The sequence below is a fragment of the Ahaetulla prasina genome, chromosome 6 (assembly GCF_028640845.1).
Source record: "Ahaetulla prasina isolate Xishuangbanna chromosome 6, ASM2864084v1, whole genome shotgun sequence".
Taxonomy (NCBI): Eukaryota; Metazoa; Chordata; class Lepidosauria; order Squamata; family Colubridae; genus Ahaetulla; species Ahaetulla prasina.
In genome coordinates, this window is record NC_080544.1 from 59,742,799 (window position 1) to 60,031,156 (window position 288,358).

The following is a 288,358-nucleotide window of genomic DNA, read 5'->3' on the forward strand; positions in this document are numbered from 1 at the left end:
TATCATTTAAGCATATATATGAGCAAAAGTATGCAGTAACTATATTGATTTGATATAATGAAAGGAAACAATAGGACAGGAACGGTAGGCACTTTTGTGCTCTTATGCACGCCCCTTATGTTCCTAATCGTTCATAGTCAGTCTGGATATTAAGAGAGAAAGAAAGTGAATAAGGATCCTTATTGTACTGCGTCTTGTTTATGTAAGCCATTTCCCCACTCATGATTTCCAGCGCCTTCTCACGTCACTAAATGAGTCCCCTCCTTTCCCTGCTGACTTTGGATCATCTGAGGCCGGCCGCCGGCTGTAGTGAATCCCCCGAGCCCGGCCCTTTGCCTCTGTCCGTCCGCTCGACTGGCTGCCTTTCTGGGGAGGCTTTAGGGGGTGGCAGCCGGGCGGAGCCTGAATCTGAGGTAGAGCATGGAGAGAAGTTGGGGCGGCAGTCGAATGGGGTGGGCGACGGGAGCCGGACACTGGAATCGGCTGTCCTGACGTTCATACTGGCGAGGGTGAGTGAGCAGCTGCCTAAATGCAAGGAAGATGGGTCCGAAAACGAAGAAAAAGGGTTGTGGTTGTTGAAAGCAGGACCTCGCTCGGTGGTATCTGCGGAAGAGAAAGAAAGTGCAAGAGTTGTTTTTGTATTTGTAGGGAAACTGGCCTCGAACATTTAGAGTTCCTTAGCCAGCCACTTTCTAGCATAGCGTGTTAAAGGAACTTCACTGCGTGTCGTTAGCTGTAGTTTAGCATGTCGCGTGAACTTACAGTACTGACTTGAACAAGTTAAGAGTCTTGTGTGAATGCACCAAAGGGTGTTTCCAACAGAAGTAGGAAGCGAAGCCAGAAGCCATATGTCTTCAATGTATGGTGCCCTGCATCTTAAATATGTATATTTATACGTGGAGGTGAGTGAGGAAACTAATACACTTTTTCAGTGTCACATTTGTGTTTAGCTAGGTTAGTTTTACTGTTCTTTATCTTGTACTTTCGAACTGTTTGTTGAACATCCCGGAATGAAAGCGGAATTGAGTATAACATAGCAAATAAATAAATAAGTGGAGAAATGACTCACATTTAGGGACTGAACAGCCTCCTGGGCAGTCTGCAGATATGTTAGGCCAAAACTCCCAAGAGTTGGAGTTTAAGCACATCTGGAAGAGGCCAAGTTAGGGAAAGCTGGTGCAGAGGATATGAGATACAGTATTTACTGTAGGCAAAGGCTGGGTTGCAGAAGTCTGTGGGTCCTGGAGAGAGAAAGAGCTTGCAGTGCATACTGGACTTGATGGAGTTGTTTGGTCTTTCAGTCTTTTTCTGAATCCCTGACAGGATGAGATGTGAGGATGGACAGTGGCTAGAAAAGCAGGCAAATGGAAAAGCTGATATATATATTGGGTCTATATGAGGGGATCTGAAGGGACAGGAAAAAGTCTTGGGGCTCAAAGATCTGATTGATAATTGCCTGAATCTGATATTGATATTGAATCTGATCTATTTCACTTTAGGAAGAATTGCCTTAAAAAAATATTTGGTGTTATGGTAGTGCCTGCTCTTCCACATCTAAGGATTTCTCTTGCATAAGTTTTTCTGTGAAGCTTCTTTTGAGTACATAGAGTTCTCTCTATGCAGAGGTTAATAGGTTCCCTGGCAACCTTTCCTTTTCCTTTCAAAATATTTTTTCTTCCCTGCCTCACAGCCACTTAAGAAAAATTGGCTGCCTTGAAATCAAATACAAGCAATACTCTGATCAAATGAAAGTCTAGATTCACTCCCCCCCTCTGTCCCATTGTCCTATATTATATCTATTTCTGCTTTTTTTTCTTTTTTCTTTTGCTAGCATTTTTGGTTAGTCTTATGCTGTCTGGATTAGGCCCACTGTTTAAGGCATCTCTGTTTGGGGCACCCAGTCCATACTTTCTGGATATCAGCTTTCAGCCAAGGATGCAGTTAACAGTGAAAAATGTGGTTGAGAATAAGTGGGATTCCCCCCCCCCATTTGTTTGAGAGCAGAGTATGTAGTTTGAAGTAGAGGTTTCTCATCTATAAAATGGAGGGAAACTGTCCATGATTATTTCTAGTTCTATACTTGTTTATTCATCAGTAATTTCTCCTAATTGTCTGGACTTTATTTTATCCCAAATAAATACTTCTGGGACTACAACTTTAAAACAGAAGAGAGTTTTATTGGTTGCATGTATGGTTTCTAAGCCCACTACGTTCTGCTATGCTGCCTCAGATAGGGTAGGAGCTCCCTGGATTAGATGAAAGAAGAACATTAGAAGTACATGCTAAAAGTATGCAATCCCAACAAAATCACCTTAGATGTGATTGTGAAGGTCATTTCAAATGCCTGGCTAAAGCAACCAGACACTTATGTGAGAAAGCAGCAGTATATGAAAATGCTGGAGGCAGATAATCACTTTAGTGACAATGGCAAAGGCATAATTTCATACTGTGCTAGAGAAGGCAACAATAAACTATTCCTGTAGTTTACAAAAAACTATGAGTAGCCAATATAACATGATAGATGATATAGTGTTGAATTATAGCCCCTGAGATTGGATGGCACTGAAGAGGCTACTGAGGAAGAGCAGGGGATATCTCAGAGTACTAATTATATTTATGATGTATGATAGTAAGATTAAAGCTTTTGGGAAGTATAGTTGCTGATGCTGCCATGTAGGAAAAGAATCCAAAGTTGCAAAGACAGAAATACAGTCGGTGATGGAACATAAGAACCATGAACGTGGGAAAATTCAACATAGTTAAAGCTAAAATGAATCATTCACTGATATCTTAGGAATCACCAAACTGAAATGATCCAGAATTGGACACTTTCAGTCAGAAGATTTATTATTTATTATTCAGGACATGAAAAACAAAGAAGGAATTGATTCATAATCAGGAAGAATACAGCAAGGACAATACTTGGTACACTTCAATCAATGACTGAGTAATATAAAATAAACTGTATGGGCAACTCTGTGATGTGACACCTACCCAAGTTTATGAACCAACAAATGATGTAGCAGTAGATAAATTTTAGGAGATATATGGTCAAATTCAATCTGAAATGGATAGAATAGGCAAGCAAGATATGCTGTTTGTGATTGGATATTTGAAGTTGAAAATATAAAGGAGGAAAATATAGCAGGAGAACATCATCATTTTTTCCAACCCAAAGATTTCTTCATTGCTGACATAGCCTTCCAATAGCCAAAATGACTGTGCAATACCGGATGAAATATAAATAAATCAAATTGACTATATTTTTGGCACAAAGAGAGAAGAACCCAGTTATAGCAAAGCCATAGTCAGGGACTTACTGTGGAAGAGATAATAAGTTGTTCATGTGCAAATTACACACTGAGTTAAAGCAAAAGAAGAAAGCCAACTAATTTTGATATATCTATGAACACCATCATTTTCAAGAAGATCAGGAATCATTCTGAACTACTGAATTACTAGAAGATGAAGTTAGATTGGCATTCCAGTCATTACCAAATTGGAAGGCTACAGGAATTCATGGAATATAAGGAAATATGGGAAACAACAGAAAAAGATCCAGTAAGGATCCTAACCAAGCTCTGGCAACAAATCTGGAGAATGACACAGTGCTTTCAAAGATGGGAAGAGGTCAGTCCACATACCATTACCAAGGAAAATGGCTGTGTGCAATTTGCAAACAGAGCAGGGGTGAAATCTAAAAATTTTCCCTACCGGTTCTGTGGGTATGGCTTAATTGGTGGGCGTGGCTTGGTGGTCAGATGACTGGATGGTCGTGGCCAATAATAATAAAAATAATAATAAACAAACTATACAAAACAATAAGAGGTACCAAAAACCAGCTTTCACACTTTACACACACACACCACAACACAACTGACTCACACACAATGTAAAAGCAGCTGCACTTCATCCAAAATGGCCCCTGCAACAAGCAGGAACCTCATACAGCCACAAAAAGCTCAAAAACCAACTTTCACACTTTACACACACACAACACAAGTGGCTCACTCACACACACACACACAAAATGCCACATACAGCTTTGTGAGATTTTGTGTGTTTGTGTAGTTAGAGTGAAACACTACAGAAACACACCAAATCTCAGAAAGCTGCACAAATATTTTATTTTATTATTTTATTAATATTTTTTAGATCAGAGATCTCCAATCTTAGTAACTTTAAGGTTTGTGGACTTCAATTCCCAGAGTTCCTAAGCCAGCAAAGCAGGCAGATTAAGTTGCTGACTGAGGAGATGGATTGCAGGCAGGCAGATTCAGTTGCTAGCTGATGCAACTGATGTAAAGCATGGCTTTCCCAGCCCGAAAGGAGCAGTTAATTAGGTAAGTGTCTTATCGCAGCCCAGAACCTCTTAAAAGGAGGTTTTCTACAAGCTCTTCAGCTGAAGAGCTTGTAGAAAATGTTTTTTTAAAGGTTCTGGTGATGAGGAACTCAGCTGGGATTGCCAGAGGAGCCTTTTAAAACTTTTTTTTACAACCTCTTCAACAGCGGTTGTAAAAAAAACTCTGTTAAAAAAAAGAGTTTAAAGGGTTCTGACGATCTCAGCTTTTTTTTTTTACTTTTAAAGGCATGTTTTCGGCTGAAGAAAAACTGGTTTTAAAAGTAAAAAAAAAACCCTCTGATGATGGCATGGCTCAGCAGGGGCAGGGGTCGGGGCCAGGGATTTTTGCTACTGGTTCTCCAAACCACCCGCCACCATCACTACCAGTTTGGGCGAGCTGGTCCGAACTGGGAACATTTCATCCCTGAAACAGAGTATGCAAACTATCAAACAATATCTTTCATTTCACATTCTAGCAAAATAATACTTAGGATCATTCAGTGTGGAATAAAGCCCTAGCTGGAAAGAGAGATGCCTGATTTTGAACTGGTTTTAAAAAGGCTGCTGCACACTGAACAGTTGAAAAAGGTAAAATTAGTGAGTGTTTCATTGATTATAGAAAGGTCTAACTATGTCTACCATCTCAACCTGTGGAAAATGGGAATTATATAGCCTCATGGAAGGGTCATGGAAGGGAAACTGATCAGGACAGAACACAGACTGCCTCCAGGTTGGCAAAGGAATGAGACAAGGCTATATATTCTCTCCTTATTTATTTGGCTAATATATTGAATATACTGTATATTCAGATATGCTGGATTGGAAGAAGATGAATGTGGTTTTAAAATTATAGGAAGAAACATTAATAACATGCAGTGTGTTGATGACACTAACTGAAATGCAAATGATCTGCAAACTCTAGTAATAAAAGTCAATAAGCACAATAAAAAAAGTTTATAAAGAAGGCCAAATTAATAACAAATAGAAGAATTGTCTGAGACCTGACAGTGAAGAGACTGAATTTGTGGACAGCTTTTGCCTTTTAGAGTTGACTGCCAATAGTAAAGAAACTGCAGTTAAAAACTGTGCTGCAGTTGGTCTGAAGATCTTGGTGACACATTATAGCATCTGATTCTTTTCTACCTACAGAGATCTGAAATGTGCAGGCAATCTTTTTTTCCCTATGATATTCTATGGAAACACAAGTTGGAGTTTGAAAAAGCAGTACAGGAAAAGTATTGATGCTTTTGATGCTCGTGTTTTCCCGAAAATAAGATGGCTCTTATTTTCTTTCAAGTCCCAAAATAAGCACTAGGGCTTATTTTGGGGGGTGTCTTCTTTTTTCCCATATATGAGAGGCCCACTTCTGCTTGCTTGTGGTGGGGCAGGGGGGTAAAGCACCCACACTGGCTTACCTCAGGGCCCCCGCAGCCAGGCATCCACATTCCAACACTTCCTTTGCCTTGTGGCGGTGGCTCTAGTGTCCGTGTCCAGCAGGACTTTACATGACCACAGCCCACTTCTTCTGCTTGTTCGTAGCTGCAATTGAGCGATGTGCCGGTGCTGAAGGCATGAGGTAAGGTGGAGCTGCCCCAATGCCCTGCACCGGCTTACCTCAGGGTCCATCCACACCCTGACACCTGCCTCACCTCGCAGCCGCGGCACCAGGACACCACTCAGCCTCCTGCTCCATTGCAGCTGCAAGCAAGCAGAAGTGGTCCAGCGGCCAGGTGAGCTCCTGCTGCACATGGTTGCCAGTGAGGCAGGTGTTGGGACATGGATGGCTTGGCTGTGAGGGTCATGAGGTAATCTGGTGCGGGGTGCGTGGGGCAGCTCCACCACCACCACCACCAGCCTCAGCTCGTGGCCATGGCACCACAAGCAACCTGATGGAATAGGATTGCATGCTGCTGTGCAGGCTCTTAAGTAGGGCTTACTTTGGGGTTAGGGCTTATATTAGGCACACATGTAAAAACATGCTAGGGCTTTTAGTTTTGGGATAGGTCTTTCAGGGAAACGGTATTTGTTGTGGAAGAAAACTCCTGAGAATAGCATGAATTGCCAAGATAACTAACAAATGGATCATCAAAGAAATCAACCCAGAGTTGTCACTTGAGGTTCAAATGATCATATCATGGACATATTATGCAAAGATCCATCTCTCTGGAAAAGGCTCTAATGCTAGGAAAGATGGAAGGAAAGAGAAGATGACAACAAGAGGAGGCAACAATATGGATGGACTCTGTTATAATGGCAATGAATGCACCATTGGAGGACTTGAAGTAGAAAGCTGGGAACAGATTATTCTGGAGGAAATTTATTTATATGGTTGTTAAGAGTTTACATTGGCTTTGATAGCACATAATGTATTAATGGACAAATTAAGAAAGAAAAACTCCTCAACATAATTTTCATAAGGAATGAATGTGTTTACATTTGTTCTCTTGCTTTTGAAAAAAAAAATTACTTCTTACAATTAATGGCAAAATTCAAAGTACTTGAAAAAGTAATGTTTAAATGGTACTTCTTGTGCCTAGATATTTGGAAGTGAGGGTAGTTGTATTTCTGTTTGTTTTTCCAGGCCTGCTACAAAAGCCTGAGAAAAAGAAATGGCCAAGATGGCATTTTTATTGGATACAGTCTTGTTAACAAATATACCATATGCAACATTTCAGAGGAAATGCTTTTCTTCAGAGCTTGTAACTGAAACTGTTTAGAAGCCAGTGGCAGATTCTAGACTGACAGCAGCTGCTCAGTGGTTTCCTCTGAGTATTTGGAGTATGATTGGATATTTCTGTAATATAATACTTAAGACTTCAAAGCCTGTAGGAATTTAAGGGTGGGAAAGAGGTAAGGGAATAGTAGGAGCTCCTAAACTGTATGTGATTTAGCTGAAGAGAGAATAAACTTCTGGCCTTTCTCTTGGCAAAAATCCAGGAGTTTTTCTGCATTTTGTGCTGTGTATAATCTCTTATAGAGAATTCTGTCTGTGAGGCCAGTGAATGCTGGCTGGGGAATTCTGGAAGTCCACATGTCTTCACATTGTTGAGGTTGAAAAGCTCTATGCTAGGCTATCCTAAGTTGTGGGACTCACGTTCATGGATTTCACTGGGCTTTATGTTATGCCTTGAAACTGGTGTAGAGAACCAGAAATGAATTGCATGCAAACAGGGGAAGAATTAGTGGAACTTGCACACACACAAACCTATTTGTCAGTGTGAAAGAAATGTGAAGAAACAAGAATCTTCCCCTGGTGAACTCTGATTAACTGCAGATGAATGTCTGGCTATGATTCTAACTGGAAGGGTTTTGTTTTGTTGAAGGGGGACTTGAAATGCCGGTGTGGAGGACAGCAAGAGAGTTCACCTTGAAACTACAAGTAGTTTTAACTCTAGAAGAATGTGTCCTCTCTCATTTTTCTTCAAGGACAAGCATCTTTGGTGGTTGTCCATTAAGGTCAAATTACATCTGTTTTGTATATCTTCCCTGCCTGCCTGCTTGCCAAGCATGTGGTATGAGATGCAAAATGTAGTAGTGGTGATAGAACTCAATTTTCTAGGCACAATTTGAATCTTAATGTTGCCTAGAGGGAAGGAGTCTCAGATATGTTTCAGAAGAGACAACAAATTCCATTAGGCTGCTGTTAAAATTAATTGCTTGTGCTTTTAACTTGTGTGCCCAAACTAACTTTCCGGGTAGAGAATTCTACAGTGAAGCAGCCAGATTTAGAGTGCACGTAATTATAAAGTGGAAGAATGATAAGATTGATGGAAAGTAGAGAAAAAAATCTTATTTAATAAATAAAAACTATTTTGATATCTAAATTGCACTGGTAGAAAGAAGGAAAAGTTGATGAATTTTGAGGAGTGATTTAGATTTTGCTTATGTATGCTATGATGCTGCTTAGCTTTCATTTGGCAACTGGATAGGGAATGTAGAGCGATATAGGATTGATAGCTTATTATGAAAACCTGCTAAGATGACAGTTTAGGTTTATCACAGGACGCACAGATAAAAGAAATAGAAATAGAATAATAGAGTTTGAAGGGACCTTGGAGGTCTTCTAGTCCAACCCCCTGCCTAGGCGGGAAACCCTACACTACTTCAGACAAATGGTTATCCAACATTTTCTTATAAACTTCCAGCGTTGGAGCATTCACAACTTCTGGAGGCAAGTTGTTCCACTGATTAATTGTTCTGTCAGGAAATTTCTCCTTAGTTCCAAGTTTCTTCTCTCCTTGATTAGTTTCCACCCATTGCTTCTTGTCCTGCCCTCAGGTGTTTTGGAGAATAGCTTAACTCTTCTTTGTAGCAGCCCCTGAGATATTGGAACACTGCTATCATATCACCCCTGGTTCTTCTTTTCCTTAAACTAGACATAGTTTAAGAGTTGCATTGATGTTTTGCTGGAGCTTCTAAGTTTTATTTTTTTCTTGATGTTTGAGGAAAAAGTCAGAAACAGGGTGCATAGTTCACTTTCAAGACCTAAGACAAGAAAAAGATCTTTGAGTAAAGATTACAAGATTGTACTCATTGGATTTCTGAATATGGGATTTGTGTTCCAGGTTGAAAGGAATTGTCTTGTTCTGTACTTGACTTTATTAGTTTAAAACAGCCCTCTCTTTTGGCTGAAAGGTAAACGTTTTGTTTCTCCTGTAGATTAGGAATTCTTTACAATTAGACCTAAGCACAGCAGATGTGATTGACAGAAGAATGCAGATTTTTTAAAAAAATCAAAACCCACATTTTGAAAAACAGGCTTTCTTCTCTCTTTTCTTCTGTATTTTTTCCTCTTGTCCTTCATATTCCTTATACAGTATTTGTATTTGCTGAAAATCAGATGGCTGACTTGGAGAGGGATCTGGGGGTGATTTCTGTTTGATGGTCTGTGGAGAATTGTGTGTATATATAAAAAAGCCTTCTCCAAGCTATTGTTCAGCAAACGTATGGAATATTACAGCAGTCATCCCCAGAAAGAAACATCAAAACAAAAAAGGGGGAGGGGAGTATAGCCATGCTGGAATGGGAATAATGGGAGTTTTACTTCAGCAGCTTTCCAGAGCACTGATTTGACAGAGGTTTCATTTACTTACAAACACTCTCCTTAAAAGCAATGCATTTAGTAACATGGAAAATGCTCCACCTCCGTGTTACATTTAGGACTAGCAATTTGCTAAATAAAAGCCGTCTGTCCTTATTATCTGTATGCTGCCTTATGTCATGAAACAGGTAAACTTTTTAAATGAATGAGCAGTATATCATGTACTTGGTTGCTACCTTACCAAAAACCTAAAGCCTTTTTCTTTCATTTTGCCTTCTGGCTGCCAAAATGGAGGTTTTATACTGCCTGCTTAATTTTGTATGACACTTCTTTCTTTGTGGCAAGGGAAAAAAAAACTGGGATAGTTGTTCTGACTATCCAAGGGGAGTGAATTATGTAGTTACAGCAAGGCTTTCTTTCTGTGAAAGCCACTGAATGGCTGAGAAAAAGCACCCATCAAACCATATAACCTTCTATTCTGTTTCAAGGCAGTTGGCCGCTGTGATGGTAACTTCAGGGAAATGAATGTCAGGCTATTTTGAAGCTTTTTACATACTGACAGCCTTGGGGCTGTCTTTGCAGTTTGTTACTGCCTTGTGTAGTAACACTATAATTTACTTCACTTCTGCTTCTGTTACATGTCTCTAGTTCAACAAAGGTGCTCCTTTGTTTTCACTTGCCTGTTCTGTTTTGAAATGCAACGTTAATATTTTTAATAGAAGAGGATATGTGTAGCTCAGGGTTGAACTTTGGAGTCCTTGGTGCTCTCTGAGCTTGTTTTCTGGCAGATGTTTCATTACCCAACTAGGTAACAACATCAATGTGATAAGTGTGGGGTTTGCTTCCTGTTTATGTACAGCAGCTTGCCCTGCTAGTTTTGGTGTGGTATAGTTCTTTACAAAAAATATTTTATAATTTTACCAAATTGTAATATTTGATGTGAGGAAAGGGGACAGCAATTAAACTTCCCAAATGCTTTCTGGAAATCATTTAAATCAGGGGTCTCCAACCTTGGCAACTTTAAGACTTGTGGACTTCAATTCCCAGAATCAAAGAAGCAAAGCTGTCTGAGGAATTCTGGGAGTTGAACTCCACGTCTTAAAGTTGCCAAGGTTGGAGACCCCTGATTTAGATCCATTAGGTGTTTGTGTTGGATCATTCAAATTGGTTTCCCTAACCCATAGAAATCATAAACTATATTTGGATCAGGCTGTGATCTGACCAAGCCAACAAGGTGATGGAAATTCTTTCAATCTCCAGCTCATATAATATCAGCTCTGAGACAAAAATAAACTATGTATGACCACTTAATGCATTTCAGACCCAAGATCACTTGAGACAAACTGATCCCCATGGGGGTTGAAATCTCTCAGAAAGCAGCTCCATGAGCCCAGGGAGAGGTCCTGCTGGACTGCAAAGTGAATGGTTCACCAGTAGGGATCCCAAGGCACTTAAATATTGGTATCAGGAACAAAGTCCTGGATCACTGGAAGATGTTCCTCATGATCAAAGCCCCCTCTTTACCTCCTCAATATACAGAGCTTGCTGAAGGACTTAAAACACACTGTTTTGAAGAATTACAGGTAGTCCTCAATTTACGACCAGAGTTGGGACCAAAATTTTCATTGCTAAGACAGGCAGTTGTTAAGTGAATCCTGCCCAATTTTATGACCTTTTTTTTGCCACGATTGTTAAGCAAATTACTGAAGTTGTTAAGTTAGTCATATGATCATTAAGAGAATCTGGTTTCCTCCACTGACTTGCTGGTTGGGAAGGTTGCAAATAGGGATCACATGATCCAGGGATGCTGAAAACACTTGCTAGTCACCAAGCATCCAAATTTTGATCGTGTGATTTTGGGAATGCTGTGATGGTCGTAAGTGTGGGGACTGGTTGTAAGTAATTTATTTAAGTGCTATTATAACTTCAAACTTCATAAATGAATGGTTGTAAATTGAGGACTTCCTGTGGTGAAAAAATGGAAGGGCCATAGCTTAGAGCAAGGAGGAATTTGGATGTAAACTGTTCCAAGTTCAGCTTGGAACATCCTCAGATAAGATTGAGAAACAAAAGAAAACAAAACTCAAAACTCTGGCTAGCCTCTACAGTGTGTGATATCAATAGAACAATAATATCACTTGGTATAAACCTTACACTGCATATTAAAAGTTATTTGTGTTCTCTGCCAGCTATTTTTCAAAAAGAAAACAAATGTAAATCAGTAAACTTCCAGAAGAGTGAGGGGTGGGATTTGGAGGGATGTATGTGAAATGAACCAATTGGATATATTTTGGTGAGCCAGTTTGTTGTAGTAGTTAAGGCACTAGGCTAGAAACAGGGAAATTGTGAGTTCGATTCCATCTTGGGCACAAAGCTAGTCACTTTCCTTCAGCCCTAGGAAGGAAGCAGTGGCAAACCACTTCTGAAAGACTTTGCCCAGAAAACTGCAAGGACTTGTCCAGGTAGTCTCTGAGAATCAGCATGACTGAACGGAAGAAAAAAATTGCAAAATGGGATTTTGCTCTTCTTAAATTGAAACTTCCTGTTTACTTTAGAGCACATCAGTATCAGGCCTGTGAATAAAAATAGATCTAGTTTCACATGCTTTGTAATTCCTTCTGTAGTTAACTCAGTAGAAAATTGATTCAACTATGCATACTAAGATTTTATTTTTTTATACCATCTTGTTTTGTTTTTACAAATAACTCAAGGTAGTGAATATACCTAATACTCCTTCCTCCTCCTATTTTCCCCTACAACAACCACCCTGTGAGGTTGAGTTGGGCTAAGACAGAAACATGCCCAAAGTCATCAAGCTTCTAAGAGTCTGTATAGAAAAAAATAAGCATTAATATTTTATATATATCATATATATCATATATATCTTTATATCAGGGTAGGCTCGTATATGAACAACAGACATGTAATACATTGGTATTTTTTTCTATTCCAGAGCTACACGTGTAGTATTTTAATTTTGACTTCCTGTTTTGTATATGAAGCCTTAGTACTATATTGTTAGTATTAATACTTCGTGAGTACTAACAATCTTAGTATTGTTACGGTTTCATGGGTTTGCAGAAAGTACTATATTGGTCTCCCACTTGGTATGAAATGATATTTTGTCAGGGGGTGGGAGAATTGTATCTCAATAGAATCCCTGAAAACAGAGCAATAATTATATCTGGTTAATTGCAGTTTCCTCCCAAGTCTAAATAAATAGCAATGAGAAGTGGTCACAGCTTCTAAGGAAGATGCTGTTTTTGTGGGATGCACAGATGGCACAATACAAAGATAACTGAACTAAAAAGAGAGTGTCATTCTAGTTCAGAAAACAGCAGGAGAAAGAAGAACTGCTCTGTGGGACCAGTTACCCTGATAGAACATGATACAACATGATGTGCTTGCTTCCAGGTGGTTGGCCAGAGTTTCAGCATGGCTGATTTGAGTGTAAAAATAGGGAGAAGCATCTGTATGGTAAGCCAAGGCAGAACTCCTTTTTAATGGTCCTAGAGCAATTCCTCCACTCCTCCTTAAATGGATCTAGGTCAGTCTGTTTCTGCTGCTTTTGTTGGAATTTTCTTGCTTTAAAGTGGTTCAGTGGTTAGTCAATGTGTCCTGCCATTCTCAGCAATAGATCACTGGAGCTTGTGTCTTAGGTTACTGTGCCTGGGGGAAATTGTCTGTAACTAATTGTTACCTTATGTAGGAGGGGGATATCAGGGTCTTGGATTTAAGGGCCTTTTCCTTCAAAATCCCAGTTTTGCTCAAAGCGATACAAGAAGCCTAGACTTGCTGGCTGTCATTTGTGATACATTTAGGCATTTAATATTATGCTTTCTTAATCTGCCCTAAAAGATTTTAAGAGTGGTGAGTAGTCACATTTTTAAGAACTCAATTTTAGTAAACACATAACTACTTATTTCTAAGTCCTTCAATTTATTTTTTAACTTGTTGGTAAGGTAAGGAAGAAACTTCTAGTTTACAGTATGATGAACTTGTAGTAAAGAGTAGCCTTCCAAATTTGTGGTTAGCAATCTGCAGTGCTATATTTAAAAAACTGTATGTGTTGGAAAGGATAGCTAGACTCCACTCCATCTCACCCTGCTTTTCCAATGCTGATTTCAATCTTGATGTATTTAAATTAGATAGTAACAGTGGCACTTAACTTGACAAAATGTGAAGAATGAGAAGAGAGTGGAGTTCAATCAGTAGCTTCTCTCCAAAATAAGTAACATTTTTGATGACAGAGATAGCAGTGAACAAAACAAGCCAGAGCCGTAGGAGGCACATGGTAGTAACAATATGTGTGGTGAGGCAAAAAGTAACATTCATTTAAAATTACTAGCTTCTGAGCATGAAAAAGTATAGTTGGGGGTCAGTCTGGAGATAATGCTCTTTTAAAATCAATGGGATCTTGACAGATCTGTACCTTTATCTGGGTTGCAATGCGGCTGCAAGGTTTACTTTAGATACAGCCCTAATCCTGTTAAATGTGGCAACGAGTATGTGATAAGAGAGAATTGGTAATCCACCTATCAGTTACCTCTCCTCCACCATAAGATAATTTTTCCAATTTTTTCCGTGGTAGCTGATCTCTAGTGCAGAAATTGCTTTATAAACATCTGATTAGACAAACCCATTTTTGTGCATGTAAGACAAACTCTGCAGATTTATGTATGAAAAAAAAAAGGGGTGGGGACAAATGAAAGAGAGAGCCAGTGAGTGAAAGACAACGGATTTCAAATTTAAATATTTTATTTTCCTGACCACTCTTTTTGCCAGCTACCTATTTGGAATTTTGAAAGCAGGTAGTGCTTATGCTCACAAAATAGCTGCCATGGTGGGGGCATGTCCAGTCATGAAACACCCGTTTATCAAAAGCAACATAGAAGGCCCAGATTTTGGCGATGCCTCTGTGTAATATTGTAGCAAATACATATTATTTTGGTGCTCTGTTTGGTAATATGCTTAGATTTCTATTTTGAAGATTGTCTAGTACTAAAGAAGATACATGAAGGCACATTGCTGTGAATACCGCATTGATCTCCCCCTATTGGAAAATTAAGAAGGATAGAATTGGGGTCATTCTGAATTTCCTCTTACGTTATTCATTGGAATAAAATTGATGATGCCTATGTTTGTATCCAGAAAGTTGTATGTTTGTCAAGGCATCACAACCATTCTGAAAACGTGCAAGTGTCCACTTGAATGAAGTTTGCTTCCATGCTATACGTGTAGTCCTGAGACTGAACTGAGTAATGGAATCCTGGGCTTCTAGTCATTTGGAGGAAAAAATCTTTAGAAAATAAATTGTTCAGCTATGTAATGAAAACCATCCCAAATAAGTTGCAATAATAGTTCAGTAGTTACTTGACGCTGTTGTCTTTGTAAAGAAAGTGCTTAAAATGGCTTCCTTCAGTTGTAGAATTTTTGTTTTTGATGTCCTGCTCCTGCTCCTAGTTATCTGCTTATGTTGTCTCAGGTCTTTAGATAAAAGGAGCCTTTGGTATTGTACTTCTACATAAAACCCTGTGGAAAATGTTGCTACTTTCCCCTTTAAATGAAGTTTGTTTTCCTCTGAGTCTGTAGCTGTTTTCATGCAAGCCTAAACATGCACGTGGTCTGTGTAAAACTCCAGTCAGAGCCAGACAAGATTGTACTCCTTCATCTGCTGGGCAGGAACAGGCTCAACTGCTTTCCCGGGCTCTGATTAGAGGGTCCAGTCACGTAAGTTTGCTTACTTTGAGGCCTGTTTCTGCACTCTTCGTTTAAACTGCTTCTTGTGGAGCAAGAGTGAGGTAGTGCATTTTTTTCCTACTTCTCTTCAGTGATCCAGCAGCCATCTGGATCTTTGCAGCCCATATAGATTTAGATTTAGATTTATTTATTTGTCACGCAGTATATATAAGCATAAGCATGAAATAACTAAACAATATATAAGTATGTAATAACTATATTAATTGGGATTAATTAATTAATTAATTAATATTATATTAATATTATAGGGGAGAGAACAGACTATTCTTTTCCTGAGTGGTAGAAAACTAGATTTATGAAAGCTGAGAAACGTTTCCATCTAAGGAAGGGCAAGATTTGGATTACTTGATGATTCCGTGATCACAAGAGAATCTAGTGGCAGGCACCATACCTTCTGATTGGTCACTAACAGCAGTGGATCTTTTGGCTGCTTCCTGCAAAGATTCACGCATGATCACTTAATATGGTTCCACTATAATTGGACGATTGGTTACAAAAAAGCTTGCAGGATGACAAAGTTTATTGTTGTGCAATTTGTGAAAGGCGAAATCTGATGAAAGCTACGGAATGGTAGCTGTACTAACATCTCATTGAAGTGGGCTCTTGGGACATCACTGAACACAGAAAGTTGCAGGTTAATTATTGAGCAACTCCAGGCAGAACTATAAACTCACAGCTAGAAAGCTTAGAGAGCCAGTACTGGTCAATGTTGATGGTATGAAAGTTTATATTTGACTAAGTATGAAGCAGTTGCCTTTGTTTTTTATTACCATGCCACATTCCTCTTGAAAAAGGATGGATTACTGAAAAGTCGTATAAATATAATTCCTCTTCTAGCAAAATTGGAGGGAATTCCTATCATGTCTGTTGTTGATTTCAACATCCTGGATGCTTTTAATACTTGGAAAGTTCTTCATTTTTTTTTCTTGCAGCATGAAGCCTTGCAAAGCATGCCTGGCTTACTATTAATAATTCCACTTAGCAGGGGGAAAAAACACTGCTAGGAAATAAGACCTGCCTTCTGAAGAGACGGCCCATTGGGCCTGGTCTGCACTTCTTAGATCACCGAATTGTAGTTAGATCTTCCTAAGTGCATGCACATGCTTACAGACACACACTCAATAAAAAGCATTTTTCCTTATTTATAGACTATCTAGTTAAGCTTTTTTTTGCCATATTGAATTTTGACACTGAGGAATTTGGTTTTTGTTTTTATGACGTTTTAAAGAAATGAGCATCTACCTGCCAGCTGAGCTAATAAAACCCAGACATAGGTTTTACATCTTAGAAGTTAAGCCAGAAAACGATAACAATTCTAGGTGGGGGCTGTTTATCTCTTCAAGGATTATGCAACATATGGAAATATATGATTGCCTTGAAGGTAGCAAACATGGGAGGAAATTGATTATCACTAGATAGTCTATAAATAGTCCATAAATAAGGAAAAATGCTTTTTATTGAGTGTGTGTCTATATGCGTGTGCATGCACTTAGGAAGATCTAAGTGACCAGAAGGGCTCACCCTAAAGTATGTAAAAAGTATTGCTTACTTTGCATTCAACTCATGCTCAATTGAAAAAATAGCATAAACATACTAAGAGACAATCCATACCACCAGTGTATACTCTGTGAAGCTAAGATACTGATTTCACCAAATTGGGTTTAACACTTAAAATGAGCAACTGAGTAACATAACCCAAAATGTGATCAAAATATAAACTGAAAGCATACATAGTGAAATACTTAAGAAAAGATAATGTTTCTCTGAAATGGAGTTGTCAAATTTTAACTGGAATCAACAAAAACTTTAGCGAGACTACATGAACTCTTAAGGATATAAACATACAGTACATATACTGTATATACATATCAAGTCTTAATTACTTGACCTGCATTTGATTTTGTGAGAAAAGCCAGGCTAGTTCATCTATTCATTAAGTAGTAGAGTAACCTTTCCTACTTCCGTTTCCTGATCTAACCATTACACTATCATTTGGATGGAGTCATACAATTGTCTGTATAATTCTTAATTTAGTGTGAGTCTTAAAATAAATATGCAGCAAACATTCTCACATTTGCACATTTCCCTAATCCGCAGCCTCTTTCACTTGATTATTCCACAAGCATCATTTTTCATTCTTCCTCTTGTAAAATTCCACGTGCATACTTTTTCATACCAGATGCAAAATTACTTCCCCTGGAGGTTGTTCTATTTTCTTTCTGGTTTTTTTTCCCCCCCTACCTTGTTTTTTTCTCCATGCCCATCCATATTTCTTCTTTACCTTTGCAAAGATCCCTTTCCTACTGCAGAATATTTGGACCACTATCCCTCTGGCATTTATTTTGCTATTTCTGAATGCAGCGTTTTGCAATAGTTGAAATATTCATAGGAATTTCAGGCAGTCCTAAGCAGAGTATATTATATAATCTATTTCTCAAAAAAAATGAGGAACAGGGAACACGTCAATACCATTATTTCCTACAAATGAGAAAACTCCAGACAGAGACAAAGACGTTTTATTATATAAACAAGGCAGAAGAATATGTCTTTGAACTCATAACCAGGCAAAATGATCACCCACCCCAAGGAAATAGATAACTACTTGTCCTCAGTACATTACAGAAATTATAACTAGCTATGCTCATTAGATTTGGATCTAACCTTCTTCCATGAGAAAAAACACATGCTCTGTGTTTACTTCTCACTTCTCTTTATATCTTGACACCCCATTATTAGGTCAAAGTAAAATACACTGAAAAGCTCCCATCTTGGCCAGATGGCATTTTAAATGAAAGGGTCTTGCATATTACTTATTTCCTTACATAGAGTTCCATGATTTTTATATGCTCCATCCAACTACTTACATTTTTTTTAATAAATAGCACAATTTCTGATACTTGATTGAAATGAATGATAGAGAAACCTCAGTAAGAAGCGTTGGTTTTGACACAACAGTTTTAACTCAGAGGCTAATATATAAAATAAGGAGCACAAATGACTCCCAGGGAATGTGTCTTTTAGTATAAAGTACAGAGAACTCAAAGAAAAGGGGGGGGGAAGCTTATCAACAACAGCCCAAACGTGGTTGTAGGACTTGTTACCTAGTCAGGTAACAAAGCATCTGCAAGCAAAGAACCACGATGACAGAACATCAAGAACTCTACTGTGGTCCTTCATTTGTAAACATACAAAAGGCTCCCGATGACATTGTTTCTCATTTGTAACTCTTTTCTCCTATTGTTATTTTAATCCCTTTTCATTCTTCTAAAAGTCTATGAAGGAGAAAACGATGAAATAGCTGTACAATTGATAACAGTAGGAGCCATTCTTCTGGCATCACCAATTATTTTCCTTCTGTTTCTTGCTGCCTCCATGTCTCTCCTGCTCCTTTGTTGAGGTCTTGTTGACTTTTAGATTATGAGTTCCTTTCTGCAGGGAGGCTGTCTCCTGTTACTTAATGCCATTTGCATCGATGGTATGTCATGTCATGTCATGTTATGTCATGTCTTATCATATAAAAATAGAATAGATAAAAATCAGAACGGCATCTTAAGGGACCCTCAGAAGCCACTTTCAGTGCAGCATAAAAATGTTCCTGTATAAGAAACGCATATGTAGAAGTTTTAGAAGCTCTTTGGCATCTAACTTTGTGGTATAGAATAGGACGAGATGCTAACAATTCTACAATGGTTGTAATAAAGACGACAGTAAAGAATTTTTTTTCTCAATTTTCAGCTGGCAAGCATATGAAGCTCTGAGTTCAGGTTCCAAGGCTTTTAGCTTTAGTTAAAAGTTTAAATAGCATTCCTCAATCTGATAGCAGCCAGATGTGTTGGACTTCAGTTCCCAGAACTCCTAGCCAACCTGGCCTTTGGATACTAAAGATTTATACATCTGGAGGACACCGGATTGGGGTAAACAATGATATAAAACAGGCCGTAGGAAAATTTGGCAAATCCACAGTGAAGATTTAACCCAAGAAACATTCCATGCTGAGCTTTGGCAAATGTAATAATATAATGAACTTAGTTCTGAGAATGTACAAAATGTATTTTTCTTCGCTGTTGAATAACCACTATTTACCACATAAGATATTATGCAGAAGGTTCTCTAGAGTACATGGTCTTCCTGGAGGTAACATCTACTGTAATATATACATATTTTTAATATGACCACTGGGCAGTTAAGCTGCTTGTGGTTGTTCTGAGTCAAAATAGAAAAGACAAGTTCACAGGATCTTTGGCTAGTATTTGTATTGTATCTTACTGTAGGAATTAGATGAGAAAAATGCTACCAGTAGGTAGATGATGTCTGAAATTGGGCTGGTTTACTGTAGCTATTGTGATCGCAGAAGCCAAATTTTAGTGTCTTGGAGTGCAGGTTTGCTTCTGTTTCAAATTTTACTGGCACTTACATGTCTGCTTGTTTCCCATTTGCCCAGCTGTATATTTCTAACAGAAATATCTCAGGTCTCCAGTATCATCTTCACACAGAGAATGGATTTCACGGAGTTGTCCTATAATTTCTTTTGAGTCAGGAGAGTGAGGAGCATTGCAATTAAGAGATACCGTAACTTTGTTAAACTTTTTTTTTTTTTAGCAAAGAGAATATGGGACTGCTCAACTGATCTTTACTTGTGCATACCAACCGATGCACGTGCCTTATTTTTATTTTGCTAGGGGCATGAAGGTTGCTTTTCTTATTGAGTCAGGCTTTTAGGAGTCAGGTGGCTTCTTTGAGGGAATGTCCACTTTGAGAGAAACAAAATATTACACTAAGTATCGGGAGTAACATAAGGAGCTGCCTTTGATGTTTAGCACTTGCTAGTAGAGATACTGAAATCTAAGATTCTAAATCTTGCTGGCTGACTGGCAAAGGGCTAGGACTTGTGCAGAAATGTTCCATCTCCTCCCACTCCATCTGGCAGTATGTTTGCCTGCCAAAAGGACTTGTTTCCGCATCTCTGTTTTATTTTAAAAAAATTCCAGACTCAGAACTTGAAGCAGAAGAATGCGCCTTCCTGGAAGCAACAAGTCTACAGACCCTTCCTCTGCTCCAAACTCTCCTCAGGGGAAATTGCTGCTGTTTTCTGGCTGTGGTCACAAAGGGCATCTACGTCATTCCTATACCGAGATGATATTACCAGTAACTCGATGATCTTCAGATCAATGCGGTGAGAGAAGGGCGTGCTTTCCTTGCAGGCTGAATTTTTTCCAGAACAGGCCCAACTGGTGCACATGTGGGAGGCCCGCTGAACACGGCTTTCCTATCCTCTCTGTTGTTTTGCATGGGATGTTTTCTTGTCAGTGGGACAGGAGTGTTGATGAACCACAGTAGTGAGCTGGGACATCTTGAACTTGAAGTCGGAGTCTGCAACCGACTGCTTATCTCCATGATGCAGGAGGCTGGAAGCATTGTGTTTAGTTGGAATGGGCTAAACCTAGATTGAAATCTTTTATTCAGGGCTGAATGATCAGCAGTAGATTGGTAAGGCTTTGTCTCCAACTTGTTAAACAATTACAGATCTGCTTTTTCTCACTTAAAACGATTTAGAATTGTTGCTTTGGTTAGATTTAGATTTCCCATTATTGTGTGGCTCACAGGAAATAATAACTAATTGGCTTCTCCAACCCCCATACCCAGTGGTGGAATTCAAATTTTTTTACTACCGGTTTTGTGGGCGTGGCTTGGTGGGTGTGGCAGGGGAAGGATATTGCAAAATCCCCATTCCCTTCCCACTTCTGGGGGAAGGATATTGCAAAATCTCCATTCTCACCCCACTCTGGGGCCAGCCAGAGGTGATATTTGCCGATTCTCTGAACTACTCAAAATTTCTGCTACAGGTTCTCCAGAACCTGTAAGAACCTGCTGAATTTCACCCCCGCCCCCGCCCCATTGGCCCACAGTTCAAACCAGTATTTGAACTGGTTTGCACTATGGATGTCTTTGTTCTTGGAACTTACACAAAAGATTCAGCACGCTTGAGTCTTCTCATGTCTGTTTTACTGTAAATCACTCTCAAACACTACAATATCCTCTTCTGGTAAAAGAAAACAAATGCACTAAAAAAACTACGTTATGCAAATTAATACAAAGCTTACGGTTGTTTAAAAAAGAATGAAAATTAGAAAAGAATGTAATTGCATCATAACCACATTCACTTTTCATGTCCCGTTTTAGTTATTTATCTGACTTGTGCTGCATTTTTTCCACTATAGTTTTTGTAAATGCAATTTGATCTCACCTGTGATATGACACAATTTAGTTTCTTTTGAAATGCTGGGTGAACATTTCCATCATCCATTTATCGAGGACACTTGTTGAAGCAATTGATTTTATTTTTTATCGTCTGCATTGTTGTGTTGTAAAAGAACAAAAAAAAAACCATTTAAAAAGAAAGAAAAAGGAACAGAAAGGAAGAGTATTCCAGTGTTTTGGGAAGAAACAGTTGGCTCCTGTAGAGAAGCTGGCTGTATCATGCATTCTTGTCATGGAAACAATCCTGCCCTTTCATGGACTCTGAGCATGTCCCAACAGAAGCTCTGCTGTGCTACAATTCCATGCCTCCCCCATATTTTTGTACTGTGAAAGTAGCTTTAGTTTTGTTCCACTTGCTTTGTTGCAGTTTATTTAATGCAGGGGCTGCAAGATAAAACTTCAGTTTGCAGAGATTGCCCAACAAAAGAGTTTAGATTGGAATCATCTCCTGAAGGTGGCCACAGTCATGGTTATGTGACTGTGTGGGGTCTTTGGCTTGCTTATATACTTGCAGCAATTATTTTTTTTTAAAAAAATTTCCTTTTCAAGAGATTTTGATACTATGGCTTAAATCAGGCTGGCTGAGGGATTCTGGGAGTTGAAGTCCACAAGTTGTAAAGTTGCCAAAGTTGCAAAGGTTGGAGACCCCTGGCCTAAATCACAAAGTAAAGCTGGCTGAGGAGCTCTGGGAGTTGAAGTCCACAAGTCTTAAAAGAGCCAAGTTTGCAGACTCCTGCCCTAGTCTAATGTCTTCTATGATACAAGTTCCCCATAATCTGCCATAACTGTAAACTCCCATTATCTTCCAGACAGTATTACAGTGTAGCCAGGGGTGAAATGCTACCGGTTCAGACCAGTTCGATAGCGGCGGGTGGTTTGGAGAACCGGTAGCGACAGCAGTGCGAGGCTCCGCCCACCCTCCTAGTCATTGTTACTTCCTAGTTTTAACCAAGAAGTAACCTGTTTTTTTACCTTCTGCGCATGGGCGGAAGGGTTTGTGCATGCACAGAGCGTGCACGTGATGCGTGACATGTGCATTTCCGAACCGGTAGGGAAGGTAAGTAGATTTCAGCCCTGAGCATAGCCCAACAAATCTGAGAAGCACCTGGTTAGAAAAATATTAACCGGCAGCCATGCCTTTCTAATTTGGGAAATGGCACATACGTTTCATTGAACTTTAGTTTGATATATAAACTCTCTTGGGAATTGCTTTGGATTTTTAGCTATACATGTCAATCTCACTATGGTATTAAAATATTTCTTACCGCATGCACAGCAAGTTACAAAACTTTACAATGCAGGGATACAGACAGTCCTTGACTTACAACCACAGTTGAGGCCAAAATTTCTCTTGTTAAGTGAAACATTTTTAAGTGAGTTTTGCCCCATTTTACGACCTTTCTTGCCACAGTTCCTAAGTGAATCACTCCAGCTGTTAAGTTAGTAACACGGTTGTTAAGTGAATCTGGCTTCCAAATGGACTTTGCTTGTCAGACGTTCGCAAAAGGTGATCCCATGACCCTGGGACCCTTCAACCGTCAAAAGTACATGCCAGTTGCCAAGCGGGCAAATTTTGATCACATGACCAGGAGATGCTGCAATGGTTTTAAGTGCGAAAATGGTCATTAGTGACTTTTTTCAATACTGTTGTAACTTTGAATGGTCACTAAATGAATGGATGTAAGTCGAGGACTACCTGTATTTGGCACAATGACAATAGGAAAAGTATTGCAAGAGAAAAATGAAATTGTGGGCAGGGAGGTGATGATTTTTGAGTAATTAAAATCATCTTTTTGGGTATGGAGAACCTTAGCAAGTTTTTGTCAGAGTACCATTCCTGTCTAACCAATTAGCTTCAGACCTTTGTTTATTCAGCACTGTCCTTCTTTCTAAAAAGAATTCAACAATAAAAATAAGCTCCAGATGTAGAACACCCCACTCAGAACATATCAAGCTGCATATGACAGGATGGAATCTATCATGTGCCAGTCATATAGCTAAAGCATGGGAAAAGTTAACTCTTCACTATCTGATACAGGCGAACCATTCAGCCTGCAGGAAGGCCTGTGTGAGAACAGTGTTAACCATTCACCAAAAAACAAACAGACAAGGGAGTCTAAAGCATCTCTCTCAAATATTTCAACTTTACCATCAAAGTAATACCACATCTTTTAAAAATATCAAAGCGGGGTGAAATGCTCCCAGTTTGGACCAGATAACTCGACCCGGTAGTGATGGAGGCGGGTGGTTTGGAGAACCGGTAGCAAAAATCCCTGCCTTCCCCACCCCCGCCCATGCCCAACTGAGCCGCATGATCATCAGAAGTTTTGTATTTTTACTTTTAAAAGCATTTTTTCTTCAGCCAAAAAAATGCTTTTAAAAGTAAAAAAAAGCCTCTGATGATCGTGTGGCTCTGCTGGGATTGTCAGAACCTTTAAAAGCATTTTTTTTACAACCACTTTGGCAGAAGAGGCTGTAAAAATGCTTTTAAAAGGTTCTGACAATCAGGCAACTCAGCTGGAATCATCAGAGGAGCCTTTTAAAAGCATTTTTTCTTCAGCCAAAGAGGTTGTAGGAAAAAATGCTTTTAAAAATAAAAAAAAAAAGTTGGCCACCCACCCAGTCACATTACCCCACCGACCCACCAAGCCACGCCCACAGAACTGTAGTAACAAATTTTACATTTCACCCCTGTATCAAAGCAATCACAGGGAGGTAAATATCAGCACCTAGTCAGAGTTGAGCTGGCTTGGAATTTTAAAATGGGTATTTTGCTGACAAATAACGACTGTGGAATATAAGAGCAATAGGCAAGCAACATAATATAATAATAGAACTTTGTTAAAATCTATCTGATTAAACTTATTAGAACATAAACAGAGTTTTAAAGATCAATAGGATAAAGTAGAGTAGAGAAGTAGGAAAAATAGAGTATATTTATAAGCTACTGAAATGCTAAAATAAAAACAGATGCTAAAATAACCCATGCTGTCCATGGGTTCATATAATTACCTAACATTTGGCATAGAAATCAAAATGCAATCAGAGAAGCTGATATTGTGTAAACTGTATGTCACCTTTATTCAATATAGCCAACTTTTATCTTTAAAGGAGAAGTGTTGAGAGGAAAGAACTTCATATTTTGTTTTTTCCTCTTTCATTCTGAAATGCACACAATTTGTTTTCCTGAATAAGAAGGATTTTCACCTTTCCCCCCTTAAAGCAGTGGTTCTCAATCTTTTTTTCACCATGGACCCTCTTTAAATACTTTTTGTGCCAATGGACCATGGCTAGAGACCCCCAAGACTTAACTCAAGGTTTCAATCATAACATTTCTTCAAGCTTTTGTGTACCCCCTGTGATGACATCGCGGCCCCCCAGGGATTCACGAACCAAAGGCTGAGAACCACTGTCTTAAAGCAAGGGTCTCCAACCTTGGTCCCTTTAAGACTTGTGGAGTTCAACTTTGCTGGCTTTGCTGGCTGAGGAACTCTGGGAGTTGAAATCCACAAGTCTTAAAGGGACCAAGGTTGGAGACCCCTGTCCTAAAGTATTCTCAGATTACAGGCAGTCATCGAGTCACAACAGTTCATTTAGTGACCATTCAAAGTTACAACAACCTAGAGATTTTGGGCTCAAGTGTGGTCATAAGTCAAGGACTACCCATATTATACAGGAAAATATGAGTACAACTTGCTCTTCCATGCTTTGCCTAAAAATCATGTAAATCATCCTTCCTCAATTTTTTGCTAGCTGAGAATTCTTGAGGTTGTCCCAATATATCTGAAAAATGAGATGGAAAGAAAGCAGTTGTAGATTTACTTGACTTTTTTTTTTTGCTTGGCAAATTGAAACAATGTGAAACCAAGAGGTCTTATCTTTGCTTATTGTTTTTTAAGAATTCAGGCAGCTTCCATTAGTAGCTTTGAAAAAAAGAATTGGGTTTCTTTTGAGGCTAACCATCTTTTATATCAGCTTCTGCAATATTGTGTGTTCTGATCATTATGATCTTTGCATAAAGTGGAATCTGTGATTACTTTGCCTTGGGGACTTCAATCCAAAGTGGATTCCACAGAAGCAGCTGTCTGGGAGGGAAATTTAAGAGGTGTGTCCAAAAACCTAGTATTACAATCATAAGGAGAATATCAGTGGAGGAAATATATTTATCCATCTGATAAAGACTCACTATAGTAACAAATGAATTAAACTGGAGAATGTAGCAACAGCAGGAAGACAGCACATTATGCTAATAGTGAAAATTTTAACTTTCCGGGTAAAACCTTAAAGAAGGATTGCTATGAAAGATTATACAGCATTCCAGTTTTTGCATAGACAGTATTTGCCAGAGTTTAGGCACCTTGATCAAATTTGTATACTTAATAAATTTCAAAATGAATAGAAGGTGATAGATTCTCTGCAGGGCATAAATAAATCTCTCTACAAATTTTAATACATATTTATATTTTATTTTAACATTTGTAGGCTGTCCCATTGGCAGCAGATTCAGGTAATATATATGATCAAAACAAACATAAAAAGCCGAAATACAAAAATACTGCAAACTACTATTTTGAAAAAAAAATAACAATGATAAAACTAAAACAAAACTAAGAGTGAGCATATGCTAGAATAAGATTGCTGTATACAAAATACAGTTGTTTAAGAGTCAAAATAAGGAAAAAATATAGCAGATACAAAGAAATGCACATCCCTGAATACCTCCTTTGGCAGAGGTAACAGCTTTCAAGCATTTCCTATACCCTAAGAGTCTCTCTAGTCTTGCTTTTGGAATCTTTTCCTTACTCTTCCTTGCAGAACTATTCTAACTTAGAAATATTCTTATAGCTGTTTGTGCTCACTGCATCTTTAAATCTTTGATGAAGCATCCACAACTATTGTCATTGGCTTCAAAATAACAAGGCATGACTAGGTTTAATGTTTAATGTTGTTTAATGTTTATTCAATTTCTATACTGCCCTTCTCCCGAAGGACTCAGGGCGGTTTACAGCCAACTAGGAACAATAAATACAAAAATTAAAAACACATTTAAAAGAATAATTTAGATAGGCTGAATATACTAAAAACTATTAAAATCCCCATTAAAACTATTAGGCCAGTCCTGCATGATGGAATAAAAAAGTTTTCAACTCACGCCGGAAGGCCCGGAGGTCAGGGAGTTGGCATATCCCTGGGGGTAGCTTGTTCCAGAGGGCTGGAGCCCCCACAGAGAAGGCCCTCCCCCTGGGAGTCACCAGTCGACATTGTCTGTCCAACGGCACCCTGAGGAGGCCCTCTCTGTGGGAGCGCACTGGTCGATGGGAGGCCACCGGTAGCAGGAGGCGGTCCCGTAAGTAACCCGGTCCTAAGCCAAGGGGAGAACCAACACCTTGAATTGCACCTGGAAGGCAACCGGCAGCCAGTGCAGCCTGCGCAGGATAGGTGTTATATGGGAGCTTCAAGTCGCTCCCTCAATCACCCACGCAGCTGCATTCTGGACCAGCTGGAGCCTCCGGGTATTCTTCAAGGGGAGCCCCATGTAGAGAGCATTGCAGTAATCCAGGCGGGAAGTGACAAGGGCGTGAGTGACTGTGCACAGGGAATCCCGGTCCAAGAAGGGACGTAACTGGCGTATCAGGCGTACCTGATAAAAAGCTCCTCTGGCGATGACTGTCATATGTTCTTCTAATGACAGCTGTGCATCCAGAAGGACGCCTAGATTACGAACCTTCTCCGTGGGGGCCAAAGATTCACCCCCCTCAGTCAGCGATGGCCTCAGCTGATTATACCAGGATGCCGGCATCCATAGCCACTCAGTCTTGGCTGGGTTGGGCTGGAGCCTGTTTTTCCCCATCCAGACCCATACGGCCTCCAGGCACTGGGACATCACTTTGACGGCTTCACTGGGGTGGTTTGGGGTGGAAATGTACAGCTGCGTATCGTCAGCGTACAGATGACACCTCACCCCAAAACCACGGATGATCTCACCCAGCGGCTTCATATAGATGTTGAACAAGAGGGGCGAGAGAACCGACCCCTGCGGCACCCCACATAAGAGGCGCCTCGTGGCCGATCTCTGCCCCCCTGCCAACACCGTCTGTGATCGGTCAGAGAGGAAGGAGGAGAACCACCGGAAAACGGTGCCCCCCACTCCTAACCCCTCCAGCCGTCACAGCAGGATACCATGGTCGATGGTATCAAAAGCTGCTGAAAGATCTAACAGGACCAGGGCAGAGGAACAACCCCTGTCCCGGGCCCTCCAGAGATCATCAACCAGTGTGCCAACGCCGTCTCCGTGCTGTACCCAGGCCGGAAACCGGACTGGCACGGGTCTAGATAGACAGTTTCCTCCAGGTACCGAGGAAGCTGATCCGCCACCACACTCTCAACAACCTTTGCCACAAAGCGAAGGTTGGAGACTGGACGATAATTTGCTAAACCAGTTGGGTCCAGGGAAGGCTTCTTGAGGAGGGGCCTCACCACTGCTTCTTTCAAGATGGTAGGGAAGACATCCTCCATCAAAGAAGCATTCACAATTCCCTGGAGCCAACCTTGTGTAACCTCCTGTGTGGCCAGCACCAACCAGGAGGGACACGGGTCCAACAAACATGTGGTTGCGTTCAGCCTCCTCAGTATCCTGTCCATGTCCTCAGGAACCACAATATCAAACCCATCCCAGACAATATCTCCAAGATCTGCCTCTGTCGTCCCGCCCGGATCTACCCAAACTGCGTCCAGTCCGTCCCGGATCTGAGCAACTTTATCGTGCAGATATTTTCCAAAGTCCTCAGCCCGTCCCTGCAAGGGATCATCCCTAGCTCCCTGAACAAGAAGGGAGCGAATCACCCTAAACAGAGCAGCTGGGCGATTATCTGCCGATGCAATAAGAGCGGCTAAATATTCCCGTTTCGCTGTTCTTATCGCCACTATATAGGTCTGAATATAGGACCTAACTAGTGTTCAATCAGATTCAGGCCTGGAGGACCAGCCGCTCTCTAGGCATCTTTTCCGGCTTTTCATCTCTCTCAGCCCCTCAGAATACCAAGGGGCTGGTCGAGATCGACGTCGGGTCAGAGGCCACAAAGGCACGACCCGGACTAAGGCCCCTGCCGCCGCCTGTTCCCAGGCGGCGACCAGTTCCTCGGCCGAGCCGTGGGCTAGGTCCTCAGGAATTGGCCCAAGCTCCGTCAGAAACCTCTCTGGGTCCATCAGGCGCCTGGGACGGAACCAACGAGTCGGTTCCATCTCCCTGCGGTGTGGGTTGGCAGTTCGAAAGTCCAGCCGAAGGAGAAAATGATCCGACCATGTCAAGGGTTGAATCACTAAATCCCCTAATTCAAGATCATTTAGCCACTATCCAGAGACAAAAATCAAGTCCAGTGTGTTTCCCCCTGTGTGCGTGGGACCATCAACTACTTGGGTCAGGTCCAAGGCCGTCATGGAAGCCATGAACTCCCGAGCTGCAACAGATGCTTCACCGGTCGATGGCAGGTTGAAATCCCCCATGACCATAAGTCTGGGGGTATCAACCGCCACCCCGGCTATCACCTCCAACAGCTCGGGCAGGGCAGCTGTCACGCCGCAAGGAGCCAGGTACGTGAGCAGCAAACCCACCTGTATCCCATGACCCCACTTCACACAGAGGGATTCACAGCCAGCTATCTATGGTACAGTGACCTCCCTCGGTCTCAGAACCTCATTAATAACAACCGCCACCCCACAACCCCTACCCTGGGCCCTCGGTTGATGAAATGCACGGAAGCCTGGTGGGCACATTTCGACAAGGGGTGCCCCCCCTTCCGTGCCCAACCAGGTCTCCGAAATGCCCATCAGGTCCGCCCCCCCGTCTTGAATAAGGTCGGAAATGTGGGGGGCTTTATTCAAGATGGACCTGGCATTGCACAACATCAGCCGAAGGTCCAGACTCTGAGGATCCCGGCCACTCGGGGAACAGGCGAAGTCAGAGGGATCGGAGTGCGGGATCGTTCTCAGATAACGTTCCCGCATTCCCCGAACATGATATGGTCCCCCGCTTCCGCCATATCTGCCCCTCCCACCTACAGGGCTGATAGCAAAGCCCTCATGTAACTGAGCACCCACCTTAATCTTCACCTCTGGACCTGCAGTTTTTAATCGGTAAGCCTTAGCAGGATCTGGCCCTATCCCTCCCCTAATCCCTGGTGGGTCTCCCCCTAGGCCTAGACCCCTCCCTCCCCTTAAAAACCCCTTAAAATAGGTAAATAGGTGCCTCTATTTACCACGCATATTTAGTAGGTCCTTCCTTCCTTCCTTCCTTCCTTCCTTCCTTCCTTCCTTCCTTCCTTCCTTCCTTCCTTCCTTCCTTCCTTTCTCTGTTGATTAAATAGCTTCTCTTTAGCTTCCACTTCTTTAGTGACTTGGACATTAGCTTCTAGGATATCCTGATATTTAGTTGAACCCTTTCTTTTTTCCACCCACACAATATTTCCTGTGCCACTGGCTGCCACACAACCTTAAAGCTTAATAGAACCACCCCCGTGCTTAATAGTTGGCAAGCCGTTTCTTCAAATGCTTCATCCTGTTTTCTCCAAATGTATCTTGTGTAGTTGTGGTTGAACAGTTCAATTTTTGTTTTATAGGTCATATGCTCCAAAATGTTTCAGACTTATCAAGATTTTCTTTTTGTATATGAGATCAGAACTTCTGTGATGAAGTTGGAGAGAAGATTTCTTTTTCACAATTCTATCATGCATTTCACTATTATATAAACATTGCTACACTGTGCACCTGTGGACAATTGCTCCAGTGTCAGCTAAACTTTTCAACTAGCTGTTTGCAGTGATCCATTGGTTTGTAATGTTCAGAACCAACCAGCTATTGGAGCAGTTCCGGTAAAGTTTTCTTGGTCGTCCAGGCTAATATCCCACAGTTAGGAAAGAAGTTGAAATTGAAAATAGATTGGTTTATTTCAGCAAGACAACAATCCAAAATATCCTTCAAATGATATACTTAGAAAAACATTTTTGTCTGATAACCCTGCTGATCAGGGCTGAGAAATGATGACATTTTAAGGATTTGTTTATAGATAAGAAATGGATATGGGGAGAAATGATCATTTGTTATATCTTAAGAGAATGTGACAATTTATTAAAATTGGTTTATACTTGTGATGAGGGGAAAAGTCATTTTTTATATATTTTTCTTTGCTATATTTTTTTGGATCTTTTTCTATTTTTTTCTCATGCACCTTCTATTTTTCTTCTTTTTGACCTGTATTAGTTTTTATCTTCGCAATTGTAATTTTTAATAAAATCACTATTTTTAAAAAAATGAAAATAGCTAGTGTAACATCAACATTTTTAGGGGGCTCATGAGGGGCTCCAGAAAATTAGAAGCTGGTTAGTTTAATGTTTGTTCTGGGATAATGTGATAAAAATCCATATTAAAGATAACATTAATTACACAGAAGAATAAGCACATGGCTGCTGTATAAAGACAAATTCTGTGTTGCAGATTATGTTTGTAGTTTTGCTTTTATTATCTTTTCTGATGAATACATTAAAAATAACACTGCAAACAATAATGCCTTTATAGAAATCCATAATTATAGATTAATTATGATTAAAACCTAGCAAGACAGAGACGTTGCTTCTTGGTAATTTAGATAGTTAATACTGAATGTGGCTTTGGTTGTGGTCACTTTTCTCTTAAATGAATGCCTGTAATTTTTTTTTTTTTTGCCTTCTATTGGAGCTGCAAATGAAGGCCCTGGCCAGGGAAGCTTTTGCTGAATTTCAGTCAGTGTGCTAGGTGTATGTCTTTCTGCACTGTAAAGCCCTGATTATGATAATATTGTCATTATCCTACAGATAGTCCTTGTTAAAGACTGCCTTGTTTAGCAGCTGATTAAACTTAGAATTACAGAAAAAGTAGTTTTACAACCTGTCCTAGACAGTACGTAACATCTCTGTGATCACATAAACACCATTTGCAGGCGTCTAACAAGCAGACCCAATGGAGAAGCCAGTAGTAAAATTGGAAATCTGGGCCATGTGATGTTTTGTTTAATGACCGTGGAGAAAGTGGAACTTGTAAATCTGCAGTCACATGATGGGTTGTTAAATGGCTGCCAGAGAAGTGAGGTTGTAAGTCTGTCACCTGATGTCTCACTTAACAATCATGTGGGTGGATAATGGGTAGATTTGTTTTCGGATAAGACTCATTTTATTTGGTTTTGACTGTTTATTTGAGGATGGTCTTAATGCATGTACATTATATCTATTATAAACTGCCTTGACCATTGGCCAGACGCTATATATAAATAGCTGTATGAAATGATTTGGAATATTTAACTAGAAAGAGAGGCCGGGAAAGCACTAGCTGTTCTCTCCCATTTTGAGTTATTTTAGGTTTATATAACCTTCAAGGAAGAGCTGTAATTGAATGCATCGTGGAGCCAAAACACAAAGTAATCAGTGCATGAGTGACCTGTTCAAAGTCACACCTTTTCTGTGGACCTCACTTTTCTAAGGCCTGCTCAGAAACAAAGTCCACAGGAAAGTTGTTCAGTTAAAATGTTTGGATTATTTTACTATTTGTTATTTCTCTAATGGTTATTGATGCATTTGTATCATATTTCTTCTCAGAAACATAAGATGCCATCAATACTTTGTATTTCATCTACATGCCAACTTGAGATATATAGCTAAACATTATCTTGGTTCCTGACTGAGGGTTGGGAGACTAGTGCTTAACTGACCTGCGGTCTCTGTCTTAAAAATATCTGTTTTATTATTTTATGTCAGTTTTTAGGGTATTGAAGCTTTGAATTTTCTATCTTCTTTTATAGTTTTTGGGGAGGGGTAGTCTGATTTAATTAAAAATTGAAAGAAAATAAACACGGAAAATGCAAGGAAATAAAGTTGGTATGGTATCTATAACTGGAATTTTTGGTAACTTCCAAGTACAGCAGGCTCCAAATTTCCAAATTATTTAATTTGGAAATTTGGAGCCTGCTGTACTTGGAAGTTACCAAAAATTCTAGTTATAGATACCATACCATACCAACTTTACAGACATTTTGTCTTCCCCATCTTGATGAAAGGAGGGTTATTGTGGGATGTTAAAGAGAAAAATAGTATTGTGGAAGTATATATTAATTAATTAGAACTGGAACAATAAAAATATTAACACAACTCAGATGTTGTAAAAAGTATTCCACCATCAGCTGTGGATTGAGAAAGGCTGAATTTACAAATACGAAATTTTGTATGTTGGTGCAAGAGTTAGGGAAGTTGGACAGCATGCAAGTCACCTTTTAAGTTTAATTAAAATATGAGGGGGAGAAATTCTTCTAAAGCGGACTTTCAAAAGTGGCCTTGAGGTTGAACATTTGTTAGAAATAGGCAGAAACATGTATGAGCTGACAGCAGTACTTCAGCTCGAAGTATTTCCTATTTTGGCAAACTAAGCAGTTATTTGGAGTCTGTCATGAATTTGGGGCTGTAGAAGCTTGAAATTTTTGATTACATGAGCATGTGATTGGGCTGTCTGAAAGCAGAATCTCCTATTTATAAATAATAAGGAACTCTTTTGTGGTCAGCTAAAGTATTTTTTATTTAAGATCAGTCTAGACCTGCATTAGATGATGCCTAAGTTCCAATAAATGTGGTGTTTTAAATATTTAAGAAAGGTGACTTCAAAAATTCGAAATGCTCCAAAAGTGTATTAGATCACTTTGCTGCACTGGTCTGCAAACTAATAAAAAGTTTGTCTGCTTGGTATGTGTCCAAAAGTGGTTCGTTTGTGACTTGCTCCTTTAAAATGTTTTAAAATATTATAGCTTGCAGGGTAGATCTTAGACAGATGCTCAGGTAGGCAGCTCCCGGGCTTGTTTGCTTCCCTCAGAGCTCCCAAAGTGGCTGAGCCAAAATGTGCATATCTGATTGCTTTTTGAGATGTGTGTGAATGTTTTAAGGCAGGGATCTGCAAATTTGGCAACTTTAAGACTTTTTAAGATTTGTGGATTCCAACTCCCAGAATTCGTCAGCCAGCTATACTATGCTGGCTGAGGAATTCTGGGAGTTGAAGTCCATAAGTCTTAAAGTTGCCAAGTTGGAAACTCCTGTTTTAAGAGGTAAAATGTGTTGTATAAATAAAACTGGCCCTCAGGCTAAGAAAGATCACACACAGACATCCATATAAGCTAAAAAACAAGCCTTAGCCCTTCAGACTATTCTATGATTTACTACAAAAAATATAAACAAAATTGTACATATTGAAATGAAATAAGAAGAGGAAGAGATGGTATTTTTTTCTTAGTAGAATTGAAAAATCTGAATTAAGTGCTAAAGTGTTTGGGGAGTCTTCATAATTCCTATGACTTTTTTAGAGTATGAAGTATTTTATATTTGATGCTCTCACCAGCCCTATGAAATTGACCTGGCTGAAACTTGTCAATTCATTTTGCCTCCTAGGTATGTGAGATATTAAGATTTGGAGACACTTGCGTCTTGAATTCCACTTACATTCATTGAAGGGTGTTTCTGCTTTTCAAGAATGGCCTCGCCCTTGTTTCTCGCTCACTTTCTCTCTCCCCATCCACCCAAAAATATCTATTATGGAGCAAGATTGTTCAGTGAATTTCCAGGCACCCTGGTGGGCCAATCACATTGCTGCTCCAGGCACAGAAGGGGTTGGAGGGCTGAGCTTATTTATAAACAGCAAACATAAAAGTCGACATAAATGCCGAAGTCTGAAGCAGGATGGGCGGGCAGGCTTTCTTTCTTAAAGGAGGTACAGGTTTTGATTTCAACTTTATTACAGCCATTATCCATCAAAAGGCTGAGCTGTGGACATATCTTATCTTCTCTGTGAGCCAGTCTTAAAACCATCTGTATTGATGCAGATGATGGCCAACAGCTCCAGGGGACTCAGAAACATCGAAAAACCAAAGAGCTGTTGATTTTCCAGTGACTTTCAGTCTCTGCTTAGGCAGCTCTAGCAAATGTGAATCCCCCATTAACTCATTCACTTGCAACTATTGTGGTATCAAGCTAAACTTCCTCAGTATTTATTTTATTTCTTATTTATTTCACGATTTATAAGGCTTTGCAAGTCAGAGGGTGTGACTTGGGATGGTTAACATGCAATAAATCCAAAATAAAAACAAAACAAAACCGAAAGTCATCTAACAAGAAATTATATTGTGTGTGTATGTATGTATGTATGTATGTATATATATATATATATATGTGTGTGTGTGTGTGTGTGTGTGTATACATACACATACATATATGTGTATATATATGTGTGTGTATGTATATATGTGTGTGTGTGTGTATATATATATATATATGTATATAAAATACAAAATGTAAAATGGCGACCAAACACAGAGTAGAACGACCACCAGGGGCACTCCCACATAACTGACCCCAGTGCCTGTGAGAATAATCTTGAGGAACAAGAGGAGCCTGTCTTCCCCTCTTTCTTCTTTTTCTCAAGGTTATTTTCACAATTCATTATAAACAGAGCTAAGTCTTCACAGCTTTCCTACATGTGAGAAGAATTCCGGCCTGTTGTATATGGGGGTGAGGAAAGATAATTCCAGAGAGCAGGGAGAATCACAGAGAAGGTAGGCATCCTAAGTCCCAAAAGATGACAAGATTTAAAAGAAAGAACCTGGAGCATGTCTTCCCTGTGAGAATGTGTGGGGCAGGCAGATGTTCTTGGGAAAAGGTTTTCACTCAACAAACCTGATGTTATGCTATGCAGGCCTTTAACACCAGCACCGTGAATTATTACATCTAGAAAAAACCTTTCTTCATGCCTGATTTGCTTCCTTGCTTCTTTCCCAGATTCCAAATTTAAGCAAAAGAGAGACACATGACTGCTTTCTAAGATGAGACAGAGATTAATATGATGTCACAGGATGCAAACTCAGTCCCAGTTCATGCCAATTGATTTAAAATTCTTTCAGTGTCTTTTCATTCTTGCAATCAAGCAACTTAGAGAGCTGTGAAAGACCTGCCTTTTCCTCATGCTTTCAGCATATGTTGATGAGTAAAGAGGGAACTCTGATTGAACCAGGAATATGGTTTTCATCAAATCATTTTGTAAATTATTTTATCGCAGAGGCACAAAAATTAATAATTCGTTCAAATGACAAGTCGGTAAGGGGTAAAGCTGCATTCCAAAAAGTAGGCGATGAAACCAAGACAAAAACAGAATTAAAGAGGTTCTGTTCTTCCCTTTTTTACCATCATTTCCGTTTGATGAAATTTATTTTTAGTAAGCTCAGAACAATTAAAAATTGTCACATGTTGCTACTTGGATTGGGAATGTTGGAAACTATAATCCAACACTTTTGGAAGACAGTAAAGTGGCAAAATTATTTGAAAAACCACTTCTTAAATATTTTGCTGCCGATAAATCACTTGAAATGTTCTCCTACCATTTTAGAAAATAGTATTACAATATACTGTAACCGTGTATTATATGCAAAATCAAAAAGCTTAACTTCTAAAGAGTGTTTAACTGTGTTTTACTCTCTCTCTTTTATTTGCAGGAGGCTCCCTTTTCACATCATTGAAGGCCAGTGGATTCTTCTTGCCTGTCTGTAGTTGATGAACAGAAGGTAACACCTAAATTAACCATATCAGAATGAATTCTAATCAGCCTAATCAGTGATGCTGCCAGGAAATTATGGCAACTGTAATACAGCACATCCAGCAATCATAAAATTGGGGAAGCGTGGGAGTCAGACTTTTGCATATTAATTAAAATCATGTTTGATATAGTTCTTTATGTAACAAGGACTTGCTGCATGCTTAGTTTGATACCAAAGATTTCCAAACCCCTAAATGCTTCAACTTCTTGCAATTAAAAAAAATATATTGAAAAAATGTAAAGGGTTTAGAAACAAGTTCCAAGAAGACAAAAGATATGGAGGATCAATCACATACAGAAAGAGGAAATGGTTATTTTAGCTCAAAGGAATGGAATAAAGGAAGTGTTGACAGTTGACAGACATTTAAATAGATATCAGAAATGACAGAAGGAACCATTTTCATTTCTGTGAACCAGGCTAAGCCATGTGACAATGATTTAGATCATAAACAAGGATAAACTAATTTGTGCAGTTGTTTAAATTGGGGAAGGTTAAGGAAAAATGTATTGCCAGCAAACATTGACGGACCTTTCGCCGTGAGCTAAAAACATACTTATTTATTCAAGCTGGACTGGCATAATGGTTTTTTAACATTTTAATTGGGTTTTATTGTTGTGGGGTTTTAAATTTTTAAAATTTAAAATTTAAATTTTTAAACATTGGCCTTTTTGTAATATGTTTTATTTTAAATTTTGATTTTAATTGTATATATATTGTGTTTTATTTAGGCTGTACACCGCCCTGAGTCCTTCGGGAGAAGGGCGGTATAAAAATTTGATAAATAAATAAATAAATAAATAAATAAATAAATAAAAAATTAAGTATTCAGCTCATACCTTCAAGGGCTTAATAATAACTTTGTGTTGAACTTGATGTCCAAAGAATATCTGGATTTGTTTTCTTAGTAACAGTGTAAGTGTTTTTCCATTGCCTTTTTCCAGGTTGGTTTTTAACTTCTCAGTCTAGGTTATAGCCCCAGGTTTTTTTTCCCTTTAGTCTTCCATGTAAGTATTAACCAGATCCAACCCTGCTTACTATTTGAAATTAGCCAGCCTTGTCTGTGTCCTACTTAAAACATTTATACTATGCATTCTAAGTCCTATTTCCCCTTTTATGTCAAAGGGATGCTTAAATAAAAATGCCCCAATGGGAAAAATACTTTACCCAAAAGATTTCTGCCATCTGTTGTCATTTCTAAAATATTAGAGATGTACGTATTAATATTATTTGACATAAAGTGCCAAAGTTTCAAACAAATCTTGTGTTGACCAGGCAGTGTGTAATCAAACACACATACCTATGAAAATATGCAATTTAATGCTGCCCTCTTGTGGTTGAAAGAGAAAAAGCTGTCAGGGAATTTTAAAAGCAGATTCTTTGGAGTGAAGGTATACACTACAGTATACAGAAAGATTCAGCAAAACTTGAGGAATGGGACATTCACCATCTGCATAGTCTGCAAATGTCAGTACAAGAGCAGGTAGCTTCTTGCATTAGGGTCTCTGTTTTGTGACAACAGTGCTGCCATTGCAATTGTTCACAATGTGCAGTCATCCTAACCTGCATGCTAAAAGCCTGGCACAACTGGAACAAACTGCCTGTGGTAGAGAAAGGTATAAAAGCTGGGTAGAGCTTGTTGCTGGATATGACAGGACACGGCAATGACTTAGACAGAATGAAATGGAATGATCAGGTGCAGTGGTGGGTTGCTACCGGTTTGCCCCAAATCAGGCGAACTGGCAGCGGCGGCAGCAGGAGGCTCCACCCACCCACCCGGACATCTCTGCACATGCGCAGAAGCGTCATATGCGTCCACGAGCGAATTAATGGGATTTGAAACCCACTACTGATCAGGTGTAAGATGGCATCCTGAACTAAGTGAGCTGGAGATGTTTTCTTTTAACATCAGGTTCTTCTGAGTTTCTTGTGATAATAAAAAATATTGAAAACTTCCTCCTCCTGCTTTCTTCCTCCTTCTCCCTCCACAAAACCACATTTTTAATTTTCAAGGATAAACTATGTATACCATGAGTGATTTTTCTTCTAACACTGAAGCAAGAGGAGAGAATTTGAGGTCTTCTTAAAATCAGTAAGCTTTTTAAACATTTATTGAACCAAAATAAGACACATACATAGGAGGTTTAAAAAATATTTTTACCATTTGGGATCTCAGAACTCATTCATTCCTATAAAAGTCTAGTGAAGTCAGATGCGGGCACTTCCATTTTATTTATGGAGAAATGAGACTGTGAGAGAGAGGTAGCAAGCTGTATGTTGATTGAACCACGTTTCCACTTATGTCTCACGTTTTGCGCATGTTTAATGTGTATACTTAGTAGTCCCATGGAAGATGTTAATATATGCTTTCTATATATTGTGTCTATAAACACAAACTGCCTCACATAATTGAAATTAGTAGAATGTTGTTTCTGGGGAATGTTCCACAAATATATTGGAGCTTTCCTTTACAGATCATTAAACTGGAGGGAAGCTATAAACAGATGCTTTATCATGTTGGACTAAACATTGTGACAAAATTCAGTTTTTTGCAGACTCTACAGTAGACAGCTGGCATTTTACAATATATTTTATTGCAAGTTTTTTACTGACAGTTACTGTAACTCATTATTTGTAGCTTAAAATTCAGCAGGAAACTGCTAAATAAAAGTGAGACAATTTCCTGTATTTTTGATCAAAGAAGCAGTAAAATAGGTGCTCCAAGTTTTCAATAGGTTAAATGTACTTATTTACTTTTAAACACACACACACATACACTGCAATGGGAGGGGGGGGAAAATAGCATAATCCCTTCCAGTTTCATCATTGTAATGCTCACAGCAGCACTTAGTTGTTGAAAAATTATTTTTAATTTTTCAAAAATAATTTAATTTCCTGTTACAAAAGGCTGTCCACCATTATTATATGTAAAAAAATAATCAGATGAAATTTTACTCTAGAAAGTATTTTTCAGCATGCATGAGAAATTAATGGGGGTTTTTTCCTGGGGGTTGTGCATTTCCTCTGCTTTTAACAACATGGAATGATTTCTCCTGGTTTAAAATGTTTTTTTTTCAGTGTTACTTGTTCATTGCATTGTGTCAGTCTTTATGTATTATGTTAATATTATATGTATTTTCTTCCTGTAAATCATTTTGTTAGAACCTTAATTGGACTGAAAGGCAGAATAAGAAAGCCAGTTGGGTGTTATGATTAAGACACCAACTTGCAATCATGAGATCTAGTCACACTTAAGGCACAAAGCCATTTAGGTGACTTTGGGCCAGTCACTGTCTCTCAGCTCTAAAGAAGGTGGCAATGGCAAACCACTTCAAAATATCTTCCCAAGAAAATTGCAGGAACTAGTCCAGGCACTTGTCAGAAATCAACTCTGACTTGAAGGCACAAAAACAGCAACAATTAAAAAAAGAATAAACATATTTAATGAAAAAATTAAAAGTCACAACTAATTACTTGATTTTAAATTACTGCAGATGATTTGGAAAAGATAGTATACTGTGTGAAATATATGTAATATAAAGGTGTTGATTTCTAACTGCTTTTTACTGATGAGAGAAGCAGACCTAATATAATTATGATGTGGAGGACTTTGATCATAAAATGAACTTTCGCTAAATATACACTTTCAGCATCGTGATCAGGACTGTGTTCTGAAATTAAGCCATAAAAAGATCAAGGAAAATAGAATATTTTTTTACTTTGTTTTATTGACTGTCAGTTAAACTTTTTAAAATTGGTGATATGTGGGAAGGCAGATAAAGTTACAGTTGGTTATAAGGCTGATACATGTAATATAGAACAATAGATCTTGACTAAGTTCAAGAATAAATTTTATGCAAGGGACCTTAATTAGCAAAGTAATATTTGAGTTTGGCGCTTATCCTTCTTTCCTGAGAAAAGGCAGACAGAATAAAGATGTGATTCTTTTGTGTGGTATTATCAGCCCAAACCTTTGTTTATTGTGTTATACAATAGGAAGTGAGTGGGGGCTGTAATCCATGAAATAAACCAGATTATAACATTCATTTATACATTGTATCAAGTTCTTCCTCAGCAAAATGCAGAGAATAGTCTTCTTTCATCCCCATCTAACAGGTCCCCAAAGCATCAGAATTATTCCTTAATGTTAGTCAGGGAATAGCAGAGACTGTGAGGAAGAACTTAAGAGAGATTCTATAATTAAAAATATTTCAATACTTTCAGAACTATGCCCAACTTTTCTATCTTGGTTTATTGTAACTCTAACTTGTTGCTATGGTAATGGCAGTAATGATGATGATGATAATTCCTTAAATTGATTAGTAATTGCACAGAAAGAGGATGTCAATGCATGTTATCTTTGAACACAAACTTGAAGCTGCCTTTGCCAAGGCTTGCAGAAGGTGTATTCTGACTTGGGCATGGATATTCTTGCCTGACAGAAATATTAAAAAATAGTGACAAAGATATAGCTGTGGTGGATCTTAGCATGACATCAGGAACCTGTAGGACTTGATCAGATAATCGGTATCAAAGCAAGAGCGGGTGAAATGAGAGGGAATAGTGATGGAAGGGCTTCGATGCAGGGCCTATATATATTATCTGCCAGGATGCTGGATATTATTAAGTCTCGAGGGGAGCTCCCAAGATAGTATATTTTCAGTAGGCCGCCCGTTCATGAGGTCTGGATACAAAGCGGGCTCATGCAAAGGCAGCCTACGAATGGCGCCCGACATTCCGCTTGGGTTGCTGCGCCGTAAGATTTGGATGCCTGCTTGTGGGGGGAAAGGCGGGGGTGGGGGAGGAAGAGGAAGAGGAGGCGAAGGAAAGCGAGGCCGGACCAGCGCAGCGGAGGGGAGGGAAAATCCAGGCATCAGAAGTCCCGGCCGGACGAGGGGAGGAGCCTGTTCAAACTTGTCGAGAAGCCGCGGGACTGATCCGGCTGGAACTGTGTCCTGAGCGGCGGAGCAGCGGACCGGCACCATGGAGGCGTCCCCGCGAGGTGTGGGGCTGGGAGCCCGAGGGGGGGGGGCGGGCTGGAAGGGAAGGGAAGGGGTCGGTCAGGGGCCGATCCGCTTTCGGAAAGCGCAGGGGGAAGTGTGTTTTAGGCTCAGTAGGAGCAGAGCGCGCGCCGACCTTCTCTCCTTCCCCTCCCCCCCTTTTTTTAAATAGCTTGGCCGATCCGGGTGCCCAGACTTGCCCGGGGTGCGGAGTTACGATTGGGGACTTATTGGGGAGCTTCTTGCGTTTGCAGCCTCTCATGGGTGGCTGTTCCGAGTCGGTTTTGCATTCCCGGTTCGTCTCCTATCCCGGTTTGTCCAGTTCACTGCCTTGTCCCGCTGAGATTTCTGCTCTCTTCTGGCCCCGGGGTGACGAGTGCGAACATCGCTCGGGTCTGAAACTCCCGTCGCCATCGAAGACCAGGCTTCCTGGTTGAAAAAGAAAGAGAGGGATACTTATCTTTGTCTTCGGGCGCTTTGCCTTCGGCTTCCTCTACTACCTTGTCGTGAAAAGGCGGAGGAGGAGATGCTTCCCCATCTGGCTTGTGGCGTCGGAGAAGGTGCCGCGTTCCCCTCTGCTGATCTCCAGCAACGTTTTGCCAAACAGCCTCTTGAAAGGGGCCTACTGGACTTCTCTGCCTCTCTCCTTAACTTCACTTAGGAAATCATGGCCCACACTAACCCTCACCTCCTTGTTGCTCAGTGTGTGTATCAGCAGCAACAGTTAATGATTGCCAACAGGCTGTGGCAGGAAACTCTCCTAGCATCTCTCTAGTCCCCTGGGGTTTTGTGAACTAAGGTGGGCTGAGATGGGCTGGATGCCAGTCAGAATCTATCTGTTGCTCCTTTGAGTACCTGGAAGAACATTGGGACCCCTTGCAGGTCCTTTGGAGTGGTATTAATAGCCAGAGTGGCTTGTCCAGGGTCTCTTGATACCAGGATTCTGTAGAATAAATTTCTCAAGCAGATTTGTTAGACTACAGTATGTGATTGTGCAAAATACCTGAGAACGAGAAATGCAGGATAGATAAATGGTGTATGCTGCTTTTGGCAAAAGAGGTAGATAAACACACATGGGAGAGGTTAATGAGAATGTTTTCTGTGCAAAAGTGATACTGGTAGGATAGACTGACTGAAGTGAAGTCACTGATTCTAATGAAATGAACTGGGCGGCCTTTAAAAAGGCTGGAATGGAAACCTTTAATAAAAGCTGTGGCTGAAGGCAATTGGGGTTATTTAATGTGTTTATATTATTTGTTTTGGAACGTGTGTAGCATTGATTGTCTCAGCCTTCATACGCACATTTTTATTCATGAGTTCTACATCTAATGCCATTCTCCTTGCTATGTTTAGCTCTGGCAGAAAGGTATTTGTCAGAATGTGGGATATCTTATCTCTCTATTTAAAAAAAAACCCTCATAAAGTGCACATGCGGTCACCTTCATATTTTATCTATGTGACAACTCAAATAAGTTACACTGACAGATAATGACTTGTATCTTGTAAATTACATAAGTGAGCAGGAATATCTTCATCTTGTCTAGAAACACATATTGTGTTAGTCTGTTGTTCCCTGCTCAGTAGATGAGAAGTAACAAGGGGCCCTTCTGTACCCTCTGAGAGAAATAATTAGGAGGAGTGAGAACAAACAGCTTCTAGACAATGGATTTTACTGTGCAAGGCTCCCTTTATCAAAATGTAGCCTTGTTCCATATGATGGAAATTTTCCCACCGCTTTGGGGTGGGTGGGTAAAAAATATCTTTTCAGAGAAAATGCAGTATCTGTTCATCCCTTTCAGTTGTTAATGCAAGGAGCCCTTGGACTGGAAACATCCCAGTAAGCAGGCATTGTATCTCATACAATTGGATTCTTGATTGTTTTTGTGTGAGAGTTTCATGCTGTTTGAAGACCTGCCTGAACCTTAGAATTACTTGGTAAAGTTCTGCTGCTATGGCCAACTTCCTTCTTCTTGAAATATGTTTGTGAATCCCTGCTTCGTTCTCCAAAGAAGCTGCTGATACTACTGAGACATTTTGGCACAGGCACAATTGGTCCTGTAGGGATTGGTGGTAACTGGGAAAGCTGTGCTATTAGTGATCTTCTCCCAGTCTATGTGCTGGCCAGTTGAAGACAGTGGTAAAAGTACTGAAGAGCTATGAAGTCTGTGCAGTGCTCCAGGGTAGCATGCATGTAGGGAATTGTTGATGATTGGTTCATCCGTGCATGCAAAGAATAAAACAGACTCTTCTTGGGAAGACTCAGCCAGCATAGCTGAGAGGATTGTGGAAGTTCACTAAGGGGTTGCCTGCTCTGATCATATTCTTTGTTTCCCAGCTTTCGTCTGGATGAGCATGATGGCTTCAGCAGATGCCTCCCTGCTCTCTGTGCTTTGAACTGAAACTGATGGGGGAAGGGTGGATATAACCCCTTGATCCCTCCTCCTCCCCTTCCCTGCAGTGCCTTGTTCACCCAGTAGCACAGAGTTGAAGGCCGATGCTTCGGAGCAAAAGTATGAAGCTCTTTTGATGGTTTTGTTAAGCCTTTATTTGCCATGTAGGTGGTATATTTGATTTCAAAACATGGTGACAAAAGTGCTCTGGGTATGGGCACTGATGTGTAACAGCCAGACTGGATTTCTGGGGATGATGTGGATTGAAACCTGGAAATATGCAGGTCCTAAAACTGCAAGTGGTAACTAGGAAGATTCCTTTCCTTGATTTTCCAGTGGAGCATAATTTTTTTATGTGGAGATCTCTGCTTTCTGCTGCGGATTGCTAGATCCCTATAAGACACAGGTAGCTGGCAGATTTTCATTTGTTCTCTGGGATCATAACCTTTTTATGGGTTGCATGTGTCTTTGCAACTGTGTCTGTAGCTCCAATGCCAAGGAATCTTTTTTTATTTTTTGTTTTTAAATTTATATGCTAGCCTTTGTACAGGAGTTCAGTGCATTTCCTCCTCAAATGTTCTCCACAACAACAACCCTGTAAAGCAAATTGGGATGAGTGTGACTAGCTCAAGTCGACCAGTGAACTTCCGTGACTAAGGATGGACTTGAACCTGGGTGTCCCTTATCTTTGTGGAATACCTTCACTGCTACACTACATTGGCTCTTAAATTTATAAATATGGGCCAGTTAAAATGTAATTGCTGACCTGATACTATAGGTTGACTTGTTTGGTTGTGTATGAAGATTTGGGTTTCCTTAGTTGTCCAGAGGTTTGTCCGAGAGTATGTCGTAAAATATGTCTATCTTGTTGACTTGGAAAAGTCCTCAGTTCAAATGCTTCCTGTGCACAGATCCCCATAACAATTTCAGGCATGCCATTACTTGCTCAAGTTTCTTGTGTGCATTACCATTCCAGAAGTAATAAGTGTGCAGCATTTAAAGCATTCTAAACTTTTATATAAATGCTAATTTTCTTACTCTGTTACGGCTGGTAAGGATTATATAGCTTTGTATAGTTTTTTGGATTGTCAGATTAAATATGTAAATGTGTACTATATAGTGCTGAGCAGGGATGGCTTAAGCTGCTCTTAACAAATTTTTAAAAATCGTCCTCACACTTTATCCTATACTAAGCAGTATCAGATATATCTCATTATTTTGCAGGATATTTTCTTTTAACAGTTAATATATCTTCTTTATTTTAACAAATATATATACGCAAACAAATTTGGAAGGTTGATGATAATGCCCAGCTTATGAGTTAAGTTGTTAAACTGGCTTTTGGACGTTTATTCAAAAAGTACAAAACATATTTCTTTCTCTTGAAAATATTTGCATATTGTATTTACCCACAAAGAAAGTGGTAGATGAATTTGCAGACTTTGCATGCATCATAGAAATGTTGCTGGCAGGAATGGGAACGTCCTAGATTTGCTTTTCTTATTTTTAGCTTTAAGCCATGCAAATTCAAGTTGTGGAAGCTGGAGGTATGGTGATGATCTTATGTGACACTTTAACTATGAGCTGGTATCCTGCTCCTCACATGACTTATTATGCGTGCTTGCATTAGAAATTGGGCTGCAGATACAAATTAACAACAGTGCAAATACTGTACTTTCTACTTTGCTGCCTGAATGGCCCTGAATTCATCCCAAAGCTGGTAGTACACGAGCAGAAACAGTGTGTTGCTGGATCAAACACCCCTGACCCATCTGATCCAGCCGTCTGTTCCAACAGTGTCACAAAAGGTCTGCCGGTCTATGGGGACATGGCCTTCAGAGGCAGTCACACGGCCATCAAGGCTAATAGCCATCCCCATGACTACTGTTAATTGGTCCAAACTTTTTGGGAAGCCAGCCAAGCTAGTAGCCAACACCACATATTGTGGTAGTGGATTTCAGAGTTTAATTACACATTATGTAAAATGGTATTTCTTCTTGTCTGTGCTGAATCTGCCAGAATTCAATTTCACTGGGTGACCTAGTCTGGCTAGGTGGCTCAGTGGCTAAGATGCTGAGCTTGTCGATTAGAAAGGTTGGCAGTTTGGCAGTTCGAATCCCTAGTATAGGGCTTCTGCGTGAACGGGGTTGGACTAGATGACCTCCAAGGTCCCTTCCAACTCTGTTACTGTTACTTTACCTCTGGTTCTAGTATTCTGGGAAGGGGAAAACAGCTTCTCCTTGTTCAGTCTGTCCACACCATGCATAATTTTATACATCTCAATCATGTCCCCTATCAGTTTGGTGGAGGAGCAATTAGAATAATCTCTATCAGGCATCTTCTTTATCCTAGTGCTTTTCAACTGGTGTTTGGGGTTTCCCCCAGAGATGCAGCCTTGTTGAGTCCTGGAATGTGAAGAAAGTGAGACCACTGTTCAAAGTAGTCTCTTTCTGTGCATTAATCCGAGCATGCTCCCTGATTTACTGATGAGCTGTGGGATATGAAGTTACAGAAAATTATTTATTATTTATTTATTATTTTATTTGATTTTTATACCGCCCTTCTCCCGAAGGACTCAGGGCGGTGTACAGGCATAATAAAACCGAACATACAATATACAAGTTTAAAATATGATTTAAAAAACTTATTTAAATTAGCCCAATAATTAAAATTTACCACGTTAAAAAACCCCGTTTAAAATTAATAAAATTCAACATTAAAATCCCAATTTAAGCCAGCCCCGCGCGGATAAAAAGATGAGTCTTGAGTTCGCGACGAAATGTCCGAAGGTCAGGTATTTGGCGTAAACCCGGGGGAAGCTCGTTCCAGAGTGTGGGAGCCCCCACAGAGAAGGCCCTTCCTGGGCCCGCCAGCCGACATTGTTTGGCGGACGGCACCCTGAGAAGTCCCTCTCTATGGGAGCGTACGGGTCGGTGGGAGGTGTGTGGTAACAGCAGGCGGTCCCGTAAGTACCCAGGTCCTAAGCCATGGAGCGATTTAAAGGTCATAACCAACACCTTAAAGTGCACCGGAAGGCCACAGGCAGCCAGTGCAGTCTGCGCAGGAGGCGGTGTTACATGGGAGCTACGTGTAGCTCCTCTATAACCAGCGCAGCTGCATTCTGGACTAACTGAAGCCTCCGAGTGCACTTCAAGAGCCCCATGTAGAGAGCATTACAGTAATCCAAGCGAGAGGTAACGAGCGCATGAGTGACTGTGCATAAGGCATCCCGATCAAGGAAGGCGCAACTGCGAACCAGGCGAACCTGGTGGAAGGCCCTCCTGGAGCGGCCGTCAAATGATCTTCAAGCGACAGCCGATCATCCAGGAGGACACCCAAGTTGCGCACCCTATCCTTTGGGGCCAGTAACTCGCCTCCAACAGCCAGCGGCTGCAGCTGACTGAATCGGGTGCCGGCATCCACAGCCACTCCGTCTTGGAGGATTAAGCTTGAGCCTGTTTCTCCCCATCCAGACCCGTACAGCTTCCAAACACCGGGACAGCACTTCAACAACTTCATTGGGGTGGTCCGGGGTGGAAAAATACAACTGGGTGTCATCAGCGTACTGCTGGTATCTCACCCGAAACCACTGATGATCTCACCCAGCGGTTTCATGTAGATGTTGAACAGCAGGCGAGAGAATCGACCCTGTGGGACCCCACAAGTGAGGCCCTCGCAGTCGACCTCTGCCCCCTGTCAACACCGTCTGCGACGGTCGGAGAGATAGGAGGAGAACCACCGATATCGGTGCCTCCACTCCCAATCCCCCAACCGCGCAGCAGGATACCATGATCGATGGTATCGAATGCCGCTGAGAGGTCTAATAGGACCAGGGCAGAGGAATATCCCTGTCCCTGGCCTCCAGAGATCATCCACCAACGCGACCAAAGCTGTCTCCGTGCTGTATCCGGGTCGGAAGCGGACTGGAGCAGGTCTAGATAGACATCTTCATCCAGGTGTTGGGGCAGCTGTCGCGCCACGGCACTCTCTACAACCTTCGCAACAAAGCGAAGGTTGGAACTGGGCGATAATTACCCAAAATAGCTGGGTCCAAAGAGGGCTTCTTAAGGAGGGTCTCACCACCGCCTCTTTCAAGGCGGCAGGAAAACCCCGTCCAACAAAGCGTTGATAATCCTCTGGAGCCAGCCTCGTGTCACCGCCTGAGTGGCCAGTACCAGCCAGGAAGGGCACGGGTCCAGTAAACATGTCGTGCCGTGAAGCCTCCCCAACAACCTGTCCACGTCCTCGGGAGCCACAGGGTCAAACTCATCCCAAATGTGCTCAACAAGACGTGCCTCCTCTCCCTCGCTTGGATCATCCCAAATTCGGTCCAGACCGTCCCTCAGCTGAGCGATTTTATCGTATAGATAACCACTAAACTCCTCGGCTCGTCCCTGCAAAGGGTCATCCCGCACCTCCTGATGTAGGAGAGAGCGGGTCACCCGAAACAGGGCGGCCGGGCGGTTATCTGCCAACGCAATGAGGGTGGAGGCGTAGGAGCGCCTCGCTTCCCTCATTGCCACTAGGTAGGTCCTAGAATAGGTCCTAACTAGTGTCTGATCAGCTTCGGAGAGACTGGACCTCCAGGTGCTCTCTAGGCGTCTTCTCCGGCGTTTCATCTCCCTCAGCCCCTCGGAGAACCAAGGGGCCGGACGAGATCTACGCCGGGTCAGAGGCCGCAAAGGCGCGACACTGTCCAGGGCCCCGGCCGCGGCCCGCTCCCAGGCCACGACCAGTTCCTCAGCCGTGCCGTGGGCCAGATCCTCAGAAAAGACACTAATATGATCGAACACGTTTGGGCTTACTCTTCGTCACTTTTTTAGTGTATTTACAGAATCTCATAACCAACTTTGTTTAAAACAGAAGACTCTCCTGCAGGCCACTGCAGAACTTGTTAGTCTATGGTAGCAAAAAATCAGAAGGCATCTGGTAGCATCTTTTCTGACTAAGAAATTTTATACATTCAATGGTAGAAAATTGGAGGGATTGGGAGTGGGAGGCACCGTTTATCGGTGGTTCTCCTCCTATCTCTCCGACCGGTCGCAGTCGGTGTTGACAGGGGGGCAGAGGTCGGCCCCGAGGCGCCTCACTTGTGGGGTGCCGCAGGGGTCGATTCTTTCGCCCCTTCTGTTTAACATCTACATGAAGCCGCTGGGTGAGATCATCAGTGGTTTCGGTGTGAAGTACCAGCTGTATGCGGATGACACCCAGCTGTACTTTTCTACACCGGACCACCCCAACGAAGCTATCGAAGTGCTGTCCCGGTGTCTGGAGGCCGTACGGGTCTGGATGGGGAGAAACAGGCTCAAGCTCAATCCCTCCAAGACGGAGTGGCTGTGGATGCCGGCATCCCGGTACAGTCAGCTAAATCCGCGGCTGACCATCGGTGGCGAGTCACTGGCCCGATGGAGGGTGCGCAACTTAGGCGTCCTCCTGGATGAGCGGCTGTCTCTAGAAGATCATTTGTGGCCGTCTCCAGGAGAGCGTTCTACCAGGTTCGCCTGGTGCGCCAGTTGCGCCTTTCTGGACCGGGAGGCCCTATGCACGGTCACTCACGCCCTCGTGACGTCTCGCCTGGATTACTGCAACGCTCTCTACATGGGGCTCCCTTGAAGGGCATCCGGAGGCTACAGTTAGTCAGAATGCGGCTGCGCGGGTGATAGATGGAGCCCTCGTGGCTCCGCATAACACCCATCCTGCGCAGGCTGCACTGGCTACCTGTGGCCTTCGGTGCGCTTCAAGGTTTTGGTGACCACCTTTAAAGCGCTCCATGGCATAGGGCGGTTATCTGGGACCGCCTACTGCGACCAGATACCTCTCACCGACCCGTGCGCTCTCACAGGGAGGGACTCCTCAGGGTGCCGTCAGCTAGGCAGTGTCGTCTGGCGACGCCCAGGGGAAGGGCCTTCTCTGTGGGGGCTCCCGCCCTCTGGAACGAGCTCCCCCCAGGACTCCGTCAACTTCCGGACCTTCGTACCTTCCGTCGCGAGCTCAAGACACATTTATTCATCTGTGCAGGACTGGCTTAGATTTTAAATTCTATAGGGGTTTTAATTGATTTTAATATTTATATTTCTATTTTAATGATAGGGCATTGGAATAAGTTTTTTAAAGATTATTTTAATTTTATGTATCGATGTTTTATATGCCTGTGAACCGCCCTGAGTCCTTTGGGAGATAGGGCGGTATATAAATTTAAATAATAAATAAATAAATAAATAAAAGAGGCTACCGGGCCCCTGATTTTCTGCATTCTCTGTGACATATTTTTGCAGATAAAATCATCCCTGTTCACTTTGAATTAGACATCATTGGGGCAGAATGGAATGAAATAAAAGGGGCAGAGTCTTGTGAAATCATCTGCCTGGAAGCAGAAGTTGCTTTCCTGTGCTATTGCAAATCATGGCAGGACTGAAAATCCTATCCTCCCCTGCTACATACATATAAACACGGACCATTCAATGAAAGGAGGAGAATTATTGTTTTCATTACCTTATTTCAAATACATGTGGAGATTCCCTGCCAAGTTAACTTAATTATGCCCCTTTTGAATTATGTCCCTGATTGGCGTACAGTAGGTGCTTTTCTGGGTGGTCTGCTCTTTCACATCTAGCCAGCATTCACTGACTCAAAGTGATCATAATTCATTAGATCTGTGTATATGCAGCTATTACAAACCTGTCCTGATGAGGAACTGCTCTTCAAGGGATTTATTCCATTCCTGCAGCTTGTTTTTAGTCTGAGATTTAATGTGTTTTTTAGATTCTCCATGCCATTTTATCCCATTGTGTATACCTTGTGTAACCTCTGCCTTATTCTTCTTCACAGAGCATCTTACTGTGACAGTGCCTTTGTGTTGAGATGGCCTATGCTTAATAAATTTAGTGTGAAAAAATTTGCTGTATCTTTGGTGCTTAAAAACATAAAATAATGGCTGTGTTGTACAGGAGATAATAACAAATTGCAAGAGGCTATATAAGTTTAACTAGAGAAAAAACATTATTTTTGCATTTTGCAAAATTTTGCAATTGATCAGATTCTGGACATAAATAAAATCTGTCCCCTGAATCTTTGAGATAAGATTTGAGTCATAGGCTGTAAATGTGAGCTCCATGGAGTCGGAACAGAGATGGCATTGGTGTTTTGATCCCGCTATCCCAGCTTATTACCCCAGGCTGGTATCTTTGTATGTCCAGTCTAACTGGATGGCTTCTGGCTGGAGAAGGATGTGGCGGAACACACTAATGGCCTTTCAAATTACTTCTGATTAGCCATTTAAATTACAGTTCTAACAATGCAGAACCCATAAAACAGGCTGCCAACCGCAGTCATACATGTCCATCGGAAGCTATTCAGTATCACTTAGAAAATGGCTTCATTACCTTCCTTGAATCTAGTAAGAATACCTAATTATCATTGTGGCTCTGAATACTCCCCCACCCCTCCTCCCACCTGCTTTCTTGTATTATTTGTTTTATAACCTCTTACATATATGAGTAGAAGGATATCAGGCTTTCTATATGTCGTGTTACATTTTTGACAATCACAAATTTGGCTTCTCCCAGATTTAATTTTTATGTATGTATTTAATTCTTGATCTGGAAAGAGATTCTGGACTTCTGATATTAAAGAACTGAAGGAATAAAATGCTGTTTAATTCATTATGCTTTCTCTTAAGGAAAATAAAAAGTCAATTGAAAACAAGACTATAGTTATAATTCTATTAATAAGAGGTAAGTTTACATACGGCACTAGGTTGTAATGTGATTGATATGGGCTTAGTAAGTATGTGAACTCAGTCAATTCAAGTTCATTCAGCAAAATGTAGTTAAGCAAACCATGGCTTCATGTATTACATGATCATGATCGATAGAGATGGTAGACCACCCTTAACAAATAGAGACTACTAGAGGCAATCCTTCACTCAAATACTGATCACTCTTAAGAATAATCTCTAAGATCTCATTGATTAAGCTACAATATTAGTATTTTGAAATCTTTGGTTTAAACAGAAAACTTTTGAATTGTTTTCTTAAATGTGGAACTATATCATGACATAGTTTTAGGAAGAATTATATTTATAATTATAATATGCTGAGAGCATATGCACCAAGACAAATTCCTTTTGTGTCCAATCACACTTGGCCAATAAAAAATTCTATTCTATTCTATTCTATTCTGTTCTGTTCTGTTCTGTTCTGTTCTGTTCTGTTCAGGTAGAGACCATTTGAAATTTGATTTTATGAAATCCCATTAAGCTATTGACTTTACAGTTGCTAACCGTCATCATCAAATGCATTCCATAACAAAGAACTCATCAGTTCTACTTTCTCAGTTTTAGGATTTCACATCCTATTTGGGGATTTGCTTATTAAAAAACTAGTTATGTTTTCTTCTGATATTTGAGTCTCTATATCTTTATTTCTGTTTTCAAAAACAGTCTCCCCTGAACTGACCTTATTGAGCTCTTTTGTCTTGGTGCTAGGCCTGAGTAGCAGTGTGCAAGTTTCTTAGGCTGTTGTCTCTGAGAATGACCCTGCTGTGAAGTCAAATTCAGGACCTCCCTGGAGTTCCAGGTTCATTGGTTGAAGCCATATTTGCATGAAAACAGCAGCTTTGTTTCCTACTACAGCTTCTGCCTTACTGCTGTTGGTGGATTATTTCACCCATAATCCTTTAGCTCTGTGGTTGCTGGGTGATGTTGATTATGCCACAAACAAGAGGATCCTGACATTAAACAGGGTCTAAAGCAGCAGGAGACTGCTTGCAATACAGATCTAGTTTTGGGACAGATGTCTACTCTGGAAGAGTAGGAGTAGCAAGTGTGAGCTGGAACGGGCATGTTTCCTTCAAAAGATAAATGTTGGAAAATGCTTTGCTGAACTTTTTTCAGTTGTAAATTTTATCCAAACTAGATTATTATAACATGCTCCATTTGGGATTCCTTTTAAACCTAGAAACCTTAACACAGCAGGAAGAATACTTGTCACTGGTAGAATCTCTTAAAAGCCATTAGTATTTACTGTTTCCTGTAGCTGGGTATACTATTATGTAGTCATAAAGCCCATCAAGATCTCTGTATTTTTTTGTCAGTTTATGTTATGTACATGTACATGAAATTAAATTTAGTTTTTTGGCTATGCTTATAGCAGAAGGATTTTGCTTCAGCTTTGATATATGGTCATTGTGGGTGGGTAGCCTCACATTTTTTATACTTCTGCAGCTTTTGTGGATTACTTTTGTGACATCATTATTTTTATATTAATGCTGCCTCCTGAGTATTTCTAATCACATACAACAGTTGCCATAGAAAAGGTTTTGAAAAAATGGTGGCTTTAAAAAAATATTCTAGTTTTAACTAATGTCATGCTGATTAGGAATGATAGAGCTGTAGTCTGATTCACTCTCTTGAAGGCCATTAAGTAAGATTAACTGATTTGTGCCAACTGTAGGCAATTGTTTATTGGGAGATGAAGACTCCCCAGATAACTAAGCTAATGTCATGTGATCCTGATCTTCTCTTCAAGATCAGGCTATCAGATTGTGATCTGCCTTTGGGTAGTTTTCAGAGGGCCTATTCTAACTTTAGCCTTTCAGACCTATTGTTTATACCATTTGGTTTGTGACTGAGTTGCTTCTCTAAGGGGATTTAGCCACAACCAAGAAAAATGTTGACAACAGCATTGTCTTTTTCAAACGTGCTTATAGGAACTAGACCAGGGGTCTTCAACCTTGGCAACTTTAAGCCTGGCAGACTTCAACTCCCAGAATTCCCCAGCCAGTTTTGAATTCTGGGAGTTGGAAGTCCGCCAGGCTTAAAGTTGCCAAGGTTGAAGACCCCTGAATTAGAAAGTTATTTTTTAAAAATTTTATTTTATTTTATTTTGTCACACAGTATATATAAGCATAAGCATGAAATAACTAAACAATATATAAGCATATATATAAGCATGAGTATATAATAACTATATTAATTGGATATAATGAAAAGAAACAATAGGACAGGAACAGTAGGCACACATGTGCTCTTATGCACGCCCCTTATTATGCTGCATCAGACTGAGAACATAAAATGTTGGTTGTGCCAGATTAATGAACGTAGAATACTTGTATGTGAATTGGTGTACATGTTAAGTGTGAGGCATTTTCCCTCCTTCATAGGCTACTGAACACAAAAGGTCTTAGGTTCATTCTCTGACATTTCTAGTTAAAAGGATGAAATAGTGGTTGATAGAAAGGTCACTGTCTGAGACCCTGGGGAGCTGCTGGTGTAGACAAAGCTCGGCCAGATGGACAGGCTCTCTGCCCTGAATAATGGCAGCAGATTTCACTCTGTTCCAGTTCCTTACATGCAACCACATGTAAGGAATATGACATATGACAATTTTAATCAGGGAAGCTAATTTGAATTAAGTACCTCTGAGTTTATATTGTCAACCTTTAGATCAAAACATATGGAATAAGATAGCGGTTACATTTTTGGTTTCTCTGTTTTTAATTTCACTCCCAAAATTCCCCCATGGTTCTCAGCATACCTTAAATGAATGATGAGGATTTGAAAAGTTTTTCCTTGACTTCCATGCTGTGAGTGAACAATTTGGGAATCCCCGCGCCCGGAAAACGGAATCCCCGCGCTTTCCGGGCGCGGGGATTATCTTTTTTTTGTTGTTGTTACATTTATACCCCGCCCTTCTCCGAAGACTCAGGGCGGCTTACAATGTATAAGGCAATAGTCTCATTCTATTTGTATATTTTTTTTACAAAGTCAACTTATTGCCCCCCCAACAATCTGGGTCCTCATTTTACCTACCTTATAAAGGGTGGAAGGCTGAGTCAACCTTGGGCCGGGCTCGAACCTGCAGTAATTGCAGGCTCTGTGTTTTTAATAACAGGCTTCTCTATTGCCTGAGCTATCCCGGCCCCTTATCTTATCTTATCATCTTATTTTTTTTGGGGGGAGGGGTTGGTTTGATTTTAATTTAGCTGTCTAGTTGGCCAGACTGAATGGCTTAAACCTTATTTGGTATGCTTAATGCGAGTTTTCTTAAGCCACATTTATTTGTTTAACATTTATTGGCTGCCCAATAGGAAGTAGGACCCTCCCTTAGTGATCTTAAGAAGAATCTCAAATCTATAAAACTGCATATCCAGCCACATGGACATAACATACTTCGGTATTTGAACATAAGAAAACCCTTTTGAGTGTTACAGTTCATGCTGCTTTTATGCTTTTAACAGTTTTTTTTATTGTGTAGCCAAGAAAACTAGTGTACACGTAGTGCTTAATGTACGACCAGAACTGAGCCCAAAATTTGTTAGTGAGACATTTGTTCAATGCCTCATTTTATTGCCTTTCTTGCCATAGTTGTTAAGTGAATCATTGCCATTGTTAAGTTAGCAGTACGGTTGTTAAGTGAATCTGGCTTCCTCATTGACTCTGCTTGTCAGAGGGTTGCAAAAGGGGATCACATGACATGGGGACACTGTAATCATAATAAATATGTAACAATTGCCATGCGTCTGACTTCAGATCACAGGACTGGGGATGCTGCAATGGTCATAAGTGTGAAAAACTATCATAAGTCACTTTTTTCAGTGCTGTTGTAACTTTGAACAGTCACTATATGAACTGTTGTAAGTCGATGACCACCCGTATTTTAAAATTAAGTCAATTAATTGTGAAAGAGTGACTTTGTCGGTGATTAGTTCAGAAAGTCATCCTTCAGTATAATCAGTTATCAACTTGTTCCGTTCATTGAAATGAAGACTTTTAAGATAATTCTTTTCAGTTCTGTTATGTACCCTCCTATTCATCAAACGATGAAGAATGAAGCCTACGATTATCTCCAAATACAAAGTTATATGCCAACTCTTGTGGGTGACCCCACTGTAAGATTACTACATGTATAATAAATATTTCATGGATTAATGGATTCAATAAATCCATTAATCTGGATTGATGAGTACATTGGCCCACTTTCTCAGTTACATTCTGTCACCATTGCTTGGAGTGTAGGAAGTCTCTGGATTTCAAAAATCTGGACAATAACTAAAAGTGACAAATAAAAACAATTTTCCTTTCTGCCATTTTGGACTTTGCAGCTCAATGTGGCATACTTAATAGAGCTGCTACAGATCCCTTTTCCTCTTAGAACAGTAATAAATTTGTGATAGACATAGGGAATTATTTTAAAGCACGATAAGTCAGTTGGTAAGTTGAACTGGAGAGTCTCATAGGCTTGTTTATGATCACTATTATATCTTTAAAGAAGCAGCTGCTCTCTAAAAGAGATCACATCACCAGGCTTTCTATCTCATTGTTCAGATCTTAAATTCTGCCCACTTAGTAGTTACAGAATGTTTTGCGATATGTAGGAGCAAAATCTTTAATTTGGTTGAAAGCTCACTGATAAAATCTGTTCTGTCCTGAATACTCAAATTGCTACTCTGTAAAAATGTACACCTCCCCAAATTCAGTTGTTTATTGTTGACATCTTTCCGCTAATGCCCTTCAACGCCCAGAACAGAAAAGTTACTCCTTTGCTCAGTTTTTGCAGTCCAATTTAACTGATTTAAACACAGTTCTCTGTTTTTTTTGGCTTTCTTTCTCTCCCCACCCCACTTGTGGTCACTCTATTGTTTCCTCTGACTTTTTAATTTTGAATTCTTCTGATTCAAGGGGCTCCCCTTGAAGAGCATCTGGAGGTTTCAGTTGGTTCAGAATGCAGCTGCGCGGGTGATAGAGGGAGCCCCTTGTGGCTCCCATGTGACACCACTCCTGCGCAGATTGCACTGGCTACCTGTGGCCTTTCGGGTGCGCTTCAAAGTTTTGGTTACCATCTTTAAAGCGCTCCATGGCATAGGGCCGGGTTACTTACGGGACCGCCTACTGCCACTGACTGCCTCCCACCGACCCATACGCTCTCACAGAGAGGGACTCCTTAGGATGCCGTCCGCCAGGCAGTGCCGACTGGCGACACCCAGGGGAAGGGTTTTCTCTGTGGGGGCCCCCACCCTCTGGAACGAGCTTCCCCCAGGTCTTCGCCAACTTCCGGACCTCCGAACCTTCCGCTGCGAGCTTAAGACACATCTATTTATTTGTGCGGGGCTGGCCTAGAGTTTAGTTTTAAAGTTAGTTTTAAATGGGGTTTTGTATTATTTTAACGATAGTTTTAAATTTGGCCTAATGTAATAAGTTTTTTAATTGTTGTTTTAATTTGTATTTATTCTTATGTTTTATAAGGCTGTGAACCGCCCTGAGTCCTTTGGGAGATAGGGCGGTATAAAAATTCGAATAATAAATAAATAAATAAATAAAATTTCACATTTCTAATTTCAAACTTAAGATGACCATTAGCCACCATGATACCATGTACATTATGATGTTATTATGCAAATGATATGGATTATTTGACATACGTTAATTATGTTGGGATGCAATTGATTCATATTACACAATTCACCTCATTTGAACGATGACAACTTACTACACATGGTATCATTTCTGCCTACATACATCCATGACCCTGGACAAATTGCATTTGATCTTTTATTTCCACCAGCCCAAAGCTTTGATCCAACCATGTGTTCCCTTCCCTGTCAAAATTGACTGTCCATGGGTCTTTTTCTGAGATCTCTAGTGTAGTGCCTGGGGTACCAATGTGCTTACAAATACCACCCTTTGCCTTGGTCTGCTTGGTAATATTTTAAACATTAAAAAGAAATTAAAAAAGGAGAAGCTGGTATTCTGTCAATGCTGATAGTGAGGTGTTAATTCCACTTTATAATGCCTTGGTAAGACCATACTTGGAATGCTGCCTCCAGTTTTGGTCGCCACAATGTAAAAAAGATGTTGAGACTCTAAAAAGAGTGCAGAGAAGGCCAACAAAGATAATTAGGGGACTGGAGGTTAAAACATATAAAGAACCGTTGCTGGAATTGGGTATGTCTAGTTTAATGAAAAGAAGGACTAGGTTAACATGATAGCATGACCCAATATCTAAGGGGCTGCCACAAGAAGAGGGTGTCAATTTATTCTCCAGAGCAGTGGCCCCCAACCTTTCTGGCTTGGAGGCCTGGTGCAAGGGGGGAAAGGAGGATAGTTCCATGTGATTCATGGGCATGGGCATGGGCATGTGCATAGCTTCATTTATACAAGCGCAAGTTCCCACTGCTCACGCAAGTTGTGAGCACAAGTACCCATCTTTCACGCATGTAGCTCTCCACTTGTGCAAGTGTCAGGTTCTTGTGAAACATCTGCTGCTCTCATGGCCCAGTTTTGAACCAGCAGTGGGCCACAGCCTGAGGGTTGGGGACCCCTGCTTCAGAGTACCTGAAGGCAGGACAAGAAGCAGTGGATGGAAACTAATCAAGGAGAGAACCAATTTAGAACTAAGAAATTTCTTGACAGAACAATTAATCAGTGGAACAACTTGCCTCCAGAAGTTGTCAGTCAGGGGTGTCCAACTGGCAGCCCGCTGGTCGGATGCGTCATGCGCAGGCCATGCCAACTGTTCTGTCTCCTTCCCCACTTCAGACCCACGAGCTGGCCTTCAGCCAGTGGATTCACAGCTCTTATCAGTCTTGGCAGAGAAATCACAGCTGCCTGCCAAAGTTCAAACAAATGACTCATGTAGCAAGACTTTCAGCTCTTTTTGAAACAGTTCAGCTAAACTTTTGCTTCCCGTGGAATGAGAGCAGTCCCAAAGCTCCTTATATATCCTGTGAGCCCCACCCTTTCTTTTGATGAAGCCACATCTCTAATCTTCTGAAGCGCGGGTCAAGCCAAGCTTGATTATTATTATTATCAGCTGGGTCTGAAGGCGTAGCCTGGGGAAGGGAGGAATCAGGGGATGACGGCCTCATTACGTCCTCCGACTGGTCTGGTTCTGGCTCCTGGAGCCGAGCCAAAGGAATCGGTGCTCCCGAGGTAAGCCTTACTGGCCCTTCCCCCTCACTTTATGAGTCACTTTTGGGCATGGGGCCAGGTTCGGGGGCTGGAGTCACAACACCAACCCCGGCTTTGTGAATGGGAAAAACGTTGCTAAACATCATGTGATGGCAACGTGACACAGCGAGTTTGGCACTTGTGTTGTAGGTACTCCTTCACTGGAAGTTTTTAAGCAGAGACAACCATTTGACTGAAATGGTATAGGGTTTCCTACTTGAGGAGGGAGTTGGACTAGAAGACCTCCAAGATGCCTTCCAACTCTCTTATTTTGTTATTCTGTTAATATTCTGGGTCTACTAACTAGCATCATGAGGTCTACAAGTAGAATCGAAAAACATGGAGTTGCTGCCAGTGAGTGCAAAGAATACTGAACTGAACAGAATTATTCAACCTCAGGCAACTTGCAGTTCTAGCCAAAGAAGAAGTGACCATGCCAGTGAGGAATTATGTGAGCTACAGCCCAGAATATCCTGATAGTACCCAGATTATGGTCCAGGAGGATTCCCTCCTAATGTTTCTAGAGGAGTAGCTGTGCTTGGGTTTTTTGGTGGCAAAAATAACAAACTGTGCTTACCGTATATCATGTACTGGGCAAAGTAGTTTCTTATGGCATAAGCTTTTGATGGATCACAGCCCACTTCATCTGATGCATGGAGTATAGTTAACAGCAGGAGATTAAATGTACACACAGCTGTGGGTGAGGGTGAGAGGGAGGGCAGAGAGGAATAAGGAAAGGAGAGATGACATAGAAAAGGGGAATAATATAGAAATAATCGTTAATGAAGCAAACGTCTTGGATTGATGAACAATAGTAGCCAAAGAAGAAAACTTGGTGTAAAGTATGTTTAATCTGTGAGAAATAGGGATAACTGAATGAATTGTTTTTTTATTTTATTTTTTCTTACAACTCCAGCAGCATCTGTCAGCATGGCTGGGGATGGTTAGAAATAATGGGAGCTTCATTCACAATATTGAGAGAGACCCCCTATAGGAATCATAGAATCATGTCCAGTACTCACATCTTGTCAAGTTTCTGACCATATTTGGGGGGGAAACACTGCACTTTTTGTTCCCGCCAGAATTGATGGTTGCCTTAGTCTACAGTACAGATAGTCCTCTGTTAGTCCTCTGATAGTCCTCAACTTACAGCCACAATTGAGCCCAAAATTCCCTTTGCTAAACAAGACAGATGTTAAATGAGTTGTGCCTCATTTTATGACTTTTTTGCCATGGTTACGAGAATTACTACACTGTTAAGTTAACCTTAGGGTGCGGTCAGCCAAACAATGTCGACTGGCGGCCCCCAGGGGGAGGGCCTTCTCTGTGGGGGCTCCTACCCTGAGGAACGAACTTCCCCCTGGACTGGCTTGGACTGGCTTGATTTAAAAAATTTTAATTTACTTTTATGGGTTTTAAATTTTTGTAAATTTTTATAGGGTGTCATTGTATTTTAAATTTTTGGCCAATTGAATAAGTTTTTTAAGGGGTGTTCTTAATATTATATGTATTGTTTCTCTTTGTATTTTTATTCTGGCTGTGCACCGCCCTGAGTCCTTCGGGTTACAAATTAAAATATTATTTTTATTATTATATTATTATCATGCGGTCATTAAGTGAATCTGACTTCCCCCATTAACTTTGCTTATCAGAAGCTCCCTAGGAAGATAGCAAATGACACCCTCAGGGCCCCATGACACTGAAACCATTTTAAATACACGTCAGTTGCCAAGCATCCGAAGTTTGGTCATCTGACTTTGGGGGTGCTAGAACAATTATAAGAGAGAGAACTGGTCATGAGTCATTAAATGGTCATTAAATAATGCTTGTAAGTCAAGGACTAGCTGTAATTCTGATTTACATATTTGCATTTATAGGTGTAAATTAAGAGGCCTTATCCAGAGACTTGTCCTTGTTTTAAAAACAAGAACAAGAGTCTTTCATTTTAATCATCCCAGTAAAAGTGCAATGAACTCTTAAGCCCCCTTACCCTGGGGATTATTGGAGGAGCCTGGCTTTCATTAGAGAGAAGACAGTGGGACAGAAGCAAATGTTTGTAAAAAAAAAGAGAGAGAGAGAGAAGCATAGCCAAAATATTAAATCAGAGGTCATAGGAGTTGTTCTATCTCCTCAGCATCCCTTTGCAGATGTGTTGTTTTTGCAGTGCTAGTGACATCCAGCTCTGCCCAAAATGGAGCTGAGCAAGGGCTGGTCTAGTGCCTAAGGTTAAAATAAATGCGAGTTAGTTCCACTTCATGATCCTGAACTGCCAGCAGGAGCAGGAGATACAGGCGTTTTCTATTTAAAGCACAGCACAGAGGGCAGGTTATAAAAAGGAAATCTGTTCTATAGGCAGCAGCAAAGGGAGGGGGAGGCCAAGTTGGCAGAAGTGGAGGGGGGCAGCTGTTACTGTGGTTGCTATTTGGACTCCCCCACCCCATCCCCCATCTCAGTGCTTTCCTTTGTTGTTGCCAAAGCATGGAAAACTCTCCTGGAATCCTCATATTTATCACCCCAGATAATATTCTGCGGATCCTGAAGGGGTAAAGTGCCTCCTACACTTCATGTTAATTAACGGGAGAATGTTCTTGCAGAAGGCACAAGTGGTATTCTGGGATGGATTTACGAAAACATTTTATGTAACGTTTTTGGTCCATGAGACGTGAACAACTGCAGAAGGAAAATGCTTGTGAACATTTCACAGTGCCAAAGCAGGTGGACAACAGACACACTCAAATTTTCTTGGAGGCATATAAATCTATTATTACAATTACCCATACCAGCCCTTTATACTTAGGAGAGGCAGCTGAAATAAACCATCACGGTATAGTCATCCACATTAACCCCCAGAGCTTGAAGGGCCAGGAGAGGCTTATCTTCTTTCCAGATGAGAACGTTTTGGGCTATTATTATTTCCCCTGTTAGGTGACATTATGCTTCTTTGAAATAAAAGCCTGAGAGAGGAACAGCCCCCTACCTCCTAAGATGCCTAGAAAGTAGCAGGTTAAAATTTTCTTTAAATTATAGTGGATCTTATTCTATTCCTGCCACTTGGGTATGTGTGCAAGAGGTCTCTCTGTCTGAACGATTGTATGTATAGATGTGTGTATGTACTGTGACACATGCATAGAAGCTTCACTGCTGCTGAATAATTGTGAGGTCGGCAGCGGGACATTAAATTAATTATACTGAATCTTTCAGATTTAGATATTTTGTATGCACATATACTTATACACACACACACACTTACATAGGAGCTCATATACAGCATCTGTTTAGAACAACACTGAATAGAAACAAAATTAGACATGAGGCATTTTCAGCAAACAAAACAGAGAAACCATCCCTCCCACCCGAACACCTCATCCCAGTAAAATTGAGTTAGGTTTTCATATAAACACAGCATCTGCGTAAGAACTCCAGGGCATGAGAAATATGGGAAGATTTGCAAACAACAGAGTCTCTAAGATCTGATGCTTTATTTAGCAAGTCTGCCTGAATCAAGGGAAGGAAAAAACAAAACATTACCATCGCCATCCATGGAAAGTAGGCTATAATATAATTTCCTGGCCCTCTTAATCTACATTTTGATGTTTTTTGGCTGGATTCGCATAATATGCTAAACTTAATATAACAAAGTACAGTTGTTGTATTGACATGGTATGCTAAATTGGTACGTTCAAATAAGTAATCCATATTATGCTTTAATTAGGGCTATCATAACTATTATATTATGACCACAAAATACCAGTAAAGGCACATATAGGTGGGATTTGTAATATGCTGAACCATAAATTACCCAGTCTAATTTAGAATGTTTATTTTTTATCCTACCTTTTCTCCAAAAGCTCATGGCAGTCCATACATAACACTCTGTTGTCCAATTCTCCTTTACAAACAACATTGTACGGTAGTTGGACTGGCCCAAAGTTTCCTAGCATGTTTCTGAGACTGACACCAGTCTCTGCATAACAGTTGAATCAAATAGATGGATCACTAATGTCTTCTGTATGAATGAGATGCAAAATATGCAAAGTCTCTGTTCTTTATCTTATTCTTTGTGTCTCTTTCTACTTGTTGAGGTTTTCCATTCTCCCCAAAGCTACTTCTTTCATCTTCCTCCATTTAGCATTTTTAACAGACCTTTCCAATGACCCGTAGTCTGGTAGAGCATGGAGCTGGGAACTAATAAACAACTTTATGGAGTCCAAGGTCTGGCTTGTGTTGTCCTTAACAGAGGCCAGGTCTGGGAATTGGACCCTGAGTCAAGATTGAGCTCTGTCCCGCACTTCTCTCTAGACACAGCAAGAGTGTGAATCTCTTTGCTATCTCTTCTGCTGATATCATTTTCATTTTCAGAAAACACATGCTTATATGGCAGGGGACAGAGGAAGGACATGCACTGTTTTATATATGGGAAATTGAATTAATGTTGGGAAAGTTAGACAAGCTGCTGTTTCCCCCCTCTCTTCCTCTCTCTCTCTCTCTTGAGTGTGGGTATGTGAAGGGGGAGGAAGTAGAAGTTGCATTGCCTACTGTTATCCAGTGGCAATTGGCAAAAGAGCTTATCTTCCATTTCTTTTGAAGAACCAAATTTCTATGACTTAAGACTACAGTACAGTAATATTGAGAAATGCCATTCAAGTGATTTATTTTAGCACAGTAGGCAGTAACCGTTTCTAATGAAACTGGTAGTAAAATTTTTCAATAAAGCTGTATAGCTATCAGCTACTGCTATTTCTTTTCCCAGTTTTATATCATTAAAAACCATCATTTAAATATGATTAATAGTAATTTATTATATTGAAATGGGACAAAAAGAATAAGGGTCTTGATTTCAGCTACGGTTAGTATATTATGTTTCATTGCAATTTGATATCTCTTTAAACTTTTAATTACTTTGGTAACAGAAAATATATATTTCTTGCCAATCATCCAATCATAAACAGAATCAATACCATAGTTCCAAACAACTGTCTTTGATACAGTTTACAAGTAGCTGGGAATCAGACAGCACACTAGACTGAAAAAAAAATGGGGTTGGGTCATTTGTTAATATGTTGTATCATCCTGGTCAACACATTAAGGTAAAGTATAGTTTATTTCTTTAGGCATAGTTTTTTGTTATGTGAACCCATCCTCACAGAATGTAATTCTTAGTCCAGTTTTGCAGAAATTCAGATTTTTATGCATTTCATAAAAATAGCCAGAACACAAAGGTCAAAGTAATTTAACTGTCTTTAGCACCTATTCTCAGTTTATATATATATATATAGCGGTATATATATTTTCTTTCTTTAAGATCACCTGCAAAGGCTCTACTGTGACCATCATGGCCATAGTGCAGACCTTGCCTGTCTCCATTGAATCTGCCACTGAAGGGGCTTCCCAACTCTGTACTAGTGCCAGCTCATCCCCTGCAAACATGGGAAGTGTCAGTAGCCTTATTTCAGGCCGGCCTTGCCATAAGGCCACATCTGAGTTTGGTGCTTTCCCCCTGCGTGGAAATGCTGGCTCCCAAGAGCTTCTGTGCCATGGACTCCCTACAAAGAAGACCAGCTATGCTTACGGCAATGAAGAAGACTGGACTGAAGCTGTATCCCCCATCAGCCCCTGTAGTGATGCAGAAGATCTCCAGGATGAGAAGCCACGGAGTGGCATCATCCGTGGACCACCTCCCAAGTTGGTCCCTGTTTCGGGGAAACTTGAGAAGGTAAGAAGCAGCAATATTTTGGCAGGACCATTAGATCTTTCCTTCTAGAGCAAGGATAGATTATCTATTGGTGACTAGGCTTGAAGAACTTACGCTTCCTTTGATTTTTTTTCCCCCTGGTAGCCAAAGGAGATGATTTCACCCATAGACCTAGAGCTGGAATTTGGGGCACTTTAATAATTTTTGAGGTTTAGTTCTTTCCATACAAATGAAATGGATAGGTTCAGTTTTTGGGAGACATATTTATTTCACTTGGCATCTATAAAATAACAGAGGAAAACTATGCCATTCTTATTCAATACGTATTCTAAGAATCTTTGTGGCATTATCCTGAATGTTTTGCGGGGACTGCCAAAAAAAAAAAAAAAAGCTTGAAGGCTACAGATTGCCAATTTCTGATCTATATGACAATGAATTCAAATTGAACAGTAAGAAAAATCATAATGCTCGTCCTTCCCCCAGTGGGCCTGCCAAACATTTCCTACACTTTAATTTTGTAGTGAAAGCATGTGGTTCACCTTTTGAGAAAACATATAATATCAATCAGAGGGTCCCTCCATCCTCCCTCCGATTCTCTAGCAACATAGGAGTAAGGAAGATCTGCCAACCGGTCCACACTGATTAAAGAAGATTGTGAGTTGTTTCTATCTCTGTTGGCTGTAAGTGGCCAATAGTGATAGCCTTCCTAGGCTGGGAACTGTTCATAACCAGATAAAGAAAACTGATGCACTATTTGACACAAACGTCCACTAGCCTTGTAGGAGGATAAAGAGGAGCCATCTTTTACTTTATGAAATGTGGTATTTCTGCTTGAGGCTTACTGAACGTATTAAGGGGAGGGTTTTTTAGTTAATTTGTCCTTCCTTCATTAAGTTCTGCTTTTTTGCTGTTTCTCAGAACATAGAGAAGACGCTAATTCGCCCCACAGCCTTCAAGCCAGTTATGCCCAAGAACCGCAACCTCCCACTGCAGAGCCACTTGGTTCTGTGTCCTGGGACTTCGGTGCTCTCTGAGAGCCAATCCAGCCTAGCCCAGCTCTTTGGTGCCAATGCTGTAACCACTGCAGAGAAGCTCAGTTCTTTGAGCTGCCGCACCAGTTCCCACTCTGGGACAATGTCAGACTCTGGGCGTAATTCCCTCTCCAGCCTTCCCACATACAGCACGGGGGGCAGCCAGCAAATAGAACCAGTCAGCCTCTCCATAGGCCATGCTAATCTTGACAGCCATGGCAGCGGCAGCTCACGCGGTCTTACTGGCCCATCAAATTCAGACAGTGGGCGGTCATCCTCAAGCAAGAGCACGGGTTCCCTGAGTGGCCGTGGGCACCCTTCCTCTGACAGTGGCTCCTGTGAGGGACGTTCCCCTATGCACAATGGCGCGGATGAAGCCCTTCTTGTCCATGAACTTGAAGAGAAGCTGAGGGAGCGTGAAGCTGAGCTGCAGCATTTAAGAGAGAGTCTGGATGAGAATGAGGTGGCCATTTGCCAGGTAAGCTGGGGGTGGGAATGAGGGTATCTTATTGCTCTTTCTGATATACAGGGGCAGGAGGGAATGTTTGTTTTCTAAAAACTGCTTCTGCAGGAAAGCTGTCCTTACCAGTGACTGGTAGGCAACTTCCATGTAGCAGCTGGTTTAGGGCTGGAACTGGTTGGATTATATTCAACAACTTGCAGGAAATATGAACTTCCTTGAGGGTCAGATAGGCCAAGTGCCAGATTTGTTTTTCCCTTTTTTTGGCAGCCTCAGTGGAGAAAAAGGCTGGGTGTCTACAGCAGCGAGTGGAATACTGCTAGAAAATCCTCTGTAAGGATTAATTAGCAATATCATTTAATTTTCATTATTGTGGTTGGTTCTTCTATTTATTAGCTGCTTCAACTTTTATTCCTTTGATCTTTCCACCATATAAATAATTCCTGGAATATATCTTATAATTTTATTATAATTTATGATATAGATGGGTAATTTTGGAGTATTTCTGCCGAGATCTAATGTAACCTAAAAATGGTTGCATGCACCTACATGCAAAATCTTCTTGCCAGCAAACCTTCTTATCAATAAGAAGACTGCTGTTGGGCCATATAAAAAGTTCCCTAGTCTAAAATCTTGTATTTTAGTGTAGTCAGCTAGAGGTCAGTGTTATAGCTTTGTTATGTGCTGAGTATGCTGCTTCTGATCTGGGAGGTGGCATATTGCCATTATGACTAATAGTGAAGTGCTTTGTGAATTTGTCTAATTCCCTTTTAAAGTAATCTAAGTTGGTAGATCCATTGTGTAATAAAATTCAGTTTAGCTAGGTACTATGCAAATAAATATTGGTTCCTGAATCTTCTATTGTGCAGCTTCACTTAATCTCAGAGTAGTGTTAGAAAAGATGTAAAACCATTTTTCCCTTCCAATTCTTCACCATACAGAATTTTATATATCACTATCCTTGCTTTTATTTTTAAAATGGCCAAATAGATCTCAGTGTTGTAATTTTGTCTTTATAAAGAGTTTGCTTCACCCTCTAAATCATGTGACTGGTTTTGTTTATTTTTGCACTATTTTCATCTCTGTTTTAATCTCTTTCTCAAACTTTGTTCTTTTCCTGTCTCGAACAACCACTGTGGCACTCTTAGAAGTATAATTCTGTCTTCCTTTAATATTTATAGTTCAGGTCTTCCTTAACAGGAACTTAACAGTAAGAACCTTACTTAACATTTAAGCCTTGAGTGGCGCAGACTGCTAAGACAGTCTGTTATTAACAGCAGCTGCTTGCAATTACTGCAGGTTCAAGCCCCACCAGGCCCAAGGTTGACTCAGCCTTCCATCCTTTATAAGGTACGTAAAATGAGGACCCAGATTGTTGGGGGCAATATGTTGACTTTGTATATAATATACAAATGGATGAAGACTATTGCTTGACATAGTGTAAGCCGCCCTGAGTCTTCGGAGAAGGGCGGGATATAAATGCAAATTAAAAAAAAAAGCCCACAACTTACTGTCTTCCTTGGAACTTAAAAGAGCTACAGTTATGCAAAGGAGTAACATTGACCTCCTTGTTAAAGGCAACTTTTGGGAAGGAGGATCACAGTTACACAAAGCCCAGGATACAAAGGGACTACAGGTAGTCCTCGACTGGCGACCACAGTTGAACCCAGAATTTATGTTGCTAAGTGAGAAATTTGTTATGTGACTGTTGCTTCATTTTACGAATTTTCTTGCTACATTTGTTAAGTGAATCACTGCAGTTGTTAAATTGGTAACAAGATTTTCAAGTGAATCAGGCTTCCCCATTGACTGTGCTTGTCAAAGATTGCAAATGGTGATTGCATGACCCCAGGACACTGCAATGGTCTTAAATATGAACCAGTTGTCAGGCATCCAAATTTTGATCATGTGACCATGGGAATGCTGCAACGGTCGCATGTGTGAAAAACGGTCATAAAGTCACTTTTTTCAGTGCCATTATAAATTGGAACGGTCACTAAATGAACGGTCATATGTTGAGGACTACCTGTATTCTGTGATGAACTTAAGAATCCAAGGAATTGGCTATATGTCAGTGCTAGTTTCTAACATTGGTTTCCTCCATCTTCCTTCCAGGTATATGAGGAAAAGCAGAGGCGGTGCGAAGAGGAGATGGAAGAGCTCCGGCAGGGCTTCAGTGCTAAGCTGCAGCAATCAGCCCAAAAGGCTCAGCGTAGTCAGCAGGTGTTGCAACTACAGATTTACCAGTTGCAGCAGGAGAAGAAGAAACTCCAGGAGGATTTTGTGCAGCTGCTGGCCGAGCGTGAGCTGCTAGAGCAACGCTGTGCCAACTTTGAGCGGGAACACACCGAGCTGGGGCCCCGGTTGGAAGAGACCAAGTGGGAAGTAAGTGGGAGGGATGCTGTTTTGTAGTTCTTGAAAGTCCTGGAACTGAGCGAGGCATCAGCATTAGGAATGGGGATTCTCATCCTCCCTCCAGCTAGCTAGACAATGACAGGTTAGAGAGAGATCAGGCTTACTTTTCTAGTGAGCTGGAATTACCACAGAATTATACTGCACCACCATTTTAAACATTTTTGCAAATCGGTCACACTAGCACTCCATGGACTTCCTCACATTCTAACACACAGTTCACACATTATATTAAGTCATAAAATACGATTCTATTTAATATAGATTTTTAACTCTGGTTTATAGTTCAGTGTATCATATGGATTCAGCCAGCTGTATTTTACTCAGTTAATTGTGATTAAATGAGTAGTGTGGTGGCCTAATGGTGAAGATGTTCACCTCCCACTCAGAAGTTCAATCCTAGGTAGTGGCAGATGTTTCCTTCCTAGAGCATAAAGAAAAAAATACCTGCTCCATGTAGGTGTAAGGCAGGGCATCCTGCCAGTAAATGCTCAAACTCCATCCCAACTCTACCCTGCATTAAGGGACTGTTGTAAACAGGAAAAAAATGTAATTAAATAAAATAAGGGTTAATATGAATCCCAGATAAACAAACACACAATTTTTTATTGTATTCTGATAATGGTCTTGGAAATAATGTGGGGAAGGACAGCAGAATGGGAAATATTGAGAGAAGAAATGTTGTTACCCTGAAATACTTTCTGTTTGCTGATCTACGGTGTGTGCAGAAGAACAGGAGAATATTCATCCCATTGACATTACTGGGTTGTTTGAAGTCTTTTCAATCTCATTCTCTGCTGACATGAAGGCAACTTTGAGTTGTGATCTGTCTCAGTCCATTTTTATTCCTGAACTGAAAGACAACAGGTGCTCTCATCATTCATATCACGGAATCAGATCTTAGCTCTGCTGAGCTTGAAATGGAACATTGTGGCATGTTCCCCATCATCTTATATCTCTTTTTCTTCCCACCAGGTTTGCCAGAAGTCAGGTGAGATCTCATTACTGAAACAACAACTGAAGGAGTCTCACGCAGAGGTTGTGCAGCGGGGTAATGAGCTTGTGTTACTAAGGGCCCAACTAAGAGAAGCACGGGCTGAGCTGCAGACGAGCGAAGAACAGGCCTTGAGTTTGCAGGAGATGGCCCGTACCAAGGCAATGGAGTTAGAAGTATGTGCCAATGAGCTGGCCAGGCGCAAGAGTGAAGCAGAGCTGCTACGTGAGAAAGTAGGGCGGTTGGAGCACGAATTAGATGCCTTGCGCAGCACTAGTGGAGAACTCTGCCCCCTGTTGGCTGAATGTGATGAAGTAAAAGCTCAGCGACAAGCAGCGGATACCCTGCAGGGTTTGCGTGCACAAGCTGAACGGCTGCGCACAGAGCTATTGTGTGAGCGACGCCGTGGGGAGGAGCAACGGGAAGTTTTCCAGGCTGAGCGTATCACTTGGCAAAGTGAGAAGGACAGGGTCATCCGCTACCAGAAGCAACTGCAGCACAATTACATCCAGATGTATCGGCACAATCGCGATTTAGAGTGCCAACTACGCCATCTCAGTCTTGAACTTGAGGCCCGGGACATGGATGAATATGAGCTGCATGGAAGTGAAGGCATCTGCTTGGAGGAGATTGCAGCTACTGAGATCTGAACATGCCTGTGGAAGCCGTAGTGAATGGGCCACACTGCCACAAAGGGATATTGGCCAGGCTGGAGCATGTTTCTCTGGGATTTTGTCTGACTGAGCAACTGAGAATGCAGTGAGTCTCAGTTCAGTAATGGAAAGAGATACCTTTCCAGTCATAAATCCCAGTGATAGAACTTGTTCTGTCACTTAAACTTGGTCATGAACTCTCAGTAAGTCAACAGTTTAATGGCTATTAAAAGTAGAATAGTGTGTGAAGCCAGGCAGCTTGCCTTAACTCTAGGAGGTATAGGAGGACCTGGTTAAAGATTTCCTGGCCAACCTAGGAGAAGGAGAATCCAAATCCTTCCTTTGAAAGCAGCAGCAGCCTTTATCCCACCATTTCACTGGAAATGAAGCAGGAATAGCCTTTGTTTTTGTAAGGGGCTGTTAAACGCTGCTGCCTTTCAAGTCCCAATGTTATTTGGCCTTCCGTAAGACCTTGGGAATCACCACTTGCCTCTTGCTCTTCGGGCTGGTTGGAGATGAGGGTAGCATGGATGGGAATGCCAGGATTGTGTAGAGCACTTTTGCTTCTACTCTGCTCCTCTTTTATCTTTTTATAATGGCCCCATAGACTGTCAGCCACCATTTGCTGAATTTGGGGAGATTTGGCTGTTCAACAGCTAATTAGCTGCTAATCCAGTTAGATGCCAGTTTTAGGCTGGCTGAGGAAGCTTTGTCTATAGAAGGCTTTTCTTGGATTTTTAGTCCACTTCTCTGCTGTATGTGAAGTATATCTTTTTTTAAAAAAATCCAAACACATAAATGCATACAATCAAAACTTGTGCTATGGACCCTGTTACTGTGCAGATGAAATACATTTGCATTTATTTCCTTTTTTGCACATGCATCCTGTAGTTAGGAAGGGCAAGGACCTTTGTAGGCAATTCTTTGGCCAATAGATGATGTGGGCCAAAGAATTGGGGATCTGGGCATTAGTCCAAGCTTATTTCTTTTTATAGGACAAAAATGTTAATAAATTGTACTAGGTTCAAAGCTGATTCTCAGGATTCTAAATTCTGTTATTTTTAAAAGCCGAAAAGAATTGCGGAATACATGTAGTCCTTTGGCTTCTCCCACATAAAGCTTTGTAGAAAGACCCTATGCTTTTTTTAAAGGGAAAGCATACTGACTCCAGTGCTATGGAACAGAGACATAGTCTCTCTCTCTCTCTCTCTCTCTCTCTCTCTCTCTCTCTCTCTCTCTCTCTCTCTCTCCCCTAACCCCCCTCCCCCCCCCAAACATATTGCTGCATCCATATTATTGACTTACCTGAGAGTAAGACTGTTCAACTCAGTGGGACTTGCTTCTCGGTAAGCATGAATAAGAGTGTATTATAAAAGCCAAAGATACTTAAAACAGATCTCAGGATTTGGTTATCCCAGGAGCCTATCTCTAGATTATGGGACCAAAATTTGGCAGATAAAATGTTGGAATTCAGTGTCACTAGATTTTGTGCACTTACTTTATTTGCTTTGTTTTTTTAAAAAAAATCCAGAGTATCTCTTCCCTTCAACCCCTCATCCCAGCTCTATACCAAATATTTTGGCTCCACTGTTTCTGTTCTTATTACTTTGTCATCGCTGCTCTCCTCCCCCTTCTTGAAGGGTGAGTTTTAAAACAAAAACTAAGCAGAGCAGAACTATGTGAGGGCATCTGGATGACTCCACTTCCTCTTACCTACCTTTTCTGTCCTTGGTTGGAACGCTACTCAGAGTGTCTTTCTCGTGACCTTGCTTGCTTGGGTATGTCTCTCTCACCACTCACCTTCATCCAGCCTCTACCTGTTTGCCCAACAACATCCTTGTCCTGTTTATCTGAGGGTCAAAGATGGCTGAGTTTAAATCTCCTGCATTTCCCTGATAATAGTCTTGTTTCCTTCTACAATATCCTCTACAGTTCCGGAAGTTCCATTTCCCAGGCATCCATATTCCCTTCCCATCATTTTTGCAAGATCTGGTCTAGTCTGAACCATGATCATTGTGAAGTCCTACAAATGTTTGCAGGGCAGTCTATCCTGTTGGGGTACAATAACTACTTTTAATCTGCTCAAGACTAATTGCATACCACAATATGGTTCCTAGTCTGTGCAGCTTCCTTTCTTTTAAAGCTGTCCATGCATCTGTACTCGAATCAAGTTTATTGATTGCATTTGGATAGAATTAATTTCAGTGGGTACTCAGTCCAGACCTACTGTTGATTTCCTACCCACACAGGCCAGTGACAACTGCAGGGAGCTCCTTTCAAAGAAAAGAAGTTCTTTTTGCAGAGGGTAATGTGGACCTATCCCAGGGGTCTGCAAACTTGGCTCTTTTAAGACTTGTGGACTTCAACTCCCAGAGTTCCTCAGCCAGCAAAGCTTGGCTTTGCTGGCTGAGGTTGAAGTCCACGTCTTAAAAGAGCCAAGTTTGCAGACCCCTGAACTTTCCAGTCTTCTATAAAGAAAGATATGGGGGCTACTCAGCGGTGAAATTCAGCCGGCTCTGTCCGGATTGCGCAATCCAGTAGCGGCGGGAGGCTCCGCCCACCCGCCCGGACGTCCTCACGTCCCATTTTTGACCCTCTGCGCATGCACAGAAGGCTCTGCATGCGTGGAGGAGGCGTGTGTGAGCATAGCAAGTGCGCACGCACGCTCACATTTGCAAATCGGTAGCGAAGGTAAGTGAATACTACCCCTGTGGCTACTAAATTGTTAACTGACCTCCTCTTTGTCTTCCAGTGTATGCTCAGGAGAAAAATGGTCAGTGAAACAGGGTAAGTCAGAATTGTGGACTGCAGAAAAGCCATTCCCAAAGGAACTGGGCTAACAAAATAGCCAGTTAACTACAGATTGAAGTGCTCTCTTTCCTGGAGAGATATGAGTCTTCTTTTCAGGATAAAGTAAACAAACTTCTTTGAGGTTACAAGAGGCTGAAGAGATTTGGATCAGTGGGTTGAATAAAGGACCCTCATAGCAGGTTTTATATTTTGGTTCCAACCCATGAGAATCAAACCAGACAGTGCAAGGCATGCTCACTATGTCAGCTTGGTTAGATTTTGTTAGCCTTTTTCCTCTGGCTATAAATTCTATATAAAGTCAACTGCTCAGAATTGGTGCTTTGGCTGGGAAGCAGCCAAAGTACAGCATACTGTAGTTTTGACATCTTATTTAGGCCAATCCGGGAAGAATTGCCATATTGCTAGAATAGAGAGCAGCTGCTTCTGCTAGCTTAGTGTAACTTTTGCTTCAGGTCCTCTTGTTCTTCTTCACGCAAAAATGAACAGATAGAAAAAATTGTGAAGGGTGTAGTAGCCCAGTTAGAGTTTGGGACTATTTGCAAGAGGATGATAGCATTTAGCTATACTCGGGAAATTCTGTGTATTCCAAGAGAAGAGGCCATCTGAGTTCACTTCTGGACATTGTTACCTTTTGCCCACTGTTACAAGAGCTTGCAAAATGGATGTGTTGATACACCACCATTAGACCAAAGGAAAAGCTTGGTGCATGTCATTTCTATAACTATTAGCAACCTATACCTCTTGTTTAACCCACTTTAAGCACCACTGTATATTTTTCTTTTACTTTATTTCTGAAATTGTATATTTTCCAGGTGGTGTAAATTTCTTGTACAAACCAAAAGAAAAGTGTGAAATAAAAAAACAACTAAGAAATTGTCTTGTTTTCTTTTAAGAAAAAGTCACATGTAAATTTGATGGATGGACAGTGAATCGTGGAAGGATGAGCAGAGGTTGGAATTATCCTAATGGTGGACAAAGGCAGAGTTGAACATTTATAGCACAGAGTATGCTTAGTAATTTCTCATCCCTGCTCTTGTTCCTGGGTCTGAAAACAAAACTGGGTCTAAATGAACTTTTACCAGTATTGCATTTTTTTCTCCCACTCTGGCTGGTGGCGGCACTTTGTAAACAGCTGACAATTGTTCCATATGAGAAATATTGACCTGGAAATCAACCATTGTTGATCCCTAATAGTTACTTCAGCTCAGGAATAAGAAAACGATAATATTCTTTAGTTAATCTTTTTAGTTAGGTGATAACCAACACAATCTTGAAGATGCTGTTGGATCTGGCCTTTAGGGAAGACCACAAAAGCAGTAATTTAATTTTTTTCAGTCTTTGTTCCTTGCTGACTTGCATCACTGCAGTCACTGAAAGTAGCTTTGAGACCGGATGCAAAACAGTGACTATCTCTTTGTTTCCTTGGGTGTTCTTTTTGGGATCACTGCCAGTTTGTTATTCACTCAACAATGGATTTAAGGAGATTCAAGTGAGAATATTATATCCAGAGTTTTGGATTTACAATCTGAGATTCTGGATTATTGTTTTACAAACTTTATGGTTCACTTACAAATGCATGGGTTTAGATAAATTTATTAAATTTAATGCTATGGTCCATTACTGAACCTGAATTAACAAATATCCCTCCAGTGATTAATATTGACCTTTCTTTGTAGTACTTTCCTTCTGGCTCCAGTTAGCTGGAGCTGGCCTTATCATCTAGGAATGTCGGAATGTCAAAAACAGTATTTCCTTCACTGAGATGCCAACTCATTTCAAAACAATTGCTCTTAGTGACAGCTGTCCACTTACAGCTAACTGTAGTTTTGGAAACAATATTTGTTGCTTGACTTGGGCAGTGTGATCTTTGATCTTGCCTGGTCCTGTTCCCAACAGGCCTGTTCAGAACTGGGAAACTATTACTTGCTCCATTAAGCCTGAAAGCTTCCTGAGGGGCAGATATTTTAGTAACTCTCCTAGCAATTGGTTTCCCGAGTACCATATCTTTCTGAACAATAAACAGTTATAGTTAAACTGATTCTTCATTAACAGTCGCATTGCAGGACTCTCTGATTTCTGAGCTGACCACATTCTTCAGCACTGACTGCTTGATTTGCAACATTTATTTGATTTTCTTCGGCACCTTCACCACTATCTCCATGGGCTCCTTAGCTTTGTTGCGGTAGGCTTGGCGGATTATGTCCACAGCTCGTTGGTGTGTTACGTTCTGTAGAGTTTCCCCCTCTATTGCAACCAGCTCATAGCCAGCCTAGCAAAAACAAAGAAAAGAAGCATGGGACAAAAATGAAAAATGGCAAAAGCACAGCAAATTACAATTCTATCCTTTTTCAGATTTGATGTGTCATCACTGATTACAGGTAGTCCTCGACTTACAACCATTTATTTAGTGATCATTTGAAGTTACAACAGTGCTGAAAAAGTGACTTATGACCAGTTTTCACACGCATAACCGTTGTAGCATTCCCCACGGTCATGTGCTCAAAATTTAGGTGCTTGGCAACTGAAACGTATGTAAGACAGTCGCATTATCCTGGGGTCATATGATCGCCATTTGTAAGCTTCCCAGTTGGTTTCTGACAAAGTCAATGGGGGAAGCCAAATTCGCTTAATGACCGCATGATTCACTGCAGTGATTTATTTAACAACTATGGCAAAAAAATATTGTAAAATGGGGTACAACTCTCAACCACCTTGCTTATCAACCAAAATTTTGGATTCAGTTATGGTCATAAGCCAAGGACTACCTGTATATATTGGATATGTATATGGGAATTTTGAAGCACTAATATTAGTGAATAGTTCAATAGTATTGATAGCATTTCTGAACCTTCCAGTATTTCCATAGCAATTCAAAGAGAGACAGATAACTTTTGCACATGGACACTTACTCTCAGTAAAACTTCGAGGGCTCCCTATTATCCTGAGTTTCTGCATATTTTAAGTAGGTCATAGATCATAGCTCTTCTGCATGTTATTTTCAGAACAGATGGATTATCCTCCAATGTTGTTGGCTTTTTTAAATTCCCAACTGGAACTACAACTTTCATAAGGGATTTTAAAAAATCCTTCCCAATATGATTGCATGGGAGAAAAATATTTTAAATATTTCAGTGGTATAGAAATGGGTCAAGCAGACTCTTAAATTAGATCAAGATAAATTGGCATCGCCGGGTCACCAAAAAGATCCCAAATTGGATCTTCTAAGCTGTTCTCAACTCCTAATCCATACCCTGACTTCAACTGCAGGTAAATAAGTAGGAAATTAAAGGTCTATGGAGCTTCTCAGTCATCCAGGTCATGGTTCCAAATGTGCTTTTTTAAGAGGCAACTGGACTTTCTGTTTTTTTCTTTGAAGACATTTCGCTTCTTATCCAGACGTTTCACCCTCATCTGGATGAGAAGTGAAAAGTCTTCAGAGGAAAACCAGAAATTCCAGTTGCCTCTTGAAAAAGCACCTTTGGGATAGGAAATTAAAGGTTTTCTTAGTCTTAATTTCTGTAAGTTTCTTTACACTTATATTATTTCCAGAGCAAGCAGAAAAGACAACAGGATTAAGGATTCTTGTAAATTGGCAAAGTCGGGTAAGGTACAGGTCTTCACCAACTCAAACCCTGATGGTTTCCATTCAGCTGCAAATCTATAGAATTCATAGAATAACTGGCTCTGCTAAAGCCAAGAGGAAACCTGCAGGAAGTGCCTCCAGCCCTTTTTGGTACTGCTGACAACACAAGGAGGGATCTGCTCACAGATGCTAGAGGCTTGAAAAAAGGATGCCAAGGCTTGAAACTGGGTTCAGGAATAGACCGGATATCTGTAAAGTCACTAAAATACTAGCATTACATGACCACATTGATCAGATCCTGTTAATGTTAGGCAATAATAGTCTGGATTCTAGTGAAGCTTTTGAATTGCAAAGGGGTTTCACCTATGTTTTTACCACTCACTCCCATTCTCATCTACTCTAGCAACCTAAGACCATTTGGGGCTTTAATCCAAATCAGCATAAACCAAACCTGTAACCCCTAAAGGAAAGAGGCCTCCAATGAGGAAACTCTAATTAGAGCAGTCTGGTGGGCAGGCTAGCTGGCCAAAGCCCACAATGGCTCTTTGTCAACCCCCAGCTTCATTACAGACGCCTTGGGAAATGTTGCACAGTGCCTTGAACTATGAGGGACCCTGAATGGCACAATGGGGTGTGTATGTTGCTAGGCCTGTAGTTACAAAGCACAATGAGGTTTGTTTTGTGTAGGGTAGGAATCAGTTTAAATGAACAAAATGGCCCAGGCTGTGGCATGAAAGAATAGCAAAGTATTCAATGTGGTCACAAGAAGGAGGGAAGATGGTCAATTGTCCTCTTCAGTCCTTCAGATCTGAATCTGGTTCTGTATAAAGTTTTGTTCACATTGTGATCATCTTTATCCTCATTCTCCAGGTCGGGGGTAGTCTGGATCAGGGGTGTCAAACTGGCGGCCCATGGGCCAGATGGGGCACATGCAGGCCATGCCCACCCCAGCTCTGCAAAGGCAAAAAAGTCACAATACGTCACGATACTTCATGCGATGCGATCAGATTTGACACCCGTGGTCTGGATGGTCCATATTTGTTGTGATTGCAGTATGGAAATCATCCCAGACGGAATAATCCAAAATAAAAATGACAAGTTCTAGAGCCACTCTTAACTGTCCACTAAATTGATCCCTCTTTCCAACAGAGTTCCTGAAGTAATTAATTTATGCAGTTTAATTTAATTAAAGAAAATGAAGTGCAACACTTGGAGAAACTCAAGTCTGTCACTGTCAATTCACAAGCATGTGGTTAAAAATATAATTACTAAAATCTGTGCAAGATTTACACCTGAGTGATGGCTCACTCAGATTATATAAAACGGATGGCTGTAGCAATGGGATAAGTTGATCATGATTTTAGAGCATTTGATTAAGCTTCTGAAGAAAGAAATGAGTATCTGGACCTCCTATTTGTCCATCTAGTAGTAATGACAGATCCCCATTTTCCCCTCCCTACTGCTTCAGCTACCTCCAGTTCTCCACTCAGAGATGCTGCTCCCCCAGGAAATATCTTCTCTATCTTCACCATTGGCTGCAATCTGGATTCTATTCCTCCTGAAATGCTGATGCCTGGAAAACAAGACAGTGCTGTGAGTATTTAGGAAGTGGTGGCATGTTTGAGTTTCCGCAAATCCATTTCAAAGATACAATTATTGCAGTCTTAAGGGTAAGCATCCTGCACATTAAACTTGACTACTGATTACTTCACCAACAAGCCTGCATAGATATTTTTTTTGCAACAATATGGAAATAGTTTGTCATTGTCTTCTTCCAGGATGTTTTTTTAACTTCATATTCTGACCTGGGATTTCCTGGTAGTCTCTCACACAAGTACTACTCAAGTCCAACTCTGTTTCCTTATGAGAGAGCTGTCAAGGTCAGAGAGATGTGTAGTTTAATGGATTCTGTACTAATTAGCAAATGGCAATCTAATTTCTTCCAACCAGTTAGATTTAGTATACTTCTCCATAACCTTTTACTCTGGTAAACTAACCTTACTTGTACTATATTCTGTACACAGTTTCATACCTTTCTCTCTTCTTATGAACTCATAAACTCGATCCAATTATGCTTCCTCAGTCTTCTACTTGCTTTCATCTTATTCATTCATTATACATTTTCCCCAAATCAATCCTCATTCATTCCCTTTATAAGACCAACTCAAAGTTCATTTGTACTCAAGACTCACTTTTGCATTCAGTCCATAACCATTCAGTACCCATTCATTTTTGGCCCTATCCTTGTTTATCACACTTCTTCAGTAACCCATACACTCAACTCCGATACACTCAACTCTTTCCGATATACTCAACTCTTATTTCTGCAAGTGGGCCCAAGCACCCTTATGTACACTGAGAGCATATGCACCAAGACAAATTCCTTGTGTGTCCAATCACACTTGGCCAATAAAAATTCTATTCTATTCTATTCTATTACACATAGCATCATAATACTTTATTCACTTGTTCTAGTTTTTCACCTTTGTGCATAACTTGCAATTGTTCATTTTAGACTAGCTGGTCTATGATACATTAATTTTTAGTAGTCATTGCTTCATACAGTCTAACATTTGCTGAAAATCTTTTAGATTATCAATCCACACAGCATCATGTCTGCACGGAAAGGTATACATTTACTTTATTTTACTTCTATCATAATGCATTCACCACAGTGAGCAGTCATTGTTTAGTTCCATTCCTTCCTTCCCTTCCATAATTAAGGACATTATCAAAATGTTCCTCTTATTATGCAATAATATCTCATACTATATTTTCTAACACTAATATATGTATTGTCTCATTAATATATGTAATTCTCATACATATATTTCCAGTTATTGGCTGAAGACCATAAATCTGGTCTTCACATCCCCTGCCTGACATAAAGGCTCTTCTCTAAATTTTGTTTGTTGTCACCTTTCAAACTCTTTTGAGTAGAATTCTACCAATTCTTCCCAGACATACTTAAAAAAAATAATCCTGCTATAATTTTTGCATTCATTTTTTTAACTCTTTACTTTCTATAAGGGAACAATAACAGCATTCCTCTCACTTGGATGCAAGCTTCAAACATATATTAAACAATTTGTTAAACACATTGTGACACATTGCCTTTCCTTACATCCACTTCCCATGTACAGTATTTGTATTAGGAGAGTATGTTTCTCATCAGAAGATGTCATACTTTCTCTCCCTAAAGCTGTTCTACTTTCACTCTATTTTCAGTCTTTCCTTTTCTTCCCTGTTCATTTTCCCCCATGATTCATCTTTGACTACTAAAGAAGTATTGCTCTAGTTATTTTGGCATATGAGGCAGAAAAGCAGAGAAGTCACTGAAAAGTAAGAACAAATGCAATTGTTATCAGTGTAATAACTCATAATTTGCTACTATTGATGACACCAAATGTGATTAGCAATAGGTCTGTTTCTCTCCATTTCAATTTAAGAGTTCTGCTTACCCAGAGATTGCTTGTTCTTGGATAGGCTGACAGTCACCAGTTCATATTCCTCCTCTTCCTTGTCATTGGGGCCATTTTGGAGCAGGTTCTCTGGGATCTCATCTCCCATTTCTGCTTGCAATTCCTTGCTAGTAGCTGAGGGTTCCTTGAAGAGCTGTGAGAGCAGGGGCCTAGCTCTGCGTGGTCGATTAATAACAGAATAGAGGGTATCATTGGCAGGCATGATTTCCCCATGTGCTCCCCTTGCTATAGCCTGTCTATGGCTTGATTTTGAAGAAGGAGGCCTCTCTCTGCCAGGTTGTCCATCTCCATGCTCCAGGGATTGCACCTGAGAGGATACAGTGTGTAGGGAGCTCATAGAGGATTTTGTAGGTTTAGTTAGACTCCAGTGGGGTTCTTTGCCACTGGCCACTGAGGAAGAGATCCTGTTGGGAATATAGGAATCCACTGGCACATCAGCAAGAGGAGTATAGTTCTGAGGTTGAGTCTGTCCATGTCTGGGAGAGAGCTGCAGCCTTTCCATGGCATCCTTCAGCATCTCCTTGGGTTCTTCCTCCCCATTTGCCTTGTTGGTCATAACTGGTTTCAGAAGAAAACTACCCCTGAAATCTGTAACCAGATTCACAAGATAAAATCGTTATTATTTGCTTTTTCTCAGTATTATGAAAATTACAGAAGAAAAATCCATGCGTGTATGTTTGTGTGTGTGTGTGTGTGTGTGTGTGTGTGTGTGTTAGTTCTCCCCTAACTAATCAAATTCAGATCATCTCCCTTGTGACTTATTTGGTAGGTAGTAGTCAAAATAGGCAGTGCCCTATCAAATCCTGCTCCTGTCAGTAGTGGTGTCCCCCAAGGCAGTGTTCTAGGACCAACACTCTTCATATTATACATTAACGACCTCTGTGACCATATTATAAATAATTGTGTTCTCTTCGCCGATGATGTTAAACTATTTAACACTACCAACAATGCAGCTACCCTTCAAAAAGACCTTGACTTTGTGTCGGAATGGTCAAAAATTTGGCAACTCCAAATCTCAACCAGAAAATGCTCTGTCTTACACATTGGAAAAAGAATCAGAACACTAAATACAAGCTTGATGGACATGACCTTGTAGATGACTCTCACCCTGTCAAAGACCTTGGAGTTTTCATACCAAATGATCTAAGTGCCAAAGCCCACTGCAACTACATCACCAAAAAAGGCTTTAAGAGTTGTAAACTTAATCTCACGTAGCTTCTTCTCCAGAAAGATTACACTACTAACCAGAGCATATAAAACATTTGCTAGACCAATTCTCAAATACAGCTCGCCTGTCTGGAACCCACACCTCATTTCGGACATTAATACAATTGAGCATGTCCAGAAATATTTTACAAGAAGAGTTCTCCACTCCTCTCATCACAACAAAATACCTTATGCCACCAGACTTGAAATTCTGGGTTTAGAAAATTTAGAACTCCGCCGCCTTCGGCATGACCTGAGTATAACTCATAAAATCATCTGCTACAATGTCCTTCCTGTCGAAGACTACTTCAGCTTCAATCACAACAATACACGAGCACACAATAGTTAAACTTAAACTTAACGTGAACCGCTCCAATCTTGATTGTAGAAAATATGACTTCAGTAACAGAGTTGTTAATGTCTGGAACGCACTACCTGACTCTGTCTCTTCCCAAAATCCCCAAAGCTTTAACCAAAGACTATCTATTATTGACCTCACCCCATTCCTAAGAGGTCTGTAAGGGGCATGCATAAGAGCACCAGTGTGCCTACCGTTCCTGTCCTAATGTTCCCTTTGATTGTATCCAATTCGTACGGTTATTTCATGCTTATATATACTGTTGTGTTTGACAAATAAATAAATAAAAATAAAAATAGTATTACTAGCTTATACCAGATATGCCAATAGTACTTCCATTCAACATTATTTCTGGCAAACTAATTGTTCTTTGAATTATTTTTAAGTGGCAGAGTCACATTGTTCAGATCGCCCATCTTCCTTTTTATTTTATAAATCCAGGTATTAAAAATATTCTCCTGCATAGGTACAAATGCAGTGTCTGAGATGAAGTGTGCACATTTAAAGTTGTGGACATACATTACATCTGTATAATTTTCTTCAAATCTAGAATTCAAACTCTTGTGTTACAATTATAGGTAAACCCGCTTGAGGGACAGGAGGGTGGAAAGGAAGTAACAGAAAAACTCACCAGGCACTGGAGTGATAAGATGTCTCTTTGGGGGTGTTTCATGTTGTGCTGGGCGGAGGGCAGGTGATCTCACTGTAGACATGGAACAAAAAAAAAAAGAGCACTAAGCATTTCAAAATGTGCTTATAGATGCTCCCCATTCAATATTAAGTAGATCCAGTACTAAGGCCCTGCAAGTTCCAACTATGGCAGTGGTTGAAGAGTTGAAATTAAACTTTCACTGTCTTTGATCACCATTCTATATAGACTTGGCTTGATATTACAATTGTTTATCCAAAAGGGAATCACATCTGCAGGGAAGGAAAAGAAGAGACGCATGTTCCCATTTTTCACAGATGAAGGAGAGAAGCAAATGCAGTAGATACAGATCCTGAAGGGCAACAATAAAGTGTTAAAGGGAGGGGGAGCTGTGTGCCCCATATATTGCCATCTCCTCCTTGAGTTGTTGTGCTGTGAAACTGTTGAAGAGATATTCAATGCTAATTTGATTGACTTTTGCATAGGGAATAGGAGATGAACACTGTTTCCATATAGGCAAAAGGCTTGTGGCTGCACTGCCAATCCAGACTGAAGAGGGCCTTCTCTGACATGGCAGTCTTTCTCATAAAACAGGACTTGCCAGGAATGTCTGCAAGGAGGGACTAAAAAAAAAAAAGTCAAGGGCTTTGGTCACCTAGTTGTGACTGCCATCTTTCTTTTTTTGATCATCTCTTTGAAAATACCTGTGGTTTTGTTTGCACTACAGGTAGTCTTATGAATTATGGCAGATTGCTTAGTGAGTTATAGCAACTTGGAAAGGTTAATAAAAGAGTAAAAAGTTGCAAACACACACACACACACAGATACACACGAGCATGTGAGTGTGATCTGGGGGCTTGGCAGTTGTTTGCATTTACAATTGGTTACCAAGCAGCTTGTGAAGATGAAAAGATTATTTGCAACCTTCTCTGCCGGCTTTTCCAGAAAATCAGTAGGGAAACTGGCAGGGAAGATTGCAAGCTGTTTCCAAAGGATTTCCCTCCGGTTCTCCAGAACAGTGGGCAGAAATCAGGGGTGAAATCCAGCAGGTTCTGACAGGTTCTGGAGAACCGGTAGTGGAAATTTTGAGCAGTTCAGAGAACTGGCAGCAGAAATTTTGAGTAGTTCGGAGAACCAGCAAATACCATCTCTGGCTGGCCCCAGAGTGAGGTGGGAATAGAGATTTTGCAATATCCTTCAAAGTGGTGGGTTTCAAAAAATTTTACTACCGGTTCTGTGTGTGGCTTGGTGGGTGTAGCATGGCTTGGTGGGCGTGGCTTGGAGGGAGTGGTAGGGGAAGGATACTGTAAAATCTCCATTCCCTCCACAATCCAGGGGAAGGTTACTGCAAAATCCACATTTCCTCCCAATCAGCTGGGACTTGGGAGGCAGAGAATAGATGAGGGCTGGGCCAGTCAGAATTTTTACTACAGGTTCTCCAAACTACTCAAAATTTCCACTACTGATTCTCCAGAACTGGTCAGAACCTGCTGAAACCCATCTCTGATCCTTCCCCTGGAGTGGGGAGGGAATGGAGATTTTGCAGTATCCTTCCCCTGCCATACCCACCAAGCCACACCCACAGAACTGGTAGTAAAAAAATTTGGATTTCACCACTGGCAGAAATCCTTCACTGGGCTGCAAAAACAAAACTAGGATTTTGAGAGCCAAGTTTATTTTCTGCAATCTGGGAAAGAAGTTCCCTTCTATGCATAGACGGGAGGTGAACTCCTGCACTGGGGTAGAGAAATGAACCCGGGATCCCAAAGATCCGGGCTTTGTTTCTCCAGCCCAGCACAGGAGTTTCCTTCCATTCATAGAGAAGAGCTGCCTGTCCTCCTTTGGCAGGCAGCTCTTTCATTCTGTTCCAGTTGTGGTTGTAAGTTGAGGACCAACTGTATTTCTCAAGCAAAGATGTTACAGATTTGAAATTGGCTGAAAGAAAGGGCTATACATCATTGTATATACTGAGATTTGAAAAGGCAATAATGTGAACACCATGATGCTTTGTAAAAAATAGTAACTGAGTTGAGATTTTTATCTTCTTTACCTGGATTTTTTTTTAAATGGCTAAATAAATTGAAATGTTCTTTTTCTGGTCACAAACCTTTATGTGAAGGAATCTTTTCCACCATGCATATCCGTATATTTTATTTTATTTTTGTGCCATCTTTGATCAATGTGTTTTATTTGGCTGTTTTCAATTTGTTTTAAGTGTTGCCATCCACCCAGAGAATTCTTTTTATGAGATTTCAACTTTTTTTTAAAAAAAAGCCATATATCCTAAAGTAGATAATCCTGAAATCCAGCCAATCCACAATATAAGTAAACCCTGGGAGACGATAAACGCAATTCTTACAAACTTCTTCGCCTGTTCTGCTCTTGAGTGCATCATAGGCTTCCATTTCCAGGGGCACAACCATACTGTCAAAGCGGCCAAGATCTGTAGAGGCAATGACATTTCTGAAAAAAAGGAGGAAAATCCTGGATCATTGATCAATAATGCAGATCATGAGTACCTAATATAGGTGTTTCTAAGGGTGAACATAGCCACAATTTTAAGGAGCCCACATTTAACATTATTCCATTGTAGTTTCATAATCATGATATATAAGACTACATATTCCATTACCTACAGCAGCTAAGGATCATGTTGCCTAAGATAATGTCTGAAGGCATTATATATAGGCATTGTACAGGTATTATAGGCATTGTAGTCCAACACATTGAGAAGATAGCTGCTTGGGGAAGGCTATTAAATTGCTCAAAGAAGCACAGCAATAATTGTATCCTAAAAATATCCTTTATACTCTGTGTGTGTGTGTGTTTATTTATGTACAAAGTGTATTCATAATATTTTCCCTGTTTTCCTGAGGAAAAACATTTCTCTCATTTTACTCTCAGGGCAACCATCCTGGTCAGTTATATTTAGCTGAGCAGGTACAGCTGCCCCAGTTACTTAGTGAGCTCTGTGGCTGGACCAGATCTCAAACCTGGGTCTCTCTGAGCCATTCCAAAACTGTTAAACTGCTCTGGATGCCTGATCTTATTCTTTACCTGATGTCTCGGAGCAGCAGCAACTTCTCAGGACGGTCAAGAATTGCCAGCAGTGGCCTCACCAGATCTTCCACTCCACCTTCTTGGATGTACTTTTGGAGGGAAAAATGATCAACATCAAATATACAATAGATGCTTTATTTGGTTATTTGGTTTTGGGAATTGTGTGAACAGCCTACTCCCCACTCCACAACCATTTTGGTTATCCTATCATTCGTGTGACGGCCACCTGTGTCATTTAAGACTTATGCTCCCTATTCAATAATTTGACTTCAAGAACTCACGGAATATAGAATTCCCACAGGCATTTTAAGGGGACAACATTAACTATTAATAGAGACCAAGCAGCTTTAAATATAGAATTGCATAGTTCTCTTTTCTCTTCATTCTCTTTCATGTTTTATGAATTTTGAAAACTAATGTCTTACAATAACTTCCTACTGGACATAAATTTCTACTGTGCATTGGTTCAAAGCTCCCTCTAATGGCTGTTCTATAGATGATGAGAAATGGGAGATGCCAGTGGTTTAAATGAAATTTCTCCCATCTAATCCTTCATCCCATGTGTTTGCTTAAAGGCCAAATTAGGTTAAGAGTTCTGGAATCTTCCCTGGAGGGAACAAGCTAGTTTAACCTGGTGAAAATCAATACTGCCATTTGTTTGGCAGGCTTGCTAATCTGAATAAAAGCTAAATTTTTCAGAGGAGAATTTTCTCTTGAATTATATACCTATTTTATGGAATTTGACAATTGAACAACATAAATGCCTAAACTATGCCCAAAAGACTAATATCACAGCTTTGGAAATAAAAATGTGGCCTCATTTATTCAGCGAATGGAAAAACCAATTATACTTGCCACCTGTAAGTGGATTGCCTAGAAACTGACTTTGTACAGGCAAGTATAATGAAATATGGAACTCATTTATACAAAATACAATAAGTTAAAAGTGGATAGTTAAGTAAGTGTATTAGAAATAAATATACCATATATACATTTGAATAATATTTATATTTAGTAAGTATGTTAACTGTTAAAGCACAATATGTTTTTTCTTTTTCACTTTTTAAAAAACATTTTAGGTGTTGCCTTTTTTCTTGAGAATGCATGTATTTGCACCATAATTTTCTGTGTGTTTGTTTTGTTCTTTTTCTTTTACTATTTAATTTAAATAAAAAATAATTTTTTTTAATTTTTTTTGCTAATTTAAGGCATCCTGAACTAAGGCATCCCCACACTATGTAAGTTTCTAAGTGCATAGATGTATATTTATAAAACAGGGGGCTCAGAGTGAATTATCTCAAGTACAAGAAAGCAAGCCAATTAATACTGTTCTTCACGAAAATATAGAAAATAGAATATTGAATTAAAGTTTTACAATGGTGGTAGTTCAGCACAATCAGAGGACAGTACTTGGAAGACTGCTGGAAGTTACTGCATGATATTTAAATGAAAATCCCTTGGCATGCATGAGGGACAGTCCTTACTCGGGTGCAGTGTCGCAATACAGCTGCCACTTCATCTTCCATCAGCAGCTTCCTGGCCATGTCCTCAACGAGCAGCAGGTGGCTGTCGATAGTTTTGCTGGGCTCATCGCCACTGTGTTTGTCAGATCCCTTGGAGCTCGGAGAGGCGAATGACCGGCCTTTTTCTGGAGAAGGGTCATCAAAGAAAGCCAAGGAGTATACATTTTATCAGCACTGAACAAAACATGTTGACCCTGCTCAAACTCGGAAGTGCACAGCTACAAGTCACACACATGCTCTTTTATGTCTGAATAAGCTGCCAGATTTCTGCATGCAATTTCCAATAACTCTCTCACAAGAAATCCTCTCATGGAAGAGTATCAGAACACAGGATATGGATGCTGATATGGGATGGAATGATGCCACTTCAGTTTTGCAAGCCAGCATGAAAAAAACCAGGACACTAATACACTCCCTGTGCCCTTACAAAATTATGTGAAGGATTCAGGACAATTGTGAAGCTCATCTAAATTGTGAAGCTCTTCCGGAATATCCTCAAGTAAGGATTACTTATAATGATTCAGCTACCAGAGCAAAATCTGTATTTGTCTACAGTGACAAGTCTTGTCATGGAAGATGAATATGGTATGGAAACTAATGAAATTATAGCAAGATCACCAAATTCTTACGTTATAATACATTGTTAGTATATGCTTTGGAAGAGCTTAGTTTAATTTATATTTAAATTTAATTAATGATTATGGAATGGCAAAGTCCAAATCAATGGTGAAATCCAAATTTTTTTATTACCAGTTCTGTGGGCATGGCTTGGTGCGCGTGGTGTGGCTCGGTGGGCGTGGCAGGGGAAGGATACTGCAAAATCTCCATTCCCACCCCACTCCAGGGGAAGGATATTGCAAAATCTCCATTCCCATCCCACTCTGGGGCCAGCCAGAGGTGGTATTCACCGGTTCTCCGAACTACTCAAAATTTCCGCTACCGGTTCTCCAGAACCTGCTGGATTTCACCCCTGGTCTAAATGCTTTAAGAAAATAAATAACAAATGTTGAATTTGCACCAAGCATCTCACACTTTCAAGCACACATATAAACACTACGCAAAGCACAGGCTGCACTCCTGCTCATTTACCCCGTTTCAGAGTCCGGTTCACAAATTGCTGGATAATGTTAACTGCAGGGTAGTGGAAGAAAGATCAACAGCAAAGGGGTTATGAATCTAATGAAGAAAGTAGATGAGCAGAGACTAGCGTAAAGCTTCTATACCAGTGATGGCGCGCGTGCCACAGGTGGCATGCAGAGCCATATCTGTGGGCACACGAGCGTTGCCCTAGCTCAGCTCCAGTGCACATTCACATGCCAGCCAACTGATTTTCTGGCCTTCTGGGCCCACTGGAAGTCGGGAAAAAGGTCGTTTCTGGCTTCTGGAGGGCCTCCGGGGGGGGAGGCCATTTTTGCCCTCCCCATGCTCCAAGAAAGCCTCTAGAGCCTGGGGATGATGAAAAATGGGCCTCTTGGGCCCACTGGTAACCTTTTTGCCGTCACGTGCCAAAAGCGGAGTGTGCGCATGCATGGGGGGGGCAGGGCAGGGGGGGGGCATTGAATTATGAGTGTGGACACGCATGCGTGCAACCCCCCCCATGGCTCCCCCACTTTTGGCACGCAACGACAAAAAGGTTAGCCATCGCTGTACTAGACTGTACTATATATCATAGTACTTGGCAGTCCATGAAAGATATATAGCCAATAGTGTTTTCTGAATCCTTGGAGAAATCTGGTTGTCCAGATTTTTGCAGCTCATATCTAGCAGCTCCTGGAGTGCAGTTAATTCTGATCTAGCTTCTGGAACAGAGTATCTCAATCTTGGCAAGTTGAAGAGGTATGGACTTCATCTCCCAAAATTTTCTCTCTTCAAGATGCCAAAGTATCTACTCAGGAGCAATATTTGCCTCTCATTTTCTTTTTGCAAATGATGCTTGTAAGTCTGAATTTTTTTACTGCCACCAATTGCATCAGAAGTCCAAGGAAAGCAGTACTATTATGACAAGATACAATTTGTCAAGATATATTTTCTCAAGTTTGCATGAGTTAAATGAAAAATATTTGAATAGGATTTTATTACCTTTCTCCAGACACAATTAACAATCTATTTGTATACCAAGGACCTATAGACCCAAAGTCTCCAATGCTTACTTTAGCTCTTTAGAAAATTTGGAAACTGAAAACTGAACCTTGAAAATCCTCAGGGTTTCATACAACCTATTGTCTGAAAAGCTCTCTACCCTTGGTTATTTGTTTTAAAAGCTCACTTTTTATTACCTTTCTCCCCTTCAGACTGTGCAGGTAATTTGGACTTCCTCTGTGATTCCAAGGATCCAGTTGTTGAGCTTGGCCTCCCTAGTCGGGTGCTCTTAAAGAATAGGTTCATCAGGGTTTTGGAGCGCTTGAGAGTGACTTTTTTCTCTGATGGTACCAGCTTCCCTTTCTTTCTTTGATGCTTTTCCTCTGGGGGAAAAAAAATCCAGGAAATCAAATCAAATCAGATGATGATAATTATAGGAAGAACATGAAATCTGAGTCTTGCCTCCAAAGCCCTCAGGGCACTATCATTTCAACAAACTATTATAGCTACAATTTTCAAAGGTGATCAGAAAAATTGGTGTGTGTGTGTGAAAGAGGGAGGGAGGGAGGGAGGGAGAGAGAGAGAATAATAAATTAGTAATAGAGCCAAAAAAGTAATTCAATGCGTATGTGGTGTTGCCTAATCTATCATTGTAAATATAAAATAGAGGTGGACATAACGGTTTAGTGACACATACCACAGATGGTCAGATAGCTCTGTGATCGCTTAATGGGCTGACGGGGATGGCTGAGCGCTAGAAGAAGAGCCATTTTGGGGGATGGCTCTGTGATTTCTTTGCTAACAAATGGCTGGTGCTTCCTTAGATGAAAAGACTCTTTGAGGCTTTCTGTGCGAATGGCCGTGTCCTTTAGGATTTTCATGGGCTGCACAATCCTCTGGGTCTCTGAGATCAGGCTCCCTGAAAAGAAGGCCCCATCAGGCAATGGTTCTGTCTGCATAGCGGTCTCTGCCCTCTGTGACAAATGGCTCTGAATTGGCAACTCTGTGGAGATGCCAACATCAACCATACAACCTTCAGCTGAGCTGGAAACTGGGGCCATAAATAGGCCATTCATAGAGTTTAAGGGGGTCCCTGAGGAATAGGATGACATGGATGAGCTGGATTCAGAGGTCTGGGACAGCTGCTGCAACTGGCCATTGGTCACTGCAAAGAAAGTAGAAGTTAGCTGTTAGGAGGTCTCCAATACACAACAAATGCATAGCTGTTGCACATTGTGTACATATTTCATGTATTTCATTGGTTTGGTTTTTCCAGCACTCATGGTGCTATATTTTGCATAAGGAAAAAAAACCACATGATTTCCCCAGATAATGCATGTATTGCCATTGCTACTGCTGCATTCAGGATGTTATGTGAGTGCCATTGATGTCTACATGGTATTGTGGAATATTTTGATTTTAATAACTATCATATAGGTATCTATCTATATATCATCTATCTATTCAGTTTGTATATTGCTTCAATCACAGAGACAGTTTTAGATATTAGGATAAAAACCATAATATAAGAATAAAAATAAACAATGATACCCACTGATATATTGATCCTTGATATTGCAAGGATGTCTTTAGGTTAAAGAACTTACTGAGATGTGATAACTGGCCACCATAAATATCTGTGCAACATAGCACCTGTTCTTTGGTTCATGTGTGTTTCTTAATGTGGTACCATTTATGTACAAAGGTAGGAGAGCAAAATAATGTTTTCTGAAATCCAAGAATGAAATAAATTTGCAGATTGATTTGCATCCCTTATTCTTCCTTAACTTAGCAACACCCCCTCCAGAAAAGATGCCTTACATCTGTTGAGCCAGCAGTACTCAGCCACCATTTCCTTGTATGCCGGGAATCTCCCTGTTTCCTAGAAGGGAGGGAAAGAAGAGATGCAATATGTCATGGGATCATTTGCTGCCTGAAAAACAATGTGTGAAAGCTTAAGAAACTAACTAAGTGGAGAAATACTGATAAACGTTTGCCCCATAGTTAGGTCCTTTTCTAGAAGAAATTGGATCTGCTATGTTTGAAATTCTAAATCCCAGAGCAACTTAAAAAAATAAATACATTGTTATCTGTACAAGAAAACACTACAGTAAACACTGGAAACCATATTATCCCTTTTATTAAATCAAAAACTTATTCAGAACATACCCGTGGTTAATACTAGATTTTATTTTTATTTCCTCTAGGTAAAATTTGACAAGTATTATGGTAAGAAAATACTTAAAAACAAAAGGAAAAAAAATAAAAAGCCAAAAAGCAAATGCACACCCTGGAATTAAAAAATAGTTACTACTATTTTATAGGATTTAATGTTCCACAGTGCTTGTTAAAGATACTAATAGCAGTTTCATCTTAATATTAAAAATAACAGTATTTATTTCTGAAATAGACAAAAAGTATTTTGCTCTTTTTTTTGTTTGTTTTTTTAAAGAGATTTAAAAAAGAGCTTGGAGGTCTTAGAGCTTGGAGGTCTTAGATTTACAAATGCAACCAACCAGGGAAACATAGAAAGGAAAATAGTATCGCTAAAAAATTAACACATTGCTTTTATATTAACCCTTTAGATCTCTAGAAATTATACAGCCCCTACAAAATGCCCCCCCAAGTGATAAACGAACTTGATAGCAAACAGCAACTGTTCCAATAAAGAATTCACATAATTAATTACAATACATAGCATAATTCAGTTTCTTCTTTTTTTAAAAAAATCCAAAAAAGACAGCCAAGGTACAAGAAAAAATAGAAGTAAGAATTAGAACTTAGAACTTAGAAAAAGTTAAAAATTTTTTAAAAAATTAGAACTTAAGGAGGGAATTACTTGCCAAAAGAAATTCAGAGACATTTGGAGTCAGAAAGGCATACTAGAAAGCTTAGCTGGGTGAAATGGTTGGTCCACACCTACCCAGAACTGAGGAAGTTCTATCTCCTCCTAGCAACTATCATTTCTTTAATAACAATGGCAGTCTTGAGAATGGGATATAATCAGGGGTGAAATCCAGCAGGTTCTGACAGGTTCTGGAGAACCGGTAGCGGAAATTTTGAGTAGTTCAGAAAAATGGCAAATACCACCTCTGGCTGGTCCCTGAGTGGGGTGGGAATGGAGATTTTGCAATATCCTTCCCCCAGGAGTGGGGAGGAAATGGGGATTTTGCAGTATCCTTCCCCTGCCACACCCACCAAGCTACGCCCACAGAACCAGTAGTAAAAATAATTGAATTTAACCACTGGATATAATCTTAGTCCTTTTATGATTAATACCACTTACTATAATTTTTTTTACTTGGAAAGACATCAGCCTCACCTTAATGGTCAACATGATGTGGGTCTGCCCCTTTAGCACTTCCACTGCCCTGCTATGGCTGATGTTATCAAACTTGACTCCATTGGCTGCAAGGACTTGGTCACCAACTTTGATCCCATGTTGCTCAGCCAGCCCGCCAGGATCCACTCTGGGAATGATACAACATCGAACAAGCACAAGGGGGGCATTTGAAAGAAAGATCAGGCTTTCCTGAGCAAACAAGGTAGGAGCAGAAGAAAATGGCACATTTTAAGAATGGGAGAGAGCAATTAAAAGAAATAAAATGTTAAAAATGGGAAGGCAAGGTTTTCTTCCAGCTTTCTCATAGCACTCCACCAGTCTTGGTGTCAGTATTCAATAAATAGCTGTTTTTCAGTGAGTGTTCTCCAGATATATTGGACAATGATGGAAATCTCTCACTATAGATACCGGTAATTAGGAATAATGTGGGTTGTAATTCAGCACATCTGGTGAACATACAGGTTATGGAAAGCTACATAACAGCCTGCGTATTTTTTTTAACAATCAGTGTGGGAGACAGTACATATTTATTTCTGATAAATGTCCTAATATTCAATATTTTATTGCGCAGATAATGACAGGCTTTAAATTAATGGTAGAAGATTTGGATAAAAAAAATCAAGCTTAATATGATTAGATACCAAATTGTATCAGACTACGAGCTATATGCTTATAGATGTGTCTTCCCATCCCTGACCATGAGGATGTGATTAGTGAACCAAAAGAACATACAGTTCCTCTTGAAGAAATTGGGCTAAAAGAAGACCAAGGGATAAAGCTTTATGGGGTTAGGGTGGCCTGTGTGAATGCTGTAGATATATTATTATGGATTAAGTGATTAAACTGATCATCATAATGTCTATCTAACTTTTCTATCCTCCTCTAAAGAGTGATTTATATTCTAAGTTAATTGGGAGGCGGGGAGAAGCCTTAACCGAAATCTGTAATTGCAATGGCAGTCATGATCAGTTTTTAAATGTTTTGTTCTTTCTGAAGTACCAGTTTGGATCATCCTCCAGTATGCTTACTATTCGCAAAGACAGAATATCTCCCATTGAAGCTAAACAGAGTTTGAAATGGGGAGGGGTGTCTATCAATTTAGCCTCTAACTGCCTGATCTAGATCTAACCAATCTAGATCTTGGGTTCTGCTATTTTGCAACAGGCAATTTACTTCCCTGAAAAGGAAACATCATAGTTAAAGTGAAATTTGAATCTAAATCCAGATGTTATCAAGATCTGAAACACTCAACAGCAGAAGGCCCCAAGAAAAGCGACACTCACTTGGAGACATAGATGCCAAGACCATACTCCTTTCCTCCACGGATATTAAAACCCAAGCAATAATCATCAGATGTTGTATAGAGATGGATGATGCGTCGCCTTCCTATCTCAGAGCTGGTATCTGAGGGACTTGAGCCACTCCTCTCCACAATCAAGCGCCTGTTTACCACATCAACCCTGTGAGAGGTAAAGAATTAAGAAAGAATTTCTCCTAAGTAACTGAAGTCTTTGAAGAGGCCTGCAAACTGCCCTTTCACTATTCTGATAGATAACTCATTCCAGCTTCATGGAAGTGGATGGTATTTTCAATCATAACTGATTAAAATGCATGAGCATATCTGGCTGTGGCCCTCAAACTTTATATACAGTCCTCTTTTGGCATATGTGACTCCCTCTCTCCTACTTATATAATCAGTGAGTGTTCCTCAACACATCTGGATTTACATTTTAAAGAGAGTGTCTGTTTTCCAAATATATCTGCCCCTTCAACCTTCTAGAATTCCAGAAGAAGCTGATTTCAAAAATCAACTTCTCCCTATTAGATTGTAGAACTGGTGCTTAATGATACTCTGATGCCCTCAGAAAATCTACATTCTGCTCTTTCGACAATCACCTGCAGACGGAGAAACCAAACAGCAGTCATTCAGTAACTGAAGGCTCTGGCTCTCTGCATGGCACAAAAAGGGGCTGTTCCTGCACTTCTTTATTTTATTTTATTTATTTATTTTGTCATGCATATATAAGATTACAGAAAAAGTATAAATATGATTGTGAATACATGAAATGTATAAACATGGGTATGAATAATATGAGATACTTACAAATAAATGGGGACATTAGGACAGGGATGGTAGGCACGCTGGTGCACTTATACACACCCCTTACAGACCTCTTAGGAATGGGATGAGATCAACAGTAGGTCTTTTTTGAAGGGTAGCAGCATTGTGGATAGATAGATAGATAGATAGATAGATAGATAGATAGATAGATAGATAGATAGATAGATAGAGTCGTGTCCCACTCCTCCGCTGACGGCCGGGTCAGGGAAATCCAAATCAGGCGTCCCTCTGCAGCTCTGTCAAAGTCCTAGCAAAGTTCTCAAGGCAGGCAGGAGACCAGAAAGTGACTTCAGCAAGATAAGGTAGACTTTGCCTGACTCAGAGAATGCCAGAAAGCAGATCCTTTATATAGGCCATGGGGTGTGGCTCCATGACTCAGCACTTATCCAGGCCTGCCCCTCCCTTCCTTCTGTTGCCGCCGCCTATCAATTCTCCTGAAGCGAGGGTCACTCCAGTCTGCAGCTGTTGGTAATTGACCTTCCTCAGGCTCACATGCTGTGGGGGAGGGGGAGGGGTCTAGTTGCTCCGTTTGCCTGGGCATGGAGCCAGGGCTGGGGGCTGGAGGCACCTCTTCTTCCTCGGCCTGTCTGGGCATGGAGCCAGGGCTGGGGCCGGGAGCATGCTAGGACATTCCTCAGCGTTCGGAAGCAGATAAGATGGGCCCGGCTGCGGGGAAAGCGGACGAGGCACAACAGATAGATAGATAGATAGATAGATAGATAGATAGATAGATAGATAAATAGATAGATATTGTGCCTCCCGCCGTTGCTACCGGTTTGCCCGATATGGGGCGAACCGGTGGCAACCCACCACTGATAGGTGTGTGTATATATATATATATATATTTGTTTTCTGAGGTTTTCACGGGTGTTTGTATATAGGTCTTTGGTTGTTGGTTTTCTCCGTAAAATTTTACACGGAGAAAACCCAACAACAAAGACCTATATATATATATATATATATATATATATATATATATATATATATATATATATATATATATATATATATATATATATATATATATATATATATATATATATATATATATTTGTTTTCTGAGGTTTTCACGGGTGTTTGTATATAGGTCTTTGGTTGTTCGGGTTTTCTCCCGTGTAAAATTGGAAGTGTCTTGGCGACGTTTCGACGAAGTCTCATTCGTCATCTTCAGGCTTCAGCTTCGTGCTTCTGGGAGCAATGTGTGATCGCAGCTGTTTCTTCCTTTTTCCATATATATATATGTAGGTCTTTGGTTGTTCGGTTTTTCTCCCACATAAAATTGGAAGTGTCTTGGCGACGTTTTGACAAAGTCTCATTCGTCATCTTCAGGCTGGTGTTTTCAGCTTCGTGCTTCTAGGAGCAATGTGTGATCGCAGCTGTTTCTTCCTTTTAACTGCTAGTGGGAGTTTGAGTTTTGGCGATAGTTCTGGTCTTTTTAAAGTCAATTTTATGTCCTGTGGCTTTAAGGTGTTGAACCTGGGAAGAAGTTGGTTCCTCTTTTCTGACTGAGTGAGAGTCAGAAAAGTCTTGACTGACTTTTCTGATGCACTCTCACACCACCACCCACAGATCAACTCCCTAGCCAAGACACTCATCTCCAGAACAAAACGCTTAGCTGATGAACAACATCTAAAAACCGAACTACAAACTCTCACTAACGTACTAACATCCAATGGATTCCAAAGAAATAAGATTACCAAACTAATCTATAAAGAAACCCCCACTAAAATCCAAGACAGAGAACAAGAAAAAGGCAAAGCCCTCCTCCCATATATAAAAGGCACCACAGACAGAATCAGCAAGATCCTCCACAAACACAACATCAAGACAGCATTCTGCACAAACCGAAAAATATCCGCCATCCTAAGAAACCCCAAAGACAAAATTGAGTTAGAAAATCAAGGAGTATATGAAATCCCTGCAGCACCACATACATTGGACAAACCAACAGAAGAATAAGTGCACGCATTGAAGAACATAAGAACTCAGTCAGAAAAGAGGAACCAACTTCTTCCCTGGTTCAACACCTTAAAGCCACAGGACATAAAATTGACTTTAAAAAGACCAGAACTATCGCCAAAACTGAACACTTTAACAATAGAATAATCAGAGAAGCCATCAAGATAGAAAAATGCCCACACAGCATGAATAAACGAGATGATACCTCCTGCCTACTAGCCATTTGGAAACCCGCCCTTATCGACAAACGAGTCCCTAACATGAGGAATGATGCCAGACCCACACTCATGAGGGCTACACAGGATGTCACTACCTCACATCGATGCAAAAAGCAGACTCAAACCCACACCGATGATGAAGCACGACCACGGACCAGAAGCCAGACCACAGCTGCATCATTAGTCATTTCAAACCCCTACAATCCATACATGTAGCAGACTGACACCCACCATGGAGATGTGGCACGACCTTGAACGCGAAGCCAAACAACAGCAATGCAGCTCACCAACCCAAATCCCCCTGCAACTCAGACTAACCTGAGCACAACCAAGCCCCCACCCAAGCAGAACACACCCCCATCCAATCAGAGCACAGCCAACCCCACCATCCAATCAGAGCACAGCCAAGTCCCCACCCAATCAGAACACATCTCCACCAATCAGAACACAGCCAAGCTCCCAACCAATCAGTTCAAACCCCCACTAGCAGTTAAAAGCAGGACCTTCCGCCGCGGGCTTAAAACGTATTTATTTAATTGTGCAGGGCTGAGCTAGTTTTTAAATTATTGGTTTTAAATTGGGTTTTATTTGATATTTTAATTCTAAATTTACGGGCTTGTTAGAATCAGTTTTTTAATTGTTTTATATTGTATTTATATGTCTTTTAAATGCCTGTACACCGCCCTGAGTCCTTCGGGAGATAGGGCGGTATATAAATTTGAATAAATAAATAAATAAATAAATAAATAAAAGGAAGAAACAGCTGCGATCACACATTGCTCCTAGAAGCACGAAGCTGAAAACACCATCCTGAAGATGACGAATGAGACTTCGTCAAAACGTCGCCAAGACACTTCCAATTTTATGTGGGAGAAAACCCGAATAACCAAAGACTTATATGTATGTATACACACACACACACATACACACACATTTCTGTATGTATAAAACCAGAGCAGAAAGAGAATACCTACAGTTTTATTTTTTTGTATTTACTGTATTTTTTAAATTTACTTCCAGTGACTCTGAAAATGGATTAATCAACATATTGGCAGGAATCCGAATATGAGGGGGGAGGAAGCTGTAGGCAATGAAACAGAGCATAACTGCAGCCTCATCCATACAAAGGCGAAAGAAACATCCTCACAGCTTGCTAAGCTAACTGAAGTTAAGAAAACTTTCCCATGAGGTGAGCAGCAATAGGTCTAAATAAAATCAGCACTTGGTGAAGGGATATTTAGCAACGGATAGAAAATAAACCACCTTACAGGTAGGAAGAAAGGGTAGAGTGGAATTTGGATGAAAGGGAAAGAAACGTAACTTTTAAGAAAAATAGAACCCTTAAAATGTCTTTATAATATAACTTAAAATATGTCTTACAGATAGTCCTGGATTTACAACAGTTCATTCAGTGACCATTTAAAGTTACAACAGCAAGCAATGAAAAAAATGACATGACCATTTTGCACACTTATGACCACTACAGCTTCCCCGTGGTCATGCGCTCAAAATTCAGATACTTGGCAACTGACTCATATTTATGTCAGCTGCAGTGTCCCGGGGTCATGTGTTCATCTTTTGCAACCTTCTGACAAGTAAAGTCAATGGGGAAGCCAGTTTCACTTAACAACCATGCTACTAGCTTAACAACTGCAGTGATTCACTTAACAACCGTGGCAAGGTAGCTTGTAAAATGGGCAAAATTCACTTATTTATTTATTTATTATTTATTATTTAAATTTCTATACCGCCCTTCTCCCGAAGGACTCAGGGCGGTTCACAGCCAGATAAAAATACACAATAATATTACAATATAAATACAATTAAAATACAATTAAAAAACTTATTCAATTGGCCGAGATTAAAAATTTAGGATAAATAATAAAAACCCATTAAAAACCCATAAATTTAAAAACTAACCCAGTCCTGCGCAGATGAATAAGTGAGTTTTAAGCTCGCGACGAAAGGTTCGGAGGTCCGGAAGTTGACGGAGTCCTGGGGGGAGTTCGTTCCAGAGGGCGGGAGCCCCCACAGAGAAGGCCCTTCCCCTGGGCGTCGCCGACGGCACCCTGAGGAGTCCCTCTCTGTGAGAGCGCACGGGTCGGTGAGAGGTATTCGGTAGCAGTAGGCGGTCCCGTAAATAGCCCGGCCCTATGCCATGGAGCGCTTTGAAGACGTTCACCAAAACCTTGAAGCGCACCCGGAAGGCCACAGGTAGCCAGTGCAGTCTGCGCAGGATAGGTGTCACGCGGGAGCCACAAGGGGCTCCCTCTATCACCCGCGCAGCCACATTCTGGACTAACTGAAGCCTCCGGATGCCCCTCAAGGGGAGCCCCATGTAGAGAGCATTGCAGTAATCCAGACGAGACGTCCAGTAATCCAGACGATATGTCACTTAACAAATACAATGCTTAGCAACAAAAATTTTGGGCTCAGTTGTGGTCATAAGTTGAGAACTACCTGTATGTTGTAAATAAAATTGTTTTGCTGAATGAAAATTTGTTCCACTAGGGTAGGCTGACCTGTGTTTCTTTTCTAGTTGTTGCCATTACCAAAGGATAGCAGGCTTTCCCCCATTTAGTGCCTTCCAAAGTATGACCTTCAATTCCCGTTTCAATTCCCAGAATTCCTCAACCATACTGTAGTCACTTATCTGAAAAGTATCCAGACTAGGGAAGGTTGTACTAGCATATGAAGAGCAGTAGCAGTAGCCAAGAGCATTTCTGCATTAGTGAATTGTAGTAAATTGTTGTGGCAAAATAAATCCTCTCCTTATTAGTGATTTATTTCTACAGTGATGACTGAATAATAATATAAATTATTAATGCAGAAATGAATGATAAATTCCTCATCTAGAAATATTCTCTCTTCAATACAAATAAATATTTTCAGTTATTCAAATTCAATATTATTTTGTGTTTTAAATTTAAAGTATTTTGAATACTAATTTGATTTCTAATTTTCCTGTTTATACATATACATATATATTATTGTTTATACATTAAAATTCAAAGGCTTCTACTATATATATGTTATTTTTGTTAGTTGCATGTTATCACAAAGTATTGCCTTTTACCTATTAAATGAGCTTACATACTAGCTATTACTGCATGGCAATAATATTCAAATATGATCAGAGCAAAAATTTATCCATTGTCAGAGTCAATTCCAAATACACAGTTGAGAAACGATAAAGCTAAAACACAGTTGTGGATGAGCTGAGCGTTTCATGCCATTGTGAATGCTATTGGTTTTATGGCATAGATATTGAGACTCTAAATTTCCTCTGATGTCAACAAGTTTAAAAACTACTGTAATACACCAATGCATATCAATTATCTGTATTGCCCAATATTAAATAACAGTGCATTTCAAATTACCTATCAAATATTAACTGCCTGATATCTGGTACTGACATCACATCTCATTTTGTACCATGTTCTGGTATTAAATGGGATACTGTATTCAAGTTTACATGTCCCAGAGAATTTTCAGAACTGATAATTTTATTTTAAATAAAATGTCATCAAGAAATTCATCTTGGACTTCCCCTCTCCCAATATTCTCATCACAGGTGGGTTTTTTTTTACCCCAAGCTTATCAATTCCCAAAGCATGGTCTGAGGATCTGTGACACAGCTGCCTTGCTAAAGCTAAGGAAGTTAGTATCCAAACAGGGGGATTACTTGGGCAGTATTTGTATGCTTCTATGAGTTCCAATGGGCTCAATTTTTCAGCCAGATCTCAGAGAGCATGAGTTATCCTCTTTCATATATTTCCTTTTTTCCTTTCATTAAATTAGGTGGTTGTCTGCTACCCGCTATAGACTTATACACTGTGCTTTACAACCCTTTCTAAGCAATTTACAGAGTCAGCATGTTGTCCCCGACAATCTGGATTCTCATTTTCCTGCTTTGGAAGGATGGAAGGCTAAGTCAACCTTGAGCCTGGTGAGATTTGAACTGCCAAATTGCAGGCAGCCAGCAGAAGTAGCCTGCAATACTGCATTCTAATCATTACACCACCGTGGCTCTTATATTATCTTCATATACTACTTTCATATTACACAAATGAAGTTCCCCTTTAACCATAGTTTTAAAGTACCGTAATTCATTTTGAAAGAGGAAGTTTAACCCAGTAACCTCACATCCTTTTGACCTTTCCCTCTCTGGTTCCCTATCACAGTTCACTTTAATAGCATTTCCCTGCATCTTAGGAAACCTGATCCTTGGTCACTGCTCTCCTGAAGCCAGTAGATTTGTCTGAGTCAGTACAATTGTGATTTTTAGGTTATCCATGGTTGACAACAATAGGTATAAATTGGCAATGGCAGCAGTTCAACTTACCATGTAGTCTTTTCTTTGGAAAACTTTATCCCTGGCACTTTGCCCATACGTCTCACAACCATTCGCAGCCTGTTATTCCCTGTCAGGACCTTGATGGCACTTCCCATTGTAATATTCTCCAAGCTCACACTGTTTACTTCTGTGATTTTATCTCCAACACAAAGTCCAGCCTGTTCTGTTTATATTAAGCAGAGAATGCTCAGCATCATTGATTGTCTTTTTTTGGGCTTACTAAAATTAAAGAACTACTGAAACAACAAAGAGACAAACTACAGCAACTTCTTAACATCAAAATAGATTAGAACTTTGAATTACTATCCATTCATATATAGTATATTGCAGGGCACATAGTGTGTTACCCAAATATTACTGTTTAGGGTTATCTCTTTTTTGTACTATAGGGATAAATATAGTCAAACTGTAGGTTTTTTCAAGTATTTTGAAATGTTTTTTTCTTTACATTAACAAAATGCTGATTGTTCACGATAGTCATAAGCAAGTATGTGAATCCTGATATAATCATATTTTCCAGAACCTCAGTACAAACATTCTAAAATGTCAGTTTTAGCAATATGATATGCAAAGAAAAATATCTGATGAGTGACCTTTCAGTGACATTATTTTTCATTTTGGTTACAATATCCAGACACATGTACTCGAGAAGAAGTGACTAGCATTGAACCCAGAATATATATTTATATTAATAATTTATAAGCAGATTGTTGCCTGTGCTCGAGTCTGGGAACATGGAAGCTTTTTTACTGACCTGCACTGCTGCCCTCCTCTACCTTGCTGACAAAAATACCCAGGCCATGTTCAGAGCCCCCACGCACACTGAAACCCAGCTTCCCGTCTTTGCTCTTCTCCACTGTAATGGCATTGATAACATCACTCTCATCACTGTTAGCTGTGAAGGGAATATAAAACATAATACTGTAATGAAGGTATAGCTTCAAAAAAGCTCAATATACTGGCATGCCCAATGGATGCTTAATCTTGCATCCAAAACACAATCTTAACTCCATAGACAGAAAATCAGGAGCAACGTTTAGACATCTTTCTGAACTACGTGCAAAGCAGCCTTTTTTTCAAAATGACATACCAGTTTTAAGAATAATAGTGAAATAGGCTGGAGCCAAAGGCCACAGACTGTGTTATAAATTTCAGACAAATTACTTAAAAAGTGAATAATCGAGACTCCTTGGCTGCTCAATAAGATCAGCTCTCCTCATGGGTACCATAGGTTTTGTTTTGAGGTAAGTCACAAAAATTTGGTCTAAATCCTGAAATAGTTTTACAATTACAACAACACTTCATTCAATTTAGGGAAAAAAGAAAATCCTACTTCTATCCATTTATTTATACCCCACCTTTATTATTTTTATAAATACTCCAGGAGGTGAACATATCCAACACTTCTGTTTCCCACCCCGCAACAATAGCCCTTTGAAGTGAGTTGGGCTAAGAGAGAGAGTGACCGACCCAAAGTCACCCAGCTGCTTTCATGGCTAAGGTGCGACTTGAACTCACAGAACATTCTAGCCTGGTGCTTTAACCACTAGACCAAACTGGTCCTCTATTTGTCAGTCTGTCTATCATCTATTTATCTATCATCTGTCTGTCTGTCTGTCTTTCTGTTTGTCTATCTATCTGTCTATCTATCTATCTATCTATCTGTCTGTCTGTCTGTCTGTCTGTCTGTCTATCTATCTATGTATCTATCATCTCTATCTCTACCTCTACCTCTACCTCTACCTCATCTATATCTATATCTGACTATATATCTATAACTATATATCTGTCTATATATCTACATATAATTATATCTATATATTTGTCTCTATCTGTCTGTCCATGTATCATCATCTATCATCCATCCCTAACTATCATCTCTCTCTCTCTCTCCCTCTCTGTAAAGTTGGTCTTGATCCCTTCTTTGATTACTATAGTATCTAGGGAGACTTAGCAGCTGTCCCTTCATACATATTTTTTTCTTATCTATTAGAACAAATTTTCTACCCAAGAACATTTTAGATGTGGAGAATGATATTTCTTAGTGCATCTGTTGAACCTGTTAGCTTGGACTGACAAAAATCATAGTCCAGCATATCTGGATGGGTGTAGATAGTTGTGGAAGGCCATATATTAAAATCCACCACAACATTTAGAAGATGGTCATGCTTGATTACTGGAATTAAATCTTTAAACCAAATTTCTTTATTATTCCAGTGATGTGTGTACATAGGAATGTAGAGTAGAAGTCTATGAATAACAAGTGCTACGTATTTATGGATAAAGGTTATCTATGTTACACAAATGCATAACTGGCAGACCTTTTCATGTTGTCCATTAAAAACATGACTGGATGTTTTTAAGAAGAGACTAGAAAGTCACTTATCTGAAATAGTATAGGTTCTCCTGCTTGAGCAGGGGGCTGGACTAGAAGACCTCCAAAGTCCCTTCCAGCTCATTAATTAATTAATTAATTAATTCATTCATTCATTCATTCATTCAAAAACTTTGAAGACTAACTGCTAATAATATTTGCAAACTTGATTTTCATCTTTGCTGAACATTCATAAACTACATCAGAATTCAGAGCTTCAGATATGAGAAATATCATCTGTGTACTGTGGTCTCCCCTGTTCACCCCAAAAGTACCTTCTAGTGGTGTGTTGATAAGAATAACTCTCCCCATAGGCGATGATGGGTGGAAGCTTGGATTATTGCCATTCATAAGACGATTCTGCCTGCTCAGCAAGTGGAGGTTAGCTGTGCTGATGTCACTGCTAGAGTCCTGAGAATGAGCAGGATAAAAAAATTCTTTCGGGAAGGAATCAGAAACATTAGCCATGGCAAGATCAGACTTTGGTTGCTCATGGAGAGACTTTCATCTGATTCTACAAATCTTTTGGAGAAGCACACCTTGTTTTGGGTGATGGAAGAGTCTGTTTTCCTCATGAAGGCTCACAGAGTTAGATTTTGGCCCCTTTGGTTGTTTTCTTCAGAGGGAAAAGTTGTTGAGCATATTCCATCGCATCTTGCTATTGAGCGCGAGAGTTCATTTTGCTGAGGAAAATTGTATGAAAATACAAAAATATAGAAAATGTTCGTATCTTTAAAATGGAGGATTTAGATAAAACATCTAGCTTCTCACAGGGCTTGATTGTGATTTGCTCTTACTTCCATACAGTTGTGCTATATTAAGAACAAATATGTAATTAAACATATATACATACATACATACATATATGTATATGCATACACACACAAACATTTATATATTGCTCTACTTCAAAAATTTCAGATTGAGATTGGAAATCTATCTACAAGGAGAACTTGGAAGAAATTACACTGAACCATGTTGGATATGAATTGTGAGAAAATATGATTACATTGTTTGGAATCAGGAAAATAAGTTTCTAGGCTAAAATAACTTCACTCCATTTTATGCCTTTTTGGAAACCTAGTCAAGAAGTCATCCTTCAGCTTTTTTAAACTTTTAGGAGAGAATAAAACTTTTTGTCATTTTCAGTGTTGAGAAAATAATTTAAGAATTAAAATGTATGAGTCAAATATTAAACCACTGGATATGACTTAGGGAATAAAACACAATGGCTGTATTCACCTTATGAGTTAAATAGTTCTGGTTAAAATAGTTAAAATGTCCTAGCAGTTCTACAAAATGTAAACTTTGTTATTTTAAACTTGGTTTTAGTTTAGTTTCTTGGCTTAGCATGTTGTAGAAACTCAATTCATTTGATTACTTGTATGAAATATTGTCCAAATCCAGAAAATAGAGTGATTCATTCATCAGATTATACAGGGCTATCAGATTTTCCTGTAAAAATCCAGATGATAGTTGATAGAGACAGAAGGCTGAACTGATTTTGCAGACCAAATTCAGTAGATGTCAATTGAGTGTTATATGAAAAGCAGTTACCATAAAGTAAAAAGGAATCTAATGCATAGTCAACATTCCTACATCATTTGCTATTTGGAGTAATATGGTGGATGGATCATTTTATGCTCTTAGAAGCAGACATATTACTGGAAATCAACATGATGAATGGACAATTTCAATTTCAAAGTAGCGAAGTTATTGTGTAGCAAGGAATTTATATGTAGAACAAAAAGCAGAGAGTAATGAAAGGCTAGTGCTTTCCTACTTGAAAACCATCAAGGTTAGACCCCTTGCAATTTGCATACCGAGCAAACAGATCAACAGATGATGCTGTTAATATGGCTCTGCACTACATCCTACAGCATCTTGAGTCTCCAAAGACCTATGCAAGGGTCCTTTTTGTAGACTTTAGTTCAGCATTCAATACTATCATTCCAGACATTCTTCTAACTAAGCTAAACCAGCTACAGGTACCGGAACAGACTTGTAAGTGGATCACAAGCTTCCTAACAAACAGGAAGCAGCAGGTGAAGCTAAGCAAGATCACATCAAATACCTGTACAATTAGCACAGGGGCCCCCCAAGGCTGTGTGCTCTCCCCACTTCTCTTCTCTCTGTATACCAATGACTGCATCTCCAATGATCCATCTGTTAAGCTACTGAAGTTCGCAGATGACACAACAGTGATTGGTCTCATTCGAGACAATGACGAATCCGCATATAGACAAGAGGTCGAACGACTAGCCTTGTGGTGCAACCAAAACAATCTGGAACTGAACACACTCAAAACCGTAGAAATGGTGGTAGACTTTAGGAGAAACCCTTCCATACTTCCACCTCTCACAATACTTGACAACACAGTATCAACAGTAGAAACCTTCAAATTTCTAGGTTCTATCATATCGCAAGATCTAAAATGGACAGCTAACATCAAAAACATCATTAAAAAAGGACAACAAAGAATGTTCTTTCTGTACCAACTCAGTAAGCTCAAACTGCCCAAGGAGCTGCTGATCCAAGTTCTACAGAGGAATTATTGAGTCTGTCATTTGCACCTCTATAACTGTCTGGTTCGGTTCTGCAACCCAACAAGAAAAACACAGACTTCAGAGGATAATTAGAACTGCAGAAAAAATAATTGCTACCAACCTGCCTTCCATTGAGGACCTGTATACTGCACGAATCAAGAAGAGGGCCGTGAAAATATTTACAGACCCCTCGCATCCTGGACATAAACTGTTTCAACTACTACCCTCAAAACGACGCTATAGAGCACTGCACACCAGAACAACTAGACACAAGAACAGTTTTTCCCCGAAGGCCATCATTCTGCTAAACAAATAATTCCCTCAACACTGTCAAACTATTTACTGAATCTGCACTACTATTAATCTTCTCATAGTTCCCATCACCAATCTCTTTCCATTTATGACTATAACTTGTTGCTGGCAATCCTTATGATTTATACTGATATATTGACCATCAATTGTGTTGTAAATGTTGTACCTTGATGAAGGTATCTTTTCTTTTATGTATACTGAGAGCGTATGCACCAAGACAAATTCCTTGTGTGTCCAATCACACTTGGCCAATAAAAATTCTATTCTATTCTATTCTATTCTATTCTATTCTATAAAGCTGATTCAGAAAAAAAAATGGTTAAACTTAAAACTGAAAGGAAGATGGGGTCAGATTCTTTCCTTTCCAAGATCACAGTCCGATGAAGAAATTAAACAGAGAGCAACTTTACACAATCTGGTATCCTCCAAATGTGCTGGGCAGGAATTATCCAAGATTCCAAAGTTGCAGCACATACACATCTATCAGGTTGGGAAATGAAAGTCTAGTATACCTGTTTACTTTATGAATGTAGCATTAGGTATATAGCTTGGAAATTTCAAGTAAATCTGATGAGCTTCCATAGTTTCATATTCATATTGAGACCGGAACATAATTCTAGACAGAAATTATTTCATTTGTTCATGATTACATCAGACTACCCTGACATTTCCTGTTATATCCAATTAATATAGTTATTACATACTCATACTTATATATATATATGCTTATATACTGTATAATTATTTCATACTTATGCTTATATATACTGTGTGACAAAATAAATAAAAAATAAATAAAATAAAAAATTTCTATAGTAAGTGACTGAGATCAGTGCAAATTTAAATGTTTGAATGACAAGAAAAACAATTATTTTAAAATTTATTCTGATATTATTTTTCAGAAAATAACCAGAGACTAGAAATCAGGAATTCATTTTTGTTTTTACGTTTATACTTTCTTATACTTAAACAGGTACCACTTTGTTCCCCACCTATTATAAATTAAATGAGTAGGAATAACTAAAACAGGCACTTTCACACATCTACTGGCAGGCATAGACAGTTATCAAAACAGGAAGATGTGAAATGCAGGTAGTGTGAAGTACAGGTAGAGACAAATATATATTAAACAGTAAACAGTGAGAACCTCATCAAAATGTCACTTTAAGTTACACTGAAAGATTATTTCATAGTTGGACATCAAGCTGGATTTGAATTTAAAATTTGTTCAGTACTTCTATTTGACAATGTGGGGACTCTGTTGCAATTTCTGAAACATCTAGCATCCCATATTCATTAAGCAACACTTGTTTAGAACCAGAATGTAAACATATCACAGCAAAATATTTTGCTCTTAATGTGTAACATTTTATTTTCATTAATTACAAGCTCTATTATACTCTCAATAATACATGCCTTTTGCTTATAGACAGCAGAATTGAAGGCATTGTTATGTCTAAGAAGCAGGAGAGTTCTCCCTTCTGCTACGTAATCTCACATAGGAAAGAGAGAAGGGATTTTCCAGGCTCTTCAGCATGAATGATATGCTAGGCCCATTCCCCTCCCCTCCTTCCACAACAGCCTCTTTGCTTGCACATTATCTGGAAACAGCCTGCTTGCTCAGTGACCTGACCCTAATAAATAAGTGATTTCATCCTTCCATTAGAGACACAGCACAAGGGTGGGGAATTTACAGACAACTATGGGAGAAGACGAGATACAGAGCATGTTGCATCAAGTACAATGCCACTAGTAGATATTTTTCCAAGAATAATCTATTCTGCTCCTTTTGCTCAAGAGGACCAAGAATTTTCAGGACCTTGGACAGAACCTCTAAACAACTTGGATTAAATTATGCTCTACCTTGTTCAGGTAAGTCTTTTTTTTTTTTACTTGTCTTGTTAAAACTACAGTTCATCCTTACTTAACACCAAAGAATTTGAAAATACTTAAGAGACTGAAAGGTAAAGATAAACCCTTAAAATGTCTAATCTAACCTTTTAAAAATGCCTCACCTGTTTCCACGTTGCTCAGCAAACTTCCTTACTTGGGAAAAACACACTGATACCTGTAGATCTAATGTTTGCAACAGGTACCTCCCACTATGTCACATGGATTGGTTAGTCCAACTAGGAACAAAGGCCCTCATAGGTTAGACTATCTGTCAGTTATTCACAGTATTTCCTCATTGCATTAGGTATTGGTAGAAAAAAAACAACAACTCAGTGGAGGAGTAAAATATGGGACTGGGAATTTAACAGAGAAAAATAGGAGCACTTTAGATAGTAACCTGAATATCTATAGAAATTGAAATCAATAATCAAAATATTGTTTTTAAAGTTTTGAACTGATGCTTATGTTCTAATATAGAAAATAGATTTTGCTTATTAATTACTAGAATGTTTTTTTAAGATACTATTAAATCTTACTAGAAGTGCTACATTACTCTTGGGCACTTTGATGATTTATGTATCACATTTATACTTTCACTAGCAAAGGGGTTAATTACAAAAGATTAAAATGTGATTATGTTTTAGCAAGTGACACATTGGTGTAACAAAGCCATTAAAACATATAAATTTATTAAAATAATTCACCTTTTTGTTCCTTCTATATTAAGGTCCTTAAAGCATATCTAGCTAAATGGGAAAGATAGTTTTTATCAGGTGGAACATAGGGAACGCAGAAATAAATTAGACTCTTCCCGTAATTTGACTTGCAATTAAATGGGAAAGATGGAATTATCAGGTGGAACTTAACTGAGGATGGTAGAATAAATACATTCAGTTAAGAAGCCAACTGAATAGTTGTAAGTTCCACTTGCTTCAGTTATCCCAATTTTCAGATTCAGCTGTGAGAGAACAGTTTGTTCCTAATACTTTGACAGCCAAATATTTATCAGTCTGTCTCTTCTTTGACAGCAGTCTGACTAGAGAGTAATAATAGAGAGATAATCACTTCAGAGCAAACTCTTCCTTAAATTCAGTTCCTTTAGAAATTCTTCATACTATTTATCCCATAATTTCTGTCATTAGGAATACCTAGGGATATTTTATAATTCTGCTTAGACTACAAGCTTTTGAGGAGGGACTCTGTAGTTGAACATTTTTCTAACCCCTTGTACAGAAAAAGTAACCAATTCTGATATTTTTTTCTTCAAGTATTTATTTGGAACCAATTTGAGTCTGGACTTCCCACCTGATCGTACAAAGACTTATAAAAAATGATTTCTGAGTCATTTGGGGTCAATTGGTTTAGTTTTGGTTTCTCCAGAAAATATATCTGATAATCTATCTCCATAAATTATATGCTGATGGTGATGATGATAGTAATATACTATTATAAATGTATAGGTGAGAAGAATTATGATGTGTTTGATTTACAAGGTATGATCAGATAAATAATAGCTATTTTTCTTCACATATCCACTTTTAGTATCATCCTCATGAGGTAATTTGGCATTTATTATCCTCAAAGCTGGTATGCTCTCTCTCAGCAGGTCTTGCAGTAGACTTCAAAGAGACTGGCCACTGAATGCATGCAATAAATATGCCCAATGGCAGGGAAATATTGACCACAATGGCCCAGAGAGTAAAGCCATAGAAAGACTGTTCAATCTGGCTCAGGTTTGGGTGTGTTCCATAGGTATACAGAATCCACACCAAGCCAAAGAAAAAGAGACAGGTTAGTAAAGCAAAACTCGAAGCTCTTTGCATAGGCATTCATCAGGTCAAGGTCCCTCATATTTTAAGATACAAATAGAAACCTTTGAAGCTAATAGCTCCACCCCTTTTACATGGCCACGCAACGTCGCAAACTAGGTAGAAAGAGGCAGGCTTTATATCATGATGCTGCCATCCCACTTTTATCAAAATGACGCTACAGAGCATTGCACCCCAGAACAACTAGACACAAGAACAGTTTTTTCCTGAATGCATCACTCTGCTAAACAAATAATTGCCACAACACTGTCAAACTATTTACTAAGTCTGCACTACAATTAATCTCATCATTCCCATCACCCATCTCCTTCCACTTATGACTGTATGATTGTAACTTTGTTGCTTGTATCCTTACGATTTATATTGATATTGATTATTTCCTGATTGCTTATTTGTACCCTATGACTATCATAAAGTGTTGTACCTTATGATTCTTGATGACCATATCTTTTCTTTTATGTACACTGAGAGCATATCTTTTCTTTTATGTACACTGAGACAAATTCCTTGTGTGTCCAATCACACTTGGCCAATAAAAATTTCTATTCTATTCTATTCTATTCTATTCTATTCTATTCTATTCTATTCTATTCTATTCTATTCTATTCTATTCTATTCTTAGACTACCCTACTCTGCTACCACCTTAATAGATTGCTTCCAAAGACAATGATTCTATAAAATCTTACAAAGTGATTATTAAGGTAGAATAGGCTGGTCACAAGACCTAAGTAATTGTGATTATTGTTAAAAATGGAATTATTTCTGATGACTTTTTCTTATGTTTATATTTGATAACGTTTTGTTGTGTGTTCTTTTTTGTCTTATCATTTTTAATTTCACATATTTATTTTTGTTATTTTTGGAGAAGAATTGATTTTTGCATGGGGTTTATGCTATAGTTGTAATTGTGATTGGTCTTCAATGATTCTAGATATTTTCATATTTGTCTTACCTATACTATGATATGTAAGCAACTCAGAGTAATTTTGACTGTGGCAAGGTTGAAGTTTATGGAGGGTGCATAGGGAACGGCCTTAAAGAGCTGCTAAAGGAGGAAGAGCTGCTACCAAGGCAATGATCAGAGAAGCAAGCCCTGAGCCAGAGTCAAGAAAATATCTTGAGAAAATGTCTCTAAAAAGCCCCTTCCTATTCACAGAAAGGGAAGAAGAAGTACCGGTACATTCAAACTTGCTAGATTGTTATTCTAGCTGGTCTATCTAATTGGGGCCAGCCAACAGTTTGCTATATTAAATAAACTTATATAAAATAGATACGTTTAAAAAAGAAAATTGGTGGAGGTGTATATATGAATGCTGTTATATATTTATTCATGCACTTACATAATGTAACCTCATGATTATGGTGTCAGAGGCCTGGAAACCATCTTTTGCATTGGGACTTTTACATTGGGAAAAGTGGGAGGGAGGGATTGTATGGAGCATGGGTGACATATAGTCATAATAACATTCTTTTCTCAGAGAGTTGAGGACTTCTTGCTCTGCATCTGGAGGGCTGGAACTGGAAGGCCTCTCCAGTTGGGATGGTGCTGTGATTGGACTGTGTGATGGACTTGTGGGTGCTGGGCAGGGATTTGGACTTCCTGGTTGGGTGGAGAAAACCTGGAAGCTTTCAGATTCGGGTTTTTCCAGATGTGCCAATATGACATCTCTAATAAAATGGAACTTTGAAGAACTTCTAGCCTCGGAGTCTTCTTTCGTTGGGGGTGTTAGTTGGAACCCTGACACATAGAAAGAATTATTTTTCCCCAGAAAATATTTTTTTAGAAGAGACATGCTGAAAGGGTGATGAGAATCTGTCTTTTGTTCTAAATTGATAAAGTTTCTGGAAGATTATGGTACTTTTCAGTACCACAAAAAAAACCCAAGTTCTTTTATTTTCTCTTAATCCAAATTTCATCGCTGAAAATGCCACATTTCCACAACAATCTTCTATATAGGTTCTTTCATCTGTTGTTTGAAAGCTTAACATTACATGCAAAGATTATTCTGAAATTGCAAGGAAATACTTTGTTTTGGAATCCAAGGCACCGTTTTAACAAGAAGTTGCTCAATCTCGGTATAGCATGATAGGCTACAAATTATGGTGTTAGGACTTTAACCAACTGGGTTGGTAATTTATGTATTTGATTAATGTGCTGCCTGTCTTGTCTTTGTAAATTTATTTATTTGACTTTTATCCCACCTTTTTACTTTATAAGTGACTCAAGGGGGTGGTCATCCACCTTCCTCATCCTACTTTCCCCACAACAATAATACTGTGAGGTAAGCTGGGCTGAGAGAAAGCAATTGGCCCAAAGTCACCCCATCAGTTTTCATGTCTACGGTGGGAGTAGAACTCACAGTCTCCTGGTTTCTAGGCAGCACCTTAATCGATATAGCAAATTGGCTTTTTATGAACACAGCCATTAAGAATTACTTGTAAAAACTCACTAGTAGGGAGAAAGCTGTAAAGAAAGCAAAATGCCAACTGTCTTATCCTCTTCAGTTTTGACAATCTTAGCTAAAATGATCTCCTGCAGATGATATTTAATTGAAAATGTCTAATTATCTCCATAAAAGTAGCACATTTTAAAAACCTACTGGCTGCCTTTCTCCCTCCTGCCCTCCACTACTCCCATCATTTCCCCTTCCTCTGTGGTGAGACAGCACCGCTGATGAGTCAGTTCCAGCCTTGGAAATCCATCATAAAGCTATTACATAATCACCACAAGCTTAGCCTAGAATATGAAAACCTGATGCCAAGTTGTGGGATTTGGCAATAGTTTTCACTTATTCAGGTCATAGAGAATTAAGGAGAATCAATTTGATGGAAAACAAAAACATAGAATATTTAGATGCCAAATAACTCTTCTTTGTTCAAAAGAATTTATTGAAGGTTTTGATGCGTTTCTAATTCTGTCCCATATTTGTAAGCATTAAGCATGATCTGGCATTTAATATATTTTCTGTGTCTTTCCTTTTCCCTTTTAATAGTTAATCTTATTTATGAAATGCTTCTAATTTATTTCAATAGCGGAGGTGCTGATAGTTGTAATTTAATAACTGTTCATAAATTAACCATTCAAAAATGGCATCTCTCCATCCTGGTGTACAATGCTGGCCCAATTAATTGGAGCTATTCTTATCTCCACATAGCACATGGCTTCACTAGGCCTGAGCTAAGACCTGCCACTGTGAAACAGATCAATTATATTCTCAAAATGACATTAAGAAGATGCTATTCTAGTGCTCTATAGATCTTGGACTCCTTAAGAGGCTGCCCCAGTCTAGAATTCCAGCTCCCATTTGATATAGGAATCTTGCTAGATATGACATAACTAAGACCAAGCTCACCAATATGTTATAAAAGATAAGGAGAATTGAAATATTTTGTAGAATCTTTTTCCTGGTACTTGGTCCCCCCTGTTCTCCTCTGATGTGGGAACTCTGGAAAAGAGACTGGTCACTTCCATAACTGGGAAGGTTTCTCAATGACTGATTCTCCAGACTGGAAATTGGTCAGGAGGAGAGTTTTGGAGAAAGATCCCAGATTGTTGGGGGCAATAAAAGTTGACTTTGTATATAATATACAAATGGATGAAGACTATTGCTTAACACAATGTAAGCCGCCCTGAGTCTTCAGGGATATAAATTCAAATTTAAAAAAAAGCCTTGTTGGGGACCTCCAGAAATGGAAAAGACCCAGATATTACTAATATAGCCAGTGTTGTCTTGTGCATTTGGTCCATGAGACAGACTAGAGTACAAGGCTTTAGTAATAAACACATTCTGACCTAAGATCTGGATAGTCTTGCAGAAGGAGAAGCAGAAATCCAGAAGATGGAGGCTACCATTGGCATGAAGAAAAAATATGGCAACCACAAGAGCTTCCCAAAAGCAAGGTCACATATAAACTTCTTACCACACTTTTAGAATATCCTGTGGCAGATCTTTTCTTCATCCAATAGGTAATGATGCCCATCAAAGTTGCCAAAAACATGGCAAATAACAACACAGAGTTGAAAATGTAGTATGTATGCAGAGCTCTGGAAATTGTTTCAGGAATCTTGGCAAGTACTCCAAATGAGATCATTACCCCAATGGTTGCTGAAATGGTCAAGGCCCCTAATACTATTCCAGTGAAAGTCCCACTCATGTTAAAATGTGCCTTATGAGTGAGATGGGATTTCTGGGGAGACTTCCTGCCCAGTGTTCTTCCAAATGATGTACAGCATTGAAGAAGAGAATAGACTGAACTCAATATTGAAGGGATGTAGATAGGCAAAACCTTCTGAGAAGTTCTGGCAAAGACTGGTCGTACAGCTGCAGCTGTTGGTGTAGGAACCACCTACAGAGATACCATGAAAAACATGCTCACTTGCGTGTTTAATTGTAATAAAACAAAAAGGAAACACGTGCCTAGTCCAACCAGAAGAAACAATTTCTTCATCCCACTTTCTTGCTTTCTTCATCTAATCAAACTTCCTTATGAAAACTTTACCCTATTCAGAATAAATGTTGTGGGTGCAAGATCTGTAATTCAACTGCAGCTGCATAACTGCAACCCAACAAGAAAAACACAGACTTCAGAGGATAATTAGAACTGCAGAAAAAATAATTGCTACCAACTTGCCTTCCATTGAGGACCTGTATACTGCACGAATCAAGAAGAGGGCCGTGAAAATATTTGCAGATCCCTCGCATCCTGGACATAAACTGTTTCAACTCCTACCCTCAAAACGACGCTATAGAGCACTGCACACCAGAACAACTAGACACAAGAACAGTTTTTTCCCGAAGGCCATCACTCTGCTAAACAAATAATTCCCTCAACACTGTCAGACTATTTACTGAATCTGCACTACTATTAATCGTTTCATAGTTCCCATCACCAATCTCTTTCCACTTATGACTGTATGACTATAACTTGTTGCTGGCAATCCTTATGATTTATATTGATATATTGATCATCAATTGTGTTGTAAATGTTGTACCTTGATGAACGTATCTTTTCTTTTATGTACACTGAGAGCATATGCACCAAGACAAATTCCTTGTGTGTCCAATCACACTTGGCCAATAAAAATTCTATTCTATTCTAAACTGTTTCAACTCCTACCCTCAAACCTACGCTATAGAGCACTGCATACCAGAACAACTAGACACAAGAACAGTTTTTTCCCTAATGCCATCACTCTGCTAAACAAATAATTCCCACAACACCATCAAACTATTTACTAAATCTGCACTACTATTAATCTTCTCATCGTTCCCATCACCCATCTCTTTCCACTTATGATTGTATGACTGTAACTTTGTTGCCGTACTATTTATATTTATATTGATTGTTTACTGATTGCTTATTTGTACCCTATGACTATCATTAAGTGTTGTACCTTATGATTCTTGATTAACGTATCTTCTTTTATGTACACTGAGAGCATATGCACCAAGACAAATTCCTTGTGTGTCCAATCACACTTGGCCAATAAAAAATTCTATCTATTCTAACTGGAATCAAGTCAACTATGTTCTCTTTTGAAGGACACAGCCTTCATTCAGAAGTGCAATACAACAACGGACAGCATGACGACATGATATGTGCATGTGTGTAAAGGATAATAAACGGAAATCAGATGAAGGGTGTTGAGGAATGACCACAGAAAAATAAGAACACAAAAGGCAGTGAGCATATGATAATTAAAATTAAATGATGTCACTCCATGATATATAACCCAAATCTCTTTCTGTCTATTCTGAATCAGGAGGACATTTTGGATGAGTCTCACAATGGCTTCTTTCTTGTGGTGCAAGAAGCATAATAGGGGGGCAACTGCTGTAACCTCTCTCCCCCTCCCCACTTTCCCAGGATTTTATCATGGCTCAATTCCACTTAAGCCACTCATTGATCAGTGCTCTTTCAGGAGGGTCTCCCTAATCAAGAGGCAGGTTTTGTACCATGGGAAGCCTGTGCACTTGCTCCCTTGTGAGCATCATAAAATTCCCCAAGTTGTTTTATCGATTCATCCAGCACTGCACTCATCCATAGGAGCACATTGGTGGCCAGTGTGTGCATCAGTCCAAACCTAGGGGCCACAGAAAGAAATAGGTTGGGGTGGGCAGAAAGAAATGGATGAATACCAAATCACTACAGTTCAACCCTTCAACATAATTCTGGCTTACAAGATCTCTCCAGCCTCATTTACTTAAATTATCACACTGTACTCTATTTTGCATGAATTCTCCAGAAAGCTCATCAGATCCCTTCATTTGTATTACTTAGAAGAAAAGTTTTACCTGTTCAAAGGTTGGTGAGCCTGAATACAAACTTTAGCATTAAATAATAGCAAAGACACCTGGAAGAAAGCAACAGAGAATTAAAGACAGATTACCATTTGCCTTTAACTTTATTAGGTGGATTTATGGACAAGCTTTTTTCAATCTTAACTGCCATGAAGAAGGTTGGATTTAAATGAATATTACGGGATATGGGGGAAGGACAACTGATTTGTCTTCCTAGATATCACCCCCTATTTATTTAGGCTTGAAATTGCCTTTTGTTTGCAACTAATAGTTGCTATCCTTTTATGTCTTCAAGACCATGCAGCTTTTATGTCAATATTTTTCAGAAGTGGTTTGTTGTCTTCCTAGGCTGAGAGAGAATGGCTGGCTTGAAGACATCTGGCTGGCTTTATGCTTAACATGCTACAACTCAAGGTCTCCTGATTTCTAACCTGGTTGCCTTAACTGCTACACCAAATTGGCTTTCTAAGTTTAACTTTCTCATTTTGTCCCTTAGCCACCAAAAAGAAAAATCCATCTTAATTTGTTTTGAGGGGCTTGAGCAGTGCTATGTATACCTTAAGCCTCCACAAAGCTTGATTTGCCCATTTTGCCCTTTAATCTCATTCCCACGTCTCCTCAAAACAAAAATGTTGAGTATTTGGCTGTGTCCAGTTTAGACAACTTTGAGGACCACAAATTGAGGTGGGGAGGCGGCTGGGAACTATATGCAATTCCTGGGCTACAGAATGCGTATCTCTACATATACTACAAGCAAAGTTGTGTCATGTGTAAGTTAGACATTCCTCTTCAGTAGTGACTCCCTAAAAATTGCTGCCCCATCCCAAATTCATATCTTTAAAACTTTCCAACGTCACTGAAACTCTCTTTCGCATCATATGTAATAGCAAAAGCCCTTTTACCCTAAAAAAATCACAGGGGAGAAGAATGCTGTGGGATTTTCAGTGTGATGCAAAAGAAGGAATTGGGGAAATGCAGAACAAAATAGACATTGCAAAATATAACTGAGAATGAAGAATGTTTTCAATTAGGCTTTCTGTGCGTACCCACCCAATACCTGGACCAACGCTCACTCACCTGTGTGATGGTAAAGACAGCTTGCATAACAGGGAAAGCAGTGATTAGCATGGGAATACAGTGCTGCAGTTCATGGTAGTAGCCCATGGAGAAGCAATCCAAAACCAATGTGGCCAATGCAAAGAGGGACAGACCACCTGCAATTGAAAGAAAGCACAGCCAGGCCAAGAACTACGTGGATCTGATACTCCACAGCAAACTTTTCATATTGAAATTGAAAGAGTTGGGTTGGAGGGCTCTACTGATCCAATCCAAGAGCTGCCTTTTAGCACAACAGACATTCCTACTAAATTGTTGCCCAAAGAATTACTGGGTTTTTTAAAAAAGCCACCAACTTAGGTGACACCTATACAGGCTTAGGGTGGGTGAGTGAATTTAAGAAGGAAAATACCTGAAATTATATGAAATCTTCTTCCCAACATCTGCAATTAGTCCTCTACTTACAACATAATTGAGCCCAGCATTTCTATTGCTAATTGAAACATTTAAATGAATTTTGCCCCATTTTGCCCTTTAATCTCATTCCCACGTCTCCTCAAAACAAAAATGTTGAGTATTTGGCTGTGTCCAGTTTAGACAACTTTGAGGACCACAAATTGAGGTGGGGAGGCGGCTGGGAACTATATGCAATTCCTGGGCTACAGAATGCGTATCTCTACATATACTACAAGCAAAGTTGTGTCATGTGTAAGTTAGACATTCCTCTTCAGTAGTGACTCCCTAAAAATTGCTGCCCCATCCCAAATTCATATCTTTAAAACTTTCCAACGTCACTGAAACTCTCTTTCGCATCATATGTAATAGCAAAAGCCCTTTTACCCTAAAAAAATCACAGGGGAGAAGAATGCTGTGGGATTTTCAGTGTGATGCAAAAGAAGGAATTGGGGAAATGCAGAACAAAATAGACATTGCAAAATATAACTGAGAATGAAGAATGTTTTCAATTAGGCTTTCTGTGCGTACCCACCCAATACCTGGACCAACGCTCACTCACCTGTGTGATGGTAAAGACAGCTTGCATAACAGGGAAAGCAGTGATTAGCATGGGAATACAGTGCTGCAGTTCATGGTAGTAGCCCATGGAGAAGCAATCCAAAACCAATGTGGCCAATGCAAAGAGGGACAGACCACCTGCAATTGAAAGAAAGCACAGCCAGGCCAAGAACTACGTGGATCTGATACTCCACAGCAAACTTTTCATATTGAAATTGAAAGAGTTGGGTTGGAGGGCTCTACTGATCCAATCCAAGAGCTGCCTTTTAGCACAACAGACATTCCTACTAAATTGTTGCCCAAAGAATTACTGGGTTTTTTAAAAAAGCCACCAACTTAGGTGACACCTATACAGGCTTAGGGTGGGTGAGTGAATTTAAGAAGGAAAATACCTGAAATTATATGAAATCTTCTTCCCAACATCTGCAATTAGTCCTCTACTTACAACATAATTGAGCCCAGCATTTCTATTGCTAATTGAAACATTTAAATGAATTTTGCCCCATTTTGCGACCTTTCTTGCCACAGTTGTTAAGTGATAATAGGTGATAGTTAAATGATAGATGGAGAGATGAGAGAGGGAGGGAGGAGGAGAGAAAACAGATAGAAAGCTTATGCCTTATAGTTCAGAACAATTTTGGGGTTGTCTCTGAAAGACATGGAGAGCCCAACATCACTTCTGCAGTTTTATGTGGTGGTTTCTTTATTTCATTCGTGCATCTATATCCTCTAATTTCTGCAAGGGCAGAAAGCAGCTTACAGTTTTATCCTTTACTAGTTTTATCCCCGTAGTAATAACCCTATGAAGTGGGTTAGTCTGATAGGGCCTCTGATGGCTCAGACTGCTAAGACAGTCTGTTATTAACACAGCTGCTTGCAATTACTGCAAGTTCAAGTCCCACCAGGCCCAAGGTTGACTCAGCCTTCCATCCTTTATAAGGTAGGTAAAATGAGGACCCAGATTGTTGGGGGCAATAAGTTGTCTTTGTATATAATATACAAATGGATGAAGACTATTGCTTGACATAGTGTAAGCCGCCCTGAGTCTTCGGAGAAGGGCGGGATATAAATGCAAATTTAAAAAAAAAGGAAATTACTGGCTCAGAGCCATACAGAAAACTCATTGTCAACTGGAAATAATTTATTTCTCTAATTTTCCATTAACCAAAATGACTGAAGTTGGAAGGACAAGAGAATTCAAGACTAGCCTTTGAAATTTGGGACAAGTAGGAATTGTTTGCAAATACTTTTTGTAGCATCTCTACCTTTGAGCCAGGTTGCTCCTGCTTGGTGATCCTGGTGCATTTTCAGCTGCTTGTTGTTAATGGAGTGCCATCCAAACCAAAGCATCCAGAGACAGGAAGAACTCATGAGCAATGCCAGAAAAGCATGTACAGGGAGGCTCTGGTGATGCATCTCAGTAAGGAGCACAGCACCGCCCACAAATGTTAGCAACACCAGATACAGCAGGGACAGCAGAGAACTGAATGCTGCCATGGATGCCATGACTAAACAGGGTTTCTTTGGTGGATGGTTGCAAGGTGGCAATGCAGATCTCAGTTTCCAAAAGTATGACTGAAATGACAAACAAATCAGAAGATCTAGCATAACCATACAATAACCCTCAGTTTACGACTGGTTACTTAGCAACCATTTAAAGTTATGATGAACCTGCCTGGGGATATTTATGACTCAGATTCAAAGTTCCAACAGCCCTCCTTGTGGTCACATGACCACAGTTCAGGTGCTCTTCAACAGGCTGATCTTCACAGCCATTTGCAGCATCCTTCAGTTATGTGACCACTTTTTATGACAGTTTTGCCAAAACCTGGCATTTACTTCTTGTTTTCAGCAAATTTGGCCCATCACAAACAATGGGTTTGTTTTATGACCGTGGCATTCAATTAATGGCTGCCATAAAAAAAGTTTGTAAAATCAGGTTGGTCATATCGGTGACAGAGCTTATGATTATCCTGCTTATGATCATAATGAGTGGCTTAATTGCAGTTGTAACTTGAGGATTACCTGTGCCTCCTTCTATCAAATATAATACAAAATACTGTGCTTTTTATCACATGCTATGCATGTGGGTTTCCCAGCTTAAAAATTAGTAACTTGCTGACCTCGGCTGATCTAAAAAAACCAACTAAATAAAGTCTTGGGGGATTACTGTTTGGATGAGAGACCATCAGGAAATCCAGAGGTTTAAGGATAGACTGGGAAGGAATAAAATTACAACTTCAAGTCCATTGCAAATTTTTTTTGAATAATTACCAAGAAAATAACATGAAAGTGCCCTCATATTCACCAAGCATGAAGTCTGACGTTAAGGAGTCCTTACCTTATGTATAGGGGACACAGTGGCTCAGGGGCTAGGACATTGAGCTTGTCGATTGAAAGGTCGGCTGCTCAGTGGTTCAAATCTCTAGTGCTGCCATGTAACAGGGTGAGCTCCCGTTACTTGTCCCAGCTTCTGCCAACCTAGCAGTTTCGAAAGCACTTAAAATTGCAAGTAGAAAAAATAGGGACCATCTTGGTGGGAAGGTAACAGTGTTCCATGCGCCTTTGGCGTTGAGTCATGCCGGTCACATGACCACAGAGACGTCTTCTGAGAGCGCTGGCTCTTCGGCTTTGAAACGGAGATGAGCACCGCCCCCTAGAGTCAGCAACGACTAGCACGTATTTGTGAGGGGAACCTTTACCTTTACCTTATGTATATATAGTTTAGTGTACATATAAAGCATACAGTATGAAATCTGATTTTTTGACAGGTGATCATTCAATAGATATTTGATTGGTGCTGACTCAGCGCCCATCTATAAACTTTCAAGCATAAATGGCAGATTTTTGTGCTACAATTTTTGCATTTGCAGATGGATATTTATGCTATGGGGAAACTAGCAGGCGCTTAGTACCTATGAATTACGAAAACAAGCCAATGGCCAAAATGTACATTCAGTATCCCCAGCAATTGTGTCTGAAGCATCTTTGAGCAGCCCAAATCAGTATATGAAAGTTTTAGAAAATTTTCTTATTTTCCCATTAAATTAAAACAATGAAGCCTAAGTACAACCTACAACCTGGGCTCTAGTACTTTACAATGTTTATAGAACGTTACTACAAAATAATTTCTAAATAAAACATTTGAATTATTTGAATATATTTAATCAGAATTAAACTTCTTCTACAATTACAGCTTCCATTCCAAAACAAACTTCACTGAAACAGGAAGTGGAGAAAGCCTTAAACCGTTACAGACCCTCTCCTGTCCCATCCCAGCTATTTAATTGAAACAACCCCATGATGTGACATGCAAATATATCCTTCAATCTCTATTTAGCCCAAGTTTGTTTTATATACAACTGTTGTGGGAAGATGCCCACTTAAGTAAGGAATGAGGAAGTATGGAGACAGATGCACAAAGTCTCTTTTATTGCCATGCACATTTACAGCAATCACTGGGAATGCAGACAAGCCCTAAAAGTTATATTATCCTCTGGAACAATACATAAGAATTACAAAAGCAGTATACATTATAACATGACTTTTACACCAGCACTCTGATACCAACATGGGGTGCTTACTATGTGCTGACCAGGGGCCTCTACCTACTGCTCTTCTAAGGAGACATCAAGCCCACCCTTTCTACTGATGCCAGCACCATCTAACATAAACAATGTCCTTTATTGTACTCATTTTCTACTTCCCTCATACTAAGAAAACAACTGTCTGGTTTCTGTTGTCTGCCTTGTTCGCTTCCAAAGTCACCAGGCATTTTCCATTTGCTATTCCTCCTGCTGTGCAACTTAAATCCCCTCAAAGTCCCCTGTGCTTGTGTATATAAGGATAGAAAATAATTTGTCCCTCACGTTACTTACTATACATTTCCAAAGAAAATATATTTCTTCATCAGCAAAGAATACTGTTGCGTAAGCATCAAGTTCTCTTGACTAGGGCTTCATTCTACAATGTATCATTACAAGCTCTAGGTATGTGACTTAAACTACAGTTGCTTCTGCCATCAAACCCCATTCTAAGCTTGACTTCAATTAATGCGGTTGTGAAAATGGTGCTTTATTTCACTTTTTCCTGATCAGATCCCAGCAATTAGAGTATGTGTGTGTCTCAGCATGCATGTATATGTATGTATATGTATTCCTTTTAAGTGCTGTAAAATTACACTCATGTTCTTCATGAAAAGAATTAGAGCTGTAGGAACACAAACAGTTGGAGGGCATTTTATTTTAGCAGTGAAAATGGCACCTTCTCACATGGATTGTCTCTGCCTGCCTTCACTGCCTTTCTCATGCACTACAGTGAACTCTAATCTGATTCCATTCCCATTCATACTCTTTTGTTACATGTATTTTTCTCATTTACAACTTATATACAAGGTAGTAAACTCCACAGCAAGTTCACCTCGGACAAAAAATGAAAAGTATGGTATACAAGGACTGTGTATAGCTGGATAGGAGGGCTATAGGGACTGATAAATAGAGGGAATAGGACTACATAAGAAAAAAAAAGCTCTGGAAAATAATTAAAACCACCAATAATCTTAAATCACCTTGCTCTCTTAGGGAAGGTCGGAAATGGCCCTTATTATTACCTCAGAATTACTGGTTATTTCTCCAGAGACTCAAAATATGTAGAAACAAACACAGATTATTGCTGTTTAATTTGGAAACTAGACATTCACTCACACAGGTGCACACAACCACACATACCTACACCACTGAAAGTTGTTTTTCAGGCTACAGTAGGTTAGGTCTGAATTTTGGAAAAGCTGAGGTGGGAATCTGCCATGCATGTTACCATCTTTTATGTAATGGCTCCAAACCACACCAGTTCTCAGCCACTTTTATAATTTTTAATAAAGCCAATCCCAGCTTGGAACTCATTACATGTCTTTTGGTATTTTGTCACTTGAGTATTCTCCCCTCATCCAGTTAACATGTCTACCTTCTCTTGTTGAATCTTGTGAAAAAGATGTTGAGACTCAGAGAAGAGCAACAAAGATGATCAAGGGACTGGAGACTAAAACATAAGAAATGTTACTTGAATTGGGCATGTCTAGTTTAATGGAAAGATGGACTAGGGGCGTCGTGATAGCAGTGTTTCAATATCTCAGGGGCTGCCATAAAGAAGAGAGAGTCAAGCTATTCTTCAAGGCACCTGAAGGCAGGACAAGAAGCAACTAATCGAGAAGAGAAGCAACTTAGAACTAAGAAGAATTTTCCTGACAGTTAGAACAATTAATCAGAATGACTTGCCTTCAGAAATTGTGGATGCTCCAATATTGGAAGATTTAACAACCATCCAAGGTCCCTTCAAACTCTGATATTCTGTTATTCTTCATGATTTTCATTCTAGTATTTTCCAACCAGCTGAATAAGATGAAATCTTCCAAAACACAATCATCTGCCTGTATGATTTACTCTTCACAGGTCTCATGTATTCCATCTTTCATACATGTCTATTCATATTTTATCCAAGTGTGTGTGTGTGTGTTTGTGTGTGTGTGTGTAGTTCATATGTATGAACTAAACAGCTGCAAATTAACACTGGTAACTGTATAGTTGTACTGAAACTCCTTTTTGCAACTCCTGAAAATAAAACTAGTGACTTTCCCCAAGAGTAATTATAATTATTTTGGAACCCTTGCATGCATTTGTCTAAACAGATGTAGATACAGCTTTAGAGCATCCTTCTCAATCCTCTTTCATTAGACACTTACTTGTTATTGTTCTACAGCTGTGATCACAATTCTTGCATGCATTCCTCTCAACTGTCAAGTCTACCACCCAACAAAGCAAGATATTAATATACCAATGATGATGGTCTGGGGGAGGGGAGAATTTGGGACCACCCCACCAGTATAATCTGAAGTAGATCAGGACTTTCTCAGTTGTTTTTGCTCCTTCCTGGCTTTCAAGTTAATAATATCCACAGTAAGGGCATTAATGCTGGTTTTTTAAAAAATCATGTCTTTCTAGCTAAACCAACGGGATGTTTTCTATGAGCAGCCCAAAAAAGATGTCTGAACTGCAGCAATCAGATTTATTTATTTATTTATTTTTCATATTTTTATACCGCCCTTCTCTGAGGACTCAGGGCGGTGTACAGCATAAATAAAACATAGATATCGAAAAAATTTTAAAATACAATATTCAATTAAAAATCTAATTCAATAAGCTGCATGTTAAAATTGTTGAATAAAAAGTAATAAATAAATTAAAACCCCTTAAAAAAAAACCCTAAAAACCCTCAATATTAAAATTAATCATTAGGCCAGCCCCGCTTGATGAAAGAAAAAGGTTTTGAGCTCGCGCTAAAGGTCCGAAGATCAGGGAGAAGACGAAGTCCCACAGGTAGATCATTCCATAGGGCTGGAGCCCCCACAGAGAACACTCTTCCTCTGGGGGCCGCCAGCCGACATTGGTTGGCCGACGGCACCCTAAGGAGGCCCTCCCTATGAGAGCGCACTGGTCGATGGGAGGTAACTGACGGCAGCAGGCAGTCCCGTAGATATCCCAGTCCCATGCCATGGAGCGCTTTAAAGATGATAACCAAAACCTTGAATCACACCCGGAAGACCACTGGTAACCAGTGCAGCCTGCGCAGGAGAGGTGTTACATGGGACCTATGAGGTGCTCCCTCAATCCCCCGTGCGGCCGCATTCTGTACCAGTTGGAGCCTCCTGGTGCTCTTCAAGGGGAGCCCCATGTAGAAGGCATTGCAGTAATCCAGATGGGAAGTAACGAGGGCACTGTGCATAATGAGTCCCGATCCAGGAAAGGGCGCAATTGGTGAATCAGGCGAACCTGATAAAAAGCTTCCCTGGCGACGGCTGTCAAATGGTCTTCTAGAGACAGCCGTGCATCCAGGAGAACACCTAAATTGCGCACCGATTCCACCGATAAATAAGTAAATAATTTTTAACTTGCCTGAAGAAATAAATCTCAAAGTATTTCATTTCAAGCATCTTTTTTTTAATAATCAAGATAAATACATCTTTATATTTGCTATTGCTTAACTTAAAAATACCATAATCACAAGGTTCAATACAATGACAGCACACTTAGTCATATTAGGTTATAAATTAAGACAAGATGAATCATTTTACTCAGATTAAATATTAAAAGATATCAAACAGAATGCACAGCATGGAACACCCCATACCTTTTCAAGTACTGTAACATTAACAACACAAGGTTATATTTGTTTATTAGAAGTCTCACTGGGTTCAGAACACACTGTTCAGAAAGTGTTTATGGGATTTCAGCCTTTTTTTTCCTTCTGTCAAAACATTTAATCAGGCTGAACGTATTTTCATAACCTAATTATTTTCCAAATTTCATATTAAACAAAACAGCAGGGATGAACAATATTAAAGTGATATACGGGGAAAACAAATATTAAAACTACTTCACAAACGCTAATCACGACCTATATCCCTATCTGAGAGGAGCATCATCTCCACTTTGTTCTTCTATTTCCCAGTATCCTCAAAGATACTTAAATTTAAATTACTCAAGGCTAAGCTTCTTAGATGATCTTATGATTTCTGTGTGGCTCCTGATTCCACTGTTTCCCAGAGTTTTAGATACTCCCGCTTCGTTTTACAAAAAAAAAAAAAAAAGGAGAAAGCGAGGATGTAGCCGCTTATCAGAATCCCCAACCTGGCCGAGAAAATTTTTTTTGGGAGGTGGGGGCGTTTTGTATCTGGTACGGTCAATATTTTGCCCAAAACTAATCTAATCGCTCTCGTCTTCCAGCAGAAACGGTTACTACTAGAAGGAGGCACTCTGCACATCCTCAGAAGGTCCTTTGCAGAGAAGGAACCAGTCTCCGCCAGGTTGGATCCTGGCACCCACACCGTAGATCTTGCAATCTACAGCTTTCGCTTGCAGGGTGCGGATCATTTGGAAGGGGTTGCAGCAGCGAAAGAAAGCCGCCAAGGCTTTGCCGGTGCCTTCCGCGGCTGGTCTCAGGGAGGCAGAGAGGATGGAGGAGCGTAAAAGCAGGCGACGCCCCCCCCCCACTCCGGATAAAAGCAACAAGCGACGCAGGCTGATTGCAGGCCCGCCGTTCTCCACTCCAGCCCGTCCTAATCCGATTTCAGCCGTGCCGTGCCAGGGAGAGGCCTCCCGCTTCCCTTCCCTCCCCTCCCCTCCGCCCTTCCAGGCAGCAGCCCCTCCCCCGGTCTTAATCCTCGCCCCGTAGCTCAAAGTAACGTGCTTGGCCCGGCCCCGCCCTTCCGATGGGCTTCCGCGCCGATCATTGGCTCTCTCTGCTGCGCTCGGAGCCAGGAAAGCCCGCAGGGAGGGGCTGGTCTTGGGTGGGGAGCGCTCCGTCGTTTCAGTGCCGCTCCTGGGCGATCGGGTTGCAGCCGCCGCTCGTGGGAACGCAAGTGAGTGAGGTTACCCTAAAGGTCGCGCGCCTCCTCCCTTGGAGCCCTTCGTCTGCTCGTTGTCTCTGCCCTCCTGACTTTTCTTAAACGGGCGTCTTTGCGGATCCTGCCCCTCCCTCCTTTCGCACGCAGCTTGGCGGGCGCTGTCCACCGCCTCTTTCGCTTTTCCTTCTCGGATATTTTCCATCCCTTCCTATGAGTCAGGGCTTTGGGTGGAGATCGGCCGCCTGCGCCCACCGGTCCCGCGGGAGTGGAGAACGAGCGCTCTTCGCGGGCTAATCCGGGATGGGGCGTAATACATCCGTCCCAGATTAGCCCCTCGTACGATCACGTCGGCAGGAGGTTTGATCCCGACAGAGGATCTCTCCCCCCCACCCCCATGGAACAGGGATTTCTGCTCTTCTGTGCTCGCTGCGTCCCCATTTTGTACTCGCACCGACGCTCTGAGTTAGGCGAAACTGAACGGTTTAATTGAAGTTCCAGGATTGGCTTAGTTAGACCGTCATAGTTTAGTGGGATTTCAGCTTGCATGGCTCTACCATCGTCCAAGACTGTGCCCATCACACCCGCTTTCTCTTATCCAACTTCCCTGTCCAGCGTGGCTGTGGGTTCTGTGGCCAGCCATGATGGGACTTGAACCCCAACAACTCAAGTTGATACCCCAGGGGATAACTTTGCTATCCCATGAGGATCAAGCAAGCTGGGTGGTAGGGGTATACCTGTTTGGTTGAAATGATTATGTATGTAGGAGGCAATGGTTTTTTTAAAAAGCTAGTTTGGAAGCTGGGTATGAATTGGAATAGGAAGTTCTCTGACAGAATTCAGATTTTCTTTACGCTTGCAATACATTGTGGGGGGAAAGGAGAGGTGCTCTTAAGAAAAAAAAAATCCTCCCTTGGAATTGCTCCCTCCATTTGGTCAACCCACTGGGTTTTAGCAGTTTAAAGGTAATGTCTAAGTAGCTTTCTCTGATTCTTCAATAAGGACTGATTTATGCACAGTGTTCAAATTTCAGTCCTCATTTCAATGTCATATACAGCCATTGTATATTAATAAAACAATTAAAATGATGAAAATTGCTGTGCATGACATTGAAATAGGCTTCAGCTGGACATCATCTGCCCCTCATGCAGCCACAGATCATATGATATTCCTATAATTCCTCAAAGCATACATATTATAGGTTCACATGTTTGTTTATTAAATGTTTATTGCTTGCTTGGTATTTTAGGATTTCTGGTATGTTCTTTTCATCATTTATTTTATTTCCAAAGTTAAATACAAAATAAAAAGAAAAAAAAGCTAACAAAAAGAAAAAAATTAAGGATTCCAGGTGTGTTCAAGTTATAATACAAAATTATAAAACAGTAAAATAAATGAAGAATAGGGATCCCTGCTAAAGATTAACACAGCAATAGTTACAGGATTCATCCCTTGTGTGAAGACTCCCTGCTAACTGAATGGAAGAATATGTCTAATTCACAATGTCCCCTTTGCCTCATTGTAAGCCCATGAGACTGAAAAGCCAGCTTTTCACTTGGCATCAAGAAGCAAGCATTGGCCCAGTCTGGCCTCCAAAACTGAAGGGACACAATAGACAAGGTACTCCCCTGAATATTCCTAGAACATTTTTCTGAAGCAGTGAGCAGCAATCATCCACAGATATTACTGTTTGAGTAGGTACATGCTGGCAGAGATGCTCCCTTAAAGAACATTACAACTTTTTAAAGTTCATGGTAGATGTTTATAGCAGCCAGTGGTAGTTCCCTCAGGATCAGTGTTTTATCATCTCTAGCCAGCAAGTGTCTGCATGGGGGAGGGGGAACAAAAGAGGTCTGAGAAATTAACATAGTATCTTGGGGTTGCAACACAAGTCCCACTGCTTTTCTATGTATGTTGTGGCATCTCATACACATCTCAAAGTTGGGGGACTTGAACTACAATATAGCAATGTTGTTTCATCATTCTGATAAAATCTGTAGACACCCCTGTTTCTAACAGTGAATTCCAAGCCACCTTCAAGGGCAGTTCCATGCACATTGCAATACTGTGATCTGACAGGCCAGAAATGGACTACTTAGTTTAGGTCACTCCTTCACCAAAGGCATCGTAGTCAATGAGTCAGTTTTAGCTAGTCAGATAAACTGGGGGTCACTGAAACCACTTGGGCCTGGGTGACAGATGAATCCAGACAATTCCATAGATCAGTGGTCACCAACTGGTGGTCTGTGGACCACTGGTGGTCCGTGAGAAAATTTTGGTGGTCCACAGAATAATTATTTGCATTTTTTATATTGCACTAAAATACTATTTATCTTTTTTAAAAATGCATATTAGTGATCCGCGGGATTTAAAATTATGAATTTAGTGGTCCCTGAGGTCCGAAAGTTTGATGACCCCTGCCATAGATGGTCACTTGCTCCTTCAAAGGGAGTGCATGTTCCTGAACTTGTGAGCTACTTCATCTTCTTAAGAATCATTCTGTTTATTTATCCTCGTATAGCCAAACACCTTTCCAACATCTATCACTTTCACATGCCTTCAAGTAGGAAAGGTCCTTCAAGTCATTGTTGACACCTGGTGATTGCCAGGACTAGTTTCTGCAGGTTTCTTGGCAAGATTTCAGAAGTAGTTTGCCATTGCCTGCTTCCTAGGGATAAAAAAGTATGACTTACCCAAGGTCACCCATCTGGCTTCATGCCTAAGGTGAGGTGAGCATGCATGGTCTTTTGGTTTCCAGCCCAATCATGGCACCAATCTGGTATGCTATTCTCATATTAATATCCATTAACCTACAGGTAGGTGTGGAATTGTTGAAGACTAGTGCTGCCTACTGTATCCTCAGACAATTGTAATTAAAATGTTATTTAGGAAGATGGAAGATTAAGATAAATTCCTGCTAATAAGACTAGAGAAGTAAGTTATAGCAAAACCCTGGAGCTTATTTTTGGTTCTGAACAGTGCCCTACAGTTTAAACATAAGGATCTTATAATTCAGAATTTTTTTTAAAAAAATTAGGCTAAAAATCATGCATTTGAATGTTTCTTCCTCTGTCTCTCTCTGTCTCTCTCTCTCTTAATTTCTTTAGTCTCAACAAGAGTCATAGAAATGGTCTCTTGTGTGTGAAAACCACGGAGAAAAATCTTCATTATTGAGAAAGGAGAGATAATCTATTTAGACAATGTCACATGTTGATACCCTTTTTGTTCACTTCTGAGAACAGAAATCCATGAAATATTATTAGTTTCACTCTGGATCCTTGCATTTGTTTTCTGGAAGAGCTCAGAGCATTGGTTCTAACAGTGCATTCCACTAGCCTTTCTTTTTTGCTGTCACCATGTCTATCCAGATTTTTGTTCAATAGGATTATTCCATTTAGAAAGAACTTTTGAATATCAGCGACTGACCTTTTTATTTGGAAATGGAATCATTGTTGGTTTTCTTATTGCCTAGAATTAAATTGGATATGGAAAATGAGATTTAAAGAGCAACCAAGGTTTCCTTAGAAAGTGCAGTGATCATGATAGGAGGGAGTCCTTCTCTAGTGCTGATGTAAGCTTATTGTCCTCAGTAATTTAAAATCAAATAACCGCTATTAAAGCATTATTTTAGTTTCCCTTCAAAGGCTAAGAAATAATTAATATAAATATCTTCATCAATTGATGAGATACATTGCTGTGGTCCAGCAATACTTTGATATGTTCCTTGCAGGAGTAGAAAGTGAAGTCACTATGAAAGGATTCCCCCCACTTTGAGAATGTCTCACATCTCATCCAAGAAACTTCTTCAGTAAAAACTGAAGAAGTTTTCTGAGATGAGAAGTGAATTTTTTTCAAGGGAAAGAAAAAAAGCCAAAGAAAGCCCAGTTGCCTTTGAAAAGAACCTTTGGGACAACCTGGATGATTGAAGATCTCCATTGACAATAGGCTGACAAAAACCATTGTTTACAAACTACAGTGGCTGAGCCAAAGCCACACATATCACAATTTGATTTAGCCTGGGGTGTGAACCATGCCAGAGAATACTGTGATACTTGGGCCGGTTTCTTCCAGAATGGAAAGTGTCTCAAGAGCAAAGCAGAAACAATCAGCATATTTTGTATCTTTCCTGATAATCTTCTAATCCCTTGAATTCCAAATCTTAGCTGGGGACAAGATGGAATGGAAGTAAATTGAATGGAGATGTGTCAATGAGAATATATCAGTCTCTTGTGTGTCTATATCTATTGTACAGTGATATGATTATTTTGGCTGGATGGAGTCACTGAAGCAGTAGGCATGAGCTTAAATGGACTCCAGAGGATGGTAGAGGACAGGAAAGTCTAGAGGAATGTTGTCCATGAGGTCGTGATGGGTTGGACAAGACTTTGCAACTAACAACAACAATGGTTATTTTGCTTCCTTTGTTTGTCTTCTTGCCCAGAATGTCTGCAGAACTGTCTTTGCTCATCAATATAAATGAGCCACGATGGGACCAGAGCACCTTCATGGGAAGAGCAAAGCATTTCTTCACAGTGACAGATCCCCGCAACCTTCTGCTTTCTAGCAAGGCCCTAGAAGATGCCCGAAGAGTGATACAGAATTACAGGTTCTTTTGGAGAGTTGATGGGAAGCAGTTATAATGACAGCAGGGAATCCTAATAACTCGGTCCAAGTTGTTTAAAACATCTGGCAGAACTGTGACCCTCCTTTTCCACTCCTTTCTCTAAATGCTGAGATAATAGACCCTTCTTCTCTCTCTCCCTTGTCTCCCATTATTCTTCTGAGCATTGTCCATTGTTTGCAACATTCAGTATGGTACCTATGATAAATAGGATACATTCAGTGAAAGCAGTGGGAAGACAATGTATACAGGTGAAGCTGGGCTGGGAAAGTGACCCTTATTGAAGTTGTTTGATTGAACTCTTTTAGTGGTAGTTAGGTGGTGGGACTTTTAGTTAGCTCAAGACCATTTCACTGTCTTTAAATGTAGTCCCAAATTAGGATTTGGAACATAAAAAGAAACATACCCTAACACAACCTTAGGGTATATTGAACCTTAGATCAGAGTGAAACTGTGTGAAGAGAGCAGAAAAGAACCTTAATTCACTCTTCTTTTCTGAAATTCTTTTTCCTTTAAGTGTTTCTGGGAATTATGAATATAGCGCCTCTGTTCCTATAGCTCCTTCTACCATCTCCATCTCCTTCTACCATTAATATTTATTCCAGAAACTCCACCACATTATGTGCTATCTTCATTTTTCTTTCATTTTTATGGATCTTTCCAGAATGGGTAAAGTACAACCAGGCTTGACTGAGGACCAATTATGGCGGGCAAAATACATCTATGACTCTGCCTTCCATCCAGACACTGGTGAGAAGATGATCCTGATTGGACGTATGTCTGCCCAGGTGCCTATGAACATGACCATCACAGGATGCATGCTCACCTTCTACAGGCACGTGTGTACCTACTAAGGTCTGGCACCTTGTGTGGGAATAGTATATAGAGAGGTATGAAGTGAGAAATCTATAACTAAGGACCAAAGATGTATGTAATGAGTGAATGAATGAGAGTAGTTTTTATTTTACTTTATGAAAACATAGCAATCCCTGGGGTTAAGGGAATATTTAGACTTGACAGTATGCTATAAATTTTTGTTCCATAGGTTGCTCAAGATGCTATTAGTAATGGGAGGGAAGACAATATAGATGTTTCTCCCTCTTAAATTTCAGCACTGTACCAGATGAGGTGACTTAAGGCAAGAAAACGGAATGGTAGGTGGGGGAAATGACCTTAATAGCTCCCTGCCACACACGTCTGACTTAAATGAAAAAGATGCTGCTCTCCTGCAGGATATATATTTAGGATTAATAGCCCTACCTGGGCATTTGACTTTCAATTTCTAGAAAGGAATGGAGAATAGGGTCCTTAATGCCGGAAGTGTGTAAAAACCAGTAAAGGCCATGTCTAACAACTTCAGTTTGGTTCAGTTTCCCAATGGTTTAAAATGAAAGGTTGAACTGACTATAGTATAATCAGGATTTTAGTATAGATTTTTCCTACTTTTGTAGTTTTTATATGGACTTTTTAAAAGCTTGTGTGTGATAGTGTATGCATACTCTTAAGCATATGTACCTGCAGCATATAAGATGGGAATCTTTTTTAAAGGGTTCCAAAGAAGAAAAGCATTTTGATTTTGATTTGGGAAGTGTAGTGTAAAAAGGTTGGCATGAAAATGCAAGCCAAAACATCCATTGTTGATGGGCAGAATGAATTCCTGGTATTACAACTGTTTAATTCTAAGTGCTTATTTTTTGTCTAGTTCCGATTAGTAGATTTTGGAATTCTAAGTAATCCTATAGATCTGAAGCCTCCATACCCCATGTTTTAACTGCATGACACACTATATGTGTATATGCATCTTTATCCTTAGCTCTAGTTTATTCTGTAAATTGTTAAAGTATACCGTTGTCATTTTGTTTTCTGTGATAATATTTAATGCAAAACTGCGAGCATGATAGATATAGTTTTGATACTTTATGTATATAAGTAACATATAACATATGAAATAACATAAAATGCAACCGCATTTTAATATTAAAGCTATTGCATGTAATTAGCAAAGGGGTACTTGCATGCAAGCACATGTTCTGGAGAGACGTGAGTGGCTTCAGTGAAAACCATGTACATAAAACTATTTGAGTATCTGTAAGAATGTGACTTCCAAATGCTTATGTTAATGTTTGTGTACGTGTGTGGACAGATAGATAAGGCCATTTAGAAATGTAAACTTTTGCAAGGACATGCCTTAAGAATGTTTGCAACTTACTTGTTAATAAGTGAAACCACAGCCAGGCTTCTTGAAGTGTATACACAAATGGGTGTTATTGTACACTAAGATAAACAAGCACAATTTTCCTAGGATGCTGAAGGTTAACCTGGCATTTTGGTTTCTCTGATAGCTTTCTGTCTTGGCTTCTTGTAGCTTTTGGCAGTCCTGACTTTCTCTTTTCCTGCAGGACGGCCCCTGCCATGGTTTTTTGGCAATGGGTGAACCAATCATTCAATGCCATTGTCAATTATACTAACCGGAGTGGAGATGCACCTATCACTGTCAAGTAAGAAAGCAGTAAAATAACTGGAAATTAAGATCAACTTTCCTACCAAGAATTATATCCAATGGTCTTGAGTTGTCTGGCCCTAAATCAGCAACAGGCTGTGGCAGTTTCTAGGAGGTACTAGGAATTTTCACGATTCACTGCTTACCTGGATAGCAAAACAGGAGACTGCTGTTCTCTAATTCCAGATGTGATTTGTACTCCTGAAGATATTACTTCCACTTAACTGCTTACTCACTTTTTGTTTACTGAGCTTATAGATTGCTCCAACTGTTGCTGATTATGAACAGCACACATGCCCAACATAATGAATCAGATTAAAACCATAAGAATAACATAATAAAATAAAATGTATCAGCATATGTAAGTACCAGGAATATCAATTACCAAAAAGAGAGAGAAAATATATCCAATGCTAGAAGAAACAAAATTGTAATAAGGTTACAAAGACTGCTGGAGTTAGCAAGTTTTAATGTCTTTCTAAAACTTAATAGGAGCTATTTGGATTTCTGGGGAAACTATTTTACAGAAGGGGACAGAAATTGAAAACAGTCTTTTCCATGATCCTGAGAGTAATGCTTCCTAAATCTGGGGGTTCAGAGGGACCCTACTTTATCAGAACTTATTGCATGGCAGGTATTATTAGGAAAGTGGTCTCAGAGATCCCTGGGCCATATAGTGCTTTAAAAGATGACAACCTGCAGCTTGAATTGTATCTGGAAGCCAACTGGCAACCAGTGGAGCTCTCAAATTAGTGACAGGAATGGTTCCATTTGATAAAGGTAGGCAAGCTCTTTTGGCCTAGCATGCCATGGTTCATTTTTATGTTCTCCGAGACCACAGATTGGTGGGACTGGCATTTTTTGTCTGGTATGTTTGTATTTTGATAGGATTTTGAGAAATTTGTCATTCATTTTGCTCTTAAAAGCCCTCTAAAATGGAAAAAAGCAACCTGATTAAAAAAGATGTAAGGTACAATCATGGTTGTTAATTTTCCACTAGCTCCAAATACAATTCAAAAACTTTGATTTTGCCTACTGGTATTTCTGATTAGAGGCGTATGTGCCTTATGATAACCTGAAGTGGCTTTAAATATGCAAAATTGCTATCCACTCTGCCATATGTCTGGGATGGGACTGGGGTTAAAGTCAAGGTTAGATAGGAGGGCTGAGAGTTTCTTGGTGTCACCGAGTTGTCTACTTGTTTTGCAGACAGTTGGGGACTGCTTATGTCAGTGCTACTACTGGAGCTGTGGTGGCGGCATTAGGACTCAAATCTCTCACCAAGGTAAGAGATCCACTGACCCCATCACATCACAGAGGAATATTGTACACTGCTTGATCAAGCCAATCTGACGACAGAATTCCTCATCTCTGAAATAAGAAGTAGCAATCTGACTTCGCTTACAGAAATGATTTTATTTCCTTCCTTGGCATTATTTGCCTCTTTCGGGAGCAGGAAAATTCATGTTTATCATGAACATCTGGATATTGCTATAATCGATTCCTGTGGATTTCATGGAACTTCTTTATTTCATATTAATAAGCCAGACTAACAATTTCACTCTTATTATCCTAGTATAGTAGATTTAGTGTATTACTTTTTTTATACATACAAATATTCCTAATATAATAATTATTGTGCTTGCATATCTGTTTTATCCAAAAGGATAACACCCCAAATCCCTAAGAAAATTAGATAGAAATATTCATCTGCTTTCCTTTGCCAGATTCTTAAAGAATTAGTTTTCCAGTAATTCTTTCCAGTACTTTTCAAAGGTTTCAGGAAACAAAACTTCCTTTCAGTTCAATTCTGCATCTTAGTCAACTGTAGGGCGTTTCTCCATTTGCAGCTGACCACAAACATATTCCAGCAATGGATTTTTTTTCCTGCCGTTTCTTCATAATATTTTTTTCACTTTACCCAAACTCATATCCGACCCAATTTAAAGTTTCCTGAAGCTCTTTCTCTTGAAGGATAGTATTTTCCCCTTCAAGAAGTTCGTCAATGTTGCAATCAGATGTTCTATGGACGGCTGTAAAAAGGGAGCTTGCCAGGGCTGTACTAGCTTGCATTTTACAAAGCTGCTTAGATATATTGATAGTCAACCTGTGGCAACTTATACATCCCAATATTTTTATCTTAACAAATTCTCTCAATTTCATCAATCATTCTTCAATGGTGGATAACGCCAAATCTTTCCATTTTTTGCATACAGTAACCTCACTACTGTAATCATATATTAAAATAATTTCCAATGTCTTTTTTCTAACTGTTTATCAATCAATCCTAAAAGGAAAAGTTCTGGTTTCAATATAATATTAATGTTTAAAATATTCTGTATCAATGTATGCATTTCAATCAATTCCTTAGCTTTTTTACATTCCATCAAGGATGATAAAATATCTCTTCATGTTGTTCACAGTCCCAACATACATATAAAATGTCTTCATACAATCTAGATAATTTGTCTGGCATCATGTACCAACAATATATCATTTTATAAAAATTGTCTTTTTAAGATCACAACATAATGCAAATTTCAATCCTTTCAGCCACCTATTTTCCAATGATCTATCTGTTTATTAAAACCAAAATTCTTAACACACTTTATCGTACATTCTTTAACCTGTTCTATCTGTTTCCAATTTTAACAAAAATGTATCCTTGGAATGCTTTATATTTAACTCATAGTTTTTTCCCGTGCCATACCAATTTAAATAAATTGTTTTGCCATTGCTAGAATGATATATTAGTTGTCAAAATAGCTGATGTCAGAAATTAAAATATCATTCTAGGCAACACACACATTTTTATCAAAGAAATTGTCCCCAACAGGAACAATTTTAATTTCTCCCATCTTAATATTTTCTTTTTATATTTTAATTTAATTTCATCTCTTAACATAATTATTTGGCATAATATATAATTCATATTCATCATAATACTACCCAAATATTTTATTTTTTATCAAGTTTTCTGCATCAGTTCTATTTGATTTTTCCACTTTTATATTTTTGTTAACATCTTCATCTTCAACTGATTTTTAAAACCTGTTAGCATATAAAAAATAATTTTCCCATTAATGTTTCTACCCCTTCTTATACTTATTTTTCTGAAAGACATAGATCTTTTTCAAGAATAGCTATGATTTGGATCTCTAAGACTTTGGCCATTAATGGTCATAAAGTGGAAAATAGTGAAAGAGATGAAAATAAAGATGAATTATGCAAAGTGAAGATAAATGGAGGAAATGGTTGGCATATAAAATACAAAAGGAAAAAGAAAGTGATATTATAGTTATTATAGTCATCGGTATTATTCTATATAAAGGTCACAACATTTCCAAAGTGCATTGTCATATCATGTTAGATTGTATCTCAAGCTGATAAGAGGCTCAAATTCTTACAGTAGCCCAAAAAGAAAAACAAAACTGAACAAAAGAAGAGCAGAGAGGTAGCTGTTGAGGTTGTTTTGTTAGTATGTTTTAAGCCTGAGCTCTTTCACCAGTTGGAGTCCTATCTGAAAGATTTGCCTAGTGAACCAGGGAGTTGCTTTGCATAACCCAATGCATACAAACAAAATAGTCTATTTTGTTTGCATAACCCAATGCATGAACCAAATAGTATACACTGGATCTGATATAGTAGAAAAACAAAGTTCTGAAATTTCATTGTATCTGTATGGTGAATTCTCAAAGGAATTGATGACAGTTCCTGACTACATCAGTGACTCTGTTGTAAAATATAATTCTGTTCATCATGTTATTAATTTAATCTGTATCACAAGTCTCTTTCTTCTCTCATTTCAACCCTCCCTTTTTGATAGCATTTGCCCTCAATCATTGGACGCTATGTGCCTTTTGCAGCTGTGGCAGCTGCAAACTGCATTAATATTCCACTAACAAGACAAAGGTAAGATGACATGGCTTATTGAATGGAAATGTAATGAGAGAACTGCTACAGGAAGTTCAACTCCTGATAATTCCTTATAAATTGCATATTCTGAACACCTCTAACATTGACTATCTTATCTTAACACTAAAAAGCATGGAGTATGTATAGCTGTAATAATATATTCAAACTCCTGTAATACCATACATCTTCAAAGTAACATGTAAGGTTTATGACCATGATGAAGATTTGATTGTTATGTAAGGTTTGTATGCTAATATTATATAATATATATAATGGATAAATGGATAAATATGATTAATAAAATAAATAAATAAATAAATATTGATTGTAAGCTGAGTCAGTTTTTTGAACTAGAAATAGGATGCTGAAATAGGAATAGTCTGTCCCTCCATTCAACTCTTACCTTCACACAACTTTCTTACTTCCCACTTATTCCTTTGCAGTAATAATAATAAGTATAATAATAATTAATAATAAGTAACACATGCAGTAATGAACAAAATTTTAATCCACCTTCGCTGGGATTCCACTGGAAATTAGCACTGGGGACAGCTAAGGTCTATAGTAGTCAGTTCTCCTCAGCTGTTTCCTGCAAAAATAAAATCATCTTGGCATCTAAAAAGTCAAAAAATCAAGTACTTCCTGTATTTCATAGGCAAGGGTTTACAATGTACAGCCTGTGGGCCATTGATAGGCTATGAAAGTACTGCAGGTGGATCCTGGTGAGGGCATAGAGATTTAAGATTTAAGTCAAGAGATTTAGATAGGTAGAGGATAGATTTAATTTTGGGAATATGTAAATGCCCATTGAGTGAGAGCATGTGCTGTAGTGACTGGCTTCTATTATAGTCCTCAGAAGCTTTTGTTGATAATATTTATTTTATTTTATTTATTATTCGAATTTATATACCGCCCTATCTCCCAAAGGACTCAGGGCGGTATATAAATTTATATACCGCCCTATATACCGCCCTATCTCCCAAAGGACTCAGGGCGGTATATGGGGTCCTATATAGAGGAGAATAGAGTCGGGAATGACTAGCACATATGTGCGAGGGGAACCTTTACCTATAGAGGAGAATATTGAATATTATTGCCATAACCATCAGTATTGTACAACAAATGAGGAAAAAACAACATAATGAAATGCAGAGAAAAGACAGAATGAAGATAGTTTATGCTTCCCTCTTAACCATTTCTGTAGGGAGCTAAAATTTGGTATCCCCATTATGGATGAACATGGAAATCGGCTGGGTGAATCGAAGAAGGCAGCCCAGCAAGCTATTGTGCAAGTGGTGATTTCACGCATTGGCATGGCTGCACCAGCAATGGGTAGGTTGTTGCTACTTTGACTGTCATTTGAATGTCAGTGAATATTCCCTCTTTGTCAATCTTTTTTTTAATGGCAAATTTCAAAGCAAAATTAAAATAAACCCTGAAGATAGAGCTTGAAAGACACAATAATATAATATATAATAGATGTTTATTTAGCTATTGAAACTTCTTAATTCAGTGGACTTGCTTCTGTTGAGAAGAATATCACAAATTATGCTACTGAGAAAACATGTCAGTCCTTCCCAGTTGAGGCATTTGGGAGAACTAGAGATATGAGAAGTATTTATTGTAGCAAGAACCAGTATATATAACTGGTGTTTGGAATAACCTTCTCTAATAACCTTCAGTTATTAACTATATTGCTGAGACTGATGGGATTGTAGTCCAAAAGAGCCCAAGAGGAATGTACCTTGAAGGTGGGCAAAAGGTTCCTAGTGAAAAAGTATCCCAGCAGATCCAGTATCTGCAGGTTTTCTCTGTCCCTTTCTTGAGGAGACATCTAGATGATTTTTATGGTGTCTGACTCTTCTTCCACTTCTTCCCCACAGCCATCCCTCCTGTGATCATGAATGCCCTAGAGAAAAGAGCATTTATGAAGGTATGGATATTTTTTTGGTTCTTGATCTAGTTCATGTTCCTCCATAACTTTAGAAGGACATGGTTCCCTTTTTTTGGTCAGGTTCCCTTCTACCGTGTTTCCTTGAAAATAAGACTCTGTCTTATATTTTTTTGAACCCTAAAATAAGCACGTGGCCTTATTGCCATGCGCTCAAAAGCCTGATTGGGCTTATTATCAGGGGATGTCTTATTTTGGGGAAAACAGGGTAGTAGGGAAGTTTAATCCTAACTTTTGCCTAACCTCAACCCTATGCAAATGGCAGCTGCAAGACTGGGAAAAGAAATTTTGCTTTTCTTTTCAGATGCATCAGGTGTCATGTTGGAATCAGGGTTGATTTCAAGATCATGAAAATTATATACATTTTAATTAAACCAGCTTTCTCTGATTTGGTCCTCTCCAGATGTGTCAATTGGAACACAATTGGAACTGGTGACTAATGCTGGCTAGAAGTTAAAGTCCCAGGAACCTGAAGGGCAATGGATTTTTCTTTTCTTTCAAATGGCAAATATAAGATTAACATAAAAAGAAACTGTCCTATCTCATGTTTAGCTTCTAGCATTAAAAGCCATCATGAGATTAACACTTTAACAAAATTGCTAAAGTTCTGCTACCATTTTAGTCCTGCGATATTAATTTTGGGAACCATCTATAATAGCACTTTTCCTCTATTTCTGGTTTTTATATTCTAGTGTTTATTAAACTTTTTTTTCTCTCAGAATCCCTTCCCACTTTTGAAAATTGTGGAAGACCCCAAAAGAGCTTTTGCTTGTATATGTTATATTGTTTACTATATTAAAAATTAAAATTTCTATATGCAAAACAGCCACTACTTCTCATGATTGTTGATGGGATTTTATTATTGTATTAGTTTTTAACTTTGATAGAAAAATAATTTTGATTTTGTGGACTCCTAAGAGGGTCATGGGAGACTCCAGGGGTCCTCAGGCAACACTTTGAGTACAGGGGTGGGTTCCACTTACCTTTACTACCGGTTCGCAACAGGAGCATGTGCGCTTCTGTGCATGCGCAGATCACCCTTGGGTGGAGCTTCCCCTCCCAGTTTTACTACCAGTTCTATAGAACTGGACTGAACTGGGAGCAACCCACCACTGTTTGAGTACCACTGCTACCTTAATATAGGGTGTTGTCAGCTTCTCTTTGATGTCCTTCCAAGGTTTGTGTTATCATTCATTTTCCCACTCCAGACATTTATTGCTGAGGACAGCGGCTTCCATGGGAATGTTCATATGTATCAAAATCAGCAAAATGGCAGACAAACATTGTAATCCAAGCCCCTTATGTGGCTTTCTATGTGCATCATCATTGTACACATGCTCAAAAGTAGTGGGACTTGTATTGTGATGGTCTGCAGTTTTGCTAATTTTGTCCCCCCCTCTTTTTCTACCTAAAAAAATTATCCAGGTTTTCAGTATGTTAAATCAGTTTCTGGGTTTCAACAAAAATAGAAATATTTGTAGCAGCAGATTAATCCTATTCAAAAACCAAGTGCTGAGAGCTTTGTTGAAGTGCATAATGACTTCCAAGAATGACATGTTTGTAACGCTAAAGATATTTGTCTGTGGCAAAGGCAGAAGATACACTTGCTGTATTTCAACACACCTGTTGAATTGTGGGACTGTGTTGTTAAGGCAACACAACATTTGCCTCTGCTTATATATTCTGTGCATCAGGCTCAAAAAGGGTCCGTCATCATCTCATGTATGGCTATGATTGCTCCATAAAGCATTTCACTTCTATAAACTATAAATAAAAAAGAATGTTTGCTTTGGAAAACAATATGAATATCTGTGTAAAGAATTCCTTTTCCTTTTCCATCAGCGATACCCCTGGATGAATGCTCCTCTGCAGATTGGACTCGTGGGCCTTACGTAAGTGATATCTTTCTCCTATGCAAATAGAATTGTCCAGGAACAGAAATCCAGGACTTCTGTATTTTCTATATTGGACAATGTGACTTGACTTGATGACTAATGAAGATTTGCACCAATATTTAGCAGAGGAGTTTCCATATGTTTGTGAACATTTGGGGAGTTAATGATCTTTGTTTGGTGGCCTTGGTTATGAGTATCTAACTTGTACCATCAGTACAAAAGCTTTGTGCAATCCTCTAGCAGTACTAGATGATGAACCTGGAGTCTTCCCAAATATTCTGGACAACAATTCTTGTTATCCTGCACTGCTGTCTATTGAAGCTGGACCTTGGAATTGTACACCAAATCATATGCACTGATTAGGGAAACTGAACAAGAATTAACATTCAGTCTGTCCTCTTAAAAATCTAATTGGAGGAATGTTACAGTGTTGTTGGTTGGAGACTGAAAAGGCACTGGCTACTAGAGGGAAACATTGATTGGGAAGCAAGAGAATTACAATATAATATTGTGTTACGTGTGTGGTTTCCCTTCAGCATTCTAATCAGATGTTTAAAAATTGATTTATGTAAATCCATTACATATGGTAGACAATTATGATTGATGATACTCAAGTAGCTGGTGAGCATGATAGCTATTTTTCTTCATGAGTCAGGCACACAATGGCAAAATGGCAACCAAAAATACTTCTTCCATTCTTGTCTTTCTTTCTGTAGTTTGGTGTTTGCCACACCTCTTTGCTGTGCGTTCTTCCCACAGAAGAGGTAAGAAATACTCTTACATATTTTTGCATGTTACTGTTGCTTTCAGTTAGGTATAATATTTGTTTACTCAATATTTCTCAGGAAAATGTGTTCTGGAGTATTTCCCCAAAAATTGTGCCAAAGAATTTAGGAACTGGGTTATAAAGCTTAGCAATAGAACTTTGCATTGAGAAGATCCCAGATTTATTCCTTGATATCTCAGGCTGGAAAGATCTGCTAAGCAGTGAGGGACAAGAACAGCCACTGTAAATTAGAGAAGGTTGAAGGCAAAAAGCACATTTTCTCCTCAGTGGCAGCTTTTGGTTTTTGACATTTCATACTTTCAAGCCAAAATACATATGTTCAGAGTTATCTTCTTTAAGGGCTTTTTTAAAAACTAGACATTTATGCATTCTGATGGACAATTCCATATTGAATATCGAATTTCGCATTTCTGTAGGGTGATCATAGAAGTGTGGAGTTCATACAGTTTTATATTTAACCTGCCTATTTTGTCTCTTGCGTTGTGGTCAGATCATCTGGTTTATGAACTAAATAAATGGATATTGAATGATATTTGAAATAATGCAGTCAAATGACAAATGTAGGACACTTTGGTTTCACTTGCCCTCTTACCCTTTCTTACGGAAAGAATTATTTCTTTCCAAAGGCCACAAAGTTGAACATATGGCTCAACCAGCTTTCCCAATTTAATGTCTTTGACAGGGCTATGTTGATTGGCGATTATAGAACCTGTAATTCGACATCTCCAGAAGGCATAATAAATAAGGTCTGCCAAAGTCTGTAGAACCCTAATTTTTTAAAACATGTTTCAGTAACCATAATTCTCTAAGTTATTGATGCCGCATCCATAGCAGGTGTACTTTCAAATAAACAGTGTAATATTTCCTTTTGCAGTTCAATGCGGATGAATCGCCTGGAACCAGAAGTCCAGAATTTGATCAGAGAGAAGAATTCTGATATTGAGGTTGTCTATTTTAATAAGGGACTTTAAGAAATGATGCCATATACTAAGCTGGTGTGCATCTGAAAGAAGTCAATGAGGAACCCATGAACCAGCACTCTAAAGGAGAAAGTTACATTTTGTAATAATATAATCCCTTTTACATGCTGCTTTCTTATTGGCTGTCAAATCTTGGCAGTCCTATGTGTGCGATATACCCTTCCTGCATTCAGGAACAGATTATAAACTGGCAGTGTATTTTTGCTCTGATCCAAATAGAATCATTCCAGTCTTGACTCCACTTGATGTCAGCACCAGAACTGCTGGCAGTTTTTAAGCAAAACTCAGTTCTTCTATTATGTATAATTCTGCTGTAATGTGTAGATGTTGTGTGTGAAAGAAAGAATGTTTGTGTCTACACATGTAATCCTTGGGAAGTAATATTTAAGAATCATGACACTGAGATCATTCTCAGGAGAGGACATCCATTGAGTACTTTGAATCCTACAGGAATCAGCAATCCTAAAGGAAAAGCAATTTGCCCTTTGCTTCAACTGAAGTCTTTCTTATTCAGCACCTAATAAAAAAATCATGGTTTCATGAAGGACTTGCACATGTTTGTGAGCTGCCTATATTCCTGGGATTGTAAAAAGGCTTTGCTGCAAACCATCTGTTCTTACAATCAAAAACGACTGCATAAATAATCATCTCTGCATCCTCTTGCTATTTTAATATTTCTTGCAACCAATGAAGCATTCTGTTGCAAAGATGGCAATATATGCAGCCCTACTGTTAAAAACCCCATGAGGTAGATCAGGGGTCTCCAAATTTGGCAGCTTTAAGACTTGTGGACTTCAACTCCCAGAATTCTCCAGCCAGCATAGCTGGAGCATAGCTGGCTGAAGAATTCTGGGAGTTGAAGTCCACAAGTCTTAAAGCTGCCAGGTTTAAAGACTCTGAGGTAGATTATCATCATTAGTGAACTCTGAATATGAGAAAATACTGGGATTTCATGGTGACATGCTATTTGATCATAGTGAAAGGATATATGAGTATTATTGCAAGATAGAGGGGATTCTCTATTAGAGTTCTACAGGTTGTCCTTGTTTAGCAAACCAGTCATTTCATGAAACGGTCACTAAGTGACTTCAGCTTCAGCATTCCTTTGCCTTTCAGACCTGAAAGTGATAAATGTGAGGATTAATTATAAAGTACGGTATTTTTTGCAGTAAATCATAAAGTTACTGTCAGTGCAGTTGCTAAATGAGGACTGACTCTGAAGGGCTGAACATGGGCTTCTATTTAATATTTGAATCTGTAGATATCACAAAGCCATATAGAAAAGTCTGATGCAGACATTTGCTAGATTGTTTTTGAAGAGGGATTATTGCTTATCTTTTGCTTATGGTAGTATTTTCAGTAACTATATTCACAATAACAGTAACAATTACAGCTATATATTAGAATAATACATTAGCCAAGAATAAGCTCAAAGGACAATAAACACAGAGGATATTCAAGCTGAAGGTTGATTCTTTCAGCTCATCATGTTGCATGCTGTGTTTTCTACTTCATTTGGTTAGGCATATACTATGACATCTGTATCCTAGGCCTAAAGTATAATACAGGTAATCTTCGACTTACAATCACAATTGAGCCCCACATTTTTGTTGCTGAGATATTTGTTAAGTGAATTTTGCCCCATTTTACAAACTTTCTTGCCACATTTGTTAAGGGAATCACTGCAGTTGTTAATTTGTGAATCTGGCTTTTTCATTGACTTTACTTGTCAGAAGGTCGCAAAAGATGATCACATGACCTCGGGACACTGCAACAATCATAAATATGAGTTAGCTGCCGAGTGTCTGAATTTTGATCACGTAGTCATGGGGATGCTGCAATGGTCATAAGTTGAAAAACAGTATTAAGTCACATTTTTAGTGCAAATATAACTTTGAATGGTCACTAAGTGAATTGTTGTAAGTCAAGGACTACCTGTACATTATGGTAATATTTCCTAAAATAAGAATGACATTACTTATTTCTTCTTCACCCATCTTTATAATGCCCAGTTTAGAGCACAACTCTTCTTACTCATAGTGAATATTTGTTTGAACATAAATGACAGTCTTTGGTGCATAATGGAATGTATAACTATTATTCATAGAATGCAGGCATATGTGCTTGAACTGAGTCAGTGATCCTGGAATTATGGCTTTAATCACGCCTGCACACAACATTTATATGAATGGCTGAATGCAAGCATTTCCATAGCCAATTACAACACCTCCTTCTGTCTGCCATGTAGACATAACAGATCAATGCAAGGATCAGTCAATTTGCACACCTGATCAAATGCACTAAATCAGCATATCCACATCCTAGAAGATGTCACATAGTACCTCTTAAATATTTTGAAAAATCTATGTAAAATGGGTGGCTGAAACTTCAGAATTCTCTTTACAGAAGTATTTCTAGAGAAAACACTCAAAGGTGATAATAGTGGGCAGTCCTTTGATGGTATACTATATGACTCTGGTATCAAATATCCTTTGCAATTTTAATGAAAAGTTGTTTTTGCCCTTTAGCAGAAGGGCCAAAGAATTTAATTTAGGCACCACAATGCATAAGCAGCTTCACTGAAACTGATGTCAGAACTGCCTTTCCAAAAGGTGTTGAAGGTCAGTGCTTAATCCAGTTTTCTCTTCTTTTCATCTCTATAGCAAATCACTTAATAGGAGTAAAATTGCCTTCCTTTGGTTCCTTATAAATGTCACTGAAGTTGGAGGCTCAGAAGTTCAGTCAGAGGTTGCTATGTGCTCTTTATTATGTTTACTATTAATGAAACCTTTTGTCTATATTCTCTGGAATGTAAACAAAACCTTTTTGAATTTTTATATCAGTGCATTTTCTCTTTATATGCTAGGTTGCAGTGGGATTTTATTTTATCAGACTAAAACTTATTTATGTGCAGTAATCCACGTGTATTCTGTATCATCATGCCTCTTGTGCAGCTTTAACTAAGGCAATTGTTTCCAAATAAAGAATATAATTCCTGTCTCTTGAATATGACACTGTTGCAGTCTTTGATTGTTAGGACACATGTACATACAGTTCCTGTTTCTATTTAATAAATTATAAGTTCTGTTTTTTTAGTTAAGGAAACGGATTGAACAAAACTCCTCTGTTTTCCCCTCTCCTGGTTTAAGTCGCGTGTCTCTTCAGGACTAATCTAAAGCAGAGGTCTTCAAACTTGGCAGCTTTAAGACTTGTGGACTTCAATTCCCAAAACTACATAACATAACATAACATAACATAACATAACATAACATAACATAACATAACATAACATAACATAACATAACATAACATAACATAACATAACAACATGAGTTGGAAGGGACCTTGGAGGTCTTCTAGTCCAACCCCCTGCTGAGGCAGGAAACCCTACACCATTTCAGACAAATGGCTATCCAACATTTTCTTCAAAATTTCCAGTGTTGGAGCATTCACAACTTCTGCAGGCAAGTTGTTCCACTTATTGATTGTTCTGTCAGGAAATTTCTCCTTAGTTCTAAGTTGCTTCTCTCCTTGATTAGTTTCCACCCATTGCTTCTTGTTCTACCCTCAGGTGCTTTGGAGAATAGTTTGTGGCAACCCCTGAGATATTGGAACACTGCTATCATGTCTCCCCTAGTCCTTCTTTTCATTAAACTAGACATAACTGAGTTCCTGCAACCGTTCTTCATATGTTTTAGCCTCCAGTCCCCTAATCATCTTTGTTGCTCTTCTCTGCACTCTTTCTAGAGTCTCAACATCTTTTTTACATCGTGGCGACCAAAACCAAATCATCTATTGTAATGTCCTTCCGGTTAAAGACTACTTCAGCTTTAATTGCAATAATACTAGAGCAACTAATAGATTTAAACTTAATGTCAACCGCTTTAATCTAGATTGCAGAAAATATGACTTCTGTAACAGAATCATCAGTGCTTGGAACACTTTACCTGACTCTGTGGTCTCTTCCCATAATCCTAAAAGCTTTATCCAAAAACTTTCTACTATTTACCTCACCCCATTCCTAAGAGGACCATAAGGGGCGTGCATAAGCGCACAAACGTGCCTACCGTTCCTGTCCTATTGTTTTTCTTTTCTTCTTTCTATATATATGCTTATACCTCCTTATATTTACCCATATATGTTTATATACTATATAATCTTTTGTATGATTCCTACATATATTGTTGTGACAAAATAAAATAAAATATTCCAAGGGTGGCCTTACCAAGGCATTATAAAGTGGTATTAACACTTCACGTGATCTTGATTCTATCCCTCTGTTTATGCAGCCCAGAACTGTGTTGGCTTTTTTGGCAGCTGCTGCACACTGCTGGCTCATATCTAAATGGTTGTCCACTAGGACTCCAAGATCCCTCTCACAGTTACCACTATTGAGCAAGGTACCACATATACGTAACCTGTGCATTTTGTTTTTTTTGCCTAAATGTAGAACCTTACTTTTTTCACTGTTGAATTTCATTTTCTTAGTTAGTGCCCAATGTTCAAGTCTGTCAAGATCTGTCAAAATTCTGGGAGTTGAAGTCCACAAGTCTTAAAGCTGCCAAGTTTGAAGACCTATGATCTAAAGGCTATTTCACCCTCTCCAAGATTTATTTAGCCAACCCACAGTGTAAGAGTCTTGTGTAGTCAGCAGTCTTGTGAATCTTCCAGATGAGTAAAGTCACATTCTCCATCATTCCAAACAAACCTGGCCATCAGATCTGATTGAATTTTCACGATCTCCAAAAAAAGCAATTCTTGTCATGAACTGGGGACTTGAAACTTCTGATGAGCCCTTAACATCTGCAAAAAAACCTCCCACCTATGACACAGCCATCCCATAAATTGATATGTCATATCTGAGGAAAGAACTGAGCCCTAAGCTGGGGAAGAGGAGCAGATGCTTCCTGCTTGTGCATATCCCCAGCTGCTGGCCATTTAAGCTTCCTGTCCTATTCCCTCCTCCCACCAACTCTAGATGAGCATATTGCATGGAGGGTTGTGGGCATGAGCTATCAATCAATGGCTGATAAATAATGTAGGAGTCTGGTGCAATAAGACATGTCACTTATAATGCTGCACTCATAAATTAAAGATGAAAAGGTACAAGGCTCTTGCCAAAAAAAATGAAGACAAATTTTTAATAGGTTGCCAAGCTGCTGTGAGATTAAATATCTAGAAAAAATGAATTACATTTTTATTATCTGTTTTATTATGCTTGAAAGAACAGTATTAAAAGAGAATACAATTAGTTTCCAATATAGTTGAATGAAAGGAGCCTTCCTCCCTCCCTCCCTAAAAGATGTTGTTGAATGTGGAGTTATATTTGTTGGAAGAATGTAGGGTAGGTTATTTCTACTGATGAGTAGGAAAGGGTTGTATTCCACCCTACATGGAAGCTATGAAAAGATATTCAGGTAGATGGTGAAGAGAAATGTTGTATGTACCTTGGATGGAGAAAAAGGGTTTCAAATGAAAACCTGACTGGTTACCTAGGCTTAAAGAAATATCTTCCTTACCTCTGTAATTCTTGGATGTTTCCATCTATTCCTTTTTTTAAATTCTCTGCTGTATGAGAGTCCATTAATTTCTCTAGACTACTAGATCCTAAGTGTTGAGTGAATTAGGTATTTGTTGGCCACACCAAAATAATGAACAATAATAATGAGTCAAATAATTTTTTTCTCCAAAATCAAAATGTACACATAGCACAGATTTTTAAGATTAGAGGGGAAAAATCAATTTCAACATAAGAAAATGTCTGAATTCTGTATAATGGCAGAATTTATTCATTAATAATTACTGAAAATTTTCAATAACTCCCTTGAAGATAATTGCTGATGGCATCATTATCAAAGAAAACAGTTTTTAAAAAATCTTGAAAGAAGTCCCTTCCTCTTCCTTTGTTGTTGTTAAGTATATTGTATTAAAATCACAAACTCTTGATTTATATGATAACTAACCTTAACCAGCCTGTTAATAAACTGAACTAGATTATAATTGGAAATTGTACAACACTGCAGTTTTTGTAAGAGTACTTAGATGAAGAATGATCCATAGACGAGAAGCCAAGAATCTCTGTTTGACTACTTCTTTGTCTCTCTGCATTGGCCAGTTGCCTCTTATTTTTTCTGCCTTCTCTGTCCATGTGGTTCCCACTTGTTCTCCCTTCTTTTTTATTTTGCCAACTTCCTTGTGACAGTCAAAAATTAGCCCATCTTTATTAGATGCCTTCTCCATCACCCATTTACTTTCTCTTGATTTCAGTATGGAGGCACCTGTGATTGAAGGAATGCATGCCTCTTTTCAAAGCTACCCTTTGTGTTGTGTTGCAGTGTCCCTTGTAATAGGCATATTTTTTGAGATTGTCACATGCTGTTTGATGCTCAGCTTTGACCCTCCCATAGCAGGTCAACGAATAACCTGAATGAATTTAGAAAACAAGTAAACTCCCAATCTGTTTATATGCTTTTTAAATAGGAATCTAATCTGCTCAATTACAAAGCAGAAAAAAGCATTACAAGTAAAGCTATATGTAGTGCATTTAATAACAATTGGCAATCATATGTAAAGCTTTGTTTCATATCCAATATAACAATATTATGGCACAATGCATTGCTACTCATATGAGATATCTGATAAAATATTTATAGTGTGTGAAATCACCCTTTTCCATTGTCTCAGGAATAAATGAGATTGCTTGTTCAGGTTGCTTGTTTCATTCTGAAGTTGAACAAGCTTCCATTCAATATTAGTTTTAAGCCACATGACTTAAAAAGAGATATGGGTTTTAGTAGCTACTTTTGTTACTTCATTGATCATCTTAAACCATGATTTGTTAACAAATTACTATGGGTTTCAAACATTACACTAAACTATACATGTTAGCTTATAAAACATAATGAAATTGATTGATACTCCAATAAACTGGCCCCAAACAAGCCATATCATGGCTTAATGAAATGTACATTTAGATATGCCTCTTTTGGAGATTCTCAAGGCATCTGTCAGGCCTGGAAGCCATCTTTTGCTCAGAGTCTTCTTTCGTTGGGGGTGTTACTTGAACTCTGACAGTATCTGGTTTATGAGGTTCCCAGCGTTCTTTTCTGCCTAACTTGCAACTCCATTTGGTTTGAGTACAATGACGAAGGGAGTCAAACCCACAATCTAAAAAAAAAATGGACATGCTTAGCCGAGAAAAGAGAACTGTAATCATCTTTTTCCATTTCTCTTTTTAAACAGAATTCCTGACGATAGCAATCATTCTAACTTTAAAGTAACTAGAAAAATATAATAATAATAATAATAATAATAATAATAATAATAATAATAATAATAATAATAATAATAACAACAACAACAACAACAATAACAATAATAATAATATTTTAATTTTTATACCGCCCTTCTCCTGAAGGACTCAGGGCGGTTAACAGCCAGATAAAATACAGTACAATACAATACAATAAAATCACTATTAAAAAACTTATTCGATATGGCCAATAAATTAAATTATAAAATACATAATATAATATAAAACCCCATTTAAAATCCAATTTAAAAACCCATTTTATGCCAGTCCTGCTCAGAAGAATAAATACGTCTTCAGCTCACGGCGAAAGGTCCGGAGTTCAGGAAGTTGTCGAAGTCCTGGGGGAAGCTCATTCCAGAGGGTAGGTGCCCCCACAGAGAAGGCTCTCCCCCTAGAGGTCGCCAGCCAACATTGTTTGGCTGATGGCACCCTGAGGAGGCCCTCTCTATGGGAGCGCACCGGTCGGTGGGAGGCATGTGGTAACAGAAGGCGGTCCTGAAGATATCCCGGTCCTAAGCCATGGAGCGCTTTAAAGTGGTAACCAGCACCTTGAAGTGCACCAGGAAGACCACAGGCAGCCAGTGCAGCCTGCACAGGATAGGTGTTATAGGAGAGCCACGAGGGGCTCCCTCTATCACCCACACAGCTGCATTCTGGACCAACTGGAGCCTCCGGGTGCTCCTCAAGGGGAGCCCCATGTAGAGAGCATTGCAGTAGTCCAGGTGAGAAGTGACGAGGGCATGAGTGACTGTGCATAGGGAATCCCGGTCTAGAAAGGGGCGCAACTGGCGAACCAGGCGTACCTGGTAAAAAGCTCTCCTGGAGACGGTCACCAAATGATCTTCAAAAGACAACCGTCCATCCAGGAGAACGCCCAGATTGCGCACCCTCTCCATTGGGGCCAGTGACTCGCCCCCAACAGTCAGCAGCAGTTGCAGCTGACTGTACCGGGATGCCAGCATCCACAGCCACTCAGTCTTGGAGGGGTTGAGTTTGAGCCTGTTTCTCCCCATCCAGACCCGCACGGCCTCCAAACACCGAGACAACACTTCGACAGCTTCATTGGGGTGGTCAGGGGTGGAAATGTACAGCTGGGTGTCATCCGTGTACAGTTGATAACTCAACCCAAAACCACTGATGACCTCACCCAGCGGCTTCATGTAGATGTTGAACAGGAGAGGCGAGAGAACCGACCCCTGTGGCACCCCACACCAGGAGGCGCCTTGTGGTCGATCTCTGCCCCCCTGCCAACACCATCTGCGATCGGTCGGAGAGATAGGACGAGAACCACCGAAAACGGTGCCTTCCACTCCTAAACTCCCCAACCGTCGCAGCAGGATACCAAGGTTGATGGTATCAAAAGCTGCTGAGAGATCTAGGAGGATCAGGGCAGAGGAATAACCCCTGTCCCAAGCCCTCCAGAGGTCATCCACCAATGCGACCAAAGCTGTCTCCGTGCTGTACCCGGGTCAGAAACCGGACTGGAACGGGTCTAGATAGACAGATTCATCCAGGTACTGGGGTAACTGATATGCCACCACACTCTCAACAACCTTTGCCACAAAGCGAAGGTTGGAGACTGGACGATAATTTCCCAAAACAGTTGGGTCCAGGGAGGGCTTCTTGAGGAGGGGCCTCACCACCGCCTCTTTCAAGGCGGTGGGAACAACACCCTCCCTCAAGGAAGCAATGTTTATAAAACATTGTATCTTATTAAGTGAAAGAGATAAATTTTTTCAACAATAAGTCAGAGCAGATGGCATGTATTAGATTGTTAAAATTCTAAATTAATGTACAATTGAGACCAGAGAGGAATTTTTTTGCAGATTGATGGACAGAGAGTTTGAAAAAAGTCATTAACTTTGTTTTGTATATGACAGCTGCAACAAAATTATTCGATGCCCAAAGATGGAAAGATTTAACAATACCCACAATGGAGGAGGAATGCTAGGTGAACACAATGGAACTTGCTGAGATGGCCAAATTTACCTGTTTGATTAGAGAAAAGACAATATGTTTGTTACTGACTGGAAACTCTTCACAAGCCTAAAACAGAAAAAAAAATGATTTTATGATTTATGGTTTTAATTAAACAAGATAAGTTATAGAAATAAGAGAGTTATGCTGTAACCGTAAAGTAAGAGATAAATTTATAATTGTACTTATAGTTGCTGCAAAGAAAATCGGAAGCTACTTCTTTGTACTTTTCTATTTCACTTTTTTCTTTCTTGCACTTTGTTTTTCTTACTTTGTAAGACAGTTTGTACTAGTTTTTATCTTCCCTTTTAAAACTACTTTTATAAAATGATATATAATTATACATAGAGAGAGAACTAAACTTCAACACTGATAAGTTATGTTGTGCTGACCACACTGGCATAATTTCCAGGCAAAGAAACAGTAGCTATGAATGTTATATATAGACAGACTTAATTACTGCCAGGGCTCCCTGGGATTCAGCATTGGCATCCATTTCAAATGCCAGGCTCAATCTTAGTCAGCCCTGGCAATAAATAATGTGGGAACAGAATCCTAGGACATATCAGATATATAAGTCCCCCGGGCAAATATATAGTGGATTTCCTTTGCTGCTATCACAATAATTCCACTAAGAAATGGGGCAAAGACATCCCTTTTTTCTGGAAAGATTTTGAATAGCAGCCCTTTTCTTGATTTAAATGGTTACATAAAGGTAGAATAGAAAGTTTGAAGAGGGGAATTTTTTCACTTATTTAATAATATATCATTGCAGAGATGCAGAGTGAAAAGAGTAAACCATTACGCAAAAACAGGCTAAGAACTAAAGACGACCCAGTATGGTTTGTCAATGTCAACTTAAGCCAACTTGGGAGGTCATGTAGGAAGAAAAATAGGGAATCACTCATTTTGTCTCTTATTCAAACCACCATGGATGAAGTTAGATGAGACAATGCAGGCACACATATTTTCATGGTAAGATAAGATATTTGAAGACAATGTTCCTTAAACTTCAAAATTAATTACTCTGCAGACTTTCCTGGCTCTCAACATACATGACAATGAAAATGAAAAGCTCAAAGTATTTCTTTGTTTTGGAGAGAAATGTTTATAAGCTCTAGGAACCCTCCCTGATCTCTCCTTGTGTACAACCCATCTAACGCCATCTATGGTGGTTTGTAGTATTCCTTAGCAGTCATGCCACTACCTGTCCCACAATACACGTATAACCATTTTTTCTTTCCCTCTTTCTAGCCTCATTAGTGGTTTGTTGTTCTCACCTGCTGTCATCTATTACCTCTTTCTCTTTGCCTCCCCCAGAGATCCCTCTGCTTGGTTATGATTAAGCAGGCCATTAAGTGGAGTGTTAGTTTACCTTTAGGGCTGGATTGTTTGCTCTCTTACTTCTCAATTAGTATTTTGGAAAACATCAACCAAGATTAATAGTTGCATAGCTTCAGGACAGGATAAATGAAGGCAGGGAAAGGCAACTTGCAACTGGCGGAGATGTGGTTGGCACAGAGGCCTGTTCCTTCCAAGACAGGCAATGGATGCCAATTTGACAAGCTAGTATCCATTTGGTAAAGGCCAAAGCAGTTGCCAATTTATGGGAGATGAATATTGAAGATAAAAAATAAAACCAGGAAGGAAACAGATTCTCTGGAGATGTGTGAAGACTTCTATAACGGTAAGATAGATAGATGATAGATACTCTACCAATCTTCCATTTTGGAAAAGACTGCAGAGTCACAGAGTAAATGATATACTTTAACACCATTGTAGATAGTAGTAATCTGTTTCCACGAAAATAAGACCAATCCCAAAAATAAGACCTAGCATGGTTTTTTTTTACATTTGCGAATAATATAAACCATACCCCTAAAATAATCCCTCTTTAAGAGCCTGCACAGCCAGCCAACCGCCCATTCTGTCTGGTTGCTCACAATGCACTACCCAAGGGTGGTGGGTGGAATTTCATTTCATTTCATTTCATTTCATTTATTAGATTTTTGTACCGCCCTTCTCCCGAAGGACTCAGGGCGGTTCACAGCCAAATAAAACAATAAAAAGTGCACAATAAAACAATAATTAAAAAACTTATTAAATATAAGGCCAAATTAAAATCCATTTAAAACCATAAAACCCCATAAAATTTAAATCCAAATATTAAAAACTACTAAAAATTTCTATGCCAGTCCTGCGCAAATAAATAGGTATGTCTTCAACTCGTGGCAGAAGGTCCGAAGGTCAGGCAGTTGACGGAGTCCTGGGGAAAATTCATTCCAGAGGGTGGGAGCCCCCACAGAGAAGGCCCTTCCCCTGGGGGCCGCCAGCCGACATTGCTTGGCGGACGGCACCCTGAGGAGTCCCTCTCTGTGAGAGCGCACGGGTCGGTGGGAGGCAATCGGTAGCAGTAGGCGGTCCCGTAAGTAACCCGGCCCTAAGCCATGGAGCGCTTTAAAGGTAGTAACCAACACCTTGAAGTGCACCCGAAAGACCACAGGTAGCCAGTGCAGCCTGCGCAGGAGTGGTGTTACATGGGAGCCACGAACGGCTTCCTCTATCCGCGCAGCTGCATTCTGAATCAACTGGAGCCTCCGGGTGCTCTTCAAGGGGAGCCCCATGTAGAGAGCATTGCAGTAATCCAAGCGAGACGTAACAAGAGCATGAGTGACCGTGCATGGGGCATCCCAGTCAAGGAAGGGGCGCAACTGGCGAATCAGGCGGACCTGATAAAAAGCTCTCCTGGAGACAGTCGTCAAGTGATCTTCAAAAGACAACCGCCATCCAGGAGAACGCCCAAGTTGCACACCCTCTCCATCGGGGCCAATGACTCGCCCCCAACAGTCAGCTGCGGCTGCAGCTGACTGTACCGGGGTGCCGGCATCCACAGCCACTGCGTCTTGGAGGGATTGAGCTTGAGCCTGTTTCTCCCCATCCAGACCCGTACGGCTTCCAGACACCGGGACAGTACTTCGACAGCTTCGTTGGGGTGGCCTGGGGTGGAAAAGTACAGTTGCGTATCATCAGCGTACAGTTGGTAACTCACCCCAAAACCACTGATGATCTCACCCAGCGGCTTCATATAGATGTTGAACAGGAGAGGCGAGAGAATTGACCCCTGCGGCACCCCACACGTGAGGCGCCTCGGGGTCGATCTCTGCCCCCCTGCCAACACTGTCTGCGACCGGTCAGAGAGATAGGAGGAGAACCACCAATAAACGGTGCCTCCCACACCCAAACTCCCCAGCTGGTGCAGCAGGATACCATGGTCGATAGTATCAAAAGCCACTGAGAGGTCTAATAGGACCAGGGCAGAGGAATAACCCCTGTCCCTAGCCCTCCAGAGATCATCAACCAAAGCGACCAAAGCCGTCTCCGTACTGTATCCGGGCCGAAAGCCGGACTGGAAAGCCCCTTGTGCCACTCACTGGCTTACCTCAGGGCCCCTGTAGCCAGGCCATCCATAGCCCAATACCTGCCTTGTGGTAGCAGCAACGGCAGCCATGTGCAGGAGCCCATGTGGCTGCTGGCCCACTTCTTCTACTTGTTCGCAGCCACAATGGAGCAGGAGGCTGAGTTGTGTGTTGTAGCCATGAGGCAAAGCAGGTGTTGGGGCATGGGTGGCCTGGTTGCAGGGGCCCTGAGGTAAGCCTGCGTGGGAAGCATGGGTGGGCTCCACCATCCCACCTCGTGGCAGTAGTACTGGCAAGCAAGCAGAAGAAGTGGGCCTCCTGTACATGGGAAAAAAATAAGATACCCCCATAAAATAAGCCCTAGTGCTTATTTAGGGGCCCAAAAGAAAATAAGATCCAGTCTTATTTTGGGGGAAACAGGTAGATATACTACTACTCTACTCTATTGCAAGAACTGTGCAATTCAGCACCTCTGAACTCTGGATGTAATCCCCAGAGCATGTCCACAAGTGTATGCTGCGTAATCATTTAAAAATAAATGAGATAATTACATTTCACAAGATTTGATGTCAGGTTATCTGCGGAACTACTTCCCAGTCGAGTTAGCCCAACCATTTTAAATGTCTTGGGAGAGACAGCTGGAAATTAGTGGGGCTGAAGCTTGAATGTATTATTTTTCCATGTGGGCTGTCTTTTTGAAATGACTTTCTGCTGGAGATTCAATAGCTTTTAGTTTATCTGGGTTCTGGAAAAAATTGAAAACAGTTGTTCTGGAGGTTTTCTGGGTTTGATGCCAAGCATTGTTTTCTGGAAGTTTTAAAGCACTTATTATATAATTTGATGCCAAGCATTGTTTTCTGGAAGTTTTAAAGCACTTATTATATAATTTGGGTTTTATTGTGGCAGGATATAAATTTGATAAATAAATTTCACTTCATTTTTTATTTATTTTTATCTATGCCACCCATCTCACTGACTCTGGGTGGCTACAGTACGATAATTAGTTTACATAGATTTTAATTGTATGTAAATTGAAATCAAATGTAATTTTTGAACTCCAATCCTAACCCTAACTCATCCTTTGACCTAAAACGTCTGTACCATCCATATTGTAATAGATGTTTCTGAATCTTTAGAGCTAGGCTCAATGCAGCAGAAAGAAAAGTTGATGAAGAATGATCTTCAGAAGTTCCTGTAAAGAAAGTCCTACTAAGATGCTCATACAAGGTGGAAGATTCTATCAGTGGTTCATCCCCCATCCCACAGGAAAGTTTTACAAAAAAAGAGAAATAAAACATCAGCGACAACAAGGAAATAGAAATGGAAAACAGACACAGATTTGTATAAAATAATTACTTGAAGAATAAGCCAGAGGGCAGCATCCTCAGCACTTTTTATGAGAAAATTCACATAGCCTTTCCCCAGTCAGTTCCCTCCATCTGTGTTGATTTGCAATGGCTCTTATAGATGTAGACAAGGGTAGACAGCTCATAGACAGGTAGTCTACAATCTTCCTGGGCTGCATTTGAACTTTTGTGCCCTTTTGTGTCTTTTGATAGCTTTCCAGAAATGTTCTTACTGGTAATTCTTAAAAAGCATCCTCCAGTCTCATGTTTAAAGCATTTATCTAAATGTTAAAACCTCCTTTCTACCCCAAATCAAGTGATTTCCATGGTTTTGTCATGTTTGAAAGAACACTTTGCTCCTTAAGCCCCAAAATTCCCAGAATTTGGCTCCATGCACTCCAGGGACATCATGACTTTAGTAGCTGTTCCCAGTGGTGGGATTCAAATAATTTAACAACCGGTTCTCTGCCCTAATGATTTCTTCCAACAACCAGTTCATCAAACTGCTCAGAAAGTTAATAACTGGTTCTCCCGAAGTGGTGCGAACTGGCTGAATCCCACCACTCGCTGTTCCCCTTCCAGACCTGGGAGGCAAAAAGGTTTAAGTGTAGTTGTGCTTCCAACTCCAAGCCCTCAAAATCTGGCTTTAAGAAAATTGCCCATTTTCAACCTAGAATGAAATATTGGAAGGCTACCAATGTGCAAGAGATTGCTTTATGTTATTATCTAATGCAGGAAACTATACAAAGTTTACACATGCACCTTCAAAACAATATTGGAACTGGTATATTTATTATTGAATGTAATTTTTGTACAAATGTCTTCCTAGTCCAAATACATAAAATCCACAACAACTATTCTGAGCTAAAGATCTAAATAGGTGTTTTTAAAAATGTACATCAACTTTCAATTTTATTGTAGGTACAAAAATCCATAAAATACAATCACAGCAAAAATAAAAGTTTTTTTTTAACCTCAGGTAAAATAGGAGCAGAACTGTATTTGCCATTATAAGTGTGCACCAAATTTATAGATTAGATTGAAAATAGATATTTGTTAATTTGGTCAGTTGGCAGTGCTGGAATATTAGGGCATTTGTCCTCCTGTGTAACTTCAAACCAGGGCTCAGTCAGAAATTAATCCAGGCTAGCTGAAAACATTCCCAGTGGCAGTTTACAGAATTTCTTCCCATAACTGATGTAAAACCTTCAATGATGCTTCTAGTTTCTTGTTCAGTTCAGTACTGGTTTAGCTACCCAATAGGAACAGAACAGGGAGCCATTGCAATATTTCTGAGCAATTACAGAATGAGCCATGGGCAAGGCAGAGGAGGAGCAGGAATCGATTAATCTCAAGGATATTTAATGAGGAGGCCCCAACCGCAGACTTTAACCTTGCAGATAATGGGGTTAGGGCTGGTAATTCCTATCGACAGAGTCGGCTCCCCATCCTTAATGAGCTAATCAATACTTGTTCTCAGCTTAATTTCCATCTAATTGCTCTTTAACGACGCCTGATAATGGCCAGTCTCCTGTGAGTGCATGGGGTGGGGGTGGAGATATAGTTCAGGATAAGATTGTCATAGGAGACTAGCATATTGCCCTATCTCTGCCTGCCTGGCTACGATCACTTTCCAAAATAAGCAGAAATTAGGAACTGGTATTGCTTTTTATCTGCCTTAGTGATTGGCAGAGGGCATACTTTTTTATATTCTAGATGAGCTGAAGGCAATTTGGACATTAAACCAAAGCCTGAAATTAATTTATTTTATGCACTGCTGTCTATTCATATTTTAGGTGGGGCTGGCCTAGTTTTTAGGCCAAATAATCCAATTTCTCTTATTCAATGTTTCTCAACCTTAGCAATTTATGTGGACTTCAACTCCCAGAATTCTAGGAGTTGAAATCTACGCGCATCTTAAAGTTGACGAAGTTGTGAACCACTGCTCTGATTCAACAAGTACTTCTGCCTATTTTGGGAATTATGAAAAGAACCAGCTCAGTTGTTTTTAAAACCATGTCTTTCTAGACAGCATTCTAGGACATAGTTTATTCAGTAGGAAGACAATCTTCAATGTAAACCTTTAAAAAGATGCATTTGACAAATGACTGAAGCGTAGGAAAAAATTGTGTCATCACTATTTACATCACACATTGTATCCGCCTGGTGCTTAAGATGATAATTATTATGGTTTGGGAGATAAGTGATGTTGCAATTATTATTATGTATGATAGGCACAACTTTAATTCCCTGTTGACATTGTGGTAGTAACACTGATCTCATGAGCAACCAAATATTAATGCTATTACAGGAGGACTCTTTTCCTGATTTCCCACTGCTCCATATTGGATCTAATACTTTGACTACATTATGTTTTGTGATAAACATTTTATTTTCTTAAATCTCTATATGTTTTTTGTGAGCATGCACTTCTTATGAAACCCTAATCACACTAGCAAAAGAATAATATAGAATTGGAAAAGAAGCTGAAAGTTATTGATTCTAACCCTTGCTCAATGTCTATTTGCTATGGAAGATGAGTTACGATATCCTTGATAGACGATCATTCACATTCAGTGAAGAGTTATAAGTTGAAAAATATCTTAACTGATAATCAAATAGGTTAATTTTCCTTGTACTCTTAAAGATTTGTTGGAATACATCTGCTGCAGCTCGGACTTATGAAAGTTGTAGTTGAAATCACTTAAAATGGACCAGACTGGGAAAGTTTTCAACTAGTGAGTTTATTCTGGGTGACCAAATAAAAAATTACTCCTTTATAGCCAGCTCATAATTTAATTATTAATCAGCTTCTACAAGTTGAGATGGCTGCTGATAGCTTTGTGGTCTGTGCAGACCACTAGTGTGTCCTTTAGATGGCAGCATAGGGCGCTGTATTTACAATATAGAAGAGAAATAATACTAATCTAGTGGGAGGATCAGTGTATTTGTAAACAACTTATTTGCTAACTCTTGTTAAATTCATATGTTGCTGCCTGTGATAAGTGGAGATCATAATTTCACAAAGAGAAATGAACAATTAAACAAACCTGCCTGGAGTAATCCCTAGATAGAAAACAATGGCCAGAATTTGGTCCAGTATTCCCTTGTTCTGTATAGAAGGGTCCTCAGGAAATACATAAAGACTGAAACAGATTGTTTGAATTGTTCCTTTCTGTCCCAGAGACTTGTTTTCTTGCCTCGCCTTATAGCAGAAGGAAAATTGTGTGCCAAGTTGCTTCCTTTTCCCCCCGTTTGAATTTCACAAAGTAGATTTGATGCAATTAATGGTAAATACAGTTAAGAGTATCCCATATGTGAGGAACCTAGAACATATAGGACAACTGCCATCAAATGATCCAAGTCTCTCCATTTGCCTGAATCCCTGATGCTGAGAATACTTGTTGGACTACCAGCAGCCTGCAGACTGGAAATGGAGTAGGACAGTGAGGAGGCTAGGGAGGACGATGGGCTGGTCCTGGAGTCAGGGGAAGGCCCAGATGAGGACTCTGCATCGGAGGCAGAGGTGGGGCCAGGGCCATCTGGGAGCGATGCGTGGACTCCAGAGCCTCCAGAGGTGGACAGCAGAGAGGCAGAGGAACAGGAGTACCCTGTTCCTAGTGCATGCTTGAGAAGAGCTGCCAGAAGGCAAGAGCAGCTGAAGCAAAAAGGACGACTTGGGAGTAAGGCCAGAAGATGATTGGCCACTCCCATGAGGCTTAAAAGAGCAGCAATTCTTGGGTTCTTTGTGGAAAAACAACCTTGATTCCAGTGCTTCTTGTCAGCGTCTCTTGAACTTTGTGGGGGTTTTGCCAAGAAAACCCTTGGGCAGATTGCCAAAGACAACAAAGGTTGGTGATAAGGCAGCAGGACTGTTTATGAAAAATTTGTTTTGGACTAAACTCAGAATGGATTAATTCTCAGCAGTTTTAATAAAATAAGCTTGTTCAGGACTAATTGTGTTTGGTAATCACTACTTGGGCCTTGGTCACAACAATACTAATGTACATTATTTGCACTGGATCACTAAAACAAACTTTCAAATAAAATTATGAGGAGTTCTTTGTGCTCTTTGAGCTTTGTTATTTTCATGCAGATTTTTCATTAGAATAGAATAGAATTTTATTGGCCAAGTGTGATTGGACACACAAGGAATTTGTCTTGGTGCATATGCTCTCAGTGTACATAAAAGAAAAGATACGTTCATCAAGGTACAACATTTACAACACAATTGATGATCAATATATTACCCAGCTAAGTTACATTTTCAGTGCCTGATAGAAGTGGGGTTTGTTCTCTATTTATATACAATAGTTTGCCCTGACAGTGTTGGGAGGCAGGTATTTTCTCTTTGGTAGTTTCTTGATTAGGCTGTTTATTCTTTTGTTTTTTGATGTTGCCTCTGGTGTTAACCCCGGTTTATCTGGGGGTTGAAATCAATGTGATTTATCTCTATGTGCCTGCTGATGCTGATTTGTCTGAGTGCCAAGCTTCCAAGGATTCTCCAGCATTTTTAAAAATTTAATTTCAGATGCTCACAGTTTCCCAGTTAATAGCATTGTTAACTCTGCCCATGTGTAGTGAAATTTTTACTTTGTCATTATGGGGTACTGAATGTAGATTAATGAGAAAAAAATGAATTTCAACAACTTTAGAATCAGGCTGCAACATAACAAAATTGACAAAAGTGAAGGGGATATGAATATTTTTTGAATGCATTGTATGTTCTCTTCTATTGACACAATTATATTAAGCAGAATCATTATGAACATTTCCAGTTAGGTGAATGCAAACTTCAGCCTCAGGCCTGGTAGAAAAATGCTTAGTTTGCAGTTTAATGGATTATCTTCCTGTTATAAAAGGGCACAACCAAAATTGTATTACCTTGTCCTTTAAATGCCCAAAGGAGCAATTCTTTCAACAAATATGGGGTTGGTTAAAAAATATAGACTGCAGCTTATGTTTGTGCTAAAAAAAATAGTGCTTGACATAAAATTGTAAACAGATGTTTCTTCAACCAAAGATTTCTGTGACAATTATTCTTGTCCTTAATTGTAACAGGAACCTCTAACAAAAGAAAATTCTAGAGACTCTCACTAGGATAGAAGAGTGTTTTTCAAACTTGGCAACTTTAAGAAGTGTGAACTTCTACTCCCAGCATGCAGGTTGGGGAATTATGGGAATGGCAGATCACACATCTTAAAGTTACCAAGTTTGAAAAACTCTTGAATTAGAACAGGGCTGGGGAACTATTGCGCCTTTATGACCTGTGGACTTTATTCCCAGAATTCCTGAGCATGACTGGCTCAGGAATTCTGGAAGTTGAAGTCCACAGATCATATTGGCGGCATAATTCCCCAGCCCTGGCATTGAAAAGTAGTCACAATTTATTAATCCCTTGTACCACTGGAAGTCTAAGTGCCAGTGTGCCAGAGCTAGACTGACAAACATAGCCATTGGTCAGAATTTTTAAATCAAGTGCTGCTCTAGCAATCTTGGTGAAACCTGCTCTGGAGGTCTTGATCCCAGGCCTAGTCTACCAGCAATACCTAAAGAAAATTTATTTTTATTTATTTATTTATTATTCATATTTGTATACCGCCCTATCTCCCGAAGGACTCAGGGCGGTTCACAGGCACATAAAACATTTATATACAAATTAAAATAATCATTAAAAAACTTATTCTAATGCCAAATTATTAAAAATATAAATATAAATATTAAAACCAATTTAAAACCCCTATAAATTTAAAATCTAAGCCAGTCCTGCACAGATGAATAAATGTGTCTTGAGCTCGCGACGGAAGGTTCGGAGGTCCGGAAGTTGACGGAGTCCTGGGGGGAGTTTGTTCCAGAGGGTGGGAGCCCCCACAGAGAAGGCCCTTCCCCTGGGCGTCGCCAGACGACACTGCCTAGCTGACGGCACCCTGAGGAGTCCCTCTCTGTGAGAGCGCACGGGTCGGTGAGAGGTATTCGGTAGCAGTAGGCGGTCCCGTAAATAACCCGGCCCTATGCCATGGAGCGCTTTGAAGGTGGTTACCAAAACCTTGAAGCGCACCCGGAAGGCCACAGGTGGAAAAGGACCACTGTTTCAGATTCATGGAAAAACAAATGGCAGGTTCTTCTGTGGGGTGCTGTCAGGACAAACAACCAGTTGGGCCATTGGCTTCTTCATGAGTCTTCTTGGCAGGTCGTAGTCTGGCAATCATAGTGCTCCTCCTCTGCAGATATGTCAAGGCAGCAGCACTATAGCCATGGAGAGCAGTTGCAGAAATTGCAGAAAAGGATTTATTTCCATAGCAGCTGAAGATAGCCACTGGGAACTGAACAAATGCCAACTCTTGCCACATCATCATTATATAAGTAAGGCTTGGGTTAGAAGAGGATGAAAAATACTACTTCTCCAACAATGGGGAAAACCCAAAGTTAGCTGGCCTCAGCTATGGGTGGGGGACAAGAGGAAGCCTGCATCATGCAGACTGTTTCTCAAACCACAGTTAGCAGAACAGTGTTTTGCTGAAGCTGGAGGGAATGTGTCATTGTGACTGATGACAGGACAAAAATGCCAATGCAAAGAAATGTCACATCTTTTTGGAGACTTGGGATTTCTTTGTATTGGCATTTTTTGCGAAAAGTGAGTGTTGCCACGTTTTTAAAAACAGCAGACCATGTGTTACAGTACAATCCTTCCTTATAACAGAAGACATTCTGCAAAATCAATCAAGTGAGTTTCATTAGAGAATCACACATTCCACTGTAAATTATCCTAGTTACAATTAATTGGATTTGAAATGGATTTCACAATGGGAGACAATCCCAGAGCTGTGTTATTGGGAAATAGTAGCTTCAAATAAGGAATTTGACCTAATTTGAGATACCCCCTTCAGATTATATATAATTGACTGCCTAGACCATTCTTCCGCTTTGAATGCTGCTGAATTGCTTTTGTTACCTTCCTTCACATTTGGGCATAATGGAATGCTGACATCCAGATGTTGTCCATCCCTTAGTTTCTTTGTGGACTGTTTCTAAGTCAGTGCAACTAACATTACAGGGAGATAATTAACAACAGAAATGGCCAAAACAAAACAACCCTCTCCCTTTGTTTTTCTCTGCTATGCTACATAAAGGGCTTTGCTTTCTATTTCTTATTTGGAAACCAGATGTCTGATTATCAGAAACCCTGTGGCAGGAGTCCCTGAGAGGCAAGCGGACTATTCTGCCAGATGTTGGGAAGTGGGCCAATTTTAATATCTTCTTCTGGATGACTTTGTCTTAATTTATCTGGTTAAGCAATGAGCTGTTTGGATTCGATGACAGGGAAATAAATGGCTGGTGCAATCCCTGATCACTTCCTAGGATTAGGATTACTACTGAGTTTTAAAAAGAAACAAACCAAAAATCTATTTTACGTGTCTTTTTATAGGTCTTTTTCCACTTTTTATTAAAAGTTTAGAAACAGGCAAGGGGTAACATTTGAATCACTTTCATATATGCAATACCGTGCTTCTGGCTTTTTTTCTGAATAAAGAAAAAACTCTACTTTTGCACTTGGTCTACTCTGCAATTAAGGTAGCATGTGATAATAGAATATTGGATTATCTAAAAATTGCTATTTATTATAGAATTGTCTGTAATAATTGCCTACTCTAGGCAATTACAGAATTGTCTTCTACTTCTAGGCAATGCTGCAAACACAATTTGTTAGCCATCTCAAAATAATTACTTCATGATCACTTAGACCCCAAACTGAGCAAAACTGGAGAGATACTTAGAGTTTTCCAAGAAGTTCAAGTTTTCCAGCTGTGTGAGAATGGAGGACCTCACAGGATTTTGTTTATTGTTCTTGGCTTCTCTCACTCACTGCTGAACTGCCTGGAAAAGCACAAACCATAATGCAGCCACATATCTCAGAAGACTTGTTCTCTCATCCCAAAGGGAAGGCACCGTGTAATAGAGTTAAGTTACAGGAAGACAGATTCCAATTGTATGTTAGAATACATTTCCTAGCAATAAAAAAGCTTGACAGTAGAACCAATTACTCAGAAAGGTAAGGGGCTCTCCCTCACTGCCTGAATTCAAACAAAAATTGCACAACCATCTGTTGTAGATACTTCAATTTGGATTCCTATATTGGGTGAGGAGGTGGATTCAATGGCTGTTTTCAACATTATGGTTCCACATGAAAATTAAGATTCTTTATAGGATTTTCACATATTTCTGTGTGCTACATAAAAATTATATAATGCAGATGTCTTTATATAGACGTGGGATGGGCCCACTCATCCCATGTGCACAACCAATGCAGGGTCTCAGCTATGCCTCCTTCTGGCAAAAATTAGCTGTTGAAAGGTTATTTTAACCTCCTGCCTCCTTAATATGCTTCTTTATGCTTAAAATGGAAGTTTCCCTTCGACAGGTCAGGTCAAAATTCTGTTATTTGACAGGCCATCAAACATTAGATGGTATAAAAGAGCAGTACAGTCAAAGAGCTTATTTTAAAATTTGTTATTTGTTTTGCTCATCTACAAGTTATTTATGATGGCCTTCCCCAAAACTTCAATCTTCTGATCATCCTGGACTACAACTTCAATAATTTTCAGGTTTCAAGCTAATAAGTATACTAGCTAAATCAGCGGTCACCAATTGGTAGTCTGTGAGAAAAAATATTGCATTTTTTATATTTAACTAAATACTATTTTACCTTTTTAAAAAATTCATATTAGTGATCTGCAAGATTTAAAATTATGAATTTAATGGTCCCTGAGGTCCGAAAGGTTGGCAACCCCAGAGCTAAACAGTCTGATGGTTTTAGCTGAGCAAGTTTGGTTGGAACTTGGTTGAGAAAGACTGATTTAATGTTTTAATCACTATAGAAAGGATTTCCCAGAGAACTACAGCTCTTGTGCATTATAAAGATGAAAATAAAAAGGTTATCAGCATGCCATCCTCAACCCCCTTTCATCCACAAGCTTTCATGGACCATAACAGTGTTCTTTATTTGGTGGAGTTCTGTTCTTTCTCTGCATTACCATCAGGAATTTTCCTGATTTAAATAAATAAGAAACATTTCTTTGGAGGAGAACAATAGGCCTATTTTCTATAACTTGCCTTGAAAGAAGAGGAAAAGCTAGAAGTATGTGAGGGATTCAGTTGGCAGCTCCCATAACTGGCCCCTTCCTGGCTGGTGAGGATGGTTTTAACAGCAGCAACACAGCAGATCACAACAATGGATCTAAGAACAAAAATCTATCTATCTATCTATCTATCTATCTATCTATCTATCTATCTATCTATCTATCTATCTATCTATCTATCTAGGTAGACTTTAGGAGAAACCCTTCCATACTTCCACCTCTCACAATACTGGACAACACAGTATCCATAGTAGAAACCTTCAAATTTCTAGGTTCTACCACATCACAAGATCTAAAATGGACAGTTAACATCAAAAAAGGACAACAAAGAAAGTTCTTTTTGCACCAACTCAGTAAGCTCAAACTGCCCAAGGAGCTGCTGATTCAGTTCTACAGAAGAATTATTGAGTCTGTCATCTGCACCTCTATAACTGTCTGGTTTGGTTCTGCAACCCAACAAGACAGACCCAGACTTCCGAGGATAATTTTAACTGCAGAAAAAACAATTGCTACCAACCTGCCTTCCATTGAGGACCTGTATACTGCACGAATCAAAAAGAGGGCTTGAAAATATTTACAGACCCCTCACATCCTGGACACAAACTGTTTCAACTCCTACCCTCAAAACGACACTATATAGCACTGCACATCAGAACAACCAGACACAAGAACAATTTTTTCTTGAATGCCATCACTCTGCTAAACAAATAATTCCCTCAACACTGTCAAACTATTTACTAAGTCAGCACTACTGTTAATCTTATCATCGTTCCCATCATCCATATCCTTCCACTTATGACTGTATGACTGTAACTTTGTTGCTTGTATCCATATAATTTATATTGATATTGTTTCCTGATTGCTTATTTGTAGCCTATGACTATAATTAAGTGTTGTATCATTAAGTGTTAAATTTGTACCCTATGACTATCATTAAGTGTTGTAAGTGTTGTACCTTGATGAAGGTATCTTTTCTTTTATGTACACTGAGAGCATATGCACCAAGACAAATTCCTTGTGTGTCCAATCACACTTGGCCAATTAAAATTCTATTCTATTCTATTCTATTCTATTCTATTCTATCATCTATCTGTCTATTTACATGTCACTCAATTCCCAATTCTAAAGTTGTGCCAACAGCTATTGCTACTCTGCTGCCTAGGCCCCCCAAACAGTGTATCTGCAAGGTTGTATTAATCAAATATTTTTAAAACAATCCAAAAAGTGTATAGATCTTCTAGTAAGTAACTAAGCAATGATGCACATTAAACAGGATAGTTGTGTGTGATGCATATATGAAACATATATGAACTTACTTTAATATATTTACAATAATTTATCCCTAAACATTTAAAAAATCTCAAGCAGCTAAATGGAACTTATGTCAAGTAGGTAAGGATAGGATTGCACCCAGTGGTGGAATTCAGCCAGTTCTCACCGCTTCCGGAGAACCGATTGTTAACTTTCTGAGCAGTTTGGCAAAACTGATTGTTGGAAGAAATCATTAGGGCAGAGAACTGGTTGTTAAATTATTTGAATCCCACTACTGATTGCACCCTTCAATTTGTAGTTCACTCAGTCCTGAATGGTAGTTTTAGATAATATTTTTGTACAGCAATGCATTAATTTGTATATATTTTTTATTTTTGTATTGTGTATTTTGATAAATAACACTGTAACTCATAAAGTACTTGCTGTCAACTTCAAAATGAATCGGGCCTGTTGCAGCCATTTTCTCCGTTTCTCAGCTTGATACACTTTGGGAGGAGGAGGGAGTTCTGAAATGTCAGACCAGACATCAACAACTGACTATCTTGTGGGAACCAAGATCATCTCAAAAGGTGCTGGCTAGAGACTGGAAATGGTTACCAAGGAGATGCCAGAACACCTAATTGGACAACGTGACAAGGAGGGACATTATATTGAAAGCACCACACAAACTGTGAACACGCAGGGAGACTGAGGTCATTATTAATGATCTATAGAGAAAGGGTGTACTTGGAGAACCAGTCAACATGTACCTATCAGCTCTAGTATAAGACTAAAAGGTATTGATGGCCTTTGGCTGCTTTCTCCAACTCAGTACATCTTAAAAGTAATCAAAGGGCTTCTTTGGGAGCATTAAGTAAACTTTAATGCTTGTCTTTCTTCCTCCACAGGGATGATGAAAATTTTGGAGTAGTTTGAAATTAGAAATATTTGGCAATTTGTATGAGATAATCATACACTTTCGACATGCTGTTTATCACTGGGTCTCGTTCTATTTATATTGTTCTATTTAAATCACTGAAATAATTTGAGAAATGTTTTCTTTCTATTTATTTATTTTTCTTTTTATTTATTTATTTTGTCACATCATCATATAAAAAGATTATATAGTATATAAACATATATATGAGTAAATATTAGGAGATATAAGCATATATATATATATATATATATATAGGGAGAAGAAAAGAAAAACAATAGGACAGGAACGGTAGGCACGTTTGTGCGCTTATGCATGCCCCTTATGGTCCTCTTAGGAATGGGGTGAGGTCAATATTAGAAAGTTTTTGGTTAAAGCTTTTAGGATTATGGGAAGAGACCACAGAGTCAGGTAAAGTATTCCAAGCATTGATGATTCTGTTACAAAAGTCATATTTTCTGCAATCTAGATTAAAGCGGTTAACATTAAGTTTAAATCTGTTGGTTGCTCTTGTATTATTGCAATTAAAGCTGAAGTAGTCTTTAACAGGAAGGACATTACAATAGATGATTCTATGAGTTAAACTTAAGTCTTGTCGAAGGCGACGGAGTTCCAAGTTTTCTAAGCCTAGGATTTCAAGTCTGGTGGGATAAGGTATTTTGTTGTTTTCAGAGGAATGGAGAACTCTTCTTGTAAAATATTTCTGGACTCGTTCAATTGTATTGATGTCAGAGATGTGGTAAGGGTTCCAAACAGGCGAGCTGTATTCTAGAATTGGTCTAGCAAATGTTTTATACGCTCTGGTTAGTAGTGTAGTGTTTTTGGAAAGGAGCTACGCAAGATTAGGTTTACAACTCTTAGAGCCTTTTTTGCTATGTAGTTACAGTGGGCTTTGGCACTTAGATCATTTGACATGAAAACTCCAAGGTCTTTAACAGGGTGGGGGTCATCTGTAAGGTAATGTCCATCAAGTATGTACTTAGTGTTTGGGTTCTTTTTTCCAATATGTAAGACTGAGCATTTGCTGGTTGAGATTTGGAGTTGCCAAGTTTTAGACCAAGTGGTCTAAACTGCAAACCCAATTGTCTGTACAGGTAGTCCTCAATTTGCAACCACAATTGAGCCCAAAATTTATGTTGTTAAGTGAGAAATTTGTTAAGTGAGTTTTGCTCCATTTTACGATTTTTTTTGCCACATTTGTTAAGTGAATTACTGCAGTTGTTAAATTAGCAACATGGTTGCTAAGTGAATCTGGTTTCCTCATTGAATTTGCTTGTCAGAAGGTCGCAGAAGTTGATCACATGACCCTGGGCTCTGTAACCGTCATAAATATGCACAAGTTGCCAAGCATCCAAATTTTGATCATGTGACCATGCTGCAATGGTCATAAGTGTGAAAAATGGTCATAAGTCACTTTTTTCAGTGTCATTGTAACTTTGAACAGTCACTAAATGAACTGTTTTAAGTTGAAGACTAACTATATACGTTTGTTTGAGTTTGGCCAACCCATAGTTTAAACCTGATCTTGGCCTTGAAGGACTTATTCTTTGTTAAAAACCCTACACTGGGAATCCACGCAGTGACCAAGATCTTGAAGCATTACACTAAAAAGGCCACAACACTTTGTGCAAATAAACAGAGGGAATGAGGATTTTGCTTTCCAAACAAAAGAATTATTTCCGGAATAAACTGCTTGCCATAATGACAGAGTGAGATTTCTCCACAGGAATTTGGGAACCAGAGTTAAAACTGGCACACAAAATCAACTTAAAATAGAAGTGTCTTTTTGAAAGCAGTAAGAAGTATAATTCAGAATTTACCATACTAGTTTTCTTTTTCATTCATAAGAAACCCCTGCAGCTCTGAGCATCAAAAGAAAACAACTTACTCTGGAAAAGAACAAATATTCCTTATACAGTAAAACAGATATTTCTGTGGTTCCTTGTGCTTTCTCAAACAGGAAGAATGGATCAGAGCAGAAATAAAATATGTGAATGAAAGCTCTGGGGTCACGGTTCTGAAAAGCATGGTGGCCCCCTCTGTCAAGCAGCTGGAAACAATGGAGCCCCTTAAACATAGAATTCTTTGACGTATATAAAATTTAGTTTAAAAAAATGCAATTTAGCCTGAAATTCAGCAGTTTTGCTATCTAACTTACAGGTTTTTAGTTTATCCTATTGATGTAGAACTGGCTTTACACAGCAAAGACAAAATATGTCCATCAAAAATGCATGTTTTCTTAGGTTACTTGTACATGGGTATTGTCAGGCACAAACAACCAGATCCTCATGTGAAGAGTCAAAGCTAACTATGTTATTTTTTCTGCCTATAATACAGGAATCTCCCCAGGTTGTTTGCTTCCCTTTGGGAATAGATAGATAAGGTTTAATGGGAGGGGCAAAGTCAGTTCTGGACCTCTTGTGGCTACACAACAATTCAACAATAATTCCCTACTTGAGTCCTCCTCCCTGCCTAGTTGGGGATGTTTCTCACCATGTTCAAAGCGGCTTAAATGTTGCATAATAAAATAAACATTTAAAGGAGAAAAAAGTACTCCAAACAATGTCATGCCCCAAAGTAAGGACTTTGTATTTAGTGGGATTTTACCAAATCCAATTTAACGAGGACTGCATTTTATAATAGTTATTTAGAGCATAATAATCAGAGCTACCAAAAAGGATAGGTAAATCCACAATCCCTTCACCAATACCATGTGTTATTTTTCTGTTGTTCATGTGGCTTCTGTTTCTTCCTGATCTTGTGTTGTTTCTCAAAATTCCTAAAGCAACTTTGCTCCAGTTTTGTTTTAAACCCATGAATTATCTTCATGAGTTTATTAACAAATAACATCAGAAGTACAATCATGACTTCATCAACAAACCATCTGGTCATCACAGTCAATAAGATAAAATGATAGTGTGGTCTGGGACTATATAGTGCACTATGAAGGCTATAGATATATATAGTGGACTATGAAGGCAATATGAAGGAAAAAGAACAATGCAAAAACATTCAGAACAAAAGTTGCAAGCCATTGAAAATGGAAAGGGGTTTATTATTATGAAAAGAAAGAAAATGAAGCAAATGGTTTTGATAGGACTACTACTTAGTATGGATGAAAACAAGTAATTACCAGCACTTGGATTGAACAAAATTATTTCACATGCATTAATTATATGATGTAGGCATGAATTTAGCAGACACGTAAACAGCCAACCAGTTGGTTATAGCTATGTAATTAACTTAGGCTTCTAACTACACAGACTTTTTGTCTAGACCTTGCCCAGAAACGGGCACTTATTTCTTTCAGCAATGTGTGAAAAAAGTCTGCAAACACTACTGTGAGTTTTTCATGTTTCAGTGGTTTTCCTGCTATGCATGACTGCATTGGATGCATTAATGCCCTCCCAATGGTTTTGCTGTCTCCATTTCCAGTGCTCCTTCAGGGAGAAGAGGAAGAGGAGGGGGAAAAGTTGCATTAAAAAACACGGTTCTGTCCTGTCATTTCAGAAGTGGAACAGATTTCAGTCATTCTACCCAGAAGTCTGGCTTTAAATAGCTTGGCTTTCATTGCAATGTTAAACGATGCATATTTGAGGGGGAAGGGGGAGATTGTACTGTAGAGCAAAAAGGCAGAAAATGTCTGAAGGAGTAATATACTTACTCTAGGACTGCTTGATGCTAGGAATCCATCCCAGAAGAATTGCACTTTATGATTCCAGTACACCTTAATTAAGGCCAAGTGATTTTTCCTTCAGGTGACCATACCTTTAAGTGTGTTCTTTTCCCCATCGCCTTGCATATGGATAGCAATGATGTGATGATAGAGGATAGAGGAGGCTATTCACCACTCTCTTTTGGGGTGTTAGTTTTCTTTCTTTGTTTTTTCAAAATCTCTCAGAAGCTCAGCTCATGTACTTTGGGTTTTCCCCCCCTTTATAAAAGGGAGACACACTCCCCCCCAATTGGCAAAGGATTAGAAAACAGTGAATGCTCAAAAACACTGCTAAATATTGTTTGCCACCTAACTACAATGGCAGTCTAAAATGTTATTAGACTCTTACAGCATGGAAAAAACAAACAAATTGGGGTCCCTTCTAGTTCTTTGAACACGGGGTGTCTGCTTTATGGCAACCAAAATGATGCAATATGTAATGCATATTTTTAAAAATGGCAGCGCTTCGATCATACCATTGTGGTTGCCATCTTGATTTTCTTTACCATATCCCGAAGATACCTCTGATGGAATGCAAATTACTCATCCTTGAGTTATCCAGAAAATCCACTGCATCATGAATAATGGAATATTTTTACATTATCTTTTCTCCCAGAATCAAGAAAGTGAACAGAAATAGAAATATATAACTATAGGATATTATAGATTGTATTTAATGTGTACACTAAATGTATGGATGAAATATAAATATACCTTAATGAAGGTATCTTTTCTTTTATGTATACTGAGAGCATATGCATCAAGACAAATTCCTTGTGTGTCCAATCACACTTGGCCAATAAAAAATTCTATTCTATTCTATTCTATTCTATTCTATTCTATTCTATTCTATTCTAAAACTAATATATAGAACATGATGGGATCAGGAAAATGAATGCAATTGCCAGTCTTGTGGGCTGCAACTTGGTGGGCTGCATCAAAGTGCTACCTCACATACTAATATTAATATGTTTCCTCCAGTTAGACTTGTCCTATTTTCACTTAGCAAAAGGATAATTGGGGCTTCCTATTTCCTAAACCGATCATTTTCAACATATTCATTAATTCAATTATTCCATCTAGGCATTGCACAGGGAACGATATAAAATATATTATATAAATTTTAGTTTTGGCAATTAAGTAAGCCAAAATACTTTGCAACACAATATGAAATCTTAATGAAAGCAGAATTCTGGTAGAGATGTGGAGGCAAAAACACAGATTAAGTCAGATAATAAAAAAAATCACTATAATTTATTCAATCAAGTTATTTAATATTTTACCTATTATATTGATTTATATAACTGCCTTCCTCTGCTAATTGCAATTTGGTGAGTTAAGATTAAGATTAAAACCAATAACAAACGAGAACAACAAACAATAACAAAATAATACCATAAGAACATAATAGTGCTTAAGGACACTCAAAGCAAATTTATACAGTAATGACCATATTAAAAATCACATTGACAGGCTCATCCAACCTCCAGATCCAGAACGTCAAAATTCCTCAAGTACCTCTACTTTAGGCAAACAACTGAATGCTTCATTCCAATGTATATTTGACTATTTCAAATTTCCAGGAAGCTGCCTACAAAAGGGATTATCATACCAGCCTGAAATTGGAAAAAGCAACCTGATGTTCTCCAGATGTTTTGGACAATAGCTGTCATAATCTCATGTCATTAGCTTTGTAGCACTAATGGAAATCCACTACAGTTGAAGGACCTCAGGAAGCTACACTGGATACTATAACAAGAAAATGTGATTCTTTTAATTGTATTCTTACTGACAGTAGTAGTGAGGATGTTAGTGTTAATGAGTTTGTAAATTTCAATTCTTGTAAACTGATTTATTAATGGTCTAATTACTATTGTAGGCTTCATATCTGAATCAGTCATTTTAACTTTATTCTTGTTTCATTCTACTTTTCTTGCAATAAACCCACATGAGAAAAATGCTTAGGGCCTTAATCTCTTAATTAAGTGGAAGTGTAATTTTGTTCCCGTTCCAGTCTGGCTTCCGACCCGGTTATAGCACGGAGAGGGCTTTGGTCGCGTTGGTGGATGATCTCTGGAGGGCCAGGGACAGGGCTTGCTCCTCTGCCTTGGTCCTATTAGACCTCTCAGCGGCTTTTGATACCATCGACCATGGTATCCTGCTGCGCCGGTTGAAGGGATTGGGAGTGGGGGGCACCGTTTATTGGTGGTTCTCCTCCTATCTCTCTGACCGGTCGCAGACGGTGTTGACGGGGGGGCAGAGGTCGTCCTCGAGGCACCTCACTTGTGGGGTGCCTCAGGGGTCGATTCTCTTGCCTACCCTGTTCAACATCTATATGAAGCCGCTGGGTGAGGTCATCAGTGGTTTCGGGGTGAGTTATCATCTGTACGCTGATGATACTCAGCTGTACCTTTCCACCCCGGACCACCCCAGCAGGCGGTCAAGTGCTGTCCCGGTGTCTGGAAGCTGTACGGGTCTGGATGGGGAGAAACAGACTCAAGCTCAATCCCTCCAAGACGGAGTGGCTGTGGATGCCGGCACCCCGGTACAGTCAGCTGCATCCGCGGCTGACTGTTGGGGGCGAGTTAGTGGCCCCAAAGGAGGTGGTCCGCAACTTGGACGTCCTCCTGGATGGACGGCTGTCCTTTGATGAACATCTGGCGGCCGTCTCCAGGAGGGCCTTTTACCAAGTTCGCTTGGTCCGCCAGTTGCGTCCCTTCCTTGACCGGGATGCCTTATGCACGGTCACTCATGCTCTGGTTACATCTAGGTTGGATTACTGCAATGCTCTCTACATGGGGTTGCCCTTGAGGTGCACCCGAAGGCTACAGTTAGTCCAGAATGCGGCTGCGCGAGTGGTAATGGGAGCCGCTCGTGGCTCCCACATAACACCACTACTCCGTAGCCTGCACTGGCTTCCTGTGGTTTTCCGGGTGCGCTTCAAGATTTTGGTTACCACCTTTAAAGCGCTCCATGGCTTAGGACCCGGGGACTTACGAGACTGCCTGCTGTTACCTTATGCCTCCCACCGACCCGTACGCTCTCACAGAGAGGGTCTCCTCAGGGTGCCGTCCGCCAAACAGTGTCGGCTGGCGGCCCCCAGGAGCAGGGCCTTCTCTGTGGAGGCACCGACGCTCTGGAACGAACTTCCCCCTGGCTTACGTCAAGTGCCTGATCTTCGGACCTTCCGTCGTGAGCTCAAAACACACCTATTTATTCAAGCGGGACTGGCATAATAGTGTCAAATTTTAATTTGGGGCTTTATTAATATTTTTAAAAATTTTAAAACTAAATTTTAACCGGGTTTTATTATTTATATGTCTATTTTAAATATTTGGCCTATTTAATAAGTTTTTTAGATTAATGTTTTACTTTGTATATTTATGTGTTTTTTATATGGCTGTACACCGCCCTGAGTCCCTAGGGAGATAGGGCGGTATAAAAGTATGAATAAATAAATAAAAAAATAAAAAAATAATTTAACCACATCTTTCTGCAGTCCTCCTAGTCGGCTCGCTAAACTGAGATATAGTCACAACAGCAGAAATGTGTAGCAAACATACTTCTTGTTTTTCCAACCTCAGAAGTAGTTCCTGATGGGATCCTTGCATTTTAAATTATGTCTGCATGCTAGAAATGCCTCAGCTGTTTGTAGCGCTTTTAGTTAATGGCAGTCTGCCTTTTCCAGATTCTAAATGAAGCTGAGCTGGTCCATTCCTACTAATGTTTCTATAACCTCTTTGTTTAGGGGCGGGGGGAAGAAATAGAGTAATACTCATATATTTGTAATGGAGAAAACACATATTGCAACTGGATGCTCCAGGGAACCTTGCAGGTGGGGGAGAAGTCATCTATCACGTACTGACTTCTTTAGTCTGGAAATTTAAACTTAAATTTTCCCGAGTTTAACTTTGAGAAAGGACAGTGCAAGATTTCTAGAAAGTAGTTTGTCAGTTTCACTGTTTAGTAAGGGATAAAGAAAAGTTGTGCTGGGAAGAATCATGGGTACCTATAGGAGCATGGGTATGTATGGTAGGGTATGTATGTAGGATATGAACACAAATAGGAATTAAATCTGGCCATTAGATTGCAGGATAACACAGTATGTATGTATGTATGTATGTATGTATGTATGTATGTATGTATGTATGTATGTATTTCATCAAGCATGTATTTGATAACAGATACAAGTGTAAACATACAAATGAGATGGATACAAATAAAGGAAACATTAGGACATGATGACAGGGACGGTAGGCATGCTGGTGCGCTTAAGCACGCCCCTTATCCAACAGCACCACTATGTCCCAGTCAGCTCACTTGTGACATGCTACATACATCTGATTTTCTTTTACAATATTAATTATTTTAATTTCTTAAAAATGAAAGCAAAAATTAGCAAAACAAATTATCACCTCCAGCATCTTATTTACCTGAGCCCCATAAAATTCCTACTGGAACAATACAGAAGATCCTTGAAATCAATTTTCTTCTTGTAAATGGGCTGTGTAACTTGTGGTGCTTATTATGGTAACAATTTTACACCTACCTATGTTCTCAAAGTTTCAAATTTGTAGCCAGGCAAAAAATGTACTTTCCCTGGTGAGTTGTCTTGGGAAAGTAACAGCTGTGTTAATAACAATTCTTCATCTATAAAATGCAAAGAATTGTTAATATGGGGAATGACCCATGAGTTGTAACTTTTCAACAGACATATGGTAATTTCAAAAAGTTTCCTTAGAGTTTCCCAATGACTGCAGAGAACAGCTACAAGAATGTTACAGACTTATGACTGATTTCAGAAAAGTTGTCCCTTCCACAAAGGGAAAACCCATATTTTATGGCCTTCTGGAAGACTAACAGAGATGGAGCTGACCTGTCCTCAGGGGGAATGATCTTCCAGAGGGCAGAGGCACAACAGAAGCACAACAGAGAAAACATGCTGCCTAGATCTTACCAGAGCTCTTTTGGAGATGGGACCCAGATCATATCTCTCATGCCTGATCTGGCGAATGGGTAAAAGTAATTGGACAGTTCCATCAAATAATCTGGTCCCATGCCATGTAGGCTTTAAAGATCAAACCCAGCATTTGAACTGCACCCAGATTTTAACTAGCAACCTATTCAGTTGTAGAATGTGCCCTCCAATATAACCAAGACTGTTTTGGAATAGTTTAACTGGCACATCACCAATTAAAGCAGGAATGAAGTAGAAGGTTAGATCCAGAATATCCCAGAACCATCTGTTCTGAATGAACAGAATATCCCAGAACAATCAATGGGAATGGGAATAATAAATATCCAGCATATATATTATTATATACTGTACACTCAAACAAACACGCAGTATATCACTGAACCGTAGAAAAAATAATTTATCACATTACAAAATGCTACCAATTATATAGTAGCACTGTACATGTTAGTCAGCAGGAAGAACAAAATTGTCTATATCTTAGGGAAGAGGAGAATTCGTAACCAAGAGAGACTTTTGGATAGTTAGAGAAATGATAGTTGAAATGTGCTAGATCCCAGTAAGGAGTTCAATATAACCATTTTCATATGTTTCTGCCACAGAATCACCTGCACATACAAAATCATTCTTTTTCTTTTTCCTATACTGTGCACCAGATCAAAAAAGAAACAATCCCAACAACATCACACAGGCTGAGCACTGGCCGAGATAAGTGCTGGGAGAGTCTCTCTTAACAGGATGTGATGGTTTGGCAGGCAACACATTCAGTGGAGTTTCTGGCTAAGCTTCACATGGACTGTAGCCTCTGTTAATCTCATGCTCATGAAGGTTTGGGAAACAAAACAAGGTTCCCATGGTGTAGGGGCCTTTCGAACATACTGTGTAGGAAAGCTAAACACCAACTCCTTTGCCAATGTTATTTGATGGCCTTTTAAAAATGTGCCAATTACTAAATTGTGGATAGACATATACGGGCCTGTGGAAAATCCAGCAGTGGCCTAGAAAGGGAAAGGTGTATAGAAAGCATTTCCAAAAGGAAAAGGATGGAATCGTTTAAAAACAGGACTGGCCAATCTTTAGTAGCCTTTGAGTGCTAGCTCTGAAAAGAACATTGGGAAATTAGTGTGGTTGGCCACAGCATGCAAAATGGTTTCTAGAAGAATTTGCTGAGAGGAAACTTTCTACCAGGAAGACAGCCCAGAATATGCCCAGGATAAGCCAACAGGCCAGAGTCCCCTTACTTTTCCCTCCAGCAGTTAATGCAGATGGGGAAAGAGTTTGATTTCTTGCCCTGAGAAAGTTCAGCTTGGCAAGAGCAAGAAATGGTTTTGGAGCAGCAGGGACCATGGAGAGCCTGACTTCAATGTGTCTATGTTATAGGTTTAACCTATAGATTTTTACAGATTTCATTTATTTCCTGTGGGTTGCCCTAGGAATTGTGGAGCATTTGTTCTTCTGTGATGGAGCCTAGCAAAGTCCAAGGGAGATGTCCCAGGACTTCTTTTACTGCAGCTGCCTAGTTTGGAAAAGACTAACATTTTTTTCACATATCAGAGGGGTAAATCCATCAGTGGAAATTTGAGCTTTCAGACATTTGTTTCTCTTTCTCTTCTCCGCTTCTTCCTTCTTCTACATTCAGATAGTCCTCGACTTACAACAGTTCATTTAGTGACCGTTCAAAGTTAAAACAACACTGAAAAAAGTGGCTTATGACGGTTTTTCACACTTACAACCTTTTTAGCATCCCCATGGCCACATGATTTACATTTGAATGCTTGACAACTGACACACGTTTATGACAGTTGCAGTGTCCAGGAGTCATGTAATCGTCTTTTGTGACCTTCTGACAAGCAGTCAAATCAATGGGGAAACCAGATGGACTTAACAACCATAGTATTAATTTAACAACTGCAGTGATTCACTTAACAAACGTGTCAAGAAAAGTTGTAAATGGGACAAAACTCTCTTAACAAATTTCTCACTTAAAAACATAAATTTTGGTCTCAGTTTTGGTTGTAACTTGAGGACTACCTGTATTGAAGAAAACTAACATTTAAACTCAGAATAAATGCCACAAAGCTATCTTTCAAATTGATAATATAGAGCTCTGTAAGTTTGATATCCCATTCAGTACAGCAACAGCAAAATTGTACAGTAGACTAATTATTTAATCTCCCATTTTCCTATTATTGTTTGAGAAAACAAATGGTGGGATTCTGAGTTGGAAAAGACAAAGCTTGTACAGTTGGGGATATGGCAGCTGCAGCCAAAGACATCTGGTGGCCACCAGTTGGAGAAGATTATTGAAGTCTGAAGCAGGCAGTGTGCATAAAATTTGTTTTTATAATGACATTTACAAAGTCCTTGCCAAAGCCTTCAGAATTAATTGCAAGTTGTATGTTTTTATTATTGGCACTCTTTACTTCGCCAAGAAGAAGAAATTCAAGGGGAAAGTAGAAGATAGAAGGAAAAGTTTGAGTGACAAAACTGCTGCCTGATACTCATTAATTTCCTTCATTAATTAAAATATCATCAAAATGAACAGGCTGGATCCAAAAACATTCTTTAAAAATGAGTATTGGAAGAAGGAGGAGAAGGAGGAAGAAGAAGCTGCAAAATTAAGGAAAGATAAAATCATCTGTGAATTGGCTGGAATAAATATTTGTACATATTTGTGAGTATATGTGTGGGGGGGAGCTTGTAAATTCAGCCTTTATTCTGATAATTCTGTCTATGTTTGAAATCAATCTGCTAAACACATGGCTGGGCTATTCAGGGAAGAAAAAAGTTGCATATATGTTTTCCTATATGTTTTCCTAAAATCCAAGATTCATTAGTGATACTGAATATAGACTGTATCAAAGTTGCTTTATAGTTCCTGGAACAGATTAAGAGGGAATTAAGAAGAGTAGACATGCATTGAATAAAAACGCTGTAATGGAAGGGGGAAGCAGAGGATGAATTGTATGTGCAAGAATGAATAATGTTTTTATGAAGAGCTGCTGTATTATAGATTGGCCTACAAAATGAGGGTAGAATTATTTAGTATCTGATTATGTTTTGGTGTCGTGGAGCATGCTTGCATATCTTCATAAAGAAAGATGTGGTTCCCATGGAGGAGTCTCTAGATCAGGGATGTCAAACTCAAGGCCCCTGAGCTGGATCCGGCTCACGGAGTGCTAATCTGGCCCACGGAGCCACTGTGAAAACAACAAAGGACTGGCCCACAGTGCCTCTGCCGGCAAAATTGGAGCTCTGGAGGGCCACGTACAGCCCTCTTGAGCTCCACACGTGGCCCTCCTGAGCTCCATTTTCGCTGGCAGAGGGTTTCAGGAGGCCATCTCAGCTGAAAATGGAGCTCAGAAATCCATTTTTGCTGGCAGAGCGCTCAGGCCACCACAGTGACACGAGTGACGTCGAGCTGGCCACACCCACTCTGGCCATGCCCACCCCAGCCCGTCAAGGTCAAACACCACCCTGATGCAGCCCTCAATGAAATCAAGTGTCACACCCCTGCTCTAGATCCTTCACCTATATTCCTGTATCTTCCCAAATTATATATAAGGCCATGCCTGTAAATGCAGTCATTCCCTTTCTTCCAAATCAAGTCCATCTTTGCACTGATTTACTCAGGAGGAGGAAATAGGTAAATTTCCTGCCTTCATTTTCTCCTCCTAGGATTGACCAAGCAGGAAAGAAGTGCCTAAAATTTAAATATTTTCAGATTGAGGGGGATGTTTCAATAAGAAATGCACGTTTTTAGAATAGATATTAGGATTAGGGAACTAAACAGGAAATGAAGCAAAAAGGAAGGGAGGAAAGCCACAGCTAATACCTGCACAGTATATGTCAGGGGTTGCCCCTCTACTCGGAATTATACTGTACACTCAGAATATAAGCAGAACAAAATAGGATTCAGATTATTTTTCAAAAAAATAAATCAACATTCTAATTCATAACAAGCTTTCACTAGGACCTGGTTTGCAATTTATTTCCTGGATCTCCAGTTCTTCATCTCTGAAAAATTGAATCATGATTTACCTGACTGAGGCAGCTGGGAAGAGCAACACCTGGCTTTCCCATGTGAGGTAAAACAAACAGAGTCAAAACTGAGCTGGCATTTCCTTGTTCTAAAAGCTCACCTCAGAGAAATCTTACTGTTTTTCCTGAGCTTGATCAGTCTCTGCCTTACACCTAGATTGGCAGATTAGATTTGATGGACAGATCAAGTTTAACTCGACCTGCTCTTATGAGGATGCTGAGTGAGTGCTTAAATTCTAAAGCAAATCTCCATTGTCAATATTTAGTATGACATACATGATATAAAGAAAATATATATAGTATACAAAATATATTTCCTTATCTCATACAAGAGTTCTCTCACATCCAAAATTAACAGAGCCAACTTCCACAACTGTCTTGACTTAAAGCAGGGGTGTCAAACTCCTGGCCCATGGGCCAGATGCGTCACACACCGGCCGGTTTAGCAAAGGGGGGAAAAGTCACACTATGTCACATGACCCCGCCATGATGATGCAAGTTTGACAGCCCTGACTTACAGGGTTTAAACCTTTCACTTTGCATTGTATGAATCTCCCTATACATGCAGCTGCCATTCTGATTTTGTCTTAACTCATTGGGTTTGTTTGTTTGTTTTGTTTAAAAATAAAGCTGTTGAAAGGCCAGAAATCTCAGGTTGTAAAATTGCCAAGACTGTCACTAGGATTCATTAGACAATGGAAAATAAAGTTGCAGAGATTGTATGATGTGCATGGTCAGGTGGGGCGAATTATCTTTGGGCAGACAGATCAAAATATACATTGAATTCACAAGTCTTTTTAGTTACAATTCATTTACTTAATAGCTAAGATTGTTAATCAGGGGAGGAGGATCCTTATGGCTACACATTGCACATTGTCCCCTTTGGGAAACTTGAAGGAAGCAGATAATATGTTGGCAATTGTATTTTTTACAGGCCCCCAATCAGACAGAAGACTAACATCAACAGTTTAGTATACTTTTTAATTTAATTAAACTGTATTTCAATGGCCAGTTCACTAGAATACTGTCAGCAGAGTTTACTTTATATCTATGTAAATAAAAAAGGTTATCTTTTAAATTAAAAAGACCTTTATTGGTTTATTATGTACTATCAAAAATATAATTGAAAAATTTACTCCCGAATGGATGAAACCTCACAAGCATCTTTTTAAAAGAAGCCTGATTTTTATTCCTGATAAAGATCTAAATTCTAACATGGAATAAATTGGTGTTATTTCTTTCTTAGTGTCATTCTTTAGAGTGGAATCAATGGCATGTATTTTTTCAGATATGAAAATATTTACTGAGTTAATGGGTAGAGAAGAAGATATACGAAATTTGGAATATTGTGGGAAGTATGAAAGAATCTGAAATTATTTTATCATATGTGGAAAGTCTCATTTCTGAAAGTTCAGATCAAATAACCTATACATCTTCATGAACTCTAGAGATAAATTTTGGACACTTAAAAATAAATTGAAATGTTCAGGATTCAGGAAACTATTATATCCTTGGAATATTATCCCAAGAGTAATACATTGTCTATGCTCTTACTTTTCTTACTTTTTCTTACTTACTTACTTTTTCTTACTTTTCAGTCAAAGTTCTTCCTAGATCCCTGAGCCACCTGGTTTCTCCATAGGAATCTCTTGAAGAAATAAAACAAACAATGGATAAAAAGTCTGTCTTTGAATTTGTTGGCCTGGAGCCCTTGGATTTCTCTGCGTTTGCACAGGAAGAGCTTCCAAATCAGGTGCTGGCAAGAGGCAGATTTGTCGGCTCATTTCGTTAGATATCTGGCCAATTGCCAATATGGTTGCTCAGAGTACTGATTTCTGACTTGTTTTAAAAATAATAGACCTGAGTCAAGCTAGCTTAGTCACCTGGTCTTGCAGTAGATTAAAATGGTAATTGAAGCCATTGCATTGTGCTGATGTTGTAATAAACCTAAAGAGACTTTAATAAGGAAAAAAAATTATAGCCATAGAGAAGAGATCTGAATGCTCTGGCAATGCAGTGCTGGCAAATCCACACAATTCAGACCTCCATCATTTAACTTGAGAGGTGATTTTCATCTTAGATTTCATCAAGGTGGATAGGAAAGAGGAAGAGGAAGGGGAAAGGAAAGGAGTTTTTGTGAAACAACATTATATGAATATACCATTTTGGGCTTCCCACAATGAAATACTAACACACCCAAATTTAATAGATGGGACTAAAATAATTAGATATAGGGATATATATATACGAGGAATGACACCAGACCCCATCAGCGAAGAAATCCAACAAAGAATCATTCCCAGAGAGAAATCATCCAGATGCCCTAAGCTCTATGGCCTCCCCAAGATACACAAAGAAGGAACCCCACTCAGACCCATAGTCAGCTCCATAGGCTCACCTCTACAAAACCTAGCCAAATTTCTCGCCAAACAACTACAGCCCTATGCAGAATCCATCACCTCACACGTAAAAAACTCATTCCAGTTCATAGAGATCATAAAGAAACAAAACTTACAGCCCAGCGACCTACTCGTGAGCTTTGATGTCATATCCCTCTTCACCCAAGTGCCAATCAAAGAAGCCTTGACAGCTATCCAAAACAAATATAACCCCCCCAAGCACATCCTAGATCTGACCAACCACTGCCTATCCAACACATACTTCATCTATAATGGACAAAAATACAAACAAGTAGAAGGAGCACCCATGGGATCACCCTTCTCACCTGTCATTGCCAATCTCTACATGGAACACTTTGAAACCCAAGCTCTAGAAAAATCGGATCACAAACCCAAACTCTGGCTCAGATATGTAGACGACACCTTCATAATCTGGCCACACGGAAAGAAAAACTTGACAACTTCCTCACACACCTCAATAGCCTACACCCCAAAATACAGTTCACCATGGAAACAGAAGTTAATAACCAACTTCCTTCCTGGATGTCTTAGTCTACAGAAACCCAATGGCTCCCTAGGACACACCATCTACCAGAAGAAAACACACACAAACCGCTATCTGCACGCACTCTCACACCACCACCCCGCACAGATCAACTCCCGAGCCAAGACACTCCTCTCCCCAACAAAATGCTTAGCTGATGAACAACACCTAAAACCGAACTAGACACTCTCACTAACGTACTAACATCCAATGGATTCCAGAAATAAGATTACCAAACTAATCCAAAAGAACCCCCACTAAAATCCAAGACAGAGAACAAGAAAACGGCACAGCCCTCCTCCCATATATAAAAGGCACCACAGACAGAATCAGCAAGATCCTCCACAAACACAACATCAAGACAGCATTCTGCACAAACAGAAAATATCCACCATCCTAAGAAACCCCAAAGACAAAATTGAGTTAGAAAATCAAGGAGTATATGAAATCCCATGCACCGCCTGCCCCACCACATACATTGGACAAACCAACAGAAGAATAAGTGCACGCATTGAAGAACACAAGAACTCATTCAAAAGAGGAACTAACTTCTTCCCTGGTCCAACACTTTAAAGTCACAGGACATGATATTGACTTTAAAAGACCAGAACTATCGCCAAAACTGAACACTTTAACAACAGAATAATCAGAGAAGCCATTGAGATAGAAAACGCCCACACAGCATGAACAAACGAGATGACACCTCCGCCTACCAGCCATTTGGAAACCCGCCTTATTGACAAACGAGTCCCTAACACGAGGAATGACACCAGACCCACACTCACGAGGTCCACACAGGATATCACCACCACACATCCACCCAGAAAGCAGACCCAAACCCACACTGATCATGAAGCACGACCAAGGACCAGAAGCCAGACCGCAGCTGCAACATTAGCCATTTCAAACCCCTCCAATCCATTCATGCAGCAGACCCACTATGAAGATGTAGCACGACCACAAAGCCAAACAACAGCTATGCAGCTCACCAGCTCAAATCCCCCTGCAGCACAGACCAGACTGAGCACAACCAAGCCCCCACCAACACAGGACACACCCCCAGCCAATCAGAGCACAGAAAACACCATCCAATCAGAGCACAGCCAAGCTCCCACCCAATCAGTTCAAACCCCCACTAGCAGTTAAAAGGAAGAAACAGCTGCGATCACACATTGCTCCCAGAAGCACGAAGCTGAAGCCTGAAGATGACGAATGAGACTTCGTCGAAACGTCGCCAAGACACTTCCAATTTTACACGGAGAAAACCGAACAACCAAAGACCTATATATATATATATATATATATATATATATATATATATATATATATATATATATATATATATATATATATATATATATATATATATATATATATATATTTGTTTACATTTATACCCCGCCCTTCTCCGAAGACTCAGGGCGGCTTACAATGTATAAGGCAATAGTCTCATTCTATTTGTATATTTTTTTACAAAGTCAACTTATTGCCCCCCCAACAATCTGGGTCCTCATTTTACCTACCTTATAAAGGGTGGAAGGCTGAGTCAACCTCGGGCCGGGCTCGAACCTGCAGTAATTGCAGGCTCTGTGTTCTAATAACAGGCTTCTCTACTGCCTGAGCTATATTCCCCAATTAAATGAATTGGGGAAATTAAAAACGAAACAAGAATTGGAACAGGATTTGAATAGACAAGTCGAATGGTGGACGTATCTCCAAATCAGATCAAAATATTTAGAAGACTCTAAGATTAATCAGATACAATTGGAACAAAATGAATTGGATAAAATAATATACGGGAAGGACCAAAAACTAATTTGTAAAACATACAATTTCTTGTTACGATATAAAATGGAAGAGGAAATAGTGAAAGATACCATGATTAAATGGGCGAGAAATTTTAACCATACACTAGAATTAGAGAAGTGGGAAAAGATGTGGAGAACAAACATGAAATTGACAATATCGACAGCATACAAGGAAAACCAGATGAAAATGTTTCATAGATGGCATCTTCCACCAGCCAGAATAGCAAAGATGTTCCCCAATAACTCACCAAAGTGTTGGAAATGTAAGAGCAATTACGGAACGTATTATCATCTCTGATGGACCTGCCCAGTGGCAAAACAATTCTGGGCCAAAATCAAAATGTGGTTACAGGAAATAATACAGGAACCAATAAAGGGAGAGCCAGAAAATTTTTTATCAGGGATTCCAACAGAAAACTATACAAACGATACGCAATACTTAATACTCATATACTAACAGCAGCACATATAGCCTACGCCCAAAATTGGAAGAAAGAAAATTCACCAACAGAGGAAGAATTAATTAAAAAAATACTAGAATGTGCAGAGATGGACAAACTTACAAAAGAAATTAAAGAGAAGACACAGAATACTAGAAGGTCTGGTGCAAATGGTATGAATGGTTAGAAAATAGGTAAGATAAGAAAACTGAACAAGGTAAAACGTAGATGAAATAAAGAACGGTAGATAAATAAAAGTAGAATAAGATAAAATACGTATAAATAATAGGAAAGGACTGCCTTGAATAGATGATAAACAGTGATAATGTATATAAATGTTGTATGTCTTGTCTTTTGTTTTAATGCATTTAAAATAAAAAACTTTTCTTAAAAAAAGGAAAGGAGTTTTTGTGGACTGGATAGGCCAGAAAGTCATAGCCCATTGTCTATACCGAGGTCCCCAATCTTTTGGACCTCAGGGACCACTAAATTCATAATTTTAAATCCCACGGACCACTAATATGATCTACCTAATGACTGACTGGGTGGGCGTGGCAAGGTGGTCATGTGACTGGGTGGGCATGGCCAACTCAATGTCACTCATGTCGAGGGGCACCTTGCCAGCCTCTACTCACCACTCCTCGCCTGCCCGCCTGGGTTCCTCAGGGCCTCAACAGGAAGCAGTTGCTAGAGCTAAGCAGCCACCACGAGAAAGAGTTGGCAAAACAGCTGGCTCAGTTCAAATTGGATCGACCGAGAAGGAGGCTCAGCAGAAGCACCTCACTGAGGACTAGGAGCATAGGCTTCCCAAGCAGAGGGAAGACCTCCGGGAGTGCAAGGCCAGGTACCGGCACCTGGAGGCTCAGCGGGCTGAGATGGTCAGCCAGTCCCAAGCCATGATGCAGTCCCACTGGAACAAGGTCCTCCGGTTCTTCGCCACCAGCGGCACTTCCCTCTACCCTTCACCCAAAGCCCCACACCAGGAGGCTGAAGCAAACCCCATCGGAATTTCTGCCCCCTTCCAACCCACACAAAAAGACCCTGAAGGGGGAGACTCTCTGCAGCAACACAAACGTTCATTGCACGTATCCAGCCCAGGGGCCATAGTTTGAGGACCCCTGATTTAGTGCAATATTAAAAATGCAAATGATTTTTTGGGGGATCACCAAAATTTTCTCACGGACCACCAATGGTCCACAGACCACCAGTCCAGTCCAGACCACCGACCACCGCCCGTCTATACTACCATAATGCCTAGAATTGGAATAGAATTCTACTTGCCATTTGCAAATAGGCAGTCATGTGCAAGTAGTTCCCATCCTGAGCAATTTTTTTGCTACGATGATAGTCCAAACAGACCATTTAGTTAAGTCAAGCCTGTTTCCTTCCATATACTAGATAATGAACTCTTCCTTAAACATAGTCAGCACTAATAATGTGGTTCTTGCTCTAGGTGTCCATTAGGTCACGGGAATTCCCAGTTTCTACCTGCTTTCTCCCGGAAGTCACAGAAGAATATTAGCAAAACATCAAACCAATACTAATCCCATCCTCTTTGGTCAAACAGGCAGCAGTGGGCACCAAAGGGAAGGGTTAGGTAGTTTCTTTTCAATAGAAGATAATATATGTAGCACAGGTTGAACTGTGGATTCCTTGGTGCTTTTTCAGCTTGATTTTTTTACTTGCCGATGTTTCATTATCAGACTAAGTAGTAACATCATCACTGGAACACCAAGAACACCACAGTTCCTATTTGTTTTGCCTATCTTTGCTGCTGCCACCATCTAACATTCTTTTGGCCAACCTTTGCCCAGCATCATCTCCATCCCTTTCTCCAAAAGGGCCACAGAAGGCAAGCTGATAGAGCACCAGAAGCCTTCTGCTTATTCCCCATCACCCTGAATGTCAGGCCAACCCCATCCCTTGGCCTATGAAAAGAAAAGTACACCCTCACTTCTTGGAAGGAACACAAAACTTTAATGGGGGAGAAAAATAACAACAAAGGGGACAACATCATCATAACCTAGGGTGAGCTATCATAATTGGGCTATCCCTCACATTCAGGGTGCAAAGTCAGGATTGGCCCATCTTAGAAAACAAAGGAATGGATACAAGATCCCTTCCACGTTTGCTGCCTTTAATAAGCCTGCAAACAGTACATCCAAAAATCATTTCATCTGTGTGATCATTTTCAGAACTTAGGCACAAGGACCTGTGCGGAGGGTTTTCCCCAGGGATGTTATTCAGCAGCTTCTGACAGGCTCTGGAGAACTGATAGCGGAAATTTTGAGTAGTTCGGAGAACCAGCAAATACCATCTCTGGATGGCCCCAGAGTACGGTGGGAATGGAGATTTTGCAATATCCTTCCCCCAGGAGTGGGGAGGGAATGGGGATTTTGCAGTATCCTTCCCTTGCCACGCCCACAAAGCCACGCTCATAGAACAGGTAGTAAAAAAAAATTTGAATTCCACCACTGGTTTTCCCCCCTTGATGGCACATTGCTGACTGGAAGAGCTTGTAGGAGATGTAATTGCTGGCGATTGAAAGGGTGCAGCAGCCAGTTATTCTTAGGGCATGTTAGAGAACCCATCCCCAGTCCCCTGACAAGGTTGAGATTTTTTCCTCTACTCAGGGCACAGGTTAAAAATCTCCAAAACTTTATTAAGAGTTTTTAAAATCTTGGTCAAACAGGCAGGATACATTAAGTACTACCAAGATACTTTTGTGGCAGGGGGTGAGGTTCCTTTGAATCAATGTTGATCTCTGATGACTACCTGGGCTAGTTCCTGCAGTTTTCTTGGAAAGTTTTGAGACATGGTTTACCATTGCCTGCTTTCTAGGGCTGCGGGAGAGTATCTGGCCCAAAGTCACCCAATTGTGTGTAAGGCAAGATTGGAATTCACTGCCTCCCAATTTCTAGCCTTTTATACTAAACTGGTTTTCCAAGTACATATACAAGCCAGTTTATATAATCAGTTTCATATATGGAATTTCAAATGGTGCCATTTCATTGGCTAGTTCACGTTTGGTCACTTACACATTTCTAACCAGTGGAAAATCCTCTTCCTCCAATTTACCTTTGCACATGCATTTAATAGGGCCTCTTGTGGCTCAACAGACTAATGCAGTCTGTTATTAACACAGCTGCCTGCAATTACTGCAGGTTCTAGTCCCACCAGGCCCAAGGTTGACTCAGCCTTCCATCCTTTATAAGGTAGGTAAAATGAGGACCCAGATCGTTGGGGGCAATAAGTTGACTTTGTATATAAATATACAAATAGGATGAAAACTATTGCTAACATAGTGTAAGCCGCCCTGAGTCTTCGGAGAAGGGCGGGATATAAATGTGAATTTAAAAAAAATAGTACATTCCCATAGTAATATAGTACAGGGTTGTATGTTATCTGTTTCATGGCCTAATGTGTGTTTCCACTCTACCCAAACTGCACCCTTGCACCTGTGTAAGCATGGCAACTATTTATCTGTTCAGTGCTGTTTCAGTTAACTTTACATCATAAGTCTTTTTGGCTAAAGCTAAACCTTTTATTAGAACTAAATTCCTCATGAATGCCCGAAATTCCTCTGCCATTGCAAAATGTAGACCAGGGTTTTTTAAGTACACTTTCCCTCCAACATCTTTTCTTGAGTGACTACTAGGCAAAATTGGATAACCAACTATTTTTCTGTTCCCACAACTCACCTGATGGGATAATTTTACCCTATATAAGACTGAATTTATTTTAGATTATTTTTTTATCTTTCTGATACTTAGCCAACTGGTCAACTGACCCTTTATGATGTTTCTGTGACACACTATCTCCACTGACTTATGTTGTGTTTTTTTTTTTTTGGCACAGGGCTAGTGTATTGTAAAATTAATCCCATCTTAAATTTGCTTGGCCCACACCTTAGCTCTCTTTAAACAAGCCCTTAAAATTTGGCTATGGAATGCTTTGGTCTTTTCTCTGGACTTCCTTTGGATAATACTTTTCTGTGGTTTTATGGCATATTTATTGTATTATGTAAAGCATTCAAAGTCTAACATTGGGACAGCCTATACATAAAAAGCAAATAAATAAGTATATTTATTTGGAAATAATCTGCAAGACATTGGTGGAACAAAATAGCATGTATTGGGTTTCATCTACCTTTGTCTTATGTTTAAGATTATTCTTAATTATTTATCAATGTGCAAAAATAGTTTCCCTCAAAACCAAAGGGGTGTGATTCCAGCATATATATGTGACAGCCCAGAATAGTTTAGACATGATACCAGACTTCATGAAGGATAGAACACACACTCTACAGTCAGCTCTGGTTCAAATCATTTCCCCAGAGTAATTTCTTTTCAAATAAATTGAGCTGCCAGCCTCCCTAATTATTGCAGTTTCCATAAAAAAATTCACTATCCAAGACTGTGATGATGACCTAGAGTGGAAAAAGCAACAATAAAATACAAACACCTCTTTGAATTTCCTCTTTGGTGGATTTGAGTCAAAAGATAAAACGTCTTAAGTGCTTAAAGGAAAGAACAGCACAAGAGGTTGATTCTTCTTCCAAGATACACAAGAGAAAAACTACAAGCACAAAACAGAGGCAATCATGGGCATTTAATTACAATGTCTTTGTCCAAGTTTAAGTGCCTGGCATAGCTTATCTGGAAATGGATGCAACTTAAGACTTTTATTTTGCTTCACAAAGTTTTATCATTGTTTCTCTATCTTCTTTGTTGGCCCATAAGTGTGTGTGTGTGTGTGAGAGAGAGAGAGAGAGAGAGAGAGAGAGAGAGAGAGAGAGAGAGAGAGAGAGAGAGAGAATAAGTTATCCATATTGCTCTAAAATTCCATTCTTTCTTTTTCCTTCTCTCTATTTAGTGGGGAGAAAAAAACTTCTTCCCTTCCTGACATTTGAATTTTCTTTGGGCTTGGATTTTTTCTCACTGAGATTCCAGTTCCTCTGATTATACTTGAAATAATAATAAAAGTTTCTGGTCCATATTTCATAGTTCCACTATGAATTTAAATGTCAGGTAGGGGGAGCTTCCCTTCTTCAAAATGGCTTGCCATTATAGGATATTTTGAACTAAAGCAGGGGTCTCCAACCTTGGCAATTTTAAGCCTGGCGGACTTCAACCAAGCTTTGCTGGCTGGGGCTTTCTGGGAGTTGAAGTCTGCCAGGCTTAAAGTTGCCAAGGTTGGAGACCCCTGAACTAAAGGTTGATTTGAACTATGACAACAGCTATAAATAAAGAACAGATTTGTTTCTGAGATGTTAGTAAATAAGGCTATGTGGATAAATCACAAATATCAAAACAACATTTGGGATTATGTTGCAACTGTTAACTGTTAACAGAATAAAGAGTATAACTCCATCTGATTATTCCTTAGATGGCTTCCTCTCCATATGTAGGACCTGAGAAAATAGTTATTCTCTAAAACAGGGCTCTCCAACCTTGGCAACTTTAAGATTTGTGGACTTCAACTCCCAGAGTTCCTCAGCCAGCAAAGCTGAGCAAAGCTGGCTGAGGAACTCTGGGAGTTAAAAGTCCACAAGTCTTAAAGTTGCCAAGGTTGGAGAGCCCTGCTTTAAAATGATACTGAGGAATGGAGATACTACAAGATTTATGGAAACATTTCAGTATCCTTTATGCTTATGCAATATTTCAATTTATTTCCTTAGTGTCTTTATCCTTATATTAGTATCTCATCATACATTTTGTTGCTGGAGTATGGAGGTAGGTGAGAGAAATCCAACCACTTTAATAATAGTAATAATGCTGAAAATGCTAGCATTGATCTACCAATACTATAGGAAATAGTAGTAGAGCTGATGTTAATTTAGTATTTATACTTAGATTGGTGATAATTTTCTATTCAGTCCTTAACTCTGGTAATCAAATTAGATTAATATAAATACTGTAGGTATGGGTACTATCCTACCACCTTCATTTCCAAAATCCAGAGGAATTAACCTTCAGGCATCTATAAACAAACAAACGAATGAATGAATACCCTCATTTACTTACCAAAGGATAAATGAACCTTCATGTTTTGGCAACTGGATTACTAGCCTAGAAATTTATTATTGAAAAGAATGGTTAAGGCAGACAATTTATCAGAGCACATAGGGACACTCTGGATTTTTCCCTTCTATTAGCTTAATGTGGTATTCACTCATCCTTGGGTTGGCAGAGAACAATACTGGTATGCATTTTTAAATTTTCAATTGTTGATCCCTATACTGCCTCTACTGCATCTACTCCCAAACACTACTGAATGATGCTGTCTTGATTTTAGTATATGCAACTTGGGAACATCTGGCTTTTCTGTCCCTCATCTTCAGTATATTACTAGCCAGAAAAGACACCAGCAATAAGCAAATGGATGGAGATAGCAGCATCTGCAAGGTGGAAGGTAAAATGTTGTGATGTAAGCAGTATTCTGTCAAATGTGTGTGATAACATGCATTCACAAAGAATGGGGCTGGAATCATGAAATTCTAGTTTTGAGCCTCTTCTCCTCATCATGGACACTAATACTGTAGAGAAATTGTGAGATGTGTGAATGCTAATGAAAAAGTAAAAGATAATACACACATCTACACGACTTATAAAATAAGCTATAGGTCAAAGTTCAGTATGTCAGGAGAAACATAAAATTAAGTTGAAGGCAGAGAAAAATGTATGAGGGTAAAACCAATAGGGTCATGAATGAATAGCTTCTAAAGGGATGTGTTTGAATGCAAACTTGAATCAATGATCACTACTGTACATAAGAAGTACATTAAGATGGTTTGCTTATATAGAAAGAACTATTAGGACTGAATTACAAAACAAATATATGAAAAAAGTGAATAGCTTAAGAAGAATGAGTGGCTTGAGAAAGATCCTCTGAGAGAGAGATGAGAAATTTGAAGAACAAAAGGCAGTGTGTAAAGTGTTGCATAGAGGTGAGGAAAGCAAAGACAGATGCAAGGACAGAAAAGTATGGAGAACAGTGAACGGTCTTCATATAATTTAGATTTATTTACTTTTTTTTAATCTCATGCTTTTAATATATTTTTTGGTTAATGTTTTTACACCCTTCACTTTCTGTATATTAAATTGCTTATCTCAAAAAGAAACAGCATACTAGGTATCTGTATATTTCTAAAAGGGGGGAGGTCAACAATAATTTCCTTATTTCTTTTTTAATTACATTTTTATCCAAAGTGCTAGCAGATTGTTCACCCACCTAAGAATGTAGCTTAATACAGGCAAGAGTTGACCAGTGGGTCTCATTCTCCCCCCTCTCGCACCACCCCCATGAGTTTCGGAAAAATCAAAAGCCTTGAGGCTATTTTCTTTTGTCAGCTTCCTAAAGGCATTAGTTTAATATGGATTTTTACTTATTTATTTAGTAAATTTATGATTTTGATTTGTTGTTAATCATGGTAACACAGCTGCCTTTATTCTTTTTAGAATCCCAAAAATGCATCAAGTGTCAACTATAGACTTCTCTCTTGTTCTCCTATTTCCTAGAGTACAATTTTTATTTTGTTTTGTGCTGCTTAGGTAAAAAAAAATGGTGATGTGGGCACGCTTATTTTAATAGTATATTTTTTATATGCAGGGTTTTAGACATTAATTTTCCAAAACCTTTTGCTTTCATAAGATGGATTGTATTGATAAAGGTGGTGTGCAAATGAAGATAAACTAAGGCAATAATAGAATACTGTTTGGGAATAGCACTCTTATCAACTATCTAACATTGCCTTATCTTGCTATTATTTCTATAAATATGAGCTTCCCCCCCACAGATCTGGACAGGCACATCAGACATTTCTGGATACTTCTTGATTTGGCAGATTAGGCAAACCTATCTCCCAAGATATATACAGTATTTTAGAGATGCTGAATTCCACTTTATGCTATATAAATTGGGGGTTCTTTTTCTCCAAGAAGCTGTTTCTAAAACAAGCAGTGAGCAAGGTATATAGTTACAACTGTAGTTGCTCAGTGGAGTTGAGAGGGAGGCTGCTTTGGGGTTTACTTCTGGCTGTTCAGCATACAAGCAAATTTAGTGGTTAATCAGGCAAGTTTTCATCGTAGTGGATGTGATATGTGGGGGGAGTTCCGTAAAGGCTGGGTCCAGGGGATCACATTTCATTGTGACATCATTGGTCCTTGTTTAAGCAGTGAAACAGCAGACTAATCTTTTGGAAAAGGCAAACACCATCCAGTACAACCTAAGCTGAAAGAGATACTCAGAACACTGGAAGCAACGGAGCAGTGGATTTCAAATAAACTGCCAGCTTTGCCCTGTCTGACATGAGGTAGGTGTCTCTAACTTCCACCAAAGCCTAGAGAGCAGAGTTATTTGCCAGATTTAAACTATGGGGTATTTTGGAGCTGCTGTGCTTATTGTGTGTATTATGCTAAGGACTAGGAAAGCTCTCAAAAGAAGGAGACATCCATCATAAGAGTTACTCTCCCTCTCCCCAGATTCTGTCTATCTAGATCAGATATAAGTCTTATAAGGATGAAGTATGCCCAGGGAATTACATGATGATCTCTTTTTAAACCCGGAAACCTTTTCTAGGTGTTCCCTGTAGTCTGCAATAACTGCTCCATTCCTTGAGAGTTCCTGAAATGATGTTTCTTTATATTTTGAAGCATTTGAACTTTTGGAAAAATAAGAATTTCAGATCTGACTTCACATTTTTAATTAAATTATATAAAGAATCCTTAGAATCCATTAAACATAAATGGGATAAACATTTGGATTATTCCAGAGAGTTCTTTTTATGGTGAAGATATTGGCATCTGAAGTTTCTACAAAGTATAATGTCCATTCCTAGCTATTTCCTGGATAACTGGGTTATTAAACATTGGATTATCAATAATCAAACTTGAATGAGTAGTTGAGAATAATGTTGATCAAGAGGTTTGATCAAAAATCTGTTTGGAATACAGAAAATGTATCTCATTTATTCTGATGTGCATTTAGCTTCATTCTGTGATTTAACTTTGTGGCAAATGAACCTTCTTAAACTCTTTTTTTACGCTAAAGTGTTAACTACATTCCATTATATGGCATGATCAATTAAGGTCTGTCATATTACTGATACATTTCTTGTTTATCAATATTAATGACTATCTAGCAAAAAGTTTGATACAAGCATATTTGTGATTAGGAGAAAGAAAGGACAGTTCTGGGAAGGCTTGGCTGTCAAACCAATTTAGCCTCAATGTGCAGAATTTAGTGTAGCATGCTTTCCAGAAAACAGCAGAACTAATCTATGGATTAGTTTGATCTGAAATTCAATAGCTTATTTGTAATTCAATGTTTTTCTATAGTTAGATAGGTGAGACAAAAATTTATAAATTTCCAAGATAGGGTGTTAATTAAAGAAATTTGGGGAGATTGGAGATCCTACAAAGAGACACTGAAACACTAAAGTATATCCTTAGAACTGGTATAACTGATTCAGATATAGCCTGGAATGACTGGATTTGGACCAGGGGTGAAATGCTACCAGTTTGCTCTGGTTCAGACAAACTGGTAGTGATAAAAGCTACTGGTTCAGACAAACCGATAGTAAAAAAAAGCTGCCAGTTCATCTGAACCGGTATTTCCAATGATCAGCTGTGCCGTGCAATTTATATTCGCTAGAAAGTAGGAAATTTAAATAGCACGGCACAGCTGTTACCCCCCTGCTGTTCTACTTACCTTCAAATGGCTCCTTTTTCTGCGTGAAACGTGCATTTGGTGCACACTGCGCATGCATGCATATGCAGCGGGCATTTGGTGTGTACTGTGCATGCATGCGCAGCATGCATCTGGCACACACTCTACACTGCATGCACCCGCGCAGCATGCATCTAGCAGGCACCACACATGCATGCACAGCATGCGTCTGGCATGCACCATGCATGCGCAGGCATCAAACCGATGGTGACTGGCAGTGGATTTCACCACTGATTTGGAGTCTTCTGTTTACCTATAAAAGTCTATTTGTCTACAAAGCCCAAATAGGAAGGTGAACTTGGGATAGTAGACTTCTCTCCCAGCTTCCAGATATAAGCATTATGAAATATATATATGATACAAGATCTGACAGAAAAAGCAATCTTTAATGAGTTCTTTTGTAACTCCAAAAAGAGAATTACTTTTGAAGAAGAAAACAAAGAAGCGTTGTTATATAGAAGAGATGTTGTTGTTGTTGTTGTTAGTTGCGAAGTCATGTCTGACTCATCGCAACCCCATGGACAACGTTCATCCAGGCCTTCCTGTCCTCTACCATCCCCCGCAGACCATTTAAGCTCACGATAGCAGAGTTACATACCAGCAATTAAATAATAAAATTCCAATAAAAGAAGAACATTCTGAGCCAAAACTCGCTATAAATTAGAACCGTGCATTCATCCTCCACTTGATAACACTATCGTTCTAAAGAAAAACAGACATATTGACTTTAAGATTTTAAGGAAAAGCTCCAAACATTTCAGGTGAGGATGTCAAGCAACAAGGAAGAACTAAAGTTGCCACCTAATTACAGTGATTGGGAAACATTCATAATGACCCCAAATATAAACAGATGACTTATTATAGCATTTCCTAGGACAGTGTTTCTCAACCTTTGAGATGCTGGCTAGGGAATTCTGGGAGTTGAAGTCCACTCATCTTAAAGTTACTGAGGTTGATCAATACTGTTCTAGACTAATCACAATTATCATTAAGCGGGGAGGGGTGGAACTAATCTCCATTACTGTTATTTTGAGACACTGGCGACTGGATATCTATAAGCTATTGTAACTTACTAACTTTACTATTGTAAAGAACTAATGTTCTTCTAGAGGGCATTTGAGGCGTGATGCCTGAGGTATTTTTGGACTGTCTTTCTGAATTGTTCCTGAATTTTTGTTTGTTTGTATGCATGTGGCATTGTTGCATTGTAGACAGTTTTAACATTTATATTTTAGGTAAACCATTGAGAATCCTTTGGGACTGTGATGGGATATAAATGCTACAAACAAACAAATACAATACAATCAACCCAAGCCACCCATCAAGTCTTCTGAACAAAAATGGTTACTAGTGTGTAATTCCATGACATTATCTTTTTAAAAAACCAGGAAAAAGAGTGATGGATGCCATTGATGATGCTAGTACAATGGAGAAAGACAGGGAAAAGTTCTTTATAGGCAGCCTGCTCATTACCTAAAAATAGCAATCAGACACACACTGCCATTACCCAAGGGCTAGATGTTTAAGAACAACACTTAGCTCTCTGATGTAATGCAAGAGGTGTGATTATTGCATAGTCTCTGGCAAAACAGCTGTTAAGATCTTGAATGATCTAGCTGAGAAAAATGATCGTGGATCATGATAATGGAGCACTGGATGAATGTTTTCCCAAGCATGACTAGTCTCTATTTGACCTTTCAGCAGGAGTGAAATGCTCCTGGTTCACACCGGCTCGCCTAATTAGGTAGCGATGGCAGCTGCTGGTTCGGAGGACTAGTAGCAAAAATCCCTGGCCCAGCCCCCCTGTCTCTGCTGAGCTGCACCATCAGCAGAGGTTTGTTTTTTTTTACTTTTAAAAGCAGTTTTTCTTCAGCCGAAACATGCCTTTAAAAATAAAAAAAACCTCTGATGATCGTAGGGCTGAGCAGAGAGCATCAAAACCCTTTAAAAGTTTTTTTAAAAAAACTCTCTTCAGTCAAAGGGGGGGAAAAAGAGGTTTTAAAAGCCTCCTCTGGTGATTCCAGAGGAGTTTCCTGCTCCTCACACTTACAACAGCCCCCACCCATGCCCAGCCAATTCCCCCTCCTCACTTACCTATAATTACTGCTCCTTTCACTGCAAGGGCATGCTTTTCTTCAGCTACTGAAGAAAAAAAAAAGCTTGCTTTGACTTCCTGCTTTGCTGAATGAGGAACTCTGGGAGTTGAAGTCCACAAACTAAGTTACTAAGATTGGAGACCCCGATCTAAAAAAATAAATAAAAATAATAAAATAAAATATTTGTGCAGCTCTCTGAGATTTGGTGTATTTCTGTAGTGTTTCACTTTAACTACACAAACACACAAAATCTCACAAAGCTGTATGTGGCATTGTGTGTGTGTTTGTGTGAGTCAGTTGTGTGTGTGTAAAGTGTGAACGTGTGAGGTTCCTGCTTGTTGCAGGGGCCATTTTGGATGAAGTGCAGCTGCTTTTACATTGTGTATGAGTCAGTTGTGTTGTATTGTGTGTGTGTAAAGTGTCAAAGTTGGGTTTTGGTACCTTTTATTGTTTTGTATACCTTATTTATTATTTTATTATTTATTGTTATTGGCTGCACCCACCCAATCATCTGACCATCAAGCCACACCCACCAATTAAGCCACGCCCACAGAACCGGTAGGGAAAATTTTTAGATTTCACCCCTGCCTTTCAACCTTTGTTACAAGGGAGTCCTGTGCAATAAACCTGAATAGCAATCTTGGGGATTAACAGTTTTAGCTTTACAGCAGAGAAATAGCACTGATTTAAACATTGTACAAGCTTGTGTTCTTGGCTGATTTCAGCAACAGTCCGTAATTATCTGCTTAACTGAGAACCACTTTGGTGTAGTAATTAGACTAGGAATTGGGAGATTGTGAGTTGTAGTCTTGCTTTAGGCATAAAACTAACTGGGTGACCTTGGGCTGTTTCTTCCCTTCAGCTCTAGGGAAAAAGTAATGGCAAACCACTTCTGAAATTCTTACCAAGTAATTTAGAAGGACTAGTCTAGGCATTTGCCAGGAATCAATATGGCCCACTTCCCCCACTTATTAATTATCTATTTTTGTGCTGTTCTTGCCTTGCATACAGTCCTTGAGATATAACCAACACTTAATTTTGTCAATTAAAGAGTCTTATAATAAATTGTACTGTACTGCATGTCTTTGAGGATTCTTTATATCTACCTATCCAAGCTAGTTATTTGAATTCAAAGTTCTCCAGTTTCACCACTCTTAGCACAGCTTCCATAAAAACTTATTCCTAGTATTTCCAGTGTGCAAAACTACTAATTATCAATGGATAATTGTTACATTAAGAAAGTTAGTATTCGAATCATGTGGAAAATATTTAGTTCAGGATTAGGATTAAACCACATTTAATTCTAAATAGGATTCCAAATATCACCAATGAGTATCTGGGATTCATTCTCTCTCTCTCTCTCTCTCTCTCCCTTGCTCCCTCCTCCACTCTCTCCCTCCCCCAGCTACCAAATGGCTGAGGTTTAGGCAAAACATTGACATGAAGATGTCAACAAACAGGCACATCTAGGACTTCTACAAGCTAGAATTTGGGAGTGGATTTATTTTAGGCATGTTAAGCTTAGTGAAAATGTATAATTGTTTTCTGTTATCTTCATCTGTAACTTAGAGGAAAATTACACTAATGCTTCTATATAGTTTGCTGTCAAGACTTGGTAGTGTGATTTCTGAATGCATTGGCGGAGAGGTTCTTTGCCATGTACAAAGAAAAAGAAATCTTTCTCCTTAATTTGCAGGAGACCTTGATAGGAAAAGTTTGTTTTTCATGATTGTTTCTTTAGAAATTGCAACAATTCTTGCTCTTATATACCCTTTTCAGGTTCTTCACCTATGTTTTCATGGTCCCTTATGGCAGTGCATTGATGTGCACAAGGAACATTTACTGTATGCTGAATGGGGAATTTTTTTGAAGTCCACACATCTTAATAGTGGAAAATCTTGAAAGTCTGAAAAACATTCTTCTATTCTGACCCCTTTGTTATGGAAATATTTTGTGATCAGTGAGAAGAAGGGACATAAAGAGGGTGCTTTAAATTGACAAAATTTAATTTTAAGTTGAAAAGGTTGGGGGTTGAAAAATTAGGACTATTGGAAAGGTACTAGATGGACTCATTGATTTTGGAAGAATTATGAACAAAAGGGTTCTAATTTTCTGCAATCCTAAAGGAAGAATTATATCAGTTTGAAGTTAAATAAAGTAAAGCTTAGTACTTATATGCATAAACTTCTGTAAAACCATATAGGTTTGATTGGAAAGTATGTAGAAGATTGTTTCACAAGCTGTTTCTCAAATTTTGTTTTGTATCATGCAGGAATAATCTGGGCCATTTAATCCAGTTGCCCTATAGGAGGTGCATTAAGAAAGTTAGTATTCGAATCATGTGGAAAATATTTAGTTCAGGATTAGGATTAAACCACATTTAATTCTAAATAGGATTAAAGATTAAATGAATATTAGGGGCAGTCTTCTTAAATTTCTGGATAATGTAAAATAGCTGACCTAAGCACAACTCTTAACTTCACATGTATCCAACTCTGATGTGATTTATTAATTTTTATTTTATGTGTTAACTATCTCTACAAAGAATCTGCTCTTGCACTATTTCCGCTAACTAATATTATGGTTGCTGAAATTGATAAAACTGGAATGCCTTACCATGAAGTAACAAGAATATTCTATAATCATTTGTCAACTTTTATTGTCAGCTGTCATATGTATCATTTCCATTTAAAATATTTCTGAATACTGTACTTGTCTCTTTCCTTGTACATTCTGCCCAAATAGTTCCGCTAATAATTCCAACATATGGAGTATGTTACATAATAATTCAGGGGAGACTGAGATTTTGGAATTTCCTCCCTTAGGCTTCTCTCTGTACTTCAAAGGCACACCCATGGGCTATTTGTTTCTGGCCTTCTAGCTCATCTGACCTTATTTCTCTCATGTAGCTATCACTTCCATTTAAGATTACCACACTGACAAAATTTGCTAGACATATACAGGAAATCAAGCAGTTCCGTCTTCCTTTCCATTAAATTTTAGGGAAGTAATTGAGGCTCTGGACTGGTGAAATGAGTAATAAATTAGATGAGAGTTAAAGAATTGAAACGTAATCCAAGTAAAATGCTTTTGGGAATCGACTGAGCCAGAAAAGTGTGTACAGCTTGTTCTGTATATGGGTGCTCTGTCTCCAAAAACTAATCTGCCTGGTTGAAGGTTTCCCGAATTTGACATTTCTGGATGTTGAGAAGGCCACAATAGGGGTGTTTCTCCCCAGCTGAAGCTGGCATGCCAGCTGGGATGAAGGCATACTTGGCTATACTTACACAGTAATAACATCTAGCCCGAACTATTGCAATAGTCTCTCACTGTACAGTGCTCATCTGAGAAACTGTTTGGTTAAAAAAAAAGGAGGGGGAATTTAACAAACATTTCTTATGGTAAACTTATTATTCTTATACTATTTCAGCTGTACTGAATCCTAATTTATTTCTGAGGCCAATTCAAACTGCTAACAGTATTATCAGTTGGCTGGGACTAAAATATCCAAAAGACAGATTCACTAAACAAGTATCAGTGCTTATGCTCTGGGCAACATCTGGATGGCATTGTTCTATTTTTTATTTATTATTTATTTATTTGATTTGATTTTTATACCGCCCTTCTCCCGAAGGACTCAGGGCGGTGTACAGGCATAATAAAACCGACAATACAATATACAAGTTTAAAATACAATTTAAAAAACTTATTTAAATTAGCCCAATGATTAAAATTTACCATACTAAAAAACCCCATTTAAAATTAATAAATTTAAACATTAAAATCCCAATTTAAGCCAGCCCCACGCGGATAAAAAGATGAGTCTTGAGTTCGCGACGAAATGTCCGAAGGTCGGGTATTTGGCGTAAACCCGGGGGAAGCTCGTTCCAGAGTGTGGGAGCCCCCACAGAGAAGGCCCTTCCCCTGGGGGCCGCCAGCCGACATTGTTTGGCGGACGGCACCCTGAGAAGTCCCTCTCTATGGGAGCGTACGGGTCGGTGGGAGGCGTGTGGTAACAGCAGGCGGTCCCGTAAGTACCCAGGTCCTAAGCCATGGAGCGATTTAAAGGTCATAACCAACACCTTAAAGTGCACCCGGAAGGCCACAGGCAGCCAGTGCAGTCTGCGCAGGAGGCGGTGTTACATGGGAGCTACGCGTAGCTCCCTCTATAACCGCGCAGCTGCATTCTGGACTAACTGAAGCCTCCGGCGCACTTCAAGGGGAACCCATGTGAGAGCATTACAGTAATCCAAGCGAGAGGTAACGAGCACATGAGTGACTGTGCATAAGGTATCCCGATCAAGGAAGGCGCAACTGCGAACCAGGCGAACCTGGTGGAAGGCCCTCCTGGAGACGGCCGTCAAATGGTCTTCAAACGACAGCCGATCATCCAGGAGGACAACCAAGTTGCGCACCCTATCCTTTGGGGCCAGTAACTCCCTCCAACAGCCAGCCGCGGCTGCAGCTGGCTGAATCGGGGTGCCGGCATCCACAGCCACTCCGTCTTGGAGGGATTAAGCTTGAGCCTGTTTCTCCCCATCCAGACCCGTACAGCTTCCAAACACCGGGACAGCACTTCAACAACTTCATTGGGGTGGTCCGGGGTGGAAAAGTACAGCTGGGTGTCGTCAGCGTACTGCTGGTATCTCACCCCGAAACCACTGATGATCTCACCCAACGGCTTCATGTAGATGTTGAACAGCAGGGGCGAGAGAATCGACCCCTGTGGGACCCCACAAGTGAGGCCCCTCGCGGTCGACCTCTGCCCCCCTGTCAACACCGTCTGCGACCGGTCAGAGAGATAGGAGGAGAACCACCGATATACGGTGCCTCCCACTCCCAATCCCCCCAACCGGCACAGCAGGATACCATGATCGATGGTATCGAACGCCGCTGAGAGGTCTAATAGGACCAGGGCAGAGGAATATCCCCTGTCCCTGGCCCTCCAGAGATCATCCACCAATGCGACCAAAGCTGTCTCCGTGCTGTATCCGGGTCGGAAGCCGGACTGGAACGGGTCTAGATAGACATCTTCATCCAGGTGTTGGGGCAGCTGTCGCGCCACGGCACTCTCTACAACCTTCGCAACAAAGCGAAGGTTGGAGACTGGACGATAATTACCCAAAATAGCTGGGTCCAAAGAGGGCTTCTTAAGGAGGGGTCTCACCACCGCCTCTTTCAAGGCGGCAGTTTTACTGTGAAGTTGCCAACAGCTTTACAATTTCACTAGTTTTGAAGGCTTTTTATTATTTGTTTGCTTGGTTCCATCTCCTCCCTAAATTCTTATATGTGCTCTCTGCGGTTTTAGTTTAATTGATCTGTAAGTTGCCCACACTGAAGGGTAGATAAATAAACAGGTTCTTTTTACATAAACTACTAAACTAAATCCAGATATATTCAAGAGGAAGACATTCTAACAGTGGTATTATTGAAAAAAATTATCATAGAAATGTCAGAATTTTGACAAAGACAACAATGAGTTAAGCATGCATTTTGAGTAATAGATTGTGCAATATCCTAAACTAATCTTATCCTAATGCTAAAGAAAAAATCTTTCCACTCCTGAAAAGGCATTTTTGGAGTCAGGCCTGTACGTTTAACCTTAAATGACTAAGCTCAGTAATTGAACATTATGTAATTGGGTAATGGTAAATAACAATGCTGCTTTTTTTAAAAAAAAGGGAGTTATATTAAATCTCTGAAGACAATTTAGTACTTCATTAAAAGAGCAACTGATCATAGCAGTAACTACTTTTCCATTAAGAACACACATCTTGTACCAGTCACACTGCATAATAAAAAAATTAAAGAAGTAATCTAAATTTTCTAATAAAAACTGAATCCCCTATTTAAAAAATGGGGCATCATTGGCAGAAACAGTTTCATCAAATGTAATTAATCCAAGATTCTGAAGGAGAGAAACATTTGTCCCAGAAAAAGACTTGCAAAATATAACTTTTCTTTTTTACAATTAATGTGCAGTTTGAAAACTTTCAAGAGGTCCTTCTATTGCATGTCCTGTGTATGACATTTGTTCTTTATATTATTTTTCCATATTTATATGTGGATACATATTAAAATATTAAAAGGATTTTTAAAATTTAACTGCCTTTTGGTAGCTGATTCAAAAGCATATTATCAAGAATAATTCTTTTTTATCATTTGCTTATGGCACAATCTCACCCTCCTGATTTAAAAACCATTAAATTGAATTTACACAACTCATTGATGGGGGGAAAAAGATAAGGGCCACCTACTTCCCCATTCTGATATATAAGATGGTGCAATTGACTTTTTAAAAGCCCATATTAGGGGATCTATAAAAAGACACCATGTTCAGCTCCACATCAGCTGCATGATTACAATATAAAAAGTTGATGAATAAGTTTTGAATCTGGAAGAGGTTCCTTCAAATCATTTATTGCCAGAGATAAAAGGGGAACTCTAGGAATTTGACCTCCTCACTGATCAGCTATCATTTAAGCAATAAACCTTGAATCCTTTTACTTACTTGAAGAGCTATAAATAAAACATATTAGCCATATTTTACCTAACAACTTGCTTAGAAATAATACAATAAAAACTGTATCACTATGTAAGTTTGATTCTGTGTTTGAGTTCTGTGAGTTCTGCAATGATTTTGTGCCCTGTTTTAGATTTCCTTACTTGAGTCTCTACCTATGGACCTGTTAATGTCAACTTGAATTTAATATGGTATGGGCTATACAAAATAAAGTAGAATAAAAATATTTAAATAAATATATGAAACTGGAGCCCCTATGACCCTGCTCAAGAACCTTTTATACCTCTCAGGCATAAATGACAATTCCTTTTGCTGTTGTGTCCCCATCATTTTGCAGCAACCTGGATCATGGGAGGTGTACCTGCCTCCCTCACTGGCAGATCTAAAGACTGGAATACTCTCTTGATAGTATAATTTGCCTGAGAGCTACTTACACTGAGAAGAGTCAGCCTTTCATCCTGAAAAATCACAATAAGGGGTTTAGAACATCAATGGGAGGCATGGAAATATTGTTCTCAAAATGCTCCATTTCAAGTATTCATTTACAGAAACTGATAGGTAAAATAATTGCTGCATCTGAATTCCTTCCTTTTTTTGCAGGCAGTGATGTCTTCGTGGTTTTGAAAAGGAACAAGTACTGAATGCTCTTCCATCATCTCAGGGATGGTGACAAGTAAGGGTGACAAACAGCTGCCAAGTTCCAGTGGACTAATGAGAATGTCTCAACCTGCTACCTTAGCTTCTCTACAAGTCACTTTTCTTGTGCTATTTCTCTGCTGGGATGCACTTATTTCGGCACTGCCCATTGGTCCTGATTACTTGCAACGTGGCTGGCAGAGGCTTCTAGAGGAAGGAGAGAGTTGTGTGGAATGTAGATTGGAAGAATGCCCCACTCCTCGTGGTTGCCTGGCTGGAGTGGTCCTGGATGCCTGTGACTGTTGTTGGGAATGTGCAAATCTAGAGGGACAGATCTGTGACCTGGACCATACCAACCACTTCTATGGCAAATGTGGGGATCATTTAGAATGTCGTCTTGATTCGGAAGACCTGCAACATGGTGAGGTGCCTGAGCCCCAGTGCACTTGTTTATCTAACCAAGCTCTTTGTGGCTCTGATGGCAAAACATATGTTCAGATCTGCAAATTCCAAGAGGTGTTTAATTCCAACCCTGAGGTTAATCTCACTGTAGCTCATGAAGGACCTTGTGAATCAGGTAAGCTCCACTGTAGGTCCCTCTTCCCCAATGCCTGTGTGAGTCCAGAAAGGACTGATTTTAAATGTTTTGAAAATAAAATAAATGGGAAATAATGTTTCTACGCTCTTACATTTTCAAAACAAAAAATGTCTGGTGAAGTAAATAATCTAATGGTTTAAAATTGGATAAGAGAGACTGGTCAAAAACAACCTGGTTTCAATAATTTTGCAGTTCTCAGAATTTTTTTTCCCACATAATCTGCTATCTAGTCCTTAACGCTAGTACCAAATATTGAATCAGAGGTTTTCTGCATGCACTGCCATTTATCTACCATCTTTCTCTACAAGGACTGAACATATTTCTTAATAGTGCACGCTGAGCGTGTATCTATTGTTTCTATGGAGTGTTGCAATCATAAAATTTTTTAAAAGAATTAAATAATTGAGGATACGGAATCAATGCCTATTGATGAATTCACCCAGGTAAAACAGTCCTCAGCATTAAGATGAACCTGAATATCTGGAATTTCACAATGACAGACTGTTACTTTCTAGAGCTAGACAACCCCAAACAATTGTATATAAAAATAATCGCTAGAGTTAAGGTAAGTGCTAGAAATATTTCATGTGTAACAAACATTATATATTAGGGATATCAAGTGTCATCTGGCATACACATTGGTCTGCATTGATATACTATTCTAGGAATTCATAATATAGCAGAACTTGGTAAATCAAACCAGACTAGATATTGTTCTAGATGCCTGGTACTAAAACAGCGTTTACATATTACACATCTCTTCTGTAATAATTGTAAGGACCGCTACAAGCTAGGTTTGTGGCTTAGTATCCCATTTCTTGTCACCAAATATGAAGTTACAAAGATACAACGTATGTACAAAATCTTATGAGATACTGAGATGACGCTATTACAAACTGGTAATAATCGGGGGTTAGACCTGCAAGTGCTGAAGGAACTACCTCTAATACGATCTCCTTATCACAAGGAAAGGAGATATCCTGAAATAGAAGAATAAACTAGGGTTCCATGTTGGTGATGGTACAGTAACGAAAAGCAAATTTAGGCTGGTTGTCGAGAAACAGAAAAGAATGTGGGGAGATAGGATTGTGATACTGGAAGAAGTGAATGTTTCTAATAGTTGGTCTCACAATGCTACGCGTTATTGAAAAAAAACAATGCTGAAAGATTAGAAGCTGCTTTCTAATAAAACATAAATTATTCATCTAGCCTGGCATCTAATATCTAACTGGCAGGGCAAGCTGGGGTAAAAATCTATCTCATTGCTACTGAACTTTGTAAAAATCAGAACAAAACTCTGGAGGTTCCAGAGCTTGAATAAAAGTCATTCTGTATGCAGAACTTGTGCTCAACCTAGCAGCCAGCTACCATCTCTCCCCAGGCATCAAAGCTTAAAACAAGAGGAAAAGTGAGTTAGCTGGAAAGCTTAAGTCAAATCCAAGCATTTGACAATAAAGCAAGCTGATTAGCAGCTGCCACAAAGCTGTCATGTTTCCTCAGCAACAGGAGGCAGCAGCAACATCCCTAGAAAGCATTTCATTTAAACGACTGCGACAAAGCCCCGGACCACCGTTTAGGGGCCAAGGGCCCTTGTTCACAGATGTGCCATGATGATGCAAATACATTCTTTATTACAGCTGCTGATGGCCTGGCAAAGCAGCACTATTTAGCTCAATCATAAAAGGTTTTCCATTGAAAGGAAACTGGGAGTATAGTGCAATAGTTCATTTATTTATCCTATTTATATGACCATCCATCTCAAACATATGACTCTAGGCGGTGATCAAAAAGTAAAAGATAAAGTACCATAAAGCCAATAAAAAACAAACATAGGAGCTGAGATTAAATAAAACCACAACATACTTCATCAGTATAATAAAGCCCAGGGCTTGATTCCAAGCTAGGTTTTTAAGGCCTTCTTGAAAGCCTATAGGGTTGGAACAAGCCTAATCTGCAGAAGAATGATGTTCCAGAGGGCAAGCATTACAATAGAAAAGACTTTTCTCTATGGACCCACCCAATGACTTTCCCTAGTGGATGGGACCTAGAACATGCCTTTCCTGTTGGACCTCATGAGACAAGTGAGGTGAGACAGTCCTGAAAATAACCTGGTCCCATTTCCTTGCCATTTTGAAAAGTTCAGATGCTACAAAAAAATAAATAAAAATAAGACAGGCCTTGACTACAAGCTAACTATCCAAAGGTGAGAGTGATTTAATCACCATATGATTAAAGGATCTCTTGAAATATGTACTAAATGGTAACTTGTAGGAATCATCATCTCTAAAATTGAGCAGAAAAGGTAATACCTTCAAGAACAAATAATCTAGAGATTCTTGGCTTCTCAGATCTTTTTTTGGCCTTTCCTAGAGCCCCATATTGTATCTCCTCCTTATGATATCTGGAACATCACTGGGCAAGATGTGATCTTTGGCTGTGAGGTCTTTGCATTTCCCATGGCATCTATTGAATGGAGGAAAGAGGGTCTGGATATGCTGCTTCCTGGAGATGACCCCCACATTTCAGTTCAGGTAACCCTGAAAATCTAATCTACCCTCAAACAGTGGTTATTTGTGTATATGGGGAATATGGTCCTCCCTTTAGCTCTTTGTAATGTATATGGTCCTAAAGTGTCACTATTCATATTTAATTATTTTGTCAGATTTATTCCCACTTTCCCCCTAGAAGCTCAAGATGGCATATGTAATATTGACTTCTTTTTGTTGTTGTTCCAACAACAACACTGTGAAGTTTGGCTGAGAGAGAGGGACGAGTCCAAGTCATCAACTGAGCTTTCATGATTGAGGGTGGGCTTGAACCAGAATCTCCTAGGTGAGAACTTTAATAATAATATCAAATTGGCTCTCAAAGTTCTTCAGAAGTTGTATAAGATGGAAGATCTGAAGAACTTTGAGAGCCAATTTGATATTATTATTAAAGTTTACAACTTCTGCTTGCTTAACAAAAGACGGACTTGCTTAACAAATGACAGCCAGCTTTGGACATGCGCAGATTTCTTCAAATAACCTTCTTTGGGGGTTTTGTTTGTTTTGCTTTTTTTTTTTTTTTGGCACTGCTCAAAATACAATTAACCAATGAACTATTCTCCATTTTTCTTTTGTTTTTCTTACTGCAAGCTTTAATTACCATTCCATTTTTACTGCTTGTTCTCTTGCTGGCCACAGTTACACACATTTGCATTAGCAATTGAAATATTGTGGTGATCTGTGAATGTTCCTAACATGGATCTTCACAGAGGTTAACAAGCTTGGGAAGCCAGCCTGAAATAGAACATAAAAGGCTGCAAAGTACTTAGTGTTACACCCTTCCATTTAAAGGGTGTGTGAGGAAATCCTAGGAATCATTTATGGAAACTAAAATTTCTACTATTATATGGAATGTTTGGGTGGGGTAAAAGCATATGTCAAGTCACAGTCTGGTTAGGGGTCTGGGATAGTTCCATATTATGTCAAGAGAAACAGTAGGATATGTTTGTGATAGCATCTATCGTTTAAAAAAAGAGACATTTTTGTTCCTTGCATTGTTGTATCAAACTTTAACTACCTCTTTGACATAAGTACAATCACACTAGTCCAAGAAAATAGATGAGGAAAATACAACTGAACAAATTAAATTGGAACCAGGAATTGCTTTCCTACAAGAAAAAGCTAAAACAATGGGAAAATCTCCAGAGAGAATGTCTGCTGCTATGAGTTAATTAAAAATAGTCTGGGTGTAATGCTACAGAATATGTTGCATCAGAAATCTTTAGTGGAAGAATAGATATTAAGAAAGATTACCAAGATCCTATTGCACTGCTAAATCTGTATGCAGCATGGAATTTGGAGACCTTTTTTAGACAGTGGGATTTTAAGAATGTAAGCCTGCACACATTTATCTTAAGTGAAGTGTAGGGAAAAGAACGATTGTATAGGCATATGGACCCTTCAGGCTTTACAAAAGATTTGATTTTCATATACAAACAATTCCACCCTTTCATTATCATTGTCTTCATGCAATTTTTTTTTTTGCATACTTGCTCTTCATGCATGTATATAAATCGTCACACTTGCAATTGTACACATGAAGTTTCCTCACCTAGAGATGTTAATCCAACAGTGGGAGAAACTAAAGATGTGTGAGCAATGTCAAGGGACAGAGTGACTTGGAATTAGTGTTATGTGAGGGTAAATATTGTTTTGCTAATGTGGTGAAGTAAATAAAATGTTGGGTGTGGATCTCATGGGGTACAATGTTTTCTCTCTTGTATTTCTGTAGGGCAGATATTCTAAAATCCCTTTAGTTGAGCGTGTGGACTCATTTGAACTGGAAACTAAAACAATACAACATACTAGCACCTAGTATAGGGCTCTCCATAGAAAAAATATGCCATGGAGTAATATGCCATGCCAATACCCAGGCAGAATGGATGTCAGGCTGTTACGAGATGAAATATCCAAATTATCCACATAGCAGCCAGATTTTGTATAGCTGCAGTGAAAAAGGCTGATCATGCCATTTTATTGATTCATGTTTTAATGTTAAATCTGACTCATTCAGCAAGTCAAAGACTTTGACTTTTGCTAACAGAAGTTTGCTGGTGGAATTTGACAGAAAAGTTTCTAACAAATTTTCTAAGGAGACTGAAAGTTTGTACTTCAGCTCATCTGAGAACTAGAAACAGGTGGAAATACAAGACTTTCTCCTAGTGCTGTTCCACCCCCCACCCACTCCGCAAAGATGAGTGGATAGAAATATGTAGTTATGACCTGGAGCGCTTGTGGAATATTTGCGTACCTACCTGAGAGAATCTTGACCTATATTCACAGCAGGTCCAAACTTGTGTATTTTTCGAAGAAAAAGTGAAGATTGGAGCAATAAGGAGGCGCTTCAGCTGATGAGAAAGAATTTATCAGATCATAGTAAAGAAACACTACAATGGAAACTGATAGTAGAATCAACACTCTATAAGGAAGAAACTCAAATAAAAATGTTGTCATAGCATGGTTTCAAGATTCTTCCTCAGATGATGAATCATTTCCAGAAATCTATGTTGCCAGGCATATGGAACCTGACCTCAACTTTCTTAAAATGAACACTACAATTTTGACCCAAACCCGGAACTTTCTCCATCTAGCCTCAAATAAGCCAGCAGTTGAAAAGTGAACAACAATGGGCAGAGAGAATAGGAGCATTCAACTTCACAAAGAGACAGCAAGACTTTGCAAAATTACTCAGGACAAATCTGCTAGGGGAAACCAAATTTGCTCAAAGTTAAAACAGGATCAGAAGCAGCTGCTATCTAAGGATAATCATGGACTTGTATCCCAGAATAATGCTATTCTGTGATGACTCCATGAAATTCCTACTGCAGTCTCCTCACTATCAGGTTTTTTTTCCTGGAAATTTGACTTAGTTTAGTTTGGATTCATAACCTTGCTGTTATTTTTCCCGTAGTGCATAGTTTGCTTGTAAGATAGCTTTCACATGTATAGACCTGGACTGGATTAATTACCTTGAGATAAGCCTGACATATTTATTGCTATTGAAGCAGATAGCTATAGCCATTTGTGAGGCCTTGATAGGAATAAGCCTAGTGAACGAAAATAACCAGAATCAAGAGACAAAGATACATAAATATATTGTGCACCATGTATTCAGAAATAGTTTCCAGGCCTTTGTGGCTTAAATGGGCTCAGATAATTCAGAAAAAGAGTTGCTGCAGGATGGAACACAATAAATCCTTAAAAGGTAGAGGGAGATGCAACTGTGACAAAGAAGAACTATGGTAATTGGTAATCCTCCCCTATGAAAATAAAATTTAATAAAATAAATAAATAAATGAAGAAGTGAAACATGTTTATATTTACCAGACACATTAGCTTGTGAGGTGTACTGATTGCTAGGAGCAATCCTTAAGGATACAGCAAATAACATCCTAAGCATTTCAGATCTAACAATTACTGTTCTCTGCTGATACCTATGGTGTAGGACAAAACAGCATAGACTTTAGCAATCTTAGAAAAAGGTCAAGACTTTGGGGGCTCAGACAGTATTCTTATCATTCATGCAAATGGAACAAACATCCTTTCTTACAGATGATTCCCTGGATACCCAAAATGTGTTGACAGGAGTTGGTTTCTGGAACCATGGTCTGTGATAATTATATGAATGTGGGTTGTAGAATGAAATTTTTAGAAAGTGATCATGTATTGCTGGAGTTCTTGATTTTAAGGGAAACCAAGTCTGAGCAGAATCAAACATATGTTTTGGTTCTCACAAAAATGGATTTTCATGTAAGCTAATACAACTAGAATTTCATGGTAGGAAAATCTTGTGAAAACCTGAATATGAATCAACAAGGAAAATGCAGCTTGGTTCCCTTTTATTGTGTTTGGATCAAATTTTATTTTGTACTGTGTCCAGATCTGGGCATAACACTTTAAGAAGGATTCGGAGAAACAGGAACAAACTTAGAAAGGCAGTGAGGATGATTAGGATAGTATAAACTAAAGCCTTTGAAAAGAGATTCAAGGTGCTAGGCATAAGAAGAGAAAATAGATAGGGGGATAGCACTCTTTAAATATCTGATAGGAAATCACACTGAAAAAAGCAATACCTTCTCTTTATTGCTTCAATACACAGAATAATGAATTTAAGTTAGAGAAAAATAGATTCCAACTGAATTCTAAGAAAAAAATTCTTTTTTTAAACAGTCAAACCAATTACCCAGGGAAGTTGGCTCCCCTTCATTCTAATCAAAGTGGTCAAACCAAGACTTAGTAGCCATTCATCGAGGCTGCTTTAATTTGGATTTATGCCCTAAGCATTGGATGAAGCAAAGGCTTAGTTGCCCTTTTCCAATTCCATGCTTCTCCCAGTGGCTGAATTTGGCCCAGTCACTCCATTTTAAAGAAGTTTGTTTTACAGGATTGTTGCTGTGGAGATTAGATGATGATAGACTGAATTCCTTGATGGATATAAATCCATCAAGTAAAATATAAATTTTGAACTGTCTGATCAGTATAATAGTACTCTGCAATATAATATATCTCCAAAATATTAAGAGATGAGTTTTCTAGCAATTTGGAGTGCTATTATCAAACTTTGGGTATCTTTCCCCATGACTCTGTAACAACCCCCGCCCCTGCCAATACATTACACATTTTGGAATCTGTTTCAATTTTGCAGTGCTGTTAGATAACTAAATGGTTACTCCAAGGCAGTTTTTTTTAAAATCTGTCAATTCATTATGCAACATCTTTTTTTGGGTGCAATTCACTGTTCTGTTCTGACCTGATAGTGAAAGGAAAAATCTGGATGTAGGCATTCACATAGAGACATGGATTCCGTGTATCCTATTTACAGAGAAGACTAAGAAATGAAGACAATATGTGGGCAACTTCCAAACTTCCTCATTTAGGCTTTAAAAGAAGAAAGAGAACATTTACTGCTGTTAGTTCCATCTGTAAATAATTTAGATTATTTTCCATTATGGAAAGAACAGCAGCATACATTGGTATTTTACATCAGTCTGAAATGTCTAGCACAGAAATACATATGCATATTATGTGCATATAGGATTAAATGCATGCTTTTTTAAAAAAACCTTGTTCCCTAAGCATTGTGTATGTTGTAATCACACACCCACAATGTGCTTTGGAATCAGGCTAAAGAAAGAGTCAAAAATAGGATGGAATCCAACACTTTCCAAATATATAGGGAGATGATGCGATGAGCTGCTTTCCCTAACCAGTGGGAATACAAAAACAGCAGAGCTGAAAACTGTAAAAAGACAAATTTCAAAGTGCAATGTTAAATATATATCCATGAATTTAGTAATTAAACATATTTTTCTATTGTTTTTTTATTTATATATTTTGTAACACAGTATATATAAGCATAAGCATGAAATAACTAAACAATACATAAGCATATATATAAGCATGAGTATTTAATAACTATATTCATTGGATATAATGAAAGGGAACAATAGGACAGGAACGGTAGGCACGCTTGTGCTCTTATGCACGCCCCTTACAGACCTCTTAGGAATGGGGTGAGGCCAATAGTAGACAGTTTTTGGCTGAAGCTTTGGGGATTTTAGGAAGAGACCACAGAGTCAGGTAGTGTACTCCAAGTATTAACAACTCTGTTACTGAAGTCATATTTTCTACAATCAAGATTGGAACGGTTAACATTAAGCTTAAATCTATTGTGTGCTCGTGTATTGTTGCAATTGAAGCTGAAGTAGTCTTGAAGTTGTGGTGCCTGCCTTTCCACCAATCTGCCCCTGAGATTCAGATGGTCCCAATTCACTTAGTTTGGAGGAAAGCTTTAAAAACTTGGCTTTTACTCCAGGTTTAGTCTAAAATGATAGATGAATCCATCTTCTGGAAGGTGGAGTATATATGATAGGTGCAATATGTTATCTAATGGGTTGGTAATCAAATTCATTTCTTTTGTTCAAATTCATTTCTTTTTTGAATTCATTTTGAATTCAAATTCAAATTCATTTCTTTTGTTGATATAAGTTTTTTTAAAACTTGCAATAATATTTGGAGATTTTTATTTGATATACACTACACAAAGTTGCAGTTATACAAAGTTAGGTGACTATATAAATCTAAATGGTGTGTAGTATGATGATGGAGACTTTCTCAGATAAAATGCTCAATATAATAGTTCTGCCAAAAGACAGATAACATGTTTGATGTTCTAAGTTTGCAGATTTTTGAACTCAGAAAAATACCAAATGTTTTTTTAAGATATACTGATTAGAAGCATATATTTGCATGAATTAGTAGATGTGATTGTATAAAACCATATAATTCAGGGAGCTGTGCTGAAGCCAACACTTCATCCTACATGAGTTATATTTTAGAATATTAAGCAATAAACTTTACGTTACATGTGGACTATCTCTATAGCCTTTTGTGAAAATCCGCATAAACTTGATTCCTTTTTCATGTGTAACAAAAGAATAACATAAACAATATTTGTAACAATAATGTTACAAAGAAACAAAACAGGATGAACCAAAAATAAAGCATGGGGAAAATAAAGGAAAACTTTGAACTTATTCTAAATTAACTCCAAATTGAAATTATATGAATTTAGATCTGGGCAACTTGCAAGTAATTTGCATTTATTACATTGTCTTTTGCCATGTATGTGTCACTCCAATTCAGAAACTCTGAGTGGTTTATAATAACCAAATACAAAGTAGGATAAAAGCAATAGAAAGAAACTCAATACAGCTCATAACATCCAGCCCAGTGGATCTGCAAATTGGATAATCTTTCATTAACCCGCTCCAGAAGGGGTGTCTTTTTACAACGCTTCATAGCTAATGAAGAGAGAGTGTTCTAATATCTGATGTAGGCTGTTGTAGAAGAGAAGGACTATCACTGAAATTTTTTTGAAAAAGGGGTTCCTGCATTGGAGGAGGGATTCTCAGCAAGCCTTTGCTTTGTAATCTCATCAGTTGAGCAAATTCAACCCAGGGCAGAGGGTTTCACAAATATCCAGATCCTAAGCCAAATGGAATTAATTCAACAAAATACTTTTTAAATATGGATTTAATCCCTCAGAAGATGTAGAGTAAGGATTGTTTTTAATTTCTGTATGTTGGAAGTACGGTTTGGGCCTACTCTACAGAATCGCTGTGTTGCTTTAAGGTTTATAAAGTATTAAATAGAGTGTTCAGAAAAGAAATGAGTCAAATATGTTGAATATGAATTACTGTATATCTATATCAACCAATCCATTACCCTTCACCTAGAAACAAACAATCTACTCTCTAATAAACAATTTGGTTTCAGAAAAAAATTATCATGTAACTTACAACTTCTGCACTGCAAAAACATATGGACTACAAATCTTGATCAAGGCAAAACAATAGATGCAAACTACATAGACTTCTGTAAAGCTTTTGACTCAGTGGTATATGACAAACTTCTCCTAAAACTAAAATCCTACAGCATCTCCAGACCCCTCCACAATTGGATAACAGCGTTCCTGTCAAACAGACAACAAATGGTCAAAATAGGCAGTGCCCTATCAAATCCTGTTCCTGTCAATAGCGGCGTTCCCCAAGGCAGTGTTCTTGGACCAACACTCTTCATATTATACATTAATGATCTCTGTGACCATATTAAAAGTAATTGTGTTCTTTTCGCTGATGATGTCAAACTATTTAACACTACCAACAATACAGCTACCCTTCAAAAAGACCTTGACTTTGTGTCAGAATGGTCAAAAACTTGGCAACTCCAAATCTCAACGAGCAAATGCTCTGTCTTACACATTGGAAAAAAGAATCTAAACACTAAATACAAACTCAATGGACATTACCTTACAGATGACCCCCCACCCTGTTAAAGACCTTGGAGTTTTCATATCCAATGATCTATGTGCCAAAGCCCAATGCAACTACATCGCAAAAAAGGCTTTAAGAGTTGTAAACCTAATCTTATTTATTTATTTGATTTTTATACCGCCCTTCTCCCGAAGGACTCAGGGCGGTGTACAGGCAGAATAAAACAAGCAATACAAAATACAATTAAAATGCAATTTAAAAAACTTATTAAATTAGCCTGAGAATTTAAAAAATTACCTTACACTAAAAACCCCATTTAAAATTAATAAAAATTTACCATTTAAAATTCAATTCAAGCCAGCCCCGCGCGAATAAAAAGGTGTGTCTTCAGTTCGCGGCGGAAAGTCCGAAGGTCAGGTATTTGGCGTAAGCCTGGGGGAAGCTCGTTCCAGAGTGTGGGAGCCCCCACAGAGAAGGCCCTTCCCCTGGGGGCCGCCAGCCAACATTGTTTGGCGGACGGCACCCTGAGAAGTCCCTCTCTGTGAGAGCGTACGGGTCGGTGGGAGGCATGTGGTAACAGCAGGCGGTCCCGTAAGTACCCGGGCCCTAAGCCATGGAGCGCTTTAAAGATCGTAACCAACACCTTAAAGTGCACCCGGAAGGCCACAGGTAGCCAGTGCAGTCTGCGCAGGAGCGGTGTTACATGGGAGCTACGCAGAGCTCCCTCTATCACCCGCGCAGCTGCATTCTGGACTAACTGAAGCCTCCGAGTGCACTTCAGGGGGAGCCCCATGTAGAGAGCATTACAATAATCCAAGCGAGAGGTAGCAGGCGCATGAGTGACTGTGCACAAGGCATCCCGATCAAGGAAGGCGCAACTGCCGAACCAGGCGAACCTGGTGGAAGGCCCTCCTGGAGCGGCCGTCAAATGATCTTCAAACGACAGCCGATCATCCAGGAGGACACCCAAGTTGCGCACCCTGTCCTTTGGGGCCAATAACTGCCTCCAACAGTCAACTGCGGCTACAGTTGACTGAATCGAGATGCCGGCATCCACAGCCACTCCGTCTTGGAGGATTAAGCTTGAGCCTGTTTCTCCCCATCCAGACCCGTCGGCTTCCAAACACCGGGACAGCACTTCAACAACTTCATTGGGGTGGCCGGGGTGGAAAAATACAGCTGGGTGTCATCAGCGTACTGTTGATATCTCACCCGAAGCCACTGATGATCTCACCCAACGGTTTCATGTAGATGTTGAACAGCAGGCGAGAGAATCGACCCCTGCGGGACCCCACAAGTGAGGCACCTCGCGGCCGACCTCTGCCCCCCTGTCAACACCGTCTGCGACGGTCGGAGATAGGAGGAGAACCACCGATACACGGTGCCTCCCACTCCCAATCCCCCCAACCGGCGCAGCAAGATACCATGGTCGATGGTATCAAAAGCCGCTGAGAGGTCTAATAGGACCAGGGCAGAGGAGTACCCCCTGTCCCTGGCCCGCCAGAGATCATCCACCAATGCGACCAAAGCTGTCTCCGTGCTGTATCCGGGTCGAAAGCCGGACTGGAACGGGTCTAGATAGACGGCTTCATCCAGGTATTGGGGTAGCTGTCGCGCCACAGCACTCTCTACAACCTTCGCAACGAAGCGAAGGTTGGAGACTGGACGATAATTTCCCAAAATAGCTGGGTCCAGGGAGGGCTTCTTGAGGAGGGGTCTCACCACCGCCTCTTTCAAGGCGGCAGGGAAAACCCCTTCCAGCAAAGAAGCGTTGATAATCCTCTGGAGCCAGCCTCGTGTCACCTCCTGAGTGGCCAGTACCAGCCAGGAAGGACACGGGTCCAGTAAACATGTCGTGGCGTGAAGCCTCCCCAACAACCTGTCCACGTCCTCGGGAGCCACAGGGTCAAACTCATCCCAAACCGGCTCAACAAGACGTGTCTCCTCTCCCTCGCTTGGATTATCCCAATTTCGGTCCAGACCGTCCCGGAGCTGAGCGATTTTATCGTATAGATAACCACTAAACTCCTCGGCTCGTCCCTGCAACGGGTCATCCCGTACCTCCTGATGAAGGAGAGAGCGGGTCACCCGAAACAGGGCGGCCGGGCGGTTATCTGCCGATGCAATGAGGGTGGAGGCGTAGGAACGCCTCGCCTCCCTCATTGCCACTAGGTAGGTCCTAGAATAGGACCTAACTAGTGTCCGATCAGCCTCGGAACGACTGGACCTCCAAGTGCTCTCTAGGTGTCTTCTCCGGCGTTTCATCTCCCTCAGCCCCTCGGAGAACCAAGGGGCCGGGCGAGATCTGCGCCGGGTCAGAGGCCGCAAAGGTGCGACACGGTCCAAGGCCCCAGCCGCGGCCTGTTCCCAGGCCATGACTAGTTCCTCAGTCGTGCCGTGGGCCAGATCCTCAGGAAATGGCCCAAGCTCCGTCAGGAACCTCTCAGGGTCCATCAGGCGCCTGGGACGGAACCAACGTATAGGTTCCGTCTCCCTGCGATGGTGAGTGGCGGTTCGGAAGTCTAGGCGAAGGAGAAAATGATCGGACCATGACATTGGTTCTGTTACTAAATCATCTAATTCCAGATCATTTAACCACTGTCCAGAGATAAAAATCAAGTCCAGCGTGCCTCCCCCCGTGTGCGTAGGGCCATCATTTACTCGAATCAGGTCCAAGGCCGTCATGGAAGCCTGGAACTCCTGAGCTGCCGTCGATGACAAGCCGACTGATGGCAGGTTGAAATCCCCCATGACTACAAGTCTGGGGGTCTCAACCGCCACCGTGGCAAGCACCTCCAACAGCTCAGGCAGGGCTGTGGTCACGCAGCAAGGAGCCAGGTACGCGATCAACAAGCCCAACTGATTCCTATGGCCCCACCGCACAGAGGGATTCACAGCCGGCAATCTGAGGAACAGTGGCCTCCCTCGGCTCTAGATCTTCCTTAATAACAACCGCCACCCCCCCACCCCTACCTTGGGCCCTCGGCTGATGAAATGCTCGGAAATCTGGAGGGCACAACTCAACAAGGGGGACCCCCCCCTCTGGCCCCAACCAGGTCTCCGTAATGCCCATCAGGTCCGCGGACTCCCCCTGAATAAGGTCGCAAATCAGGGCAGCTTTATTAGCCACGGACCGGGCATTACACAACATCAGCCGAAGATCCAAGCTCTGAGGATCATGGCCGCCCGAGGAACGGGTAGGGACTGGGGGGCCGGAGCACGTGATCGCTTTCAGACATCGAACACGTGCTCCCAGATCTCGATCGCCCCCTCCGCCATATCTGCCTCTCCACTTACCGTACTGATTGAAAGTCCCTCTAATCCTGGAACTGAGCCTCCCCTGCCTTCAGACCAGATGGAGTAGTGCCGCGAACAAGCACAGGGGCTGGATCCCTCCCCGACGGGTTCTCTCCCCCACCCGTCAGATCCCTCCCTCCCACCCTCCCCTTAAAATTCCCATTAAAATTCCCCTTAAAAAATCTATTAAAACAATTAATTAAAAAACCCCTGAGTCTCCTATTCTTGGCATGCCAACTCTCGGGGTTCCAAAACCCGTCCTCAAGATGGGCCCTTGATAGTGTGGAGGGCCAAACCGGCGAGAGAGGGGAATCTCGCAGGGCAAGAAGGTCAGCCGCTGTAAATGTCCGCATGATGAGAGTCCGGCAAGCAGACCCATCCTGGACCTGTCAAGATGGAAATTGACACACCAGTAATCCGGGTGGAAGACAGACGAGATAGTTCTTTGGCGGTGGGTAAAAAGCCGCCATGATTAAGTCAGAGCACCTACCCCTCCTATCCCGAGGGGTGGACTATGGACGAGGGGAAGGGGGAAAGGATGAAGTCCTACAATAGTCAAGCTAGGATTGTCCAGGACCAACCTCAGTTCCCCCACTGGGGCCAAAGATCTTCAGAAGGTCCCCTTGCAGTCAGCCCTTAGGCGTCCTCTAAGATGGTAAAAAAGGCGCCCACACGGCCCGTGATAAGTTGGCAAAAAGGCCGAAACACGTACCTAATGGACCAGCCGCTCCACCGACGAGACGCCCCTCTCCCAATATCCGGGGGGGGGGGGGCAAAGGACTCACAAGAACCCCCACAGACGGCCATAGACGCCCTCAAGATGATAGGGAGGGCGTCCCCTAGGCCCGTAGATAACCCTCAGAGTGGTAGAGAAGGTAACCATCGGGTCTCTTCATGGCCGCTGAGCCAGGCCACCAGCTGGAGTAGGCCACTCACCCGCCGGGCCTGCTGGGTCATGCCACCGCCGGACCCAGCCGCCCACCGACAGGCTAGGCCCCCACAGACCGGACCAGCCAGGCCGCCGCCACCGCCGCCACTGCCGACAGCACCACCATCGTCGCCGCCGGCGGGGAGAGAGAGCTCCAAGGCTCCTCCCGGAGCTCCTCCCGGAGCAACGCCAGGCCAGGCCGCCGCCGCCGCCGAAAACTCAGCCGCCGCCGCCGCCGTTGGAAGAGGCCAGGCTGCCCCCACCACCGACACCGCAGACAAAGGGGCGAAGAGGAAAGGGCTCTAAGGCCCATCCTAAGGCAGAGCCGAGCCCGGCAGCCGCTGCCGCCATCGGAAAACTGGTCGCCGCCGCCGCCGCCGCTGGAAAAGGCCAGGCCGCTGCCGCTACCGCCGCCGGCCATCTCACCACCGGAGGGAGGGAAAGTGCTCCGGGACTCCTCCCAAAGGAACCCGGAGGCGCCTCGCTTCCATCCGCCCATCCTCCGACTCGTCGTGCTGTCCTCCACCCGGGCGGGGGGTCAAAGCTGTCAAAAAGACCCCCCCCGACCCAGTCGGGTCCAAGATAGGCCCGTCGCCACAACAGCTGTTCAGCGGCGCGGCGCCATCTTGGACATGCGCAGTAATCTTACGTAACTTCTTCTCCAGAAACACTACACTACTAACCAGAGCTTATAAAACATTTGCTAGACCAATTCCTGAATACGGCTCGCCTGTCTGAAACCCATACCACATTTCAGACATCAATACAATTGAACATGTCCAGAAATACTTTACAAGAAGAGTTCTCTACTCCTCTGAATACAACAAAATACCTTATGCTACCAGACTTGAAATCTTGGGTTTAGAAAACTTAGAACTCCGCCACCTTCGATAGGACCTGTGTTTAACTCATAGAATCATCTATTGCAATGTCCTTCCTGTTAAAGACTACTTCAGCTTCAATCACAACAATACAAGAGCAAACAATAGATTTAAACTTAATGTTAACCGCTTCAATCTTGATTGTAGAAAATATGACTTCTGTAACAGAGTTATTAATACTTGGAACACGCTACCTGACTCTGTGGTCTCCTCTCAAAATCCCCAAAGCTTTAACCAAAAACTGTCTACTATTGACCTCACCCCATTCCTAAGAGGTCTATAAGGGGCGTGCATAAGAGCACAAACGTGCCTACCATTCCTGTCCTATTGTTTCCTTTCATTATATCCAATTAATATAGTTATTACATACTTATACTCATATATATGCTTATATATTATACAGTTATTTTCATGCTTATGCTTATATATACTGTTGTGACAAAAATAAATAAACAAAAAATAAACAAAAAATATTAAAAAAATGGGGAGTTTGGATTTGTCATGCATGGGCAATGGTTAAGAGTAGTGAATGATTCTAGTATATCCAACTTAAAATCCAAGATGGAAGATATTCCTAAATTTTTTTATCGACTATGGGAAAATAACATGATTCTACATAGTGTTTTAATTTGTTGTTTGAACTTTGACGCCATGTGATATTTACTGTAATTATTCTATTATGTATTTATTAAGATAAAGATCTTCTATATCAGAATCAATGCAGAGTAGTCATAGCCATTTTACCCCTGGAAGCTCAGTAGGTGACTTAAGCCTAGTTTCTCTCAACCTAACCTATCTGTCGAAATTGTGTTACAGTCATGGATAAAAATGGCAGGAGAGTTATCAATAAACCCCAGAATAAAGTTTTTTAAAAAGTTTTTCCCCAATGGAATCATATAGTATACAGAGAAAGATTTAAAATGTGTCTTATGTAATTGGCTGTAGTTTAGAGGAGGTCCTCAGAAGTATGAGGTAACCAGCTGGCTTCAGATCCAAGCTGTGAGGTTGACTGATGAAGGAACGTATCATTGCTATGCAAGAAACAGTGTTGGGCAAGTGGCAGCTCCTGCCAGCCTTATGATCCTCACTCCTGGTAAGTAGATTCTAGCCTTAAGTCATTCCTTTAGCCAACCTTTTTGTCTCAATAGTTGGTTTTCTCTTGTGTCCACCAGTACCACATGTGTCTTCTATATTCCGGAAATTGCTAATGTCTACCTTGTCATTAGTTCCTATTTTATTTATCTTTTGGCAGCGTAGAGATTGAATTTAGAAATTTGGAAATATGGAAATCCCGCTCCAATTTCACCAAGTAAATTATTTATTTTCCATGCTTCATAAAAAGGTTGTTGATATAAAAATATAAATACTGTTTTGTAAAGAAAGGGAACTGTGTTTCTTCTTTGCATTTCAAACAGCACTTTGTAAATGCATGGCATTGCCATCAAAATAGCAGCCTTTGTCCCATTGTTAGCAAACGGATAGATGATTTCCTCCAGATGTTTTGGAGTTCAGCTACTGTCAGATCCACTAGCTTGGTCACTGCAAATTATCTGAAACATCTATAACCAATATGCTAATTGCCTATAAAATTGTTTGAAAGTTACAACTATGCTGATAAATTGTAAAATTCATAGGCAGCACCCATTATCCAGTTAACACGACTTATTATACATTATTATTTGGAAATGTAATTATTTAGCCAACAATTATTAGCAGTAGATAAAGGAGGACAGTAACTCATTTCAGATGGTGACCATATGCTTTGTGTCCTATATTTGCAGATCAACTGAATTTAACCTCAATGGCTCTGCCCAAGGGGCCCAACCTGGGATCAAATGATGACTGGGCGAGTGATGAATTGTATGATTATTACTGAGAAGGACATATATAGGACAGCATTCATAATGCAGGGTCATTTGTATTCTTTCCCATTCGAACATTTATTTCATCATCAACTGGTGCCCCAGTTCCCTAGAATAATAATTAATATGGAAACTCTAGGGTGAATTTAAGGAACCCAAAGGAATTTTTTCTATGGAGTGCTTTAGTATAAGTTAATTCTGTCAAAATCAATATACTTAATTGTATGACCAATCCCTGGATGACAAGCAAGTAGAAGAGAAGAAGTGATTGTATTTAACTGATGCAAATCAAATGGACATTAAAAAAGACTTTGATTAGCTTCTGGGGGAATATAATTTCATTGATTTAATGCATCATACTCACAATTATTCCGTTTCTAATTGCTCAGAGATTAGACTACATTGATGCATATAGTTCAAGTAGCAGAGATCTTGGGGGGGGAAAAGAAGCTTTTTTGTTTTAATGGAAAGCCTAAGAGTCCAGCCTAAGAACTAAAATATCTAGCAAAATTCAGTTTAACTGCCTGTTTGGTACATTAAAGAATTTAAAGGAGGAAAGATAGATCAGCAGGGAAGGAAACTGCTAAACAAGTTTGGGAACAGCTTTTAAAATGGAAGCCAGATTTCAAAGTGTGCCAAAACACATACTGTATATAAACTGGAAGAGGCGTGCAGGATATTATTTGGCGAGGCCTATGTTGTCACAGCTTTGGGTTTCCTCGTTGCAGAAAGAAGAATGAATGTCAATTAAAAAGTGCTGATCAAAGAGACCACAACTGAAGCCCTCCAAAAATAGTAATACTGGTCAGTGTCTCTATTGTGAATTTAATTATTCTTCAGCTTTGCTGCTAACTGGAATTCATAGTATATGCCACCTTTGTTTTTCAAGTTTTTCTTTTCTTTCAAAGCCTGAAAGTCTACATTTACATACCATGTATGAAAAACAAACAAACCCTGTCTCAAGGCAGTTTCTTTCAGATCTGAAATCTGGAAAGATATTCAGAAAAACCTAAATTAAGTGAGCATGAATGGCTCGATTTCAATTAGGACCTAAATATATCTGATCATGATGACCCACACAAAGCTATAAATCGTGAAGCAGTGAATGTAGCATTTGAGTATTGGAATTTAAGCTATGAGTTGCATTGATCTGTTCAGCTATAAAAATAAGTAGGTGCAGTTGAGCTAGTTATTCTGTCTAACCTACCTTATTTTTTGTGTTGCTGGCACAACACAAAACAGGCAGGGCGTGTGAACAACCAATTCCCTTGCCTTAAGATTATGTATTACTTCTAGAATGGCTAAAATACATAAAAATAATAACTAATGAATGCTCAACAAAACAGCACATTTGGATGTTCAGCTTGGTCTCGATCTATCCTACTCAAAAAATCCTGTTCCCTCAATTCTGGATGCTTCTTCCCCCATGTTATTTTCTCTATGTATGAACTTACCTAATTCACAAAAGACAGTTTACAAACAATAAATAATAGCTACAAAAATACTCCAGTTAATAAACTAAAAGCATCCTATCATGATTCTGATCCAAATACTCTGCAAAAAGATTTTAAATGCCTTCTTATGGGTTGCAAACTTAGGAGCTTCAAAGACATTAGAAGTCAAGGTATTCCAAAGTATGGGGCAGCCACTAAAAAGATATTGACACAAACATGAATATGCACACACCAGTATCTTCATATCATATGGGAAAGAGACCCTTAGCATCTCCTCCTGAAAGCATGCATGGGACAGGTCATGATCTTTGGGGGAAGATAATCCTCTAAGTAGGACTGAGCTAGATTTTAAATTTTGGGTTTTAAATTGGGTTTTATTTCTATTTTTAATTGGACGGGCTTTAGAATAAGTTTTTTAAATGTTTTATATTGTATTTATATTGTATTTATCTGTTTTTAGTGCCTGTAAACCGCCCTGAGTCCCTTGGGAGATAGGGCGGTATATAAATATGATTAATAAATAAATAAATAAATAAATAAATAAGTACTCAGTGGCCAAGCTGGTAACCAATGCAGTACTAGTAGAATTGGTGTATCCCTGCTAAATCCCTTAATCCTTTTTAGCAGATGTAGTAGCATTACATTCTGGACCAATTGTAGCTTTTGAATTTTCTGCAGAGTGGTTTCATATAGAGTGCATTGCAGTGGCCTAACTCCGCAGTGATGATGGCCCCTCAGTCTAGAAAGGATTGCAATTGTTATACCAGCTGAAATTGGGCAAAAGCATTCTTGGCCATAGCAACTATCCGTTCCTCTAGCAAGAGCCTTGAATTCCAGAACACCCACCTCTATATCTAGGAACCTGCTTCTTCAAGAGAAGTGCAATCCTATTGACAGCCAATGGTAAAACAAGAATTGAGCTATGTAGTTCAAGTACTGAAAACAGCAACTCTGTCTTGCTAGGATTTATTTTGAATTTTGGCTCATTCATATTATCATAGCCTTCAGGCATCAGGCCAGGATTTTGATTGCAACTACAACCTAGCCTGGACATGCAATTACTGGTCAGTGTCATTAGCACAAAGATTATATTTCACATAAATGGATGTAAAAACCTCATTGATTAATATAGATGCTAAGTAATACCCGAAAACAAAATCCAGACACCTCACATTGGAGCAAGTACAGGTATGATCATTGTCCCCTTATGCACAGAAATGGAGATTGCCCACTAAGGAAGGAACAGAAATGCTGTGAAACAGTGCCTCCAATCCCCAATCTGGCAAGCTGTGATAAACAATCCTCAAACTGGTGAGCATGGATCCTCTCTACAGGCACTAGGATATACTATATGCCACAGAGAACCCAGATTACATCCTTCCTCTCCCTCAACTCAAAATAATCCCCAGATAGTCTTGCAAATTGTCATCTGAGTCATCTCATTAAAGAGATGATATCCAAATCCAAGAAACTGTAAACAATTTTATCTATAAAAAAGCTCATAAATCTGTCAGTGTCCTATTAGAGGATGTTCCCCTGCCTTCTTTTCCAGAAGAAAGTTGGGCACCTGTTGATAGATACGAATATGCAGACATAATAAATATGGAAAAATAAGTATTCTTTGCCATTCTTATTATCATAGTATATCCTCCCATCTTCATACCTGTAGAACAGCAGGGTTTGATCATCTATTTCTCCTTTTTAATTTTCTTAGGTACAATATATGGTTTTTTAAACTATTTTCTCGATGTGATTCAACTCTTAGCCTCCACCTCAGCACCAGTGATCCTGCACTTGCCCAAAATCAGGAGTGAGAAACTTATAAATCTTTTGTTATACTGTGGGTGAGAAAACATGTTCATTAGTCTCTGTTATGTATGAAAATGGCTGTTGTATAAAAGAATTGGTCGGTGTGCACTATGTTTAGAATAAGTGTTTGGATGCATTTATGTGTTCTATGTGTATGTAAAGGATAATGGGTTGGCCTGCCAACTTTGTTTTTGATTCCATTTATGTTTTTTTATGGTCCCTGGACTCTGCTTGGCTCCTGACGTAAGATCCATCCATCCTGAGCAATTCTGACCATTTTAAAGTGAAAGCACCACTTCTGTCTTGTGTAAATTCAGTAACGGTTATTTGTGAATCATGATTTATGGTTTAGAATATAATACAAACCCAGTCAGTTGTGGACTTTTCAATAAATTTGAAAATGAGTAGACATCATGAGTAGACAGTGAAGTATAATAGCTGTACAACAATGCAATAACATTGCACTTTGTATTCCATAGGGAACTGGATAAGAGTACTCATGTTTAAAAATATAGTCACCAGAAAAGAATATGAGGTATTTGTCTAAGACCTTCTGAGGTCAGAACATTGTACCTTCTTTTTTATCCTGGAAGCTATCTTCTCATTCTTCATGCAAGAAGACTTAATAAAGAATTTCATTCATGCTGATGATCATGATTAAACATGATGAAATAGGTACAGAATAGGTGATACTTGGCTCATTAGCAGTAACTGCAAAAGGGATCTAGAAGTCCTACTGGACAACGGCTTAAATATAAGCCACCAGTGTGCTACAGCTGCCAAAAAAGCCAATGCAATCCTAGGCTGCATTAACAGAGGGACTGAATCAAAATCATGTAAAGTGCTAATATCACTTTATTATGCCTTCATAAGACTGCACTGAGAATATTGCATCTACTTTTGGTCACCATGATATTAAAAAAAAAGATGTTGAGGCTCTAGAAAGAGTGCTGAACAGCAACAAAAGTGATTAAGGAGTCTGCTGCTTGAGCAGGGACTTTGACTAGAACAGGGGTCTTCAACCTTGGCAACTTTAAGCCTGGAGGACTTCAACTCCCAGAATTCCCCAGCCAGCTGGGTGGGGGATTCTGGGAGTTGAAGTCCTCCAGGCTTAAAGTTGCCAAGGTTGGAGACCCCTGGACTAGAAGACCTCCAAATCCCTTCCAACGTTGTTATTCTGTTATTCTTTGGAATAATTTTCAAAGCAGGCACAATATGGCCATCAGAAGTGATTTACACTGTGTTATTTAGGTATCAGTCAAGAGGCTTAAATAATATCATGCCAGCTTTGTTGACAGTACCCAAATCTATTCTGTATTGCCTCTGGAGCAGGGGTCTCCAACCTTGGCAACTTTAAGACTTGTAGACTTCAACTCCCAGAATTCCTCAGCCAACAAAGCTGAATTAAGTTGAAGTCCACAAGTCTTAAAGTTGCCAAGGTTGGAGACCCCTCTCTGGAGCTCAGTGATGGGATGCAGGCTCAAGAATTAGCTCAATACCCACATTATAATTTTGGTCTAGGGCTTTTTTAAACTCATAGCATAACAGGAAGCCTGTGTTGCTTATACACACTAGTTTCTCCAAGCTTTTTTGCAGAGTACACTATAGTGACCAGATGTCCCGCTTTTGGCGGGACAGTCCCGCTTTTTAATAATTTGTCCCGCGTCCCGCAGAAATTCCAAAAAGTCCCGATTTTTTTTTGTTTCACTCCCATTCTGAAAATGGGAGGTGGCAACGCAAGAGGAGGAGGCGGAGAAGGGGGAGTGGCAGAGAAGGGGGCATGAGAGGGAGGAGAGACGCTGCTTGACTTCACCCGAGAGGAAGAGAAGAGCCAAGAGGAGAGCCGAGTCTGCCTGGAAGAGCCGAGAGGAGAGCCGAGCCTGCCTGGAAGAGCGGAGAAGCAGCAGCCGCTCCTCCTCCTTCAGGCAGGTGGCAAGACTCAGTGCGCATGCACAGCCCCCCCTCCCCCCCATCAATAGTGTTCTGCTCTGCCATCACTGAAATCTGGTCACTTTAGAGTACACTCATCTTTTATCTCTAGTCCTAACCATTGCAGAGCATTAGCCAGCACTTCTCTGACTTAAACTTGCATTTTTTTTCCTAATTGTCCAGCTGAATTGAAAATATTAGTGCTGTTACAAAATAAACAAATTGTATTTTCTGAAACACTGATAGACAATCCTGGTTAATCAAAAGATGGCATTTTAAAACTTTCCTAGTCTGCTTTTAACTTTCAAAGGTTTTCTTAGGTCTACCAAAAAGAAAAAAGAAAAGAAAAGAAAAAGAAAGCATTCCAAAGGCTAAGTATACTTCTTTGCTGATTGTCATAACTTAGAAATCTTTAGAAAAAGCTAGAGTTTCTGGGTTCCCTCAACTGAACTTCATCTTACTTAGTTAAGAAAATCTGGTGGACAGTCTGTTGTTGAACCAGAATCAGAAAACAATAGAAGAACAGCATTGTCTCTTGATAGGATCCATATGGATTCCTTTGATTCTTGGAAATTGGTTGTTTTCAAGTCTGGGAGCAATTAATCATGTTATAAATGGGTTTCTGACACATAAACAGCATTTATGCCCAGTGAGCAGTGAGCAGACCATAAATGTGAAAGATTTAAACTGTAATCTGATGGGGATTACAGTTATGCACAACATTTTATGTATATATTGTATATCTGGCTATTTGTATGAGACAGAAGCTACATAACAGTACATTGAGGGGTGTGAATGGATGTGATTTACTTCAGCCCTGCAATTATGAATATGCCTGTGTGAAGGGGTTTTCCCCACCGCCTTGAAAGAGGCGGTGGTGAGACCTCTCCTGAAGAAGCCTTCCCTGGACCCAGCTATTTTGGGAAATTACCGTTCAGTCTCCAACCTTCGCTTCACGGCGAAGGTTGTAGAGAGTGTGGTTGCGTGGCAGCTCCCCCGGCACCTGGAAGAAGCTGTTCTATCTAGACCCGTTCCAGTCCGGCTTCCGACCCGGTTACAGCACGGAGACGGCTTTGGTCGCGTTGGTGGATGACCTCTGGAGGGACAGGGACAGGGGTTGCTCCTCTGCCTTGGTCCTATTAGATCTCGAAGCGGCTTTTGATACCATCGACCATGGTATCCTGCTGCGCCGGTTGGAGGGATTGGGAGTGGGAGGCACCGTTTATTGGTGGTTCTCCTCCTATCTCTCTGACCGGTCGCAGACGGTGTTGACAGGGGGGCAGAGGTCGTCCGCGAGGCGCCTCACTTGTGGGGTGCCTCAGGGGTCGATTCTCTCGCCTACCCTGTTCAACATCTATATGAAGCCGTTGGGTGAGGTCATCAGTGGTTTCGGGGTGAGTTTCGGGGTGAGTTATCATCTATACGCTGATGATACTCAGCTGTATTTTTCCACCCCGGACCACCCCAACGAAGCGGTCGAAGTGCTGTCCCGGTGCCTGGAAGCTGTACGGCCATCACTGATGACCATCAGTGAGTTTCGGGGTGAGTTATCATCAGTGGTTTCAGGGTGAGTTTCGGGGTGAGTTATCATCTATACGCTGATGATACTCAGCTGTATTTTTCCACCCCGGACCACCCCAACGAAGCGGTTGAAGTGCTGTCCCGGTGCCTGGAAGCTGTACGGGTCTGGATGGGGAGAAACAGACTCAAGCTCAATCCCTCCAAGACGGAGTGGCTGTGGATGCCGGCACCCCGGTACAGTCAGCTGCATCCGCAGCTGACTGTTGGGGGCAAGTTAGTGGCCCCAAAGGAGGTGGTTCGCAACTTGGGCGTCCTCCTGGATGGTAGGCTGTCCTTTGATGAACATCTGGCGGCCGTCTCCAGGAGGGCCTTTTACCAAGTTCGCTTGGTGCGCCAGTTGCGTCCCTTCCTTGACCGGGATGCCTTATGCACAGTCACTCATGCTCTGGTTACGTCTCGGTTGGATTACTGCAATGCTCTCTACATGGGGCTGCCCTTGAGGTGCACCCGGAGGCTGCAGTTAGTCCAGAATGCGGCTGCGCGAGTAGTAATGGGAGCCACTCGTGGCTCCCACGTAACACCACTGCTCCGTAGTCTGCACTGGCTTCCTGTGGTCTTTCGGGTGCGCTTCAAGATTTTGGTTACCACCTTTAAAGCGCTCCATGGCTTAGGACCCGGGTACTTACGAGACCGCCTGCTGTTACTCTATGCCTCCCACCGACCCGTACGCTCTCATAGGGAGGGTCTCCTCAGGGTGCCGTCCGCCAAACAGTGTCGGCTGGCGGCCCCCAGGAGTAGGGCCTTCTCTGTGGGAGCATCAACGCTCTGGAATGAACTTCCCCCTGGCCTACGTCAAGTGCCTGATCTTCGGACCTTCCATCGTGAGCTAAAAACATACTTATTTATTCAAGCGGGACTGGCATAATAGTTTGATTTTAAGTTGGGGTTTTATTAATATTTTTTTTTAAAAAAATTTAAATTTAAATTTTGATTATCAGCCTTTTTTTGTAATTTGCTATTTTTTAATTTGGTTTTAATTGTACATATTCTGTGTTTTATCTCTGGCTGTACACCGCCCTGAGTCCTTCGGGAGAAGGGCGGTATAAAAATTTGATAAATAAAATAAATAAATAAATAAAATAAATAAATATATATACAATTCTTCACCATTCAAGTTCATCAGCTCTGTTGTTTGTATCCAGTGACCCAGCAATTTGAAACATCGGAAAGTAGAGGGAGCCACACATTTTACACTCTGTCTCAGAAATGTGTTTCAAATCATTTGATTTTCTGATGTTAACAGCAATGAAGCAGCACTCTGCTTCTCCTTCATCCTGGGAATAAGCAATCCAGCAACATAATACCCCACATTTTTTTGTGGCCAAGGCCCACATGTGGACCTTGTCAGTCATTCATGATCTAAAGTGTTTCCAAGGAGATCATAAAGGGACACGGTGGCTCAGGGGCTAGGACTTTGAGCTTGTCGATCGAAAGTTTTGAATCCCTAGTGCTGCTGTGTAACGGGGTGAGCTCCCATTACTTGTCCCAGCTTCTGCCAACCTAGCAGTTTCAAAAGCACGTAAAAATGCAAGTAGAAAAAATAGGGACCACCTTTGGTGGGAAGGTAACTGTGTTCCATGCGCCTTTGGCATTGAGTCATGCCGGCCACATGACCATGGAGACATCTTCAGACAGCGCTGGCTCTTTGGCTTTGAAACAGAGATGAGCACTGCCCCCTAGAGTCAGCAACGACTAGCACGTATGTGCAAGGGGAACCTTTACCTTTAAGGAGATCATAAGCTTCATGAAGTGTCTAGACCAGTGTTTCTCATCCATGGCAACTTTAAGATGTGTAGACATTAATTCCCAGAACTTCCCCCCGCTGGCTGGTGAAATCTGAGAATTGAAATCCACACATATCTTAAAGTCTTAAAATTTATTTATTTATTTATTTCTTATTTTATTTGTCAACAAGTACAAGAAAACAAGTAACAGAATAGACATAGACATGGACACATGAAAAAAATTGGCACAAAAAAGAGGATATAAATTGGCAAAACATAGCCATAACCACGTAGAATGATTACATATCATTGGGAAGAGTAGGACAGGGAGGGTAGGCACGCTGGTGCACTTATGCACGCCCCCTTAGGGACCTCTTAAAATAAAAAATCAAAGTTGACTTTGATTTCTTCCAATCATCAAATCTGTCAACTGGGGACTTAATTCAGCCTGCAGTTACACTGGGCTGCCTATTCTGCTGCAGCAAGAGTCTCAGGGGGAACAACTCTTTCTTGTTTCAACACCACTTAAAAATTAAAAGAAGAAAATCACCTCCTCCTCAGCTCCAGACCTAAGGTTAATTGTTTAAAATCTGTCACTGCCACAGAAGTTAATTAAAGTTATTTGTTGTTACGTTAAAATATGCTGGTTCGGCGCTCCTGCTGGGGCATTGCGGATCTCCAAGAGATGCCTCAGTAGCTTCAATTAACCCTGCTGAGCCTGAACTTTCTGTATCTACCCACATCACCCACCATTTCAACCAAGTTCAACATACTTCATTTTTTGTTTTGTTTTGTTTTTGGCAAAAGGCTTTAAGTGATAAGAAAAAATAAAATAGAATAAACACTTTGTGTCATTGCAATTCTGTCTGGAAGAAAATGTCATCTGTTGAATTTATTTTGGTTTGAAAGACACAGAAGTTCTGCCAGAAAAAATAGTGGCTACTGAGTGTTTCCTTTCTCTGGCTGTTCTCCTATCAAGATATTATGATAGCTGTGGGCTACTTGGGATAGTCAGTCAGCCCTGGGCACCAACTGGAAAATTCCTCTAGTTCTTGCATTCAACTTCAACATTGTCCCTCTGCTATGCTGGCCATCACACAGGCCAGGATGAACCAGGGGAAACTTTGTTCCTTCATCTTCATTTAAATTAGTTTTCCTCTGGGCGATGGACCAAAGCAAGCATTGCCATAATAACTCTTTTGTCTTAGTTACTCTTGGAGAAGTCTGAGAAGTTTTAATAATGCCCTAGAGAGGCTCACTATCCTAATAATATTTTAAGAAAAGTGTTGCTCAAACTAAACCCAGGCGTTAGTATATTTTCTTCATTGCTAATATTTAACAATAATAACTGCAGCAGGAGAGAGAGGAGGGGAGAAAAAGAAGAAAAAGAACTCCCAAGCCTATGATGCAGGCATTGGCAAACCATTTCATTAAAAAACCCCACATAATTTAGTATTTGTGCAGCAGAGAACTTTCTGAAGCTCTTGCCTAGCCCTGAAATATCATGGTTCTTTGATCTGGGTTTCATCAGGTTATCCACTACACAATCATTTGTCAAAAAAGAAAGAAATATAGATCAAGGAGAAAGGATTCATCGTCTCATTGTCAAGTCTGAGAAACGAGAAGTAATTGCTGCCCTTGCTCTATAAACAGAAGCCAAAGGACAGTTCCTGGTTTCCTTTACATTGCAAGTGTCTTTCTGGAGAAGGTCAAACTATCAAAATGGCCAATTAATCCAGATTAGATATATTCATAGCTAATATCATTTGTCATTGTTGTCTCCTATCCCATAAATTAAAAGATGCTAGGTAGGAGGATCAAAACGTGATTCTGTTGTTGCTTACAAGAAACAATATGGGTTTCAGTGCCACTATCAGATATTTAGGAGTAAGCCATCTCTTATGGCATTTAGAGTGTGGACAGAGAACACTTTTTTTAAATAGTCCAAAATGGGATGTGCATGGCCCCAGACTCATACTGAAAAGGCTTCAGCTAACTGGATCCAAGCATAGGTCATTCCATGCTCAAGGAAAAAAAGAGAGAAAACTGGGTTCTTAAAACCAAGATGTTGTGCAGACTTTCTCATTTAAGAAAGGTGTCACTTTGGGTTTGCATCGGGGTGAAATGCTACTAGTTTGGACCGGTTCATAATAAATGCTGCCAGTTCGGGTGAACTGGTGAAACCCTGCTTTCTAGCAAATTTAAATTGCGCGGCACAGCTGTTCTCCCCCCACCTTGCTGTTCTACTTACCAGAAAAGGCTTCTTAATCCTACTTTCTCAGCATTGTGTGGTAGCGCCTGCAGTGCGCATGTGCGCAAAGCATGAATTTGGTGCACACCGTGCATGTGCGCGTGAAGCAAAGCAGTAGCGAAGCGAAGCGGTATCAGACTTCAGAGCATTTCACCCCTGGTTTGCATATGATCATCTATATAAGCATAATGTGTATATAAGCAGGAAAAAGGATTAACATATAAAGGCACTTTCCTGCCTGTTTAAAATATCGTATAAATAGCAATATATAACAGTTTTGTTTGCAAAGTATAGTACAGAATGCCATTCATGGAATTATCAGAAATTCTTGAAGTCTGAATCCTGATGACTGAACCTGGGGCTTCCTTATTGTTTGCAGAACAAATACTGTATTTTGGAGAAATTTGCTTCCTGTGCTAGAATGTATATGACAAGAAGTGTGATAAAACATCAAGCAGGAAAAACAAGAGAGAAGAATTACCCATCCTGGTGAATTAAAAGCCTTTATCGATTTCAGATTTTATTTTTATTTTGCCAAAATAAAAAAAACAAATATTTTTAACATAAAGTTTGAATATATGCTTGTCTACCCCTTTCCTTTTTACTGTTTATAGCTGGATTTTTCCTCTTCCTACCTGTTGTTGACCACTAAATAGTGCCACCTGCTGGCAAATGTTTCTTTCATACTGAGCTCTTCCATTCCTGTTGCTTAGGCTGATGAGTTAGATGTGTCATCTTTTCAGACAATGTGTTGTGTATTATGTAAAAATCTTTCTATTTTTTTTTTATCAGCAGGAAATCCTTTCTTTATAAAATTTGCAGTGGAAAATTTTTCCTCAACAGAGAGGAATCAGCTCTTTTCTCACCAATTACTCCCCCTCTATCAGTTTCAAGGAAATAATACAGATTTATATTAAGTTTGTCCCTGGAAATAGTGTATGCTTGTAGCTCCTCAAATATCCGACCTCCCATAGATCTGATGATTTTAAAGGCATTTGTACTTGCATTTCACTGATTGAATTTACATGAATGTTGAACCTCTAACTAGCAGGAATTTTTTAACTTGGTAAGTTAAGCAAACCCAATCCATTTGATTAGCTGATGATTTATTTTATTATATGATTCCATTTTGTATATTAAGTAAGCTGAGTAAGCACAGCCACAGCCACTCTCTTAGTGAATTAGTGTATTTTATTTAAAGCTTGATCCTTCTATTTGAAATGTCTACTCTAAACTTAATTTTCCACTGGAACATCTACCTTTCTAACACTACTCTTCTTTTTGGCTATCTTCATAGGAATTTCACAGAATTTCTTCTGATACTCTCAGAAAACAAAGTAATGATTTTATATAAAATACCAGTAGAATTTTTTTAAAAAGGAACGTGAATGTTCCAGTTCTGCTACATTAATAACAGGCGGATTTTATGGTTTTAATACTGATGAGTACTATTGTTTGCTGATTTATTTTTCTTAAGAATTCTGTGGATAGCACTAAGTGTATCCAGCACAGCACCTGATAAGGTTCAGTATGAATGTCTGCTGTTTTTCCTTCCCCATCCATCTTTAAACTATGATTAAATGCAGATCCCATGACTTAATCGACCAGTATTTTTCCTTATCCACCTCTCTGCCTTTTCAGTATCTCATATAATAAAAAGTTCTGTGAAATTCAGATGTTTATGTCATTTAACTGGCTTAATGAAGAATTGTTCAGATACATTTTTCAATGTATCCAGTGCTACTTAATCTGTGGAAGATGCCCCACTGTAGTTGTCTGTGAGAATCTCCTTGAGAGACAAGAGGAGGAGCTGCAGATTAGGGAACACTGAAGTAAAGGCAGCTTATCCCGTAGAAGGAATATTGGTTTAGCAAATGTCTCAGCAGGGACCCTCCCTAATTTCTTGGACTGTAAAGATGAAAGGGGGATATGGGTACTTTCAGACTTGCAAAATTGATGCTAGCCCTTCAAAGCAGTCCAGGCAACCATGATATTATCTTAATTGTGAACATAATTGTGCAAGTTACCTAGTCTATGCATTTCATCCTCCTTCCCTCCTTCCCCTGTCTCTCAGGTACATCCTCACAGACCATTTTACCTGACAATTAGCTTCATTGTCACAACATATCATAGAAATTGGATTCTCTAATTGCATTTGTTCTGAAATGCTTTTCTTAACATTGCCTATTTTCTTTAAGAGCAGCCCCTGTTCTATAGCTGTGGTGCCATATTCACCCTTTACTTGAATGTTTATTTTCTAATTCCAGTTAAAAGTATATCCTGTTTTACCTCTGTCTCTTGCTGGCAGTTATTCTTGTCTGCAAATAAAATGGGGAAGGGAGAAACACCTTGTGCAGTTGCAGCAAAGGCCCGGTGAGAGAGGAAGTTGAGGGTGACTTTAATAATTCACACAACTGCAGCATACTGAGTGAGCAAGCTCTGGTGGGTTTTAATAAATGCAGCTATAATGTGACATCCAATTTATTATTAAATTTTAAAAAGGAGAGGAAACGGCAGAGTTTAATAAAAACGTTCAAATGCCTGATATTAGTCATGGCAAATAGATGAAGGCTGCAGATTTGGCTGAGGTTTTTAATGAATAATATCTAAGTTGGTCCCCTGATACATGCAGGGAAAAGGCAAGAGTTTGGTGGTGGCAGGGATGAGAGGACTAGCTCTGCCCTGCTCCTCTAAATTGTGTGTTTCAAACTATACTTACTGTCAGCTCCACCAACAGAGGGGATGTCAGTTCAAAACAACTGCTCCACTGACATTAGATACGGCCATTACTAAATAAACACATCAACAAGGAATTAAGACTCAAAGCAATTAGTGGGGCTGCTACCAGCCCACCAATTGTTTAAGACATCCTATTAAGTATTTAGGTAATCCTGAAGAACAAGTTGTGAGATAGGGCCAGAGCTAAAAATGCAAGGTTTTGAATTACAGCAGGGACTTGGTAAATTTTCCTCCATTATCTCTCAGGAAGAACCTGGGACCCTGTATGACTGGTTATTTAAGAGTACCAAAAATGAGGAAGCGATTCTTTTGCAAAATAAATGAATAAGAAAAAAAGCAGAGAACTATGCACTTAATGAGCTATGCTCCACATATCTGAACTCTACATTAACTATAAAAGTAATACGTTATTTAAGTAATATAATTAATTGTTTTTCATTTTAAGCCAATCTTTCCTAATGTTGGTTCCTTCTAGACACAGCTAGCTTAGTCATGCATACAGAAAATATTTGCCAGCTTCTGTGTTATCTTCTCTTCAGCCCTGGAATCAATGCTGCGGAAAGGATTTTTTATTTTAACTCAAGGATGGAAGTGGTTGTGGAAAAACTAAAAGTGACAATATGATGCAGGGCAATAAAATGTCAACTGAGAAATTAAAGAAGCACATGGCTTAACCTAAGAGTCAGTTAGAGTACTTCCATTCATAAAACCAATTGTAGTTCTGGTTTTAGTCACTTTTTGACACTCAGCCCCAGGTTATCTACTTGAGTAATGTGCTGTTTTGTGGCGAAAACCCTTATCGGGAATCTGTTTAGCTGCTAGTTGTCTTTCTACACATTCATTTCCATACTTGCCATTGCTATCTGGTACTGTTCTGGACTGAAGTTACCACTAGCCAGCCTGTCACTTTGTTGAGATTAGCCATTATTCTTTGCTTCTCCTCTGCTTTGAACTGTGCAATAAAGCACAATTAAATTCAAAGCAGGTGATATATATAGTGAGAAACAATTTAATTTCCATTCAGTATGAAATTGTTACATCTGAGCAAAAACTGAGAAATCAGAAAAGAAAAAAATAGAATTGATATATTAATACCAGTATTATTTTAAGTAAAAAATAAGTCTATTAAGGTACCATTTGGAATTAATAAATATTTAACTTTCTTTCCGCAGGATTTAGACCAGGGCAGTTTTGTTTCCCAATCCTAAAGGAATCCTCCAAATCTCATGTATTACAAACAATTTGATTACTCCATTATGAATACATTTACAATTCTTGCCTATTGAAAAAAATCAGGCTTTTAAAAATATTGTTATTATCATAGCAGTTTAAAATAACACCTAATAACGATCCTAGTCATTTTTTAAATTACATTTTTAGAACTTAAAAGATGATGATGATGATGATGATCTAACGTAATTTATATCTGTAAAAATAGTTTACAACTATTACATTAAATAGAAAATAAAAATAGTTTACTGCCTTATACATTGTAAGCCGCCCTGAGTCTTCGGAGAAGGGCGGGGTATAAATGTAAACAAACAAAAAAAAAAAAAACTGAAGCAGCTGCCCCAGCTTGGGCCTTCCTATAGCAGCTCTGATTCATTGGTTGAGGAAAGCTCAGTTTCAGCATAAGAGCCTTCTTCCTGTTTTCTGTGCAAGTTTTTATTTCTGAATAATATTTAGGTTGTTATTACTGAATCACAAGGAGATGAGTTTTATTAGCATGCTTGGAGGAGATCTTGGTACACCAAATAGCAGCTACAGCCAATAAAACCCCTGGGACAGTTCTTCATAATCTGGTCCCTGCTATCATTAATTAAGCTTTTTTATCTGCAAACTGTGAAAAGAAGGAAAATCCAGCGGCTTCCTTTTGTTAGCAGTTGATGAAAAACAGAGCCAACACTGGCCGGAAATTAGTCATGACTGTATTCTTCTGATGGGGATGAGCAGTAGCCAAGTCAGGCAAGTAAAACAATTGTGTAATAGATCCAAGTAACTTACTTACACTTTTGGGATCCTGCTTCTTAGTCTAATAGGAATTATAGAAAGACCATATATTGTGTCTGCCTTTGTAGTCTTTGGGAACTTCATAGGGAGACACAAGCAGTTCATTACAGCACTCCAACAATGTGCATGTAGGTATCCAAATCTTAAAAACTGATTTTTTTAAAAATCCTGAAAAAACTACAGCAGCAATTTTATGGCTCCTTAGAAATGAACAATTACAATGCATGATACAATATGCTAGCCCCCTACCAAAAAAATATAATCTGGCTAAGAAAGCAATATGTTTCATCCATAATATGGAATAATCAAGAAAGATTTCTCATTACCCCAAATCTCAGTCAAAGTGCTAAAGTCAATTGAATAAAGATACAATATTTTCAGATAGTCAGTATAAAACAATTACACCAATCTATTTATAAATAATTCTGGTATCACACTTATTAACCATTCCAATAAATCAATCTGGCTTCATTCCTTTTGCTTTTGTAGCAAAATAAAAGTAAAGGTAGTCGGACATAGTATATCCTTCACACCAAGGCTTTGGGGGATAAAAATTAAACAGCCTTGAGCACTGCTGTAGAAAAGACTCATGTCTCGAACCAGAGCCTTATGGGAATTCATTGGTGGGAAAGTCCTTCAAGGCAAGAGAAAGAGAAAAATCATTTCACAATGTCAAGTCCCTCATGGCTGCATCCCTGGGCTTGCAAATAGAAAATGTTTTTGTTTAATTAAATTCTAAAGAGCTTTATATACGATCGTAATTCTGAACAGCTTTATATAAAATGACAGCATATGTGTTTTTCAGAAAGAGGACACAATAAACTGTCTGAATATCACACCGGCTGAATTTAAATGTAGAGCTTTTCTTGGGAATACCCAAAGAAACCTACAAGAAATATTTTAATAACTTACAAATGTGATCCTGGCTTCTTAACTTGAGATCTGTGCATCTGTATTTCTGTTTCTGTATATCTGTATGTATTTTTCTACATCCATTTCTATTCTATTTCTAAAAGTGACCAGATTTATTTTAATTTAATTTTATCTTAATTTTAATTAAATTTTAATGTATTAATCTATTTATAATTTTAAAATTTTAAAGGTTTATATCGGGTTTGACCGTTTTAGTAAATTTGGCCTGTTAAATATTTCGTTTTAAATGTATTTTAAATCTGGGAGTTTGTATTTATGTGTTTTAAATAAGGCTGTACACCGCCCTGAGTCCTTCGGGAGAAGGGCGGTATAAAAATTTAATAAATAAATAAATAAATAAATAAAAATTTGATAAGTCTCCAGAATATAAAACTTTAGCATTGGCAATCTTAATTGTAGAGGAAGTTGTAGGGTTCTCACTATGGTGCTTTCCAGGTGTTTTGGACTTTAACTGCATCAGCTCAATCCATCACAGCCACTGAAAACAAATGAAGTCCCAAACACCTGGTGGGTGTCAGACTAGGAGAGGTTTTATTATGCCATTGTAGCCCATATGCTGCATGTCAGCCAAGTATTTCTGAGCACATTTGATAGTGATTATGTGGGACTGCTGCTTCCACAATGTAAAAGATTTATCCGATGAGCAGATACTCATATACATATATAGGAAAAAGTTGTTTAACAAGAAGATAGAAGTTTCACACTTATTAATTCCCTTGTCTGCATGTATTCCAGAATCAGAAGAGTTAAAGTTTCTATAGAACAGCCTCTGTTCTCCAATGCTCTGAGCTCCTCTCAAATGCTGCAGCCAGGCCTAGAGTTCATGGGAGCTGTACCTGTGCTTTGTCTTCATCTGTCACCTCTAGTGACAGTCAGATCCATCTTAAATTGGGAGTGAATCAGGGTGGAGAGAAGCAATAATTAGCTGCTGTGCTGTTTGCTCTTCTGAAATACTGTATGTAACCCAATGATGCCAAGGAGACTATCATGACACTTTTATTGCTGCCTGGCTGTCCCTATTCATCCTGTATGTAGGAGAGGATTCTGTGGGTTGGTGCTATCTGAGTTCTCAGCTGTGAAAGATTTTTAACATGATTTAAAGAATACCTGCCATTGACTGGAACGATCCAGAATGCCAAACATTCTAAAATTTTATGATAGTGCAACTGAACATGCTCTTATAAGAAGTATTAGGTTAATAGTTTTTCCCCCCCACTGGCCAAGCCCATCCAGGAGAGGTTATATATCGTGTTTTATTTCTGCATAAGGTATTTCACTTGCAAAAAAAGGGGGGGGAGGGGAAATGGCAGAGGTTTGAATTGTTTTACAGGGACTAGAATGTAGAAAAAAATAAAGATGAACTAAAAAAGCAAAGAAAGCACAGACCGAATGATTTTTCTATTTCTGACTATTGGAAAGGCCACAGAAAATAAGGATGTCTTCCTGTTCAGGTACTTAAACGAGAATAAGTTCCACTGAATTCACTGAGTGGGACCGTCTCAGTCATAAACTGGGGATGAGATGGAGGTGAGATCATAAGGGAACGGCAGAAAAAAAAGATACCAAAATAATTATCTGCCATACATAGGTCCAAGTAAGGAAAGACCTTGACTTTATGAGTAATTTTATGGATCATCTTTTCAGTTTCACATCAAGATAAGGGTCACAGAAAAGATTACTATATTTTAACTTAGGATAGGGATTATAGGAATTGCAGTATGATTGGTACAACACAATTTTTGAAATATTGATTCTGTTGAAAAAGGAGAAGGAGGAGAAGGTAGATTTGCATTGTGTTTCATGGATTAAAAATCAGATTCACAGCAGGTGGAAGGAGTGAGATGAAACTTCAGTGATACTTTGGGATTGTTTGTTTTACACGAATTACTTGCATCTGAGATAAGGAAAAACCAATGGAACAGTGATTAAGATATTGAATGACTGAGGAAGTTAAATTAAAACGAATTCTCAGTCACAGAAACCCATTAGATCATTTTGGATTAATTACTCTCTTTATGCATGTATTCATGACTCCAGAGGATAATTAGAACTGCAGAAAAAAAAATTGCTACCAACTTGCCTTCCATTGAGGACCTGTATACTGCACGAATCAAAAAGAGGGCTGTGAAAATATTTACAGACCTCTCATATCCTGGACATAAACTGTTTCAACTCCTACCCTCAACATGACGCTATAGAGCACTGCACACCAGAACGACTAGATACACGAACAGTTTTTCCCCGAACGCCATCACTCTGCTAAACAAATAATTCCCTCAACACTGTCAAACTATTTACTAAGTCTGCACTACTATTAATCTTCTCATCATTCCCATCACCCATCTCCTTCCACTTATGACTGTATGACTGTAACTTTGTTGCTTGTATCCTTACGATTTATATTGATATTGATTGTTTCCTGATTGCTTATTTGTACCCTATAACTATCATTAAGTGTTGTAAGTGTTGTACCTTGATGAAGGTATCTTTTCTTTTATGTATACTGAGAGCATATGCACCAAGACAATTTCCTTGTGTGTCCAATCACACTTGGCCAATAAAAACTTCTCTTCTCTTCTCTTCTCTTCTCTTCTCTTCTCTTCTCTTCTCTTCTTTCTACTTAATCTACTTCTTGTTTAAAAATGAAGGGAGCTTGTCACATAAACTGCCTTTTGATATTGGAGGAAAAACATCAGGGAATGACTTTTATGTAAAATAATGTGGTACATGATAATCTTTAATAAAGAGCGAAGGTATTAGGGCTGTGCAAACTTTGAAGAATGATTAACCTTTCAGCAAAGCACCTTTAAAATCCCACCACCATCATTTTTAAGACTAATGTGATTGGGTTGCTGCTTTGGGTTGCTTTGCATCACTCCAACAGTCTTTTCTTGCATTGAATGCATGAACCAGAGGAAGTTGTTGAAGCAATTCAAAACACCTTGACAAGGCACATACTTTCACTGCTGTGATTTGACAAGGTGAATAGCAATACCCCTGTGGCAGAAAACATATGGCTGAGACAAATTATAAGCACTTCACATGGGCCTAATAAATATTACCTCCTTTCTTGGATCATTTATCCAATTAGCATTTCTACTTCAAGAATTCTGTTTTCTTGCACCATGTCTATGAATAATTCTGTGAAATCTGAAAATGGATATGAGGCCTGTGCAAGGCTGCTGGGCTTTAACTAGAGATGCTTTGTGTCATGTTAATGACACAATTCTCTTCAATGAGATGCAACAGTGATGTGTTTTGTTTTATTGAAGCACTTTATATCCTTCTGAATTCTTGGGAGTATGCTTGGAAGGAATCTTCTGCATGTGCGCAGCTTACATACAAACACCTCAGACAAAAGCAGTTTCAAAAATATTTGTCAAAGCTTTATAAAAGCTGAGAACCCAATCAAACTTTCTATAACACAGTACAATTTTAAAAGTATTGGTCAAGGAAAGTTATTTTCCTACATTTACTGTCCTACTGGAAGCAAAGCAAATGCAGTAGCTCTCCGTGGTGCTAAAACATAAATCCAGCAGTTTCCTTTATCACACACACACACACACACACACACACACACACACACACACACACACACACACACACTGCCACAGGTACCCTAGCCCGTCCATGGACAACTCTCATTGAAACTTGCAAGATAGTTCAGTAATAGATAGATTTTAGTTTTGGAAATGGTTCTTTCAAGCAACTGCAGACAAAAAAGAAAGATGATTGTTTATTTGAAATCTGCCAAGATAAATAAAGACTTGCTTGGCCTTCCTTGTAAGGAAAAGAGAAGGGAAACTTAGAGAGGACTTAGAGGAGAAAGGACAAACACTTCATAAATTTCAAAAAACACATGAAATAGAAACAGTGGTGGCTCTGTAATAACTATAATTCTTTAAATAAAATAGAGGTTTCTGTTTGTTGTGCCTCCAAATGGAAATATTCTTGCTTCATACAAATTCTTCATGCAAGTTTATTGTTAAAGCTTTAATTGTTTATAAACAACTCATTCTCCAAATAAATGAGATAGAATATAAAGACAACTCCTCCCTTACATCACAGATGCCTACAGTAATTATTAAATTATCTGTTTTCTCCCCAAACATATGTACCTGGTTAATAATAATTTGATTAATAATAATTTGATAATTTGATTAATAATAATTTGATAATTTGAACAATAAAATGTGTTTTTATTTGTTACTAAAGTTTAGTATATTATAGCTAATCTGGTTCTTTTAAAAAATATTAAATAAAGTGTTTTCACAATTTAATAAAGTTTAATAACATCAGCTTAATAAATCACCAATCAGCAATGAATATAACTGATACTTATTTAGACTCTATTAATCCACTGAGCAAATCTACCAGCCTAATTCCCAGTAAAGATTCAATAAACAAGAAAAAAAGTCAATAAAATTTAAGATCTTGTAAACTGTCCACATAGTCAAAAGTTCTCTGAGATGATAGAGACTGTAATCTTAGTTTTTAAAATAATACTGAAAAGTAGTTAGCACCAGATTTGCTTTGACAATTATAAATAACAGATTGCCTTTAGGAGACATTAATAAGTTGAATGTATTAATAAGAGACTCCATTATGATCTTTCCTTCTTTATTCTTCCACACTCAGTTTCACAACACTAGTTAAAATCGACTGTTGAAATATCAAGAATGCACAGATGGGAGTTTAATCAAGCCCATTCTGAGCACATGGGGGCTCCAGCTAATTTAATTAGGAAGGAAGGATCTAATTCACTCAGTGATTGACTAAAGGTTATAGATTAAAGTAACGTCTAAGCCAGCAATGGAACTTTATCAAGTGAAGTACAAATACATTTCAGTTGGGATTCTACAGTGACAGGTTACAATAATATTTGTCATTTTATTTAGCAGATAAAATGTAGCCCTCTGATTTATTAATCAAGTTTTCTCATTAGTAAGAAATATTTTTTTTAGAAATCTGATAAATCGATATTCTGATATTGAATATCAGGTTATAGAGTTCTCTAAGATATAACTTGTCCAAAATCGGTGACCCGCATGGTGTGCAACATCTGGTCATCCAGGAACCACCAGTTCTGTCCACTTTTCAGCATTTTCAACTAAGCCAGCAGACTACCAATTCTCCAAGTTTCCTCTCCCTCCAGTCCTAGCACACAAGCCACTACGCATGCTATATTTTTTTAATTCATATTTTACAGCATACAGTAGAAGAAATTGGTGGAAAATTATGGAAAAATTTTATCAATACAAAGAGAATATTGCACAACATAATGTAATTTCATATTAGAGTTTGGAATTCAAGTAGATTGCTAGAGCTATTGAGTCTAAAATCCTGATGGTTACTGTAGAAATCCAGGCATATGCCCAGCCATCATATAATTTATAATCCAAGGACAGAATACTCCCTTATAAGGAAGCAAGGAAAAATAAAGTTTTCAAAGAAAACTTAGGCTCTCCTCACACTTTTTACACTTAATACAATATCCTGCCTATCATCTGTTCTCAGAAGGAATCATATAGATAAGATAAGAACTCTTTGTCAAGGGCCAAGATGCCACTCAAACTATTTTCAGGTCTGGTCAAATATTTACCTTGCAGGATCATAGTTAAGATAAACAGAACAGGGCTATGAGCATTTCATACACAATGTTTCAATAAAAATCAAAATAAATAAATACTTAGTGGCTGGTAAACTGGAGTTTCCAAAAATCTGGACAAGCACAGAGGACACTAAGAGTTTGTGGCTCTCATGCAATAGTCCTAAATTATTGATTTAAGCAGTCTTAATGAGGCCCTTTTCATAAGGGAGGCATGAGCACTAATTTAAGATTAAGGTTGTACTAATTTTTTTTCTTCTCCTCAGAAACAACTGTTGTGGCTCATGATTGAGGCAATACACATTCCAACTGTCATCCACTGCTTGTTATTCCCTCTATGAAAATGTTTCTCAACCTTGATAACTCTAAGATGTGTACACCACAACTTCCCAGTCAGCATGATATAGGTTGCACTCCTACAAATGGAAAATTCACCACACGTGGTGTGATGAGAAAGGACACACATAAGCACACTTATGTCTATAGTCAGCCAAGTCTTCCAGGCCCTGGGCAAAAGTGACAGTAAGGGAACCCAAATGTGTCCTCTATTCTCCAAGAGCCTGGAGAAACTGGAAAATTCCCCAGAGAGGCTACTCATGGGCTGGGCAAGAGTGTGGGTGGGCATGGAGAAGGTAGAATTGCTGTTCATTTGCAGGTGTGGCTTATCAATGTGTATGTGCATTACAATGCTCTAACCACTAGTTAGAATTCCCCTATTCATACTCACAAACACCCCCACACACATCAATGTTATTGAAATATAACTTATAGAGATATATAGATTCTTCACTGGCACTTATCTCTTTGAATAAACACTCGCCTTCAGGAATATTCAAAAACTAGAGATCTCAGAGGCTGACCAAGATGAAGCTTCGTATCAGGCAGCCCCATGATTTGAGTAGGGATGGCAGAAACACTTTGATGGGAGTAATCCATCTCCATCATTGTAATGACCATCCCCATTAATCGGCCATAAACTAATAAAGTAAGCACTTTCCCCTCTAAACCCCCACCCCTCCAAACTTCATTAAGTCTTTAGTACATTAATATGTCTTACTTAGTGTCTGTTAAGGCTCTTTTTTTCTCCATACCTGATGAAACACCTCCCTTGAGACAACTGAAGCCTTGACAGCTCAGGCCTCAAGTTAGAAGCCATTTCTAGGCCTTGTTGTTACGGCAACACCACCCTTCTACATGCATATGGGGAGGAGGGCAGCAAAAAGAAGGGGAGAATAGTAAAAGAGCTGCTACATTTCCAAATTAAATTTGTGATGCCAAGCATCAGATGGGCCCACAGCCAGAGATTAATTCGCCTGATCAAGTTATAAAGAGTGCTGAGGCTGGTAATCAATCTTGGAGCTGTCAGGGAGATAGGCAGTGGTATTAACCTGGCAGGACTTGCTGAAATGCAGGCCTCTTTAATTCTCTTCTCACTGACAAATTCTGCTCCCTCCCGCTTCTCTTATCAAGTTGTGTTGGTGGTGTCAAGGTGGGAAGGGTTTGATGAGCTGCTTTTTATATGCTCTGTCCAGTTCAGTGTTATCTGACTACTCTTCCTCAGGGACAATTTTGCCCTGGAGACCAGATGCATGTGATTCTGTGGGGAGGAGGGGGATGCGTCTTAGTATTTATTCTCTGGCCCCTTGCCCAGCAGATTGCCTATCCATAGTCATTTCAAGTGGATGGACCATGTCACCATTTAATTCTCAAATTCTGGGTGAGGAAAGAATAGCCATTGAAGGACTCTTTTCTGCTGATCTAACTTATGCTTATAGGTGGAATATGGCACCTGATTTGATTTATAAATACCAAACAGGGAATCCCAGGTTGATTAATCCGGTACAAATGTAAAATGGATCCAGAGACAGGGGTTTATTGCCAAGGCCTGGAAATGGATTGTTCTTGTGACACAAAGGTTAATGAGGAATTAGAAATAATTAATGAGTTGTACAATGCTGACTAAGGCAAAGGTGTTGAATTGGTAGGAGCTATGGGACTCAGCATTACTAGGAACTGCTGTCCATACATCTATTCATAGCTAAATTATAAATATCATATAATCTATAGATTGTGGATTCTCTGTATCATTCACTATCGTTCATTCCTCTCTGCCGTTTGTATTCTTCTCCATACCATTTGCTTCTTATTCAGATTTCATACTGGGATTTTTATTAGGGCAAAGCACTTAATGTTATATAATTTTCTTCTGACTTCTTTTAAAAATATAATTAGAAGTACTGTAGATGGAGAAAGAGTAAGAATCCTAGGCTGTTCTCCTTCAGACAATTTCAATTTCAAATATTGACTCAATTTGCTTTTCTTGCTGCAGTTTACCCTCTAATACAGTGACAGCCTGTGGTCCATTGATCACATGATCTTCCGCTATCTCTATTATTATTTATTTACTTTATTACTGCATTTGTAAGCCACCCATTCTCAAATGCTCTAGGCAGCCAGCAATGAAGATCAGCATAAAATAAAAAGCAACTCTTTCAAAATTAACAAATAAATCCACTGTTAACATAAACAAAATTGACACCAAAATAATACATAGAAACTATTCAATTTCATGAGCCTGCCAAATTCTAACCTTTACTCCACAAATGCTTTTTTCGTGCATTAGATGGAACAGTCAGTTTTTAGCCGTTCTCCTAAAATCTAGGAGGGAAGATGCAGACTGGCTGTCCATGGGAAGAGAATTCTAAACTATGGGAGCAGTGAATAAAAATGCCCACTTATGAGGCTACATCAAATGACAATGTAGACAGGATCTGGAGGGAAAATGAAAGTGTGATAAGATGATCTATCAGATAACCCAGTCCAGAATTATGTGGAGCCTTATAACTATCACTTTGAATCACACCCAGAAGTCAACTGGCAACCAATCCAGCTCTCAAATCATTGGGGTTGCCTGAGTATATTTGGATGCACCCATTGCTGCTTGGGTCACTTATATTATATCCTTGTCTATATAGCTTTCAAGGACAGCTGTATATAGTGGTGATTCAAGAGTGGAAAAGCTAAAGAAAAAGCCTTGCTGTGAAAGAACAGAAAGAATTACAAAACAATTAGCAAAGAAAAAGTTTTGATCACTGCTTTTTCCTTTCCAATTGTACAGAATGACCACCTAAGAAGAAAAGGTTAATGCAATTACAAGATCATCCTTTGAGTATTCTTTGCATTTCTGCTATAGTTACAATAGTTAAAGGGAAGATGAACAAGTGAATTGCAATGGCCCAGTGGTTACTGAGAGCAATGGGGCTTTGTAGAGTAGGCAATTCCCAGAAACTTACATATTCACAGCTCTAAAGCAGCAAATTGTAAATGAGGAGTAGATAATAAGTGTGCCAATCCAGCATTCTCTAACTGAAACATTTGTCCAGTTGGCATTTTTTAATTAGGCCATAAAATAGCAGGGTAAAGGTCAGTAGTATTTTTGTTTTATTCTCTTAAAATTTTCTTGTTTTTAAAACCCAGCTTCATTCCCTTCTAATGTACCTTTTTTCTTCAAAACCATAAAAATGGATAGTGAAATATAAATACTCCTAAACATTGGTTATGTTTCTGCTTACTTACAGTATGATCTGGAAATCATCCAAGGATCAAAAAAGGAGGCAATAGTCTACAGATTATCTGTTTTCCTTCTACAGAGAAAATGGATTCACGGTTTTTTGAATACCTTATCAGTCAAAAGCTTCAGAAAAACTCATTCCAATCTTCTAAGAGAATTCTGTGTATGAGATCAAAGGATAATTCCAGCATTCTATTCCCATGGCAGCAATTAAGCGCTCTGGGAAATCTACATACAGAAAATAGCAAGCTTCACATTTAGGATACCCCACAATTCACATCAATTCTGCATCCAATGTTGGAATTCATATATAGATGTCATAGCCTTATCCTCCATCAGTATTTCTAATTCCATTTTAAGTTGATGGCTGTCAATTCATCTTATAATAGCAAAGTTTAATTAATGCTACATGAAAAGGAAATTCATTTTATCTGTCTTGAATTTTGCATGATTCAATGACTTTTTATTCCAGGAGCCCCCTATCAATTTTTTGTACATATACATATCTATAATTGTATAGAAATATGTAATATCCTGCCGCCACCACTCCTAATTCCCATTTTTGAAAGCTAGAACTCAAAAGTGTTGTAATATTTCCTCATTGGAGATATATATAGATTCCTCTTGATAATTTGGTTGCTTTTTAGTTCTTTTCTAGTTAACAATATTATTTGTATGCTGACAACATTTGGGAAGTGCACTGTGGTTTATGACAGACAAAGAGCATGCAGAAGAGATCTTCGTTCTGTAGCAACTCTATAAATATGATAAAGAACGTTTATTGTATGTTTATTGATTCCGAGAAAACACATGACAGGCTCGAACTGTGGAACCTTTGTGCAAATATGGAACTCAAGGTGAGTTGTTACATGTGATAAAAAAATGAATGCATGGAAGTAAAGTATGTCTGACAATTAATGGATGAATAGTGAGCAAAAAGTATGACAAGGATGTGTGATGTCCCTTTGATTGTTTAATAATATATGGATAGATGCCATAGAAACGCTTGCAGTGATGTTCAACATGTATTGTTTTGGGACATGAATGTATGTGTACTCTTATAGGTAGATATCAGTCCCATTAGTAGATCAGACTAGACCAGTTGATTCTCTAATCAACACTTCAGGAAAAGAAGAAATTCGCATTACTGATATTGGCTCTAATAATAGAATTTGCTGCACCTTCCCTCCTTCTTATACTCCAGTGAATCAGGGAGGTGCTTTCTTGAGCCATTCTGAGTATTTCCTTGTTTCCCAGGATTTAAACTATGTGTTAAATAATGTTTAACATTAAATAATTTTTCAACCCTCATTGTCATGATAATGGCTCTTGAATTTTTCTGTCCTCCCTTACCATCTACAGCAAAATGATGCCATGTTGTTGGCTAAGAACTTAAGTTATTTGCAATGAGTGTTACAAGAGTGTAGGATGCAATGAGGAGTATGGATTTGAACATTAATTTATCACAGTTGTATATGACGGGGAAAACAGAGTGAACAAATGCCAAGTTTACATAAATGGCAAATAGAGAAAGTAAATGAATTTGCTATACTATTTTCTAAAGATGAAAAATGGGTGAAGGAAATTAAGATATGAAAATACTCATGGAAATGTAGTGGATAGTATGTATTCAGCTGGCAAAGAATGCTTGCAAAAATGGTTATATATAAGAGAGTACCGCTAAACACTTTGCTATATGAAAGAGTTGATTCTATAGGGAGAAACATAAAAATAAGTGAATTCCGTGAAAATGAGTTACTTATGAAGTCTGGTAAAATAAGAAGAGGCAGAGTAAAAATGAATAGGTGAAGAATGAATGCAGATTGAATGTGCACTAAGAAGTAGTACAGGTATAGGTAGTGTTCAGTCATATAAAGAGAAAAAGTTTGTGTGTGTGTGTGAAAAACAATATACAAAGCTAGAATAAACAGATGAAGATAAAGGAATTGATTGAGAAAATTTGGTTGAATGAAATTGGTGGGATTCTTGGAAAAAGCAACACTGAGATCTTTAAACAGCAAGTCAGTATATAAACAAGCATATGGTCATAATGGGTGCAAGAATGGTTTGGAAGAATAAAATAAAATAGAATAAAATAGAATGGAGATGCATTCTATGCATCATACACTAAGTTTAGTTAGATTTTCAGTTCTTGAACAAGAGTCATTACCCTAAAAAAGCATAGAGTGACAGCTGTATATACAGTATGTAAGGGACTAGAACTTTGCAACATTCTCATTTTAGAGCATGTTGGCTGGGGAATTCTGGGAGTTGAAGTCCAGACAAACACTGCTTTGGATTATAAAATGTAGCTACTTTGGATGCTCCAGACACTCTATTGTGTGAAATCTAATTTGTCTGCTCTTTCTGTCTATGCAAATACTGATGCTTTGGATCACATCCACTTGCGGTTATTGGCACCTGCAGCAGCACAATTGCCAAAAATCAATAGCAATACTTATTACAGAATGGGTATAGGCATAACAATGATATCATTGGCAGTTTATTGTGCTATGCAATGCAGTCTGTACAAACAGGTGGGATCTGATTCTACCCCTTGATATTCATAATCATGAAAATGTACCTACTTTAGATAGCTTATACCCTTCTTTAGAATTAATTAGTTGTCTAGAAGTCAAATCCCTGGTGTATACATATTGTATATACAGTTACATGGTGCATATACAGCTATCACACTATGCCTTCTTAGGGTAATGTTATTCAAGCATAGGAAAAGAATAAGTAGTAAGTAAAATAAATTGAAGACAGGAAAAAGAAAAGGAAAGAACTACACTTAGTGTATACTCATTTTTACAGTTTACAGTTCCCAGAAAGGACATAAACAACAAATTGTATAACACCTAGCACTTCATCTGGGAAGCATTCTAGATTTGATTTAATAATAGCTGCTAAAAATGAAAACGAATGGTTAAAGGAACTAGGTATGTCTAACCTAATAAAGAGAAGGATTGGGGTGATGTGATAGCTGTCTTCCAGTACTTGAGAGGCAAGAAAAGAGAAGAAGAGATTTATTTATTCTCTAAAGCACCTGAGGGTAGGAGAATAAGTGATGGGAGGAAGCTCTCTTCTAAAGAGAAATCCATCCAAGTTCCAACTAAAGAGAAATTCCCTGACAGTGGGAATAATTGATCAGTGAAAAAACCAGCCTCCTGTAGTTGTGGGTGCTCCATTACTGGAGGTTTTCAAGAAAAAAAAATAGGCATCCATTTGTCCAGGAGGTATAAGGTCTCCTGTCTTGGACAGGAGGTTGGACTAGACATCCAAGGTCACTTCCAGCTCTATGATTCTATGTTTCTGTGTACATGATCAACCTCTAAAGAGGGGTGAGTTACTGCATATCTCTGTCTAATCTATTAACTATCACTAGAGGGAGCTTGAGAGCTTTAACTATTCAGGTATTTTCTTTTCTTAAGGACAAAAGAAGACTGCATGTAAACATACAATCACACCAGATATTAATCTGGAATGACTATATTAATTTGTAATCAGATATTTGAGTCCTTAGAAAAAGAACAGAGTTTTGCTATTCTTTGATCATCCTGATAGTAAAAATAAGAGGGTAGTTGAATGTCAACAAATGAACTTGAGTATATATTTTAAAAAATAAGGAAATTTACCTGTCTAATGTAAATGAATGTATTTATTTTGCATCTCTGTCCTGGTGATATTATAAAATATTTTAATAACTCCACAGAGGTAAATTCCAGCCAATTAAAAAAAGAAAAGTTCACTGCTTTTCCATTCATCATTAAATTCCATTTTTGATTGATGATTGAATTCTTTCTAACTAACTCTTCAAACACCTGTTTTTCCAAACTGCACTATATTGTAGAGTAACTCTGTTTTCCAAAGCCAAGGGCTGCTGCTGTAAAAATTTTAGGAATGAAGTTCCAATTGTATAGAGCTTGGATATACTCCAGTATATTGGAGCTGCCAGCACATTTGCTGATTAATTTCTAGCCCTATTCTCCACCATAGATAGTTATCATTTATCTTCAAGATACTATCAAATGAGTATCTGCAACACCGTTTTCTATGAATCTTCACACTTTTTAGTATATTTTTGTTGTGTTAGCTACAGTAAAATTATTTCATACAAAGATGAAGCAATGATGAAAATTCTTATGATGTGGATTGTTAAGAATCATGGATGGTAGGAATGTTGAGAGATATAATGGTTTCCAGATTAGTTCACATAACTGATAAAGTAGGCTTCTGTCAACACTCATTATGTTTTATATATAAATTATATAAATGCATATCAAACTTCTGGATACTAATGGTTGAATTGGATTATCATTATCCTAAACAATTTTCCACAATGGCATTCAAGTATTTTGCTATTGTTTTCATCGCAGTTACTTGTGAGCATAAATCGTCTTATCCTTTGCTGTTGCTTTTGGCTCTTTGTGACCCATGAACCTCTTTTTGCTTGGACTGTCTATCAGGAATTGCTTCTTTGAATTCTTCTAAGATCACTGGATTATTTATTTATTTATTTCAATTTATTGGCCACCAAACCTCCGTGGACTTGGTCATCAGGGATAGTATGTAAGCACCTTCTTTTTTGTCAGTCTCTTTTTGAATAGTCTTACATTTTTCCTAGCTTAGCTTCCTTATTACTGTAGATCTTCCAGTGACCAATTTGGTTATACTTCATCTGGAATTGAGTGTCTCTTCTTTTTATGGTCTGAAATATTGTCAATTTCTTCAAATTCTCTCAATTCAAAGGCATCAATCTGTATTCATTCAGCCTTTCTGATGATTCAGACTGGGAAAACTATGCCCTTGGCAAGACATACATTTGTGATTAGTGGGCTCTCTCTGTATTTTAATTTCTAGATTTGCCATGCTCTTTCTCCCAAATAGCAGACATCTTTTTATGTCATGTTTATAGTAGTAACGTACATGTCCTCTAGACCTTATGATATTATTAAAAGTTTTTGCATAATTAAAAGATAAATAAATCTATAAAAGTAGAAAAGATAAAAGTGCCAAAAGGAGAAAAAAAGAAAAAAAACTTTAAAGAAGCAGTTTCCAATCTTCTTTCCAACAGTTACAAATAATTTTTATTATTTCTCCCTCTTTAAAACTACATTATATTCCTATATTCTTCCTATATTCAACCTCTTTTAATCAGCAAACCCACAAATCACCTGTTTATTTTTATCCATTTTCTGGAAAATGTCCATAAAAGTTTTTCAATCTTTTATATTGTAAAAGTATAATCAATTTTCCATCTTTGTGCATATTATATGTTGCAGTTACATGTCCTCTTGTCAATATCTGCACTTTCCTTAGGATGGACTTTCTAGGTCAGTGATACCTTCCCTCCCTGGTATCTTCAATTGAATGGAGCCATCCAAATGTTTGGAAAAGCTTTTCCCAGCCTTTCCTTAGACATCAGTTACTGGTCAAAGTAGAGAATGCTATGCCAAATAAGTTGCCCAATTTTAGGTTTTTACAAAAGAACAAATTTTAAAATGAAAACTTTAGGCAAATAAGAAACTCTGTCTAAAATTCATTCTGGAATGTGTTCTATTTCTGTGGATCTTGCTGATTTATACATATTAATCTATACATTTAAAATAGCCATCTTAAATTATTTTTCTGAGTTTATTGAGATAACTTCTGTTATGCTTTCCTGTGAGAGATACTTATAATCTAGAACAGGGGTCACCAACCTTTCGGCCCTCAAGGACCACTAAATTCATAATTTTAAATCCCATGGACCACCAATATGATCTGCCTTATGCCCGGCTGGGTAGGCGTAGCTAGGTGGTCATGTGACTGGGTGGGCATGGCCAATTCGATGCCAGCTTCTACTCACCCCTCCCCTCCCAACCACTCCTCACTTCTTCATCTGACTCCTTAGGGCCCCAACAAGAAGCAGTTGTTGGAGCTAAGCAGCCTCCACAAGAAAGAGTTGGCAAAACAGCTCAGTTCAAATTGGATCTGACCGAGAAGGAGGCTCAGTAGAAGCACCTCACTGAGGACTACAAGCTTTCCAAGCAGAGGAAAGACCTGCGGGAGTGCAAAGCTAGGTACAGGCGCCTGGAGGCTCAGTGGGCTGAGATGATCAGCCAGTTCCAGGCCATGATGTAGTCGCACTGGAACAAGGCCCTCCGGCTCTTTGCCACCAGCAGCACTTCCCTCTAGCCCTCGCCCAAAGCCCCACACCAGGAAGCTGAAGCAGACCTCAAGTCAGCATTTTTGTCCCCCTCTGACCCACACAAAAAGACCCTAAAGGGGGAAGACTCTGCAGCAACACAAATGTTGATTGCACCTATCCGGCCCAGGGGGCATAGTCTGAGGACCCCTGATTTACTGCAATATAAAAAGTGCAAATAATTTTTCTGCAGACCATCAAAATTTTCTCACGGACCACCAGTGGTCCATGGACCACCAGTTGGTGACTGCTGATCTAGAATAATACCTGACAATTATGTATGAACCTAATATTTTAACGGGCATGCCTTTCTACTTCTCCCAGTTTTTAAAAATAGTGTAGGATTTTTGCGTTTATAAAAAATGGAAAACTGCCCTTCGAGTCCATTCAATTTGTGCTTTCAATAATATTTTTCCTATTTATACATTTGTTTTTGAAGAATATAAAATCAGCCATTTGTTTCTAGTACATACAAAATAATCTATTAATCTTCTCTCTGCTTATTCATGCAGATATGACTCCTAAGCAACTCCTTATGATTTACCTGAATTTCAGTCACCGCCAATTGCAGATACGAACTTGACTTATTCAGCCTTTATTAAATAAGTTTAACATTTCCCCAGAAGGTTCTAATGGTCCCTATAGGTGTCAGCTCAGTTGCAAAGTGAGTGGACCTTTGGTATATATGACTTACAAGTAATCTCTCTGCTAAAGAAAAAAAAATGCTCAGTAAACATAATTGTGGGAAGACGAGGGAAGAGCTACATTCCAAGGTCAGGGGTTAATGCTGATAGAACTACTAGAACAAGCAACTAAGAAAACAAGGATTTCAGCTTCTGATAAATGAAACCACTGGGGAGCTGATTGCAGCAAGGCAGAAGAAAAGGAGTCCCAGGGAGAGAGCAAACACAACCATCTGTCCAGCTTGGCCCACTCATTAGATGTGTGAATGAAAGCTGGGCCAGATCAAAGTTGTGAGTGGCAGTGGGTTACCAATAAACCAGGCAAAAGTTCTTGGCCTTTTAAAAAGCTGGATAACATGCAAGATTTCAACAACTACAATCATTATCCTACTTGTTCTAAACACTATCTAAACACCTGATTCTCTACCTACTGTACCCTATAGGCAAAGATTGAGCATTTGCTATCAAGTGAATTAATTGGTAAAAATTCTATTGCTTCAGATGTATTAAAGATAAAAGCAAAGGTATTTTTATGTAGATGGGTTTTTGGCTTGTAAGCTACTGTGTCTATTTTAATATTTATTCCAGATTTTGTTTTAAAGCTGCTTTAAAACTGGCATGTTTTAAAATTGATTTGGGAGTTTAGCTAATAGTTATTTTAAAGTTGTTATTACCTCACAACAAGCCTAATAAAGCCGTCCTATTTTAAAGGCGGATTGTTTGGGAAGATGATATCATTGCCTTTCAAATTAATATAGTAAGTTATCAGTTTCATTCATTAAAAAAAGGAAAAACTCTATTAATCAAATGTTGAAAATAAAAAGCAGTATGAAGAACAACTGGCCAAAATAGAAGAATAACATGCAAATAATTTTTAAAGTGCAGTTTGAGAATTTATATGTAAGTTTACATATTTGTAAACTTACGGATTTATCAGACTGTTATAATATACATCATGCCTCCTTCTTGAAGAGCTATGTTTTTAGAAAGATGTTTTTAGAAAATTATTCTAGTTTCACATCAGGGGCTCCTTATCATACTGAAGTGCTGGGAAACCCCCATCCTCATTCGATTTGTCTCATTGCCTTTCTTCTTTGATCATATTTCCAACTCAATGGCAGACTTCTAAAATACAGGGCAACTTCCGGGTGCAGCTTTATGTCTACCGTCTGGTAGACTTTCTTTGCACTTTGATACAACAGAGCTAGAAAACATGGTGAAATACAATGCAAAGATCTGAAAATGATTCTGTAACTTTTCTTTTGTAAAAATTATGAAATTTAAAAAGTCTGCATTACCAAAAAAAGAGAAGCTAAATTGGGATTATACAGTACAATGGGAGGGGGGGGGAATTCCTAAATAAATGTGACTGAAACAAACTAAAAAGCACAAAAAATCAATAGAAAAAAGATTCATAAAATATGAATCTATATTAATCAATCCAATCATTAAACTTGTCAATAAAATTTAGATCATTTAGCAGAATCTTTTCTCATCTTCTCTGTATCATCATTTTTTAAGAGACTAAAAGAAAAAGATAATAAGCTCATATCCTGGATCCTTAAAATCAGGAGAATAATGTTCTTTTCAATTATGTAAAATGATCCTTGTTGCTATATCTCAGGCTCTGTACAGATGGGATAAAGCTCCTTGTAAGATAAAGTCCATGTTTTGATTTATAATTAAATATCATATATGGATTTTTAATTATATTTCTTCCCAAAATTATATTGTCATACATGGAAATTTGAAGCCAAAGCAAATCTATAATAGAACGGAACCAAATCATGTAAGTTAAAAAAAATATTGAAATTTTGTACATTATTAACATAACATAATCTCTATCCCATTTTTAAACATTATTCAAGAGAACCAGTTGAGAACTAAATAATATTTTCTGATGGACTAATGTAGTTTTAAATCATATGAACTATATTTCACATTTTTAACCATTTGAACCCATTGATTTTCCAAAATCAAAAAATCAAAAAATATTCCAATTTTCCTTTCCAGAGTTCAACTATGTTACTAATACTGATTTTTATATCACCTAATACCTTACAGAATTGAATTGTTGGTTTAAAGAAGTTAAAACTGTGAATCCTCAGAGGCTGCTAAAGCTTCAAGATCTGTTAACCCCAATCAATTCCATTCACTTGCAGAGCTGCAAAATAAAGAATTTTTGCTGATCTGGAACTCTATAAGAAAGTTCAGTTCACTATGCCTGTAACCCATTTCACATCTTTGCATGCTCATGATAGACCAGTAGGACTTATGGGGGTAAAGAAGGGCACGTATTTTATGCATGCCTACATCTCCCTAAGGGGGGGGGGGAGGGAAATTACACAGGCCTTTAGAATCTTGTATAATGAAGTTCCAAAATCCTATGAGATCACCACATATTGGGAGACTTGAAATTTCAGATAGAAGGAGGAAGAAGGAAGGAGACATTCTCCTTTGTGTCCTTTGAATGATCTTTTTAAAAAGCCATAGCATTATGTATTTGTTATTCCATGTTAATGTGGTTGATGATAAAAATGGGTGGGGGGCAGCATTGCCTAGATTGGGTAAGAAAGAATTGGAAATATGCATATACAATGAAATCAGACGATACCTCATTCAAAAGACTTTACTTTTTTAACTATAGCAACAAATTCTAAACATCCAAATACCTGCTGGCCAATGAATCCATCACATTTTGAGTTGACACTATTTCCTTAAGTTGGTTCCATGTAAATGTATTACCTTTTACCTATTCTCAAATTCATAACCCATTACATATAGAATATAGAATTCTTTATTGGCCAAGTGTGATTGGACACACAAGGAATTTGTCTTTGGTATATATGCTTGTCTTGCTCAGTTGTTGCTCAGGAATTGAATTTACACAATGAAACACACAAATGCAACAGATGACACATTATAGCATGTCAATGCCAAAATGGGAAGACATAAAAATAAAATGAAGAGAAAGGAAAACTTCAAACTAACCAACAGCCATAGTTGCTGTTCTCGAATACAGCTTGTCTGTCTGGAACCCGCACTGTATATCGGACATTAATACAATTGAACGTCTCCAGAAATATTTCACAAGAGTCCTCCATTCCTCCTCTTGCATCAAAATACTTTATGCCACCAGACTTGAAATTTTGGGCTTAGAAAATTTAGAACTATGCCGCCTTTGGTATGACCTAAGCATAGTTCATAAAATCATCTGCTACAGTGTTCTACCTGTCAATGACTACTTCAGCTTTAACCACAACAATACACAAGCACACAATAGATACAAACTTAAGGTAAACCGCACCAAACTCAATTGCGGAAAATATGACTTCAGCAACAGAGTGATCAATGCCTGGAATGCACTACCTGACTCTGTGGTGTCATCCCAAAATCCCCCAAAATTTTAACCTTAGATTGGATACTGTTGATCTCAACCCCATTCCTAAGAGGACTGTAAGGGGCGGGCATAAGAGCACCAGCGTGCCTACTGTCCCTATCCTAATGTTCCCTTTAATTGTATTCATTTTATGTAATAAATAAATAAATAAATTAAAAAATTAAAAAAAAATTAAAGTCTTCTGCCTGGGAAAAGCTGAACCGAAGGCTCAACATGTAACAAGTTGGCAGTCATTTGGACCATGTGCCTGGCAAAATATGAGAACAGGGTACAATCCTGCGAGAATCTTAAAGGCTTTGCTATGGAATTAAAAGTGATTTCCGAATAGAGGAGTCAGTGCCCGGACAGGCACCACTTAATACATTCCAAAGCATTAGCTAACTAAACTTGTACCAATCCTCCATCCAATTCACCCATATAATCTGTGTCTAGTTTGCATTAGCATATAAAGCCCCAATGTTTGGGCAACTCATCTCAGACTAGCTAAAACTGTGTACTCTGCAAGGAAAAGCTTGCAGGGAAAGGGTTAATGTGTTTTGATATTGGCAGGATAATAGGGTTTCTTAATGGGGTTTTGAAGGAGAAGTCTTGAATAAACAAAGCAACCAGAGAATTAAGGGGATGAGTAACTGCCTTACTGTCTACAACTCTTAATCCTTTCTTGGTTTGTCATGTGAGCCTGAGGTTATACTATCAGAACAAAATAGAGACATGCAATACATTTATGAACTGTGTTTTATGGCATTTACTATAAATGCAGAGCAAACTGGACTGGCTGCATTATAAATGAAGAATATTCAGGCTTCAATTTTTGCCAGAAAAAAAATATCTAAGTAATACCTAAAATTACAAAATGAAGTGTCCATTATCATGGTCTAGCTATATCCCTGTGCATTCTTGCAGAGCAAGAGAAAGTAAACAGAACACTAGAAGCAATTTGGAATGGTTGGGAAGAAAATAATTGAAGAATTATATTCTTTTCCTAGACATATATTTTAAGTTACAACACTGAGGGCATTATTATACCTGATCCATTTGCTTTTTATGTATGTTATATAGTGCTTTACCTAAAGATTCACAACCTTCTCTTTCATTCTTCCGGCAATAATCAAAGATATTTCAATATTAACTCAATATTGGAAATAAGACCATTTGGAATAGAATTCATATGTTTTAGCCACCATATACTTGTTAGATATTCTAGACTTCAATTCAGTTCCAGAAGCTTGGATTTCTGGGTATTTGAATCAAAATGTAAAAGGCATTGGGAGCTCTTAGTAGGCAATTCAATGTCAACTTGCATCTATTTGAAATAGGAACATTTAGTCATTGTTTTTTTTTTTTTTACCTATTGCACAACAGCAACTCCACATTGACGTCTAACAACACATTCTTATATATTGTAACCATTGCTAATTATCCATGAGGGCGCCTGGAAACTGGTACCTAAAAAGTGGGAAATTATCTCTTTGTATCTGTGCTCTAAGAGAACCAGCTGCAACTTAGAATGTACTATAATTTTAAATCCCAGCCTACTACATTTGCAGTCAAATCTTGGATCTTTAATTGCTGGATTTTATACATTTGTTACTTATCTTGATAGACTGAACTATCAGGTACATAAAAGAATTTGTTGGTTTATCTTGCTTTTTTTCTTTTTCTTTTTTAAAAAAAACAAGTTTTAAGTGGACTTGTTTAATTGCCAAAATAACACATGAAGAATAGAAAAAGAGGGATAGAAGAAGAATATTATGAGATCATGTATCATGGAATTGGCTACAAAAAGAAGAGTATAATTGAAATATAGCTCTTGGTCTCAAGCCATAAAATCAGTGCTAGTCTAACCTGTCCCAAGTTTGTTCATAGTGTGATTTATTGCCCTTTTTCTTTTCCATTAATTTTTTGGATTATTTATCTATTAAAATATATTAATCTAATATATTTGTACGAATATTACTTCTCAAAATTTTGAGTAGTTATGGCCTGAAGAAATTGTTTATTAAATATTAATATAAAATATACTAATAATTCTAGGACTGGAAAACAACCATTTTTATTTTATATATAACTAATCATATAATGATTTTTACTCCTGATCTCATTGTGGTTTTAGTTTTCCTATTAAGAAGACCATGTATTGTAAACTTTTTTTAAAAAATAACAGTTTCCTATTTAATTTCATCTCTAAATTTAAAGTAACATTTAGAAATGAATGAATGTTCTTAATGGAAAGGCACAGGAAACAACCAAAAAATTATGTGCAAAGCTTTACATTTGTGAACAGTGGGAAATTAAAATTGAAATCAAAAGTGGCCTTTCTAAAGAGATGAAGTCTGAAGTGTTTCTGAGAAGCAGGTACAGTGGAGCCGATATTCCCTTACTTTTGTTCAACATTGTCTATATATTATTTTGGCTTTAGCCAGAATAAGACTAAACTTCTAGATGCAATGATTTCTTCTGTAGAAGCAAACCTGATCAATTTCATATAGAAAGGTACAGAGTTTTATTCAAAGAATACAATTCATAGATTTTGAGTTGGAGACTTCTAAATCCATTCTGTTATTTGATGGATAGGATCTTTTAAAAAAATCACAAAAATGATTTAGGATATATGAATACATATGTACACATGCACACGCACATACTATTGACAAAGGCAGAATGAAAGTACTACAGGCAGCAGAAACCCAGCCCCTGCAATTGACTAATGAAGACCTGATACTATATGGGAACTGAAACAAAGTCGCTGGGTGATGGGATTTAATATCATCAATGTTTCTCTTCAGGCTAATTAAAGACAATGGCTATTTCCAGCACTGCTACAGGTAGTTTTCAATTTACAACAGTTTGTTTAGTGACCGTTCAAAGTTATAACAGCATTGAAAAATTGATTTCTGTCCTGGGGTCATGTGACCATCTTTTGCAACCTGACAAGCACAGTCAAGGGGAAAGTCAGATTTATTTAACATCTGCAGTGATTCACTTAACAAATGTGGCAAGAAAAGCCGTAAAATGAGACAAAATTCACTTGATAAATTTCTCACTTAGCAACGTAAATTCTTGGGCTCAACTGTGGGCATATGTCAAGAACTACCTGTATTACCTCTTAAAAACAGTTTTCCTTAGCCATAAATTGGCTCTCCTTACACCATCAAACATAACCAGTTTTCCCAATATGGTTTCATGAATCCAACAGGTAATTGCAGCCTAGAATTTCCCTTTAATTCTTGTTAAACATTTTACAGTACTTTTTATTGTTCTCTTTTCTTTTTTCTTGTAACTTTGGGACTCAAGGATCATTGAACAAATGGCTGCTTATTTCCTCTTAGTGTTGGGTACCTTGCTTCTGAATTTTCTGTGATAAACTTTTTCGCATGACTACCAACATCTAGTATCTTTTTGGTGTGAATATGCAAAAAAACAGCTGTGGTGGAATTGTGGATAACAAGGGCCACCTGTATATTAAAGAAATTAAATAGCAGTAGCCCTCTAAATTGTTTAATTGGCCCAATATGATTAATTGGTCCAAAGCCATCTGCTTCTTCTCAAGTATGAGATTGATCCTTCTTCCCTAATGTCATTTAGAATGATAATAGCAATAATGATTGCTGTGCTGAAATTGACTGTGTGGCTGCAATTTATCCTATGTGGAAATATGAGTAAGGCGATCCTTGCATTGCTATTGGGAAGATAAATTCCTATATTAAGTAGTGTGAATGTGATGGGGCATATCCCTGAGTTTAAAAGGTGTAGAATTTTTGTGTATTATTTCTCTGTGTCAGCTCCAGCAAAACCATTCATTACATCCAAATGCCTTCCATTAATAGACCTGTGATCTTAATTTTAAGAATACCAAATAAAATTCATGCTCCCTGTTTAAGGTTTATGAAGTCCAAACGAGAACAAATGTTACCATTAAAAATATGCATTCCACATGGTCCCAACCCTCTAAAGAGCTGTACAAGAATAGTAATGAGAGAGGCATAACACGATTTGTCTGCAGCAGTTGTTAATCCAATTCACTTCTTGCAAAATAGCTCACACAAAAAAATGAAAGATGATTTCAAATCTTGGTGAAATGACTGTAAGACTTAGGAGGTTTTATTTATCTGTGACTGTGAGTAATAGTAAAATTATTTTAAACATAATTAACAATTACTTTCACCCAAACATTAACCTGGTGCTGCACCACAAGAACTAAAACATAAAACAGCTGCTTCTCGTGTACAAAATATGTCTGGGTAAGGGTGGAGGAGTAGCTTGAACAGTTCAGTGGCCCTTTCGGCAGTAGAAGCTTTTAGATAGCTCTGAATGGAGATGGATTTCTAAGTCTCATGGGAACTTGCGCACTTCGACAACCTTGAGGTGACACTGGGCTTTGGATCATTTGAAATAAGGGAAGAGAGTTTACACTGAATTCCCCTCCTCTTTCCTGTTTTTTGTTTTTTTAAATCAAGTAAGTGTTGCTGCTTGTCCTTTTTTTTAATCAGATGTTTATCTTTTACAAGTTATTCTTGGGGAAAATATATATTCTCCATATATTCTTATGCCATGCAGGATTCTCTCTAGGAATCAACAGCAATAAGCAGCTCAATCTCACTTTTTTACTTCAGACAATCTCATAGGCCACAGGCCAAATATTTTGTTGCTGCCAAAAGGTGTTTACTTCAGTTACATAGTAAATAAATGTTTTGGTGTGCAAATGATGTTAGGAAGCAAATCACCCTTTGTTCTATTGTTTCTGGCAGGGAACTAACACAAAAAGTACCTTGCTCTAGATTTTCCAACAAGCAATATATCTTAGAACTCTAGTAATGCTTTACTGCATTTTTCATGCTACTTTTATTATCACTCCTAGAGTAACAATTAAAAACTTTACAGTAACTTAGAGCATGAGTATTATTTTTTTGGGTGGTGGTGCTTTTGCTACAATGAACTAAAGTGGTACCCATCTGGAAACATCAATATGTTAATTGATATTCATTTTTTAAGCATGCCATATGTTTGAATGAAATGCATTAAAAATAAAATAAAACATTTTGATACTGAGAACCATGAGTCTTATACTTTTCTTGAGTTCCAGTTTGGAGATCTTCTGAATTATGCTCAGCTACAATCAGTTAACACCCTTAGGACTGATCCAGATAGGTTGCCCAGCCGATCCTTGGATATCTTGGAAACAGATCTTGGACATTGCTTCTCTGCCCCCTCAGGTCTGCCCATATTGGGATGTTGTGCCAACCTTGTATTATCATTATGTTCATTCTCCAGTTATTTAGCAAGATAGTCTGTCTCCTTGTAGTAAATGATGCAATGCAGTTCACAGCAAATACATAATAGGTCAGCAGTAGGCCTTTGTTACTTGATGAATAAACTTTCATACAAGCGTTTAAAAAAGAATACATTGTTTGGCAGGAGACAAGCATGGGTTTATCAATAACATCATGTAAAACCAGACTAAACTCCATTTTCAATAGACTGTGTGACTTACTGACCACAGGAATGCAGCAGACATAACAGTGCTTTTTAGCAAAGTATTCGCCACCCTTTCCCATGAGATTTTAATAGAGAGGTTGGCAGAAAATATTGGACTACATACGAAAAGATGGACGCAGAACTGGTTGAACAGTCACACCCAATTAGTGTACATCAACAGTTCTACATCAAATTGAAAGTACCATGCTATAGGTGCTGAGTTAAAAATATTACCAAATCTGCAGGCAAGACAACAATAAACCTCTTAGAAGATAATATCAAGATTCTCCCCTTTGGGGAAAAACAGTGCTATGAACAATGCAGATCTCTACCTTGAGTTTCCTAAAACTTTCTTTTAAAAAAACACAATCAAATGTTTGTTTCTTGCTGTTTTGGAAATATACATGCAAGTATATCAAACTATTTCCATTTTAAACTATATCAAACTATTTCCTTTTTAGGGTCACAACATTTTGCAAGACAGAGAAAGAAAAAACAATATGATAAAGAAATTAAAGGCATAACATAAGGTAATAAAGCTAGATTATACCAACATTCCTTTATACCAAGGGTTTATAATTTTTTTGACATCACATTCCAACTTTAGTGTACTCATAACTTCCCCTAAAAATCCAAAGACCAAAAAGAACACTAATGAATAAAAACAATACAATGACATTTGGGAAATATGGATTTATTGTAACAATGTACAACTAAAAAGTTTGTTCCAAACTCTGTCTGCATCTCTCCAAGAGTGGTAGACTTCAAAGTTGGGAAACCCTGCTCTAAAACCGTCCTTCCTTTTCACCACAAATTATCTGGTACCAATACACATGATCTAACAAATGTTTTACTCTTTTCACTTCCCTTTGTAGATCCACAGATATTGAGCATCTCCATTATGTTTTTGTCAGTTGAGATTTTCTCACAGTGCATTTTAGTAAGAAAGAGGAGAGGAGGGGAGAGGAGAGGAGTGTAGCAACATTTTCTGCTAATAGTAAAGACACTACCATTCATTTTTTTTATTTTTTATTTTGTCACAACAGTATATACAAACAATTGTCATAGATAAAACAACATGTATTGAAGAAAATATATGTAAAAATATGCATCAATAATATTAATTTGATATAATGAAGGGAACAATAGGACAGGAACGGTAGGCACTATTGTGCTCTTATGCACACCCCTTATAGTCCTCTTAGGAATGGGGTGAGGTCAATAGTAGACAGTTTTTGGTTGAAGATTTTGGGATTTTGAGTAGAGACTATGGAGTCAGGTAGTGAGTTCCAAGCATTAACAACTCTGTTACAGAAGTCATATTTTCTGCAATCAAGTTTGAAGCGGTTGACATTTAGCTTGAATCTATTTTTTGCTCTTGTAATATTGCGATTGAAGCTGAAGTAGTCTTTTATAGGAAGGATATTGCTATAGATGATTTTGTTTTTTAAACACAGGTCATGTCGGAGTTTTCTAATCCCAGGATTTCAAGTCTGTTGGTATAAGGTATTTTGTTGTTTTCGGAGGAGTGAAGAACTCTTCTAGTGAAATATTTCTGGATTCGTTCTATTCTATTTATGTCAGAGATAAGGTATGGGTTCCAGACGGATGAGCTGTATTCAAGAATAGGTCTGGCAAATGTTTTGTATGCTCTGTTTAGTAGTGTAGAGTTTTTAGAAAAGAAGCTGCGTAGAATTAGGTTTACAACTCTTAGGGCCTTTTTTGCTATGTAGTTGCAGTGGGCTTTGGCATTAAGGTCATTTGATATGAGAACTCCAAGATCTTTGACAGGGTGGGGGTCGTCAGTTAGGTAATGTCCATTAAGTTTGTACTTGATGTTAGGGTTCTTTTTTGCTCAGTCTTTTATATATTTATATTTATATATTTATTTATATTTAAATTTATATATTTATATATAAATATAATTTATATTTATATATAAATATTATACATATTTATATTTATATATTTATAAATATATATTATATATTTTAGGGTATATTTTGAGGATTGTGTTGCATGCAGTAAAGCATTTTAGAGCAAGCACACTCACCCTATTTTATGCAAATGAGGCTGTCTAATATAGGGACTACCTATATTCTTCCCTGCATCCCACAAGTGAAAAAGTGTGTCATCTACCTCCAGTGTGCCATTTCTTTCACTTGCTTTGCATCTTTTACTCTCAGTGAAGATAATTTACTGGAAATCTGTTAATCTGATGACCGAAGAGCTCCCTAGATATTGGTCTTTCTAGTTGCTTGAAACATTTTTTGTACAAGACTGCATCAGAGTGTGTAATTGTATAACTGATTTTCTGTGTTCTGGGAGACCAAACTGCAATCTTGTGGCATCCTTGCTTACGAAGTAACTCATGTTAAGCACAGTCACTGATTTATTGTCTCCTTTGCCTTGTACATAAATAATTCACAGAGCTATGGAGAAAAAGAGTTGAGTGGGGTGAAAAGGCACTTCCATTACGCCTATGCTGCTCTATTCTGTTATGTTCCAGATGTCTTTCTATTCTTTTTTTCAAGTTTATCATCTTTATTTTATGATACCCTAATTGCAAAAAATTACAAATGCATACCACAGTATTAAAGGAGCAACTGAGCCACAAAAGCAGAGCAATAAGGAAAAAAGAAGAAGCGGGCTTGGGAATTATTATAAATAGAACAATTCCCCCAAATATGCTCCATATTGCTTGAAAAATCTGTCTTTGCTCATTTGCCCGAAAAGTGTTACCTTGCTCAGCCTCTCAAAACCCAATCATTAAAAGTACCTATTCAGAGGTGGGATACACTTAGCTTCCATACTAGTTTGCAAATTTGAGTGCACACGTGCACCACCTCTGCAGATGCGCACCGTCTCTTGCACATGCGCAGTAGTGGCGCATTACATCCGGGTGGGTGGGTGGAGCCTCCCACAGTGGCCGCTACTGGTTCGCACGATCCAGACAGAACCGGCTGAATCCCACCACTGTACCGATTTATTTTTCCCCTACCAAAGACACCTTCTGGAGAGTCCACTCTTATCCTCCATATACTACACAGAATGTTAACCAATATATCTAAGGAACATCTGTCTGTTGTAACTATTTAGAATGCTGGGACCTTTCTCTAGTGAGTTCTGTTGCTGAAGAAGCCTTGGTCATGAACCCCATAGCAGAAGCACCAGTTTAACAAAGACATCAGATGATTGCCAATTTTAGATCAAAGAGTTTTTGAATTTCTAAGACGCATCAGCCCAGCAAAGTTGCCTTGTAGCCATATATTTCTGGACAGGGACAGCCTGCATGTTTGCTTTCAGGGATATGTCCATCACTGCTGAGTTTCTTCTTCTCCCTCCTCCCCTCCACCCTCAGGAGTTGTTTCCCTTTGAGCCCCAATTAAGCCAAGTCTCACACCAAAGCAAACATGTTCCAGGCCTCAGAGGTACATGTTGGGGCTCAGACTGCCTGGTGCCGGGGCCAGTCTGGCCTCAGGGAGTGATAAAACAGCTTGAGAAGATCCTGACAAAGGAAGTTGGGGCTTCAACCATGTCACAAAATTTCTTTTAACAATTAATCACAAGGGAACAAGAACCATTGACACTAGGAAGAGAGAAATGGAACTTTTTCCCAATGGACTTTGCTCTTGGTCAGATCAAGATTATGTGAAAATGGTCTCTGCAAGATATGCTAAAACTTCGTAAGTTTTTAGAAAAATATATTATGATATTTGATGATACTTTAACTACCATGACATCAACTGGGAGACAAACTCTGCACCTAGTGGAAGATACATTTTAGCCAAAGTCCATGAAAACTATTTTTATCTGCTGATGATACACTTTACACTAAAGTCTGATACACCCTTTCCCAAACTAGCACCCATCAGTTGTTTTAATTTAATTCCCGGACATAAGCTTTATTGGTTAGTATTTGTAGAGTTGTACTTGAACATGTGACTTGCATTTGGTTTAGAGAAAGCTAAATGATCAGAATCTTGCAAGCTGGAGATAATGCAAGATTAAGTTTTGAAAACCTACAATATGCCTGATCTTCAATCCAGTATCTTAATAAGGCTCATTATCTGCAGTTATAAACCAAACATAGAATAAATATAGAGTATTATATCATAGTTTAGTGAGTGAAACTTTGACTATTCTTCTGGCAAATATTATAGGCCAGTGATGGCTAACCTTTTTGCTGTCGTGTGCCAAAAGTGGGAGGAGCATGTGCCCACACCCATAATTCAATGCCTCCCAACGCCGACGCCCCCACGCATGCTTGCATGACACACACACACACACACACATGTGCCCCATTTTGTGCCTAGCAGGGCTCCCTGAAGCCTCTGGAGGCCCGAAACAGTCCGTTTCCAAACTTCCAGTGGGCCTGTTTTTCACCCTCCCCAGGCTCCAGCAGCTTTCTTGGAGCCCGGGGAGGGCAAAAACAGCCTTCCCCACCCCTCCGGAGGCTGAAAATGCCCTCCCAGAGCCTCCGTATGAGCCCTGTACTTACCTGGCATCCTAAACGGGCCATGTGGAGTTGCCTGGGAGGGGAGGAGCAGTGTGGGTAGGGCCAGCCGAAAATTAGTTGACCAGCATACACATGCATGCTAGAGCTGAGCTATGGCTCACATGCCTACAGATATAGCTACGCATGTCACCTGTGACACACGTGCCATAGTTTCGCCATCACGGTTATAGGCCATCTTTGCTTATCTATTTTTAACTGCTTAAAAAATCTGAACTTATTTTTGTTCGCAGCTGACTTGTTCTCTATATATTCAGCTTGCTGAAAAATTTAAGAACTTGCAACTTTCTACAGAAAAAAAGTTTAATCTACTAAAGAATGTAAACAGCAGTTACATATCAATTTGGTGCAAATTAATTATGAATTTCTTCCTTAAAAATACAGACTAGCCTCAGATGAAGATTCTTCTCCTAGAAAAGAAGAAATTGCAATATACCGGTTGTGTTTTTCCATTGATTAACTTGACACTAAAATCAGAAGTATGCTTTTTGGCTGCTTGCTTTACTGGAACTTTAACTCCTAAGAGGTTTGGTACAATTACAGCTTACACAAGGAGCCCAGATAATTAATCAACAATGTTAGATTACAGTTACACTTAATCAAATAACAGTGACAGCAACAATAATACACTACTTTAATCCAAGATAGGTACTCTATTCTCTCTATAAATCTAGATTCAATGGTAGCTTTTGTACAATATATAAATAGGAAAACATCTGTCACAAACAAGTGTTTGATGTTATATAGCTATTGGCATGCATGAAGCAACTATTACTTATAGATCTGCTTTGGCTGTAAATGCTACTGACAGTAACTCAGAAAATGCAGTTACATGTCCAGAAGTGACATCAGCAACTTCTTCTATCTGTACCTTTTTGCTCTTCAGCTGATCAATGTACTGTATATTTCAGTATGAAAAATTGATCAAATTTCTTCAGCTGTTTGTCCTGAATTATTTCTCAAATTAGATGTGAGAAGGTCCAACCATGATGCTATGATATGTCCAAGAACAACACTTTTATTTTGTTGTTTGTATTAGTTGTCATTTGAAACAGAACATGTTCAAGCTTTCAATTCAGTGTGAAGTTTTCTCCAAATACAAAAAAATATTCCTGAAGATTTGAATGAAATGTTCAGCCAATCTGTTTGTAGTTGAGTGATATAGTGCTTGTATTATATAAGTCCATTCTTTTTCATGAATATTGGAAATAGCTTTAGCTAAAAGTTGTAGCCCATTGTCACTAACTAATATTTCCAAGTCATCTGTTCTTGAAAAGAATTTTCTCAATATAACTACTGTGTGGGTGGCTACTTTTATTGTACACTTAACAAAATACTGATAAAACTCCATTTTGCTTGTATTTCCGCTGGTGTGTATAATCTATGTAGACTTGAGACAGTGTAGTTTCTCCTAATTTTGCTCTGAATCATTTCAACTGTGATGGGGAGGTTCTTGACTTCTAAAAGAGAGAGAGAGAGAAATGTCAAAGAAATCCCCATTTGATATGGATTTTGCATTCTTTCATTCATTTACTCTCTATAGCTGCCCATTCAGTCCCCCAATCATCTTTGTTCTTCTTCTCTGCACTCTTTCTAGAGTCTTAGTATCTTTTTTGTATCATGACCAAAACTGGGCACAGTATTCCCAGTCTGCTCTTACCATATATCAGTACTAACACTTCACCTGATCTTGATATTGATCCTTTATTGATGCAATCTAGGACTGAATTGGCTTTTTTGGTACCTGCAGTGCGTTGCTGACTCATACTTTAGTTGTTGTCACTAGGACTCCTAGATCCCTCTCACAGTTATTGCTGTTGGGGTAGATATCACCTATTCTATAGCTGTGCATTTGGTTTTTCTTGCCTAAGTACAAGTCCTTACTTTTCTCACCACTCAATTGCATTTTGTTGGATGGGGCCCAATGTTAAAGTCTGTCAAGTTCCTTCTGAATCATGAGTCTATCTTCTAAAGTATTGGCTATTCCCCCTAGCTTGGTGTTGTCTGCAAATTTGATGATTTCCTCTTCTATCCCCTCATCTAAATCATTTATGAACATGTTGAAGAGTACTAGGCCTAAGATAGAATCTTGGGTACCCAACTGCATGCTTCCTTCCATGTACATGTAGTTCCATTGAAGACTACCTGTTGAGTGAGGTTGGAATCCATCAATTATAAATCCACCTGGTGGTGATGTTGTCTATCCCACATTTTTCTATCTTACCAAGTAAGTAGACTGTGGTCTTCTTTGTCAGATCCCTTGCTGATGTTGAAGTAAACTATATCAATTGAATTTCGCTGATCCACTAATTTAGTTACTTTATTGAAAAGTGCAATAAGGTTTGTCTGGCATGATCTGTTTTTGACAAATCTATTTTGGCTTTTATGGCTTTTAGTAATAGCTTTGCTTATTTCTAGATGTTCACATATCTGTTATCTTTTTCAGGATTTTCCCAGGTAATGATGTCTGGCTGATTGATCTACAGTTTCCTGGAAGATTCAGGAAGAAATTAAGTGCAAATAGCAGCCAAAAGATATTATAATCCATTGGTGTCAGCATAATCAGGAAACAGCACACACATCCATCCATATTTGCATAAATATATGTCCTTTTGAATTTGTGTTGAATCTGGGCCCTCTGAGGAAAAAGCCCAATGATGCATTTAATCAACAGCTATAAACAGAATCTGTTTTTGTAGATTCATGATTGACAACAGAGGCTGCTGACCAGCAATGAAGATAAACTCCATTTACACAAATACTGATTAAAACATTAATTCCAATTCCAAAAGCCAAACTCAATGCCTGCCTATTTGTGCTTTTTTTTTTTTTTTTGCTCTGCAAAAATGCAAACATTATTGGGCTTTTATTCCCATCTTTCATGATGTGTGACATAACTATGTCGATACCATATTGTGAGGTATAGGTAGTCCTCAATTGAATTTGAGTTCAATGATAATTGAACTCAAATTTCCATTGCTAAGCATCGCACTTGTTAAATGAGTTTGCCCCATTTTACGACCTTTCTTGCCACACTTAAGTGAATCACTGCAGTTGTTAAGTTAGTAACATGGTTGTTAAGTGAATCTGGCTTCCCCGTTGACTTTGCTTATCAGAAAGTTGCATGACCATGGGGCACTGCCACTGTCATAATTACATGCTAATTGCCAAGTGTCCAAATTCTGATCGTGGGGAGGCTGCAAGGGTTGTTAAGGGTGAAAAACAGTCATAACAGTCATTAACCTTGTTCAGTGCCTTTGCAATTTTCAACAGTCACTAAATGAATGTTTGTAATACCCCATATTGGGTATTACATTTTTTTTTTGCTTCAATGAAAATTTGCTCGCATTATTTTATCAATTCTCATAATCTTTCCTCTTGTTTAAGAAGTGAAGCTCGGTAGTTAAAATTGGCAAGAATTTGCTATAGTAATTAACAGTGCTTTAAAAAGACCATAGCTGCGACACATCTTGTGGTCTAGAGGAATTCATGACTGCTTGGGTTTTCTCAGCATACTTCTGCATCATTCAGGATATAAACCCAGTTTTAAAGAGCTCACGTGTTGTTGCAGCATGCCGCAGGGACAAAATCCAATGAACTCTGCATTAGTGATTTGAAAACTTAAAGATGTACCACGTTTTCTCCAGAGTCAATCATGTCATTTAAATAGCACTGGACAGCCTAGTAGCACTTGATACATGGCTTTCTGCCAAAATTTTGATATAGATGCTAAAGAAATAACAATATAACCCTTTGTGTGTATTTAAGATGATAGATAGCTTAGAATCTTTCTCCATTTCCATTAATATCCAAGTTTCTGCTAGGTCTATTTTGCTGATAGTAAGGCAAGGCAAGGGGTATTGTAATACATGAGTAGATTAATACTGGTAGTAATTTTTAAACCACCACAGGTTCTGAATATTCATTCTCTCTCTCCCCCCCCCTCTTCAAAAACACTATTAAAGACTTGTCAATGTTCATTTACTTAATATGTTTTCTTTTATTTATTTTTCATCCCTTCAATTTGTATGGCTGCCCAACTAAAATGACTTTGGGAAGATTGCAGACAAATTTGAAAATGATCATAAAAACAATGCAAACAGAACACAGATAGAACAAACTGGCAACTGAGTATACCAAAAAAGATACCACAATGTCCTTTAGAGTTGTTGTAATATGCCAGCCCAAGGAGCTGTAAAGAGACAGATCTTCAATGCCTAATAAAAGGTCAATAGAACCAAAACCATATGAATGTAAGGGGGGGCAGCTTTTTCACAGCACAGGTACAACAGAAAAGACAGGCTTCTCCAAACGGCATTGCTTGATAGAGAGGACCCAGAGAATACCAGCTGTTTGGATCTGGGGGGGATAAGCAAAACTAAGGGGAGACAGATGGTGTCACAAACAATCAAGCATTATTTAATGAAGTGCTTTATAGATGATAACCAACACCTGGAATTGATCCAGAAGTCTACTGGAAGCCAACTCAGTTGGCATTGTAGATATAGGCCTTACTAACTATAACTACCCACACTGCTGATTTGAATCAAATGTAAGTTTAAGGGCACCTCCATTTATACTACATCTTTCATTCAAGAACTCAAAACAGTCTTCACTCTTTTAGCTAACTTTTTCCCACAGCAAAAGCACATCTTTGAGATAGGTTGGTCGAGAACGAATGATTGGGCTAAAGTCATCCAATCCAGGGGTCTCCAACCTTGACAACTTTAAGACTTGTGGACTTCAACTCCCAGAATCAGCTGGCTGAGGAATTCTGGGAGTTGAAATCCACAAGTCTTAAAGTTGCCAAGGTTGTAGACCCCTGATTCAATCAGCTTTTTTAGCTGAGGATGGCCTTGAAACCTCAGTCTTTCCAATGGCAGCCCAAACTTTAACCACTGTACTGCACTGGCTCTTTTCTAGTACTCTCTGAAAACTGTTTCACATAGTCAGATATAGGAACAGTGGTTGAGAAAAACATACAAAACATTTCTGCCCAATATGATAACTAAACCTCCAATTCATTTCTAGATTCAATTTCACGTGAGGTTTTAGCCATTTGGTTGGCCTTTCTACTCACAGGTTCTGCCAGAAGGCTCTGTATTGCATGGTTGAAGTCCTGAACTGTTGAAGAAAATGCCTAGTATATTAGTTTCTACCAGGAGAACTGAACCATACTAAGCATCCTCCTTGTACTTTTGACTTTAAGCTAGACATACAGGCTGTGTATATATATTTTGAATCCATGGTGAGGAGGAAAAATTCCACACCAGTTGCTCACATCTGTACTACATTGTAGAATGAGATCATATCATACAGCTCCTAGATACTATAAGAGCCTTTCTCCATGCTTGAATGTAACAGGATATGATAGACTGCCAGGAACAGCTTATATGAAATATTAGGGGAGCATTTTGATCATGAGGCAAAACCAGGTGCATCTTCATGCCACAATAATAACCCAGTCTGCCAGTTCACTGTCATCTTATAACTGTTATAAATAACACTCAGCTTCACCATAATAAAAATAGCTGCAAACTGCTGCATAGACTCCACAATAGAGTTGAACTAGGGTGTTCTGTTATCCATTTTCCAACTCTTGAGCACTCTTTGAAATTTAATGAAGACTTTGCGCTCTTTGTTCTATCACAAAATACTTCATTTAGTTTCACACAACAGGAACATATAAAAAATATGACAATTTTCCCCCCAAGGAAAATGGAAAAGATGGAAGGGGCTATGGTGATGTAGGTTGTCAACATATATCATCAACCATTGTCTCCAAGAAAAACAGTGGCCAATCTGTCTGTCAGTCAACCATCCAGGGAATATCTTTTTGACTAAAATTTTACATTGCTTTTCTACAAAGGCCATCTAAAGTTAAAGACACATATTTCCGGGTTAATCATATTGTTCTCTGAGAAACATCTTAGATCCTAGATGCCTGAAAAAACAATGAGTGAAGTACTGAATGTATGGTTCTTTTGTCTGTGTGTGAACCATGTTTCATATTTTAACTATGAATTGAATCTCCTTTTAACTCCCTTTAAATTGGAAATCTAATACTGAATATACATTCTAAAAAAATACCAACTAAAGCTATGCATGGCCCCACAAAGTAACATTGATGAGAAATTGAAGTAAAATTATAAGAAAAGCATAAATTATTTTTTTCACATGTTAAAGTACTTTAAGCTTTTTAAAGAAATTTAAATATAATGACAAAATGTAAAAATACTTTCAATTTTCATTAACTCAAAATTGTTGTAAATAAAAAAAATATTTAGGCCCCTCTAAGACACTAATTAAGATTTCAGAATTGTTAAAAATATTTCTACAGAAGAAAACAGGCTGAAATGGTGAAAAGGGTCCATGAAAACATTTTTAATATATAGTATTAATGCTACAGTGTGATTTGGTTGCTTTGTCACAATGGCAAGTCTGCTAACAGAGTACAAAGTCAGCAAAACAAAGCAAAGCTAGAACTCTCAATATGACAGCCAAGGGCAACAGGAGTTCAGATTCTGAAATTGAGAGAGCATTGTATGTAATTCTGCAGTGCCCTGTATACCTGGGGATAAAGATATTCTCTTCATTGGTCAGAAAATACTGATTGATTGTACATAGCACTTGTGCACTGCTTCTAAATGACCAGGATTAGAAAGTTTCCAGAACAGTGGCCAAATCTGATATCATTGCAATGCTTAAAATTACTGGATCTGACTACAGTATACTCTAGGTATGCTTTCTTTCAGATATAAATAAAAGTTTTTACTAAATATTTATATACAGGTACTTCTATATATATTTATATACTTTTATATATTTCTTTTAACCAAAAGGTGCTTTTTCAGGAGGTGACTGGACTTTCTTATTTTTCTTTCGAAGACGTTTTGCTTCTCATCCAAGAAGCTTCTTCAGCTCTGACAGGATAGTGGGGAATGGAAGGATTTATATTCCTTGCAGACAGCTGGTAATTTGCATCCATTTAGACGGTTGTTGAAGCACTTGGAGGCTTATCTGTGTCCTGAGGGTCGCCTGAGTAGTGCTCCTGGTTCCTGTAGTCTGCAATTTCTCCTCTGGAAATCCATTCCTACTCCCACACCATTTAAAAGGGTGTTCATCCCAAATTGTATAACTAAAAGTCTGTAGAGATTCTCAGTCATCCAGGTCATGGTTATCCCAAAGGTGCTTTTTCAGGAGGAAACTGGACTTTCATACAAGAAAGTTTATAGATGATTTAACAGTCTTACCTGTTTTGATACACAGATTTAGTTCTGAACAGACATATTTATAGTACTCCACTGAAACCCTTGACACAACTTAGCAACAACTAATGAAAATCTCATCCATATAAGCACGATGTCCAAAGCAAAGCCTAGCTTTATAATGCCCAGTTGCTGTGGCCTAGAGGTGGAGCTCTTGCCTCACAATCAGGAGGTTGTGAGTTCGATCCTAGTAGAGGCAGATGTAGGGTCTTCTGCTTGGGCAGGGGGTTGGACTAGATTACCTGCAAGGTCCCTTATAACTCTGTTAATCTTTAATATAAAGCCCTTGCTCCATTGGAATAGTCCAAGAAGCCTGAAGCTCTGCCCATTTTGGACTCTGCTGCCTGCAGATTACAGTACTGTAGCTACAGTAAATGTAGCTGGAAGATAATCAGGATGGGAAAAGTTAGGTATTTCCCAGCCTTATTAATAAGTATTTGAGATTCTCAATGATATACATCCATGAACAATGTCAAATATATTTTGCAGAGATATGAATGTTTTAATTTCATAGACAAATGGGAACATTGAACAAAAAGTAAAGAAACCTAAGAGATTAGAACCGTGATGGCGAACCTATGGCACGCAAAGTGGCATGCAGAGCCATGTTGCCTGGCATGCGTGGTGTCACCCATTCCTCTCCTGGTTTCTGGCACGCATGCACATATGACAATCAGTTGGCCTTTGTGCATGCAGCAGTGCCGGAAACTGGAAGAGCTGGTCTTCTGTTTTCCTGCATGATGATGTGCACTGGGCAGCGGATTGTCGTGCATACTTGCGTGCCAGAAACCCCGGAAGATTAGCTCTCTGGCATGCATGTGCATGTCGGAAACCAGAAGTTCATTTTCAGGCATGCGCATGTGCCCAGGGTAGCTCCTCTTCCGAGATGCAACCCAGACAAGCGCACGCTCGCATTCCCTTTTCAGCACTCGGTGCCAAAAAGGTTCGCCATCACTGGACTAGAAGATGAACACAGAATTTTAATTAACCTCCAAGCCTATTGCCTCTTGGATATAACGCAAACTTACAAAGGTTTCAAATGCAAATGAATTTGAGATAAATATTCTATTTTATATATAAATTTAGCATTGTAATCTTCTGTTTTGAGACTATGCCAAATCAATATTTATTTATTTATTCAGTTTCTATAGCTATATCAAAACGGCATTGCTTAACATTGTTCAGGTTGCAGTCAATACTTTCTCAAAGAGATTTATTTTAACTTTTTAGTAGCGTTTTAAGAGCATAGCACTTTTTTTTTTAAGGTGCAGCTGTTGCTCAATAACAGAGAAGATCAGGTGTTGGTGAGTCACCATATTCTGAATGTGATTTAGAAAAGAAAATTGTTTCTATGGCAAAACATTAAAGTGAACATGGATGGACAGGACACCCAGTGGACCAAAGTAAACCAACAGTTGACCTTTCACCTCTGAGGTCAAAGATCGAATTAAAATTATGGCTCGTGTGAGTTCAGAGATTCCAATGACACCACTATATGCTCATAGGGATGTATTTTCTTTACCCTTGTGTCCACATGCATGTAATTCAGTCCCCTAAGAAAATTTGCTATTTGCATATTGATCAAACCATCTGCAAGACTCTACTACCAGTATTATATTCTTCAGTATTCATTATTATTGTCCCGAAATGCTTTTTGCAGAATCCTTATGTGGGTCAATAGATCTGGACCAGGGGTGAAATGTAAAATTTATTACTACTGGTTCTATGGGCGTGGCTTGGTAGGGGGATAATGTGACTGGGTGGGCATGGCCAACTTTTTTTTTTTTACTTTTAAAAGCATTTTTTGTACAACCTCTTTGGCTGAAGTGGTAGTAAAAAATGCTTTTAAAAGGTTCTGACAATCAGGCAACTCAGCTGGGAGGAGCCAGAGGAGCCTTTTATAAGCTTTTTTTTTACAACCTCTTCAGCAGAAGATGTTGTAGAAAAAATGCTTTTAAAGGATTCTGACGATCCCAGCTGAGCCACATGATCATCAGAGGCTTTTTTTTTTTTACTTTTAAAAACATTTTTTTTGGCCGAAGGAAAAATGCTTTTAAAAGTAAAAAAAGCCACTGATGATCATGTGGCTCAGCTGGGGTGGTGGGGAGGGTGGGCAGGGATTTTTGCTATTGGTTCTCTGAACCACCCGCCACCATCGCTACCGGATCAGGCGATCTGGTCCGAACTGGGAGCATTTCACCCCTGATCTGGACTACAAGAACACAGGGGATTATTAGCAACAGAGAATAAGGTATTGCTTGCTGCCATCTAGTAGTTATTCTAGTACTCTACATAGGGCTGCCCTTGAACACCCCCCAGAAGCTACAACTGGTTCACAATGTGACATATGCGGTGATCAACGCTGCTAAATTTACATATGTAACAATTTTGTTGAGCAAACTGCACTTGTTCCCACTTTCCTTCCAGGGCAATTCAAGATGCTGGTTATTGCCATTAACACGACCAGACTATGTGCAGGACCCTTTCCTAAGGATATCTACCTGTTTTACCAGATCAGATAAGACGGGCATGCTCCTAGTCCTCTCCATTAAATACTGCCAATTTAAGGGAGCAAGAAATGTGTCTTTTCTGTGGCATTCCCTGCCCTGTGGCATATTCTTCCCCCTGAATGTCTGCAGGCCTCTATCCTGCTAGCCTTCCAAAAAGCACAGAGGACTTGGCTTTTGTCTCAAGCACTGGGATAGGATGAGGTAGGTGAGGGACTGTATGCCAAAAGTTTAACTTTGGTGCCAGATTTTTAATGTGTATTGTTTAATATGCCTGTATTTATATATTGCTGTTTTATTATTAATATTGTTTTAATTGCTGATTGGGAGCCAGCCAGAGTTTGATTTAAGATGTATGGCTAAATAAATGTTTAAATAAATAGAGTTTTGCCACCCTGATCTTATAGCCTTATATTTATAGATCTTTCTTGCCAGATCTGCCCTGCTAAGTAGAAGCTTCCTATTCATCCTCATAGGCATTACTTCTCAATCAATACAGAGATCATGCTACAGAGTTCCCATGAACTCACCGAACATTTTACAGTACTAAAAAGACAGAAATAGAAATTGTGAGTAACTCTCAGCTCTGGTTGAGTTCAAAAACAGTGTCTAGGCCAAAGTAACCCAGCTTGATCCCGCAGGTGACAGTGGACTTGAGTTCAAGTATTCCATACTTAGGCTAAATGCTATATCACATTTTCTCTCACATGCATGGATAACATGACAGCCAGTTCCTCAAATACAAGATCATTCTAAATAGTCTAAAAATAACTTGTAATTAGGGGAATATCAACAATGCCTTTAACAGTGATTAATAATAAACATAAAAGCCTTCTCTTCTTTAATGTCCAACATTGTGCCCAAGTATTTGTATTCATCCACCTTCCCAATTCAAAATGATTACAATCTTCCTAAAAGTTATTGGCAATGCTTATTTTCTGTAATGCAAGGATGGAAGATTTATGTTGTTGCTTGTCAGTTTCTATCATGCCTAACAAGGGCCTCAAGTCCGCTGTCAGGTTTCTAACTTTGTCAATGTTTCTCAATTTTACAAGTTGAAGATGTGTGGAGTTCAACACCCAGAATTCTTCAAGTTGCTAAGGTTGAGAAACACTGCACTTTGTGATAAACAGAAACAGGAAAAGTATTTTAAGCAGCCTTACAAGGACTCAAGTGAATTATAAATCCTAAGAGCATTGTTCCATGCTTTTATACAACAAGCCTAATATAAAATGATTGCAGTAAGATGTATGTTGAAGACTGCATTCATTAAACAAGTTTGGACTAATTAACCTCTTTATAGATTATACGTTTAGACTGCTCTTCAACCTGGTGATTTGCCACTCCTGAAATTTAAGGTGGCTGTTACCTTTTGAATTCTGAGAATTCAAATTCAACATATTTAGATGGCACGAGGTGGAAAAATTTGTAGATCACCAAGAGGAAATTCTAAAAAGCCCCAATCCCTCATGAGTGGTATTCATGAAATGTGTCTATTTTTTTTCCTATTTAATCTATTGTTTTCCCAGATTGAACTAATTATGTACATTTCAGCCCAGAATATTTGAAGCTGTAGGACTTAAAAGAGCAGATTCCCTTTTTTTCTGGGTATTTAACAGCCACCATGAAATCTTCAGCCTTCTATTGCATTCTGCAAAACCTCAGCATCTCATTGAGCTGTTATTAATAGGGAGTTGGTCTAGTGTCAGAACACAGAGACATAGAACACATTAACATTATCACATAATTATATTTAGTAAACACTTGGTGCTGCTTTGCCTTTGGTAATTGCATTTGGTAGATGCAATATTTATGAAAGGGGAAACAGAAATGTCACAGCTCATCTCCATGGAGCAGTAAAGGTCCTGGGATAAAATTGCATTAGATCCAATTTTATGCAAGCCTGCTACATAAAGGCAGCACTGTAGTAAATTCTACCTGAACGAAGTGACTTCCTGGCTTTAATTTCCTCAGGTTGGAAAAACCCACACTGTAGAAATTATTTATTTATTTAGCATATGGCATAACATATTGTACATGGACTAACATTATATATTAACATTTCACCTAAATTAGTAAAACACACACAAAAAAACCACTATAGAATATATTGGTTTAAAAAAGGATTATCTATTTTATTCTAATATTTATCTTTGCTGAATTTATTTTTCCTTGCATTTATCCTGTTCCTGAGATCAGAAAAATATAGACACACAAGAGAAAAATCTGGAAATGTAATGTATTTATACTGAATTTTTAAGAACTTCACTAAAAATTGATAAATCAAAACAAATTGTAAAGGTGTTTAGACAAGGGCAAACACCTAAGGACAATTATTGTGACTTATTAAATGGTTGGAATGATTAGCATGCCATCACATATCACAAAATCTCGTTTTTATTCATTGATTTATATGCTATTTATTTACTAACAGTTAACACTGGCTTGTCAAAAAGGGTTGAGATGTATATGTGTGCAGCCTGTACTTAGTTGAGATCTTCCCTGTGCCTCTCTTTTGAAAAAGATAATCTTCAGTTTCAGTTCACCCTTTTAAAGGTGTTCTGTTGTTTCGTAAATAATTCACCTCTATAAAATTTAAAATATTAACTGGAGAGAATTTATAATTTATAAACCTGTACACTTGCAATAATTGAAATAACAGCATTTGATTATTTGGTAATTAGGAAAACACTACCTCGACAGTACAGCACCAGAAGTATCAGACAATACTAAAAGCCAATACTGGAATATAAAGTTTCCCTTTCCTCACACAAATGCATAGATCAGTTTCCTTTGATCTTCTTGACTGCTGTTTGGGAGCAAAATTCTATTGCCAAAACAAGGATTTGCCTGGTTTGAGAAACAAACAAAGGCAGTCATCTGTCTCCTCCATGATCCTCCTCTGTGAAGCGGATTTTACAAAGACAAATACAAACAAATACGCCAACTCCTATTAAGAATGACGGGCTTGGCGGGCTACCTTCTCCTGAAGTCCAAAGTCCCAAAAGGTATTCAGTTTCAATGCCTCCACAGACCTCTACAGAAAGCTTTCAAAAAAGATGGATGCCTTGGGGGGAGGGGGGGGGAGTTATAAATATACAGCTGTCAATTGCTCAGTGCTTGGTTTTAGGGGAGAATTGATGTACAGCTTTTCGTAAAGTGGTCTTTGTACAATTATTTGTAGAATTCTATCCCACAGAAATCAACAGAGAATTCTCAAAAAAAACCTATCAAAATAATTTTCAATCTTAATTTTTTTCTTAAAATCCCATCCTATTGGGTGTTCCATTTGGGACGGCCATCCTGCTAACAAGAGTTTGTGCTACAGTGATTATTCATTATTTAGTAGCTGACTGGGCTGACCCTTTAGCACCATGCTTACAAAGTGGTTTCAAATGAACACTATGTAATAATTAATATAAAACATATATCAATGCAAAACACATCAGTATCTAAAACACTAGTTTAATACATTTTAAAATATTTAATGTAAAATCAGTTTTGAATAATAGAAACGCTTGCAGCAAATTGAAGCATTACTCAACGTTTTACAGTAGGCCAGCACGCCATGCAATTCCAGCTTAACCATAACTGCATAAATCCAGTACTGACTTCCGTGGGAAATGTGGTACAGAAATAAAAATGTATGGATAAATAACAAGAAAAGCTTTATCTGTTGTTGCAGTGCCCGCACACTAAAACGGCCTTAACAACATACACGAACCTCAATTGTGAGATTTACACAACCTGCTAGATACAACGTGGTTGACTTGTCACTCAGCGTGTCACGTGCAGGCAGTCTGGCAGGGGGAAAAAACAGGGCGGATTTCTCGGCTCGCCTACAGCGGGGCGCGTGTTTTATTTATTTTACTCCGCACATGCCCTGTTCGAAGTTCTTTAAGTATAAGCACGTGCCAAAGAAAACATCGGGGCATCCTCCCTTGTCTCTCCTCCCCCAGAAGGATTTGCCTTTGCTATCCTTTCTTGTTTACTCCCAACCCACCTCTCCGCAAAAGTTTGTTTTCAATAATAGCGCTGGTCCATCCTGGGAGGCAAATGCGGAGAACAGGCAACCGTTTTGCTTCTATTTCGAATTTTCATTATGTAGGTCTCCAAAGGCCGCCAGCCCGCCGCCCAGCCGCTGGGATTCTGCACAGTTCCGCGTCTTCCTCTGCACCTTCGCTCACAATAGAAGGATTTTCCTCTGGAAAAGGTCTACCGACCTCGCCAGTTCCGAGCGCTTGAGCGACTACGCCCTGCAGCCTCATGTCCTTTCGTGCAGGGATCTTGGCAACTTTAAGCCTGGAGGACTTCAACTCTCAGAATTCTGGAAGTTGAAGTCCTCCAGGCTTAAAGTTACCAAGGTTGGAGACCGCTGCTTTAGTAGGGTAGGGTTTCTCAATTTCCTTGGCAACTTTAAGATGGATGGACTTCAACTCCCAGAATTCCCTAGCTTTCAATTCTAGAATCCAAAAGCTTGTTTGCAACTATCTCTTGACTAGAGCGGCCTTTATTTCCGGGTGAATTAAATAGCTGGATATATGCATATCACTATTGAGCCAAAATGTTTTGTTGTTGTTTTTTTGCAGGAATTACATGAGCTTTTTACAACACAAGTCTTATGTTTTAACTTTTATCCCATGTGAAAGTGCAGCCAACTGATGTTTTTCAGCCAGTGGTGATTGTTAGACAGAAATCAATCTGAGCTTTGAGAGGAAGTGTAGTAGAGAAGTTACTACATTTCCTCTCAAAATGATGCCTAGAGTGCTTTTGTCAACCTTCAACTTCTTCAGACAAGAAGCACATCCAGATGAACTAATCCTACTTTATCATAAGGTTATATATTAACAGAAACTTGCAAGACTGAATTATTTCTCCCATCGTCTCTTTTTGTACCCAAGAAACTTGGGATGGTTCCTTTTGAAATGCTTCCCTTGCTTTTCTTCCACTTGTGGGTTGAACTGTCTCTTAATCAGACCACTGCCCCTAGGATGTTGATCTTCCTCCTGTCCCTCCCAAGTCATTATCACACACTATATCTGTTACCCATAAATTTTACATATACCTATCATGATAAAGCCAAACAACCTTAAAAACAAGACATCCATGAACATTAAGGCAAATTCGGTTGGGAAAAGTAAAATAACAAGCAACTTTAGAAAGAGTCGCTCTGGGAACAGCTTTAAATAAGGAAAAGTGGGAGGAAAGATAAGAAGATGGCCAGCAGCAAGGTAGATGGACTCAGTTACAGTGGCCATGAGTGCGCAGTTGGAAAATCTGAAAAGTTAAATTAAGAACGGATTGTCACAGAGAAAATATGAATGGTCTCTATGAATCAAAAATGACACATAGATATCAATCGGTTAAAGACAATCTAGTAATGGAATTAACCTCTCTTCAAAATCTCAAGAAACAGGCAGGTTGTGTGCATGCAATTTGCGTGGATAAGAGAGATACTTTCCATGAGTAAGTGGAAGTCTGAGATAACTCCCTTCTGAACATATGGAAAATTCATTTCTATATTAGTCACTTATTCTGTTCCAATACTTTCAAGATTTTATCTCATATATTTGTTATTTATCCCACCACACAAGGAGAAGTTAACTTCTGGCATTTCTGGAGCCTTGCTTACTTAGATATATGTTCTGTTCTTCCAGTCCAAAGAAATATCATGCAAGATTGCTGAAATTACAAAAATGAATTTTAATTGAATCTTAAAACCTTTCTATTGCAATACTTTGAACTTACTTATTGCAAGAAGCTAAATAACATTAAGAAATAAGATGTCCTGAGCCTTGCTCAGGAGGCCATGCAAATAAGATTGCGGATGTACTGTATTAAAGGACTGTAGACCAAGTATCTTTATTTTATTTTATTTATTTTATCTTATTTGTCATAACAATATACATAAGCATAAGCATGAAGCAACAGTAGGGTAGGAATGGTAGGCAGTTTTGTGCTCTTATGCATGCCCCTTACAGACCCCTTAGGAATGGGGTGAGGTCAATAGTAGACAGTTTTTGGTTGAAGCTTTGGGGACTTTGAGAAGAGACCACGGAGTCAGGTAGTGTATTCCAAGCATTAACAACTCTGTTACTGAAGTCATATTTTCTGCAATCAAGATTGGAACGGTTCACATTAAGTTTAAATCTATTGTTTGCTATTGTTGTGATTGAAGCTGAAATAGTCTTCAACAGGAAGGACATTGCAATAGATGAAAGAAACCTAGAAAGAAAAGATTAAAGGTGCTGGAGGACTAGGAGTGGAGAAACCTGTGGATTCTAGTCCTATCTTGGACACAGAGCTCCCTGCCTCTCAGCCTTAGGAAGCAGGCAAACCACTTCTGAAAATGCTGCCCGGAAAACTGCATGGATTTGTTCATGTAGTCATCAAGACTCAACAACTAATATGATGGCCAAAATCACTAGCACAGGTCCTAGCGCGATATTTGTGCCAAGAATTGCAGACGCAGTGTATTATATTTCTGCGCATGCGCGAGTATGGCGGCGTCTTGAGTTTCGTGGAGACAGCGGGTTGGGTTTCCTGAGCCAGGAAGCCGCGTGGAGCCGACCGCCGAGCTGCCGAAGCCCTCCGCCTCATATTCGATCTTTCCGGCGGCCGATGGAAAGGTTTTGGACCTCGTTGGTTCGTCGCCCGCTGAGAACAAGGCTGGAGTCCTGACTGTGCAGCGGATGGCGGCGGCCATTTTGGGGTGTGTGGAATGGCGCTCCCTGAAGATGGTCTGCCGGCCTGCTGGCCTGCCGGATTGCTGCTTCTTGCCGCGAAAGACATCGGCGGCTGGAACTTTTAGCCGAATTTAACATCATCGGCTTGGACATTGGCCCGGACATCAGCTTGGACATCGGTTAGGACATCGGTGGCCCTGACGGTTCTGGCACGTGGTAAATCACTAACTCACCGCGAATGACATCAGCGGGATTACCAACTATTATTTATGAAACGACATCGGTGGCCTTTCTTCTGCCACGTCCGGCATCAAGGCCTGGATTGTGGCAGACTTTGGCAGACGGAATTTTGCCGCTATATTTGGCATCGGCGGCATTGTGGACATAATTTTCATCAGTCCGAGGTATTTGAACTCCGAATCCCGGTCGTTCCATTGGCCTGGTTTTTATTATGATCAGGCTTGCTTTAGATGGTGATTTCCCTGTAGCGGCGTACCGGACCGCTAATTTTATCAGCGGTCTATGGACAGCCCGATCCCCGATTAATATATCTGGTCTGTGGATTCTCCTTCGGTTGTTTTGGACTTGTCAGTTTCGGCTGATCTTTCGGCCTTTATGGGTCTTGCGGCCATTTTGTGGTATGGGTCAGCTTTACCGGCCTTGTTGGGCCTGTTCCCCGGGCCGCAATTGTCATCTGCGGCTGAATTGGTGGGCCTTGACTTTGGCCGTGTTAGTCATCTGCTGTTTCCCTACCTGGACTTTTGGCCATGGCTCGACCCTGGTCGCAACTTCCATCTGTGACGTAATAACATCAACAACAAGTTTAAGCAATAACAACATCCAGAACAATGATGTGATAGGGACTAAGCAGACAGTGGGGTCGGTTTTATTACATCTGCAATTTTTATGCCGGCTAGGGATGCCCTTTTCTTCTGCTGCTATTTCAATTTTCCATGAGTTACTCGTCTCTCAAACTGTTACGACTGCGAGGTTCCCCCGCCTTGCAGGAATGGCCCTCTGCACTATCGAGGGCCTACCTTAATGAAGGGTCTTGGGACCCAGAGAGGTGGCATGCATCGAAGAAGAATCTTTGGGGATTTTTAAATAGGTTTTTAAAAAGGAGTTTTTTAAAGGGGGGGAGGGTAGTGACAGGTAGGGGGAGAAACCCATTGGGGAGGGTATGTCCAGTCCCAGCGCGTGCTCATGGCATTATTCTATCTGGTCTGAAGGCGGGGGGGAGGGGGGTGTTCAGAGCGTAGAGTGTCATTCCATCTGTACGGTAAGTGGGAGAGGCAGGTATGGCGGAGGCGAGGGGCCGCATCGTTCTCCGGGAGCACGTGTTCGCTGTTTAAAAGCGATCACGTGCTCCGGCCCCTCAGTCCCTACTCGTTCCCCGGATGGCCAGGACCCTCAGAGCTTGGGTCTTCGGCTAATGCTGTGCAATGCCCAGTCCGTGGTTAATAAGGCTCCCCTGATTTGTGATCTTATTCAGAGAGAGTCTGCGGACTTTACGGGCATTACGGAGACCTGGTTGGGCACAGAGGGGGGTGTACCCCTGGTTGAACTGTGCCCTCCGGGTTTCCGAGCATTCCATCAGCCGAGGGCCCAAGGTAGGGGTGGAGGGGTGGCGGTTGTGATTAAAGAAAGTCTAGAGCCGAGGGAATCCACTGTGCCTCAGATAGCTGGTTGTGAATCCCTCCTTGTGGGGCCATAGGAATCAGATGGGTTTGTTGATCGCGTACCTGACTCCTTGCTGCGTGACTACAGCCCTACCTGAGCTGCTGGAGGTGCTTGCCGGGGTGGCGGTTGAGATTCCCAGACTTTTGATCATGGGGGATTTCAACTTGCCATTGGCCGGCTTGTCATCAATGGCGGTCCAGGAGTTCCAGGCTTCCATGACGGCCTTGGACCTGATTCAAGTAACTGATGGCCCTACACACACTGGGGGAGGCACACTAGATTTGATTTTTATCTCTGGACAGTGGTTTAATGATCTGGAACTAGGAGATTTAGTGACGGAACCTGTGTCATGGTCAGATCATTTTCTCCTTCGTCTGGACTTTCAGACCGCTGCTCACCACCGCAGGGAGATGGAGCCAATGCGTTGGTTCCGTCCCAGGCGTCTGATGGACCCCGAGAGGTTCCGGACGGAGCTTGGGCCGTTCCCTGAGGATCTTGCCCACGGCACGGCTGAAGAACTAGTTGCGGCCTGGGAGCGGGCCGCGACTGGGGCTTTGGACCGTGTCGTGCCTTTGCGGCCTCTGACCCGGAGTAGATCTCAATTGGCTCCTTGGTTTTCTGAGGAGCTGAGGGAAATGAAATGCCGGAGAAGATGCCTAGAGAGTACCTGGAGGTCTAGCCGTTCCGAGGCTGATCGGACACTAGTTAGGTCTTTTACTAAGACCTACCTAGTGGCATTGAGGGAGGCAAAACGTTCTTACGTTTCCACCCTCATTGCATCGGCAGATAACCGCCCGGCCGCCCTGTTCCGGATGACCCGCTCTCTCCTTCATCAGGAGGGGTGGGATAACCCCTTACAGGGAGGTGCTGAGGAGTTTAACGGTTATCTATACGATAAAATCGTTCAGCTTCGGGACAGTTTAGACCAAAATTGCGATGATCCAAGTGAGATGACGGAGACACGTCTTGTTCAGGTTGTTTGGGATGAGTTTGATTCTGTGGCTCTCGAGGACGTGGACAGGTTACTGGGGAGGTTACATGCAACTACATGTTTACTGGACCCGTGTCCCTCCTGGTTGGTGCTGGCCACACAGGAGGTGACACGACACTGGCTCCAGGGAATTATAAATGCTTCATTGTTGGAAGGGGTTTTTCCCGCTGCCTTGAAAGAGGCGGTGGTGAGACCCCTCCTCAAGAAGCTTTCCCTGGATCCAGCTATTTTGGGAACTTATCGTCCAGTCTCCAACCTTCGCTTTGTGGCGAAGGTTGTAGAGAGTGTGGTTGCATGGCAGCTTCCCCGGTATCTGGATGAAGCTGTCTATCTAGATCCGTTCCAGTCCAGCTTCCGGCCCGGACATAGTACGGAGACAGCTTTGGTCGCGTTGGTGGATGACCTCTGGAGGGCCAGGGATAGGGGTTGTTCCTCTGCC

General features: G+C 39.4%; 4 protein-coding genes and 1 pseudogene across 14 annotated transcripts; 3 read left to right on the forward strand and 2 right to left on the reverse strand.

The window, feature by feature from the left end:
- Positions 1 to 336: 336 nt before the first annotated feature.
- On the forward strand, positions 337 to 73,308 carry LZTS2 (leucine zipper tumor suppressor 2). Of its 8 annotated transcripts, none has more exons than XM_058187555.1 (8): positions 337 to 509; positions 20,132 to 20,316; positions 35,947 to 36,015; positions 63,685 to 64,095; positions 64,993 to 65,583; positions 65,836 to 65,898; positions 67,681 to 67,950; positions 68,953 to 73,308. In XM_058187555.1, exons 4-8 carry the CDS (start codon positions 63,715 to 63,717, stop codon positions 69,619 to 69,621), a joined length of 1,974 nt encoding a protein of 657 aa, XP_058043538.1. In that variant the 5' UTR covers positions 337 to 509; positions 20,132 to 20,316; positions 35,947 to 36,015; positions 63,685 to 63,714; the 3' UTR covers positions 69,622 to 73,308. The 8 variants fall into 8 exon arrangements, with proteins under 8 accessions (XP_058043538.1, XP_058043536.1, XP_058043542.1 ...); XM_058187554.1 differs by lacking the exon at positions 337 to 509 and adding an exon at positions 15,029 to 15,113; XM_058187553.1 differs by lacking the exon at positions 20,132 to 20,316.
- Positions 73,309 to 74,047: 739 nt separating this feature from the next.
- On the reverse strand, positions 74,048 to 103,216 carry PDZD7 (PDZ domain containing 7). Its single transcript, XM_058189120.1, has 15 exons — positions 103,024 to 103,216; positions 101,129 to 101,269; positions 100,363 to 100,537; positions 93,002 to 93,178; positions 91,698 to 91,845; positions 90,197 to 90,257; positions 89,073 to 89,540; positions 88,573 to 88,758; positions 86,258 to 86,421; positions 84,771 to 84,862; positions 84,085 to 84,176; positions 81,696 to 81,767; positions 79,480 to 80,088; positions 77,491 to 77,591; positions 74,048 to 74,704 (listed from the first exon to the last, which is right to left on the reverse strand). Exons 1-15 carry the CDS (start codon positions 103,214 to 103,216, stop codon positions 74,558 to 74,560), a joined length of 2,826 nt encoding a protein of 941 aa, XP_058045103.1. The 3' UTR covers positions 74,048 to 74,557.
- Positions 103,217 to 109,098: 5,882 nt separating this feature from the next.
- On the reverse strand, positions 109,099 to 119,207 carry LOC131201302 (proton channel OTOP2-like; annotated as a pseudogene).
- A 6,749-nt stretch (positions 119,208 to 125,956) lies between these two features.
- SFXN3 (sideroflexin 3) lies at positions 125,957 to 145,757 on the forward strand. The gene is made up of 11 exons (XM_058187683.1): positions 125,957 to 126,114; positions 130,538 to 130,702; positions 131,382 to 131,552; positions 133,117 to 133,215; positions 134,427 to 134,502; positions 137,044 to 137,129; positions 138,337 to 138,464; positions 139,016 to 139,065; positions 140,926 to 140,975; positions 141,695 to 141,742; positions 142,640 to 145,757. Exons 2-11 carry the CDS (start codon positions 130,539 to 130,541, stop codon positions 142,734 to 142,736), a joined length of 969 nt encoding a protein of 322 aa, XP_058043666.1. The 5' UTR covers positions 125,957 to 126,114; position 130,538; the 3' UTR covers positions 142,737 to 145,757.
- Positions 145,758 to 194,208: 48,451 nt separating this feature from the next.
- On the forward strand, positions 194,209 to 230,781 carry KAZALD1 (Kazal type serine peptidase inhibitor domain 1). Of its 4 annotated transcripts, XR_009155672.1 has the most exons (7): positions 194,209 to 194,357; positions 204,992 to 205,604; positions 207,996 to 208,156; positions 221,998 to 222,145; positions 222,834 to 222,898; positions 223,643 to 223,718; positions 226,083 to 230,781. XR_009155672.1 is itself a non-coding variant. In XM_058187685.1 (6 exons), the coding sequence occupies exons 2-6, from the start codon at positions 205,055 to 205,057 to the stop codon at positions 223,652 to 223,654; spliced, it is 936 nt and encodes a 311-aa protein (XP_058043668.1). In that variant the 5' UTR covers positions 194,209 to 194,357; positions 204,992 to 205,054; the 3' UTR covers positions 223,655 to 230,781. The 4 variants fall into 4 exon arrangements, 2 of the variants coding, with proteins under 2 accessions (XP_058043668.1, XP_058043667.1); XR_009155671.1 differs by having other exon boundaries at positions 222,834 to 223,718; XM_058187685.1 differs by having other exon boundaries at positions 223,643 to 230,781.
- Positions 230,782 to 288,358: the final 57,577 nt, after the last annotated feature.

What these genes read in the sequence shown, in the direction of transcription:
- LZTS2 (XM_058187555.1), top strand. Translation starts at nt 63,715, where the DNA reads ATGGCCATAGTGCAGACCTTGCCTGTCTCCATTGAATCTGCCACTGAA. An exon ending in ATACTGCTAGAAAATCCTCT is followed by an intron (nt 65,899 to 67,680) that starts GTAAGGATTAAT and finishes TCTTCCTTCCAG; the next exon opens with GTATATGAGGAAAAGCAGAG. An exon ending in TGGAAGAGACCAAGTGGGAA is followed by an intron (nt 67,951 to 68,952) that starts GTAAGTGGGAGG and finishes TCTTCCCACCAG; the next exon opens with GTTTGCCAGAAGTCAGGTGA.
- PDZD7 (XM_058189120.1), bottom strand. Translation starts at nt 103,216, where the DNA reads ATGGCTAATGTTTCTGATTCCTTCCCGAAAGAATTTTTTTATCCTGCT. An exon ending in ACAGTCTGAAGGGGAGAAAG is followed by an intron (nt 86,422 to 88,572) that starts GTAATAAAAAGT and finishes ACCCTTCTCCAG; the next exon opens with AAAAAGGCCGGTCATTCGCC. An exon ending in TCTTATCACTCCAGTGCCTG is followed by an intron (nt 80,089 to 81,695) that starts GTGAGTTTTTCT and finishes ATCTGGTTACAG; the next exon opens with ATTTCAGGGGTAGTTTTCTT.
- SFXN3 (XM_058187683.1), top strand. Translation starts at nt 130,539, where the DNA reads ATGTCTGCAGAACTGTCTTTGCTCATCAATATAAATGAGCCACGATGG. An exon ending in ATTCCACTAACAAGACAAAG is followed by an intron (nt 137,130 to 138,336) that starts GTAAGATGACAT and finishes CCATTTCTGTAG; the next exon opens with GGAGCTAAAATTTGGTATCC. An exon ending in ATTGGACTCGTGGGCCTTAC is followed by an intron (nt 140,976 to 141,694) that starts GTAAGTGATATC and finishes TTCTTTCTGTAG; the next exon opens with TTTGGTGTTTGCCACACCTC.
- KAZALD1 (XM_058187684.1), top strand. Translation starts at nt 205,055, where the DNA reads ATGGTGACAAGTAAGGGTGACAAACAGCTGCCAAGTTCCAGTGGACTA. An exon ending in TGAAGGACCTTGTGAATCAG is followed by an intron (nt 205,605 to 207,995) that starts GTAAGCTCCACT and finishes GGCCTTTCCTAG; the next exon opens with AGCCCCATATTGTATCTCCT. An exon ending in ACCCCCACATTTCAGTTCAG is followed by an intron (nt 208,157 to 221,997) that starts GTAACCCTGAAA and finishes AATTGGCTGTAG; the next exon opens with TTTAGAGGAGGTCCTCAGAA.